The sequence below is a fragment of the Crinia signifera genome, chromosome 3 (assembly GCF_055691185.1).
Source record: "Crinia signifera chromosome 3, ASM5569118v1, whole genome shotgun sequence".
Lineage (NCBI taxonomy): Eukaryota > Metazoa > Chordata > Amphibia > Anura > Myobatrachidae > Crinia > Crinia signifera.
In genome coordinates this window covers 6,761,888-7,050,245 of record NC_139219.1, presented here as the reverse complement: position 1 = coordinate 7,050,245, position 288,358 = coordinate 6,761,888, and the positions used below count along the sequence as shown (strand labels likewise).

Here is a 288,358-nt window from a genome sequence, read left to right as displayed (position 1 = left end):
CTGTATGATAATCCGGCTACACAATGTGTGACTGTATGATAATCCCGCTACGCACTGTGTGACTGTATAATAATCCCGCTACACACTGTGTGACTGTATGCTAATCCCGCTACGCACTGTGTGACTGTATGCTAATCCCGCTATGCACTGTGTTATTGTATGATAATCCCGTTACACACTGTGTGACTGTATGATAATCCCGCTACACACTGTGTGACTGTATGATAATCCCGCTACGCACTGTGTGACTGTATAATAATCCCGCTACACAATGTGTGACTGTATGATAATCCCGCTACACAATGTGTGACTGTATGATAATCCTGCTACGCACTGTGTGACTGTATAATAATCCCGCTACACACTGTGTTACTGTATGATAATCCCGTTACACACTGTGTGACTGTATGATAATCCCGCTACACACTGTGTGACTGTATGATAATCCCGCTATGCACTGTGTGACTGTATGATAATCCCGCTACACACTGTGTGACTGTATGATAATCCCGCTATGCACTGTGTGACTGTATGACAATCCCGCTACACACTGTGTGACTGTATGATAATCCCGCTACACACTGTGTGACTGTATGATAATCCCGCTACACACTGTGTGACTGTATGATAATCCCGCTATGCACTGTGTGACTGTATGACAATCCCGCTACACACTGTGTGACTGTATGATAATCCCGCTATGCACTGTGTGACTGTATGATAATCCAGCTACGCACTGTGTGACTGTATGATAATCCCGCTATGCACTGTGTGACTGTATGATAATCCTGCTACGCACTGTGTGACTGTATGATAATCCCGCTACACAATGTGTGACTGTATGATAATCCCGCTACACACTGTGTGACTGTATGATAATCCTGCTACGCACTGTGTGACTGTATGATAATCCCGCTACACTCCGTGTACATGGGCGTTGCATGCGGATTTGTAATGCTCTGATCCAGCTCCAGAGGGACCAATGGTAAATTGGACACATTTTGCTTTATATGAAAGATACGTTTTTTATTCATATGCTATAAAACATAGTTTTGGATAAGTATTTCAGGTAGATTGAGAAGGTGGCACCTGGAGGCGCAGAAGTGCAATGCTTCAAAGAAGTGTGTCATATAATGCCTTACATCCATAGTGAGCCCGCCAGCGCGCCATATATATATATACATGGTGAGTGCTGGCGGACAGGGACGTGTGTGCGTCTGCATAACGAGGAGAAGCGGGCACCCGTACCGGCCAAATGTATTAAACACCCCCTTTGCCAATAAGGAGAGCTGTTATGCCCACGGCTCTCCTTATCGGCACCCTCTCAGCCCTGCACATGCCCATTTAATAGAAAACTCTCCCTCTCTCCCCCGGCCGGCTCTCTGGGCATGCGCGAGATTTCGTGCGAAGCCCGGAGCCAGTAGTAGGGCTATTGTTGTCCCTGCAGTGGGGATAGGACAATGCTTGCCCTGAGCTTGCAAAGTGTCTGGGGCGGATTAACGCCTTGTAGGCTGTTAGGCAATACCTGTAAATAGGTATTTCTGTCAGCCAACTCTCCTGCTATGTACTGTATTCATATACTTACTCTGGATACCCCTCTGACTATATCATCCACCCACGTGACTGGACCACTTTGTCCCCTTTTACTTTTATATTGAATTCACCACTGTTTTAATACTGCCATTTATGTCATTGTATTTTACTCTCTTATATTTTCTTCCTGTTACCCCACTGTATGTTATACCTCTACTATATTTGTCCATTCTCTTTACCTGCTGCCTCATCTCCGGACCATCCCTGCTGACTTCTTGCCTTCAGGTCTCCTTACCTTATGTCACCTGTCTGTCTCCTCTTCCTTCTAGATTGTAAGCTCCTTAGAGCAGGGCCCTCCTCCCTCCTGTTCTCACAGCCCTCTTCTTGCATTTCAATTACAGCTCTCTTACTCACCTACCATCTATACCTGCATCTCTTCTCACTCACCTCCCTATATCTCCGCTCTCTTACTCACCTACCATCTATACCTGCTTCTCTTCTCACTCACTTTCCTACATCTCAGCTGTATTGTGTACTAAGAATTGTGCTTTAATTGTGCTATGTCTAGTTCTGTGTTCCCTGTACTGTTCTAATGTGTTCTATGTGTGCGGCTCTGCTTACCACTTGTGGCGCCTTATACATAAAAATATAATAATAATAATAAAGGTAGGGTGCGTGTTAGGAAGGTTATGGTTAGGCACTAACAGGGAAGGGTTATGGTTAGGGGAGAGTGGTGGAGTGGTGCTCCTGGATAGTGATCCAGCTGCGGTTAAAAGCGCTGTTTTACCGAGAATCTATCTTGTTTGAATAGGGGAGAGATATAGTTAGTGTGCGGGGTAGGAAGGATATGGTTAGGCACTAACAGGGAAGGGTTATGGTTAGAGGAGAGATATGGTTAGGGTGCGGGGTAGGAAGGTTATGGTTAGGCACTAACAGGGAAGGGTTATGGTTAGAGGAGAGATATGGTTAGGGTGCGGGGTAGGAAGGTTATGGTTAGGCACTAACAGGGAAGGGTTATGGTTAGAGGAGAGATATGGTTAGTGTGTGGGTAGGAAGGTTATGGTTAGGCACTAACAGGGAAGGGTTATGGTTAGGGTGAGGGGAGAGATAGGGTTAGGGTGCGAGGTAGGAAGGCTATGGTTAAGCACTAACAGGGAAGGGTTATGGTTAGAGGAGAGATATGGTTAGTGTGCGGGGTAGGAAGGATATGGTAAGGCACTAACAGGGAAGGGTTATGGTTAGAGGAGAGATATGGTTAGGCTGCGGGGTAGGAAGGTTATGGTTAGGCATTAACAGGGAAGGGTTATGGTTAGAGGAGAGATATGGTTAGTGTGTGGGTAGGAAGGTTATGGTTAGGCACTAACAGGGAAGGGTTATGGTTAGGGTGAGGGGAGAGATATGGTTAGGGTGCGAGGTAGGAAGGCTATGGTTAAGCACTAACAGGGAAGGGTTATGGTTAGAGGAGAGATATGGTTAGTGTGCGGGGTAGGAAGGATATGGTTAGGCACTAACAGGGAAGAATTATTATGGTTAGAGGAGAGATATGGTTAGTGTGCGGGGTAGGAAGGTTATGGTTAGGCACTAACAGGGAAGGGTTATGGTTAGGGTGAGGGGAGAGATATGGTTAGGGTGCGAGGTAGGACGGTTATGGTTAAGCACTAACAGGGAAGGGTTATGGTTAGCGTGAGGGGAGAGATATGGTTAGGGTGCGAGGTAGGACAGTTATGGTTAAGCACTAACAGGGAAGGGTTATGGTTAGGGTGCGGGTAGAGATATGGTTAGTGTTAGGCAATAACAGGTCAATGCTATGGTTAGGGTGCGGAGAGATATGGTTAGTGTTAGGCAATAACAGGTCAATGCTATGGTTAGTGTGCGGAGAGATATGTTTAGGGCGTGGGGTAGGAAATTAGTATTAGACACTGATAAAGAAGGTTAGGCTGCAGGAAGAGTAAGTTGGGAGGGAGGAGAAGGTAAGTATACTTGCTGGACCCCTGTTGGGAATCTTTCCATTAGAGCGCCGGCATCTTGCCCGCCGGTCATTCATATGTATTCCCAATTTTCTAGGTTCCATTTTAAAAATCAGGATTACTGCACGCTCCATGCTATGCGCAATGCTGACAATTGATTTTGCATTCCCAGATATTATGCAATTTGTAAAAGACATTTAATGAATCCCAGGGCTGCAGACATCAAGCAAGAAACACCATTGACACATCGCTAGTAGCACATTAATTATAGAGTGCGCGGCATCATTCTTCTATCTCATCCTATTTCCCAATAATAACCATAATAATACAAATAATAATAATGTCTTTTTTCCTGCCAATGTTCTACCTCATTCATGTGTCAAAAATATTACAATTATTATGACTACACATTTAAATTGTTACTTTAAAGAACATCAGGATAATTAACTGAAGGAAAAACAGCTACATGCTGACATATTAACATATAAAATAAAAAAAAACAAGTCTGTAGAGATCATTGTGGTCATGTCCGAAAGTGATATGTAATAGTCCCACTGCCCCGGTGCCATGGCATACAAGAACTAGTCCGATTAAGAGTGCTGCCGACTTAACCTAATAGAATGCTTGAAAACAACCTAAACCAAGCGCTTGTTGGTCAGTAAGTAAAACGGGGACATACGAATAGACACTGGAGAGTAAAGAGTAAAGAATAAAATAAAGAAACAATACAAACAAAATCAAATAAATTTAAATTAAAATGCAAAAATGTTAACACTCCTTTGTGGGAACTTAGTTTTGTTATGGTGTGGAACGCACCAGTTTGTGGATGGAAGTCCGGGGATATGCAGTATAATGAGCTCGCCATACATGGGGGCTGAAAAATCTGCTGCAACCAAATTGTGGGAATCCGCAGCAGTTTCCTATGACGTCACCCGCCGGTGCCTCATGGTTGCCGTAATGGCCATGTTCTGATATCCTCTTTTGGGACTCTCTTTACACATCCAATGCGTTCCTCATCAAAACGATGCTTTGTCAAGGATGTTTGAGTGTTTAGAAAAAAAATGTTTAAATAGGGTAATCTATTGTTAAAACGGAAGTGGAAAAGGCGGAAGTTTTCCTAAATTGGCGGTAACCTCACGGTTCATTTTGGTCCATTGATCTTTGTGCATTTTAAAAATTGTTATACTATAATTATATATCTCCTGGAATGCCCCTGCGGCCATCAATATGTGGGGCAAACAAAAATAAAGTTAAGAATTGTCGAACACGTATACAATATTAAAAGTGGCTTAAAAACCCATAGTGTTCTTCTCACTTTCTGGAATGACATAATAAAGACCCTAAAGGACTTACATTTAGGGCAATCCAACATGTGGAACCCCATTGGAGAGGAGGAGATACAGTATCCAACTTAAAAAAAAATTGATAAAGTGAATCTTACCTGCTAGACACTTTAAAACAGGGCTGGGCAATAGCGGCCCTCCAGATGTTTATGAACTACACATCCCAGCATGCCTTACATCAGTTTCAGCATGGCCACATAGCAAAACTAATGCAAAGCATCCTGGGATGTGTAGTTCATCAACAGCTGGAGGGCCACTGTTGCCCAGCCCTGCTTTAGAACCAAAGGATCTAAATAATGACATTGACATCACATTTTTTATTTTATTTTTGATTATATTTATTTATTTATTTGTATTAATATTTTTTGTTTTTGTTTTGTTTTAATCCATTTTTAAGCGTCCCCTGTTTTAAAAGAACAATTTTGAAATGCACAAAGAACAATGGACCAAAAGGAACCATGAGGTTACTGCCAATTTAGGCAAACTTCCACCTTGTCTACTTCCGTTTTAACAATAGATTACCCTATTTAAACAGTTTTTTCTAACTCCTTGACAAAGCATCGTTTTGAAGTGAAACGCGTTGGTTGAGTTAAGAGAGGCCCAGAAGAGGATATTTGAGGGCCGTGCATGAGCCTTCATAACAAAAAGTCAAGGCTGTGTCTGAGAGAGGCATTCTTGTTGAACTTAATGCAGAAGCTACTGTACAACTTCTAAGATGTCAGCTTCAACCTTTCATTTAAGAAGGCTGCAAGATGGCAAGATGGGTATTGGTGGATATAGGTGTGCAGTAAAATAATTTTGCAGAATATCTTCTGAAATAATCACTGCAAACTATTTTGCTCTGGGATCTCGTCAGACAATACAAATTATTACAGGGCCCCGCCAAGTGGCTTCCATACGTGCGGTCAGCAGATGGCTGAGTCCTGTTGGAGAAAGTGCGCTATATAAATAAAACTTACTTACTTACATATATGGCGGCACAAAATGATGTGAGGAGTCTGAAGTAACAGACAATTGAAAAGATTTTTAAGACTCCTTGGAGAGATAAGAGGTCATCAGACTGATGGTCAGCAACATCGAGTCACAACCCCATGCTGAGCAGTTCGGGACCTATTTTGGGGTCAGGACCCACAGTTTGAGAACCATTGTTCTAGAAGCATTGAGAAGAGATTGAAGATAAGAAATACAGTTGATAGGAAGACCAGCAAGAAGAAGGTTGCAGCAGCCATCACAGGAGATGATGAGGGAATGGACAAGACGCTTTGGTAACATTATGGGAGAGGAAGGGCAGGATTCCTTCAACAATCCTAGCATGGAATATAAGTGACTGAATATAGGGCATGAATGAGAGCATGGAACCAAGAGTTATGCAAAGCAGTGGACTTGGAGATCTGAGGAGAAGGAGATGGGGGAGTTGTCACAAGTGATAGAGATGGGAAGTGGTGGTAACACCAGAATGATGGAAGATTGAGCCCAATCATGGTCATATTATGCTTGGGAGGGCACTGAGACTGAAGGAGGAGATAGCGGATAATAAGAAATATGTGAGTAGAGCAAAAGGGACAGGTTAGGGGAGAACATGTATATTTGAGTCTCACAGACAAGTAAAAATGATCCTTATGACAGAAGAAGCTGATACGTTTAGCAAGTGAGGACATGTAGAGTGAAAAAAAGAGGACAAGGCCTAGGACTGAAACTTGGGAGACAGAAAGCATGAGAAGGGGAGGAGGGGATGGAAGTAAAGACGTATGACTGGGTAGTGAAGAGTGATTAAAGACAGAGAAAACGTGGATGGTCTACTGTGTAAAAATTAAGAGAGGGCCAAGAAAGATGACACATAGAAGCGAGCCTTGGATTTAGCATACAGTAGGTCATTGGTGTCCAGCTTTTCTGTAGAGTCAAGGAGGGAAAGCTAAGTAATGGACAAATGTTTGCCAGAGAATTGGGAACAAGAGTAGACTTTTCGAGTATGGGGGACATGAGGTCATGTTTGAAGGCAGATGAGAAAATACCAGAAGAGAGTGAAAGGTTCAAAAGTTGGATGAGCTCTAGTGGACATTGGGGAGCAAATGTGGCTGAGGTGGGAGCTGAACTGATATAGGGAGCAGATATAGGATACCAGGGCAGTCCCCAGGGATGGGAAGGGAGGGACACAAGGTGGGAAAAGTTTAGGGGGAAGAACAGTTGGAGGTGGGGCCTGCAAGAGATTTGCTGCATGAAAGATGTTATTTTTGAAATTGAGACAGGTAAAGTCAGAGGTGGAGAGGAAGTAACAGGGGATTATTCATGGAAAAATGCCACGGTTTGCAGCCCCCCCCCCTCCCCCCTGTGCGCTACTGAGTTAGATAGAGGAGGAAGCTAAAGGTGGATAGATAGATAAATAGATAGATAAATAGATAGATAAATAAATAGATAGATAAATAGATAGATCCTAACCCTATTTCACTAAATTCTAGGATTATACAGCAAGACCTCTGCACCTCTCCCGGAAAACATTTTAACAAAGAGAAAAGGTAACACAGCACTAGGTTAGGGTTAAGTTTACAGCCTTGTACAGTATATAATATATTGTATCTGTTCACTGGCACAGAATTACCTCCTTCTGTCACTGTTGTAGGAAGTCATTTGTATGTTTGTGCACATTACACAAAAATGATAATGTTTGGACAGTATTTATTGTACGCAGTATTCGCACATGTGACAAAAACTATAATGTAATAAATCCTCTTTGCATTTACTTGGATGTCAGGACCCTGTGGTTGTGGGCAGGTAGATACGTGAGCTGTGCACTACTCTGTGATTGGCAGTGGGTGTGTGATTGGCCGTGGGTGTGTGATTGGCAGTGGGTGTCTGATTGGCTCTGGGGGTGTGATTGGCAGTGGGTGTGTGATTGGCCCTGGGTGTGTGATTGGCAGTGGGTGTGTGATTGGCCCTGGTTGTGTGATTGGCCCTTGGTGTGTGATTGGCCCTGGGTGTGTGATTGGCTCTGGGTGTGTGATTGGCTCTGGGTGTGTGATTGGCCTGGGTGTGTGATTGGCCCTGGGTGTGTGATTGGCCCTGGGTGTGTGATTGGCAGTGGGTGTATGATTGGCTTTGGCTGTGTGATTGGCCCTGGGTGTGTGATTGGCCCTGTGTGTGTGACTGGCCCTGGGCGTGTGATTGGCTCTGGGCGTGTGATTGGCCCTGGGCGTGTGATTGGCCCTGGGCGTGTGATTGGCACTGGGCGTGTGATTGGCCCTGGGTGTTTGATTGGCCGTGAGTGTGTGATTGGTCCTGGGTGTGTGATTGGCACTGGGTGTGTGATTGGCACTGGGTGTGTGATTGGCCCTGGGTGTGTGATTGGCCGTGGGTGTGTTATTGGCCGTGGGTGTGTTATTGGCCCTGTGTGTGTGATTGGCTCTGGGTGTGTGATTGGCAGTGGGTGTGTGATTGGCCGTGGGTGTGTGATTGGCTCTGGGTGTGTGATTGGTCCTGGGTGTGTGATTGGCCCTGGGTGTGTGATTGGCTCTGGGTGTGTGATTGGCACTGGGTGTGTGATTGGCCCTGGGTGTGTGATTGGCCGTGGGTGTGTGATTGGCCCTGTGTGTGTGATTGGCCCTGGGTGTGTGATTGGCTCTGGGTGTGTGATTGGCACTGGGTGTGTGATTGGCACTGGGTGTGTGATTGGCATTGGGTGTGTGATTGGCCCTGGGTGTGTGATTGGCTCTGGGTGTATGATTGGCAGTGGGTGTGTGATTGGCCCTGGGTGTGTGATTGGCCCTGGGTGTGTGATTGGCCCTGGGTGTGTGATTGGCAGTGGGTGTGTGATTGGTCCTGGGTGTGTGATTGGCCCTGGGCGTGTGATTGGCCCTGGGCGTGTGATTGGCTCTGGGCGTGTGATTGGCTCTGGGTGTGTGATTGGCCCTTGGTGTGTGATTGGCACTGGGTATGTGTTTGGCACTGGGTGTGTGTTTGGCACTGGGTGTGTGATTGGCACTGGGTGTGTGTTTGGCACTGGGTGTGTGATTGGCCGTGGGTGTGTGAATGGCCCTGGGTGTGTGATTGGCACTGGGTGTGTGATTGGCCCTGGGTGCGTGATTGGCCCTGGGTGCGTGATTGGCCGTGAGTGTGTGATTGGCCCTGGGCGTGTGATTGGCTCTGGGCGTGTGATTGGCTCTGGGTGTGTGATTGGCCCTTGGTGTGTGATTGGCTCTAGGTGTGTGATTGGCTCTGGATGTGTGATTGGCCCTGGGTGTGTGATTGGCTCTCGGTGTGTGATTGGCAGTGGGTGTGTGATTGGTCCTGGGTGTGTGATTGGCCCTGGGTGTGTTACTGGCACTGGGTGTGTGATTGTCAGTGGGCCTGTGATTGGCTCTGGGTGTGTGATTGGCAGTGGGTGTGTGATTGGCTCTGGGTGTGTGATTAGCAGTGGGTGTGTGATTGGTCCTGGGTGTGTGATTGGCCCTGGGTGTGTGATTGGCTCTGGGTGTGTGATTGGCAGTGGGTGTGTGATTGGTCCTGGGTGTGTGATTGGCTCTGGGTGTGTGATTGGCAGTGGGTGTGTGATTGGCTCTGGGTGTGTGATTGGAAGTGGGTGTGTGATTGGCCCTGGGTGTGTGATTGGCCGTGAGTGTGTGATTGGCCCTGGGCGTGTGATTGGCTCTGGCTGTGTGATTGGTCCTGGGTGTGTGATTGGCAGTGGGTGTGTGATTGGCAGTGGGTGTGTGATTGGCCCTGGGTGTGTGATTGGTCCTGGGTGTGTGATTGGCCCTGGGTGTGTGATTGGCCCTGGGTGTATGATTGGCCCTTGGTGTGTGATTGGCTCTGGGTGTGTGATTGGCTCTGGATGTGTGATTGGCCGTGGGTGTGTGAGTGGCTCTGGGTGTGTGACTGGCTCTGGGTGTGTGATTGGCTCTGGGTGTGTGAGTGGCTCTGGGTGTGTGATTGGCAGTGGGTGTGTGATTGGCAGTGGGTGTGTGATTGGCAGTGGGTGTGTGATTGGCTCTGGGTGTGTGATTGGCAGTGGGTGTGTGATTGGCAGTGGGTGTGTGATTGGTCCTGGGTGTGTTATTGGCCCTGGGTGTGTGATTGGCAGTGGGTGTGTGATTGGCCCTGGGTGTGTGATTGGCCCTGGGTGTGTGATTGGCCCTGGGTGTGTGATTGGCCCTGGGTGTGTGATTGGCTCTGGGTGTGTGATTGGCTCTGGGCGTGTGATTGGCCCTTGGTGTGTGATTGGCTCTGGATGTGTGATTGTCCGTGGGTGTGTGATTGGCTCTGGGTGTGTGAGTGGCTCTGGGTGTGTGATTGGCAGTGGGTGTGTGAGTGGCTCTGGTGTGTGATTGGCAGTGGGTGTGTGATTGGCCGTGGGTGTGTGATTGGCAGTGGGTATGTGATTGGCTCTGGGTGTGTGATTGGCAGTGGGGGTGTGATTGGCCCTGGGTGTGTGATTGGCCATGAGTGTGTGATTGGCTCTGGGTGTGTGATTGGTCCTGGGTGTGTGATTGGCCCTGGATGTGTGATTGGCCCTGGGTGTGTGAGTGGCCCTGGGTGTGTGATTGGCCCTGGGTGTGTGATTGGCTCTGGGTGTGTGATTGGCCCTGGGTGTGTGATTGGCCCTGGGTGTGTGAGTGGCCCTGGGTGTGTGAGTGGCCCTGGGTGTGTGATTGGCCCTGGGTGTGTGATTGGCTCTGGGTGTGTGAGTGGCACTGGGTGTGTGATTGGCACTGGGTGTGTGATTGGCCGTGAGTGTGTGATTAACTCTAGGTGTGTGATTGGTCCTGGGTGTGTGATTGGCACTGGGTGTGTGATTGGCCGTGAGTGTGTGATTAACTCTAGGTGTGTGATTGGTCCTGGGTGTGTGATTGGCTCTGGGTGTGTGATTGGTCCTGGGTGTGTGATTGGCCATGAGTGTGTGATTGGCTCTGGGTGTATGATTGGCAGTGGGTGTGTGATTGGCTCTGGGTGTGTGATTGGCCATGAGTGTGTGATTGGCTCTGGGTGTGTTACTGGCTCTGGGTGTATGATTGGCAGTGGGTGTGTGATTGGTCCTGGGTGTGTGATTGGCCATGAGTGTGTGATTGGCTCTGGGTGTGTTACTGGCTCTGGGTGTGTGATTGTAGCCATCAACAAAACGTATAATTGTCTTGTGTTTGTTAATGCTCAATATCCCCATAACTTATATACCGTATATACAGTATATTGCTATATATTATGTTGTAAACCCATTTCCATGTCTGGGAGAAACTTTCTCCAATAAGAACAGGTTAATAGAAAGTTGTTGCCGATAGCGATAACAACGCTTGTTGTCGGGTTTGTGGACTGCACAAGAAAGAAGGATTCCGAGCTGCACATTACACCTAACCTTTCAGAATAGTTTGCGATGTGCTATCAAGGCCATGGAGGCTGCCTGTAGCTCTCTCAGAACGAGGAATGCTGAGTGTAGCATGCAGCTGTGCTTGGCTTTCTCTAAGCACCGTGCACCGTGACATTTTAATAAAAGGCTTGATTGTGAAGTTACCTACATCGTGGACACAAAACACATACATGCCGACTTTATCACATCCATTCAGGGATCTGAATAAAAAGCAACATTCTATTAGTCACAACATCTTGAATTTAAATTCTTTCCTCTCTGCCTGAAGGGTATGCCGGTACAATGGTGGAATGAGTTTAATATTGCACGTTTATCGGTTGTTCACTTCCACCCCACACTTGTGCTTCTTCCACCCCCCCCGAGTCATGAGCGGCTCAGTCGAGGTAACTACTGTGAGGGGGTTACTCTCTGTCATATAATATCCTAGGGATTCCTGGGGATGGGGGGGTGTATAAAACAGCATTAGGGTTATATACAGCTTCCAGACTCACATACAGTATTCCTTTATATGCCATCTGCTCCACTTGCACCTTATTTGCCATCAGAGCCTCTATATACCCCTTTATATGCCCCTCAGCATATAAAATACAGAACTACAACTGCTTTCTGTAGCATGCCGGATCCCTCACCGGGATGTGATTGCAATTGCATTACTGAAAAGCGAGTGCTTTGCTGAATAGGTAAGTGCTCACATACAAGGGTAGCACCTACCTGGCCTCCATGTTTTGGGTTGCAGCCTGCGGTGCCTCTGCCCTCCCAACGATGTGAAGCCAACCTGAGTCAGTTGGACAGAATGCCTGCATTAAATAGAGGGGGTTATTCAGACCTGATCTCAAAGCACATTTTTATAGCAAATGGAACCTGCAGGTAGGGTAGATGTAACAGGTGCAGAGAGAGTTAGATTTGGGTTTGGTGTGCTCCAACTGAAATTACAGTGTAAGAGTAGCCAGTATTTACCCTGCACAGAAACACTAAGGGCCTTATTCTGGTTCACTCTCAGAGGCAAATTCCTTCTCAAATGGACAGAACACACTACAGGGGGGCAGATTTGAAATGTGCATAGAGAGTTAGATTTGGGTGAGTTATTTTGTTTCTGTGCAGGGAAAATACGGCACTTGTTTCCTAGCACGGCGCCCATCGCATACCGTATTTAGTGGTGTGCAATGCGTGCGATGTGATGCAATATTCACGTTAAATTAACAGGAGTGCTTGTACAATGAAATATCGCATAGCATCGCATGCCAGCAAATGGCATGCGATGCAATGCTATTTTTCATTGTACAAGCACCCTGATGGGTGCTTACAATGTTAGATGCACCCCCATTGTCAACGACACCCCCACTATCAACGTCAACCCGAAGCGTGCGCTCGCCACGCTATCTAAAATCATCTCCACGCTGACGTGGATAGTGGGGTTATGAAAAGGTTGGAGGATGCGTACCACCGCCCCTCGCGCGCTCGCCACGCTTCAGGTTGGCGTTGATAGTGGGGGTGGCGTTGACAATGGGGGTGCATTTAACACTGTAAGCACCCATTAGGGTGCTTGTACAATTAAAAATTGCATCAAATAGCATCGCATGCCGCTTTATTGCATGCGATGCATAAGATGTACTGCGATCAAAAACGGGGGCGCCGTGCTAGGAAACAAGTACCGAAAATACTGACTGCTTTATTTCTACACTGCAATATACTGTAGATCTCACATTGAAGAAAAACCCACCCAAATCTAACTCTCTTTGCACAAGTTACATCTGCCCCACCTGCAGTGCACATGGTTTTGTCCATTTGAGAAGGAATTTTCCTCTGAGAGTGAACCAGAAAAAGTCCCTATAACTCCCCCAATTCTAACTCTCTCTCTACGTTACGTCTGCCCCACCTGCAGTTCAACATGTGCGTTACACAGAGTGCATTTCACTGAGGGCCCCTGGTTGGAGGGCTGGTAATTCGCAGCCCACCCGGCCACCTATTGTTCTCCCACTGATCGTCTTGTGTACGGGACTTGGAGAACCATCTAGCAGATCTGGGCTGGTGGATTGGAACCACGACCACCGTAACTACAGGAGAACATCCATTTATCTGATTGCCCAGTCAGGATGTCTCCACATCTACCTGGCTGCTAGTTCTCTGCCCTTCCTGCCAAGTGCACCAGATAAAGGAACCAGAGGCAATGGGTCAGTGGTCCGTGTCAGGAAGACCCCGGCCACTGAGTGACAGCAAACATCCTGCAGGGGATTCACATTCCTGGTGGGACTGAAGATTAAGCTCTGACACGAATAGCGCATCAGCTGCAGACACGACAGTGTGAGTGTACCCTGGTGGTGAGTGTACCCTGGTGGTGAGTGTACCCTGGTGGTGAGTGTATCCTGGTGGTGAGTGTACCCTGGTGGTGAGTGTACCCTGGGGGTGAGTGTATCCTGGTGGTGTATTCTGGTGGTGAGTGTATCCTGGTGGTGAGTGTATCCTGGTGGTGAGTGTACCCTGGTGGTGAGTATACCCTGGTGGTGAGTGTACCCTGGTGGTGAGTGTATCCTGCTGGTGAGTATACCCTGGTGGTGAGTATACCCTGGTGGTGAGTGTACCCTGGTGGTGAGTGTACCCTGGTGGTGAGTGTATCCTGGTGGTGAGTGTATCCTGGTGGTGAGTGTATCCTGGTGGTGAGTGTACCCTGGTGGTGAGTGTATCCTGGTGGTGAGTGTACCCTGGTGGTGAGTGTATCCTGGTGGTGAGTGTACCCTGGTGGTAAGTGTACCCTGGTGGTGAGTGTATCCTGGTGGTGAGTGTATCCAGGAGATGAGTGTACCCTGGGGGTGAGTGTATTCTGGTGGTAAGTGTTCGCTACAGGTGAGTGTACCCAGGAGGTGAGTGTACCCTGGTGGTGAGTGTATCCTGGTGGTAAGTGTTCGCTACAGGTGAGTATACCAAGGAGGTAAGTGTACCCTGGTGGTGAGTGTATCCTGGTGGTAAGTGTTCGCTACAGGTGAGTATACCCAGGAGGTGAGTGTACCCTGGGGGTGAGTGTATTCTGGTGGTAAGTGTTCGCTACAGGTGAGTATACCCAGGAGGTGAGTGGACCCTGGTGGTGAGTGTATCCTGGTGGTAAGTGTTCGCTACAGGTGAGTATACCCAGGAGGTGAGTGTACCCTGGGGGTGAATGTATTCTGGTGGTAAGTGTTCGCTACAGGTGAGTATACCCAGGAGGTGAGTGTACCCTGGTGGTAAGTGTATCCTGGTGGTAAGTGTTTGCTACAGGTGAGTATACCCAGGAGGTGAGTGTACCCTGGGGGTGAGTGTATTCTGGTGGTAAGTGTTCGCTACAGGTGAGTGCACCCTGGTGGTGAGTGTATCCATGAAGTGAGTGTACCCTGGGGGTGAGTGTACCTTTCAGGTAAGTATACCCAGGAGGTGAGTGTACCCTGGAGGTGAGTGGTGTACCCTGGTGGTGAGTGTACCTTGGTGGTGAGTGTATCCTGGTGGAGAGTATACCCTGGTGGTGAGTGTACCCTGGTGGTGAGTATATCCTGGTGGTGAGTGTACCCTGGTGGTGAGTATATCCTGGTGGTGAGTGTACCCTGGTGGTGAGTGTACCCTGGTGGTGAGTATACCCTGGTGGTGAGTGTACCCTGGTGGTTAGTGTATCCTGGTGGTAAGTGAACCCTGGTGGTGAGTGTACCCTGGTGGTGAGTGTATCCTGGTGGTGAGTGTACCCTGGTGGTGAGTGTACCCTGGTGGTGAGTGTATCCTGGTGGTGAGTGTACCCTGGTGGTGAGTGTATCCTGGTGGTGAGTGTATCCTGGTGGTAAGTGTTTGCTACAGGTGAGTGTACCCTGGTGGTGAGTGTATCCTGGTGGTGAGTGTATCCAGGAGATGAGTGTACCCTGGGGGTGAGTGTATTCTGGTGGTAAGTGTTCGCTACAGGTGAGTGTACCCAGAAGGTGAGTGTACCCTGGTGGTGAGTGTATCCTGGTGGTAAGTGTTCGCTACAGGTGAGTATACCCAGGAGGTGAGTGTACCCTGGTGGTGAGTGTATCCTGGTGGTAAGTGTTCGCTACAGGTGAGTATACCCAGGAGGTGAGTGTACCCTGGGGGTGAGTGTATTCTGGTGGTAAGTGTTCGCTACAGGTGAGTATACCCAGGAGGTGAGTGTACCCTGGGGGTGAGTGTATTCTGGTGGTAAGTGTTCGCTACAGGTGAGTATACCCAGGAGGTGAGTGGACCCTGGTGGTGAGTGTATCCTGGTGGTAAGTGTTCGCTACAGGTGAGTATACCCAGGAGGTGAGTGTACCCTGGGGGTGAGTGTATTCTGGTGGTAAGTGTTCGCTACAGGTGAGTATAACCAGGAGGTGAGTGTACCCTGGTGGTGAGTGTATCCTGGTGCTAAGTGTTCGCTACAGGTGAGTATACCCAGGAGGTGAGTGTACCCTGGTGGTGAGTGTATCCTGGTGGTAAGTGTTCGCTACAGGTGAGTGCACCCTGGTGGTAAGTGTATCCATGAAGTGAGTGTACCCTGGGGGTGAGTGTACCCTTCAGGTAAGTATACCCAGGAGGTGAGTATACCCAGGCGGTGAGTGTACCCTGGAGGTGAATGTACCCTGGAGGTGAGTGTACCCTGCAGATGATTGTTCCCTAGAGGTGAGTGTACCCTGCAGATGAGTGTACCCAGGAGTTGAGTGTACCCAGGAGTTAAGTGTGCCCAGGAAGTGAGTGTACCCTCGAGGTGAGTATACCCAGGAGGTGAGTGTACCCTTCGAGGTGAATGTACCCTGCGAGTGAGTGTTCCCTAAAGGTGAGTTTACCCTAGAGGTGAGTGTACACTGCCGATGAGTGTACCCAGGAAGTGAGTGTACCCTGGAGATGAGTATCCCCTAGAGGTGAATGTACCCTGCATGTGAGCGTTCCCTAAAGGTGAGTGTACCCTGCATGTGTATGTACCCTGCATGTGAGCGTTCCCTACAGGTGAGTGTACCCTACAGGTAAGTATACCCTGGAGGTGAGTGTACCCTGCAGGTGAATGTACCCTGGAGGTGAGTGTATCCTACAGATGAGTGTTCCTACCTGTGTGTGCAAAAAACAAAGAACAATTTCACCTATGGCGCTGTAACCTTAAACCTGCAAAATACAGAAATATGATGGTCACCGGACCATCCGAATGGACAAAATACATAGGCAAAAAGTCTGTCTTCTTGCGCTATAAGTGTTCCAATATGGTCTCCAAACTGTTTTTCTCTCTCCAAGTGAGTGTACCCTCGAGGTGAGTATACCCAGGAGGTGAGTGTACCCTCGAGGTGAATGTACCCTGCGAGTGAGTGTTCCCTAAAGGTGAATTTACACTAGAGGTGAGTGTACACTGCCGATGAGTGTACCCAGGAAGTGAGTGTACCCTGGAGATGAGTATCCCCTAGAGGTGAATGTACCCTGCATGTGTATGTACCCTGCATGTGAGCGTTCCCTACAGGTGAGTGTACCCTACAGGTAAGTATACCCTGGAGGTGAGTGTACCCTACAGGTAAGTATACCCTGGAGGTGAGTGTACCCTGCAGGTGAGTGTAGCCTGCAGGTGAATGTACCCTGGAGGTGAGTGTATCCTACAGATGAATGTTCCTACCGGTGAGTGTACCCTAGAGGTGAGTGTTCCCTGGAAGTGAGTGTAGCCTAGAGATGAGTGTCCCCTGGAGGTGAATGTACCCTGCAGGTGAGTGTTCCCTACATGTGTATGTACCCTGGTGGTGAGAATTACCTACAGGTGAGTGATCCCTACATGTGAGTTTACCCTGGAGGTGAGTGTTCCCTACAGGTAAGTGTTCCCTACAGGGGAGTATACCCTGGAGGTGAGTGTTCCCTACATGTGTATGTATCCTGGTGGTGAGAATTCCCTACAGGTGAGTGTTCCCTACATGTGAGTTTACCCTGGAGGTGAGTGTTCCCTACAGGTAAGTGTTCCCTACAGGGGAGTGTACCCTGGAGGTGAGTGTTCCCTACAGGTAAGTGTTCCCTACAGGGGAGTGTACCCTGGAGGTGAGTGTTTCCTACATGTGAGTGTACCCTGGAGGTGAGTGTTCCCTACAGGGGAGTGTAACCCTGGAGGTGAGTGTACCCTACAGGTGAGTGTCCCCTACAGGTGAGTGTCCCCTACAGGTGAGTGAACCCTGGAGGTGAGTGTACCATACAGGTGAATGTGATGTCTCCGACAGGTGTCCTTTGTGTCCTTGGCAGCAGCTTCACCGGCTAACACTCCACAAAATGCCATAAATATACTGTGTGTGCGTGTACATGTGGTAGAGAATAGAGATTGTAAGCTCTACTGGGCAGGGACTGATGGGAATGTTTAAATACTGTATTTTCTGTAGAGCGCTGCGGAATATGAGTGTGCTATATAATAACCGGTGATAATATTCTCTGTACATCGCTGCGGAAAATGTGTGCGCTATATAAATACTGATAATAATATTCTCTGTACAGTGCTGTGGAATATGTGTGCGCTATATAATAACTGGTAATAATAGTCTCTGTACAGCGCTGTGGAATATGTGTGTGCTATATAATAACTGGTAATAATAGTCTCTGTACAGCGCTGCAGAATATGTGTGCGCTATATAAATAACTGGTAATAATAGTCTCTGTACAGCACTATGGAATATGTGTGCGCTATATAATAACTGGTAATAATAGTCTCTGTACAGCGCTGTGGAATATGTGTGCGCTATATAATATCTGGTAATAATAGTCTCTGTACACCGCTGCAGAATATGTGTGCGCTATATAAATAACTGGTAATAATAGTCTCTGTACAGCACTATGGAATATGTGTGCGCTATATAATAACTGGTAATAATAGTCTCTGTACAGCGCTGTGGAATATGTGTGCGCTATATTATAACTGCTAATAATATTCTCTGTACAGCGCTGCAGAATATGTATGGGCTATATAATAACTGGTAATAATAGTCTCTGTACAGCGCTGCGGAATATGTGTGCGGTATATAAATAGCTGGTAATAATAGTCTCTGTACACCACTGCAGAATATGTGTGCGCTATATAATAACTGGTAATAATAGTCTCTGTACACCGCTGCAGAATATGTGTGCGCTATATAAATAACTGGTAATAATATTTTCTGTAGAGCGCTGCGGAATATGTGTGCGCTATATAATAACCGGTGATAATATTCTCTGTACAGCGCTGTGGAATATGTGTGCGCTATATAATAACCGTTGATAATATTCTCTGTACATCGCTGTGGAAAATGTGTGCGCTATATAAATACTGATAATAATATTCTCTGTACAGTGCTGTGGAATATGTGTGCGCTATATAATAACTGGTAATAATAGTCTCTGTACAGCGCTGTGGAATATGTGTGCGCTATATAATAACTGGTAATAATAGTCTCTGTACATCGCTGCGGAATATGTGTGCGCTATATAATAACTGGTAATAATAATCTCTGTACAGCGCTGCAGAATATGTGTGCGCTATATAATAACTGGTGATAATAGTCTCTGTACAGCGCTGCGGAATATGTGTGCGCTATATAATAACCGGTAATAATAGTCTCTGTACAGCGCTACGGAATATGTGTGCGCTATATAATAACCGGTGATAATATTCTCTGTACATCGCTGCGGAAAATGTGTGCGCTATATAAATACTGATAATAATATTCTCTGTACATCGCTGCGGTATATGTGTGCGCTATATAAATACTGATAATAATATTCTCTGTACATCGCTGCGGAATATGTGTGCGCTATATAATAACTGGTAATAATATTCTCTGTACATCGCTGCGGAAAATGTGTGCGCTCTATAAATACTGATAATAATAGTCTCTGTACAGCGCTGCGGAATATGTGTGCGCTATATAAATACTAATATTCTCTGTACAGTGCTAGGGAATATGTGTGCGCTATATAATAACTGGTAATAATATTCTCTGTACAGCGCTGCAGAATATGTATGCGCTATATAATAACTGGTAATAATAGTCTCTGTACAGCGCTGCGGAATATGTGTGCGTTATATAATAACTGGTAATAATAGTCTCTGTACAGCGCTGCGGAATATGTGTGCGCTATATAATAACTGGTAATAATATTCTCTGTACATCGCTGCGGAATAAGTGTGCGCTATATAATAACTGGTAATAATATACTCTGTACAGTGCTGCGGAATACGTGTGCGCTATATAATAACTGGTAATAATAGTCTCTGTACAGCGCTGCGGAATATGTGTGCGGTATATAAATAACTGGTAATAATAGTCTCTGTACACCACTGCAGAATATGTGTGCGCTATATTATATCTGGTAATAATAGTCTCTGTACACCGCTGCAGAATATGTGTGCGCTATATAAATAACTGGTAATAATAGTCTCTGTACAGCACTATGGAATATGTGTGTGCTATATAATAACTGGTAATAATAGTCTTTGTACATCGCTGTGGAATATGTGTGCGCTATATAATAACTGGTAATAATAGTCTCTGTACAGCGCTGTGGAATATGTGTGCGCTATATAATAACTGCTAATAATATTCTCTGTACAGCGCTGCAGAATATGTATGGGCTATATAATAACTGGTAATAATAGTCTCTGTACAGCGCTGCGGAATATGTGTGCGGTATATAAATAACTGGTAATAATAGTCTCTGTACACCACTGCAGAATATGTGTGCGCTATATAATAACTGGTAATAATAGTCTCTGTACACCGCTGCAGAATATGTGTGCGCTATATAAATAACTGGTAATAATAGTCTCTGTACAGCACTATGGAATATGTGTGCGCTATATAATAACTGGTAATAATAGTCTTTGTACAGCGCTGTGGAATATGTGTGCGCTATATAATAACTGCTAATAATATTCTCTGTACAGCGCTGCAGAATATGTATGCGCTATATAATAACTGGTAATAATAGTCTCTGTACAGCGCTGCGGAATATGTGTGCGCTATATAATATCTGGTAATAATAGTCTCTGTACACCGCTGCAGAATATGTGTGCGCTATATAAATAACTGGTAATAATAGTCTCTGTACAGCACTATGGAATATGTGTGCGCTATATAATAACTGGTAATAATAGTCTCTGTACAGCGCTGTGGAATATGTGTGCGCTATATTATAACTGCTAATAATATTCTCTGTACAGCGCTGCAGAATATGTATGGGCTATATAATAACTGGTAATAATAGTCTCTGTACAGCGCTGCGGAATATGTGTGCGGTATATAAATAACTGGTAATAATAGTCTCTGTACACCACTGCAGAATATGTGTGCGCTATATAATAACTGGTAATAATAGTCTCTGTACACCGCTGCAGAATATGTGTGCGCTATATAAATAACTGGTAATAATATTTTCTGTAGAGCGCTGCGGAATATGTGTGCGCTATATAATAACCGGTGATAATATTCTCTGTACAGCGCTGTGGAATATGTGTGCGCTATATAATAACCGTTGATAATATTCTCTGTACATCGCTGTGGAAAATGTGTGCGCTATATAAATACTGATAATAATATTCTCTGTACAGTGCTGTGGAATATGTGTGCGCTATATAATAACTGGTAATAATAGTCTCTGTACAGCGCTGTGGAATATGTGTGCGCTATATAATAACTGGTAATAATAGTCTCTGTACATCGCTGCGGAATATGTGTGCGCTATATAATAACTGGTAATAATAATCTCTGTACAGCGCTGCAGAATATGTGTGCGCTATATAATAACTGGTGATAATAGTCTCTGTACATCGCTGCGGAATATGTGTGCGCTATATAATAACCGGTAATAATAGTCTCTGTACAGCGCTACGGAATATGTGTGCGCTATATAATAACCGGTGATAATATTCTCTGTACATCGCTGCGGAAAATGTGTGCGCTATATAAATACTGATAATAATATTCTCTGTACATCGCTGCGGTATATGTGTGCGCTATATAAATACTGATATTAATATTCTCTGTACATCGCTGCCGAATATGTGTACGCTATATAATAACTGGTAATAATATTCTCTGTACATCGCTGCGGAAAATGTGTGCGCTCTATAAATACTGATAATAATAGTCTCTGTACAGCGCTGCGGAATATGTGTGCGCTATATAAATACTAATATTCTCTGTACAGTGCTAGGGAATATGTGTGCGCTATATAATAACTGGTAATAATATTCTCTGTACAGCGCTGCAGAATATGTATGCGCTATATAATAACTGGTAATAATAGTCTCTGTACAGCGCTGCGGAATATGTGTGCGTTATATAATAACTGGTAATAATAGTCTCTGTACAGCGCTGCGGAATATGTGTGCGCTATATAATAACTGGTAATAATATTCTCTGTACATCGCTGCAGAATAAGTGTGCGCTATATAATAACTGGTAATAATATACTCTGTACAGTGCTGCGGAATACGTGTGCGCTATATAATAACTGGTAATAATAGTCTCTGTACAGCGCTGCGGAATATGTGTGCGGTATATAAATAACTGGTAATAATAGTCTCTGTACACCACTGCAGAATATGTGTGCGCTATATTATATCTGGTAATAATAGTCTCTGTACACCGCTGCAGAATATGTGTGCGCTATATAAATAACTGGTAATAATAGTCTCTGTACAGCACTATGGAATATGTGTGTGCTATATAATAACTGGTAATAATAGTCTTTGTACATCGCTGTGGAATATGTGTGCGCTATATAATAACTGGTAATAATAGTCTCTGTACAGCGCTGTGGAATATGTGTGCGCTATATAATAACTGCTAATAATATTCTCTGTACAGCGCTGCAGAATATGTATGGGCTATATAATAACTGGTAATAATAGTCTCTGTACAGCGCTGCGGAATATGTGTGCGGTATATAAATAACTGGTAATAATAGTCTCTGTACACCACTGCAGAATATGTGTGCGCTATATAATAACTGGTAATAATAGTCTCTGTACACCGCTGCAGAATATGTGTGCGCTATATAAATAACTGGTAATAATAGTCTCTGTACAGCACTATGGAATATGTGTGCGCTATATAATAACTGGTAATAATAGTCTTTGTACAGCGCTGTGGAATATGTGTGCGCTATATAATAACTGCTAATAATATTCTCTGTACAGCGCTGCAGAATATGTATGCGCTATATAATAACTGGTAATAATAGTCTCTGTACAGCGCTGCGGAATATGTGTGCGCTATATAATAACTGGTAATAATATTCTCTGTACATCGCTGCGGAAAATGTGTGCGCTATATAATAACTGATAATAATATTCTCTGTACAGCGCTGCAGAATATGTATGCCCTTTATAATAACTGGTAATAATATTCTCTGTACAGCACTGCGGAATATGTGTGCGTTATATAATAACTGGTAATAATAGTCTCTGTACAGCGCTGTGGAATATGTGTGCGGTATATAAATAACTGGTAATAATAGTCTCTGTACAGTGCTGTGGAATATGTGTGCGCTATATAATAACTGGTAATAATATTCTCTATACAGCGCTGTGGAATATGTGTGCGCTATATAATAACTGGTAATAATATTCTCTATACAGCGCTGTGGAATATGTGTGCGCTATATAATAACTGGTAATAATAGTCTCTGTACAGCGCTGCGGAATATGTGTGCGCTATATAATAACTGGTAATAATAGTCTCTGTACAGTGCTGCGGAATATGTGTGCGCTATATAATAACTGGTAATAATAGTCTCTGTACAGAGCTGTGGAATATGTGTGCGCTATATAATAACTGGTAATAATAGTCTCTGTACAGCGCTGTGGAATATGTGTGCGCTATATAATAACTGGTAATGGTATTCTCTGTACAGCGCTGCGGAATAAGTGCGCGCTATATAATAACTGGTAATAATATTCTCTGTACAGCGCTGTGGAATATGTGTGCGCTATATAATAACTGGTAATAATATTCTCTGTACAGCGCTGCGGAATATGTGTGCGCTATATAATAACTGGTAATAATAATCTCTGTACAGCGCTGCGGAATATGTGTGCACTATATAATAACTGGTAATAATAGTCTCTGTACAGCGCTGTGGAATATGTGTGCGCTATATAATAACTAGTAATATTCTCTGTACAGCGCTGCGGAATATGTGTGCACTATATAATAACTGGTAATAATAGTCTCTGTACAGCGCTGCGGAATATGTGTGCGCTATATAATAACTAGTAATAAATAAAATCCGGGTGCTCTGATGCATAAACATCGCCCTCTGCGTGATAATGGAACATCGCCGACCATTAGTATCAGCGTAATATACCACATTTAGTATCTGCAGAGCACCAAACGTATCCCTGTAGAATATTATATTAATATTTGGAGGAATTCCCCAGTATCCCAATACTCCGCTTGCCCCTATTATCTCCTATGTCATTTGTGAAGTGGCTGGGTCTCAGGGGGAGAATATCGGGGGATGAGCCCCCCCCCCCCCCCCCCCCCCCCCCCCCCGCCTCAGGGGCCTCATCTCCTGATATTCTTCATTACCTCATCCCCTTTCTACTTGCGGACGGTAAATGCTCAGCTAACAGCACTGCATCCTGATGCTCTTCTGCGCCTTTGTGACTAACATATTTTCTAATTCTTCTGCCCTATTCAGCATTTGACCCCAGCGATGGGGGATTATGGTATTAACTCCCCGCACAGTGCACATTCTTCACAGACTTTCACTAAATACTGGCAGCCAGCTGCGGAGCAATAGAAAAAGTGAAAGCATACCGTCTGCTCCTAAGCTTCGCACACACGAGGGCCGCCGTCCAATCAGAAGGGAAGCTGGCAATTTTAAAAAAAGAGGTTTGACAAAATTTTAATCCTTTGTCATTTTCATTTCTGCTCCCCGATGGATTTGAGTGATTTTATTTACACTGTCAGCTTGAGCCGAGGGATTGACAATGAAGCTTTTATGGAGATTATTAAAAGTACATACAGTATAACGGAGGTAGGACGGGGCGGCTGGGAGCACGCATGCCACCCAGGGAGGTGCGGCGCCCACGCAGCCCGCCGCCTGTGCATGGTACTCCTGGCACATTGTCTCAGCACGCAGAGCATTAAAGGGTGCAGAGCAGGAGACAGGGAGCAGCCTCTGACAGATACAATGCTCGCACTGAGCCCAGATGTCTGATCTGTGGCACACACTGAATCACAGGCACACACACATATAAAATGCCATCATGACCTTGTCGATGAACGTAGTTTAATTTGATTAATTCACGGCGCTGGTAGAAAATAAGCAGTGAGTCTCTGAATGCGTCTCACATTACATGAAATGTTTTTAAGGACTAGCGAGGCGGGCACAGCCCCCCTCCCCCCCCCCCCCCCCCCACATAAAGGACCCCTGATTTTATTTATTAGGAAGTACAGTACATGCCTGCTATCGGCTGAATGAAAGGAGGGACTAAGTATCGCTGCGATGATGACGCAGGGAGCAATAGTGTTCCGGGATATAATTACTCAAGGTCTATAGAGGGTCGGAATAAACAAAGTTTAGGAACTTTCTAGAAACAAAGCTGTGTGTATAAGTGCATACTGTATCTATCTAGATATTTATTTAGCAAAGTGCGTATATAACGCTTTCAGAGCCCGATTCAGCGCAAATTGGTTATCTGCAAAAATAATATAGACTGAGGTCTAAGGGGGATGGGCCTGATGAGGGACCGTTGTGGGGGCAGTGAGGCGGTATTGCGGGGAGTTTTTACCGAATAACACATTTGGGAGGTCCACGGTGGCTGTGTGACGTCGCATGCAGCTGCTGAAACTGAGAAACAGGAAAATGGACAAACCACTGGACGGCAGCAGCATAACCTGCAATCATCTGCTGGCAGTGAGTGAAACTACATCTCCTTCTCTCTCACACATGCACAAACACAGAGGCAATCACAAGGTAGCAGACTAGCTTTGGAAGCATTTACTTCGAGCGGGGTTACTAGTAGAGATGTGCAGACTCGGATTCCAGAGATCCGAGCCCCCACGAACATCATCATTCCGAGCCCGGTTCCGAGCAGCGCTCAGAAATTCCCGCCTGACTCGGGTCCGTCCGCGTGGTCAGAACGTCATCTCCCGGCGCCGGATTTCGCGAGGCTTTAAAAGCAGCTGCTGTGCCCGCCATCTTCACTCCAGTCTAGTAGTGGGTTGGGAGAGGGTGTGTTGGTGCTGCTGCTGGGGCTTAAACTTGAGCTTGACCTTGAACGCAATATTTTTTATTTGCTGGGGCTGTCTCTCAGTGCTGCTGTGTAGTCTAACTGTATACTTGTAGTACTACTGTCTCCTCTGTGCGGTCTACCTCTGGTGTGCTGTGCTGTAATTATTTTATTCGCTGGGGCTGTCTCTCTCAGCGCCATACCTCCCAACTTCTGTGTTGGGGAAACAGAGCGCCCAAAAAGGGGGCAGGCGTATGCAAATGAGGGTGTGGCTTATGCTAATTAGCCGCAACCTCATTTTCATACGAGAATAGACACTGCGCATGCGCACAGCGTCTATTCTATTAGATTGGGGGGTCTCCCAACTGCCAATCCCCGCAGCGGGACAATGCCTGCCGCGGGTGGGACAGCGGGACAATACCCGAAAATCGGGACTGTCCCGCTGTAATCGTGACAGTTGGGAGGTATGCAGCGCTGCTTTGTACTCTGTTCTCCTCTCTGCTTAGGGTGGGCTCTCCCTAGCAAGGAGGACAGTCTAACTGTGTACCTGTAGTACTACTGTCTCCTCTGTGCTGGGGCCTACCTTTGGTGCTGTGCTGTGCTGTAATGTATATTATATGAATAATTAATTAGATTATATATAGTCCACTGGTGCTGCCTGCACTGAATCTGCCGGTATTATTTAGTTACTCAGTCCACTGTTGCCACTGGCAGTGCTACTGCCTACCTAGTGTACCTACCTAGTACATACTAGGCTGCTATATCTAATTTAATTAAAAAATAATACTTGTGCTGTGTGGGACTGTAAAAAATAATTTCATGCTGCTGGTGCACTAATGGTGCACTGCATAAAGCTACTGGTGGTGTGTAATATAACTACCTTTTGTGGTGACCACTGGCAGTGCTACTGCCTGCCTACCTACAGATGGGTCTGTTCCCATCCTTGCAGGGGATGGCGCTGGCGTCGCCAGCCGCCATCCCCCGCCAGCGCCATGGCGATCGTGAGAAGGGGACGCGCGCGCACGAGAGGCGCGCGCGCCCCCTTCCGACGGCGCTTCCAAACGTTTCCCCGGGTCCCCGCCGGCTTGCCGGCGGTAACCCGGGGTCCCCCCTGCCTGCCCGCATCCCCCCTAACCCCCCCCCTAACCCCGTCCGTCTCCCTGAGGCGGAGACGGACAGGGTTTCCGCCACGCTAGCGACGGAGACTGAGACGCGCGTGCGCGTGAGACGCACGCGCGTCTCAGTCTCCTCGCTGGCGAGGCTGCTGGCGGGTCGCCAGCGAATACGTTCTGGCGACCCGCCAGCAAGGATGGGACCTGCCCCATCTGTACCTAGTAGTTTATTTTCTCTACCTACTAGGCTGCTATATTATTAATACTTAATTCATTGAATTATATATAGTCCACTGGTGCTGCCTGCACTGAATACTGTGAATAGAGGTTGCCAGTATTATTTACTCAGTCCACTGTTGCCACTGGCAGTGTTACTGCCTAAGTGTACCTACCTAGTAGTACAACTACATACTAGGCTGCTATATCTAATTTAATTTAAAAAAAAAAAATACTTGTGCTGTGTGGGACTGTAAAAAATAATTCCATGCTGCTGGTGCACTGATGTGTGCCACTGAGTACCACTGCCAAGCAGTACCTAATAATACAATTAATTATTATAAATTCTGCTGGTGCACATACTAGTATTGCTGACTTATCTACCTGTCTGGTGCCTAGTACTGCCGTATCTACCTGTCTGGTGCCTAGTACTGCCGTACCTACCTGTCTGGTGCTAGTACTGCCGTACCTACCTGTCTGGTGCTAGAACTGCCGTATCTACCACTGCAGTGCCACTCTTACATGAGCCACGTGTTTGTGCCGCACACTTGTGTGGCTTAGCATAGTTATCCAGCTACCTCGGTGCAACCTTTTGCCCAAAAACCAATATTGTGAGGTGTGAGGTGTTCAGATGTTAGATTGCAGCGCTCAGCGCCTGTCTCCGCATACACTGCTTAGTGTAAGACTTACAGTCTTCCTTTTCCCCCTTGCAGCCAACGTAGTTAAGCGTCACCCTGAGTGACAGGTCGCTTAAGCGAATAGCAGGGCAGAGACCCCTGACCCTGCTGGCAGCGTTACTCTTTCCTGTGAGGAAGTCCCCGCGTTAGAGTGTGCCTCAGATCGTGTGTGACTCCGTCCATGCTGTTTGTAGCTCCACGTGCACCGGAGCGCATAGGAGCAAGTCCCCGCTGTAAACCCGTTACCAGCGTGACCTTTTGCACAGGGAGATCAGTCATCATTGGCAGCAGCGAGACTGGGAGAGATACCGCAGCGTAAACCAGCAGACTGTCATTTACCCTGCACGCGCCAAAACGCTACAGCTAAGTAACAACCAGAGACTGTCGTTACCAAATGTACAAGTTGTATTACTGCTTGAAGTTAACACATGAAGTACTGTTGTAACCTACAAGCCTGCCACTTGAATAAACCCTTAAAACTGGTTATATCTTCTAAGTGTGAGGTCTAACAACCACACTGCACGTACTTATATACACTCTGCCAATAGGTTATGGGCCCAGCACGTCACGTGCGCGAAGATTAACCCCCTGAAGACAAAGTGCTAGCGCAGTACATAAAAGAACACAAAGGAATTATTTCTAAATTGCCATTTGTGGAAGAGTTAACGAGAATGCACAGTACAGGGCATAGCATGAACTTTCCAAAGCTCAAAGGCTCAGAGAATTACACTACATGGAAGTTCGCTATGGAAATGCAGCTTAAGAGGGAGAAGCTATGGAAAGTCACAATAGCCCCAGGAGAAAGTCCAAACCCAGAAGAGGTAGACAAGGCCATTGGCACAATAGGCCTGGCTGTGGAGCAGCATGTTTATTCTACTATCTGTGGGAAGGAGTCCGCTAAGGACATGTGGACAACTCTGCAAGGTGCTTATGAAAATAAAGGCTTAATGAGAAGGATAAGTCTGAGACGCACACTGTATGGAACAAAATTGAATGCATGCAAGGACATGAACGATTATATTGATAAAATACTATCGATAGCTCAGCAATTGGCGTGTGTAGGAGCAAAAGTGGATGAGGAAGAAGTAGCAATGGTAATGCTGCAGAATTTGACAGAGGAATTTGACTTTCTGGTTGTCGCACTAGAGTCAAATGAGACCAAGCTTACAACTGAAGTTGTGAGAGCCAAACTACTACAGTTCCAAGAGAGAATCCACAAGGATGCCATAGCTGAAGGTTCTGCCTTAGTAGCAAAGGGTGCGAAACCCAAGAAATGCACATTCAAATGTTATGTGTGCCACAAAGTAGGGCACAAGGCTTCAGAATGCAGGCTGAAGAACACTAGTGGCATGCACAAGCGGCATGATAAAAAGAACGAGTCAGCACTGAATGTAACAGACAAGCCAAGGAGGGATCTCTGGTACATGGACTCGGGAGCCTCTAGACACTTCAGCTGCAACAAGGAGTGGTTCAATTCTTTAACACAGTGTAACCCCACAACAGTTACCGGGATTGGTGAAAAGATCCTTACTGCTTCAAGTGTTGGGACAATCACAGTGAGACTAAGAATTGAGGGACAGACAGTAGTCACAGATATCCAAGACGTCCTGTATGTACCAGAATTGGGAAGTAACCTCATCGCTATCAGCGTACTCGAGGCAAAAGGCTACAGAGTCCAGTTTGCAAAGGGCAAGTGCATGGTGCATAATGAAAGAGGGACTGTAATTGCTTCAGCAACCCGATGCAACCAACTATACGTCCTAGACACAGATGAATGTGTAGCTTTGGCAGCCTCTGCTGAAAATGAGTCCATGGAGCTCTGGCACAGACGTTTGGGACACTTAGGATATGATAATGTCCAGAAATTAGCTGATGGGATGGCAACAGGAATCACAGTGAAAGACACCGGAAGACCTGTGTGCGAGAGTTGCATAAAAGGCAAGCAGACCCGCAACCCATTTCCCAAGTCAGCAGGCAGAGCAGAAACACAACTAGCTCTGGTACACACAGATGTGTGCGGACCAATGGAAGAGGAGTCAACCAGTGGTTACAAATACTTCATGACTCTCATCGATGACGCCACAAGAATGACACACGTATACTTCATAAAGAAGAAAAGTGAGGTGGTCAAGAAAATTGTGGAGTACAAGAACCTAGTGGAAACTCAGACGGGCCTAAAACTAAAGGTCCTGAGATCCGACAATGGGGGAGAGTACGAAAATGAAGTACTAACCGACTTCCTAAAAAGGCATGGCATAAAGCATCAGCTGACGATGGCCTACACGCCTGAACAGAATGGCGTAAGTGAAAGGGCGAACAGAACAATCGTTGAAAGAGCACGAGCGATGGTGAACGATGCTGGCCTGGAGAAGAGTTTTTGGGCAGAAGCTGTATCTACTGCAGTATACCTGAAAAACAGAACACCTACAGTGGCCGTGAAGGGAAAAACCCCCTTAGAGGCCTGGTCTGGGAAGAAGCCAGACATCAGTCACCTCCGTGTCTTTGGGAGCAGAGCTTATGCACATATACCAAAAGAGAGAAGGAAGAAACTTGACCCAAAATCAAGACAGTGCATATTGCTAGGCTATTGTGAGGAGAGCAAAGGGTACAGGCTCTGGGATGCAGAGAACAGACGTCTCCTGAAATCAAGAGATGTGATATTTCAAGAAACAGCATCACCCACAAAAGCAAAAGAGCAAGAAAAGCAAGCACTAGTAGAGGTATGTGAAATAGAAAGCATACCTGCAACAGAAAATACTGAAGAAGGAAGCGAACCAACTAAAAGAGCTTCTGTGAGAAGAAACAAGGGCATACCAGCCAGAAGATATGAGGAAGAATATGCGAATATTGCTTTCAGTGAACCTCAGAGTATTCAAGAAGCGAAAGCGTGCAGTGATTGGGCGAAATGGAAATCTGCAATAGACACAGAGTTATCAGCACTGAGAGAGAACGATACTTGGACCATAGTAAATAGGCCAAGCAACCGCAAGACAGTCAAGAACAAGTGGGTCTTCTGCAAGAAGTTAAATTCAGACGGAGAAGTTGCCCGTTACAAAGCCCGTCTTGTTGCTAAGGGATACACACAGAGATCCGGAATTGACTATGGGGAGATATACTCACCTGTTGCGAGGTATAACACTCTCAGATTAGTAATTGCAGTCGCCACTTTACAAGACTTACTGCTATACCAATTAGACTTCGATTCAGCGTTTCTAAATGGAGAACTACTTGAAGAGATCTATATGGAATCACCAGATCATTATGATGAGAATGAACTTCAGACAGAGAAAGTGTGTCTTCTGAAGAAATCCATATATGGCCTGAAGCAGAGTGGTCGTTGCTGGTACATAAAATTGGACACAGTACTGCTTGAAATGAATTTTATTAGATCAGAGACTGACCACTGCCTTTATCACAAAACTCTGGGAGAAAAGTTGTTCATCATAGCAGTCTATGTGGATGATATACTTATAGCAGGTCACGAAGATCACATCACAAGTGTAAGAGATCAACTGAAACAGAGATTCAAGTTGAAAGACTTAGGTCCAGCCAATCATCTGTTGGGCATGAGGATTGTTCAAAACTTGCAAAAGGGAACAGTCACAGTCGACCAACAAACGTACATCGAGGCAACAATCTTGAAGTATGGGATGGCAGACTCCAAGTCAGTGAATACACCAATTGACAAAAGCATCAAGATTACAAAAGGTATGTCACCAACCACACAAGAAGAAATAGAGGAAATGCAAGATCTTCCTTACAAGAACGTGGTTGGAAGTCTTATGTATGCAAGTATTGGAACTCGTCCAGACATCACTCATGCAGTCAGTCGGGTGAGCCAATTTGCAATAAATCCTGGAAGACAACACTGGATCGCAGTGAAGAGGATCCTGAGATACCTAAAAGGTACAAGTTCCTTGAAATTAAAATTCGCCAAGACAAGCAATTCAAATTTGAAAGTCTTCTGCGATGCCGACTGGGGAGCAGATGAAGATGATCGTCGTTCCCACACCGGTTACCTGTTCACACTGGCCGGAGCAGCAGTTAGTTGGGCGAGTAGAAAACAACCGACCGTTGCTCTCTCAACAACCGAGGCCGAATACATGGCTCTTACAGAGACATCAAAAGAAGCACTCTGGATCAAAGAGACTTTGTGTGAGTTAGGTCTACTTTATGAAGAAGAGACTATCAGTATCGCATGTGATAACAGGGGAGCAATAGATCTTTTCCTGTACTACCAAGCACCATGGAAGGTCAAAGCACATCGCGATAAGACATCACTTCATCAGAGAACTAGTGGAGAACAAGTCCATCGATGTTGAATACATTGCAAGTGAACAGAATGTCGCTGACATGCTTACTAAAGGACTGTCGGGAAACTTGCTTACTAAGTTCGTGAAGGACTGTGGACTTGTCTAAGTTCAAAAATGTTGATTTGAAGTTTTTGATGTTCTGAATGTCTTTTCTCTCTAACCATATTTTCGGTTACAGGTATTACAAAAGGACAAAGCATTGTATTGAGTTCTTTTATGTAGCCGAAGACAGCCTTAAGCGAGGGGGAGTGTTAGATTGCAGCGCTCAGCGCCTGTCTCCGCATACACTGCTTAGTGTAAGACTTACAGTCTTCCTTTTCCCCCTTGCAGCCAACGTAGTTAAGCGTCACCCTGAGTGACAGGTCGCTTAAGCGAATAGCAGGGCAGAGACCCCTGACCCTGCTGGCAGCGTTACTCTTTCCTGTGAGGAAGTCCCCGCGTTAGAGTGTGCCTCAGATCGTGTGTGACTCCGTCCATGCTGTTTGTAGCTCCACGTGCACCGGAGCGCATAGGAGCAAGTCCCCGCTGTAAACCCGTTACCAGCGTGACCTTTTGCACAGGGAGATCAGTCATCATTGGCAGCAGCGAGACTGGGAGAGATACCGCAGCGTAAACCAGCAGACTGTCATTTACCCTGCACGCGCCAAAACGCTACAGCTAAGTAACAACCAGAGACTGTCGTTACCAAATGTACAAGTTGTATTACTGCTTGAAGTTAACACATGAAGTACTGTTGTAACCTACAAGCCTGCCACTTGAATAAACCCTTAAAACTGGTTATATCTTCTAAGTGTGAGGTCTAACAACCACACTGCACGTACTTATATACACTCTGCCAATACAGAATAGACTGGAAATGAGTGGAAATGAGTGTTATTGAGGTTAATATAGCGTAGGAACAAAAAAATCAGAACCCAAAACCCCAAAAATCCAAACACAAAACACTTAGCAGGTGTTTTCGCAAAACCCATTAGAACCCAAAACCTCAAGGTAATCAGAACCCAAAACCCGAAAAGTGGCCGGTGCACATCCCTAGTTACTAGTAAGTATATAAATGCACCACAGTGCAGTACAATAGCACAATATATATTAATATGCAAAAGAAGAGGCAAACACAAATAAACATTGGTCACAAGAGAAAATAGCAATTTAGGGTAAAATACAATAGGACGTAATAGATTACCGCAGGCATCCACCAGGGCTATCCGATTAGTCGTCGTCCCCCCCCCCCCCCTCCCAAAAAAAAACAAAAAACTTGGGGGTGAACAGGTGCATTAAAGCCTAGGCTATCTAACCGGGGTTAACAAGGCGATTGGAGGGGAATACTGGTGGGCATTAAACCTGGAGGCTATCTCCTATTTTCACCCACGAGAAATAACCCCGGGCAATTGATTTTGCAAATAGGTAGGCCTGCCATACTGTCCCTTTAAACCAGGGGTGGGGAACCTTTTTTGTGCCAAGGGCCATTTTTATGGGGAAAAAGTCCTTCGGGGGCCATATGTAAAAATTGTCCTGCTGCAGCCGTCCCACACTCCGGCGGCTGCCGCTGACTAGGACTGACAGTCTCCAGCTGCTGTTGATTAAGAGAAATCTCGTGAGAACTACCGACCTCTCATTAAAATACCCCTGTACTTGACTCCTTGGCAAAGCCACCGGGCGGGTGGGTGAGCCACTCAGATCGGCTACGGGGGCCGCATACGGCCCCCGGGCCTGAGGTTCCCCACCACTGCTTTAAACCGTGACACAGGTTCTGTGGCTGGCTTCAAGCCTGCAGTCAGTGGTGTAGCTAGGTGCCATGGTGTTCAAAGCAAGGGCATGTTTTACACCCCCCCCCTCCTCCCAATTTGTAATAGGCGGGGCTCTAGCACGGCAAAAAGGGGGAAAGGCCTAACATTATACCACACACCGTAATGCCCATTGCACATTTTAGTGAACTTCGTAATACCCATTACACATAAAGCCACATGCCGTAATGCCAAATACACAATGTGCCACACATCATGATGCCCATTACATACTATATAACAAACCGTAATGCCACTTACCTACATGCTCGATGTCAAGCGGCTTCATGCTCGATGCCAAGGGGGAGTGAAATTGCTCGTTACCAAGGATGACTGAAATTGCTCATTGCCAAGGGGAGAGTGAAATCCTCCTGCAGCCCACTCCGACAGCCAGGCAGAGAGATCGGTGCGCTGCCCGGCTGTCCGCCGCTATTTTCAAGTCTCCAGCTGGACCGCTAGCCAATAGGCGCTCGCAGTTCAGCAGCTATCAAGGCGGCACCAGAATTGACTGCTGGACCGCAAGCGCCTATTGGGTCACAGTCTAGCGGGAGACTTGAATTTGTGTCCTGACTTCTGCGCCACCTGGCCTTGGCTCACACAGCTGATATTGTGAGCCACGACCGGGTGGCGCATGAGTCAGGACACCAGAGGTGGGGGAGCTGGGCGTGCGGGAGAGCAGGTGGTGCCCTGTGGTCTTTCGGTACCTGGAGCTCATGCTCCACCGACTCTGCCCTCACTATGCCCCTGCCAGCAGTCATAGTTACCTCCCCTCCTGCAATCTGCAGGAGACTCCGTGATATATCAGCAATCTCCCTCTCTCCCTCATTAGTCTAACAATCTCCCTCATGTCACCTAGCCCACATTACACTGTTACATCATACAGATGGAGCGGGACTTATCTATCCAGGGGATGGCGATGGCGACGCCAGCCGCCATCCCCTGCCCCGCGCCATCTGTATGGCGGAAGGGGACATGCGCGCACGAGGTGCGCGCTCGTCCCCTTCCGACAGTGCTGCCGGCGGTCGCCCGGTGTCTACACCAGGTCCCCGCACCCCCCCCCCTGCAGCCCCCTGAAGCCCCCCGCAGCCCCCTGAAGCGGGAGGCGGACAGAATTGCGTCCGCCTCGCCGCCCGGATACTGAGACGCGCGTGCGTGGGGGACGCACGCGCGTCTCAGTCAGATAGAGCGCCGTGTTGCTAGCGGATCGCCAGCAACATGCTGCTGGCGATTCGCCAGCAACAATAAGACCCGCTCCATCTGTAGTTACCTCCCCTCCTGCATTCTGCAGGAGACTCCCTGACATAGCAGCAATCTCACTCTCTCCCTCATTAGTCTAGCAATCTCCCTCATGTCACCTAGCCCACATTACACTGTTACATCATAGTTACCTCCCCTCCTGCATTCTGCAGGAGACTCCCTGACATAGCAGCAATCTCCCTCTGTCCCTCATTACTCTAGCAATCTCCCTCATGTCACCTAGCCCACATTACACTGTTACATCATAGTTACCTCCCCTCCTGCATTCTGCAGGAGAATCCCTGATATAGCAGCAATCTCCCTCTGTCCCTCATTAGTCTAGCAATCTCCCTCATGTCACCTAGCCCACATTACACTGTTAGATTATAGTTACCTCCCCTCCTGCATTCTGCAGGAGACTCCCTGACATAGCAGCAATCTCCCGCTGTCCCTCATTAGTCTAGCAATCTCCCTCATGTCACCTAGCCCACATTACACTGTTACATCATAGTTACCTCCCCTCCTGCATTCTGCAGGAGAATCCCTGATATAGCAGCAATCTCCCTCTGCCCCTCATTAGTCTAGCAATCTCCCTCATGTCACCTAGCCCACAGTACATTGATACATCATAGTTACCTCCCCTCCTGCATTCTGCAGGAGACTCCTTGACTCAGCAGCAATCTCTCTCTCTCCCTCATTAGTCTAGCAATCTCCCTCATGTCACCTAGCCCACATTACACTGTTACATCATAGTAACCTCCCCTCCTGCATTCTGCCGGAGACTCCCTGACATAGCAGCAATCTCCCTCTCTCCCTCATTAGTCTAGCATTCTCCCTCATGTCACCTAGCCCACATTACACTATTACATCATAGTTACCTCCCCTCCTGCATTCTGCAGGAGACTCCCTGACATAGCAGCAATCTCCCTCTCTCCCTCATTAGACTAGCAATCTCCCCCATGTCACCTAGCCCACATTACACTGTTACATCATAGTTACCTCCCCCTCCTGCATTCTGCAGGAGACTTCCTGATATAGCAGCAATCTCCCTCTCTCCCTCATTAGTCTAGCAATCTCCCTCATGTCACCTAGCCCACATTACACTGTTACATCATAGTTACCTCTCCTACTGCATTCTGCAGGAGACTTCGACATAGCAGCAATCTCCCTCTCTCCCTCATTAGTCTAGCAATCTCCCTCATGTCACCTAGCCCACATTATACTGTTACATCATAGGTACCAACCCTCCTGCATTCTGCAGGAGACTCCCTGACATAACAGCAATCTCCCTCTCTCCCTCATTAGACTAGCAATCTCCCCCATGTCACCTAGCCCACATTACACTGTTACATCATAGTTACCTCCCCTCCTGCATTCTGCAGGAGACTTCCTGATATAGCAGCAATCTCCCTCTCTCCCTCATTAGTCTAGCAATCTACCTCATGTCACCTAGCCCACATTACACTGTTACATCATAGGTACCTCCCCTCCTGCATTCTACAGGAGACTCCCTGACATAGCAGCAATCTCCCTCTCTCCCTCATTAGTCTAGCAATCTACCTCATGTCACCTAGCCCACATTACACTGTTACATCATAGTTACCTCCCCTCCAGCATTCTGCAGGAGACTCCCTGACATAGCAGTAATCTCTCTCTCTCCCTTATTAGTCTAGCAATCTCCCACATGTCACCTAGCCCACATTACACTGTTACATCATAGTTACCTCCCCTCCTGCATTCTACAGGAGACTCCCTGACATAGCAGCAATCTCCCTCTCTCCCTCATTAGTCTAGCAATCTCCCTCATGTCACCTAGCCCACATTACACTGTTACATCATAGTTACCTCCCCTCCTGCATTCTGCAGGAGACTTCCTGATATAGCAGCAATCTCCCTCTGTCCCTCATTAGTCTAGCAATCTCCCTCATGTCACCTAGCCCACATTACACTGTTACATCATAGTTACCTCCCCTCCTGCATTCTGCAGGAGACTCCCTGACATAGCAACAATCTCCCTCTGTCCCTCATTAGTCTAGCAATCTCCCTCATGTCACCTAGCCCACATTACACTGTTACATTTTGGAGAAACAAGGAATGAGCGACAGATACATTTACATTGAATCATCAGCACCATTTCCCAACACTTTACCAAGTACAGTAGCTCTTACTAACTGCTTTGGGCTCATCTACATTTGGATAGAAGTCATTTTAAAATATTCCTCTCAGATGTAGCAGTACACACCCATGCCTCTAGGTGCCACGTTCACAATCTCTCCATATATTATTATTATTATGATCCTTTATTTATATGGCACCACAAGGGTTCCGCAGCGCCCAGTTACACAGTACACATAATCAAAACAGGAAAACAGTGACTTCCAGTTGAAGACAATACAGGACAAGTACAGGGTAAATGATTATAGGAACATCAGCCCATTACTGCAACATAAGTATCCAGGTGGCAGCAAACTGCGAGCTATGGTGCAGTCGAAGACTACTGAATTAAGAAAGGATGGTACTTGTGTAGTTTCACGGCGCCAGCATGGCTACTTCCGGGTTCTACGCTCGCCACGAAATATGTCCAAAAAAGTAACTTAACTCCATGCAACCATGGATAGTTCATACCTCCACTATCCATGTTGGCATGGAGTTGATTTTAAATAGTGTGGCGAGCGTAGCGAGCCACCGAGCCCGCAGCGTGGGCGAGCGTAGCGAGCCCCGTAAGGGGACTCAGACGCACGGCGCCATGCTGGCGCCGTGAAACTACACAAGTGCCGAAAGGATAAGCACATGAGGTAAGAGGTCCCCGCTCGTGAGAGCTTACATTCTAAAGAGGAGGGGCAGACAGACAGGGGTGACATCGGAGGGGTAGACAGGGCGAGGAACAGAAGGTTAGGAGGACAGTTTGGTGGGTTTGGTGAAGAAGTGGGTCTTAAGAGCCCGTTTGAAGTTCTGTATAAAAGTGGAGAGTCTGAGGGGGAGAGGTAGAGAATTCCAGAGTAAGGGAGCAGCACGTGAAACATATTGGAGGTAGGAGTGGGAGGAGGTAATAAGTCGACAGAAGAGCCGACGGGTGTTAGCAGAGCGAAGGGGATGAGTGAGTGTGTAAAGACCCCTGAACACCATATCCCCCCTCAGTCATCTGGTCTCCTACTCTGTCCCCACCGAGGCAGGATGACATCGGACACGTAAAATGCTGCGATAGTCTAGATAAAGCTGAAGCTGGCCATAAAGGGGGAATGGGGGATTGGCGCGGTGTCCCAGGAGCCGGCGCGGTTATTGGACGAACACCACAAAGCAGCTGCCAAGAGACAGATACAGGAACATAAAGAGGAATAGCTGCACTGCACATAACTACATTATGGGAAAATAAATCATTTATAGTATTCCTCTCATCCACTTGTCTACAAACGGTATATACAGTCGTCATAAACACTGTACATGGAATTCAGACATATCCAGCCTGTTCCTGATATATGCGTGTCCGTCGTATATACAGTCGTCATTAACACTGTACATGGGATACAGACATATCCAGCCTATTCCTGATATATGCGTGTCCGTCTTATATACAGTCGTCATAAACACTGTACATGGGAATACAGACATATCCAGCCTGTTCCTGATATATGCGTGTCCGTCGTATATATACAGTCGTCATAAACACTGTACATGGGGATACAGACATATCCAGCCTATTCCTGATATATGCGTGTCCGTCCTATATACAGTCGTCATAAACACTGTACATGGGATACAGACATATCCAGCCTATTCCTGATATATGCGTGTCCGTCCTATATACAGTCGTCATAAACATTGTACATGGGGATACAGACATATCCAGCCTGTTCCTGATATATGCGTGTCCGTCGTATATACAGTCGTCATAAACACTGCAAATAGGAATACAGACGTATCCAGCCTATTCCTGATATATGCGTGTCCGTCGTACATACAGTCGTCATAAACACTGTACATGGGAATACAGACATATCCAGCCTGTTCCTGATATATGCGTGTCCGTCGTATATACAGTCGTCATAAACACTTTACATGGGAATACAGACATATCCAGCCTGTTCCTGATATATGCGTGTCCGTCGTTTATACAGTCGTCATAAACACTGTACACGGGAATACAGACATATCCAGCCTATTCCTGATATATGCGTGTCCGTCGTATATACAGTCGTCATAAACACTGTACACGGGAATACAGACATATCCAGCCTATTCCTGATATATGCGTGTCCGTCGTATATACAGTCGTCATAAACACTGTACATGGGAATACAGACATATCCAGCCTGTTCCTGATATATGCGTGTCCGTCGTATATACAGTCGTCATAAACACTGTACATGGGAATACAGACATATCCAGCCTGTTCCTGATATATGCGTGTCCGTCGTATATACAGTCGTCATAAACACTGTACATGGGAATACAGACATATCCAGCCTGTTCCTGATATATGCGTGTCCGTCGTATATACAGTCGTCATAAACACTGTACATGGGAATACAGACATATCCAGCCTGTTCCTGATATATGCGTGTCCGTCGTATATACAGTCGTCATAAACACTGTACATGGGAATACAGACATATCCAGCCTCTTCCTGATATATGCGTGTCCGTCGTATATACAGTCGTCATAAACACTGTACACGGGAATACAGACATATCCAGCCTGTTCCTGATATATGCGTGTCCGTCGTATATACAGTCGTCATAAACACTGTACATGGGAATACAGACATATCCAGCCTGTTCCTGATATATGCGTGTCCGTCGTATATACAGTCGTCATAAACACTGTACATGGGGATACAGACATATCCAGCCTATTCCTGATATATGCGTGTCCGTCGTATATACAGTCATCATAAACACTGTACATGGTAATACAGACATATCCAGCCTATTCCTGATATATGCGTGTCCGTCGTATATACAGTCGTCATAAACACTGTACATGGGAATACAGACATATCCAGCCTATTCCTGATATATGCGTGTCCGTCGTATATACAGTCGTCATTAACACTGTACATGGGATACAGACATATCCAGCCTATTCCTGATATATGCGTGTCCGTCTTATATACAGTCGTCATAAACACTGTACATGGGAATACAGACATATCCAGCCTGTTCCTGATATATGCGTGTCCGTCGTATATATACAGTCGTCATAAACACTGTACATGGGGATACAGACATATCCAGCCTATTCCTGATATATGCGTGTCCGTCCTATATACAGTCGTCATAAACACTGTACATGGGATACAGACATATCCAGCCTATTCCTGATATATGCGTGTCCGTCCTATATACAGTCGTCATAAACATTGTACATGGGGATACAGACATATGCAGCCTGTTCCTGATATATGCGTGTCCGTCGTATATACAGTCGTCATAAACACTGCAAATAGGAATACAGACGTATCCAGCCTATTCCTGATATATGCGTGTCCGTCGTACATACAGTCGTCATAAACACTGTACATGGGAATACAGACATATCCAGCCTGTTCCTGATATATGCGTGTCCGTCGTATATACAGTCGTCATAAACACTTTACATGGGAATACAGACATATCCAGCCTGTTCCTGATATATGCGTGTCCGTCGTTTATACAGTCGTCATAAACACTGTACACGGGAATACAGACATATCCAGCCTATTCCTGATATATGCGTGTCCGTCGTATATACAGTCGTCATAAACACTGTACACGGGAATACAGACATATCCAGCCTATTCCTGATATATGCGTGTCCGTCGTATATACAGTCGTCATAAACACTGTACATGGGAATACAGACATATCCAGCCTGTTCCTGATATATGCGTGTCCGTCGTATATACAGTCGTCATAAACACTGTACATGGGAATACAGACATATCCAGCCTGTTCCTGATATATGCGTGTCCGTCGTATATACAGTCGTCATAAACACTGTACATGGGAATACAGACATATCCAGCCTGTTCCTGATATATGCGTGTCCGTCGTATATACAGTCGTCATAAACACTGTACATGGGAATACAGACATATCCAGCCTGTTCCTGATATATGCGTGTCCGTCGTATATACAGTCGTCATAAACACTGTACATGGGAATACAGACATATCCAGCCTCTTCCTGATATATGCGTGTCCGTCGTATATACAGTCGTCATAAACACTGTACACGGGAATACAGACATATCCAGCCTGTTCCTGATATATGCGTGTCCGTCGTATATACAGTCGTCATAAACACTGTACATGGGAATACAGACATATCCAGCCTGTTCCTGATATATGCGTGTCCGTCGTATATACAGTCGTCATAAACACTGTACATGGGGATACAGACATATCCAGCCTATTCCTGATATATGCGTGTCCGTCGTATATACAGTCATCATAAACACTGTACATGGTAATACAGACATATCCAGCCTGTTCCTGATATATGCGTGTCCGTCGTATATACAGTCGTCATAAACACTGTACATGGGAATACAGACATATCCAGCCTATTCCTGATATATGCGTGTCAGTCGTATATACAATCGTCATAAACACTGTACATGGGAATACAGACATATCCAGCCTATTCCTGATATATGCGTGTCCGTCGTATATACAGTCGTCATAAACACTGTACATGGGATACAGACATATCCAGCCTATTCCTGATATATGCGTGTCCGTCGTATATACAGTCGTCATAAACACTGTACATGGGATACAGACATATCCAGCCTATTCCTGATATATGCGTGTCCGTCGTATATACAGTCGTCATAAACACTGTACATGGGAATTCAGACATATACAGCCTATTCCTGATATATGCGTGTCAGTCGTATATACAGTCGTCATAAACACTGTACATGGGAATACAGACATATCCAGCCTATTCCTGATATATGCGTGTCCGTCGTATATACAGTCGTCATAAACACTGTACATGGGAATACAGACATATCCAGCCTATTCCTGATATATGCGTGTCCGTCGTATATACAGTCGTCATAAACACTGTACATGGGAATACAGACATATCCAGCCTATTCCTGATATATGCGTGTCCGTCGTATATACAGTCGTCATAAACACTGTACATGGGATACAGACATATCCAGCCTATTCCTGATATATGCGTGTCCGTCGTATATACAGTCGTCATAAACACTGTACATGGGAATACAGACATATCCAGCCTATTCCTGATATATGCGTGTCCGTCGTATATACAGTCGTCATAAACACTGTACATGGGAATACAGACATATCCAGCCTGTTCCTGATATATGCGTGTCCGTCGTATATACAGTCGTCATAAACACTGTACATGGGAATACAGACATATCCAGCCTGTTCCTGATATATGCGTGTCCGTCGTATATACAGTCGTCATAAACACTGTACATGGGAATACAGACATATCCAGCCTGTTCCTGATATATGCGTGTCCGTCGTATATACAGTCGTCATAAACACTGTACATGGGAATACAGACATATCCAGCCTGTTCCTGATATATGCGTGTCCGTCGTATATACAGTCGTCATAAACACTGTACATGGGATACAGACATATCCAGCCTGTTCCTGATATATGCGTGACCGTCGTATATACAGTCGTCATAAACACTGTACATGGGAATGCAGACATATCCAGCCTGTTCCTGATATATGCGTGTCCGTCGTATATACAGTCGTCATAAACACTGTACATGGGAATACAGACATATCCAGCCTATTCCTGATATATGCGTGTCCGTCGTATATACAGTCGTCATAAACACTGTACATGGGAATACAGACATATCCAGCCTATTCCTGATATATGCGTGTCCGTCGTATATACAGTCGTCATAAACACTGTACATGGGAATACAGACATATCCAGCCTATTCCTGATATATGCGTGACCGTCGTATATACAGTCGTCATAAACACTGTACATGGGAATACAGACATATCCAGCCTATTCCTGATATATGCGTGTCCGTCGTATATACAGTCGTCATAAACACTGTACATGGGAATACAGACATATCCAGCCTATTCCTGATATATGCGTGTCCGTCGTATATACAGTCGTCATAAACACTGTACATGGGAATACAGACATATCCAGCCTATTCCTGATATATGCGTGTCCGTCGTATATACAGTCGTCATAAACACTGTACATGGGAATACAGACATATCCAGCCTATTCCTGATATATGCGTGTCCGTCGTATATACAGTCGTCATAAACACTGTACATGGGAATACAGACATATCCAGCCTGTTCCTGATATATGCGTGTCCGTCGTATATACAGTCTTCATAAACACTGTACACGGGAATACAGACATATCCAGCCTGTTCCTGATATATGCGTGTCCGTCGTATATACAGTCGTCATAAACACTGTACATGGGATACAGACATATCCAGCCTGTTCCTGATATATGCGTGTCCGTCATATATACAGTCGTCATAAACACTGTACATGGGGATACAGACATATCCAGCCTGTTCCTGATATATGCGTGTCCGTCGTATATACAGTCGTCATAAACACTGTACATGGGATACAGACATATCCAGCCTATTCCATGATATATCCGTCGCTTCAACGTAGAACTTCGCGCTTTTCTCCAGCAGAATGCGGCTTCATTTTCATTCTCCCACAGTCTGTCAGCACGTCAGCTAAAAAAAGTTCCATGTCGATAATTTGACTGTCGACCTTCCCACTGTCAACCTAATGCTTATGCTAATGAGGTTACAGCGAGGTTACAGCGAGGTTACAGCGTGGTTACAGTGAGATTACAGCAAGGTTACAGTGAGGTTACAGTGAGGTTATAGTGAGATTACAGCGAGGTTACAGCGAGGTTACAGTGAGGTTACAGCGAGGTTACAGTGAGGTCACAGCGAGGTTACAGTGAGGTTACAGCGAGGTTACAGTGAGTGAGGTTACAGCGAGGTTACAGCGAGATTATAGCGAGGTTACAGTGATGCTACAGTAAGGTTACAGCGAGATTATAGCGAGGTTACAGTGAGGTTATAGTGAGATTACAGAGAGGTTACAGCGAGGTTACAGTGAGGTTACAGCAAGGTTACAGCGAGGTAACAGTGAGGTTACAGCGTGGTTACAGTGAGAATACAGTGAGGTTACAGTGAGGTTACAGCAAGGTTACAGTGAGGTTATAGTGAGATTACAGCATGGTTACAGTGAGATTACAGCGAGGTTACAGTGAGGTTACAGTCAGTGATGCTACAGTGATGCTACAGTGAGGTTACAGTGAGGTTAATAAATGTAATCAGCTTGTTCTGTGTCTGTAGCGGATACGTTCTTACAGCCAGGCCGCTGCTACCACTAGGCAGTTTTAGGCAGTTGGCACACCAGCAATACCCAGCACACCAGCAATGCCCAGCTCGCCAGCTAATGCCCAGCACACCAGCCAATTCCCAGCACATCAGCAATGGCCAGCACACCAACAATACCCAGTTCACCAATCAATGCTCAGCACACCAGCAATACCCAGCACACCAGCCAATGCCCAGCTCGCCAGCCAATGCCCAGCATGCCAGCAATGCCCACCACACCAGCCAATGCCGAGCACATCAGCAATGCCCAGCACATCAGCCAATTCCCAGCTCACCAGCCAATGCCCAGCACACCAACAATGCCCAGCACGCCAGCCAATGCCCAGAACACCGGCAATGCCCAGCTCGCCAATCAATGCTCAGCACACCAGCAATGCCCAGCACACCAACCAATGCCGAGCACATCAGCAATGCCCAGCACACAAGCCAATTCCCAGCTCACCAGCCAATGCCCAGCACACAAGCAATGCCCAGCACGCCAGCCAATGCTAAGCACCCAGCAATGCACAGCACGCCAGCCAATGCCCAGCACACCAGTCAATGCCCAGTTCGCCAGCCAATGCCCAGCACACCAGTCAATTCCCAGCTTACCAGCCAATGCCCAGCACACCAGCAATGCCCAGCATGCCAGCCAATGCCCAGCATACCAGCAATGCCCAGCTCGCCAATCAATGCTCAGCACACCAGCAATTGCCCAGCTTGCCAGTCAATGCCCAGCACACCAGCAATGCCCAGCTCACCAGCTAATGCCCAGCACACCAGCCAATGCCCAGCACATCAGCAATGACCAGCAATGCCCAGTTCGCCAATCAATGCTCAGCACACCAGCAATGCCCTGCACACCAGCCAATGCCCAGCTCGCCAGCCAATGCCCAGCATGCCAGCAATGCCCAGCACACCAGCCAATGCTGAGCACATCAGCAATGCCCAGCACACCAGCCAATTCCCAGCTCACCAGCCAATGCCCAGCACACCAACAATGCCCAGCACCCCAGCCAATGCCCAGAACACCAGCAATGCCCAGCTCGCCAATCAATGCTCAGCACACCAGCAATGCCCAGCACACCAACCAATGCCGAGCACATCAGCAATGCCCAGCATGCCAGCCAATGCCCAGCATACCAGAAATGCCTAGCTCGCCAATCAATGCCCAGCACACAAGCCAATTCCCATCTCACCAGCCGATGCCCAGCACACAAGCCAATTCCCAGCTCACCAGCCAATGCCCAGCACACCAGCAATGCCCAGCACACCAGCCAATGCCCAGTTCACCAGCCAATGCCCAGCACACCAACCAATGCCGAGCACATCAGCAATGCCCAGCATGCCAGCCAATGCCCAGTTCACCAGCCAATGCCCAGCACACCAACCAATGCCGAGCACATCAGCAATGCCCAGCATGCCAGCCAATGCCCAGCTCACCAGCCAATGCCCAGCACACCAGCAATGCCCAGCATGCCAGCCAATGCCCAGCATACCAGAAATGCCCAGCTCGCCAATCAATGCTCAGCACACCAGCAATTTCCCAGCTTGCCAGTCAATGCCCAGCACACCAGCAATGCCCAGCTTGCCAGTCAATGCCCAGCTCACCAGTCAATGCCCAGCACACCAGCAGTTGCCCAACACATCAGCCAATGCTCAGCTCACCAGACAATGCCCAGCACACCAGCCAATGCCCAGCTCGCCAGTCAATGCCCAGCACAACAGCCAATACCCAGCACACCAGCCAATGCTCAGCTTGCCAGTCAATGCCCAGCACACCAGCCAATGCCCAGCTCACTAGTAATGCCCAGCTTGCCAGTCAATACCCAGCACACCAGCCAATGCCCAGCACACCAGCCAATGCCCAGCTCGCCAGTCAATGCCCAGCACATCAGCCAATACCCAGCACACCAGCCAATGCCCAGCTTGCCAGTCAGCCAATGCCCAGCACACCAGCAATGCCCAGCACACCAGCAACGCCCAGCTCACCAGCCAATGCCCAGCACACCAGCAATGCCCAGCTCACCAGCCAATGCCCAGCACATCAGCAATGCCCAGAACATCAGCAATGCCCAACTCGCCAGCCAATGCTCAGCACATCAGCAACGCCTACAATGGTCAGTACTTACCTACATATAATTGCTCCCCTAGACAAGTGAAGTGCTGGTGCATCATGACCCGGGGTGTGGATCATAAGGTAGACATTATTTAGGACAACCGAAAAAGGTAGACATACACAATGTCGACACTGGAAAGGGGTTGACACAAAGAGTTGACGCATATGGACCCCTAATTAGTGTTTCACATCTCCTCGCTCCACTACCGCTGTGCTCAGCACTTTGCCGTTGCTTATCCTCCATGTGGATGTTACAGTATGTGTTGACCTTTTGCCGACATTCCATATTAACCATATGGTGATAAAATACTATCGACCTAGACACTGATAACCGATCATCTGGGTTCCCATGGCCCCGCTCCCATATACAGTGCCGCAATATTCTCATTGGGTAGCCAGGTTAATGACGCTAATGATGTGAATCGCATCATCAAGCATCGGAGCTGTGCGTTTCAGGTTTTATAAATAGCGGTGATAACTAAAGATGCCACGATCCTAGCGCAGTGTCTTATTGTTCATTCAAAACATTATGAAGTGATAAATTGTCACCTAAATGTTCATTCAGATATAATAAAAAGCACTTTTTTATTTAAAAGCAAACTTCTTCAATTAACAAAACCATGCTGCACTGCAGGTGGGGCAGATGTAACACGTGCACAGAGAGTTACATTTGGGTGAGATTTTTGGTTTCTGTGCAAAGTAAATATTGTCTGTTCTATTCTTACACTGCAATTCAGATTTTAGTTTGAACACCCCACACTCAAATCTAACTCTCTCTGCTCCTGTTACATCGGGATGCAGTAATTTTCCCGGCGGTCAAAATCCTGACGCCGGAATCCCGACTGCCGAAATCCCGAAACTTTCTCACTCCGTAGCGTGCTGAACGTAGCGAGGCACCGGGCACGCTGCGTGGCAAGCACAGCGAGCCCGCAAGGGGGGGGGGGGCAATCCACATCCCCCCCTTGTCGGGATTTCGGCAGTCGGGATTCTGACCGCCAGGATTCCATACCGAATCCGTTACATCTGCCCCACCTGCAGTCCATATGGTTTTGCCCATTAGAGAGAGATTTTGCTTTGGGGGATAACCTGTATTTGGCCCCTTGTGTATTTAATTTTGGGGGTCTTCGTGATGCTAATTTTTGTCGCTATGCTGTGAATGTTTTCATTACACTCGGCCTCAATAACCGATGTTTCCCAGTCTCCACATTTGCATTGACATACTACTGAATTATTGCCATACTGTTCATTGGCTGGAAATTTCCACTGATTTTCCTCCTGTGACATCAGTCAAGTGTTTGCTATCCTCCAATTCTTACTATTCACGTGCACCCCAAGGCTTCCCGCTGCCGCCATTGTCGCTGGAATAATCTTGAACTCAGTCACACGTTATTGGTTCATTCTGTGACGAGTTCTAGGAGTAGGTAAGTGTCCTTATCCCCCTGTCCGTGACATCAGACGTCTCCGCCACGAGGCAAGCATCCTTGAAGTGATATAAAACAAGTGTCTTTATTCTCCGAAACTTGGTTGCACACAATGGTGATCTACATGGGTGCGACGTGTCCTTCCTGTCAGGGCTCAGCTGTTTTCTACAACAGACGTTTCTGCACAATGCTTCAGAAATCTGCAAATGATGTTAATCGCTCTGCAGCCGTCTGAAACCCACCCAACATCTACTGCGTGGTTTTCCCATCCGCGATCATTATACTTTTATTTAGAGCAGTGTTTTGTTTTGTCATCATGGTCAAAATTTGGTAGACCAGTTGTGGGTCCAACAAGGTTCTGCATGTTGGAATTAACACTCTAAACAATCGCCACCAAAACAAACATTAGGAATGTACTGTACTAAATTATCAACTCTTCAAAAGGGAAGGAAATGGTAAATGTGGTGAATGAAAATGATTGGGTGCCCGTCAGGCCCAGGAGTATAGAATGACACAGGGAATGAGGCTGAAGTAACAGGGGGAGGGAGGATGGAGAGTCAGGGCTGGAGCGACACAAGGAGGGAGGCTGGAGAGTCAGGGGGTGGAGTGACACAAGGAGGGCTGTGTGAAGGGGCCAGGAGGCTGGCGTGATGGGGCCATGAATGACATAGCAGGCTGGAGTGACACTACGAAGGAGGCTCAAGTAACACAGGGGCAAAGAGTCTGGGCAGGGGTAACAAGGAGCTGGAGTGATATGCTGGGAAAGAGGCTGGAGTGACCCTGAGGGACAGCAGGCTTGAGTGACACAGAGCAGTAGTCTGGAGTGACAGGGGGCAGGAGTGATAGAGGGGAAGAGGCTGTGATGAAAGGAGTCTGGGGTGACATGGGGCCAGAGGCTGGAGAGACACGAGATAAGAGGCTGGAATTACAGGAGGCTGGAGTGACACAGTGGGCAGGAGGTTGGAGTGACAGTAGGGGGAGGAAGGTAAAGGTGGGAGACATTCTTCACAGGAAGAGGAGCAGCAGAACACGAGGACACGCACTGACACTAGGGGGAGGAAGGTACAGGTGGGAGACATTCTTCACAGGAAGAGGAGCAGCAGAACACGAGGACATGCACTGACACTAGAGGGAGGAAGGTACAGGTGGGAGACATTCTTCACAGGAAGAGGAGCAGCAGAACACGAGGACATGCACTGACACTAGAGGGAGGAAGGTACAGGTGGGAGACATTCTTCACAGGAAGAGGAGCAACAGAACACGAGGACACGCACTGACACTAGAGGGAGGAAGGTACAGGTGGGAGACATTCTTCACAGGAAGAGGAGCAACAGAACACGGGGACATGCACTGACACTAGAGGGAGGAAGGTACAGGTGGGAGACATTCTTCAAGGGAAGAGGAGCAGCAGAACACGAGGACATGCACTGACACTAGAGGGAGGAAGGTACAGGTAGGAGACATTAGTCACAGAAAGAGGAGCAGCAGAACACGAGGACACGCACTGACACTAGGGGGAGGAAGGTACAGGTGGGAGACATTCTTCACAGGAAGAGGAGCAGAAGAACACAAGGACACGCACTGACACTAGGGGGAGGAAGATACAGGTGGGAGACATTCTTCACAGGAAGAGGAGCAGCAGAACACGAGGAAACGCACTGACACTAGAGGGAGGAAGGTACAGGTGGGAGACATTAGTCACAGGAAGAGGAGCAGCAGAACACCAGGACACGCACTGACACTGGGGGGAGGAAGGTACAGGTGGGAGACATTCTTCACAGGAAGAGGAGCAGCAGAACACGAGGACACGGACTGACACTAGGGGGAGGAAGGTACAGGTGGGAGACATTCCTCACAGGAAGAGGAGCAGCAGAAGACGAGGACACGCACTGACACTAGAGGGAGGAAGGTACAGGTGGGAGACATTCCTCACAGGAAGAGGAGCAGCAGAACACGAGGACACACACTGACACTAGAGGGGGGAAGGTACAGGTGGGAGACATTCTTCACAGGAAGAGGAGCAGCAGAACATGAGGACACGCACTGACACTAGAGGGAGGAAGGTACAGGTGGGAGACATTCGTCACAGGAAGAGGAGCAACAGAACACGAGGACAGGCACTGACACTAGGGGGAGGAAGGTACAGGTGGGAGACATTCGTCACAGGAAGAGGAGCAGCAGAACACGAGGACACGCACTGACACTAGAGGGAGGAAGGTACAGGTGGGAGACATTAGTCACAGGAAGAGGAGCAACAGAACACGAGGACATGCACTGACACTAGAGGGAGGAAGGTACAGGTGGGAGACATTCCTCACAGGAAGAGGAGCAGCAGAACACGAGGACACACACTGACACTAGAGGGGGGAAGTTACAGGTGGGAGACATTCTTCACAGGAAGAGGAGCAGCAGAACAGGAGGACACGCACTGACACTAGAGGGAGGAAGGTACAGGTGGGAGACATTCGTCACAGGAAGAGGAGCAACAGAACACGAGGACAGGCACTGACACTAGGGGGAGGAAGGTACAGGTGGGAGACATTCGTCACAGGAAGAGGAGCAGCAGAACACGAGGACACGCACTGACACTGGGGGGGAGGAAGGTACAGGTGGGAGACATTAGTCACAGGAAGAGGAGCAACAGAACACAAGGACAGGCACTGACACTAGGGGGAGGAAGGTACAGGTGGGAGACATTCGTCACAGGAAGAGGAGCAGCAGAACACGAGGACAGGCACTGACACTAGGGGGAGGAAGGTACAGGTGGGAGACATTTGTCACAGGAAGAGGAGCAGCAGAACACGAGGACACGCACTGACACTGGGGGGGAGGAAGGTACAGGTGGGAGACATTAGTCACAGGAAGAGGAGCAACAGAACACGAGGACAGGCACTGACACTAGGGGGAGGAAGGTACAGGTGGGAGACATTCGTCACAGGAAGAGGAGCAGCAGAACACGAGGACACGCACTGACACTGGGGGGGGGAGGAAGGTACAGGTGGGAGACATTAGTCACAGGAAGAGGAGCAACAGAACACGAGGACAGGCACTGACACTAGGGGGAGGAAGGTACAGGTGGGAGACATTCGTCACAGGAAGAGGAGCAACAGAACACGAGGACAGGCACTGACACTAGGGGGAGGAAGGTACAGGTGGGAGACATTTGTCACAGGAAGAGGAGCAGCAGAACACGAGGACACGCACTGACACTGGGGGGGAGGAAGGTACGGGTGGGAGACATTAGTCACAGGAAGAGGAGCAACAGAACACAAGGACAGGCACTGACACTAGGGGGAGGAAGGTACAGGTGGGAGACATTCATCACAGGAAGAGGAGCAGCAGAACACAAGGACACGCACTGACACTAGAGGGTGGATATTAATAAATAGATGTAATCAGCTTGTCCTGTGTCTGTAGCAGATACGTTCTTACAGCCAGGCCGGCGCTACCACTAGGCTGTTTTAGGCAGTTGCCTAGGGTGTTGGCCACTGGAGGGTGCCCCTTTACTCTGATTAACATGTATATAAGTTCTATGAGAGCCTGACACTTTCCCCCAGCACGTTTTGCAGTTTCCTTCAGGGTGGGTGAGGGAGAGCAGCCTCCTGCCCCTCAGTTACCTGCATCAGGGTAAACCCCGCCAGCGGCGTTATTGAGCTGGCAGCAGTAACGGAGACTAGTGCCTTCCAGCAGCAGGAACCTGCCTGGCAACTCCCTTCTGCAGCACCAGGGACCCCCCTACACGCCCTCAGGAAGGTACAGCAAACTTACACACCCAAACATAGGGGTTTATTCTGGTTCAGGCGGCTGGGCCGTAAGCGTGCGTACCGGTTTTTTTTTTTTTGATCTGCGCATGCGTACTTTCCGCAATGTGCAGGCGCGATGACTCCACAACGCTGACTGACGGGTCTTTCCGTGCGAAAAAACCTGTCCGCAAGAGTACAGTCATTGTGGGCGGCATAGGGGCGTCTTGAGGGGAGCGGCCGAAATAATGAGGGAAACTGGGCGTAAACATGGGCGTACACGGGGGTGTGCACAAAAAATGTACGGTGCTACTACCGCTCGATCGGCGAAAGCACCGTTCATTTCGGACACAAAACAGGCGGCCGCCAACCGCCACCTCAGACCACCCCTACAGATACCGCATGAGAGCGGACGCCTGGGTCTGCTAATTAACACTGATTACTAGTCACACACATACACCTGAATGTAATAAGCGATGCTGCAGCCTATTAAGTCCAAACCATTATTTCACTACCTGCAAGCCACACACAGCACTCAAACACATTGGAAGCTTATCTTTCTACACTTCTCTACATGTAAAGGTTGGTTTAATTTAAGGTAAGAATCATTTTAAGACCAGCTTATATATGCTAAGGTAGGTATTTGTAAAACATTTTTACACAATCACTACGTGTTTTCATATACTTTACACAGCAGCACACTCAATCTACACAAGTCGACATGTGTCAACGTTTTCACTCTAAAACAAACATATGTTTTGTATTTATGATACAAATACATAAACCACATCTAACAGCTACAAAGGATGTTTCAGCAATGTTTTAAGCCCATGGCCACTATTTTGCACACAATCTTTGTATAGTACCCAAAATACATAAGTACCACTTTCTGATCTGCTATGAATTGGATTTTACTACACTCTGGATGTAAAATGTGAAGGGTATGCCAGCGTGCACGGACGTACGCTCACTCTCACGAGCGGTGACATACGCTGAGTTTTCCATTGAAAACAATAGAGACCCGTCCGTGCACGGTGGCGTACGCTCAGATAGCCGCAAGAAGTCGGTGGGAAGACGAACGAGAGACGTCCGTAAACGGTGGCGTACGCTCTGTACGCCAGTTGTCGGAGTCTAAGCGGTGATCCGTCCGTGTACGTTTGCGTACGCTCAAGTGTACGCCACTCCCCTTTGTCGGTGTTTGTGTCCGTCCGTATGCGGCTGTTTTGTGGGTGGACTTTCGCTCACCGGCCGCGTACAGGGAACGTACGCTGATATGGAACGTACGTACGTTTGGCCGCCGCAACCAGAATAAGGTCCATAGTAACGAGCAGCACTCAGGGTGGATCAAGTATGTGTATTATTTACTGCATCAAAGTTTTGGGGATCAAGTCCTGATGAAGAGAAGATGATGCAGTAAATACCTGTTTTTCATTCACCTACTTTCAAGACTCCAAGATCCGCTTGTTTCTTTGTGTGTGTGTGTGTGTGTGTATGTATGTATGTATGTGTGTGTGTATGTATGTGTGTGTCTATGTATGTGTGTACGACAATACTGTGTCAATTCAATCAATGATAGTGTGGTAACTGGGGGCGGGGGGTACTAGAAGTTTTGCCTAGGGTGATAAGAAACCTTGCACCAGCCTGCTTACAGCAGAATGGTAAATCAGCAGATAAAGCAGGCAAGTGACTGAACGGTTCCACCAGCGGGCTGAGATGTCTTGTGCCATCCACCTGCTGTCAGAGATGGCCCAGAGACATATAAGATGCTGATTCTGCAGGGACGCCACAGAGAAAAGGCCGACATCTGTGTCTTGCAGCTGCCGACGTGCCTCCATGTGTCGCTCCAGATGTTTCCTCAACTGCTCAAGGAAAAAAAAAAAGAAAATGAAGGAAGAATATTCTAAGCCGGCAGATCACGAGACGCCGGTTCTGGCTGACGGTCCGTGCGCAGCCTTGTCTCCCATGTCCCCCGTCACAGGACCAGTAATATAAAGGAAAACCTTCACTCCGTGGATACAGAATAAACAGCATTAAGTCGGCTTAGTCCTAAAAATGTCTGTTTCAAAGCAAAATTTGTTTTGCAATGTCTGAGACCGATTCTGGTTCACTCGCAGTGACCCGAAATGAGAGAACGCACCCCAGTCATAGGGCACGGTGTTCACCTCAGGGGTCCAATTACCGTCCCAAGGGCTACACATTACCCATAATCTCGGTAAAACAGTACACGTGTCAGTTTCTCAGTTGTAAATTTACTAAAATGGGATGTTGCTATGGGCAACCAATCAGATTCTACTTTGCATTTATTTAGCACCTTCTAGAAGATAATAGATAGAATCTGATTGGTTGGCCATACCTTCACTAGAATTCCCATCTCTGAGTGCTGCTTTGTATACTGCTCTGTCCATGGTGCTGACAGCACTGACGCAGGTCCTTCCAATAACCCCATGCATGATACCAGGGATAGAAGACACATTTCCCAGTGTCAGCGTGATCAGTTCATGCAGCTGTGGTGGGCCCTACAGAGAGTGAGGCCCTGCACTGCTGGCCCATGCTTTGGGGGTGCCCCTGATATACTGACAGCTACATCACTGACTTATTACCGCTATGTATATCATATTGTATGACCCCTGGCAGGGCCGCCTTCAGAAAGAGAACGAGAGAGAGAGCCTCTGACTAGTACAGAAGACAAGCACGCCCCTTGGTGGGGCTGACAATGTGCTCTCTGCAGGGCTTTCTTGCTGACTCCTCCCCCTCGGCGCAGGTAACGCACCACGTCCGTGCAGCACTCCTCGCGTTCTGACTCCTGAGCAGCGCTCTCACTGACAACTGCTGCAGGCATCATTTAGTCTAGTCTGGTCCTGGACAGCAGGGGCTGCTGGGACACGTGCTGGACGCATACACCACAGGGACAGATAGCAGGGAGATACTGCCACAACAGCGATACTGCCACACCGGTGATACTGTCACACCGGTGATACTGCCACACCGGCGACACTGCCACACCGGTGATACTGCTACACCGGTGACACTGTCACAACAGCAATACTGCCATACCGACGATTCTGCCACACCGGTGATACTGCCACACCGGTGACACTGCCACACCGGTGATACTGCCACACCGGTGATACTGTCACAACAGCAATACTGCCACACTGGCGATTCTGCCACACCGATGATACTGCCACACCGGCGATATTGCCACACCGGTGATAATGCCACAACAGCGATACTGCCACACCGGCAATACAGCCACACCAGTGATACTGCCACACCAGTGATACTGCCACACTGGTGATACTGCCACACATGCGATACTGCCACACCAGTGATACTGCCACACCAGTAATACTGCCACACCAGCAATACTGCCACACCGGTGATAATGCCACACCAGCAATACTGCCACGTCGGTGCTACTGCAACAACAGCGATACTGCCTCTGCCCGACCTGCGATACTGCCACTGCCACACCAGTATTACTGCAACACCAGCGATACTGCTACTGCCACACCGGTGATACTGCCACAACAGGGATACTGCCAAACCGGTGATACTGTCACAACAGCAATACTGCCACACCGGCGATACTGCCACACCAGTGATACTGCCACACCGGTAATACTACCACACCGGCGATACTGCCACACCGATGATACTGCCACAACAGCGATACTGCCACACCGGTGATACTGTCACAACAGCAATACTGCCACACCGGCGACACTGCCACACCAGTGATACTGCCACACTGGTGATACTGCCACACCGGCAATACTGCCACACCAGCGATACTGCCTCTGCCTGACCTGTGATACTGCCACACCTGCGATACTGCCACTGCCAAACCAGCGATACTGCTATTGCCACACCAGCAATACTGCCACTGCCACACCAGCGATACTGCTACTGCTACAACTGCGATACTGCCACTGCCACACCTGCGATACTGCTAATCCTGGGATACTGCCACTGCCACACCAGCATTACTGCTACACCAGCAATACAGGCTACTGCCACACCAGCAATACTGCTACTGCCACTCCTGGGATACTGCCACTGCCACACCAGCATTACTGCCACACCAGCAATACTGCTACTGCCACACCTGCGATACTGCCACTCCTGGGATACTGCCACTGTCACACCTGTGACACTGCCACTGCCAAACCTGCAATACGGCCACACCGACGATACTGCCAATGCCACACAGGTGATACATCCACATAGGCAATACTGTCACACCTGTGATACTGCCACTGCCACACCAGCAATATTTCCACTGCCACAGCGGCGATACTATCACACCTGTGATACTGCCACTGCCACACTGGTGATACTGCCACACCGGCGATACTGCCACTGCCACACCTGAGATACTGCCACTCCTGGGATACTGCCACACCAGCATTACTGCCACACCAGCGATACTGCTACTGCCACACCTGCGATACTGCCACTGCCACACCTGTGATACTGCCACTCCTGGGATACTGCCACTGCCACACCATCGATACTGCTACTGCCACACCTGCGGTACTGCCACTCCTGGGATACTGCCACTGTCACACCTGCGATACTGCCACTGCCAAACCTGCAATACGGCCACACCGACGATACTGCCAATGCCACCCAGGTGATACATCCACATAGGCAATACTGTCACACCTGTGATACTGCCACACCTGCGATACTGCCACTGCCACACCGGCAATATTTCCACTGCCACTGCGGCGATACTGTCACACCTGTGATACTGCCACTGCCACACTGGTGATACTGCCACACCGGCGATACTGCCACTGCCAAACCAGAGATACTGCCACTCCTGGGATACTGCCACTGCCACACCAGCATTACTGCCACACCAGCGATACTGCTACTGCCACAACTGCAATACTGCCACTGCCACACCTGTGGTACTGCCACTCCAGGGATACTGCCACTGCCACACCAGCGATACTGCTACTGCCACACCTGCGATACTGCCACTCCTGGGATACTGCTACTGTCACACCTGCAATACTGCCACTGCCAAACCTGCAATACGGCCATACCGACAATACTGCCAATGCCACCCAGGTGATACATTCACATAGGCAATACTGTCACACCTGTGATACTGCGATTGCCACAACGGCAATACTTCCACTGCCACAATTGCGATACTTTCACACCGGCGATACTGCCACTGCCACACCTGCGATACTGCCACTGCCACACCTGCGATACTGCCACACCTGCGATAGTGCCACTGCCACACCTCCGATAATGCCACCGCTACTCCCGTGATACCGCTGCACCTGTGATAATGCCATCGCCACTCCTGTGATACTGCTGCACCGGCGATACTGAACTGCCACACCGGTGATATTGAAACTGCCACATCTTCGATACTGCCACACTGGTGATACTGCCACTGCCAAACCTGCGATATCTCTTTCCAAGATTTAGTACATCTCACCCAAATATTTGTCAGTAGTGAGCACTGCAGTTAATGTTTGACCTCATAGACCTGATTGTGAATTACAAATTACAAAAGTGCAGGCAGCAATGTCTCTGGGCCATCGCCCATCTCTGAGTCTCTGCAAATGCAGCTACAATGCCCTTCCGTTGTTCCACTATTAGTGCCTCGCACACGCAGTAATGCCACCAATTGTGTCTGTAGAGACAGCCTGACACATGTAGCAGGGTCACACTCTGTTTAAAGAGGAGTGTCTATACCATTATAAAATTAGCCACAGTATTATGGACATCAGATACTCTAATTAAATCAATGTGTTTAACTAAAGAAAGATTACTAGCAAAAATTCTTACCCTAAATCAGTGGTTCTCAGCTTCGACCCCCAGCAGTTCACGTTTTCCAGGTCCCCACACAGAATCGCAAGTGAAATAATTAGCTCCACCTGTGGATTTTTTAAAATGTGTCAGTGGATAATGAGTGCACCTGTGCACCTGCAGGGTGTCCTGGAAAACGTGAACTGTTGATGCTCTCTGAGGACCGAGGTTGAGAACCGCTGCCCTAAATCACTCACTAGCAGCAGCAGCAGCACGCTATGAGTGAGTGCACACCAGAACAGATTAGAAGACCCTCTGTGATCATTGTTCTGCTGTATCTCTCTCTCTCTCCCTCTTCTGTCAATAATTCCCAAAAATGGGGGGTAATGAGAGTGCTCAGCAGAGACTTCTGTGCAGCTACAGCAAACCACAGTCAATATGGCAAATCTCCTTGCAAAGAAACTCCTTAGTGGCACCCCTGGCAGAATCTGAAAAATCTGGGACTTTAGCCGTCAATGCCAGGCAGCAGGAGATTTATGATGGAAACAGGAGCCTCCTGCAGTGTTTGGGAGGGTAGGCAACTATGCAATGAGAATGAATCTGCCCAGCATGTGTGGACTACATGCAGAATCAGCCATAATAACTATAATTGCCCCCTTGTATTATAACATGGTGTGTCCAGGTGCAAAGTTACTGCTTTTTTTTTTTATTTATTGTTTTGCTCCCAGCTCTGTATCAGTCCCTTTAATCTGGAGTAGAGAACATGTGACAATGACACGCACGGTATAATATAATCACCCATAGTGCAATAACTTGAGTGACCCTTTATCTGGCAGTGAAAGAGTGAAAACATTCTGACAAGTTCTCAGGCAATTACTCCCACGGTCGATGAAGTTCAAGCTGTGAGCCGAGTGACTGAAGCAGAAAGCGAGGCTTCTTCCAATGCACGTCTTGCCTCAGGTAGTTTATTTTGTACATCTGTGTTTTCACAAAACATTTTCTACGTTCCTTTTATTTTAACACATTTACCTCGGAGCACCCAAGGGTCAGGAATGTTGGCGGCTGGGACTCACTGCCCCTAATCTCCTCATTTCCCGGCCTGCAGGGATAGATCATCACAGGACACAGGGCTGCAATTGCTGCAAATTATAGGTGTGATAATGGCAGCAGGAGACTGACACAGAGCCGTGGTGTGTCGTACTGTAATCAGGAGCGGAACGCTGCGTGTACTATTATACGGCGGTGCCGAGGCGCCACACTGTAATCAGGAGCGGAACGCTGCGTGTACTATTATACGGCGGTGCAGGAGCACCGTACTGTAATCAGGAGCGGAATGCTGCGCATACTATTATATGGCAGTGCAGGATCACCGTACTGTAATCAGGGGAGGAACGCTGATATTATACAGTAGTGCAGGAGCACCGTACTGTAATCAGGGGCAGGATGCTGCGTGTACTGTTATATGGCAGTGCAGGAGCATCGTACTGTAATCAGGGGTGGAACGCTGCGTGTACTGTTATATGGTAGTGCAGGAGCGCCGTACTGTAATCAGGGGCAGGACGCTGCATGTACTGTTATATAGCAGTGCAGGAGCACCGTACTGTAATCAGGGGCGGAACGCTGCGTGTACTGTTATATGGCAGTGCAGGAGCGCCGTACTATAACCATAGGTGCATGTACTATTTTATATTTATATATATATATATATATATATATATTAGAGATGAGCGGCGGGCACTTTTTCGGGTTTTGGTTTTGGATCTCCCTTCGAGTTTTGGATCTGGATTGGTTTTGGCAAAACCACCCTTGCGGGTTTTGGATCTGGATTTTTTTGGAAAAATGCTAAAAATTGCTAAAATAACATAATTTGGGCCTGTTTTTGCCCGTAAAGTATTATTAAGCTCAACAACATTAATTTACACTCATTTCTACTCAATTTTGATCACTTGATATAGGCCCTTATTCTGGTTGGTGCGGTCAGAGCCGCACACGGGGCTCCGACCGCACAAACCAAGGGCCGCCCACCCGACGGATCGCCACGGCCGTCCGTACACGGACGGCTGGCGATCCGCACAAAAATGGTGGAGGCTACGCCTCCACCATGGTGGGAGCTGCCCCCTGCCTTCGATGGTCGACGACCATCGAAGGCAGGCCCGCACGCCGCGGCAGCTCCCGCAAGCTCAGACCACACGGACAATCGTCCGTGTGGGAGCTTGAAAGGGGGCTGAAAGCTGACATCCGGCGACGTCAGCTTTCCGCCCCCATGTCATGGTAATGAGGGCGTCATGCCCTCATTACCATGCATACGCCCCGCGTTTGCATGGGAACGCCCATGAAACGCGGGGCGTACACATAGGGTAATGAGGGGCTGAAGCCCCTCACGCCCCTATACGCCCCCTTTGCGGCGGACGAAATCCGTCTGCGGCGAAGGGGGCTGCACATGCGCAGAATGACCTCTGCGCATGTGCAGAACAAAAACATCGGCGGTACGGCCGCACGCGGGCCGTACCGAGCCGAGTAGAATAAGGGCCATAGTCCGTCACACTGGACACTGGATATAGTCCGTCACACTGGACACTAGATATATGCCGACACACTGGACACAGCCCGTTACACTGGATACAGCCCGTCACCCTGGACACAGTCTCTGGACAATGGACACAGCCCCTGGACAATGGACACAGCCCCTGGACAATGAACACAGCCCCTGGACAATGGACACAGCCCCTGTACACAGCCCCTGTAAACTGGACACAGCCCCTGACACACTGGACACAGCCCCTTGTATTATGGACACTGCAGCCCCTTTACACTGAGTGTACAGTCAGCAGCACTGCAGCCCCTGCGTGTGAGCACTGCAGCACCTAGTTTACAACAAAATAAAAAATCAGTCACTAAATAATAAATCACGGAACAGGGCACGGAGCAAGGAGCACAGAGCACAGATCCCAACCACCCTCTTCCCTCTCCTATAATGGAGTGAAGATAGCGGGGCGCGCGTGCGTCTTATATAGAATCCAGATCCCGTGAGAATCCGACAGCGCGATGATGACGTTTTGCCTCGTTTTCGGTCCGGAATTCAGGCGGGAACTCCCGTGCCGGCTCGGATCCTGACTCGGATCACCATATTCGGATCATCTCTAAATATATATAACTCAGCATCTCATGCCGTCATCCAGAAGCGTAAAATCCCGACAGGAACCTAAACGTCTCCCGTCTAACCTTAACCCTCCCCCCCCACATCCTTACCATAACCCTGCCCGCCCTGAAGCCTAACCCATTGATAGTTTTAGCTATCGATGGTCATCCATTTTCATTGACTGACTGGCCCGTGGGCCAATCAGAATGTGGGGTGGGGCTTCATTGTTGTTGATGGGCGGAGCTATGCTGTGTCCTGGCACCTTGTGGAAAAAAGAAAACATTAAAATATTGCTTCTGCTGTGCCATCGGTGGAGGGAAACCACCTGGTTCTCCCCCATTGATGGCAAAAGTATTTCACATCGGCCATAAACCACTGATGATTTTGAATCATCGATGTCAAGTAATATATTGCTCAGTGTCCCACTTTCATCAGTGACCAGAGATGGTCGCTGATGAAAGGAGACACTGCCGGGGGAAGCCGCACGGGGATGCATGCTTCTGCGACCAGAGACCACCCCAGAGCTGGACGAGGGATCGCGCTCCTGGCGACAGTTGCCCATACACTCAGCGACCAAATCCCCTGCGATAATGGCTGAAATTGCACAGTGTGTACGGGGCTTTAGACTCACCTAAGATGGCTGCCCCAAGATGGCCGCCACTCAGACCATAAAGGGTAAAGTGCTCCATCTAGGAGTATCTCATTGGTTAGTGAGGTCAGAGAAGGCGGAGTGTATGAAACGGCACATCAGTAAACATAAAAGGGGCATTATTTCCGCTATACAGGGTTCCCAGACTGTAGATCAGAAGTAGGGATGGGCATCGTAAATCAAGCATTAAATGGTGGCCAGGCTTCCGAGATCAAATAAATTGATGTTATGTCTACTAGCCACCTCATAAAACTGTGCAATGTACTGGGCACAGGCAGAAGCAGACGGAGCGTTGCGCATACACACTATTTCCGGGGGGTAACGCAGCTGCACAAAACAGCCATCAGCCAGACGCATATATATATATATATATATATATATATATATATACAAGAAAAATAATTTAATCGAGAGCACTAGACTTAGTACCACCTAGTCAATCATACAATGGTTACTGAATGAAACACCAATCACATTTCATATGACAATTCATTGTCCCCTTCCAGAATTATACGTGAGATTCGTTCAAGATCAAAGTTCTTTATTTAAAACCCAACGCGTTTCGTCAGAACGATTTCATCAAGGGTGTGACAAAATAATTTTATTATTAGGCCTGCACGGCAATTAATATTTCATTCAGGACAAGGTAAAATCAGTAATGTGGTAGATTTGAGAGAAGGCAATCCGGCTTAGTGTAATAGATAATTCCTGTAAAGATGAGGTCCTTGAATTTTGGGCTCACAGGGCCAATACGGTGATAGATCCGGGGGAACCCAGTCTGGCTCAATGTGTCAGACAATTACTGTAGGAATGAGGCCTTAAATATCGAGTTCACAGGGCCAATAAATATATGGATTTAGGGGAAGCCAATCTGGCTTATTGTGCTGGATATTTTCTGTAATGGTGAAATCCTTGAATATTGGGCTCGCCGGGCCGTATTCATATGGATGTACCTTTTAGATCCAATAGAATTTTTTTTTTCTATTAGATCTAAAAGGTCCATCCGTATGAATACGGCCCAGCGAGCCCAATATTCAAGGCCTTTACGAAGGCCTGATTGTATTATTGTATTTTTTATATATATATATATATATATATATATATATATATATATATATGGAAAAATAGGGGGGTATCAGAGTGCGCTAAGATACAACAGAAGTTGATTCAAACATTCAGTATTTAATATAAAATATAAAATGCACAAGTACAAGAATAAAAATTAAAATGAGCCCTTTTGTTTAGGGTATCTCAAGTATACAATTGATGAACAGGAATGATTGTTGTTTAATTCAGGAGATCTTGATCACAGTTAGCCCAACGCGTTTCGTCAAAACATGACTTCATCAGGGGCGCGGATATTGTAATCAGCAATAACCATATGTGTCTTAAAAACAATAATTTGCCGCTCAGTAATCCCGAGTCTATCCGATGTGATTTCAGCAATCATAAAGGAACAAGTAGAATCTATGCAAGTCCTATATACAATTTTCAGCGTGATGTCTCAGAAACATTCCAATGTGATTTCAGCAATCATAAAGGTAAGATGATTCCAATAGAAATGCCAAAAAAATTGCCAGATATGCAAAAATTATTAGAGAGCTCAGGATACAATAACCAGTCAGCAAGGGTTCAACAATGCACTTGCCCCCCCTCCCCAACCCTGCCCATCTCCCTGCGCGTCCCAGTCTAATGGAGTCCCTCTCAGCCAACGCTCGCCAGCCGGGACATTCTGGCAGGCACTGGCATTAAATGAGAGGGGCTCCGTCTGTATATACACACAATATCTCTGCCACCCTAATAATTATTTCAGTGTCCTGTCCCCTGATGGAACTATGTTTATTTATCATGTGTCCTAAATAGCCTTGTACTGTAATTTGTTATCTTATTGGATTTTTTTGCTCATTTATGTATTGTTAGGGAATGTGGAACCGTTGTGGCGCCATATAAATAATAATAATAACAACAGAGAAAGTCCTTCCATCAGATCGGTAACATCGATGGTTGATAACCATCGGCTTCCGATGTACACCCCTGAGCAGAAGCAGTGCCCGGAGGCTGAATGTGCTGTCAGTCCTGCCTGGGGCATTGGGACGCGGCTTCTCATACCGCATCTTGGTAAATCTGACAGCTTTGTGGCCTCCATGGGGGGATGCAGCAGCTGTCGGAAAAGGCAACAGATAAATAAAGAGATCAGTGAGTGCTGTGCCAAGTATGGTAACACTACTGGCCGAGGATTCAGAGCCTTCCTACAGAGCGGGTAACTATCAGTCCAAGTGCATCTAAGGGGATCACCTGCAATCCACCCACATACCACCTCCTGCCTCTATACTACTTACCTGCCTGCATACCACCCACCTACCTGCATACCACCTCCTGCCTCTATACCACCACCCCTATACCAATGCCTGCCTCTATACCACCCACCTGCCTGCATACCACCTCCTGCCTCTATACCACCCACCTGCCTGCACACCAACTCCTGCCTGCATACCACCTCCTGCCTCTATACCACCACCCCTATACCAACACCTGCCTCTATACCACCCACCTGCCTGCATACCACCTCCTGCCTCTATACCACCCACCTGCCTGCATAGCACCCACCTGCCTGCACACCAACTCCTGCCTGCATACCACATCCTGCCTCTATACCACCACCCCTATACCAACGCCTGCCTCTATACCACCCACCTGCCTGCATACCACATCCTGCCTCTATACCACCCGCCTGCCTGCATAGCACCCACATGCCTGCATACCCCACCTTCATATATACAACCCCCTGCCTGCATACCAACTCCTGCCTCTATACCACCCACCTGCCTGCACACCACCTTTTGCCTATATACCACCCACCTACCTGCACCCCACCTCCTGCCTCTATACTACTTACCTGCCTGCATACCACCCACCTGCCTGCATACCACCTCCTGCCTCTATACCACCACCCCTATACCAACGCCTGCCTCTATACCACCCACCTGCCTGCATACCACCTCCTGCCTCTATACCACCCACCTGCCTGTATAGCACCCACCTGCCTGCACACCAACTCCTGCCTGCATACCACATCCTGCCTCTATACCACCACCCCTATACCAACGCCTGCCTCTATACCACCCACCTGCCTGCATACCACCTCCTGCCTCTATACCACCCACCTGCCTGCATAGCACCCACATGCCTGCATACCCCACCTTCATATATACAACCCCCTGCCTGCATACCAACTCCTGCCTCTATACCACCCACCTGCCTGCACACCACCTCCTGCCTATATACCACCCACCTACCTGCACCCCACCTCCTGCCTCTATACTACTTACCTGCCTGCATACCACCCACCTGCCTGCATACCACCTCCTGCCTCTATACCACCACCCCTATACCAACGCCTGCCTCTATACCACCCACCTGCCTGCATAGCACCCACCTGCCTGCACACCAACTCCTGCCTGCATACCACCTCCTGCCTCTATACCACCACCCCTATACCAACGCCTGCCTCTATACCACCCACCTGCCTGCATACCACCTCCTGCCTCTATACCACCCACCTGCCTGCATAGCACCCACCTGCCTGCATACCCCCCCTTCATATATACAACCCCCTGCCTGCATACCAACTCCTGCCTATATACCACCCACCTACCTGCACACCACCTCCTGCCTATATACCACCCACCTACCTGCACACCACCTCCTGCCTCTATACCACTTATCTGCCTGCATACCACCCACCTGCCTGCATACCACCTCCTGACTCTATACCACCTCCTGTCTCTATACCATCCACCTGCCTGCATACCAACTCCTGCCTCTATACCACCTCCCCTATACCACCTCCTGCCTCTATACCACCTCCTGCCTCTATACCATCCACCTGCCTCTATACCACCCACCTGCCTCTATACCCTCGCCTATACCAACCCCTGCCTCTATACCACCCACCTGCCAGCATACCACCCACCTGCCTCTATACCACCCACCTGCCTGCATGCCACCTCCTGCCTGCATAACACTATATGTCTGCATACCACCTCCTGCCTCTATACCACCTCCTGCCTCTATACCATCCACCTGCCTCTATACCACCCACCTGCCTCTATACCCTCGCCTATACCAACCCCTGCCTCTATACCACCCACCTGCCAGCATACCACCCACCTGCCTCTATACCACCCACCTGCCTGCATGCCACCTCCTGCCTGCATAACACTATATGTCTGCACACCACCTCCTGCCTCTATACCACCTCCTGCCTGCACACCACCCCCTGTCTGCACACCACCACCTGCCTGCACACCACCCCCTGTCTGCACACCACCCCCTGCTTGCCTACCACCCCCTGTCTGCCTACCACCCCCTGCCTGCACACCACCCCCTGCGTGCATACTACCCCCTGCCTGCACAACACATCCTGCCTGCACACCAGCTCCTGCTTGCACACCACACCCTGCCTACACACCACCCCCTGCCTGCATACCGCCCCCTGCCTGCATGCTACCTCCTTCCTGCATATCACCTCTGCCTGCATACCACCTCCTGCCTGCATACTACCCCTGCCTGCATACCACTCATGTGCCTGCATATCACCCCCTGCCTGCATACCACCTCCTGCCTGCATACAACCCCCTGCCTGCATACAACCCCCTGCCTGCATACCATCTCCTGCCTGCATACAACCCCCTGCCTGCAAACCACCTCCTGCCTGCACACCACCTTCTGCCTGCATACCACCTCCTTCCTGCAAACCACCTCCTGCCTGCACACCACCCCTGCCTGCACACCACCCCCTGCCTGCACACCACCTCCTGCCTGCACACCACCTCCTGCCTGCATACCACCTCCTGCCTTCATACCACCCCCTGCCTGCATACCACCTCCTGCCTTCCTACCACTATCTTCCTGCATACCACCTCCTACCTGTATACCAGCCCCTGCCAGCACACCACCCCCTGCCTGCATACCACCCCCTGCCTGCACACCACCTCCTGCCTTCCTACCACTATCTGCCTGCATATCACCCCCTGCCTGCATACCACCTCCTGCCTGCATACCACCTCCTGCCTGCATATCACCTCCTGCCTGCACACCACCCCCTGCCTGCATACCACCCCCTGCCTGCATACCACCTCCTGCCTGCATACCACCTCCTGCCTGCACATCACCTCCTGCCTGCACACCACCCCCTGCCTGCATACCACCCCCTGCCTGCATTCCACCCCCTGCCTGCATACCACCTCCTGCCTGCATATCACCTCCTGCCTGCACACCACCCCCTGCCTGCACACCACCTCCTGCCTGCATATCACCTCCTGCCTGCACACCACCCCCTGCCTGCACACCACCCCCTGCCTGCATACCACCCCCTGCCTGCACACCACCTCCTGCCTGTACACCACCTCCTGCCTGCATACCACCTCCTGCCTGCTCACCACCTCCTGCCTGCATATCACCTCCTGCCTGCACACCACCCCCTGCCTGCACACCACCTCCTGCCTGCATATCACCTCCTGCCTGCACACCACCCCCTGCCTGCACACCACCCCCTGCCTGCATACCACCCCCTGCCTGCACACCACCTCCTGCCTGCACACCACCTCCTGCCTGCATACCACCTCCTGCCTGCTCACCACCTCCTGCCTGCACACCACCCCCTGCCTGCACACCACCCCCTGCCTGCACACCACCTCCTGCCTGTACACCACCTCCTGCCTGCATACCACCTCCTGCCTGCTCACCACCTCCTGCCTGCACACCACCCCCTGCCTGCACACCACCCCCTGCCTGCATACCACCCCCTGCCTGCACACCACCTCCTGCCTGTACACCACCTCCTGCCTGCATACCACCTCCTGCCTGTACACCACCTCCTGCCTGCATACCACCTCCTGCCTGCTCACCACCTCCTGACTGCACACCACCTCCTGCCTGCACACCACCCCCTGCCTGCACACCACCCCCTGCCTGCATACCACCCCCTGCCTGCACACCACCTCCTGCCTGCATACCACCTCCTGCCTGCATTTGCAATTTGCTAAAAGCTACAATGTGATGGAAGTTTAGTATTGAACATAGGCGACAGTGTTCATTTGCGACTGCAGCTTGAGTAACACTGACCTCACTCAGAATTGCAGTCGCAGGTATAGGTGCAAGGCCAAGGATTCTGCATTTGCGACACAGGGCCTTATTCTAGTTCACTCTTAGAGGCAAATTCCTTCTTAGCTGGACAAAACCATGTGCACTGCAGGGGGGGGGGAGGGGGGGGGCAGATGTAACATGTGCAGAGAGAGTTAGATTTGGGTGGGGTTTTTCTTCAAAGTGAGATCTATATTAACATAGAAACATAGAATTTGACGGCAGATAAGAACCACTTGGCCCATCTAGTCTGCCCCTTTTTATCTATATTGCAGTGTAAAAATAAAGCAGCCAGTATTTACCCTGCACAGAAACCAAATAACTCACCCACAGCTAAATCTCTCTGCACATGTTACATCTGCCCCCCTGCAGTGCACATGGTTTTGTACAGCTAAGAAGGAATGTGCCTCAAAGAGTGAACTAGAATAAGGCCCACAGTCCTTGACCTCTCCATGGCCTTTATTCTGATCTGTGCGGAAATTCCCGCATTCTTACGGAGCGGTCCGCACGCCACGGTGTTTTGCCGCATGCGGCCATCGTCCGTAGAAACGCCCACGTGTCCTCCGCATTCGGACGGACTCACTCTTTAAGAACAGGGCGTGTTTACGGACGACATACAAATCATGCGTGTGCGGGAGAAACACTCCGATTCGGCACGGTATTACAGAGTATTACAGAGTATGCTCGGGAATACCGCATCCGACCGGGAGCCAAGCGGTGCTACCGCACGTAAGCGGAGGATTTACGCCAAACAACCCACTATGAAGTATCTTCTGCAAGACATCACATGACCCACTTATTCAATTACCTATCCTCATAAAAAACTGCTTATTTGGAATTGGAATCAATTAGATTCCAATATATCCTTACAAGCATGCCTAACACATGCATTGCACACATTAACCCTTACAGCAATGTAAGTGCAATGCTTTGTATTACACCCTGTGTAAAAGATTATAAACAATCTACACATATACTATTTAAAGTGCAAATAAAACCAACAACTGTGAACTTGCATAAAGATTTTTATTAACGAGACAAATAACATAATGAAAAAAATATAAAATTAGAAATTAAAGAAGCAGGTCCTTCAGGTCCTGCAGGTCTGCTTGCGCCAGCCGCAGATGGTGCTCCAGTCGCCGGAGGGCCCCATGCACACCCTCATCTGCCGGTGTGGTGTCATCTGTGGGCATGTCAAAGGGGCAACAATTAGTCATGTTATTCTTGCATACATTTCACATACTGCGACAGAAATTGCACAAATGCTAGGTGACATGTGTGTATATATATATATATATATATCTATGTAGAGCATGGGTCCTCAAACTGCGGCCCTCCAGATGTTGGGAAACTACAAATCCCAGCATGCCTTGCCACAGTTTTGCTATAAGGAAGTGTTAAAACTGTGGCAAGGCATGGCGGGATTTGTAGTTTCACAACATCTGGAGGGCCGCACTTTGAGGACCCATGATGTAGAGAGATAGAGACACACATAGATAAATAGATATGACACATATATACATACATGCTAAGTTATTTACTACATACTGTATTTTTTGGCCTATACACTTTACTCTGCAGAAGACATAACAGTCATATTGTTTCTTCTCAGTCACAACCCACCCATGACTAACCAATGACAAGCAGGTCATGGGCTCCGTCAATAAGAACTTGTCACAATCTGCTCAGTCTATAAGTTCAGTGATGGTTCGTGGCATGGGAGTTATGCAAATGTAAGGAATGCACAGTACACATCCTCAAAATCATAATTCTGTCTAAACCAACCTACAATTCTGTGACGGCCAAAAAAAAAACTGAAGTACAGGGGGTGTTTAGGTAGAGGAGGCTCCTGGGACACTGGCAACTTCTGACTCCATTCCAAGGTAGGCCGGGCCATACTCCATTTATAGCATACATCCTAGAGTTTATAAATAACATTCACCAACAATATAGATTCCACTATTTGATGGGTCATAATCCACGCTTGCAGCAGGTGAATTTAAGCCACAAATGATCCACTCATCCCTTTACTCCAGGATCCAGTTTAACTACAACGGTTATGTGGCAGTCAAAATGGACCTCCAACCCATCCCACAAACCTGTGTAATTCAGAGGTGTCCTGGATGAAAGGGATGCCTTGGACACCCCATCTAACCCGTACCTGTATCTGTAGCTACCCACTTTGGGGTCTATATGATTAGTATGGGCCCAAAATTTGTAATCACCAGTGCTAAAAAACAAATACCAGTACAACTACTTCATGAATTATGCATTATGTCAACATACCGATCTGCGCCGACTCCGGTGCCTGGCACGCCTCCTCCCCCTCTGAATTGGAGGTGTCCGGTGCAACTGTGGCCTCCTCAGCCCCCTCCTCCGCCATCTCCTCGGGCACAACATCCTCCTCCTGCAACTCCTCCTCCACCTCCTCCTCCAACTCCTCCTCCACCTCCTCCTCCAACTCCTCCTCCACCTCCTCCTCCACCACCACCACCACCTCCTCCTCCTCCTCCTCCTCCTCCTCCTCCGCCACCAACACCTCCTCCTCCGCCACAAACTCCTCTTCCACCTCCTCACGCAACTCCTCCTCCTCCACCTCCTCCTCCACCATTTGCTCCTGGCCAACTTCCTCCTCCTCCACCCTTGCCGGCACGTCCTCCTCGGGGTGTTGGCCCTCGTCCTGGGCCAGGCCTGCCTCCGCCTCTTGACGGGCCTGTCGGGCTCGGGCTCGTGCTGTGTGGTAGAAAAAAACATCATGGTCAATGTTGGCTCATTGGGGCACATTTATTAATCCAAAACAAGACATACATGGAAGGGTGATAATGATGGCAAACGATGCAGGAAAGTAGCTCCTTACTGTTAATGGATTCCAAATAGTGACATTTAAATTAGTATGTGATTGGTAGTAATTTGTTCACACATTACAACCCAGGCATTTATCAATGTGTAACACATATTAGATCTGGCACATTGTATGCATCAGAATCCTCAATGCTATGCCATTACATATAAAAGCCACATGACTGCATGTTAACCAGGAAGAAGCACACATAACAGTCTATGGACTTTTAAACCCATGGACACCCACTTATCATGAGACACATTTTATTGTTTATATATGCTATGTTGTAAGTGCGAAATTTCATAGCTAAAATACTCACACTCAGCTATTTCGCCCCTGAGTTGGTGAAGCAGCTGGGGCTGGCGCCTGCGGAGGTCCGACCACCGCCTCTCCAGCTGCCCGAGGGACCTCCGCACCCGAGTGCGGGCGTAAATTCGGCGCCCTGCCGCAGCATAGGCCCTCCGCTTGTGCCTGTTTGTTATAAAGGGCCCTGCACGGCCCAGCCTTGTCTCCATGACGGAGACAAGAACTCGCAGCTCCTCATGCGTGAAGGGTTCTGCCCTTCGTGTCTCCGCCATGTTGACAATGGCATCTATCAACCAATCAGGTGGTGGCATTGGTTGATCACAGTTATTTGTGATAATAACTTTATTGTTCATTTTGACATTAACAGCGTCTCTGCGCCAACACAAATGGTGACAAATTCGCATGCCTTCAAAACCGTAGTGTTGATGTATGGCAATGAACAAATCTGATATATATAAAACACAGTGTGTATGCCCTTAGCAAATCCAATAAGGCCGCGCTCCGCCAAGCAACGCGTGCTATAGCTTAGCAACGCATAGCTGTAGTTAGCATTAATTACTCTATGCATCTATGTGTATGCGTACATTTATGTGTAAAAGACACATACACACACTTGCAGGTATCCTGAAACCAGCATTATACACCAGCCCTGCCTGCCTGCCTGCCTGCCTGCCTGCCTGCATGCTCCTTGAAATGTTGAAACATGTGAATAAATTCCAACATCATATATAGATATATATCTATATATGCAAACAAATCATACATCAACACAGGAAATAATCCCCAACACATGATAGAATAAATCAATGTACTCACCAGTCATCAGGGATAGTATCAACTACAATAATGAAGATATAACAAACACATAAGATCCCTTGTCCAAGGTATAATAATTAGCACCTATATTGAACTTCCCCCCAAACTAAGCACATATGATAAATATCTCCTATTTCTTTGCCATTAGGAGGGCAGGCTGGCTAATTTTCGTGTTGTAACACTGACAACTAACACACTGTACTTATTTGAAGGGGTGATTTGTACATTAATTGGTGTGTTCTGTCAACTCAATAACATGTACCTGAAGTATCTTTGCGCCACAGAGTCCCGCAGCTGGTATCCCCTCCGGCATTCAGGGGCGCGGGATGGGCGCATGGGCGGATCTTGCGGCTCAGATGGTACCTCCCACTCATCAAAGGGTATCTCACGCCGCACAGCAATGTTGTGGAAAAATATACACAGGCCCACGATCCTCGACACCATTTCAGGCGCATATTGTAAGTCACCACCAGTGCGGTGGAGCACTCTAAATCGACCTTTTAAAAGCCCAATTGAGCGCTCCACCACTTGCCTGGTGGCAACATGCGCCCGATTGAATGCCTCCTGTGGGCCCGGTGCTGGGTAGCTGTACGGCGTAAGTAGCCAGGGCGTACATGGGTAACCGGAGTCACCCAGAACCCACGCATCACGGCCTTCCAGCTCTTGGAGTCTATGCCATATCCCGGTTTGTCGGATGACATGAGAGTCATGGGCACTTCCGGGAAACTTCGAGTTGAAGGCGAGAATCTCCATGGATGGGCCACATACCACCATCACGTTCAGTGAGTGGAACAATTTGCGGTTCCTATATATCTTCTCACTTCGAGATGGAGGCACAAATGGTACATGGGTGCCATCCACAGCCCCTATCACATTAGGGAAGCCAGCAATTTGATGGAAGGCCTGCTGGCTTCTGCGCAGGGTCTCGGTGGCAAATGTCATGGCCATGAAGTGCCCCTTGCGCCTGAACATGGCCGACGTCACACGCCTCAGGATTCGGCAGAAGGCCGGCTGAGATATTCCAGCAAGTACTGCCACTACTTGTTGGAATGATCCTGAGGCGCAGAAATGCAACACCGCCAGCAGCTGTGTGTGAGGCGGAATTGCTGTCGTGATCCCGTGTAGAGGTTCCAGATCGCTCTGAATTAAGGTGAGCAGATCCAGAATGACATGTGGCGGTAACCGGTACCTAGTAAGTACCTCATCATCGGGCATAGCAAACAGAGTCACCCGTGTGCGATAGATTCTAGCACGTCCTGGCCTCCTTGGCCGACGAGTGGGGAGAGCCGCAAGTGCCCTTAGCCTCCTCTCCATGTAGCGCATAATAGCTTCTGCAACCTATAAAGAAATGAACATAAATACTGATGCACCTATGCACATAATGGCCATATCCCACTACAAATAGATTTGTAGCCTTCAATACGTACAATAGATGGCCGCCCCATGAAATCCCGCAGATCCATTTGACTCTCTAATGATGACACAATAATATGAACTCAATACACACCGTCCAAAACACACAGATAAAGGTGTCAGCATTTTTTGCAGACATCATGTACTATGACACATTTCATCTATTGCTGGGACATGTTGTCCTGCAATAGATGAACCCACACAGGTTTAAGCCCTGTGAGTGAAATAGTGAACATGTGACATGTTGCAATAATAATACACCACTTTGCTGGCCCAACAATCTGTAGTCAGTGAGGCAATAGTGCATACATTCATACACTTACATTGTTAATGGATATCATATCTACAAGGAGCATGGAAGAGCTTACCTTAGACCCTGACAAGTCCAGATCTGAAGACAAATGATTCTAGCAGGAAGACATTATTTATAGGGCTCTCACATGTGTGGTCTATAACAGTAGAGATGAGTATTGCATGACTTGTGGCCTGGATTCTCTAAGGGAATGGGCTACTTTTAGCTTGCACTAAAACGCCACAATACCACAGTAGTCATGAATGAAATGTCATGTCATGCTAGCAAATAGCATGTGTATTGAGCAATAGTCACAGGTGTATCAGAAGATTCGATGCAATGTTAGCATTGGTGACCAGTATTTCATGTCGAACTTTCGCCAGGTTTTACACAATGGAATTTCCGCCACCGTATGCGGCGCGAAAAACCAGCGACGTACGCTCACGCACGGAACGCAGCTGCCGCTGATGTCCGCCAAACAGATTACACAAACAGTATATAAAGGTGTATTAGAAGGTGACAATGTTGTTGCTAACATGTCTGGAACCCAACCAGAGGTGGACCCAGTGCTGCAGCAACTATTTGACCAGATGGACTCCAGCACCACCTATGTGCCACTGCACATGCGGACAGTGGGTAATGAGGAGGCTGCTGGCCCTTCTCCAGCAGGGGAACCTGCACCTGACCATTCTACAGCAGGGCAACCTACACCTGGCCCTTCTGCAGCAGGCCAACCTGCAGCGGGCTCATATCCACCATCAGCAGAATTGTTTGGAACACAACAGGGGACTTCACAAGGTAGTACCATGGCCAGCACTTCAAGTGCAGCGACTGGTGCCAGGGGGCGTGGCCAGGGACGTGGCAAGGGGCGAGCCAGTGCAACAGCGGAACCACCCAAAAAAAATAAGGCATATGAAGCACAGGAGCTGGCCATCCTGGTTCCCCGAGCACGTGATTGGATAGAGTGTCCATCCGAGAGGCTGACACACACACGCAGATGGAAGATTTGGGAACAGATAACGGCAGAGATTAATGAAGTAGCGCCACAAGTTCGTGAGACGGACCATGTGAAGAAGAGGCAAGTTGTTTTGTGATACATGTGGCCAGTAATAGCCAAGTAATGATTGAATTGATGCTTAGATGCATTTAGCAAATGGCCCGTGAGGTTGTTACAATACACATACATTATTGCCATGTAATTTCATTGTGAGTTAGAGTACGGTGATTGTGAATGTGTATTGTAACGGTTGATATCATAGTTGCATGTAAAATTATATATGGGACAATAATCACATGTTGTAATATGTAGCACAGAGCAATGGCTGCAACAGCTAACATTGGGAGTGACATGTATTAATATGTCAACTTACATTGCAGGTGGCAGGACTTCAAAACCAACCTGAAGAGGAAGCTGACCAAGCGGTGGGACCACAGCCAGACATCTGGGGCCGGCCCCATGCCATCAGGGCTAGAGCTCACCCCCCTGGAGGTGATGGCCGAGAGCTGCATATCAGTTGAGGAGATCCGGGGGGTGAGCACTATGGATAGCGAGGCCCCAGCTGAAGTGTTTGCGTCTTTTCTGGAAGGTAAATATTGGTCATGCCATAAACTTGTGCAAGTAATTATCGTAGAATGTCTCCTAATTGTGTTTATCTTTGCCCACAGACACCCCACCGCTTGGTGACGACTCTGTTCAGGAGGTGGAGGAGTCCGTGCCACCTGGCCCCAGAGGTAGGCCTGTGCAGCAGCAGGCATCGGGCCAAGCCGATTTGGCCGCCTTGGCCGAGGTGCTTGGGGACATCAACCAGCAGGGAGACTTGGCATCAGAACGGGTGCGTAGGACCGAGGAGATCCTGGCGAGCTTGGTCAGCACCCAGCAGTCCATGGCTGCGAGCATGCAGGCCATGGCTGCAAGTGCTCAGGTGCTGGCCGAGCAAGCCACCCGCCAAAATGATCTCCTCCTCCACCATAATGAGCTTATGGTGGAGCTGGTTACCAGCAACAGGGTCCTAATGGCATCCGTTTCTGGTGCATTACCAGCGGCAACACTCCCTGCTGGCAGGAGGGGTAGACCAGCCAACCCCTCCACATCATCTGCTCCACCTGCCCCAGCATCTGGCCGTCCCCGAAGAGCTGCTGCACAGGCCAAGGAGCCTACCAAGGCCAAACGTGGTCGGAAATGAACTTGTGGCTGCATTAATCTCTGCCGTTATGTGTTCCCAAATCTTCCATTGTGCTGTGTGTGTCAGCTTCTTGTGTCCAATCACGTGCTGAGGGGAACCAGCTGAGGCCTTGCTTCATATGTCCTTTGTGGTTCCCCTGTTGCCCTCTTTTGCCTGGCATTACTGTCAGCTGTACTTGAAGTGATGGCCATGGTACTATCTTGTGAAGTCCCCGGTTGTGTTCCAAATGATTCTGCTGATGGTGCATATGAGCCAGCTGCAGGTTGGCCTGCTGCAGAAGGGCCAGGTGTAGGGTGCCCTGCTGTTGAATGGTCAGGTGCAGCTTGCCCTGCTGTAGAAGGGCCAGCAGCCTCCTCATTTCCCACTGGCTGCATGTGCAGTGGCACATAGGAGGTGCTGGAGTCCATCTGTGTGCAATTATATTTGTTTTGTATTATTATTTATTTTGCGGCATTCCTGCCATGTTGTTTATTGTTTGTATGTATTATTTTATGGTCATTGCATCACACTGCCATTGACTGTGACATGAATATAAATAAATGTGTTTACTTTACCCAAAATGTGTGGTTTCATGAGTACATGTCAAATACACATGTGTATTGCTAGTATTAATATTCTGTCATGTCCATTGTTAGCAGTTTGAAAGTGTCTGACAAGTACAGCATATGTGGGTGTTTAGTACGGGTTCCTTGAAGCAGCAATGGTTTCAATTAAAGCACTGACAAGCGTCCTATTAGTGAGTAATGAGTAAAGGAGTAGATTCTATTGGGTTCAGGTGTTAATGGTTGTAGTCATTAGGCGTACGTTCGCCAACCGCATGAACGAGTGGTGTCCGCAAAGCAATAGTACACTTGTGGACACCGCACATTTCTGCCCTTTTTTCATCGCGTGCATTCGTAGTGGTTTCCGAATGTACGCCCCCCAACATAAGTGTACTCCCCCGTGTCCGCCCATGTTTCCGCCCCGTTTTGCCCACTTTGAAACTACGCCCATGTGTCATTCCGCATGACGCCCATAATACGCCCCTATTTCCCGACTGATAGCGGTGAACAGTTTTGGACGGGATTTGGCCGAACTGGTACCGAGTCAAGGCGTGGCACATGCGCGTAGCGTTCTCCACGCATGCGCAGACGTCAGAAAGACGCGATCCGTAAGTACGCGGTAAAGTCCGCATCAATCAGAATAAGGGCCCATGCCTGGGAAATGAGACCTGTATGCCGGGCACCCCCAAAGAGCACACAAGGTGACCACTGTGTAATAAAAAAAACCTAACACTTATACACACCTCCCCAGTGTCTGCCAATCGCATCCCTGGTGAACACAGCAGCTCACTATACCGCACCGGGGGTCACAGCAGCAGGAATGCGCAGCAGAGCATAAGGGTATTTCTCTCAAGCTCCGTCCCTTCATGCAATAACTGATACATCTGTGCAATGTAATCGATTATCGTATTGTGATTTGGTTCGATATTATCATATCACATCCGCATCTGAGTAGGCAGATGATGATAAATCGGCCCCGTCTCATCTGACGCTGCTATAGAAGTTTCTGTGAGAAGCTCGGCTATGTCTGTGGCGGTGTTTGGGGCTGGGGAATTGCAGATATCACATTGTGCGCAGCCTGGTTGGGGCTGTGAATCTGTCTCGTCTATGTTACAGTTTATACAGCCGGGGTAACGGGACGATCCGTTGGCAGAGCATCTGCATAAAGGGCCTGTTGATGGCTTTGTGTAGCAGCTGCAAAACACTTCTAATATTGCTAATAAAGCACACAGGAGTATACTTCTAAAGCACAAGAGCTGCACAGCACAGAACGCCCTGTTTTGTACCGCGGCTCCCAAATGGTCCCCTCAGCGCACTTCATGTAATACGTCTCCTCTTACAGTTGCTCTCGGCGGGCACTTCTGCAAACTAGAGGTGCACTGAGCGGAGAGACAGATACAGCAACTCTTCACACAGCGCTGCACGGAAAATCCAACCAGGTACCACGTCGGATCCTTGAAAAAGGAACTTAGTGCCGAAACGCGTAGGACCCCAGGACGCCAGTCCCGCACCCCACAAGTACTCACAAGTCTCCTCCTGAAGGAGTCGAGCGCACGCCGCTCCGGCCGCCCTCACACCCCGGGTGACGCAAGCCAGCCGAACCCGGAAGTGGAAGGAACGACTGTAGTAGCGGTGTGGACCTGCAGCCGGCAGCACCGCGGGAACAGTGGACGCCGGTGAAGACTGAAGAGGACGTCGGGTTGAGATCCATTTCGCCGCAGCAACCACCAGGTATCGGGTAAGTGTCCAGGTGCACCACCGGAGGGTTAGGGACGCCAGCCCCCGGTACCACCCAGCACTTACTCTGACCACCAGGACAGTGTTCACCGCACGGACTGAGACTCCAGCCAGCGAACCAGCAGTCCAAGGGTTACACCCCACACCCCGATTGCTCACCACAGACTTCCACACCACCCCCCACCAGCGGGACCCCAGTGCTCCCCATCCACACGGAGATCCCACTGGCCCACCACCCCACCCAGGTCGACACAGGGAGGTTGACACGCGCTCCAGAGCCTGTGGAAGACACAGTAGTGAGATCCACAGAAGACCTCTGGCCCCAGTGGCACCTACCCCCAGGCCGACCGTCCTCAATTAAGAGACTTTTTATCTTAATTGTACTTTTTACAAATAAAGACCATTTGTTTTCACTACATCAGCCTTATAGTCCATATATACTCTGCATACACCTTGTCACTAACAAGTAACCACACAAACCAGATCTCACAGAGTGCGCAAATCTACCCCCCCCCATACTACGTAAGGTACCACGACGGAACCACCTCGTCCAATCAAAATGCTTTCTGCGCCCTGGGAGCTGTCTAGGACTAGGTGGGCAGTCAACAGATCACTATTGGTCAAAACACAGTGACAAAAGTTCGACACAAGCGATATGTCAACATGACAATGGTGGACACATGCAAAGGTCGATGTGAGTTTTTTACGATTTTATTCTTTCTTAGAAGCCTTTCATACTATACGATCCATGTGGATCATAATTAGTAATGGAATAGTGTGCTGAGCGAAGTACGTCTAAGCATGGTGAGCGAAGCAAGACACTCAAGGGTACATGTTACGCTCATTAGGGGTTCACAGTGACACCAAAAATGTTCATGTCGACTGTATTGCTTGTGTTGAACTTCTTGCCATGTTGACTAATGACGACCTAGTCATCAACACCCACCGTGTACTTAAAAAATTGCTTCTAGACCAAAATACAACGGGGCGTAACCAAATGAGTCCCTCTGAGCCGGGAACTTCACTGACCCCTCCCCCTCTTCATTGCTAATCAGCATTTCATTCCGGAATGTTACATTTCATTTTTCAGGTGCGCCGCTGTGCCAGCCCGGTTCTGCGTATGGTCTACGTGGCGTGGGTTGTATTCAGATATAAATCTGTATCCCCCTCCATAAGTCACGTGATCCCAATGGCTGGGTTGGGAGAAGTCACATGCGGTAAAACACACAATCACAACAACGCTTCATTGGAGCAAAAAGAAGACACAAATAGCAGTTGTCACATTCGCAGATGCATCGTATCAGGATTTCTGCGCCAATCGTGTGTCAGTTTCGGAGATTGTCTATGTGCCATACACATGAATGGGTTCAATCATGGGAACCGCACTCCAATTATCTGCATTTGTCAGGTCTGCCACCTGCAGTAAGAAATACAGAGAAATAACTGGAGATGTCTGAGAGATTCCAGATTTGTTTGGTTTTCCCCAGTTTGCACAGACCCAACATCGGTGCAGGGATTATCGTGTTTCCCCCAAATATAATTGTGGTTGTCACCTCCAGATTGCTACGTATATTCCATCCTCCAGGGATAGGCCGCCGAGATCTATGGCTGTCTGTCTGTATCTATCTATACTATCACTTATTCGTGTATACCAGTAAAATGAGCACTGGACCCACTGTAATAGATAGTAGCTGGTGTCAGACTAATCCGCCGCCCTTATCGTCTTTGTAAAGAATAAAAGTCAGAGCCCCTAGAGGTGTGGGGTAATGATACATATAGAGGACAATGGGGCCGCTCAGTCCTGTTCGCACAGGTCAAATTTGGCCCCGGTCCCTATGGTTGGGGGTCAGTGCATGCGCATAGTCACTCATGCACATGCACAAACCCCAATAGCAAATGCAAACGCAGGCTTGCCCCTGCATGCTCGGAGCTGGCAGCTGACGTCACGTGACGTCAATTCGGCAATAGGAACGGTAAGTATAGACTTTTCATACCGAAGGATGGAAAAATCATTGGTTGGTGAGCGATCGTCCAATGATTTCTCCTCTGTGTGGGTGCACGTGAGCGGATGTGTAAGTATACAAATCTGCTCGCAGCCTACCGAGGGGATCCGGCTGTGGTGGGGCAGCATTTACTGTACCTGCTCGCTAGCCAGCGAATATACGCAGCCTAGCGTGCAGGTCTGAATCAGGCCGAGATGTCAATATCGGCTTCGTGTCAGCAGATAATAGAAGGAATATTGAATGTTTATACAACAAAGACCAGTTTCCAATGTGTTTGATTCATATTCAAATCACCCTTCAGAACAAAGACCTGTTGAAAAAAAAAATGTATAAGTTGGTAGCGTATAACCACGTCTGTCACCAACCGAGGATAAATGGGCAAGACAGGAGTCTACCATACATGGTATGGACAGCAGCATGCCACCCATGAAGACACAGCTGAAGAGCGGACATCAGACAGGGAACAGGGAGTGTGTGCAGTACTTACCACAGGGAATCTGTTCCCGGCCCTACCTACTGATAGAGTGGGGGAAATTTACTAATATGAAAAACCTAGGTTAGGAATACGAATTGTTGTATTTTTGGGATTGTAAATCCCGAAAATACAAATTCGTAAAAAAAAGGTGTATTTCTGCCTACGAATACACCTTTTTTCTACAAATCCATTTTGGTAAATGTCCCCCACAGTGTCTACATAGACAGTCAATAGGTCAACATAAGTGGACAGGGTCAAAAGGTTAACATGCAAATTGGTTGACCGGGCCAAACGGTCGACAGGATCTTTTAAGGGTATGAGTGTAGCATATATGAGGATGTGTGCGACACTAATTGGGGGTCCATGTCGACACTAAAAAAATAAGAACACTCATGTCTACCTTTTCATGTGTCTAAGTTTTGCATGTCGACCTTTTGGTGTCCACCTTTCCATCCACACCCCTACAAAAGGGGTGAGAAAAACAAGATTGCATTGACTGGTAGTATGAGCCGCCCGCTCAGGGGGGTAGAGTGCTGATGTGACTCAGGTACCAGCCAAATGCTGGCACCAAGCCCCGAGGGGCCTCTGATTGGAAGATGTGAATGGCGCTGATTGTATGTTATTGACCCATGTAGTCTGCCCCTTACAATCATTTTGGACCTTTGGTGGAGACATGCGCCGTGAAGCACAAGGGCTTACTTATTATGGGTGAAGGTGCCCAGTGCACACGGGCCCCAGAGTCCCAGAGAGGCCCACAGCGCACATGCTGCACCCAAGTCTTCTCTGTGATGGCTGTGGGAAGTTTGGGACCGCTGATGACATCATCCTCCCTCTCAATCCCAGAAAACGCCAGCATTAGGCCCCCAAACGCCCAGCGCCTGTCAATCAACTTGCTATGGCTAACCATCGCTGGCTGTGATTGCAAGGATAGCTCACACATGCTCACTGTGGTCGTTTGATAATCGGTCGGGCTGTGAATTCACAGCGGATGGGTCTGAATCAGGCTCTGTGTCAGCAGAAAGTTCAAGTAAAATAGTATTGGAATGGAAACGTTACATTATTGCTTTGATATGACTCGGGGTAACCAGTGCATATGTGATGTAAAGGGCCCCGGTCAGGTGCGCATGGTTTTGTGATTTTATTTTGTCTTAATCTCATCCAAAAAAAAACTAGAAACTAGAAAAAATGACACAGAGACAGTAAATTGGATTAAAGGGGGTTACAGCCAAGAATTTATTGGTCATTTATTGGAATTTATTGGTCAAAACAAACTTAAATACTTATGTAAAAAAAACAATAATAACTTTAAATAATGGGGGCGGATACCCGCCTCAGGGCAAATTGGGTTGGACAGTTCAACCTTCCTCAAATTGGCCTAGCAATGGCCCCTCCATAAAATGGAGACCAGGTCCTCCGCTGAGGCAGCGACCAACTAGCCGCTCTCTAAATAGGAAATGCCACCAAACCACTATTGCGCCCAGAAAGACCGCTGAGGAGTGGATCCTTTTAAGAACCTTTTTTTGGAAGAACGCAGCAAATGAATACACATTCCTACAAAGGGTGCCGGACGGGGTCCCGACAGTCAGGATCCCTACTGTCAAAACACAGACAGCCAGGTTCCCGACGGCCACCTGCTATATTCCCTTGTGCATTTGGGATCCCGACGTCGGGCTAATGACTGTCGGGATCCCGACTGTCGGACCCCTGTACCACACCCCCTACAAAAACAAAATTATACAAACCATAGAATAGTCAGGTGGGTGGGGATCCGAAAACTGGAAAAAGGAAACATGTCTTCCCAGCCAGAATTTTATATGACTGAAGAGCCCATCCCCTAATTAAAACTCTCACATAAAACAGGTGCTTATCTATCCACAAACTTTATCAGTATTTGGATACTTTTATGCATTTTGCTGAGGACATGTGTGCGTAGTGCAAGACTTGAGTTAAGTCAACAAAAGGATAAATCAAACAACTGATAGAACCATCTTAGCGGTTGAAGACAGTCCGTTTCCATAGAGAAACAGACATAACCAAACAGAGATGACAGATGAGATGACCAGCAGGAGAAAGCTCGGGTGAAGCCCCTTTGCATCTGTCAAGCAGCGTAAACACCATTAGACCATGTGAAACTACAACTTGAGAGAACGTATCTCACCTTTTAAAAAAGCAAATCAGCAGATGGACCAAGATAGTAGGTGAAGGATAAAAGACACGCATGATAACCCATCACCTCGACTACCAAGAAATGCTCATCTTATTGATTGCTCACAAAGAACGAGTTGTGTTCCAGACTCAAGACAAAAATCATAACTCATTAAAGTACTGAGCTACCTTCCGTATAACAGTATGTGGAACTTGGTACAGTATGTGACACAGTTACGTTACATACAGTAAGCCGTACCCATAAAATATGCACAAACAAAATGATCTAGCTTCCAATTTGGTCTATTGATGCCAAATTGGCCTGAAGTCACCACTTGGTCTGCGATCATTAAATGCTTTGTAGGTACAGAACCAGGCAACCCTGTTCATATTCTTCATTGGCGTGTGCAGCTGACCAGCAAAGAGGTCGATATCAAGACATTAATACTGTATGTCAGGGAAGCTACAAGTAGTCAGGAATCACATTACTTACTCATATAATGGTAGGGCAGCTATGTATTGTGTAAGGTTCCATGTAGTAACAACATTAACATTTCACCCAACCAAAGGTCTGTTAAATAGATAAGTGATGTCCCAATTGGCTGTTATGTAACAATGTGATGTCCCAATGGGCTGTTATGTAGCAATGTGATGTCCCAATGGGCTGTTATGTAGAGGAGTGATGTTCCAATGGGCTTTTACGTAGAGGAGTGATGTCCCAATGGGCTGTTATGTAGAGGAGTGATGTCCCAATGGGCTGTTATGTAGAGGAGTGATGTCCCAATGGGCTGTTATGTAGAGGAGTAATGTCCCAATGGGCTGTTATGTAGAAGAGTAATGTCCCAATGGGCTGTTATGTAGAGGAGTGATGTCCCAATGGGCTGTTATGTAGATGAGTGATGTACTAATGGGCTGTTATGTAGAGGAGTGATGTCCCAATGGGCTGTTATGTAGATGAGTGATGTACTAATGGGCTGTTATGTAGAGGAGCGATGTCCCAATGGGCTGTTATGTAGAAGAGTAATGTCCCAATGGGCTGTTATGTAGAGGAGTGATGTCCCAATGGGCTGTTATGTAGAGGAGTGATGTCCCAATGGGCTGTTATGCAGAGGAGTGATGTCCCAATGGGCTGTTATGTAGAGTTGTGATGTCCAATGGGCTGTTATGCAGAGGAGTGATGTCCCAATGGGCTGTTATGTAGAGGAGTGATGTTCCAATGGGCTGTTATGTAGAGGAGTGATGTCCCAATGGGCTGTTACGTAGAGGAGTGATGTCCCAATGGGCTGTTATGTAGAGGAGTGATGTCCCAATGGGCTGTTACGTAGAGGAGTGATGTCCCAATGGGCTGTTATGTAGAGGAGTGATGTCCCAATGGGCTGTTATGCAGAGGAGTGATGTCCCAATGGGCTGTTATGTAGAGGAGTGATGTCCCAATGGGCTGTTACGTAGAGGAGTGATGTCCTAATGGGCTGTTATGTAGAGGAGTGATGTCCCAATGGGCTGTTATGCAGAGGAGTGATGTCCCAATGGGATGTTATGCAGAGGAGTGATGTCCCAATGGGCTGTTATGTAGAGGAGTGATGTCCCGATGGGCTGTTATGTAGAGGAGTGATGTCCCTATGGGATGTTATGCAGAGGAGTGATGGCCCAATGGGCTGTTATGTAGAGGAGTTATGTCCCAATGGGCTGTTATGTAGAGGAGTGATGTCCCAATGGGCTGTTATGTAGAGGAGTGATGTCCCAATGGGCAGTTATGTAGAGGAGTGATGTCCCAATGGGCTGTTATGTAGAGGAGTGATGTCTCGATGGGCTGTTATGTAGAGGAGTGATGTCCCGATGGGCTGTTATGTAGGTGAGTGATGTCCCAATGGGTTGTTATGTAGCAATGTGATGTCACAATGGGCTGTTTCGTAGATACGTGATGTCCCAATGGGCTGTTATGCAGAGGAGTGATGTGCCGATGGGCTGTTATGTAGAGGAGTGATGTCCCAATAGGCCGTTATGCAGAGGAGTGATGTCCCAATGGGCTGTTATGCAGAGGAGTGATGTCCCAATGGGCTGTTATGTAGAGGAGTGATGTCCCAATGGGCTGTTATGTAGAGGAGTGATGTCCCAATGGGCTGTTATGCAGAGGAGTGATCTCCCAATGGGCTGTTATGTAGGGGAGTGATGTCCCAATGGGCTGTTATGCAGAGGAGTGATGTCCCAGTGGGCTGTTATGCAGAGGAGCGATGTCCCAGTGGGCTGTTATGTAGAGGAGCGATGTCCCGATGGGCTGTTATGTAGAGGAGCGATGTCCCAATGGGCTGTTATGTAGAGGAGCGATGTCCCAATGGGCTGTTATGTAGAGGAGTGATGTCCCAATGGGCTGTTATGTAGAGGAGTGATGTCCCAATGGGCTGTTATGTAGAGGAGTGATGTCCCAATGGGCTGTTATGTAGAGGAGTGATGTCCCAATGGGCTGTTATGTAGAGGAGTGATGTCCCAATGGGCTGTTATGCAGAGGAGTGATCTCCCAATGGGCTGTTATGCAGAGGAGTGATGTCCCAATGGGCTGTTATGCAGAGGAGTGATGTCCCAGTGGGCTGTTATGCAGAGGAGCGATGTCCCAGTGGGCTGTTATGTAGAGGAGCGATGTCCCGATGGGCTGTTATGTAGAGGAGCGATGTCCCAATGGGCTGTTATGTAGAGGAGTGATGTCCCAATGGGCTGTTATGTAGAGGAGTGATGTCCCAATGGGCTGTTATGTAGAGGAGTGATGTCCCAATGGGCTGTTATGTAGAGGAGTGATGTCCCAATGGGCTGTTATGTAGATGAGTGATGTCCCAAAGGGCTGTTATGTAGATGAGTGATGTCCCAATGGGCTGTTATGTAGGGGAGTGATGTCCCAATGGGCTGTTATGTAGAGGAGTGATGTCCCAGTGGGCTGTTATGTAGAGGAGTGATGTCCCAATGGGCTGTTATGTAGAGGAGTGATGTCTCGATGGGCTGTTATGTAGAGGAGTGATGTCCCGATGGGCTGTTATGTAGGTGAGTGATGTCCCAATGGGTTGTTATGTAGCAATGTGATGTCACAATGGGCTGTTATGTAGATACGTGATGTCCCAATGGGCTGTTATGTAGATAAGTGATGTCACAATGGGCTATTATGTAGAGGAGTGATGTCCCAATGAGCTGTTATGTAGAGGAGTGATGTCCCAATGGGCTGTTATGTAGAGGAGTGATGTCTCAATGGGCAGTTATGTAGAGGAGTGATTTCCCAATGGGCTGTTATGTAGAGGAGTGATGTCCCAATGGGCTGTTATGTAGAGGAGTGATGTCCCAATGGGCAGTTATGTAGAGGAGTGATGTCCCAATGGGCTGTTATGTAGAGGAGTGATGTCCCAGTGGGCTGTTATGTAGAGGAGTGATGTCCCGATGGGCTTTTATGTAGAGGAGTGATGTCCCGATGGGCTGTTATGTAGAGGAGTGATGTCTCGATGGGCTCTTATGTAGGGGAGTGATGTCCCGATGGGCTGTTATGTGGAGGAGTGATGTCCCAATGGCTGTTATGTAGATGAGTGATGTCCCAATGGGCTGTTATGTAGGGGAGTGATGTCCCAATGGGCTGTTATGTAGAGGAGTGATGTCCCAATGGGCTGTTATGTAGAGGAGTGATGTCCCAGTGGGCTGTTATGTAGAGGAGTGATGTCCCGATGGGCTTTTATGTAGAGGAGTGATGTCCCGATGGGCTGTTATGTAGAGGAGTGATGTCCCAATGGGCTGTTATGTAGAGGAGCGATGTCCCAATGGGCTGTTATGTAGAGGAGTAATGTCCCGATGGGCTGTTATGTAGAATAGTGATGTCACAATGGGCTGTTATGTAGACGAGTGTTGTCCCAATTGTAATGCAGACTGGGAGTGTGTTCGGTTTTTGGTGTGAACCCATAGCCGGGAGCACTGTTTAGAATGGCCACGGCGCACCCTGCACTACCTCTCTTGACCTCCTCTGGCTTATGGCTGATACTTGCGGGAACTAGGCTTCACCTATAATCACCACATTTGGAGGGACGAATTAGGTCCACCCCAACTTCGGTGTAACCAGGTCTTAGGAGGTGACAAAGCATCAGCGATCGCCAGAGGACAGGGATCAAAAGGAGATCTAACTACAAGGCCTACCTGGGAACAACAACCTAACTAACGGCACCTGGCCAAGGACGGGGAATGTGACCTCGTCACATACCCAACCGACACATGAACTGGGGCACCTCCAATAATACAAGGCAGGAGGTATAACTAAATAATAAACTTTACAGGAGTACAAACAACCGGTACCCCAAAACGATAACAGCAATAAATACCTCACCACACTGGGGAGGAACAGAACAGAGAAAATCCAAACAAATGAGAACAATGAAGATAATGGACTACTTGCCAGAGAAAGAGAATAAAGGTAAATAAAACCAGGCTCTGATGGAGCACTTACATGACCAGTAACAGGAACTGGAGGACAGCAGACTTCTAGCAGCCGTGGATGTGAAAAGCAAGCTGGGGCAGACTGGAATAGACTGGCAGTACACTGGAAACAGTGTGCAGTCTAGCATAGAACTGCAGAGGGCCAAGCAATAGCTTGTACAAGACAATATTACCGGTGTGGCAGAACTGGGCTGGATCCCTTAAGAGGGATAGCCTGACCACTCAGCTGCCACCGTCCGGACCAGCCCCCAAGGCTAACTACAATCAGGTGGCAGAGCGCAGGCTTACTCTGCATCCCCTGTAGTCCTGACAACCGCTGCAGGGCAATGCTGTGGAACCTGACTGATGTCACCCGGCCAGACAGAAGTGATGCGGCACTGCCAGGTGGAATTGCTGTGTGCACTCGGGTAATCCAGGCCCGGCACTCCGCTGCGACAGAGATGCGATGATGTCAGCGTGGCTGACACCAATGGGCTGTTATTTAGAGGAGTGATGTCCCAGTGGTCAGTTATGTAGAAGAGCAATGTCCCAATGGGCTGTATGCAGGGGGTGGTATTCAGGAAGGAGGATGTACGCAGGCAGGGGTGGCATGCTGGAGGAGGTGGTATGCAGGCAAGAAGTGCTATGTAGGCAGGGGGTGGTATGCAGGCAGGGGGTGGTATGCAGGCAGGGGTTGGTGTGTAGGCAGGAGGTGGAAAGCAGGCAGAGGGTGGTGTGCAGGAAGGGGGTGGTAGGCAGGCATGGGTTGGTGTGTAGGCAGGAGGTGGAATGCAGGCAGGGGGTGGTAAGCAGGCAGGGGGTGGTGTGCAGCAGGGGGTGGTGTGCAGGCAGGGGGCGGTATGCAGTGGTATACAGGCAGGAGATGATATGCAGGCATGGGATGGTATGCAAGCTGGAGGTGATATTCAGGTAGGAGGTCGTATAGAGGTTTTGGGTGGTATGCAGGCAGGAGTCTGTGTGCCGGCAGGGGATGTTATGCTGGCAGGCATAGGAGGACTCTGGGGGGGCACCCGGGCACGTGCCCCCTGTCATTTCGGACTTAGATGAGGACCGGGGCTTTCCAACGAGCCTGGCCTCGCATTCCTAGCTTCCCGGGAACCAGAGATACCGCCTGGCAAATCTGGAACGTTTTCCCAATAGGATAACATTGGGACCCGCTAATTCCGACCCCCATCCGGCTCCAACAGCCGCCAGTCGTCGCCCCCCCCCCCCCCCCGCCGGCATCACAGAAGCTTGTGGTTGATCTCACTTTAACCCAAATCGCCGGGCCTTCAATCTGATACCAGGCTGGTCCATATGGGTCAATTGGTTCCGGCGATATTGAGGGTAATTGCCAATTTTTTTTTTCTGAAATGTCATTTCATGGCTGTTCATGTTCTTTGAGGGCAGTTTCACGGGATCGAAATCATTTGAAGCCCACTCAAAAGTTATTCAATATGATACTATAAATGGGTCAGTTGGTTCCGAAGATATAGCCGGATAAACGAGATAGCTGGTTAAAGGGGGGTGGGGGGCTGGTTTTCTCTTCCCCTCACACCAGAAAATGCATTGACTAGGCTGATGTAAAAGCCCGGGAAGGTCCCTGCATGATCCTGGGTCCATATTCCCAAGTAAGTCCCTGCATTTTCCGGTGTGAAAGGGGTATTTTTTCAAAAAGCCGGGACCTGCAGTGCCAGACATGGACAGCCGGGCAGAGAGCGGGAGGCTGCCCGGGCTATCCATGGCTGTCACTTCTGCCTGGTGTCAGCTGTCCCCCAGTTACCACAAGCATGTATTCCCCTCTGCAATGAGCATGTACTCCCACATGGCAATGAGCATGGAACCCTTAGCAATGAGCATGTAGGTAAACAGCACTTACAGATGGAGCAGGTCCCATCCTGGCAGGGGATGGCGCTGGCGACGCCAGCTGCCATATCGATGGCGAGAAGGGGATGCCCGCGCACGTTCCCTTCCGACGGCGCTTCCATCCGCTCCCCCGGGTCCACGCCGGCTTGTCGGCGGTAACCCGGGGTCCCCACCGCTTGCCCACACCCCCCCCCCCCCCCCCTAACCCTGTCCGTCTCCCTGAGGCGGAGACGGACAGGGTTTCCATCGCCCCGCCGACGGAGACTGTGACGCGCGTGAGATGCACGCGCGTCTCAGTCTGATGGATGGCGAGGCTGCTGGCGGATCACCAGCGGAGACGTTCTGGCGATCCGCCAGCCAGGATGTAGCCTGCCCCATCTGTATGTAGCATAATTTTTAATAGGCATTATGGTGTTTGGCTTAACATGTAATGGGCATTATGGTGTAAATTTTTAATGCACGCCTTTGGCACGCAATGTCCCTGTTTATGAAGCATATTGTGAATTTTGGCTTAATCCATGTGGCATTATGTGAATTTTGTCTCAATCCATGTGGCATTATGTGAATTTTGTCTCAATCCGTGTGGCATTATGTGAAATTTGTCTCAATCCATGTGGCATTATGTGAATGTTGTCTCAATCCGTGTGGCATTATGTGAATTTTGGCACAATCCGTGTGGCATTATGTGACTTTTGGCTCAATCCGTGTGGCATTGTGAATTTTTTTTCTCAATCCGTGTGGCATTATGTGACTTTTGGCTCAATCTGTGTGGCATTATGTTAATTTTGGCTTAATCAGTGTAGCATTATGTGAATTATGACACAATCCGTGTGGCATTATGTGAATTTTGGCTCAATCTGTATGGCATTATGCCTTAATCCGTGTAGCATTATGTGAACTATGACACAATCCATTTGGCATCATGTGTAAGGGGCAAGTATAATGGGGTCTAGTATTTTGTTGCATAATGGGTAGACGTTGTATAAGGGGTGGTACACTACACTCAAGGACATGCCCCCTTTTTAGTGGCCACACCCCCTTTTCTAGAGCGCCTTAGGTGTGCGCACAACTACATCCTTCACTTTTGTCGCCATGGTTGGCCTGCGTACTCTAAATGCCAGGGGCTATTTTTAATCCCATTCCCACCCTCTCTCTGATCTCCTCTCTCTTAGCATGTACACTGGCACCACTAACACCCTCTCCCGTCCCAAACCCTCTCCTATCATGGTGCACCCCCTGTCATTTTCTCCTGGATCCGCTACTGCAGGCAGATGGTAGTGTGCAGGCAGGGGGTGGTACGCCCCTCCTTCATTTGCATTCTTACAGATCACATACGCTAAGATGCTGCGAGCAGTTGTCACATGCAATCCTTACTGAGTATAGCAGGGTAAGACATATCACATAGTAGAATACTATACATAAAGTTTGATGCCACTTTTTGGAGAATGAAGAGTTCTGGAGATTGTTCCTTTATGCTCAGTAGACCCCTCAGTCATATTTTAGATCTATTTACCCTCTATGTGCCAGAGCTGTATAATCTACGGTAGCAGCTGTCACGCTCTCAGGAGGCCGGTGCCGTAGATTCAACAGATGGAGTCTCATGTAGTGAAGTAGGGTTTTGCTCTATTTGTTCAAGCCTGAATGCCTAAATTGTTCAATGCGTGGTAAAAATGAACACTGCAATATATAAAAGTGCTGCCCAACAGACCAGGTCTGCACCTCGATGTCCCCCCCGCCAGGCCTGGGTTCATATTAATAACAGGAAAGCAGAGTGGCATAGAGATGAGATATGTCTGTGCTATATAAATGGGCGAAGGCGATTGGTTGCTTTGGGCCATAATGTAGTCGTGAGGGCTGTTTAGTATGATGTGAATTAGGAGCACTACATTTGTGGTTCTGCGATATTTACACATCACACTTTTTATTAACTTTCCCATTAATTACGAATTTAATGTCTCTTAATCTGGCTCAAGTTCCACCCCCACCTCTGATGGTCCTGGGAGTCTGAGTGGCTTCTTCATTGCAAGAAGCGGATGCAAATACCATGAAACCTACAGTTTTTATTTCTGAAAGTGGCCATTGCATACCCTGTAAAATGTTTTTTTTCTGGTGGAGAAGGGCTCAGTTCTATCCAATGCCAGCGCCTCCCCAAGTGACATCATGTGAGGGGGCGGGGCTGGCAGCATTACAAAGGGAAGAGCTGCATGGATGCTCCTCGGGGGCGGCTGTACACTGCAAAGTGCATGCCTAGCACTAAGGCAGCGTTACTGACTGCAGTAGACCATTCCAGGCACCCTGCTAACTAGATTCCATTGCCCTGGTTGACAGCACTGCTTGCACCACCATCCCTAAGGCTCCGATGGCCTATCATATACAGAGAGAAATGAAAAGTGCTCCCCAAAAACACACTTTTTAATTTATTTTTCAAAAAATTGCACTAGCTGCATTAGCCTGCAATCCTTAATGGCCAGCTCCTTTCAAGAAACGCCTGAGCTCCAGAATGACCGGTGCCAGTGGGTCTAAAGAAACAGTGAAGCCGCACCAATTTCCTTCTGCAGAAAACATAATTTGATAATTATTTCTGTATTTAGACGTTCGCTTTGTGGCATTCGCCGAGAAATGCGATTAGACAAAAAGTGATCATTAGTCTCCCTTGTTCCACCACAAAGACGGAGGCTGCACTCATATTTTCACCAGTTGACAAGGGCAGAGCCGGCAGTAATCTTGCTGAACACTTCACTTTAGATGGTGTATCAATGAGGCATTCAAAGCGAGCAGTTTATACACAAAAATTTCTGTCTGCTTTGTAAAAGATTATCCCTTTATAAACACTCTGCGCAAAACATAAAAGCAAACAGAGGAACGCGCACAGAACAGGAAAGATGTTGTTAGCGGGGAGATTAATACTGAATGGGCTGAAATGAATGGTGCTTACTAAAACTAGGTCCAGATACTTTGGCTGCAGTGAAACATAAATAATGGGAATGACACATTGTTTGTTCGGGATAATGAGTAGATCCAAAGTAGGGGCCTAGGACAAGAGATTAAAGATTAAATATCCATCTCATGATGAGTATCTGTAGCAAACTTTAACCTTTTCCTCCCAAAATGCACCATTTCCTCTTCTAGCAGCTAAAACTATGCAGAATAAGTTCAAACTTTATCCTTCATTCTTTCTGTTAATATCCAAATTATATATATAATATCTTTTGTATATTATTGTTAAATAAACCAAAAAATAGTAAAATAAAGTGTATAGATATAATAATAATAATAATAAAATATTATTAATATTAAAAACATTTAAAATGTATATCTTATATATTACTACTATTATTATTAATAATAATAATAATATTTACAAGTATTATTTCAACATTTCACATTTATATTTTATAGATTATTAATATTATTATTATTATTAATAATAAAAGTATTATTTAAAAAATAAAAAGTATTTAAAAATATACATAAAATGTCAGAAAAAAATTATTGAAGAGAAAAAGAACAAAAAAAAGAACAAATTAAATTTTACAGATAATATTTCATTTTCTGTTTATTTTTTTAGTGGCACAATCTGAAATTGTAACCTCATAAAGCAATCCGTTACCCATTTATCAAATATTATTAGGTCATTTTCTGTCTTTTTTTATTATTATTATTGTTTTTACTGTGTTCCATTTGCATTGTGATAAATAGAGGTACAAATTAGTGTTCATTCGGTAAATGTGTATTACAGCATAATTTGTATAACGAGTAACAACATAAAGATTAAAAAGAGTCATAAATATCACAATAACAGCCCGTACAATGTTAAATATTGGGTATAACCTGTGTCAGAGCTGCGGATATTAATGTGGGTCTCATATTGCCGCTCTCTGTCCCACAATCTAAATGTAAGTTTACCCCACAAAAATTATTTCAAGGCTTGTATAAAACAGGCTGACGAGGCGCGCGGAGGGCCACAGAGGGACTCATCAAAGTGATTATACTGCAGGTCTGGAAACAGCAGATGATGGTTCTACTATAGTGACTGGTCTATGGAGAATTAACATTACAGGCCCACAATAAATTGGCTGCAATTCTGAATGGCGAGCATAAAAAGAGTAATTATACCTGTTTATGGCCACAGGTAAATTTGCTGATTAGTGCGGAATTTGAATAAAATGTTTAAAGGAATTAGGGATTAGAATAAATTCTGTTTGCACCATACGTGATCCACCCGGCCATTTCTTCAGATTGATTTTACAGGCCGGTGTAAGGGTTCTCGGCACCTTAGGCAAAGCTTCAACCTACTGCCCCCCCCAACCCCTTACTGCCACCAATACCCAGGGCCAGTGTGAGGGTTATTAGCATCCTAGGTAAAGCTTCAACCTACTGCCCCCCCCAACCCCACACTGCCACCAATACCCAGGGCCAGTGTACTTTTCTCCACATCCTAGGCAAAGCTTCAACCTACTGCCCCCCCCAACCCCACACTGCCACCAATACCCAGGGCCAGTGTGATGGTTATTAGCATCCTAGATAAAGCTTCAACCTACTGCCCCCCCCCCACCCCACACTGCCACCAATACCCAGGGCCAGTGTGATGGTTATTAGCATCCTAGATAAAGCTTCAACCTACTGCCCCCCCAACCCCACACTGCCACCAATACCCAGGGCCAGTGTGAGGGTTATTAGCATCCTAGGCAAAGCTTCAACCTACTGCCCCCCCCCCCCCCCCAACAGCACACTGCCACCAATACCCAGGGCCGGTGTAAGGGTTCTCGGCACCTTAGGCAAAGCTTCAACCTACTGCCCCCCCAACCCCACACTGCCACCAATACCCAGGGCCAGTGTGAGGGTTATTAGCATCCTAGGCAAAGCTTCAACCTACTGCCCCCCCAACCCCACACTGCCACCAATACCCAGGGCCAGTGTGATGGTTATTAGCATCCTAGATAAAGCTTCAACCTACTGCCCCCCCAACCCCACACTGCCACCAATACCCAGTGTGAGGGTTATTAGCATCCTAGGCAAAGCTTCAACCTACTGCCCCCCCCCCCCCCAACAGCACACTGCCACCAATACCTAGGGCCAGTGTGAGGGTTATTAGCATCCTAGGGAAAAGCTTCAACATACTGCCCCCCCAACCTCACTCTGCCACCAATACCGAAAGCCAGTGTGAGGGTTATTAGCATCCTAGGCAAAGCTTCAACCTACTGCCCCCCCCCCCAACCCCACACTGCCACCAATACCCAGGGCCAGTGTAGGGTTCTCCACATCCTAGACAAAGCATCATTCTACTCCCCCCCCCCCCACCTAACACCGCAGCCAATACCCAGTGCCGGTGTAAGGGTTCTCAGCATCCTTGGCAAAGCTTCCACCTACTGCCCCCCTCCCCCCCCTCCAACCCCACACCACCACCAATACCCAGGGCCGGCGTAAGGGTTCTCAGCACCCTTGGCAAAGCTTCCACCTACTGCCCCCCAACCCCAAACTGCTATCAATACCCCCATTCCAGCCCCTCCAGTGAAAGTTTGGAAGTGACACCTTAAAAGTTCCACAGCCGTGGTGGCATTAAGTACACCAAGTACTGTATGTCTTCCTCATATATGTCCTTAGGTGGTACCCTGGGCAGCAGTCTAATGATAGAACCAGCCCTGCCTCCGGGTCAGACCCCTGCTGCTGCTGCAGAGGTTCAGTGAGAATTTCTCCCATAATCCTTATCTCTAACCCCTGACCCTGCATCCTAATCTTAACACACACCCCCCAGCCTTATCCCTAACCCTCCAGCCTGCAGACCAACCCTAATGTCAACATTCGGACAGTTTTGATAATGACATTGCTCCTGTCGTCAATCCGAGATTGGCCTGTTGACATTTCCAGTGCAACATCGTAACTGACAACATTGGCGGGTTGACATTGTTGACCACAGTACAGGACACAGAAATGCAAGGAGACTTCCAACATCCTTAATAACTTGCATTCATTTTCACAATAAACTTGTTTTCCTAAAGGACAATTGGGCTAATTGAGCTTTGAGCACTGACTAGCACAAATCGCTATTACGCTTTCTGCACATGCGTGCATGCCGATGCGGCCATGCGTGCAAGTACGTGGATTCAAACTGTGGCCACAATCTGGAAAATCGAAATGCCAGCTGGTGGCGGTGATGCAGCGTTGGAAGGGCGCCGTATGGTCATCAGAAGCATGTCCGTACCGTTTGCGGGGTGGTTCGAGGTGGCTGCATGATGTCACATGCAGCCGCTGTGAGCCAAATCATGGCAGGGGCGTACACTAGTTATGCAAATGCTTGCATGTCTGCGGAGCACTTGCATTTATGCATCGCATTATGGGGTAGAACCAGCAGTTATAATTGATGCTGAATCAGGCCCATTTTAGTGATAAGAGAACTCCCCTGCGTGCCTGACAATGCTTACAATGTACAGTGCATGCAGTAGCATCATTGCGTATTATACAGCAGCCCAGTCCACAGCTATTGGGTTATGACGCAAGTCACATAGTTGCGCAGTTATTTCCCATTATAATGGCGTCTGTATAACAAAATGCCCCTCTCAGTACAAGGTTCTGCAAAATGTGCAAACAACAGACAACGTGTAAATCAAGATGCTGTATTTGAATTCAAGCATAAATCCCAGTACACAGGGGAATCCTAATACAGTATTTGTGGTGAGCCCGAAACTTGGAAGAGAACAGCTGTGCAGATTTATTCAGGCGGTCTGCACAAGGACGCATCCCCTGACGGAGCGTACAGGACACACTTGGATGGGAAATTGCATTAGAATGGCTGAGAGCGTATCCCAGTAGGCCGAGCATTTGTCTTTGAGGTGAGAGATTCTCAGCTGAGATTCACTTTAAGGTAAATGGTTAGCGGACAAATGCAACAAACAAAATAATAGAAACTGAGAAACAAAAGGAAAAACAAATCGCAAATCGAAATCGTAAGGAATAGAAGATAAAATAGATTTGATCCAAATTTGGATTCAGCTGTATTGAGCCAATCAGGTTGTGCGTTTTATAAGTCTCCGGAATCAGGGTGCGGCATTGAGACATGAGCGGTAACATTTGACCCTGCTCCTGGCCCTAACCCCATGTGACAATGAGCTGACAAAAGGGGGAGGGTACACTTTTTGTTGCACCTGACACCAGTGATGGAGTGAGGTTTCCTTCTTGACCCCTTGCCACAAATTCTTGCCTGAGATTAGGAAAGTTCCATTAAGAAACAACTTTATCCAAAAAGATGAATGCAGTGTAATAATGTCTCATTTTTGTAAATTATAATATTTTGGTTCCCAACAAAAATGAAGGATTTTGAGAGTCATCTCAAGGGGTCTGGCCCAGATTCTCGATGTAGTGCAAGTATGTGGAGTGGGTTGCAATTAGTGAATGAGACCACCTATCAGTTAATGCTGAGCTAATAGATGCTGGGGCAGCACGGTTGGTGTAGTAGCTAACATTACCACAGTCATGAGTAGAGACAGGATTATATGCATTTGCATATTTGCATATGCATTTGCATATTTTGCCCATTCTTACTGGTTATTGCATATTTTACCTAAAATCTAGTGATGGTGCATATTTTAGGCCCCGCCCTCTTCCCACACGCGAGTCACAGCACTGATTTGCCCTGCTGCTGCTGGCCAGGTAGTGGTAGAGTGTGCAGTCTGGGGCAATATGTATGCAGTGTGGGGAACCTTGGATGTACGCTATGTCTGACACTGCTCTAGGCTGCCAATTCATGTTGATAAAAGTCAGTCGGGGTGGATGCCATTATGAAGCTCCTGAACCTTTGCCTGCCCCTGGCCTGGGACTTTACACCAAGAGACAGACTTCTGCAGCAGAGGAGGTGGGCAGAAGGGCTGTGACATCACGCAGCGCAGAGGAAATGCCGCGTCACAGTGAGTATGTGGCGCAAGAAGGAAGCCTTCCACTGCGCCGCACTCACATGCTATGCTGACATTTGATCCATCAGCGTTGGAGATGAGGGTCCGTGTAGTTTATGCAAGAAGAGCTTTAGACGCTGCAGTCTACTGTAGCAGCCAGGAAGAAAAAAAAGTATGTGTACAGCACTAGACATCTGCAGATGCTGTGGGACTATTTTTGAGGTTTATTTGCAACAAATTGTATGCTGATTTTAAATAAATAAGTTAAAAAATACTTTTTTTAAATTATTTAATGTAGCATATTTTAACGCTTTTCATGCATATTTTAGCTATTTTTCATGCATATTTGCATGCATATTTCAAGCTTTTTATGTTGCATATAATCCTGTCTCTAGTCATGAGTTTACAATTTACTATCAGTGGGGCAGATGTATTAAGCTTTAACAAGAGATAAATGCAAGGGTGATAAAGAGAGATAGCGTCCAGCCAATCAGCTCCTACCTGTCATGTTACAGGCTGTGTTTGAAAAAAGTCAGTAAGGAGCTGATTGGCTGGACGTTTATCTCTCCTTATCACCCTCGCATTTATCTCTTGTTAAGGCTTAATACATCTGCCCCATGTGAGAAGTTTGTATATACTACAAATGTTTGTGTGGGTGTGTTCGATGTTCTTTAATTCTTCCCACAACTCAAAAACATCCTGGTAAGATTATAGATTACTGTCATCTGATACACAAAAGTGCCCATGTGATATGGAATTAGAGTGTTAGCTCCACTGGCGCAGGGACCTATGCAAATGGCTGTTCTCAGAAAGGCGCTGCAGAATGTGTGTGCACTATATAAATAATGGTAACCCATAAAGGCTGAAGGTTCTGGTAGCTGACAGGACATAGGCTCCCGGGACCTGAGTATCTGCCTTCTGCGATGTTCCAGTCACCTGTTGCCATGATCTGATGGCGCATGATGGTAACATGGATGTCTGAGGAAGGACATGATATAATTCAGTATGGGGGAGAAGGGGGGTGCACTTTTCACTTGGCTGAAGCCAATCAATGCCCATGGGCGGGGCTTCGCAGGAGTGTCAGGGGAGGAGCCGAGCTCCGTGCACTGAAATTTTAGAGAGAGAAAAAACATTTGTGGTAAAAGTTTTCAACATCGGTCATAGACCATCGATGATATTGAATCATCAATGTTCAGTAACCGTCCCTAAGTATAACCAGTAACGTAATGGAGTGATCCAAATGCGGCTTTGTCTAATACACTATGCGATTTGGGCCTGGTTTCACCCGATTCGGATGGATCGGGCAGTGAAATCGGGTCAAACTGCATGTCTGGAAACCCCGTCCGACCCGATGCGCAGTGCCGTGCACATCGGATTGGAGTTGGGAGGTTGGACCGGCTGCACAGAAGATTTGCTAAATGTGGACACATTCATTATTGTCGACACCTCACCTTTACTCTAACCATAACTCTAGCGCTAACCCTAACTCTAATCCTAAATCTATCCCTAAATAAAATTCTAATCCTAACTCTAACCCTAAACTTAACTAGCTCTACTACTAAGCCCAGGGCTGGGCAACACCGGCCCTCCAGATGTTAATGAACTACACATCCCAGCATGCCTTGCATCAGTTTCAGCATGGCCAGATAGCAAAACTAATGCAAAGCATCCTGGGATGTGTAGTTCATTAACATCTGGAGGGCCGGTGTTGCCCAGCCCTGCCTAAGCCTCAAGTTCCATATACACTGGGTAATTTTGAGCTGAAAGCCGCTCAGTTTTGTCTTTTGAGCCGCCCGTGTGTATGGGGCAGCGCTGAGCACTGATGTGGGCTCCCGCATCGTCGTCGGCAGCCGACGCCCATCTGCTGGTGTTACCGGCAGGTGAGCGGTGGGTGGATGGCTTTCCATAGCGTCCTGCTATGGAAAGTTGTCAACTCTCCACGCTTTGGGTTGGTGTTGATAGTGGGGGTGGAGTGGGGGTGCTTTTAACATTGTAAGCACCCATTACGGTGCTTATACAATTAATAATCTTATAGGGGGCCCATTTAACACTGAAAACACCCATTAGGGTGCTTATACAATTTTAAATCGTATACCATTGTATATGGCATACAATGGCATACTGTACAATGCGATGGTATACAATTTAAAATTGTATAACATCGGCTGCCATCACGTAACATTGCATCGCATTGTATGGCTTATGGTATGCGATGCGTGCCGTGCTGGGAAACAAGTACCAATTAATCTTACTCTAACCCTAACTCTATCCCTAAATCTACCTAACCCTAACTCTAACTAACCCTTACTCTATCCTTAACCCTAACACTAAATCTAACTAACCCTAACTCTAACCCGAAATCGAATTAACCCTAACACAAAAATCTATCATTTTAACAATGTCGATATTTGTGAATGTCGGCATTTTACACAACCTTATGTCATACCGTACTTGCCTAAATTTTATACCAGTCTCCATGAGAAACCCAGACAGGAGATGCACCCGGGGACCTCGGCGGTGGAGCCGCGCATTTGCGTCATTAGGCCCCACACCCATGAGGATAAATTCTCGAAACCACGGGTCCTCGAGGATGGGGTGGGGCTAAAGTGATGGTGATCTGTGTCCTTTTAGCCCCGCCATCTCCATTCTGATCCATGACTCCTGGCATTGTCCTTCTATCCTGCCAGCTTCCTTTGGAAGGGGCTGGATGTGGGGAAGTACCCCCAGAATATGTAGTCTCATGGTGGCCCTTCCAGGGGAGTAGGTAAGTATACCTTCTGTGCATGCCGGTATTCTGACTGCTGACATTCTGACCAACTCCTGGGAATCAGGAGGCTTTTGCGTATCCTGTTATCCCCGGTGATTCTCGGCGCACATTTACAGCGATATACTGACCAGTGGTGTTTGGCACCAGGAAACGTTTTACTGCTGCCCCCGACCCAGAGCCCCTAGGCACAAACCTTTATTGCCCTCCCACTCACTCTAGCACTCACCCAGCACCATTATAACGGTCATTTGTATCTGCTGAATAGTTTAATGACTGCAAAACTGTGATCTGTATCCACTTGAATAAAAAGCCGAACACCCAGGAAATGACAGAACGCGCGTTCCGTGTCACCAGGATTATTTGGCTCCCGCTGGAATTGTGATTAAAGTGTAATTATACCACAATTTGTTCTTCTGTGAATGATTTGTACTTGGTTGTGACAGTAACTGCTGCTATTGCTATGTAACAGATGACACATTTCGTTCAACCTCTTGAAGTCTGCTGCGGAGAGCAGATCTAAGTCTCCCGTATTTAGCACAGTAGTCATACAGTACAATGCGGATTTTGTTACAATTTGGCAACAGTGTTATTGAGGAAAATACTCCTCTCTCTCTCCTTGTTTAACTTCCATGTGGGTATATTCTGCCTTCTCTTCCAATGCCAGCACATAGTAAGCCAGAACCATCGCTGGGTGCCCGAATACAACAGAAGGATGATATCAGCTTAACAGTAACAACATTTTTTACGGATAAAAGCTTTAAATAAAATATTTTATTGCAAAGTTCTCGCAGGTGAAAGCGCGCGTTCCGCCATCTGTCAGCCCTGCCTACTGTGACGCTCGGACCAGCGCATTAATTAATGACGTCTTTTTCCAAATTTCTCCTACAGAACGTCTCCCGGGAGCTTCGTTTATGCCTTAAATAAATCTTTGCAGATTGGAAATGTTGGGTTTGTCTTCAAAATTTGAACATTTCAAACTTTTTATTACTGTACATTTCCGTTTGCATGCACAGAAACGTGCTCTACAGATGTGACCCAGGGAAAATGTAGGCAACTGTCCTATATGTGTTGTGTGGGTTTATTTGGTCTTTCCACTAGTGTGGGCAATCCCTCATGCTCTCGCACCCTCAGACTCCCGCACCCTCAGACTCCCGCACCCTCAGACTCTCGCACCCTCAGACTCCCGCACCCTCAGACTCTCGCACCCTCAGACTACCGCACCCTCAGACTACCGCACCCTCAGACTCCCGCACCCTCAGACTCCCGCACCCTCAGACTACCGCACCCTCAGACTACCGCACCCTCAGACTCCCGCACCCTCAGACTCCCGCACCCTCAGACTCCCGCACCCTCAGACTCCAGCCCCCTCAGACTCCCGCACCCTCAGCCTCCCGCACCCTAAGACTCCCGCACCCTCAGACTCTCGCACCCTCAGACTCCAGCATCAAGTAGAAAGCTGGCTTTTTAGTAAGTAGAGAACGACACATTGTATGGGCCTGATTTAGACCTTAACACTGTTGCGCGAATTAGCAGATCGAACGTTTATAGAATGACTGCGCATGTGAACCATATGAATTACGCATGCATGAGGGGAAATGGCGGCAAAAAAGCATACTGATCTAATTGCAATCCCCTCGCAACTTGACTGATAGGAAGCCGTCGTTTGGGGGTGGGAAAATGCAGGTGTTCCCAGGCATTTTAAGGGAGGTTTAAATGATCAGTCTGTGTCCGTCACAGAGTTGTGGTACGGTCAGACTTACTCACATGTGCACAGGCTGGGGTAATTGCGTGTGGATTTGCGGAGGGGGATAGCGAATACCCATTCACTCACAATTCACTGCCAGACTTGCACAGGACAGGTTTAGCGGATAGCTACTTGCAATCGTATGCCACTTTGCACATCAGCAATCCGGATTGAATCAGGCCCGCTGTTCCAGTTCTAATGACTGGCTCTACGGGAGACGTCAGGGTACCACATGCGGAGTGTAATCTCACCAATCATATTTTGCCCAGCCTCCGTATCAGGGATGTTCTTTGAAGTCTTGAGAGTGAGCGACAAGCACTTTGATAATTCTCCAATGATTACGGAGCAGCGGCCAAAACAAGCCATAAGTGCCTCACCTGCCACATTAACCCCAATGGCTGGAAACGGCTTCCCGGGCATTTCCGAATGTTTCCACATCCAGGAGCAGCGAGACTGGGAACAGAGCTTGTGACGCGTCCCCTGACTTCCTTGGGCCATGAGAGAGCACGTAGAACAGGATGTTATGATTTATGGAACACATACAAGGCCTTAAGTACAAAGAGCAGGGTGTGATTATTATGTCAAGTGCTTAATAATTCATTATACTAAGTGCTTCATTATTCCTTGGGGAAATGCTCGAGAGAAAATCCCTAGAAGTCACATGAGCCGGGCGTTTGGCGTCTGCGTCCATCCAGCAGACACTGTGATGCTGTGGGGGACTGCCTCATATCAGGCTGGTTTTGCATTTTAAGGCTTCATTTAATTTTTTATTTCTTTTTAAATAAAACTTAAAGTCGGCAGCTCCGAGAATAATTCTGTCACCTCCGCCCAGCGCTCACGTCAATCAAGAAGTGCAATAGGAAGGAAACGCAATTTATGTGGAGCAATCGGGGGTGAGCACTATTTTCTTGCGCAAATAAAGCGTGATTGTATTGTGAATGGAATTCCTATGTATCTATAGCTTCCAGGGTATTTCGGGGGCATTCAGCTTTATTCTTCCTTAGGGTTAAAAAGATGAAATGGATGATGAAGGTGGAATGCGCGCATGGGCAAGTATAGTGGTGTATTCATGCGAATGAGGCCCATCTTGATACCAGTAAAGATGTATTCAATGTACAGCGATATTGGGTCCTGATTCTGGTTCACTTGCAAAAGCAAATTCTCTCTAATGGAAAAGACCATGCTGCACTGTGGGGGGGCAGATATAACATGTGCAGCGAGAGTTGACATCTATATTGCAGTGTAAGAATAAAGCAGGCATGGTTTACCCTGCACAGAAACATAATAACTCAATCTAATCTAACTTTCTCTGCTCATGTTACGTCTGCCCCACCTGCAGTGCAGGTGTGGTATAGGGTTCCGACAGTCATTAACCTGACGTCGGGATCCCGACTGGCTGGACTCAGACAGCATGGTGAGCGCAACAAAGCCCCTTGCGGTCTCGCTACGCTCACCACCTATTCTATTCTCCCTCTATGGGGGTCGTGGACCTTCACGAGGGAGAATAGCCGGTGGCCGCCGGGAACCTGGCTGTCGGTGTTTTAACAGTTGGGATCCCGAAGTCGGGTAAATGACTGTCGGTATCCCAACTGTCGGGACCCTGTCCAGCACCCTGCAGTGCAGCATGCTTTTGTCCATTAGAGAGCATTGCATTGGCAAGTGAACCAGAATCAGGCCCTTTACACTTACACTGTCACAGACTGTAGTATATATATATATATATATATATATATATATATATATATATAAAAGGAAAATGACAATGCTCAAAGGTAATATGAATGATAATTTGGTGGCAAACGATACCAGTCTCGTGGGGATAATTCCCAAAGTTCCACAAGGGTCTGGTCTGGTGTTTTCGATCCTAACACCTGTGGATTTTTAATTCCTTTATAGTCAACACTATGCTTGTGTCTTAAGCCGGCTGCTCCACTTAAATATCCCGAATCCACACGAGTTGGTTTATCTGAAAACAAAAGAAGAGTGGGCGCTCCGATAGTGTATTACCACTTTTTATTTGAACAGGAAAGATTAAGAACAATCAGGTAGGGTCACGTACCGCAAACTGCGGCTGTTACCTGCCGCTGGTATATAAAATATAAGACAAACAGTTGGAGAGGTTGCACTCCTCCTTGCAGCCTTTGAGTACACGATCAACAGAGACGCTAGGCCACACCCCTAAGCGTTTGTCACACCGGACTTTGTCAGAGGGCTATATATATATATATATATATATATATATATATATATATATAATTTTCCATATATGCCGGCACTCCAATAATAGGGAACAACTTGGTCGGTGCACTCCTAAACAATCTGTAGAATTCCAAGAATGAAGGCACACGACACAGGATCAACTTTTCACCGCAAGTGTATTTTCAGGCTAGTAACATCTAGCGCTTTCAGGGGATACAACCCCCGTCATCAGGATGGTAGCCACACAGGTACAATGGTGCAGTCAGGTAACCCCAGCTCCTCCCCAAACAACATTTAAATAGCAAACATGTCTGATTACTCACCTGTCCTGTCGCCCGGCTCCCGCGGCCGCACATCGCCAAACCGGAAGTGCGTCATCGCATGCTGTCCAGGACACAGGAAGTTCACTGCTGGAGCGCACAGCGTGCGCTCCAGGACCCACTTCCGCGTTCCACTGGATGAAGCGTCCATCCTCCTCATTGGGCGGTGCTACCCTCCGTGGATGCCGGCGCTGTAGAACAGGGAATGCCTAAAACAAAATAATAATAACAACACAGTGAGACAGAGAACATTAAAACATCGACAATAAGTATCCTAGTTTAAGGGATACAAAATAATAGCCAATACACTACAACTGGACGTACAGACAAATAAATAATACTCTATTCTGCATAAATTAAGGATTAGATCAAACACAAGTGGGCTATATCAGGACTCCTCCTGAAAGCTGAAAGTCCTAGGGTATCAAACATAGACCTAGGCATACAGTATATTACACAGAAAAAATAGTTTTACATATAAAATGGACTGTTAGGTGAGACTATTCCAGTTGATCTTGTCATTGAGACCACCCGGTTTGGTGGTCCCAAGTCTCAAGATCCACTGGGTCTCCCTAATAAGCAATCTTTTGGCTCGATCACCTCCCCTGGCGCTCAGTGGGACCTGATCCAACATAAAGTATTTTAAAGATGATAGAGGGTGACCCATGCTTTTAAAATGACGTGGAACCGGCTGGTCCACATCTTTTCCCTTAAGACTCAAGTCAATAGATGACCGATGGGCCGCCATCCTCTCTTTGAACTTGCGGGTGGTTTGGCCCACATACCATAATCCACACGGGCAGATGATCGCATATACTACGTGTGTGGAGGAACACGTCAGCACCGATCTAATCTCATACCTCTTATTGCAGTGGGGATGTTGAAAGTCCTTACATTTAATTAAGTATTTACATGTAATACAATTACCACAACCATAACATCCGGGGGGTTTTCGATAAACATTAGGCGGAGTCACCAGAGAATATTCTGAGGTACTCTTTACCTAGAACGGCGCCCGTCGCGGGCATCGCGGGTACATTTATGGCTACCCGCGACGCGACCGACGCGATGCCCGCGATTTTCCCATTGAAAACCATGTTAAACCTGAAAAATCGCGTCGGTCGCGTCGCGGCCGGCCATAAATGTACCCGCGATGCCCGCGACGCGATGCCCGCGATTTCCCATAGGGAACAATGTTAAAAGGCAGATTGACCGCGATTTTACCGTTAAATGCCTCAATGACCGCGATTTTGACATAGGAAACAATGTTAAATGGGCCACAGAGCCCAAATAGTCCCCCTGAAGTCTTAAATGGCCCCCAAAATTTTTAACGCCACCCCACGATCAACGTGAACCCGAAGCGTGGCGAGCGCAGCGAGCCCCGCGAGGGGCGGCGGTACGCGTCCTACGACCTTTTCATGCCCTACTATCCACGTCGGCGTGGAGTTGAGAATAGAATAGTGTGGCGAGCGCAGCGAGCCACCGAGCCCGAAGCGTGGCGAGCGCAGCGAGCCCCGCGAGGGGACGCGGATACCTTCACAGGTAAACGCGTCCCCTCGCGGGCTTCACAGGTGTCCGTGGCGACGCGGACACCTGTGAAGCCCGCGAAGGGACGCGTTTACCTGTGAAGGTATCCGCGTCCCCTCGCGGGGCTCGCTGCGCTCGCCACGCTTCGGGCTCGGTGGCTCGCTGCGCTCGCCACACTATTCTATTCTCAACTCCACGCCGACGTGGATAGTAGGGCATGAAAAGGTCGTAGGACGCGTACCGCCGCCCCTCGCGGGCTCGCTGCGCTCGCCACGCTTCGGGTTCACGTTGATCGTGGGGTGGCGTTAAAAATTGTGGGGGCCATTTAACAATTCAGGGGGACTATTAGGGCTCTGTGGCCCATTTAACATTGTTTCCTATGTAAAAATCGCGGGCATTGAGGCATTTAACGCTAAAATCGCGGTCAATCTGCCTTTTTAACATTGTTCCCTATGGGAAAATCGCGGTAATCGCGGGTACCCGATTTTGATGTACCCGCGATTTACCCGCGATTACCGCGATTGCCGCGATTTTACCCGCGATCCCGCGATTTCAATCGTGGGCGCCGTTCTAGGTAAAGAGTACCTATTCTGATATATCCGCATGGACCAACCGGTCCCTAAGGTTTCTCCCCCGTGTATATGCAAGAAGTGGTCTGTGGTCTTTGAGGCCAGGTAGCTCGTTATCCATCCGAATGATGGGCCAAAGAGCCCTAGAAGCTCTCCTGACAATGGGGCTTGACGATGAGAATTCATGAACCCAGGGGATCATCTTCTCTTTTTTCTTTTGCTTAGGGCACCACAGGGCTTCAGGGTCCATATCCAGAACCTGTTGTTTTTGTACTGTCAACAGGTCCCTGTCATAACCTCTGACCAGGAACCTTTCGATCATAAGATCTAATTCATTAGGTAACCTCTCCCTGTCACTGGTCAGCCGTGCCACCCTCAACATCTGTGAGAGGGGCAGACCCTTTTTAAGGGATGGGGGGTGGTGGCTAGAGGCCCTCAACAAAGTATTCCTGTCGGTGCTTTTGGAAAATCGACTAGTTGTTATAGCTCCATCTTTGATTTTAACGGCTACATCTAGAAAGTTGGCTTTACATGTACTACAATCGTAGGTAAATTTAATAAACGGACTTTTGGCATTAATATCACTCATCAGGCTACGGAACCTCTCCTCCCCCCCAGTCCAAATGAGGAACACGTCATCTATAAACCGTAGGTACAGCATGACGTGTCCCCAAATGTCCTGGTCACTGAAGAAGAGGTCCCGCTCCTGAGCGAACATATACACATTCGCGTAAGAGGGGGCAACGGAAGACCCCATTGCACAACCTCTACGCTGAATGTAGTATGCTCCATCAAACAGAAAGAAATTGCGGCATAAGGTCAACTCAAGGAGGGAGAGAAATAAATCATGGTTAAAAATAGCAGGGTCTAAATACTTTAGAAGGAACTCCTTCATGGATCGAAGTCCACCCTCATGGGGTATCGATGTATATAAGCTGCATACATCGAGACAGCATAAAAGAGCACCAGGAGGAATGACATCAATCTCCTTCAATTTGCAGAGAAAGGTGTTAGTGTCCTTGAGGAAGGTTTTTTCACGAGGAAGTAGTGGTTGCAAGATGCTATCAAGCATTTGGGAAACCGGTTGTAGAAGCGATCCCCGGGCCGAGATGATAGGACGGCCGGGGGGCTTAACCGGATTCTTGTGGAGCTTCGGCAGTGTATACAGTACTGGAATCACGGGGTGTTGAACCTTCAAGATCTGGACCACTTTCTCAGGGAGAAACTTTGCAGCTTTAGCTGCATCTAACACCGAAAAGAGTTCCTTCTGGAAACCTACTGTCGGATCCCTGGCGAGACGGTCATATACCTCGACGTCAGACAATTGCCCCATGATTTCCTGTCTGTAGTCATCCACATTCATCACCACAGTTGCTCCGCCCTTATCGGCAGGGCGGATAATTATGGATTTATCCTTCTCCAAAGCTTGTAGAGCAACAATCTCTTCCTTAGACATGTTGGGTTTAATTTTGTAAGGAGTTGCTAGGAATCTATTCATCGAATCATCCATCAGCTTATTCTCTGGTGACTCCGCCTAATGTTTATCGAAAACCCCCCGGATGTTATGGTTGTGGTAATTGTATTACATGTAAATACTTAATTAAATGTAAGGACTTTCAACATCCCCACTGCAATAAGAGGTATGAGATTAGATCGGTGCTGACGTGTTCCTCCACACACGTAGTATATGCGATCATCTGCCCGTGTGGATTATGGTATGTGGGCCAAACCACCCGCAAGTTCAAAGAGAGGATGGCGGCCCATCGGTCATCTATTGACTTAAGTCTTAAGGGAAAAGATGTGGACCAGCCGGTTCCACGTCATTTTAAAAGCATGGGTCACCCTCTATCATCTTTAAAATACTTTATGTTGGATCAGGTCCCACTGAGCGCCAGGGGAGGTGATCGAGCCAAAAGATTGCTTATTAGGGAGACCCAGTGGATCTTGAGACTTGGGACCACCAAACCGGGTGGTCTCAATGACAAGATCAACTGGAATAGTCTCACCTAACAGTCCATTTTATATGTAAAACTATTTTTTCTGTGTAATATACTGTATGCCTAGGTCTATGTTTGATACCCTAGGACTTTCAGCTTTCAGGAGGAGTCCTGATATAGCCCACTTGTGTTTGATCTAATCCTTAATTTATGCAGAATAGAGTATTATTTATTTGTCTGTACGTCCAGTTGTAGTGTATTGGCTATTATTTTGTATCCCTTAAACTAGGATACTTATTGTCGATGTTTTAATGTTCTCTGTCTCACTGTGTTGTTATTATTATTTTGTTTTAGGCATTCCCTGTTCTACAGCGCCGGCATCCACGGAGGGTAGCACCGCCCAATGAGGAGGATGGACGCTTCATCCAGTGGAACGCGGAAGTGGGTCCTGGAGCGCACGCTGTGCGCTCCAGCAGTGAACTTCCTGTGTCCTGGACAGCATGCGATGACGCACTTCCGGTTTGGCGATGTGCGGCCGCGGGAGCCGGGCGACAGGACAGGTGAGTAATCAGACATGTTTGCTATTTAAATGTTGTTTGGGGAGGAGCTGGGGTTACCTGACTGCACCATTGTACCTGTGTGGCTACCATCCTGATGACGGGGGTTGTATCCCCTGAAAGCGCTAGATGTTACTAGCCTGAAAATACACTTGCGGTGAAAAGTTGATCCTGTGTCGTGTGCCTTCATTCTTGGAATTCTATATATATATATATATATATGAAGGGGGGGGGGGGGGTTATCGGAGAGCGCTAAAAGGTGTACCACCTAGTTACTTCAATGCAATATATAACACTGATACAGTTTGTGTAGTGACAGTTGATATTTGTCCCTTTCCCGAATGAGACGTGCCAATCTGTTCAAGGTATAAAAGTTCTTTATTGAAACCCACTAACAGGGGAGTCTTATCGGAGTAGCAGCCGATTATTGTCAGCGCAATACGAGGTCCATACTGTATTTCTATATATATATATATATATATATATATATATATATATATATATAAAGAACAAAAGGTACCCAAAATCCGCCCCTCAGTGATAGACAGCAGCAACTCTGAGAGTCCCCTGTTAGCCAGGACCCAGAACAGATAGAGATACAAAAAAGAAACCTGGGGCGAAATGTAATAGGGTGTGATTTTTTAGACATGTGCGATTTTTGGTCAAAAACGGCCGAAATCGCACATTTTCCGAAAATCGCACATTTAATAGGTTGAAAATCGCGGTAAAAAATCGCACTTTTTACCGCGAAATCGCACTTTTCTAAGTGCGATTTTTAGTCACATTTCAATTCGCATCCAGATGTTTTCCCATTATAAAGTATACAACTCGCAAATGTAATAGGGTGCGATTTTTGGTCAATGTTACCAAAAATCGCAAAAAAAATAGACCAGGTTCTGACAGGCGAATTTGACAGAACCATGCACAGATCATTGAGATCTGTGCATGGTTCTGTTAATAAAAATGTGTAAAAGTGTTTTTATAAAAAAAAAACGGCGTGGGGTCCCCCCTCCTAAGCATAACCAGCCCCGGGCTCATTGAGCCGGACCTGGTTCCAAAAATACGGGGGGACAAAAAGCATAGGGGTCCCCCGTATTTCTGAAACCAGCCCCGGACTCTTGGACCGGTCCTGGTTCCAAAAATACGGGGGACAAAAAATCTGGGGGTCCCCCGTATTTTGAAACCAGCACCGGGCTCCAACAGCCCGCGGTGTCATGCCACAGCCGGGGGACACTTTTTATACAAGGTCCCCCGGCCAAAACATGAGCACCGTGGCTGGTCAGCCTTGGACGGGGTACCTGGAGGAGTGGGGACCCCCCCAATAAAGGGGTCCCCCCCCCCCAGGCTTCACCCGTCCAGGGCTGAAGCCCGGGGCTGTCACCAGCGTCCGTGGCCATTGGACGCCGGCCTGATAGGGTTAAATCCGTCATACATATCATAACATTGCTTTTTACTAGCGAACTACAAGTGCCAGCAGACCTCCCCCGCATGCTGGGACTTGGAGAACCACAAGTCCCAGCATGCGGGGCATTAATGGGCCCGCTGGGACTTGTAGTCCACCTGTAAAAAGAATGTTTATAAAAAACACACACACAGAGAAGTACAAGTTTATTACACACACACACCTCACTTTTACACCAGCGTTACTTACCATTCCTGGATCCAGCGCTGGTCTGGCTGCTTCTCAGCCGGCTCCCCCCGCACTGACAGGCAGCGGGGAGAAGCGGCTGTCTCCGTCGCTTCTAACAGCCTCTGTAGCGCTGTCCGAGTGCTACAGAGGCTGAGAGCGTGATTGGCTGAGCTACAGTATGCGTCTCCATGGAGACGCATAGCTCAGCCAATCAGGACTGAGCTATGCGTCTCCATGGAGACGCATACTGTAGCTCAGCCAATCACGCTCTCAGCCTCTGTAGCACTCGGACAGCGCTACAGAGGCTGTTAGAAGCGACGGAGACAGCCGCTTCTCCCCGCTGCCTGTCAGTGCGGGGGGAGCCGGCTGTGAAGCAGCCAGACCAGCGCTGGATCCAGGAATGGTAAGTATGCTGGTGTAAAATTGAGGTGTGTGTGTGTAATAAACTTGTACTTCTCTGTGTGTGTGTTTTTTATAAACATTCTTTTTACAGGTGGACTACAAGTCCCAGCGGGCCCATTAATGCCCCGCATGCTGGGACTTGTGGTTCTCCAAGTCCCAGCATGCGGGGGAGGTCTGCTGGCACTTGTAGTTCGCCAGTAAAAAGCAATGTAATGATATGTATGATGGATTTAACCCTATCAGGCCGGCGTCCACTGGCCACGGACGCCGGTGACAGCCCCGGGCTTCAGCCCTGGACGGGTGAAGCCTGGGGGGGGGGGACCCCTTTATTGGGGGGGTCCCCACTCCTCCAGGTACCCCGTCCAAGGCTGACCAGCCACGGTGCTCATGTTTTGGCCGGGGGACCTTGTATAAAAAGTGTCCCCCGGCTGTGGCATGACACCGCGGGCTGTTGGAGCCCGGTGCTGGTTTCAAAATACGGGGGACCCCCAGATTTTTTGTCCCCCGTATTTTTGGAACCAGGACCGGTCCAAGAGTCCGGGGCTGGTTTCAGAAATACGGGGGACCCCTATGCTTTTTGTCCCCCCGTATTTTTGGAACCAGGTCCGGCTCAATGAGCCCGGGGCTGGTTATGCTTAGGAGGGGGGACCCCACGCCGTTTTTTTTTTTCCTTTTTTTTTTTGAACAAAATCGCATTTATGAAAATGCGCACATTTTCATGACTGAAAATGCGCACATTTTCATGACTAAAAATCGCGGCAAATCGCGGCAAATCGCATTTTTTGCCGCTAATTCGCATCTCATTACATATGCGAATTCGCGGCAAAAAATGCGATTTTTAAAGGTGCGATTTGGTGCGATTTTTTTTTAGTCTAAAAATCGCACCCTATTACATTTCGCCCAGAGTGCGCTAAGGGTGAAAGTACACAACTTTTCCTCAGTTTATAAAATATTTAATAAAAACCTACAACATGGCTTAAAAGAGATACACAATTTACACGGTCATTTGACATAGTGTATAATGATCCAATACAACAACAGGCCCAACGCGTTTCGTCAACTACGTGACTTCATCAGGGGCATTCGATGATTTGATTGACACAGATGCAGTTGCACTTCTTGCAGTGTCTCAAATCAATTGTATACAAGAATTTTTGTAGGTATATATATTTTACCAGATAACAGAGCTCTTGTTAGAACTAGCCCAAGGTATAACCCTTAAATACCCCGGTTCTCCCACTCAGTAACAGATGTCCACATCAAAGTTCAATCACGAATAAGACAAGGCTGGGTGACCGGATGTTGACTCTAGTGTATCCAAATAGCTGAATGTATTGCCAGCACATTGATTAAAAGTAATCAAACTATCTTCACTCCTATAGAGTATGAGTGCCGCCTTATTTCCTCAAGGTGTACATTGGAGGCATCATACCCCAAGCATTGAGGGCAGCAGAGGAATCAGGCAATCAAAGTAAGTCCTGAGTGTCGGGTCCAGCCTATATATATATATATATATATATATATATATATATATATCTATATATATATACTGTAGATATATATATATATATATAGATATATATAAAAGAAAAAATAAATGCGCAAATAGAACCTGGGAGGTTAAGTCCAATGAAAGTGGAAGTCCACAAATAGCAAGGGGTTAGTGTCCCACTTCAAAATTCCATATGCACTTTAGGTATAATTTTCACCCGGCTGCTCCAAAGGAAAAACCTTGATTGCACCGGCTGTAGCGATCTAGGGAAATAAATCAGAGCGCTTCATAGTGCAGTAAAAAACGACAAGTATTTATTTTTACGCGTAGGGGAGTGGCATGGCGTCGGTCGTCTTGTTCGTTGTTGGATGTCAAGAGTGTAACCACTCCAACTCCTGTGTGCTACACAGAGACTTATGCCTATACGCAATGGTTGTGTGTAACCGCCAACTTTGGTACATTACCTTATACTTATCCATGCTTGAAAATCTTTTTTAAAATTAAAAACTTGTTGTTTTTTACTGCACTATGGAGCGCTCTGATTTATTTCTCTAGATATATATATACATATATACATCCCTGATGAAAAATCTAGTAAAGATTTGAAACGTTGGTTACAGCAGAAGTCTGTGTCTGACTTATTTCTAAAATCCTTGGAGTGCCACCCTAACATCTGATATGCTACAGCGATTCAACACTGAACACTGAGGGAAGGCAACCAGGTCTACTTTATATTGTTTATGGAGTGCCGGTCCACTGGACAATACTATATATATATATGTATATATAAATATATATATACATATATCCTACTTCATTGTATTGATATCTAATCACTCTTTCAGTGTTCGCTTCTCTGATTCTACCTCCTCCTCACTACCTCTGTCAGTTGGCGTACCACAAGGCGTACCACAATTCTTAGGTCCTCTGCTTTTCTCAATCTATACCTATTCACTTGGGGAAACTAATCAACTCTTTTGGATTTCAGTATCACCTGTCCGCTGATGATAATCAAATCTATCTATCCTCCCCGGAATTGTCACCATCAGTATTGCTCCGTGTCTCTGAATGTCTTTCTGCCATTTCATCTTGGATGTCTTCTCGCCACCTCAAACTCAACATTTCCCAAACAGAATTAATTATATTCCCACCAGCCAAGAGTAGTCACCACCCTGATATCTCTATCACTGTTGAGAACACCACAATTAATCCTACCACACAAGATCGCTGCCTAGGAGTCATCCTGGACTCTGAACTGTCCTTCATTCCTCACATTCAATCCGTCTCTAAATCGTTACATGCATCTAAAAAACATATCCAAAATTTGTCATTTCCTTACACAAGACACTGCAAAAACTCTAATCCATGCACTCATTATATCATACATTGATTATTGCAATGGCCTCCTTACCGGTCTTCCCAAGAAAAGACTATCACCGCTACAATCCATTTTGAATGCAGCTGCGAGGCTGATCTTCCTGGCTAGACGGTTATCGTCTGCTGATCCGCTCTGTCAGTCCCTCCATTGGTTACCTGTATCTTACCGTATTCAATATAAAACACTTCTACTTACATACAAAGCCATCACTCTGACTGCACGACTTATATCTCTTTGCTTATCTCAAAGTATATCCCCACCCGATCTCTCCGCTCTGTGCAAGATCTGCGTCGCTCATCCACACTCATTACTTGCTCCCACTTACACTTGCAGGATTTTTGTCGGACAGCACCCACCCTATGGAATGCCCTTCAACGCACCCTAAGACTCTCCTCTAGCTTCCAAACTTTCAAGCGTTCCCTGAAAACTCACCTCTTCAGGCAGCTTATCATATTCGGGACCCCCACACAACCTCCAGTAGCATTCATATCTAATTGCATCCCATCAGGATCGTCTAGTAATCTGATGGGACTGCCATGCCATGGAATTCTATCCTTATGTATCCCTCCTATTATCCCTATAGAATGTAAGCTTGCGAGGAGGGCCCTCCTACCTCCATGTCGGTTTGTATATACCCAGTTTGTTTACTCACTGTTGTTTCCAATTGTAAAGTGCAACGGAATCTGCTGCCCTATATAAGACACTGTAACAGAATCTGCTGCACTATATAAGATGCTGTAACGGAATCTGCTGCACTATATAAGACACTATAACGGAATATACTGCGCTATATAAGACACTGTAACTGAATCTGCTGCTATATAAGACACTGTAAAGGAATCTGCTGCTATATAAGACACTGTAACGGAATCTGCTGCTATATAAGACACTGTAACGGAATTTGCTGCTCTATATAAGACGCTGTAACGGAATCTGCTGCGCTGTATAAGACACTGTAACGGAACCCCCCGCGCTATATAAGACACTGTAACGGAATCTGCTGCGCTATATAAGATGCTGTAACGGAATCTGCTGCACTGTATAAGACACTGTAACAGAATCTGCTGCGCTATATAAGACACTGTAACGGAATCTGCTGCGCTATATAATATGCTGTAACGGAATCTGCTGCACTATATAAGACACTGTAACGGAATCTGCTGCGCTATATAAGACACTGTAACGGAATCCCCTGCGCTATATAAGACGCTGTAACGGAATCCCCTGCGCTATATAAGACACTGTAACTGATTCTGCTGCGATATATAAGACACTGTAACGGAATCCCCTGCGCTATATAAGACACTGTAACTGATTCTGCTGCGCTATATAAGACACTGTAACGGAATCTGCTGCGCTATATAATACACTGTAACGGAATCTGCCGCGTTATATAAGACACTGTAACGGAATCTGCTGCGCTATATAAGACACTGTAACGGAATCTGCTGCGCTATATAAGACACTGTAACGGAATCTGTCGCGCTATATAAGACACTGTAACGGAATCTGCAGCGCTATATAAGACGCTGTAACGGAATCTGCTGCCCTATATAAGACGCTGTAACGGAATCTGCTGTGCTATATAAGACGCTGTAACGGAATCTGCTGTGCTATATAAGACACTGTAACGGAATCTGCTGTGCTACATAAGACACTGTAACGGAATCTGCTGCGCTATATAAGACACTGTAACGGAATCTGCTGCGCTATATAAGACGCTGTAACAGAATCTGCTGCGCTATATAAGACGCTGTAACGGAATCTGCTGCGCTATATAAGACGCTGTAACAGAATCTGCTGCGCTATATAAGACGCTGTAACGGAATCTGCTGCGCTATATAAGACGCTGTAACAGAATCTGCTGCGCTATATAAGATGCTGTAACGGAATCTGCTGTGCTATATAACACACTGTAACGTAATCTGCTGCGCTATATAAGAAGCAGTAACGGAATCTGCTGCGTAATATAAGACACTGTAACGGAATCTGCTGCGCTATGTAAGACGCTGTAACGGAATCTGATGCGCTATATAAGATGCTGTAACGGAATCTGCTGCACTGTATAAGACACTGTAACAGAATCTGCTGGGCTATATAAGACACTGTAACGGAATCTGCTGCGCTATATAAGATGCTGTAACGGAATCTGCTGCACTATATAAGACACTGTAACGGAATCTGCTGCGCTATATAAGACACTGTAACGGAATCCCCTGCGCTATATAAGACGCTGTAACGGAATCCCCTGCGCTATATAAGACACTGTAACTGATTCTGCTGCGCTATATAAGACACTGTAACGGAATCTGCTGCGCTATATAAGACACTGTAACGGAATCTGCCGCGTTATATAAGACACTGTAACGGAATCTGCTGCGCTATATAAGACACTGTAACGGAATCTGCTGCGCTATATAAGACACTGTAACGGAATCTGCCGCGCTATATAAGAAACTGTAACGGAATCTGCTGCGCTATATAAGACGCTGTAACGGAATCTGCTGCACTATATAAGACGCTGTAACGGAATCTGCTGTGCTATATAAGACACTGTAACGGAATCTGCTGTGCTACATAAGACACTGTAACGGAATCTGCTGCGCTATATAAGACACTGTAACGGAATCTGCTGCGCTATATAAGACGCTGTAACAGAATCTGCTGCGCTATATAAGACGCTGTAACGGAATCTGCTGCGCTATATAAGACGCTGTAACAGAATCTGCTGCGCTATATAAGACGCTGTAACGGAATCTGCTGCGCTATATAAGACGCTGTAACAGAATCTGCTGCGCTATATAAGATGCTGTAACGGAATCTGCTGTGCTATATAACACACTGTAACGGAATCTGCTGCGCTATATAAAAAGCTGTAACGGAATCTGCTGCGTAATATAAGACACTGTAACGGAATCTTCTGCGCTATGTAAGACGCTGTAACGGAATCTGCTGCGCTATGTAAGACGCTGTAACGGAATCTGCTGCGCCATATAAGACGCTGTAACGGAATCTGCTGCGCTATATAAGACGCTGTAACGGAATTTGCAGCGCTATATAAGACGCTGTAACGGAATCTGCTGCGCTATATAAGACGCTGTAACGGAATCTGCTGCGCTATATAAGAAACTGTAACGGAATCTGCTGCGCTATATAAGACACTGTAGTGGAATCTGCTGCGCTATATAAGACACTGTAACGGAATCTGCTGCGCTATATAAGAGGCTGTAACGGAATCTGCTGCGCTATATAAGACACTGTAACGGAATCTGCTGCGCTATATAAGACGCTGTAACGGAATCTGCTGCGCTATATAAGAGGCTGTAACGGAATCTGCTGCGCTATATAGGTTCCAAATTCCTCTGTGCACAACTATACATATACACTATGCTGTTCATTTACTATAGACATACACACCATATACTGTAAAGCGCATTATTCTTTAAAGTATATTAAACATACTGTATACATATAAAATAAATACATTTCCTTTTTGTATTTGGCACAGACCCCGATACTAGTAGGGTCACAGATTGGGCTCGGCGCCTCTGCTTAGGGACGGTACAAGCAATGGCAAGTCTGTAAACACAAACAAGCAGCGTTTCCGCCATGGGCCGTGTAATAACCGAGAGCAAACACATCCAAACGCCGCCGCACTGGCCTGACTGGTACATCGGGGTCAGTGTTCCATTCTAGCGCCCAACAGGATTTGTCTGGAAGCACCTTTTCTAAATGGTGTGTAATTTTCCTCTGCGATATAGGACAGTCCTTCAGAAAACTTCATGTCACAGTTACTCAGTAACATCATGCGGAGATTGCTTCCCCTCTGGAAATCAATGTTCACTTCTAATTCCCATCAGAAACAAATAGCCGCCAGTGGCTTCAGCCTTGTAAGGATTCCCTGCACCTGGGAATCTGGCGGCTGCTGGGAAACAGATTCTATTCCCAGAGTATTACATGTGTGCGTCGGGCGCTGGGATGCATCCAGGTGCCGGCAGAATCATCGGCAGATTCACAGGGATAGCGGAAAGGAAAGCATCTTTAAGGAAAACAACATTATCCTCTGTTCCAGCGCTTCCATGTGCGGTTTGTACAATGAATTAGTGTGGGAACCGTGCTGAGTGGCGCTGGGCTCGGTGTAAAGGCCCCATACACAGGTCCGAGGGACAAGTTGGACACGATTTCCATTCAACTTCCCCAGCAGCTTCCCGGGAGGGCAACTTGCAATTTGGCACATGATGTGCAATTTCGGACATGCAAAAAATGTACTGTAACTGGGGAGCGATCTGCAGTGCTAATTTCCCAGGTCACCTTGCAGGTGCACAAGTGTATACATTACTCACTGACACATTTCCCAGGTCACCCTACAGGTGCACAAGTGTATGCATTACGCACTGACACATTTCCCAGGTCAACCTACAGGTGCACAAGTGTACTCATTACTCACTGACATTTCCCAGGTCACCCAGCAGGTGCACAAGTGTACTCATTACTCCCTGACATTTTCCTAGTCACCAAGCAGGTGCACTCATTACTCACTGACACATTTCCAAGGTCACACAGCAGGTGTACAGATGTATTCATTACTTACTGACATTTCCCAGGTCACCCAGCAGGTGTACTCATTACTCACTGACACATTTCCCAGGTCACCCAGCATGAGCACAAGTGTACTCATTACTCCCTGACATTTTCCTAGTCACCAAGCAGGTGCACTCATTACTCACTGACACATTTCCCAGGTCACACAGCAGGTGTACAGGTGTATTCATTACTCACTGACACATTTCCAGGTCACCTTGCAGGTGCACAAGTGTACTCATTGTTTACTGACACATTTCCCAGGTCACCCAGCAGGTGCACAGGTGCACTCATTACTCACTGACATTTCTCAGGTCACCTTGCAGGTGCACAGGTGTACTCATTACTCACTGACACATTTCCCCGGTCACCCAGCACGTGTACTCATTACTCACTGACACATTTCCCAGGTCACACAGCAGGTGCACAAGGATAGTCATTACTCACTGACACATTTCCCAGGTCAAACAGCAGGTGCACCACAGGTGTACTCATTACTCACTGACACATTTCCCAGGTCACCCAGCAGGTGCACAGGTGCACTCATTACTCACCGACACATTTTCCAGGTCACCCAGCAGGTGCACTGGTGCACTCATTACTCACTGACACATTTTCAGGTCACCTTGCAGGAGCACAGGTGCACTAATTATTCACTGACACATTTCCCAGGTCACCCAGCAGGTGCACAGGTGTACTCATTATTCACTAACACATTCCCCAGGTCACCCGACAGGTGCACAGGTGTACTCATTATTCACTAACACATTTCCCAGGTCACCCAGCAGGTGCACAAGTATACTCATTACTCACTGACATTTCCCAGGTCACCCAGCAGGTGCACAAGTGTACTCATTACTCACTGACACATTTCCAAGGTCACCCAGCAGGTGTACATGTGCACTCATTACTCACTGACACATTTTCCAGGTCACCTTGCAGGTGCACAAGTGTATGCATTACTCACTGACACATTTCCCAGGTCACCCTACAGGTGCACAAGTGTATGCATTACTCACTGACACATTTCCCAGGTCAGCCAGCAGGTGCACAAGTGTATGCATTACTCGCTGACACATTTCCCAGGTCAACCTACAGGTGCACAAGTGTACTCATTACTCACTGACATTTCCCAGGTCACCCAGCAGGTGCACAAGTGTACTCATTACTCCCTGACATTTTCCTAGTCACCAAGCAGGTGCACTCATTACTCACTGACACATTTCCCAGGTCACACAGCAGGTGTACAGGTGTATTCATTACTCACTGACACATTTCCAGGTCACCTTGCAGGTGCACAAGTGTACTCATTGTTTACTGACACATTTCCCAGGTCACCCAGCAGGTGCACAGGTGCACTCATTACTCACTGACATTTCTCAGGTCACCTTGCAGGTGCACAGGTGTACTCATTACTCACTTACACATTTACCTGGTCACCTTGCAGGTGCACAGGTGTACTCATTACTCACTGACACATTTCCCCGGTCACCCAGCACGTGTACTCATTACTCACTGACACATTTCCCAGGTCACACAGCAGGTGCACAAGGATAGTCATTACTCACTGACACATTTCCCAGGTCACCAGGCAGGTGCACAGGTGTACTCATTATTCACTGACACATTTCCCAGGTCACCCAGCAGGTGCACAGGTGCACTCATTACTCACCGACACATTTTCCAGGTCACCCAGCAGGTGCACAGGTGCACTCTTTACTCACTGACACATTTTCAGGTCACCTTGCAGGTGCACACGTTTATGCATTACTCACTGACACATTTCCCAGGTACCCTAGCAGGTGCACAGGTGCACTCATTACTCACTGACTCATTTCTCAGTTCACCTTGCGGGTGCACAGGTGTACTCATTACTCACTGACACATTTCCAGATCACCTTGCAGGTGCACAGGTGTACTCATTACTCACTGACACATTTCCCAGGTCACCCTACAGGTGCACAAGTGTACTCATTACTCACTGACATTTCCCAGGTCACCCAGCAGGTGCACAAGTGTACTCATTACTCACTGACATTTCCAAGGTCGTGCAAAAGTGTACTCATTATTCACTAACACATTTCCCAGGTCACCCAGCAGGTGCACAGGTGTACTCATTATTCACTAACACATTCCCCAGGTCACCCGACAGGTGCACAGGTGTACTCATTATTCACTAACACATTTCCCAGGTCACCCAGCAGGTGCACAAGTGTACTCATTACTCACTGACACATTTCCAAGGTCACCCAGCAGGTGTACATGTGCACTCATTACTCACTGACACATTTTCCAGGTCACCTTGCAGGTGCACAAGTGTATGCATTACTCACTGACACATTTCCTAGGTCACCCAGCAAGTGCACTCATTACTCACTGACACATTTCCCAGGTCATCCAGCGGGTGTACAGGTGCACTCATTACTCACTGATACTTTTCCCAGGTCACCTTGCAGGTGCACAAGTGTATGCATTGCTCACTGACACATTTCCCAGGTCACCTTACAGGTGCACAAGTAAATGCATTACTCACTGACACATCTCCCAGGTCACACAGCAGGTCAACAGGTGTACTTATTACTCACTGACACATTTCCAGGTCATCTTGCAGGTGCACAAGTGTACTCATTACTCACTAACATTTCCCAGGTCACCCAGCAGGTGCAGAGGTGCACTCATTACTCACTGACACATTTCCTAGGTCACTTTGCAGGTGCACAGGTGTAGTCCTTACTCACTGACACATTTCCCAGGTCACCTTGCAGGTGCAAATGTGTATGCATTACTTACTGACACATTTTCCAGGTCACCCAGCAGGTGCACAGGTGCACTCATTACTCATTGACACATTTCCCAGGTCACCTTGCAGGTACACAAGTGTATGCACTAGTCACTGACATTTCCCAGATCGCCCAGCAGGTGCACAGGTGTACTCATTACTCACTGACACATTTCCTAAGTCACTTTGCAGGTGTACTGGTGTACTCATTACTCACTTACACATTTCCCAGGTCACTCAGCAGGTGTACAGGTGTACTTATTACTCACTGACACATTTCCCAGGTCACCTTACATGTGCACTCATTACTCACTGACACATTTCCCAGGTCACCCAGCAGGTGCACATGTGTACTCATTACTCACTGACACGTTCCCCAGGTCACCCAGCAGGTGTACAGGTGTAAGCATTACTCACTGACACATTTCCCAGGTCACCCAGCAGGTGCATAGGTGTACTCATTACTCACTGACACATTTCCCAGGAAGCCCAGCAGGTGCACATGTGTACTCATTACTCACTGACACGTTCCCCAGGTCACCCAGCAGGTGTACAGGTGTAAGCATTACTCACTGACACATTTCCCAGGTCACCCAGCAGGTGCATAGGTGTACTCATTACTCACTGACACATTTCCCAGGTCACCCAGCAGGTGCATAGGTGTACTCATTACTCACTGACACATTTCCCAGGAAGCCCTGCAGGTGCACAGGTGCACTCATTACTCACTGACACATTTCCCAGGAAGCCCGCCAGGTGCACTCATTACTCACTGACACAATTCCCAGGAAGCCCGGCAGGTGCACAGGTGTACTCATTACTCACTGACACATTTTATAAGATCCACAGTTGGAGATAACGATGTTGCTTGTGATTTTGTTAAGAGATCTGGAAAACATGAACTGTTTGAGGTGATGAAGACCAAGGGGCTGATTCAGACCTGTTTGCCGGCTTGCGAGTGAATGCATTTACAGCCGAGCACACAAGGGATAAATCCCTCACCATGAAATGATTCTCCCCTGCTCTCACCGCTGAGTATGTCTACAGTTATGCCGCCCATACACGTCCCGATGCGGGTGTGCGTTCTGTGCTTAACTAGCACGCATTGCATGCGTTGTGCATGCAATGCGATGCGATGAAAACTAAGTACAAAAAGTATGTGCAGCACATACTTTTTGTACTGTGCGATGAGGTGCCGCGGGAGCGCGCACCTCAAAGCACAGATCGCACAGCCCGCATCGGGACGTGTATGGGCACCATTACCCAGTACTGCGAAGGCTGCGGCACCTGTCAATCATCTTAGGTACATGCACGGCCTTTGCTTTTCGGACAAGCTGCAAATTTGCAACCGTCCTAATGGATCTGAATCGGGCCCCGCGTTTGAGAACATGTGACACAATGATAACAGCAGATGAGCACAGACATAATTGTAGACAGATAATGTTACCGCCATCTGCACAAACCCTGCTCTTTGTCTCGGTAACATACTACACAAGGTTACAGCGGCATAATGGGGCATTTACTAATACAAATTAGGAAAACATACTGTATTTTAGAGAACAAGTGGCTGCTCTATGCGGGAACACAAGGTCCTCTGGATGAATGGCAGAGTGTCCTGTTGTTATGATGATAAAATGGGAACGTTACATTGTAGAGCTAGTCACTCTTACCGCTGGGCGACCGGACCAGGTGACTGCCAATACCCTAGCAGCATAGTTACCTCCCCACCTGCATTCTGCAGGAGACTCCCTGACATAGCAGCAATCTCCCTCTCTATCTCATTAGTCTAGCAATCTCCCTCATGTCACCTAGCCCACACTACACTGTTACATCATAGCTACCTCCCCTCCTGCATTCTGCAGGAGACTCCCTGACATAGCAGCAATCTCCCTCTCTCCCTCATTAGTCTAGCAATCTCCCTCATGTCACCTAGCCCACATTACACTGTTACAGCATAGTTACCTCCCCACCTGCATTCTGCAGGAGACTCCCTGACATAGCAGCAATCTCCCTCTCTGTCTCATTAGTCTAGCAATCTCCCTCATGTCACCTAGCCCACACTACACTGTTACATCATAGCTACCTCCCCTCCTGCATTCTGCAGGAGACTCCCTGACATAGCAGCAATCTCCCTCTCTCCCTCATTAGTCTAGCAATCTCCCTCATGTCACCTAGCCCACATTACACTGTTACATCATAGTTACCTCCCAGCCTGCATTCTGCAGGAGACTCCCTGACATAGCAGCAATCTCCCTCTCTCCCTCATTAGTCTAGCAATCTCCCTCATGTCACCTAGCCCACATTACACTGTTACATCATATTTACCTCCCCTCCTGCATTCTGCAGGAGACTCCCTGACATAGCAGCAATCTCCCTCTCTCCCTCATTAGTCTAGCAATCTCCCTCATGTCACCTAGCCCACATTACACTGTTACATCATAGTTACCTCCCCACCTGCATTCTGCAGGAGACTCCCTGACATAGCAGCAATCTCCCTTTCTGTCTCATTAGTCTAGCAATCTCCCTCATGTCACCTAGCCCACACTACACTGTTACATCATAGCTACCTCCCCTCCTGCATTCTGCAGGAGACTCCCTGACATAGCAGCAATCTCACTCTCTCCCTCATTAGTCTAGCAATCTCCCTCATGTCACCTAGCCCACATTACACTGTTACATCATAGTTACCTCCCAGCCTGCATTCTGCAGGAGACTCCCTGACATAGCAGCAATCTCCCTCTCTCCCTCATTAGTCTAGCAATCTCCCTCATGTCACCTAGCCCACATTACACTGTTACATCATATTTACCTCCCCTCCTGCATTCTGCAGGAGACTCCCTGACATAGCAGCAATCTCCCTCTCTCCCTCATTAGTCTAGCAATCTCCCTCATGTCACCTAGCCCACATTACACTGTTACATCATAGTTACCTCCCCACCTGCATTCTGCAGGAGACTCCCTGACATAGCAGCAATCTCCCTCTCTCCCTCATTAGTCTAGCAATCTCCCTCATGTCACCTAGCCCACATTACACTGTTACATCATAGTTACCTCCCCTCCTGCATTCTGCAGGAGACTCCCTGACATAGCAGCAATCTCCCTCTCTCCCTCATTAGTCTAACAATCTCACTCATGTCACCTAGCCCACATTACACTGTTACATCATAGTTACCTCCCAGCCTGCATTCTGCAGGAGACTCCCTGACATAGCAGCAATCTCCCTCTCTCCCTCATTAGTCTAGCAATCTCCCTCATGTCACCTAGCCCACATTACACTGTTACATCATATTTACCTCCCCTCCTGCATTCTGCAGGAGACTCCCTGACATAGCAGCAATCTCCCCTCTCCCTCATTAGTCTAGCAATCTCCCTCATGTCACCTAGCCCACATTATACTGTTACATCATAGTTACCTCCCCTCCTGCATTCTGCAGGAGACTCCCTGACACAGCAGCAATCTCAATCTCTCCCTCATTAGTCTAGCAATCTCCCTCATGTCACCTAGTCCACATTACACTGTTACATCATAGTTACCTCTCATCCTGCATTCTGCAGGAGACTCCCTGAAATACCAGCAATCTCCCTCTCTCCCTCATTAGTCTAGCAATCTCCTTCAATTCACTGAGCCCACATTACACTGTTACATTTTTGGGAAAAATATTACATGAATCATCAGCACCATTTCCCAGCACTGTGCCAGGTACAGTAGCTCTTACTGAAGTGATGAATCTTTTTAAGTAGCAGTACACACGCTTCTAGGTGCCACGTTCACAATCTCTTTTCACAATCTCTCCATATATGGAAATAGACACGCCCCCTCAATGGGATGCTGTGCAAAATTCTACCAACTAAAATCTCCCTGAAACTAGTTTTGAAAAGTAGGCAAGTATGCCCAGCAGCGGAAGAGGCTAGAACCTGGCATCGGGGGTGTAAGTGACTAAAGCTGGAGAGTGGGAAGGGTAACTTGGGCAATTAAAAAATACTTATAGGTAACTGTGCAACGATTAGATGTAAACACAGGTCTGATTTGGCCACTTTTCACCCAATCCGTCAGCCCGATCAGTCGTAATCAGGTGAAAATGGGCTGAATTGGACCTGTGTATGGGCACCTAAAGTCGCTGAACCACCAGAGGTTGGGGTTAAGGCCCTATACACAGTTTGAATTGTCCTAAGTACAAGTCGGACCAAATTACCCCTGCAGCAGCGGCGGGGAGCAGGAGTGCCGGGCAGCGGTGATTTGCAGGGCAGGCAGCGGCCGCAGAATTTAAAAAAATAGTTTCAAAAGATTGGTTGGCCGCTGATTAGCTGATAATATTAAAGTTCTACTGCTGCTGTCGCCTCGCCAATGCACATACTGTATGCGTTTGCCAGCGGTGCTTCCCCACAATGTGCCGCTGAGGGGGTCCGATAAATTTTATGTGCAGCGCGTTCAATCTGTAGGGTCCGACCCGATGCACGGTCCTCTCACACACATCCGATTTGGGACGATTTCTTGCCCCGATCCATCAGGATAGGGTGAAATCGTCCCATATCGTACTAGTGTATGGGCACTGGGAAAACTCCTCCAGATTTGAACAACAGCTAGCAATCTAACGCACCGCAAGTATTCCTCCCTACAATAATAGCCTGGAACTCTTAATAGCATAAAAAGATGTTAATAATAAAATGAAGCCGGTCTGGCAATAATAACTGTCCTGGGCTTTGTTTCCTGCATTAATACACCGAGTAGTACTATATTTGGGATTCTGTAGCAGGATCAATACTCAAGGCTGTAGGTTCCTTATAACTGGATAGCAATTAACAGAAACTGAATGTTAGGGAATTTTTCTCGTCTGGATGACTTTCTGCTTTTTGAATAATTATATACATGTTTCCACGGTACTTAGGACTCAATTATATTGCAATTAATGTAATTAACTTCAGTAATCCATTAAAAGTCAGTAGGAGGTCTATTCTAGTTAGAGGAGAAGAAGAGGATTCCGCTGCGGGAGGTATTATTAACCTAGCCCAGATATCACAAGATACTGTCTCTTCTTGCGTTAGATCGTGGCTCCACACTGTCATTATCATTTTATGTAAACAATAGGCTGTTGCTTTCTGTTATCTACAGCCATAACCAAGTAACCTATATGCCAGACAAATAACATAAGTTAATTCTCTGACTCAACAATCAATCAGCTTTGGGGAAATAGAGGTGATACAATATAATGGGGAGCCGAAGCCCTCAGCAGCAACAGCGTTGGGGTGTTTCATGTATATATTTACATTCCACGAATATGACATTTGGCGCATTTCTTTTTATTAGGTTCAACCAAAAGTCTAGAGCAAGGACAGATGGATATTGTCGTTCCAGCTTTCTAAGCCTATGGCCAGAGCTTTAATGCGCCAATTTGTACAACACAAAACCAAGGGAAGTATGATTACCTTTTGCAAAGGTGCATGCAGTTTCCTGATTATCGGGAATATGCGCAGGGGTGGGACCCATTCAGTGCATGTGCAGAACCCACCCGGATTGAATGCACACAGATCTCCTTCTGTTTCTGCCTGATTGATGGGTAGAGGGATTCGAGAGGCGGTGCGGGGACAGGGGCAGCTGGCATTTCTGGACATTGAGTCACGTAACCCCCATTTTCTGGGAGTGGTAAGGTCAGGCTGTAACACTCACTGGCCTCATAAGGCCCCAGCAACTGCCTTACTACATAATGCTTACTCAGCTGGCCACCTGGCTCTATCTGTATACTGCGCATCTGTGCCCACCCGCACAGGCTGTGTCTGTACACTGCGCATCTGTGCCCACCCACACAGGCTCTGTCTGTACACTGCACATCTGTGCCCACCCGCACAGGCTCTATCTGTACACTGCGCATCTGTGCCCACCCACACCGGCTGTCTGTACACTGCGCATCTGTGCCCACCCATACAGGCTCTGTCTGTACACTGCGCATCTGTGCCCACCCGCGCAGACTCTATCTGTACACTGCGCATCTGTGCCCACCCGCACAGGCTCTATCTGTACACTGCGCATATGTGCCCACCCGCACAGGCTCTATCTGTACACTGCGCATCTGTGCCCACCCGCGCAGGCTCTATCTGTACACTGCGCATCTGTGCCCACCCGCACAGGCTCTATCTGTACACTGCGCATATGTGCCCACCCGCACAGGCTCTATCTGTACACTGTGCATTTGTGCCCACCCGCACAGGCTCTATCTGTACTCTGCGCATCTGTGCCCACCCGCACAGGCTCTATCTGTACACTGCACATCTGTGCCCACCCGCGCAGGCTCTATCTGTACACTGCGCATCTGTGCCCACCCGCACATGCTGTGTCTGTACACTGCGCATCTGTGCCCACCCACATAGGCTGTCTGTACACTGCGCATCTGTGCCCACCCGCACAGGCTCTGTCTGTACACTGTGCATCTGTGCCCACCCTCACAGGCTCTATCCGTACACTGCGCATCTGTGCCCACCCGCAAAGGCTCCATCTGTACACTGCGCATCTGTGCCCAGCTGCACAGTCTCTATCTGTACACTGCGCATCTGTGCCCACCCGCACAGGCTCTATCTGTACACTGCGCATCTGTGAACACCCACACAGGCTGTCTGTACACTGCGCATCTGTGCCCACCCGCACAGGCTCTGTCTGTACACTGCGCATCTGTGCCCACCCGCACAGGCTCTATCCGTACACTGTGCATCTGTGCCCACCCGCACAGGCTCTATCCGTACACTGCGCATCTGTGCCCACCCGCACAGGCTCCATTTCCACACTGCGCATCTGTTCCCACCCGCACAGTCTCTATCTGTACACTGTGCATTTGTGCCCACCCACACAGTCTCTATCTGTACACTGCGCATCTGTGCCCACCTGCACAGGCTCTATCTGTACACTGCGCATCTGTGCCCACCCACACAGGCTCTATCTGTACACTGCGCATCTGTGCCCACCCGCACAGGCTGTGTCTGTACACTGCGCATCTGTGCCCACCCGCACAGGCTCTATCCGTACACTGTGCATCTGTGCCCACCCTCACAGGCTCTATCCGTACACTGCGCATCTGTGCACACCCGCACAGGCTCCATTTGTACACTGCGCATCTGTGCCCACCCGCACAGGCTCCATCTGTACACTGCGCATCTGTGCCCAGCCGCACAGTCTCTATCTGTAAACTGCGCATCTGCGCCCACCCGCACAGGCTCTATCTGTACACTGCGCATCTGTGCCCACCCACACAGGCTGTCTGTACACTGCGCATCTGTGCCCACCCGCACAGGCTCTGTCTGTACACTGCGCATCTGTTCCCACCCGCACAGGGTCTATCCGTACACTGTGAATCTGTGCCCACCCGCACAGGCTCTATCCGTACACTGCGCATCTGTGCCTACCCGCACAGGCTCCATTTGTACACTGCGCATCTGTGCCCACCCGCACAGGCTCCATTTGTACACTGCGCATCTGTTCCCACCCGCACAGTCTCTATCTGTACACTGTGCATTTGTACCCACCCGCACAGTCTCTATCTGTACACTGCGCATCTGTTCCCACCTGCACAGGCTCTATCTGTACACTGCGCATCTGTGCCCACCCGCACAGGCTCTATCTGTACACTGCGCATCTGTGCCCACCCGCACAGGCTGTGTCTGTACACTGCGCACCTGTGCCCACCCGCACAGGCTCTATCTGTACACTGCGCATCTGTGCCCACTCGCACAGGCTCTATCTGTACACTGTGCATTTGTGCCCACCCGCACAGGCTCTGTCTGTACACTGCGCATCTGTGCCCACCCGCACAGGCTCTATCTGTACACTGCGCATCTGTGCCCTACCGCACAGGCTCTATCTGTACACTGTGCATTTGTGCCCACCCGCACAGGCTCTATCTGTACTCTGCGCATCTGTGCCCACCCGCACAGGCTCTATCTGTACACTGCGCATCTGTGCCCACCCGCATAGGCTCTATCTGTACACTGCGCATCTGTGCCCACCCGCACAGGCTCTATCTGTACACTGCGCATCTGTGCCCACCCGCACAGGGTGTCTGTACACTGCACATCTGTGGCCAGCCGCACAGGCTCTATCTGTACACTGCGGATCTGTGCCCACCCGCACAGGCTGTCTGTACACTGCGCATCTGTGCCCACCCGCACAGGCTCTATCTGTACACTGCGGATCTGTGCCCACCCGCACAGGCTCTGTCTGTACACTGTGTATTTGTGCCCACCCGCACAGGCTCTATCTGTACTCTGCGCATCTGTACCCACCCGCCCAGGCTCTATCTGTACACTGCGCGCGCATCTGTGCCCACCCGCACAGGCTCTATCTGTACACTGCGCATCTGTGCCCACCCGCACAGGCTCTATCTGTACACTGCGCACCTGTGCCCACCCGCACAGGCTGTCTGTACACTGCGCATCTGTGCCCACCCGGACACGCTCTATCTGTACACAACGGATCTGTTCCCACCCGCACAGGCTGTCTGTACACTGCGCATCTGTGCCCACCCGCACAGGCTCTATCTGTACACTGCGGATCTGTGCCCACCTGCACAGGCTCTGTCGGTACACTGCGCATCTGTGCCCACCCGCACAGGCTCTATCTGTACACTGCGCATCTGTACCCACCCGCACAGGCTCTATCTGTATACTGCGAATCTGTGCCCACCTGCACAGGCTCTGTCTGTGCACTGCGCATCTGTGCCCACCCGCACAGGCTCTATCTGTACACTGCGCATCTGTGCCCACCCGCACAGGCTCTATCTGTACACTGCGCATCTGTGCCCACCCGCACAGGCTCTATCTGTACACTGCGCATCCTGTACACTGCGTATCTGTGCCCACCCGCACAGGTTCTATATATACACTGCGCATCTGTGCCCACCCGCACAGGCTGTCTGTACACTGTGCATCTGTGCCCACCCGCACAGGCTCTATATATACACTGCGCATCTGTGCCCACCCGCACAGGCTGTCTGTACACTGTGCATCTGTGCCCACCCGCACAGGCTGTGTCTGTACACTGTGCATCTGTGCCCACCCGCACAGACTCTATCTGTACACTGAGCATCTGTGCCCACCCGCACAGGCTCTATCTGTACACTGCGCATCTGTGCCCACCCACAGAGGCTGTCTGTACACTGCGCATCTGTGCCCACCCGCACAGTCTATATCTGTACACTGCGCATCTGTGCCCACCCGCACATGCTCTATCTGTACACTGTGCATTTGTGCCCACCCGCACAGTCTCTATCTGTACACTGCGCATCTGTGCCCACCTACACAGGCTCTATCTGTACACTGCGCATCTGTGCCCATCAGCACAGGCTCTATCTGTACACTGCGCATCTGTGCCCACCCGCACAGGCTGTGTCTGTACACTGCGCACCTGTGCCCACCCGCACAGGCTCTATCTGTACACTGCCCATCTGTGCCCACCCACACAGGCTGTCTGTACACTGCGCATCTGTGCCCACCCGCTCAGGCTCTATCTGTACACTGCGCATCTGTGCCCACCCGCACAGGCTGTGTCTGTACACTGCGCACCTGTGCCCACCCGCACAGGCTCTATCTGTACACTGCGCATCTGTGCCCACCCACACAGGCTGTCTGTACACTGCGCATCTGTGCCCACCCGCACAGTCTATATCTGTACACTGCGCATCTGTGCCCACCCGCACATGCTCTATCTGTACACTGTGCATTTGTGCCCACCCGCACAGTCTCTATCTGTACACTGCGCATCTGTGCCCACCTGCACAGGCTCTATCTGTACACTGCGCATCTGTGCCCACCCGCACAGGCTCTATCTGTACACTGCGCATCTGTGCCCACCCGCACAGGCTGTGTCTATACACTGCGCACCTGTGCCCACCCGCACAGGCTTTATCTGTACACTGCGCATCTGTGCCCACTCGCACAGGCTTTATCTGTACACTGTGCATTTGTGCCCACAGCACAGGCTCTATCTGTACACTGCGCATCTGTGCCCACCCGCACAGGCTCTATCTGTACACTGCGCATCTGTGCCCACCCGCACAGGCTCTATCTGTACACTGTGCATTTGTGCCCACCCGCACAGGCTCTATCTGTACACTGCGCATCTGTGCCCACCCACACAGGCTGTATGTACACTGCGCATCTGTGCCCACCCGCACAGTCTATATCTGTACACTGCGCATCTGTGCCCACCCGCACATGCTCTATCTGTACACTGTGCATTTGTGCCCACCCGCACAGTCTCTATCTGTACACTGCGCATCTGTGCCCACCCGCACAGGCTCTATCTGTACACTGCGCATCTGTGCCCACCCGCACAGGCTCTATCTGTACACTGCGCATCTGTGCCCACCCGCACAGGCTGTGTCTGTACACTGCGCACCTGTGCCCACCCGCACAGGCTCTATCTGTACACTGCGCATCTGTGCCCACTCGCACAGGCTCTATCTTACACTGTGCATTTGTGCCCACAGCACAGGCTCTATCTGTACACTGCGCATCTGTGCCCACCCGCACAGGCTCTATCTGTACACTGCGCATCTGTGCCCACCCGCACAGGCTCTATCTGTACACTGTGCGTTTGTGCCCACCCGCACAGGCTCTATCTGTACTCTGCGCATCTGTGCCCACCCGCACAGGCTCTATCTGTACACTGCGCATCTGTGCCCACCCGCACAGGCTCTATCTGTACACTGCGCATCTGTGACCAGCTGCACAGGCTCTATCTGTACACTGCGCACCTGTGCCCACCCGCACAGGCTGTCTGTACACTGCGCATCTGTGCCCACCCGCACAGGCTCTATCTGTACACTGCGCATCTGTGCCCACCCGCACAGGCTCTATCTGTACACTGTGCGTTTGTGCCCACCCGCACAGGCTCTATCTGTACTCTGCGCATCTGTGCCCACCCGCACAGGCTCTATCTGTACACTGCGCATCTGTGCCCACCCGCTCAGGCTCTATCTGTACACTGCGCATCTGTGCCCACCCGCACAGGCTGTGTCTGTACACTGCGCACCTGTGCCCACCCGCACAGGCTCTATCTGTACACTGCGCATCTGTGCCCACCCACACAGGCTGTCTGTACACTGCGCATCTGTGCCCACCCGCACAGTCTATATCTGTACACTGCGCATCTGTGCCCACCCGCACATGCTCTATCTGTACACTGTGCATTTGTGCCCACCCGCACAGTCTCTATCTGTACACTGCGCATCTGTGCCCACCTGCACAGGCTCTATCTGTACACTGCGCATCTGTGCCCACCCGCACAGGCTCTATCTGTACACTGCGCATCTGTGCCCACCCGCACAGGCTGTGTCTATACACTGCGCACCTGTGCCCACCCGCACAGGCTTTATCTGTACACTGCGCATCTGTGCCCACTCGCACAGGCTTTATCTGTACACTGTGCATTTGTGCCCACAGCACAGGCTCTATCTGTACACTGCGCATCTGTGCCCACCCGCACAGGCTCTATCTGTACACTGCGCATCTGTGCCCACCCGCACAGGCTCTATCTGTACACTGTGCATTTGTGCCCACCCGCACAGGCTCTATCTGTACACTGCGCATCTGTGCCCACCCACACAGGCTGTATGTACACTGCGCATCTGTGCCCACCCGCACAGTCTATATCTGTACACTGCGCATCTGTGCCCACCCGCACATGCTCTATCTGTACACTGTGCATTTGTGCCCACCCGCACAGTCTCTATCTGTACACTGCGCATCTGTGCCCACCCGCACAGGCTCTATCTGTACACTGCGCATCTGTGCCCACCCGCACAGGCTCTATCTGTACACTGCGCATCTGTGCCCACCCGCACAGGCTGTGTCTGTACACTGCGCACCTGTGCCCACCCGCACAGGCTCTATCTGTACACTGCGCATCTGTGCCCACTCGCACAGGCTCTATCTTACACTGTGCATTTGTGCCCACAGCACAGGCTCTATCTGTACACTGCGCATCTGTGCCCACCCGCACAGGCTCTATCTGTACACTGCGCATCTGTGCCCACCCGCACAGGCTCTATCTGTACACTGTGCGTTTGTGCCCACCCGCACAGGCTCTATCTGTACTCTGCGCATCTGTGCCCACCCGCACAGGCTCTATCTGTACACTGCGCATCTGTGCCCACCCGCACAGGCTCTATCTGTACACTGCGCATCTGTGACCAGCTGCACAGGCTCTATCTGTACACTGCGCACCTGTGCCCACCCGCACAGGCTGTCTGTACACTGCGCATCTGTGCCCACCCGCACAGGCTCTATCTGTACACTGCGGATCTGTGCCCACCCGCACAGGCTCTATCTGTACACTGTGTATTTGTGCCCACCCGCACAGGCTCTATCTGTACACTGCGCATCTGTGCCCACCCACACAGGCTGTATGTACACTGCGCATCTGTGCCCACCCGCACAGGCTCTATCTGTACACTGCGCATCCTGTACACTGCGTATCTGTGCCCACCCGCACAGGTTCTATATATACACTGCGCATCTGTGCCCACCCGCACAGGCTGTCTGTACACTGTGCATCTGTGCCCACCCGCACAGGCTCTATATATACACTGCGCATCTGTGCCCACCCGCACAGGCTGTCTGTACACTGTGCATCTGTGCCCACCCGCACAGGCTGTGTCTGTACACTGTGCATCTGTGCCCACCCGCACAGACTCTATCTGTACACTGAGCATCTGTGCCCACCCGCACAGGCTCTATCTGTACACTGCGCATCTGTGCCCACCCACAGAGGCTGTCTGTACACTGCGCATCTGTGCCCACCCGCACAGTCTATATCTGTACACTGCGCATCTGTGCCCACCCGCACATGCTCTATCTGTACACTGTGCATTTGTGCCCACCCGCACAGTCTCTATCTGTACACTGCGCATCTGTGCCCACCTACACAGGCTCTATCTGTACACTGCGCATCTGTGCCCATCAGCACAGGCTCTATCTGTACACTGCGCATCTGTGCCCACCCGCACAGGCTGTGTCTGTACACTGCGCACCTGTGCCCACCCGCACAGGCTCTATCTGTACACTGCCCATCTGTGCCCACCCACACAGGCTGTCTGTACACTGCGCATCTGTGCCCACCCGCTCAGGCTCTATCTGTACACTGCGCATCTGTGCCCACCCGCACAGGCTGTGTCTGTACACTGCGCACCTGTGCCCACCCGCACAGGCTCTATCTGTACACTGCGCATCTGTGCCCACCCACACAGGCTGTCTGTACACTGCGCATCTGTGCCCACCCGCACAGTCTATATCTGTACACTGCGCATCTGTGCCCACCCGCACATGCTCTATCTGTACACTGTGCATTTGTGCCCACCCGCACAGTCTCTATCTGTACACTGCGCATCTGTGCCCACCTGCACAGGCTCTATCTGTACACTGCGCATCTGTGCCCACCCGCACAGGCTCTATCTGTACACTGCGCATCTGTGCCCACCCGCACAGGCTGTGTCTATACACTGCGCACCTGTGCCCACCCGCACAGGCTTTATCTGTACACTGCGCATCTGTGCCCACTCGCACAGGCTTTATCTGTACACTGTGCATTTGTGCCCACAGCACAGGCTCTATCTGTACACTGCGCATCTGTGCCCACCCGCACAGGCTCTATCTGTACACTGCGCATCTGTGCCCACCCGCACAGGCTCTATCTGTACACTGTGCATTTGTGCCCACCCGCACAGGCTCTATCTGTACACTGCGCATCTGTGCCCACCCACACAGGCTGTATGTACACTGCGCATCTGTGCCCACCCGCACAGTCTATATCTGTACACTGCGCATCTGTGCCCACCCGCACATGCTCTATCTGTACACTGTGCATTTGTGCCCACCCGCACAGTCTCTATCTGTACACTGCGCATCTGTGCCCACCCGCACAGGCTCTATCTGTACACTGCGCATCTGTGCCCACCCGCACAGGCTCTATCTGTACACTGCGCATCTGTGCCCACCCGCACAGGCTGTGTCTGTACACTGCGCACCTGTGCCCACCCGCACAGGCTCTATCTGTACACTGCGCATCTGTGCCCACTCGCACAGGCTCTATCTTACACTGTGCATTTGTGCCCACAGCACAGGCTCTATCTGTACACTGCGCATCTGTGCCCACCCGCACAGGCTCTATCTGTACACTGCGCATCTGTGCCCACCCGCACAGGCTCTATCTGTACACTGTGCGTTTGTGCCCACCCGCACAGGCTCTATCTGTACTCTGCGCATCTGTGCCCACACGCACAGGCTCTATCTGTACACTGCGCATCTGTGCCCACCCGCACAGGCTCTATCTGTACACTGCGCATCTGTGACCAGCTGCACAGGCTCTATCTGTACACTGCGCACCTGTGCCCACCCGCACAGGCTGTCTGTACACTGCGCATCTGTGCCCACCCGCACAGGCTCTATCTGTACACTGTGCGTTTGTGCCCACCCGCACAGGCTCTATCTGTACTCTGCGTATCTGTGCCCACCCGCACAGGCTCTATCTGTACACTGTGCGTTTGTGCCCACCCGCACAGGCTCTATCTGTACTCTGCGTATCTGTGCCCACCCGCACAGGCTCTATCTGTACACTGCGCATCTGTGTCCACCCGCTCAGGCTCTATCTGTACACTGCGCATCTGTGCCCACCCGCACAGGCTGTGTCTGTACACTGCGCACCTGTGCCCACCCGCACAGGCTCTATCTGTACACTGCGCATCTGTGCCCACCCACACAGGCTGTCTGTACACTGCGCATCTGTGCCCACCCGCACAGTCTATATCTGTACACTGCGCATCTGTGCCCACCCGCACATGCTCTATCTGTACACTGTGCATTTGTGCCCACCCGCACAGTCTCTATCTGTACACTGCGCATCTGTGCCCACCTGCACAGGCTCTATCTGTACACTGCGCATCTGTGCCCACCTGCACAGGCTCTATCTGTACACTGCGCATCTGTGCCCACCCGCACAGGCTGTGTCTATACACTGCGCACCTGTGCCCACCCGCACAGGCTTTATCTGTACACTGCGCATCTGTGCCCACTCGCACAGGCTTTATCTGTACACTGTGCATTTGTGCCCACAGCACAGGCTCTATCTGTACACTGCGCATCTGTGCCCACCCGCACAGGCTCTATCTGTACACTGCGCATCTGTGCCCACCCGCACAGGCTCTATCTGTACACTGTGCATTTGTGCCCACCCGCACAGGCTCTATCTGTACACTGCGCATCTGTGCCCACCCACACAGGCTGTATGTACACTGCGCATCTGTGCCCACCCGCACAGTCTATATCTGTACACTGCGCATCTGTGCCCACCCGCACATGCTCTATCTGTACACTGTGCATTTGTGCCCACCCGCACAGTCTCTATCTGTACACTGCGCATCTGTGCCCACCCGCACAGGCTCTATCTGTACACTGCGCATCTGTGCCCACCCGCACAGGCTCTATCTGTACACTGCGCATCTGTGCCCACCCGCACAGGCTGTGTCTGTACACTGCGCACCTGTGCCCACCCGCACAGGCTCTATCTGTACACTGCGCATCTGTGCCCACTCGCACAGGCTCTATCTTACACTGTGCATTTGTGCCCACAGCACAGGCTCTATCTGTACACTGCGCATCTGTGCCCACCCGCACAGGCTCTATCTGTACACTGCGCATCTGTGCCCACCCGCACAGGCTCTATCTGTACACTGTGCGTTTGTGCCCACCCGCACAGGCTCTATCTGTACTCTGCGCATCTGTGCCCACCCGCACAGGCTCTATCTGTACACTGCGCATCTGTGCCCACCCGCACAGGCTCTATCTGTACACTGCGCATCTGTGACCAGCTGCACAGGCTCTATCTGTACACTGCGCACCTGTGCCCACCCGCACAGGCTGTCTGTACACTGCGCATCTGTGCCCACCCGCACAGGCTCTATCTGTACACTGCGGATCTGTGCCCACCCGCACAGGCTCTATCTGTACACTGTGTATTTGTGCCCACCCGCACAGGCTCTATCTGTAATCTGCGCATCTGTACCCACCCGCACAGGCTCTATCTGTACACTGCGCATCTGTGCCCACCCGCACAGGCTCTATCTGTACACTGTGCACCTGTGCCCACCCGCACAGGCTGTCTGTACACTGCGCATCTGTGCCCACCCGGACACGCTCTATCTGTACACTGCGGATCTGTTCCCACCCGCACAGGCTGTCTGTACACTGCGCTTCTGTGCCCACCCGCACAGGCTCTATCTGTACACTGCGGATCTGTGCCCACCCGCACAGGCTCTGTCTGTACACTGCGGATCTGTGCCCACCCGCACAGGCTCTATCTGTACACTGCGCATCTGTGCCCACCCGCACAGGCTCTATCTGTACACTGCGCACCTGTGCCCACCCGCACAGGGTGTACACTGCGCATCTGTGGCCACCCGCACAGGCTCTATCTGTACACTGCAGATCTGTGCCCACCCGCACAGGCTGTCTGTACACTGCGCATCTGTGCCCACCCGCACAGGCTCTATCTGTACACTGCGGATCTGTGCCCACCCGCACAGGCTCTGTCTGTACACTGTGTATTTGTGCCCACCCGCACAGGCTATATCTGTACTCTGCGCATCTGTACCCACCCGCACAGGCTCTATCTGTACACTGCGCACCTGTGCCCACCCGCACTGGCTGTCTGTACACTGCGCATCTGTGCCCACCCGGACAGGCTCTATCTGTACACTGCGCATCTGTGCCCACCCGCACAGGCTCTATCTGTACACTGCGCACCTGTGCCCACCCGCACAGGCTGTCTGTACACTGCGCATCTGTGCCCACCCGGACAGGCTCTATCTGTACACTGCGCATCTGTGCCCACCCGCACAGGCTCTATCTGTACACTGCGCATCTGTGCCCACCTGCACAGGCTCTATCTGTACACTGCGGATCTGTGCCCACCCGCACAGGCTCTGTCTGTACACTGCACATCTGTGCCCACCCGCACAGGCTCTATCTGTACACTGCGCATCCTGTACACTGCGTATCTGTGCCCACCCGCACAGGTTCTATATATACACTGCGCATCTGTGCCCACCCGCACAGGCTCTATCTGTACACTGCGCATCCTGTACACTGCGCATCTGTGCCCACCCGCACAGGCTCTATCTGTACACTGCGCATCCTGTACACTGCGCATCTGTGCCCACCCGCACAGGCTCTATATATACACTGCACATCTGTGCCCACCCGCACAGGCTGTCTGTACACTGTGCATCTGTGCCCACCCGCACAGGCTGTGTCTGTACACTGTGCATCTGTGCCCACGCGTACAGGCTCTATCTGTACACTGCGCATCTGTGTCCACCCGCACAGGCTCTATCTGTACACTGCGCATCTGTGTCCACCCGCACAGGCTCTATCTGTACACTGCGCATCTGTGTCCACCCGCACAGGCTCTGTCTGTACACTGCGCATCTGTGCCCACCCGCACAGGCTCTGTCTGTACACTGCGCATCTGTGCCCACCCGCACAGGCTCACCATGCTTCGGGCACACTATTTTATTCTCCCACCACCCCCTTGTGGATGGTAGGGCATGAAATACCACCTGTCAGCTAAAAAAAAATGAAAAACCCCACCTCAACCTTTTGACTGTCGACCTTCCCCATGTCAATCTAATGCTTGTGTCTATCTAATGACCCTGTTGTCATAACCCCATGTCGACCTTCAGCCATGTCCACCTTCATGCATGTCTACCTAGTGGTGTCTACCTTATGCTTGTCGACGTAATGGCCCCTAAATGGCAACATGTGTGTAGGCCCCCTTAGCCGGTAAGCTTAGCATTATTATCTGGAGATAATGATCACTGTTCTGTACCAATGCCACACTTGCTGCATCGTCCCATAATACCTTGGCCATGCAATGACTGATGCCAGCTCCACTTCTTGGTTGATCATGTTCCTCCTGTGTTTCCAAGTGATTAGCAGCTTCTGGAATATCACGTTGTCTGGTCCCAGCAGGGAGACATCATGAGCTGAACACTTTCTGAGTAGCTCACAAACTTCATAATTACCTCTCCAAGGAAAAGGGAACGCACCTACAAACGATTTGCATTTTCTATATATGTTTTATGTCCTGTCTATACTATTATATCATTTTAGACTTAACAAGATTATTTTTGTTGTTCATATATGCATTCTCTTTCTTTTGATAGGAATATTGGGCCTTATTACTATTATTATATATGGCGCCACAAGTGTTCCACAGCGCCTACCAAATAAATAGATGATCGCATAGATCCTCTGTTCTGCCAAGTAACGGAAGAGCTGCGATGTAGGGGAACGCTGTACAGGAGCAGAGATAAATCGGCCATCTCAGCCAACGTGCCGCAAACGCATATATAGCGCCTAGACATATGTGCAGGAAACATAATAGGACTCAGATACTGTCACAATGCTGACTCAGCTGCGATCCTGTTCAGTGACGGAACGGCAAGGCACCGCAAATACAGGGACGCCGACCAAAGCCATTGCAACATGCTCGGCGGCTGAGTAGACCGTCACGACCGCGATGCACATGTGAGGAGCATCAACTCCTTGAGTGCCTCTATGGCAGTGCAGAATAGGTGGCCGCCGGAGCTGCAACACTGCCCCCCTGTCAATCAGTCTGTGGGTGATTCTTCACTGTGAGTGATATCGCAAAGGTACCTTGGCGTCTGCACAATGTGGCTGCGACGCATGTGCAGTCTGCTGCTAGTCGCTCAGTATGCGACACCATCAAAGCGAATCAGGCTCGATGCGTATAACGCACTTCCTCGGAAATGCGACAGGCCCGTTGTAGGACATGTATGTGCTGGTTGAGCTTCCAACGCACAAACCTCCATGTTTTGTAAGGATGTCAAACTTCTGGGATCCAACAAGCCTTGACCGGGCCCAGCCCTAGACAGAGGTCACACTGGCTGAGCAAGCGCTCTTGGTCCTTGTGAAGCGGCCGGTGGCACCCGAAGCCGTCATGAAAGAACCGTTCGCCTAAGATTTGTCAGTAGGCATTACTTCTGATTAAGCGGCAAGAAAACTCAAGGTTAACTTTGACCGTGTGACACAGAATCAGAAGCTGTCACACAGTCTCATAAGAGTTCAGTTGTTTCGCCCTGTAATCACACGCAGCATTCCAAAAGCTTAGCCAGAAACAACACGGACTTCCAGGATGGGAATTTCTCAATCGACCCAATCTTGAGTCACACCAATAAACTAACAAAGTCATCTTTTCATGTTCACATTATACTGTAAGCTAAGGTTAGGCTTTCCTCCTCGCTGCAAGCATCGGGGACGCGCTACCATGTTTTTTAGCAGTTGTGTACGGGATGTCTTACATCAGAAGAACTCGCGGCCGCTATCTTGTTTGTTTAGGGAATTATTCAGGCCTTCAGAGACCGTAAGTTGTTAGAAATCATTTGTTATTTCTCAGACATGGGATCTGCCAAGAGTCATTCTTCCCAGTAATCAGAAGAGAACGTTTGAAGGGACCGTGCAATTTATCAAGGTACTCTGGAGCTACAACAAAGACAAAGTGCTCAGTCGCGTGATAAGTGGGTTAAACATCTCCAAACAATGGTATCAACAACTGGGCCTCCAAGCCGCGGCCTCAACCTCGGGAAGAAAAAAATCGTTAGGGGTATTGTACAGGGACGGCTCGCAGATCTGGTTTCGCTCAACCACTCATAGATGTTTAAGCAGTTAGGTTTTGGAGAAAAAAAAATAGATTTTCGCACAGTCAGATTTGTAGATATGTCGCTTGCGTTCGCACTGATCAGCCCCCACCGGCAGTGCCATTATTTGCAGGATGGTCTTTGTTTCTGTTGGCATGCATTACAAATGTGTAGGCGGCTTCATTGGTAGGTGCGGCATGTGGATCCTGGGCCGCCGACAGAGTGGTGGACACCGGTGATAGGTGTGGTCATAGGGGGCGTGGCCACACTGCAATAGATGCAGGCCATTTCTGACACCATCTTGGACACGTAAATATGCCTCTCCTGCACTCCGGGTCCAATAATGGGTACACAGTGTACAGGCACCATGTGTCTAGAGACTTTCACATGTCCTGTAGCCGGAGAGGAGGGGTCCTGCATGGTATTTGCATACGGACCCCTTCCTTTTCACTTATCACCCATGCCCTTCACTTATGGGCACCCCTGGTCATAGGACTGGCCTGGCAAGTGGAAAGTTTTGTCCACTTCATCTGCCATTATTTAAAAAAGAAAATGATGGGCATCTGCAACCAGAGGTCAGAGGGGGTGTTTCTACGAGCAGCCTGGGATATGCCATGTACAAATAAAAGCAGACAACCTTAGCTTCAGTACTGTATATGTAGCACTTTATCTGATCACGTGGGCAGGAAAGCAATCACTACTAATAGGGATGTGCACTGGCCACTTTTAGTGATTCGTGAAATGTGTTTTGGATCTGTATCTCCGGCAGTGTTTTGGATCTGCATCTCCGGCAGTGTTTTGGATCTGTATCTCCGGAAGTGTTTTGGATCTGTATCTCCGGAAGTGTTTTGGATCTGTATCTCCGGCAGTGTTTTGGATCTGTATCTCCGGCAGTGTTTTGGATCTGTATCTCCGGCAGTGTTTTGGATCTGTATCTCCGGCAGTGTTTTGGATCTGTATCTCCGGCAGTGTTTTGGATCTGTATCTCCGGCAGTGTTTTGGATCTGTATCTCCGGCAGTGTTTTGGATCTGTATCTCCGGCAGTGTTTTGGATCTGTATCTCCGGCAGTGTTTTCGATCTGTATCTCCGGCAGTGTTTTGGATCTGTAGCCCTCCTACATTTTGACTGTCTGTAAATACCCTGTTTTGTTTCACTGTCTGCTATTGTAAAGCGCAACGGAATATGCTGCGCTATATAAGAAACTGTTAATAAATAAATAAATAAATCTGTATCTCCGGAAGTGTTTTGGATCTGTATCTCCGGCAGTGTTTTGGATCTGTCTCTCCGACAGTGTTTTGGATCTGTATCTCCGGCAGTGTTTTGGATCTGTATCCCCGGCAGTGTTTTGGATCTGTATCTGTTAGAAAATAACTCCCTTAAGTGTTTCATGTTTCTGATCTGTATTTAAAAAAAAAAAAATGTTTTGTTCTTGCTCCTACGCTATTATTAACCTCAATAACATTAATTTCCACTCATTTCCACTCTGTCCTGAATATCTCACACCTCACAATGTTGTTTTTAGGCCAAAAGGTAGTTGGCAGGTGACCTCTAAACGAGAAAAAACACATGTTCAGCTATGATGTGTCAGCATTTGCCAGGTTCTTAAGAGACCAATTTTTACTGTAGGACTTGCCGTGAAATGGGGTCCCTTGATTGATCCATTATTTATTTACTTGATTATTTGTATATTAAGATGAGTTAGTTTATTATGGGTGCTGAGCCCCCTGTTATTGTTATATATCTGAACATCAGCATAGATTGCATAGGATTGCTTGCAGCAGCTCATCATATGTGATCCATAGCCAAGCAAATGCAGGAGGAGGCGCATACCACCCCCTGCCAGCATATGCGGCCTGCACACTATCAGGAAACTGCATGACTGATCGCCAGTGCAATCCGTCCTGAATTAGCCCCTGAGGTAGATGTCTGGGGAATCCTTGCCTCTCTGCTGGGGTGTGATATTGTGAATAGCTGTTGCTGAAAGAACAATTCCTCACCAACAGAAATCTGATCAGCATGCGCCCCACACCGTTATCACCCTTACCACAAGAAGAGGAGAATTCCAATAGGAGAGAGGGTCATAGAGGCTGCTGGGGACAGATCCAAAGGTCATGCCCCTTTCTCATGCCATTGGCTATTGCGGCATCTCCCAAAAAAAACCTTGGTAAATTGTCCCATATAAAGGATCAACAGTGTCAAGGTTCGACAGACAATAGACACCAATAGATTGGATGGAAATGGTCAACACATAAGGGGAAATGTAATAGGATGAGAGATTCAGAAAGTGAGAGATTTGGTAAGAAATCTCCAGGTCTGTTTTTTTAAAGCGCCAATCATTTACACTGCAAATCCAGTGTGATTTTGCAGTGTAAATGATTGCCGCTTTAAAAAAAACCTGGAGATTTCTTACCAAATCTCTCACATTCTGAATCTCTCATCCTATTACATTTCACCCATGATGTCTTGAATGATTATGGGGGATTTTTCATTTTTCACATTTATTTTCTTTTAATTTTCAACTTCAAATTCAGATTTTGGTACTCTTTACCTAGAACGGCGCCCACGATTAGAATCGCGGGCGTCGGGGGTAAAATCGCGGTCATCGCGGGCATCGCGGGTAAATCGCGGGTACATCAAAATCGGGTGCCCGCGATGACCGCGATTTTCCCATAGGGAACAATGTTAAAAAGGCAGATTGACCGCGATTTTTATGTCAAATGCCTCAATGCCCGCGATTTCCACATAGGAGTCAATGTTAAATGGGCTACAGAGCCCAAATAGGCAGAATTAACCCTTAAATGTCCCCCCAAATTTTTTAACGCCACCCCACGATCCACGCCAACCCGAAGCGTGGCGAGCGCAGCGAGCCCGCGAGGGGCGGCGGTACGCGTCCTCCGACCTTTTCATGCCCTACTATCCACGTCGGCGTGGAGTTGAGAATAGAATAGTGTGGCGAGCGCAGCGAGCCACCGCGCCCGAAGCGTGGCGAGCGCAGCGAGCCCCGCGAGGGGACGCGGATACCTTCACAGGTAAACGCGTCCCCTCGCGGGCTTCACAGGTGTCCGCGTCGCCAAGGACACCTGTGAAGCCCGCGAGGGGACGCGTATAACTGTGAAGGTATCCGCGTCCCCTCGCGGGGCTCGCTGCGCTCGCCACGCTTCGGGCTCGGTGGCTCGCTGCGCTCGCCACACTATTCTATTCTCAACTCCACGCCGACGTGGATAGTAGGGCATGAAAAGGTCGGAGGACGCGTACCGCCGCCCCTCGCGGGCTCGCTGCGCTCGCCACGCTTCGGGTTGGCGTGGATCGTGGGGTGGCGTTAAAAAATTTGGGGGGACATTTAAGGGTTAATTCTGCCTATTTGGGCTCTGTAGCCCATTTAACATTGACTCCTATGTGGAAATCGCGGGCATTGAGGCATTTAACAGTAAAATCGTGTCCATCGGGCCTTTTAACATTGATTTCTATGGCAAATCGGGAGCATCGCGTCGCGGGCATCGCGGGTAAATTTATGGCGGCCGCGACGCGACCGACCCGATTTCCATGTTTAACATGGTTTTCAATGGGAAATCGCGGGCATCGCGTCGGTCGCGTCGCGGCCAGACATAAATGTACCCGCGATGCCCGCGATGGGCGCCGTGCTAGGTAAAGAGTACCCAGATTTTTTTTATGTACAGTAGCAAATGCTTTTCACAGATTATTTTGTCATTACAAATTTCAGAGGTGAGTGAAAGCAGCAGTAAATCAGGGCTGAAGCCGTGGATTCAATTCCAACCACAACTTTATCTGTGTGGAGTTTGTATGTTATATCTGTGTTTGTGTGGTTCACACACACAGGCACACACACACAGGAACACACACACCCCAAATTCAAACTGGTAGGTTGATTGACTTGCACATTTATACAGTATAACTGGCAAATGTGTACAAGTTTATTTTACGGTGAAGGAAGGTTTGCGGAAGGTTGCGCTAGATATTGGGGGAGATTTATCAAAATTTGGAGAGATATAAAGTACCGACCAATCAGCTTCTAACTTTCATTTTTCAAACTCAGTCTGTGCCGTGACAGAAGCTGACTGGTTGGTATTTTATCTCTCCCCTTTTTATCATTTTCCAACCTTTGATAAATCTTCATATTAATGAATATTATAATACATAGCAAATATTCATCATACAAAATGATATTTCGCCGCAGGTTATAAATACAATCAGGGCAGCAATGATGCGTGTTTTTAAGACAATATCAGGGATGTTCCGCTATCACGGAAACTCAGCTGCCCTTATCGGCATTCCCTGTTACAGCCTCTTCTATTACAATAATAAAAATCAACACTTCTGATCCCGGAATCAGGTAGCGGCATGAAAAACAACTAAATATAGCCGTGTTTTATGGTGGGTGTGTGTGATAACAAAGAAGTCCGGAGCCGGCTCCTGCTGGCGTAACACCATGAGACCCATCATTATTAGGTTATCATGCAGAGATGCCCAATTGCCTATATCAGGAGGACACTACTGTATATGATCTGCTCTAGACATTTATATCAGAGGCTATGTAATATGGTGCGGAGAAGTATAAATAAATGTTGCAAAATAAATACAATATATATAGAACATAATTATAAAATACAGTATATAAAATATATAGAATAACTATAAATACAATAAAATTTTTTATAAAACCACGGTGGAGGTGTATGGTCCGGGCATGTAGCAAACACTGGAATGGTCCGGACCACCCGAGGAGGCTGTAATGTGACCCAGGGACGTGCAGTCAGGGGACGCAGTGCCTCCTCTGTCATAATGATGAAAATAATAAAAAGAAGATATTTATATATCTTCTTTTATTATTTTCATCATTTCTACCTCTCCCGCTGCCTCCCACCCTCTTACTCTACTGCATGTGAGGGTGGGAGGCAGCGGGAGAGGTGCCTCCCGCTGTTAACATTAAAACTCCGGGCAGCGGGGGGTGGGTAGGGGTGGGCAGGGTGCAGCAATGGGCTAGAAAAGCCCATTGAAAATGAATGGGGAAGCGGCACTTATACTGGTGCCGCAATGACAGGGGCACCAGTATGAACGCACGCCCCCAGATGTGATTGGGCCAGCAGATCCAGTGCTGGATCCGCTGTCCAATCACACACATGCAGGGCCCACCTGGAGAGGATGCAGCAGTGTGGCCAGTGGGGAGTCCGGCGCCGCTGGGAGAAAGCCGCTGTCACCACCGTGGAGAGGACAGGTGAGTCCGCCGGGGGTGGGAGGGGGGAGGAGGGGGCGCATGTACCGGCGGCCGCTGCATACCATGTAGCACGGTGTCCGGTCAGTGCCTTCTTAGGCAATGACCTCACCGCGCGTCACTGGTAATGTCCCCTTCCCCATGTCCCTGGTGAAAGCTATCACAGGCAGCCCCCCGGACAGGAAACATTCCGGAATGCAGAGTTTAATGTCCGGTCCGGCATTCCGGAGTCTTGTCCGGGTCCGGTTTTTACTTAGTCCCAACTGTACTGTACTGTATGTCACTTACAGCGTTGTTCACCTGTCTTGCAGTTTTAGTCCGCTACAATATGCAAAGGCCAGGATCATAGGAGTTCCCTGAGAGCAAGGAGGAGTCAGCTGGAGCCAGGAGATGTACTCCATAAGCCAGCCAGTATTCAGTACGCGGGAGCTTGGCAAGCAGATAAGGAGATGGGCAGTAGGAGGCCAGTTCAGTACATGGAACTCTAACAATGAGGAGTAACCATGAACATAGTCAGAGATTACAGAGGTCGGGGTTGCGTGATCACTTCAGAGACGCCACACATGTCAATCACCTAGCACTGACTGCTAGGGGAAGTCTCACAGTAAGCACCAAAGTGCTGTGGGATACAGTATATAGTTGGTAACACGTGTGGATATTCACAAGCTGGGGGACAGGAATATACTTTAGTCTACACACAAAGCTCTGGAACCTTTGAGAGTAGAACCATTAGGAATTAGGTTCCAAAATTATCGCCGGAATGGATAGAAAAACATTACAGATAATCAGGAATCTTCCCTTACCGAAAGTATGGACGTAAATTTGACGCTGCTTGTATGCGGCATCGAACGTCCGTCCAACTCTGAATGGGGCCCTGGTCTCATCTAAATAAATGATTACACCACGCAGGTCCCAGGGAAAGACCCTCTGTAGAATTCTTTCTGATGACAATGCTAAAACAAACACGTTATTTTCCAAAGGTTTCAAATGAGTTAAAACCGGCAGTAATTGCAAAGTTTTATCTAAAATAAAAAAATATAAAAAAGAAAAACCCTCTTCCCAGTAAACATTTTTTTTCCAGGCCGCGGCGCTTTGAGCCAACCAATTTTTTGTCATTGAACGCGGAGAATAGTTTGCTCTGTGATAAGCAGAAAGAGCAGGCAAATTTAGACAGATCGTCCAAAACACAAAATGGCATTTGCCATCTGGTGCTGCGTATAAAAACAATGGGTGGGCCAACTCCATTCAGGACTTTGGCATCTAAAATTTACTTTTTTTTTAGTATCTTAAAAGAAACCTGTCGTTGCTCTGCCCGGGGCCACATTTACAAGTTCACATGACAAAAAGAGGCACTTACAGCAAACATACATGGCTGGAGCAGAGTGTATTCCGCCGTGGTGTCAGTGATTTGCTAAGAATGGCGCAGCTCTCCGGAGAGGTCTGCAGATTTGGCAAGTGAACGGAGACATGTGTGATTTTCTTTGCATCTGTGTTTAATTGCAAAGTGATTCCTCATTTAATTGCAAGATTTTCAGTTGTAATTAAAAACTTTTGTTTAATAATTATCATTAACAATGTAATTAACTTTAATTAACATTACAATGACAATCTCACCATAAAACAAAATAAACAATTTTGTGTAAAGCAGTTTACTTCTGTGTTTCCCATAGTTTTGTGAGAGCCTGGCACTGGCATTCTGTCTATGTATATAGTATATACTGTATACCGATAATGTAGTTACGGGATCCTGCATATAGGCATATACATATGGTGGATTTGGGTGCATTAAGGTGGATTTGCTACAATCTGCTGTTTGTTATTGTGGTTCAGCGGATTTGCATTAATAATAGTATATATTATAAAATAAATGCAGTTTTTATCTATTCAATAAATGCTATCGCGCCCCTGCGGCAGATTGCAGTCAGGGATATTGACAGTTCTGTTGGGCCCCAGTGAGATGAAAGGGAGTGGTCAACGGAGAGGGCATGGCCAGACCTCATCCTTTAAAAGGTGGGTACTGTTGTGTATTATCGTGGCTGGGGGGGTGATCGCATGGACTGTAGGAAGATGTGCTGATCGAGGGGGGTGGTCACAAAGTTGCTTCGTTGTGGCCCCAGCCCCGTATAATGAGGCCTTCCATAGAGGGGGGATAGGGCTATGATGATGTAATTTTGAGCAAATCGCGTCATTGGGTCGCCTCGGCCCGCCCACTTGTACTCTGTAAATGGACGGCCACTGGGCCATTGACTGTGCCGCACCCTCTCGGCCTGCAGGTACTTCTCTCTTGGGATGCCATTGTTGCTATTACCATCAATGGTTACCATAAATGGCAGTAGTGCAACTGGCCACTGATAGCGGCATACTATGCAATGGATGACCTTTAATGTTTTTACCTATCGATGGTCATCCATTTTCTTTGATTGATGGTACTGTGTAGGCCAATCAAAACATGGGAGCTGTCTGGGGTGGAGCTATGCTCCACGTCCCACCCCATAGGGAAAAAATAAATAAATATATTTGTTTATGCTTCACATTGATGGAGGGAAACCGCGTGGTTCTCCCCATCTACAGCAAAACTATTCTACATCGGCCATAAACCATCAGGGCACCCACCGGGACCCTCTAACAGCCTCAGGCCCAGGTAAAGAGCACCCCCCCCCTATTGGCTCCACTGTACGTGACACCAACAGCACATCAGCTAAGTGTTTCTTATCTCAAATTGGGTCAAAATTTACCCCCAAAAAACAACTTTACTTGAAAAGAAAATTCGCTTGACAAATTAAAAAAAAAAAAATTCTTCTGAACCAGAAATATGTGATCAACAAAACTGAAATTTCCAGTGTTTAGACATGTTCTTAGTAAGAAGATTATTTAAATAAAAAACACAATAATTAGCAGCAATATAACATGACTAACCATTTGGTACTTAATATGTACAATTAAATGCCACGGCGAGCATGATTTAAAAAATAATTTGCAAGGCTGCTTGGACTGAGGCTGAAGTAATTACAAAAGAACTTAATTATCAATGTACAAACTTGTAAAGAATAATAGAGGGTGGTTATGTTTTGCTGCACTCATATTTGCGAGCGTCTGAGTTGCATATTTATGCCTTAAGGGAAGCCCCCAAAATTAGGACTGGCGAGATTGTTTTTAATTTGTATATTAATGGATATTATCATATGTATAAGGAGCATCTCAGCATTTGATGAGGAATAATTACTAGAAACATTTCTGAATTTACATGTATCGGCGATGAAGAGATAGGTGGAAAGGTTCAGTTACGGAGACGCTGATTGATTTGAAATGAACGGTAGGATCTCCTGTCTTATAGTTCACTGCAGGACACTGCAGCGAGTCTCTCAAAGTCTGAACGTTCTGCTCAGTGCTGCATAGCGCTGTAAGGGAAATTGCTGCTCATACCCCTGTGCAGGGCCAAACTAGGTGCATGTAAGTAGTGCCACCACCCAGAGAGCAGGACTAAACTAGGTGTGCGCGAACAGTGCCACCACCCAGGGTGTAGGGCCATGCTAGGTGCGTGTGAGCAGTACCACCACAGAGAGCAGGGCCAAACTAGGTGTGTGCGAACAGTGCCACCACCCAGGATGCAGGGCCATGCTAGGTGGGTTCGAGCAGTGCCACTGCTGAGAGAGCAGGGCCAAACTAGGTGTGTGCGAGAAGTACCACCACCCAGGAAGCAGGGTGAAACTAGGTGTGTGCACGCAGTGCCACCACCCAGGGTGCAAGGCCATGCTAGGTGTGTGTGAGCAGTGCCACTGCCGATAGAGCAGGGCCAAACTAGGTGTGTGCGACTAGTGCCACCACCCACACAGCAGGAGCCAATGTTTAGGGGTGTGGACAGTTTACAGAGTGGGTGTGGACAGCCACCACATTGGTTTGCCTGGCCATCAAAAAGTGCCTGGGCTATCTATCTATCTATCTATCTATATATACACAGTATATATAGGTGTTGGGGACTACTGGTGGTTGGCTGTAGTGTGTTGATGCATAATAAATTAAATATTTTTTTGTCCTAAACAACATGGGGGCTCTTGTCTTGGTGACCCCATCCCCTGAATCCACCACTACATTGTTATTATTATATATTTTATATGGTGCCACAAGGGTTCCGCAGCACCTAAACATATTGTATAATTCAATTGCTCAGTTGGGACCTGATCCCTAGAGAAGGCAGTGGGGCCCACCAAGGGTTCCCGTATCCCTGTGGACTAGTTCAACACTAGTGCTGGCTTCTGCACTGTGACAGGAGCCAAGAGCTGCACATAATGTTACAGTGCAGCAATCGGCTCCTATTACTGAGGATGTCACCTGTCTGTGGCTGACATCCTCCCAAGTGGGTTTCTTTATACCAAAAAAATCTTCTGCCATCCTTCCCGGTAACTAGTAATTCTCCTGCCTGGAATCCCCAGACTTCTCTATTCCAGCCAATTTGTAGACCAGGTGGCCGCAGGATTTGCAAATTTGCTGATTAGCAACCCATGCTGAATTAGGCCTTATTCTGCTACGATGGCCGGAACTCGCCGTGTCTCACTTGTCAGGGCTATAAGGGGGCTGCGATTGCTCACACGCCTGAATAGAATGACCAGCTTTCGAATAGGAAAACCACTTTATAGTCAGCAACAAAAGGCAAAATAGATGTGACTTTCTAAACTACATAAGTGCTACATTTAGTTTCCAGCAAGGTCCTTTACAGTCCCAACATCTTCTCCTCTCAGTGGCAGGGCAGAGCGAAAGGACAATGGAAGACTGCCCATCGGATATCATGCGCTGAATCGGAATGACAGGATAAGACTTCAGGGGTTTGGGAAGTTGATGCTCTTACAGACGTTGCCCTGGGCCCATCCTTGGAGTGTCACTTACATTAGCTGTAAGGTAGTACGCTCCCCGCATATCTAGCGCAGGACAAGATGGCATGATCAGCTAATCCGCAGTGACAGGAGAGGGTGGCCGCAATGGGTTTATTTTGGAGGGAAGTTCAAGATTAAACCGCCGTTATTCTCCCCTGTAACACAGTTCACGGGTGTCGCAAGTATAAAGATTGTCAGAAAATGAATGTTCTAAGCTCTTGTCTCCCGGGGCCGCTGGCATGTGATGCCCAGCAGCCCTCAAAGTTATCTCTGTGCCCGTCTGTTCTAATACATATAACAACAGGAACGCCAAGAACTGCAGTCATTTTAAATACATATATATATCTTATAGATAGATAGATAGATAGAGAGAGAGATAGATAAATAGATAGATAGATAGTCATTAATCTCCAATGTGCAGACTGACAGGAAATACATCACATTTTTCAATATAGCATTCTTAAAATTAAACAATTTATTAAAATCAAATTAAATGTAGGGGTGTTGGGGTGGTAAGCGAGGGTGCGGCAGGAAGCGGAAGACATGCCTGCCTTTCCAGGGGGGCTGGGAGGGCCACATAAAGGGCCTGATTTAAGACTGTATATTTGCTGTCTAGCGAGCAGGTAACACCGTCCCGCCAAACACCCCCCCCCCCTGGTGCGGATCATGTGACCTCAGCCCTCTTGAAGCACGCCCATGAAATGCTGGCCTGTCCCTTGGGTCCGCCCCCTGCCCTCCTATCCTGGAGCGAACCCTCCCGACAAGTGTGAAACTCGCCAAAGGCGTTCGCTCCGGTGGATTTGCACATGCGCAAACTCCTAAAATCAGACAGGGGAGCGAATTTGGCCCGCACCAAGTGTGCCTAAATCGCCCACAAATTTCGTGAGCTTCCGAGTAGGAAAGTATGAATGTGAGTCTGGCCGGATCATTTCATGTTATGCTGGTAGTGGGGACATCAGGGAACAAAGAGCAGCAGTCTAGACAGTACAGCTGGGAGATAGACAGGTCTGGACTGGCCGTCTGGTGCTTCAGGCAAATAGCAGAAGGGCAGGGTGGCTCATGGGCCGGCATACAGAGAGCCGGGTCAGGGGCCAGGGCCCTAATCAGTCGCAGTCTGTCCCAGGAGTCACACATTGTGCAGGCCCCCCTGCCAACAGCGAAGAAAGGCGGCACTCAAGGTCTAAGGACCTTATTCTGGTTTATTCCCCAAACACCGTCTGCCGCCCCCACACGGCTGCTCCCCCTCGGCATGCAAATGCAGACAAAATCAATCGATGGTCGCCACCACTGAATGATTTTGCAAGATCTAAGACCCCTCTCTGGTGTCTTACATCTACAGGCGCCCTGTATGGGAAGCGGGCAGGCAACTGACGTCAGCTGCCTGCCCCCCATACTGTATGTGCATCACGGGTGCATTAGCATGCGAATGCCCAGCGGTTTCATGGAAATGGCCATGAAATTCTGGGCGTTCCCATGGGCGCCGCCCCACACCCCCTTCCCGCACTGCTAGGTGCGAACATGACGCCGAACAAGCAGTTTGCGTTGCCTGCTTGCACCGAGCACCTGCACATGTGCATAAAGTGCTCTCTGTCTAATACATATATATAGAACTAAACCTCCTACAGACTAGAATACAGTCACAGAAGTTTACAAACACAATGACAAATGGTTACAGTTGCCATAGCAAATATTGTCCCTCAATAATATGTTAATGGTAATCACTATATCTAAGTAACAATAAAATATGCTACTTTATCCTAGAGAATTCTTCATAAATTGCTCATTTCTAATGTATGTAAAAGTATTTGCATATCAATGCTGACGGCCTGCCAGTTTGAACGTATTAGTGACAGTTTTACACCTATCCTTAAATAGTAATAATACATAATTACATACCAACAAATAAAATGGCACAAGTCCTTCTACATTAAGGCAGCATTAATGGACTCAAGCTGGTGCTAGGGTGTTCAGTGCCCCCTGCAAACTATAAATGTGCACTCTCCCATACAGTGTGTGTCAATGGAAAGTAGTGTGGCCTTACAATGAGGGGGGCATGGCCAGAGCCAGATTAAGGTCTAAATGGGCCTGGAGCTGAAAATGATCAAGGGCCTATTATGCGCAATAATAGGGGTTGCGGCCAGCACCTAATAATGTGGGTGGCGTGACCAGTGTTCTGGTTGGTTGGTCTGCTCATGGGTGTGTCTGTATTTGTGTAAATACTTTCAACTAATTATATATGCCTGGAAAAGGCAGGGGGCTGGCATAGGAAAAATGCAGGGAGATATATTGGTGGGTGCCCTCCAAAGGTGCACCCGCAGGATGCCGATGTCCTAAGATACTTGTGGGGTGAGGCGGCACTCCAGTCATAAAAAAAAATACAGAAAGCCGAAACTTGGTTGACAACATTTGAGCACCTTTTATGTGTTCACCTAAGTTTACCACACCATATACCCCTTATACAAATCATGCAACACAATAGTAACCCCCTTATACTGTACTTGCCTCTTACACATTATGCCACATGGAATGAGCCAAAATTCACACCAACTGAGTCAAAATTCACATGCACACAGATTAAGGCAAAATTCACATTTTGCCACATGGATTGAGACAAAATACACACTATACCAGGCATGTCCAAACAGTGGCCCTCCAGCTGTTGTGAAACTACATTTCCCATCATGCCTTGACATAGTTTTAGCATTCCCTAATAGCAAAACTGTGGCAATTCATGATGAGACTTGTAGTTTCACAACAGCTGGAGGGCCATAGTTTGGACATGCCTGCAGTATACCAAACAGATTGAGCAATAATGCACAATATGCTTCATAAATAGGGGCATTGCGCGCCGAAGGCGCGCATTAAAAATGTACACCGAAATGCCCATTACATGACAAGCCTCACACCATAATCTCCATTACGTATTATGCCAAACACCATAATGCCTATTCAAAATTATGCTAAATAAGTGCTGCTTACCTACATGTTCATTGCTAGGGGTTCCATGCACATTGCCAGGGGTTCCATGCTCGTTGCTATGTGGGATTACATGCTCATTGCCAAGGGGAATAGATGCTCGCGGTAACTGGGGGACAGCTGCTGCCGGGCAGAAATGACAGCCATTGACAGCCGGGCAGATAGCAGGGGGCTACCCAACTGCATTCAGGGCACTGCATGCCCCGGCTATTTGAAATAATACCCCTTTCACACCAGAAAATGCAGGGACTTACCTTGCCCTGGAATATGGTCCCAGGATCATGCAGGGACTTTCCCGGACTGGCCCCTTTTACACCAGCCTAGTCCCTGCATTTTATGTTGTGAGGGGGAGAGAAAACCACCCCGCCCCCTTTTAAACAACCAGCTATATCTTCGGAACCAACTGACTATTTACATGTAGGCTTCGAATAATTTTGGTTCCGTGAAACTGGGCCATTTGGTTCCAGAGAAATCTGTCCTCAAACAACATGAACAGCCATGAAACTACATTTCAGAAATTAAGAAAATTGGTTTACCTGCAATATTTCTAGAATCAATGAACCCATATGGACCAGGTATCAGATTGAAGGCCCAGCGATTTGGGTTCGACTGAGATCAACCTCGAGCTTCTGTGATGGCGGAGGGGGAACTGGCAGCTGTTGGAACCGGGTGGAGGTCGGAGTTAGCGGCTCCCATGTTATCCTATGGGGAAAACGTTCCAGGTTTGCCTGGCAGTATCTCAGGTTCCCGGGGGGGGGGGGGGGGGGGGCTAGCGACTCGTGGCTGGGCCCTCAGCTACAAAATGGGCCTATTTGGAGAGTGGGCCTGGAGCTATAGCTCCATCAGGTCCATTGTTAATCCGGCCCTGGGCATGGCCACACAATTGTGAGACTAACCTCCGTTGGTAACATTTTCTCACACAATAGTACCCCTATTTCAAATCCAAATCATTGGTGGATCCAGGGTGAGGGCAATTGGTATTGATTCCGCCCCCCCCCCCCTCAGTACTGTGCAGATGTGACCACTATGCCCTGCTGTCTGTATTGTCATTTTAACAGGATCAAAGATGTTATATTGATTATGCTGTGTTTAAGTCCCAAGCTGCTGATAAACCTGGGTGCTCTTAGACCTCTGTGAGTTTCAGGATTAATTGTTAAACCACCCTCACACCCCCCCCCCCCCCCCCCAAAAAAAAAATCTACATCTTCCCGTTTTAAATTATGCCACACAGTAGCACAACCTTATTCACATTACACCGCTTGTAGTGAGGACCCAGTTCAAGGAGAAAAAAACCTGTATATTTCAAGTGGACAGTCTAGAACCTGATGCCTAGACTAGGGAGTGGGTCCACTGGGGTTTTCCTCTGTACCCCTATGGGCCTGTTTGGCTACGCCCCCTTCTATACCATTCACCTCCCTACAATGTTCTGCTGCCCCTGCTTTTCCTTTATGCTGCTGCATAGTATGACTTCTCCAGTCCTGAGAGGTCCTCCTCCTCTCCGGCTAGGGTTTGCCCGATTGCTGTAGCCGTGGGAGCCATTGGTGACGCACCCCATCTTCCCCTGCGCACACATGTACAGTACAAGGAGAGACAAACCTTAGAGGAACAATACATAGATTTGCGGTACATGATGAGGGGATTAGAACGTTTGTCTTTGTCTCTGAACTACAAACTACGCTATTTTACATACAATAGAAACAGCAACAGCGACGCCTGCGGGTTTACATCTTACACGTGCTCCAAGGTCTTATATCAAAATCACTTCGCATTCAATGTGGTCCAGCTTTAGAGCCTTGGAATATCGTATGTTTGCAGATGAATCCTTGCAACTTTTGGAAGAATTTCTGGAAGACTTTGTTAGGCGCAACCTTGGTTTCTACAAGAAACTGTTCCGCTCAGACCTTGTCATGTCAGTGCTCGAATGAATAACAGAAAGATTATGTGCCTGGTGCTACAAGCAGTGACCCTGGCGCATGAGGACCTGTTTTGAATACGTCTGTCATTTCCCTCAGACCTCTGGCCTGTCATTGTTTAACACCAGCTTTAAGGATCATAAATTATCTACTTTGTAGATCTACATCTGCTGTAGAGGCTGGATCCATTCTGCTGCAATATGTTAGCGGTGGGTAAAAGGTATAATGTTACCTCTGCTGTAATAGCAGATTATTTTTATATCTGATTATAGGGCTTGGTACAGTTTTGCTAGACAAAACCATGCTGCGCTGCAGGTGAGGCAGATGTAACATGTGCAGAGAGAGTTAGATTTGGGTGAGTTATATTGAGTAATTACTGGCTGCTTTATTCTTACACTGCAATTTGTACATTTCAGTTTGAACACACCCGACCCAAATCTAACTCTTTCTGCACGTATTACATCTGCCTCACCTGCAGTGCAGCACGGTTTTGCCCATTTGCCAATAAAGCTGAATCATAATACACTATTTGTACACTCTGCCCTGTATTAGTGCCGATTCCTCTCCCGGCTGTAGCTGTCCGTCACGTCAGAGCCCTACGAGGAGCAGAGCAGCTTTGTCCATGTCTTTTTAATAATCAGGTGATTAATAACTTAGTGATAGAGGGATAATGAGGTCTCTATGTAAATAAAGGATTCTCTCCAGGTGTCTGTTTGTGTCAGGTATTTTTATGTAGGACAACAGATCCCAGCTGGCCTTGGATGCCGTGGCGTCAATATGCTCTGGGCTAAACTGATTGTTGGCTAAGGGGATTTACACGTGTGCGGTCATGTCTGAATCAGGCGCTTAGTTCCGTTTGTGCAGTGGGAGTTGTGACAGCATTATTCCCTTTGTGCCAATATCGTATTATTCACACAAAACGTGTTCAACCCAACTCATGACGTTATTATACCTTACAGCCTCCAGGAAGGGGATGGAGATGACTTAGATTATTCAATGCCTTGTACAGGGAACCCTACCAGCAGCGCTGCATCATTGACTATTGAGGACATCACTATTACACAATGACACAACATTTACATCCACCTAGATCCCGCATCAGCCAGCTGCACCCAGACGATGGCTGTGAATAAACGTACCGCTAGGGGTACCCGTCCCATGAAATACGCCCGTGAGTTAGGCTAACAAAAATAAATTGTCATTCCGGGAAAAAGCGGAGCATGGCGGTAACATCCGCCCAGGAAATAGTTAAGAATCAGACAATAAGAGCGGAGTGTTTCCATTAATATAGAAAATTCTTTGTTCGCACAATACCCACTCGGAGACACATCATCATGTCAGCGGACTGGGAACCCAATAATGTGCATCCACGTATCCCTTTTTCTGCTGTGAATAGATGAGTCTTACTTCAACGACAAATGTATTTATGTTCCACATTAAACAATATATTTAATGCTATTGACTTTAAAGTGTACCTGCTTTTCAGTCTTCCCAGCTGAAGCACTGGAGCAATTAAATAAGGATAATTGGTTGTTATGTGGACTGTAAGGGTGGGGTCACGTGGTAGCGGTGGCGGGCGGGCAGACAGAGGCAGCATAAGGAAGATCAGTGACTAATTACTAGGGGAAACTGTGTATTTGTCTGAAGATATAATATAGAGCTTGGCCACCAACTCATAAGCAGAACTGGCCCTGACCAATATGGTGCCCTAGGCAAGGTTTTGTCTGGTGAGCCCTGCCTCCTCCTACACCCTAGCTCCAGTCCACATAAGTGTCTCTCCAGCTCCAGCCCAAACAAATATCTCTACAGCTCCAGCCCACACAAGTTTCTGTCCATCTCCAGCCGACACAAGTGTCTCTCCAGCTCCAGCCCACACAAGTGTCTCTCCAGCTCCAGTCCACACATATGTCTCTCCAGCTCCAGTCCACACATATGTCTCTCCAGCTCCAGTCCACACAAGTGTCTCTCCAGCCACAGCCCACACAAGCGTTTCTCCAGCTTCAGTCTGCACAGGTGTCTCTCTAGCTCCAGCCCACACTAGCGTCTTTAGCTCCAGTCCACATAAGTGTCTCTCCAGCTCCAGCCCAAACAAATATCTCTACAGTTCCAGCCCACACAAGTGTCTGTCCATCTCCAGCCGACACAAGTGTCTCTCCAGCTCCCGCCCACACATATGTCTCTCCAGCTCCAGTCCACACAAGTGTCTCTCCAGCTCCAGCCCACACAAGAGTCTCTCCAGCTCCAGCCCACACAAGTGTCTCTCCAGCCTCAGCTCCAGTTAAAATAGTGCACACTAACATACATAATTTCAACCAACATCAATGACTCCCTGTAGACTTTCTCCCTAGTCCACACAAGTGACTCTCCAGCCAACACACTTACCTTCTTTGATGTCTTCTGGCTGTTAGCCCTGTCTTCTGGCGGTCAACTGCTGCGGATCTTCTGCTCTGCCAGTCTCAGTGATGCTGCATGACATCACGCACACTCTGCCGCAATGACAAAAAAAACCCTTACTTACTGGCCACCCTCAATGCAAGAAAGTCGCAGCACATCTGCTACAGTTGATACATCTGGCCTTATGTATTGCCATTCAGTGGACCCAGGTCAGGCCCTGTGCGCTCCTGATGTATATTTCTAATAGTTCATCAAAATGATGGAATAACCCAACAATAATATCAGCGCACAGCTGGCAGCTGTGCTTGCCCAAACGGTGCTGGGGTGGTAAGTGTTTATGGGCGGATGTTTCTTTGAACTGTCCCAAATATGTGTAAGGTAAATCAGGACGCCAGGAAGACCCATTAAGGATGAAGCTTATTTTGGTGAGTGTCCCCCTTTTATAATGATTAATTCTTACGCATTCTATGCCATTAAAATCACCAACACCACTTCCGTTTCTTCACATTTCTTCCACGGCAAATGAAGCTTGGTCCCATTTGGTATACATGTTATTCTTTATGTGATTTGTTTTTCTACTCTCTGTTTAGACACAAATATTGAGAAGCCACAAAGAGTGAAGGGCCCTTAACTTTACTGAACACGTCTAAACCTTGTGGAAAAAAAAAATCTCAATAATGCGGCGGCGGGGGGAGCGCAAAATATATTATTTACCCCAAGGTTGCTGCTCTAAGACTTCTGACGAATAATTCCTCATCGAGTTAGACATCCAAGGACACTTAAATCTAGACAGTCAACATAATTAATCAACATGACTCAACCCTGGGTTCTGCATATGCCAAAGACTGTATTTGCTGTTCTCACGTCTTAATGTGCTACTAACTTAGTAACAGACGTGTAACACAGCCACCAATATGGCTGCTCGGAAAAGCTTTGCCTCCAAAAACCAACATGACAGATGTGTGTGTGGTCACAGGTAGCCCTTTGTATATTGGGAATTCATTAATCACAAAAAATGTTCTCATATCGTGTTCATGGAGTACTAGTATAATTTCCCCCCAGGCCGGCTGAGTGTACCATTGTGTGTGAAGGCTCTATTATAATTTATTTATTAACAGTTTCTGGTACTCTTTACCTAGAACGGCGCCCAAGATTTTGATCTTGGGCATCGCAAGGTAAAAAATCGCGTCGGTCGCGAGGGGCGGCGGTACGTGTCCTCCGACTTTTTCATACCCCCACTATCCACGTCGGCGTGGAGTTGAGAATAGAAAGTGTGGCGAGCGCAGCGAGCCACCGAGCCCGAAGCGTGGCGAGCGCAGCGTGCCCCGCGAGATGACGCGGATACCTTCACAGGTATCCGCATCCCCTCGCGGGCTCCACAGGTGTCCGCGTCCCCTCGCGGGGCTCACTATGCTTCGGGCTCAGTGGCTCGGTTTTCTTCCAAATCCAGGACCCTACCTGCCCTAAAACCTGGTCAGGATCCAACTGAGCTATCACATTTGGATTACATTCCATTTTGAGCAAGGGTGTCCGACAGACAAACAAACAGATTGAATGTATATATACGTTTATGTATAAGATATATGGTGGTGGCCCCGAAAGTGGTGGAATTATTTAGTGTTATCCATGCTAGTATTTTAGGTAGGATAATAAAGGCAATGCGTACAAAGTGTGCTCTAGATCCATCAACGCCATGTAGGAACCTATGAACAACAGGTCCTGACAAAAGGGCAGATGGCCCTCCCTGGTCCCATCTCACTCTGTATGGGTGGCCTAACGCTCTGTGCGCCCATTCGCTCACCTATGTCCACAGTTCCGCTCTAGTGATCCCATTTATTTACAAACTCGTAAATGTAACACATGAAATAAAGTTTGCAAACCAAACTTTCCTGAGCAAACACAAAATTCTAGAACGACAGTCCAGTGAGTTGTAGCTTTAACAAAAACGGAGAGTGATAAAGTAGGGAGATAAAGTAGCGGGCAATCAGCTCTTAACTGGCATGTGACAGGCTGGGGTGTATTTACTAAGATGGGAATTCTGTTGAGGATAGGAAGATAGGATAGCAACGTCCAATCTTCAAGAGAACTCCCATCCTAGTAAATAAATCCGTGTTTAGAAAAATGACCATTAGGAGCTGGTCAATTTTGACTTTATCTCCATCCACTGTATCTCTCTCGAAGGCTTAGTACATAGGGGTCATTCGGAAAGTGCTATGGGCATGACCCAATTATCACGTGAGTAGATGGAGAAATGCACGTGGCGTGGTCCTGATTAGTCTTCTGTGCGTAGAGGGAGGTCCCGGCATTCATCAACACATATATTTGGGACTAGGTAAAAACCGGACAATACCCCGGACTGCCGGACCGGACATCAAATCTGCAGTCCGGAGCTTGTAGTGTCCGGTCCGGGGGGTGTCCCATCCTGGGGGGTGTCTTGTCCGGGGGATGCCTGTGATAGCTTTCCACCGGGGAAGGGGAGATTACAGCCTCCCCGTGTGGTCCAGCCCGTTCCATTTTTTGTTACATGCCCGGACCATACAGGGAGGCTTTATTCTACCCCTCCTCCTCTCCCTGGTGACAGCTGTCACGTGATGTCCCCCTGGACAGGACACCGCAGGACCGGACGCTACAAGCTCCGGAATGCAGAGTTCGATGTCCGGTCTGGCAGTCCAGGGTCTTGTCCTGGTCCAGTTTTTACCCATACCCCATTTATGTATTACCTATTATTGCATGCAGGGGGATGCAGTACACATCCCACGGCGTGTTAGAGAGGGGATTTGCACGGCGATCACATGTAGCCTAGCGAGCAGGACTGAATCGGTCCCAATGTGAGATTATACTAATTATATATTAATCATGCTACGTTGTCTGGGCTGGCTGGAAGCCCCTAGGAATCCAATGATACTGGACCTGGAGCGGTGCAGGCAGTTACTATCCTCTCTGTTCTTGGAATAAACACTATTAAACACTATCACCAAACATCTTCACCTGAAAAGTTTAGAGAAAGCTCAGCGGCGAGAGGGGTGAACCACTGACACATATTACTGTATCTATTAAAATATAATCAAGTTAGAAATGCAGCAATAATGTAATTCTACGCTACAGTACATTGTCCCCAATTAGTTATGATATGTCCGTTCTTCGCTCCCATTATCATTTCTCTGAAGCCGAGCTGTTGAGTGAGGATCGCACTTTCCCATCCGCCGCCTTCCTCCTGATGACGTAGCAGAACTTACATTCTGGTAGTAAAACAAAAAAGTTCTATGCAACAAAAACAAGACATAAGTGACCGGTAAGTTGCAGGTTCCCTTTGTAACTGCAGATCCGCACCAAGGTGCTGACACAGATTAACCCCTATTGGCATAAAACGCAAATAACTATAAGCTGATCCATCTGGAAGAGACGGAGATAAGAGGTGTCCTGTGTTAATAAACAGGCTTCCTCTACACCTCAGCAGCGCTTTCCTATTCTAAACAAGCTTCCTTTAATGTCTCTGAACTGTTTTTCCATTAACTCAACCATCATGCCTTATGAGGGGGGGGGGGGGGGGGGGGGGTAGGGGGGGTGTCTAGCTGGATGCAGTATTTCAAAATAAAGCAGGACACCTGCCCTGGAAAAAGACAGCAGAGCACAGCGCAATTACCACTTCCTTCAGCGGCCGTTGTTTAACTTATAGATTTACTTTTATTTATTTACTAAGTTTCCTATATAGTGCAGCAGATTCCGGTGCACTTTACAACCGGAAACAGTGATAAAACTAACTGAGGAGTTACAGCTGGTGAAAGCGGTAGGAGGGCCCTGCTCGCAAGCTTACAGTATGTTGTTGATTTATTGACGTGAAAATGCTGGAGATTAAACTAAATTAAAGAAATATAAAATGAAAAGCATTGTTAAAGAAGGAGGCATTCATTTGGCTCCGCTCCATTGACCCCCCCCCCCCCCCCCCCTCACCCTACATGCATATATGGGTATCACATCCCCTAATTGCGGTCCTGATTAACAAGCATTTATACAGTGCCGGCATACTCAGGAGCCATATTTGAAAAATGACTGTTCGGAGCTGGTTGGTTGGCACTTTGGGCCCATAAGCCAGCTTCCTATCAATCAACCTATCAATGGCCAACGATAAAAAAAGTAGCAGGAATTTATAGCAGGATGGTCTCATACATGCGTACTATGTTCCGTACACATGGTCGCCCACCCACCTCAGGTCTCAATTATCTCCCCTTTATCTCCATCCATTTTATCTCCCTCAAGGGCTTTGTACTTATGGGAATTGGTGTATTTATAATGAATGTAGTGTACACATGAACCCCCAGGACCAGGGCTGCCGACAGGGGGGTGCTGTGGGTACAGCTGTCCTGGGCTCCGGCCTCTGGAGGAGCCCGGGCAGCTGCCCACAGTGACACCCCCACCCCCACACACCGCCTCCCCCACCCGGCGCCCCCCAGCCATACATGCACTATACACAGTACAGCCTGCAGAGCGCCGAGCCTAGGAAACAGAGGGGCTCGGCGCTCTGCAGGCTGCACTGTGCACTGAAGTGTGTGCTCCTAAGGAGACGTGGGATGTCGCAGCTAGGTAAGTAAGTGTGAATGAGGGTCAGTTCCGGGGAGGGGGGTGCGGCTGGCCCCAAAATTACTAGTGGTGGCCCTGCCCAGGGCCCACACTAGTTTTAGTGATTAAACAGGTTATTAACACCCTGACAAAGCACTAAGAGGGCCCTGGACGCAGGCTTGCCATCTGATTTCAGTAAAGAATAGGTTGTTTGTTTATGATTTTAATTAAAACATCTTTCAGCTTCATTTACTGACATGAATGTGCGCGCCCCCCTGCAACTTTTTCTTTGTCATTTTTTTTTTATCTCATCACCTTCCAAGATTTCCAGTCAAGTCTTTATATCATCAGTCATAAGCTCCTTTCACACGCAGCTGGTCAGTGATAAAAAAGAGACTCTCTGCCGGGGGAAGCCGCTGGAGCACCGACCACACGGGGATATGGTCGCTTAGTGACCATTTCCCCAGCGATTATGTCTGAAATCGCCCCGTGTGTATGGGGTTAAAGCTTTTTATTTTGTAAAACCCCTCGGTGTGAAAAAAAATTTCTACTGCACCAAAGCTGACACAAATAAAGCGTCAGTAAAATAAGCTTACAAATACGAATACATTGCTGAAAGGCCCAAGGAAATTAAAAGGCAGAGTCGGGCCAATGAAGACGGGATCATAGATCAAGCGACAATCTAAATTCACACAAAGTGAGCAACACCTAATTTAGGGCCCTATTCAGACACGTTTCCTCTGTGCGGGTGCACGCGAGGGATGTGTAAGAGTACTCACAGCGTACCGCGTGGATCCGGGTGGCGTGCGTTTGGTGTTAACCTGCTCCTTAGGCAGTGAATATAAGCAGCTTAGCGAGCAGGTCTGAATCGAGTCCTCAGCCCTGAACAGAAATATATTTCTTAGAACCATTAAAAAAAAAGGCAGAAGTTTGTGTATTGTTAAACGATTTGTATTAATATATCATTGACGCAGCTTTGTCGTTGCGATATAATCTCTGAAAACATTTGTAACACGATTTTGCAACCGGAGCGCTGAGCGTTCGTTTATTTCGTATCCGGCTGTTGGGTGGCGCCGATGTCACGTCATGCTACACCGGCTGGAAGGGCTTGTTGGTTTTTGCTGAATGAAGCCCCCTCGGATGCCAGGGCTTTGAGATTCAGCAGAAATGTAGATAGTTTTGTTAACACTTGAAGGAGACGTAAAGGATTAGAGGTGGAAGACGGTGCTGGGAAGTAACGCAGAGAGGAAATCGTAGTAAACACATCTCCGAGCCGGCCAGTCATCTGCTAACAAGCTGTAAAGATTTCCAGTGACAAGTTGTCACATTAGTTTAGTGAGACCGAAGCAGCACTTATCCCCTTTCCTGTGTTTAATCTCTCCCAGCGCCTCACAGGAACATGCTACTGTGCTTAATAGGATTAGGTTAGTTCACTTTCTCTCTCTCCTTTTTGCTGTTTATACAAATCTATTTCCATCAATTGAAGCTCCTTAGACACCCCCTATCCCCGTCTCTTGCTGTCTCACCAACCACCTCATTGAGATCAAGCTCCGCAGCCTGCACTTTACTTTACTTAATTAGTTTCCAGACAATCCCTGTCCTGCATCTATTCCACGTGTTTGTGTTTTGTAGAGGAGAATCATAGGTTGCGGGCTGGGTGATAATAAGGCTGCCGGAGGGGGGTAATAGTATTGTGCATTGCTGCTTTGTGACCGGGAAAGGATATGATTTGCAATGAAGAACGACCACTACAGAATGCGCATTTTCATATACAGGATATACACGCTATCAGCTGCGGCATAGCGTATGTGTGAGATAATGGGCCTAATTCACGTTTGTACGCAAATGCGATCGCATCGTGATTTCAATCATCCCTGATGGGGTTCCTGGGGGGGTGGAGACCCCCTCCAGGGAACCCAAGCCTAGGTTGATCCCCGGCACCCCTGGGTGGTGAGTGCCGGGCTGATTTGAAAGTGTAGAATAAAATAAACAATTCACAACAAGTCTTACCCACATGCAGGGACTTAGAGAACCACAAGTCCCAGGGGCATTAATGGGCTACTACAGGACCAATACACAAATAACACACACACACACAAATAAAATATAACTTATAAACAACACCCATATATACTCACCTATCTTGACACATAGGTTCGGTCCACTTGTCCTGTAGAAATCCGAATAATTACCTGTGTAAAAAATTATACTTACCACCTCTGGTGTAGATCAGTCCTCTTCAGTCCAAAGTAGACAATCCAGGGGTTTAAAAACAACAAACAGCAAAACCCTGAACCAAACGGACCGAGGAGCGGCTTGTTTACACAAGCCGCTCCTCCCCGAAAATGAGGGAAATCATCACTGGCTCTTCCCTCAGCCTATGAGAAGCAAGCTCCAGGGGAGCACTGCACCTCCTGGGATGTGTGCTCCTCCATAGACACGCATGTTATGTATTTAACATGGGCGTCTATGGCCAGTTCCCACCATAGACGCCAATGTTAAAGTCTAATGGTGTGTATGCAAGGTTCAATTGAGTGACATTTTCGATTCGATTTAGTCTATATAGTCTAAATCGAATTGAAAATGACAGAATCGAACAGTGTTAGCTGCATAAGATGCAGATTCAACCCCGATGCATGGCCCTGTGGCAGGCAAGTACATTTCTGCTTCGATCTGCTAGATCGAACGCAATTTCATGCTGCTCAATGCAGCACCACCCCTCCCTCCCCCGGCACTCCATCCTCCCTCCTTCCCTCCTGGCCGATGCTGGGTCTCAGCTGCCGTCGATATCGAATCCATATCGACGGCCACCAGGTTGGACCATGTGTACACAGCATATGGTGATAACTGGCAATGCAGGCTGACTGCAAATTCAATTGACTTTGAGGAAGGGGGGGGGGGGTAGGCACTCCCCCAGGGACCCGGCCAGGGCTGACATAGAAGCACAGAAACATAGAATTTTAAAGCAGATAAGAACCACTTGGCCCATCTACTCTGCCCCTTTTTAACATGACAACCAGAGTTGTCATGCTTTGGCCGGCGGAACTTGTATAAAAAGTTTCCTCTGGCCGTGGCATTACACTGCTGTCTGGTGCTGGTTATAAAAACACTTTTTGTCCCCCGTGTTTTTGTAACCTGGACCGGCCCAAGACCCACCATTTTTTTTTAGTCTTTGGAAAAACATTTATACTTATGCAATTTTTTTAAATTATTTATTACATTTTTTCTAAAAAAATTTTGCACAGGGAGGCATCGTACGGATCTGACTGATCCGTGCAATGCTTCAGGCTTGTCCGAATTTGGCTGCCGGGATACTCATCAGCCAAATACCAATGACTTCACCATTGGATGATACGAATCCTGAGAATTTGGCATCTTAGTAATTTGCAGAATTTGTCGTATTTTTAGGCCAATCACGGCCAATCCCAATCGTACCCATTCGTACCACGAATCAGTCGTGATCGGCAAACTCAGTCTCTTTCAGCCATATACCTGGCTGTTCCAATATGCGTATTTATGATGGGTGCACTGGGGTCCACCGGGACCAACACAACACATACCACGAACCCATTTTCTTCAATACTTACCCTCCGGAGTCCCATGTCAGCAGAAGCAATGATGAAAACATCACCAGATAAAGGGTGTGATGGACATTTTCCCGGCGTTTCATGCACACTCAGTAAGAAAATCACTGGGTAAATGGCCACGTATCATTTTCCTGGAGACCACCGCATGCGCTGTAGACTCTGGAAATGCGATAGGGTCCCCTAGTGCCCAGGTTAGAAGAGGTGGCACAGGTGGAGTCTGCACACGGGCCTGCCTGTGGTACTACCGTGTTTTCCAGGTTGATTTGCGCAAACTCTGCCGGCTTTTGTGTTTCGTAAATGACCGAGATGCATTTTACGGCCAAGACAGCTAACTTGAATGATAGTAAATTGACTTATATATGTGTCCCTGTACCCCAAAACCATTCCACCTCTTGTATGTCCCCTCACCCTGACACCCCTCAGCTGTACATTGTGGAGGCCATTCTGATTGATTCGCAAATCTGCAAAAGTCACAGCTTTGCGAGTCAATTAATAAGGTATTTTAAACCCAGGAGTTGTTCTTCCCCTTTAAGTTAAAATGTTATATTGGGGTGCAAACATGTGCAGGGCACATGGTCAAATCTATAAAATTACAGATAAAAAAAAAAAATATATATATATATATATATATATAATTACGACAATTCTTAGTACCTTGGCGCACATAATAATGGGATGTAGTTGTATCATTGTCTTCCAAAACACTGTCCCTCCAGGCTCCCCCCCCCCCTTAATTTGCGCACCAGTGGGCCTAATTCAGACCTGACTGCTAATCTGAGAAGGTGCAGATGACTGTGAGTAGAAAGCTGCCGCCCAGACAGAAAGAGAAAATGCTCAACGCAGGTCTGCGAGTGAATTGCGAAACAATTGCAGACCTCTATCCACCCGCAGATCCATCCGCAATTCCAGAACCTTTGAAAGATTTTTGCCGTCTGTGCAAATGTGAGTAAGTCTGAACCTTGCACAACTCTGCGACAGAGACCGACTGATCGAGGCCGACGCTGACGTTCTTTAAAACGCTTTGGTGCGCAGGCATTTTTCAAGAAAATGGTCGGTTGCCACCAGTATGTTTATTCTTAGCATATGGTTACATACTGGAAAGAGTTACTTCCCGTTGTATAGGCCACTATATCGCTTATTATCCCGCAAGGCTCATGTCATGAGAAAAGAGAGGAGAGCAGGGGCCCAGCAAACCCAAGTTTAAAGGTGCGTTCTCACTGGCGTTTTTGCCCATTAGCGATGTTATGAAAATCGCTGACCAATACATACTGAGCGATTTTCACCCAGCCAAACGATTTCACGGAGAGCAAACCACTTTTCATTGGATGAGACTATGGAAAGTGGTTCACTCGGCCAGTTATACCAGCCGACAAATGGCGGTGGCCGGCGATGACGCGGGAGCGTGCACAAGTGCTCACCGATCATCGCCCGCCCATACACACTAGGTGATTTTGAGCTCAAAGTAGCTCTAAATGGGAAAATTGACCTACTGTACATTGAGCTCAGTCACGTTCAGTAACAGCAGTAAATAAAATACATTTACCACAATAATTAGTGGTTGCGGGTTTTACAAGTAAAAACAAATGCATCCTAAATAAATATCCATGAGTGGAAGGAGGAGGGTTATTCATGGGTCGTTAGCTCTGAGGCCAAGCAGGTAGTGACCCCGTGTTATTTGTAATCCGTGTTTGTCTCACATGGAATCCTTCTAGAAATATTTGAATGGTAAGCACAGCAAAGGAACTGGGCTGACCCTCTGCCCCCCCTGCATTATCTCATCATGCATACGCACACTACCTGATGCAGCCTGTCAGCAGATCAGATGCTGGAGAAGAAAAGGAGAGATTTATCCAGGATGTGGATTGTCAACTCTCCTAAAATCAGCTGCGTTCTGTGTAAAGAGAGAAAATGAGAGAAGCCGACATAGCTAAAAGCTCTTTGTAGCCAAAGTCTTTTCTGTAACCCTGATGCACAGAGACCCGCCACCCTGTGTATGGTATATGTGACCATTGCAGATTCTGCACCCTTGCATGAGCCCCCAGCATTCGCTGCTATATTAGAAAGAAATAAAACAGGTATATGTTGCGTACTGTGTATTTCCTACCTTCCTCTGCAGCTCAGCACAGCTTTAGCTAATCAGAAATAGAAGTAGGGTCTCATCTCGCGGCTATCTCCAGCCTTGGGCGCTACTGAGTCGGGTGTATGATGTGCGGAGGCCTATTGCAGTCATATCGCTTGCACTTAGTATGGCACAGGTCAGGGCTTCCCAAACTGGGTGCCATGGCACAGTAGGTACCACGGGGCAGTTGTAGCGGTGGTGCTGGCTTTTGGTCTACGATAAAATTTAATTTATGGTCCACGTGAGAGCTGGCGGCTGCCAATCATAAAATATGTGGACTAACATAAGCCCAACTCTGGGCCTAATTCAGACCTGATCTCAGGACAAATTTGTTCTCAAAATGGGCAAAGCAATGTGCACTGCAGGTGGGGCGGATGTAGCAGGTGCAGAGCGTTAGATTTCAGTGGTGTGTTGAAACTGATATCTATATTGCAGCCAGTATTAAACTACACAGAAATAAAATAACTCACCCAACTCTAACTCTCTCTGCACGTGTGTTACATCTGCCCCACCTGCAGTGCAGCAGGGTTTTGCCCATTTTGAGAACACACTTGTCCAGGAGCAGAGTATTTTGTACCTAATTGAATGGGTCATGTTGGAGGGTGTGTAGTACAAAGCTGGAGAATGGCTGCCACTTATAATAGGGCTAACACTGGAGAAATCAGAGCCTTGATCTTCTTACCTGCGCTCTCCACTGTCCCTATACACTTCTACAGAACTAGTCCATTCATTGCGCTCACTGCGGTGTAACTTACCTCCAACATAGGACCCACGGCCACCAGTGAGTACTGTCCGGGTACGGGCACCAGCGAGTACTGTCCGGGTACGGGCACCAGCGAGTACTGTCCGGGCACGGCCACCAGCGAGTACTGTCCGGGCACGGCCACTAGCGAGCACTGTCCGGGTACGGGCACCAGCGAGTACTGTCCGGGCACGGCCACCAGTGAGAACTGTCCGGGCACGGCCACCAGCGAGAACTGTCCGGGCACGGCCACCAGCGAGCACTGTCCGGGCACGGCCACCAGCGAGTACTGTCTGGGTACGGCCACCAGCGAGAACTGTCCGGGTACGGCCACCAGTGAGTACTGTCCGGGCACGGCCACCAGTGAGTACTGTCCGGGCACGGCCACCAGCGAGAACTGTCCGGGCACGGCCACCAGTGAGTACTGTCCGGGCACGGCCACCAGCGAGTACTGTCCGGGTACGACCACCAGTGAGTACTGTCCGGGCACGGCCACCAGCGAGCACTGTCCGGGCAAGGCCACCAGCGAGAACTGTCCGGGCACGGCCACCAGTGAGTACTGTCCGGGCACGGCCACCAGCGAGAACTGTCCGGGCACGGCCACCAGTGAGTACTGTCCGGGTACGGCCACCAGCGAGTACTGTCCGGGCACGGCCACCAGCGAGAACTGTCCGGGCACGGCCACCAGCGAGAACTGTCCGGGCACGGCCACCAGCGAGTACTGTCCGGGCACGGCCACCAGCGAGTACTGTCCGGGCACGGCCACCAGCGAGAACTGTCCGGGCACGGCCACCAGCGAGTACTGTCCGGGCACGGCCACCAGCGAGTACTGTCCGGGCACGGCCACCAGCGAGAACTGTCCGGGCACGGCCACCAGCGAGTACTGTCCGGGTACGGCCACCAGCGAGTACTGTCCGGGCACGGCCACCAGCGAGAACTGTCCGGGCACGGCCACCAGCGAGTACTGTCCGGGCACGGCCACCAGCGAGTACTGTCCGGGCACGGCCACCAGCGAGAACTGTCCGGGCACGGCCACCAGCGAGAACTGTCCGGGCACGGCCACCAGCGAGAACTGTCCGGGCACGGCCACCAGCGAGAACTGTCCGGGCACGGCCACCAGCGAGTACTGTCCGGGCACGGCCACCAGCGAGTACTGTCCGGGCACGGCCACCAGCGAGAACTGTCCGGGCACGGCCACCAGCGAGTACTGTCCGGGCACGGCCACCAGCGAGTACTGTCCGGGCACGGCCACCAGCGAGAACTGTCCGGGCACGGCCACCAGCGAGTACTGTCCGGGTACGGCCACCAGCGAGTACTGTCCGGGCACGGCCACCAGCGAGAACTGTCCGGGCACGGCCACCAGCGAGTACTGTCCGGGCACGGCCACCAGCGAGTACTGTCCGGGCACGGCCACCAGCGAGAACTGTCCGGGCACGGCCACCAGCGAGAACTGTCCGGGCACGGCCACCAGCGAGTACTGTCCGGGCACGGCCACCAGCGAGTACTGTCCGGGCACGGCCACCAGCGAGTACTGTCCGGGCACGGCCACCAGCGAGAACTGTCCGGGCACGGCCACCAGCGAGTACTGTCCGGGCACGGCCACCAGCGAGTACTGTCCGGGCACGGCCACCAGCGAGAACTGTCCGGGCACGGCCACCAGCGAGTACTGTCCGGGCACGGCCACCAGCGAGTACTGTCCGGGCACGGCCACCAGCGAGAACTGTCCGGGCACGGCCACCAGCGAGAACTGTCCGGGCACGGCCACCAGCGAGTACTGTCCGGGCACGGCCACCAGCGAGTACTGTCCGGGCACGGCCACCAGCGAGAACTGTCCGGGCACGGCCACCAGCGAGTACTGTCCGGGTACGGCCACCAGCGAGTACTGTCCGGGCACGGCCACCAGCGAGAACTGTCCGGGCACGGCCACCAGCGAGTACTGTCCGGGCACGGCCACCAGCGAGTACTGTCCGGGCACGGCCACCAGCGAGAACTGTCCGGGCACGGCCACCAGCGAGAACTGTCCGGGCACGGCCACCAGCGAGAACTGTCCGGGCACGGCCACCAGCGAGAACTGTCCGGGCACGGCCACCAGCGAGAACTGTCCGGGCACGGCCACCAGCGAGTACTGTCCGGGCACGGCCACCAGCGAGAACTGTCCGGGCACGGCCACCAGCGAGAACTGTCCGGGCACGGCCACCAGCGAGAACTGTCCGGGCACGGCCACCAGCGAGAACTGTCCGGGCACGGCCACCAGCGAGTACTGTCCGGGCACGGCCACCAGCGAGTACTGTCCGGGCACGGCCACCAGCGAGAACTGTCCGGGCACGGCCACCAGCGAGTACTGTCCGGGCACGGCCACCAGCGAGTACTGTCCGGGCACGGCCACCAGCGAGAACTGTCCGGGCACGGCCACCAGCGAGTACTGTCCGGGTACGGCCACCAGCGAGTACTGTCCGGGCACGGCCACCAGCGAGAACTGTCCGGGCACGGCCACCAGCGAGTACTGTCCGGGCACGGCCACCAGCGAGTACTGTCCGGGCACGGCCACCAGCGAGAACTGTCCGGGCACGGCCACCAGCGAGAACTGTCCGGGCACGGCCACCAGCGAGTACTGTCCGGGCACGGCCACCAGCGAGTACTGTCCGGGCACGGCCACCAGCGAGAACTGTCCGGGCACGGCCACCAGCGAGTACTGTCCGGGCACGGCCACCAGCGAGTACTGTCATGAGCAGGTCGTACGTTCCTGTGTGTACCCAGCATAAATCTCTTACCCATATGTACTACTTAGGGGAAATATGATATATATAAATAGACAAAGCTCCTGACAAGGCTCAGATTGGGACGGGTACAGCATGCCAGTTCCCCTGAGGGGAGGGTGCCTGTGGCATCACCAGGCAGGGGAGGGTAGAGATGCCCACCCAGCATCCTACTCAGATATGAGAGACTGAGAGACGTGAGCTATACTTACCCAGCATCCCCCGCGCCCGCCCTCTCTATGCTAGATCCCCAGAGAGTGACCGGTGACGCATCTCAGGGAAGAATGTGATTGGCTGCGAGGGGTCCCGCAGACGGCGCGCGGAGCGGCTCTTCCCGCCTTACGTTGTATCACGTGGTGCGGTGCGTCAGTTCTATCTCCTCCTCCTAGTCTCCCGGTCCACACGTGACGTCGGGTCCCGCTGGAGCTGCTGGCCGGCCTCTGATGTCCGGTCACCCGGTGTCCTCCGTACAGTCGCCAGCACTGGCTGTCACCAGCGGCCCCTGCAGGTACAATAATAGCGCATTCAGCCGCTGGGGCTAGGTGCGGGCCCAGGCAAGTAACTTGTGGGGCCCCACTAATAGGATTGGGAAAGGGATTATTTTGTGCTCTGACGACACCCCTCTATATTGTGTAGAGTATGTGTCACAAGCACCCCCTGTCTATACTGCCCCCCCCCCCCCCCATGCCATATGACTATATTGGACCAGTAATTGCAGAAACTTAACGGTAGAAATATTCTGCTGCAGGTGTGGGCTTGCTGGTGCTTGTAGTTACACATGACATGACCAAACAGACAACGGTGCTTGTTGGGGGACTGGGAGGTCACACATTTTAATAAAAATATGTTAATAAATCCTCTGTACAAGGTGAGTGTGGTGTAGCAGATGGACAGTGTCTCTAGGTCAACAGTGTCTAAGCCAATACCAAGAGGTTGACATGCACAAGATCGACACTGGAAAAAGGTTGACACATGAAAAGGTCAACATCGTTTCTCAGGTTTTTTTGAGCAAGGGGACCCCTAATTTGAGTATCACATCCCCTCGGAGTCCATGTTGAGGATAATGTATGGAAAAGTCCCAAAAAGTAAGAAAAAAATAAGCAAAACTCAGGTTGACCGTTGCCATGCCAACCTTTTGCTCATGTTAAACTTTTGACCATGTCGGCTATACAATATGTATGTTGACCATTTTCTATCGACCTATTGACTGTCGACCTAGACGTCTGTCAGCCACCCGGGTACTGTACAAGGCCAATAGTCTCATATTAAGCAAAACCGGTATGCTATGCTTTACCATTTTAGCTTTTTGCCCCATATCAGCTCTTTATCTGCTGGCTGTATAAAGCTTGTGATGGAGGTGAGAACATTCTCCGCCCTGATTCACTTTTTAACAGAGCTAGATTGGAAAGGGCACGCGGTTGTTAGGTCGACATGTCCGTTGTCGACACAGGAAATGGTTGAGATGAGTTTCTCATGATTTTGTCCATGCAGCGGATAACAATGTATGTACATGCGTGCGGATATACATATAAATACCTGTCTATCCTCTGCTCATAGCATCAGTGTTAGGGGCAAGATGTCTGCTTATTAATCCGTCAACTCGTATGTAAGGTGTCACTGGAATAAAATGTAAATTCCATCAGTACGGGAGAGCGGCAGACGACAAATCGAAGCCATGGAGGGGAGAATTCCTGAGGCACGTGGTGACAATGACGTTCACATAGTTTTCATATAACATTGACCTGTATCTTGTCATTTGTGTCATTTTGTTGCATTTTCAGGTAAATGCTGCAAAGAGATTCATTGAAATAATTGAAACCAGACTTTTGTGGTTATGCTGAGGATTATCTCGCAGGAAGACAGCAATGGATGGAGGTAATAGCAATAAGTACACAGGAGAAAGCAGCGTCTGCGTAGGGTTACCCAGTGCTACAACCTAGGAACACTCCTGCACATAGGGCCTGCAAGTAGGTTAATGCCACCGCGGCAAACGCACGCCCCCCGCCAGCCATCCGTGGTTTTTTGTTTTTTGACCGCGCTCTGAGTATGATAAGCTGCTCCAATAAAAGTATTATTATTCAGCTAGGAGCGCTAGGATTGGTATACGGGGTAGTGTAGTATGACTGGTCCAGGCAGGAGAGGGTACAATAAAAAAAAAAAAAAGAAAGATAAATAAATAAATAGTAAAAAGTAGGTTCAAGGAATTAACCAAACTATGTGATTATAGTTAGAGTATGTTAATTACGAGTGTAGTGTGCAGAGTTCAGTGTGACCTGAAAAGTAAAAGATTAGAATAAAAATGTTTACACTCCCTTGGAGTGGTGGAGAGTCCTTGCCTGACTCTCCCTACTAAGCGGCTGATGTTACCTTTGCCGCGTGCTCCGATCCCGGAGGTTGGTGGCGGGGGCTGCTGCACTTCTGAGCGGGATGCTGTCCCTCCTGGAGAGGGTCATGTTGGGAGTAACCAAGTAGTTGATGAAATGGTGACTGAAAAGAGTGACAAAGTCTAAGAACTAGAGCATGGGTCTTCAAACTGTGGCCTAAATCAACACTGCATCCTTGAAAAAGTGCCTGATAGGCACGAAACGCGTTGGAGCAGCCTGGAGAAATACTGTCACCTAACTGAACCCTCAAAGCAGCACATCAGGACGCCGGTCCATCCTCCCCCCTCACCGAATTTACCCGGCAATCGGAGCCGCGGCATCACAGCCGCGAATACAAGCATCCTGCTCAGAAGTGCAGCAGCCCCCGCCGCCAACCTCCGGGATCGGAGCACGCGGCAAAGGTAACATCAGCCGCTTAGTAGGGACAGTCAGGCAAGGACTCTCCACCACTCCAAGGGAGTGTAAACATTTTTATTCTAATCTTTTACTTTTCAGGTCACACTGAACTCTGCACACTACACTCGTAATTACCATACTCTAATGCTTTGTACACACGGTCCGATTTCCTTTCCGATGTTGACGATATAGTCAACATCGGATCGGCATCGGATCAACATCGGATGTTCACGTATCGGAAGCCAGAAAGTCTTGGCTGCCTTGTCTATATAGTGCAGATCTGCACTATATAGTCAAGATAGGATGCAAATCGGATGGGAGGCTATTCCACTTATCTACTACTCTTTCTGTAAAGTAATTCTTCCTCAAATTTCCCCTGAGTCTTCCTCCCTCAAGTGTCAGTGCATGTCCTTGTGTTCTGCTGCTCCTCTTCCTCTTCCATTACAGTGTCTTATATAGCGCAGCAGATTATGTGACAGCGTCTTATATAGCGCAGCAGATTCCGTTACAGTGTCTTATATAGCGCAGCAGATTCCGTTACAGTGTCTTATATAGCGCAGCAGATTCCGTTACAGTGTCTTATATAGCGCAGCAGATTCCGTCACAGTGTCTTATATAGTGCAACAGATTCCGTTACAGTGTCTATAGCACAGCAGATTCCATTACAGTGTCTTATATAGCGCAGCAGATTCTGTTACAGTGTCTTATATAGTGCAGCAGATTCCGTTAGTGTCTTATATAGCGCAGCAGATTCTGTTACAGTGTCTTATATAGTGCAGCAGATTCCGTTACAGTGTCTTATATAGCGCAGCAGATTCCATTACAGTGTCTTATATAGCGCAGCAGATTCCGTTACAGCGTCTTATATAGCGCAGCAGATTCCGTTACAGCGTCTTATATAGCGCAGCAGATTCCGTTACAGTGTATTATATAGTGCAGCAGATTCCCATTACAGTGTCTTATAAAGTGCAGCAGATTCCGTTACAGTGTCTTATATAGTGCAGCAGATTCCTCTCTCAAGTGTCAGAGCTTGTCCTTGTGTTCTGCTGCTCCTCTTCCATTACAGTGTCTTATATAGCGCAGCAGATTATGTGACAGCGTCTTATATAGCGCAGCAGATTCCGTTACAGTGTCTTATATAGTGCAGCAGATTCCGTTACAGTGTCTTATATAGCGCAGCAGATTCCGTTACAGTGTCTTATATAGCGCAGCAGATTCCCATTACAGTGTCTTATATAGCGTAGCAGATTCCGTTACAGCGTCTTATATAGCGCTGCATATTCCGTTACAGCGTCTTATATAGCGCAGCAGATTCCGTTACAGTGTCTTATATAGCGCAGCAGATTATGTGACAGCGTCTTATATAGCGCAGCAGATTCCGTTACAGTGTCTTATATAGCGCAGCAGATTCCGTTACAGTGTCTTATATAGCGCAGCAGATTCCGTTACAGTGTCTTATATAGCGCAGCAGATTCCGTCACAGTGTCTTATATAGTGCAACAGATTCCGTTACAGTGTCTATAGCACAGCAGATTCCATTACAGTGTCTTATATAGCGCAGCAGATTCTGTTACAGTGTCTTATATAGTGCAGCAGATTCCGTTAGTGTCTTATATAGCGCAGCAGATTCTGTTACAGTGTCTTATATAGTGCAGCAGATTCCGTTACAGTGTCTTATATAGCGCAGCAGATTCCATTACAGTGTCTTATATAGCGCAGCAGATTCCGTTACAGCGTCTTATATAGCGCAGCAGATTCCGTTACAGCGTCTTATATAGCGCAGCAGATTCCGTTACAGTGTATTATATAGTGCAGCAGATTCCCATTACAGTGTCTTATAAAGTGCAGCAGATTCCGTTACAGTGTCTTATATAGCGCAGCAGATTCCGTTACAGCGTCTTATATAGCGCAGCAGATTCCGTTACAGTGTCTTATATAGCGCAGCAGATTCCGTTACAGCGTCTTATATAGTGCAGCAGATTCCCATTACAGTGTCTTATAAAGTGCAGCAGATTCTGTTACAGTGTCTTATATAGTGCAGCAGATTCCTCTCTCAAGTGTCAGAGCTTGTCCTTGTGTTCTGCTGCTCCTCTTCCATTACAGTGTCTTATATAGCGCAGCAGATTATGTGACAGCGTCTTATATAGCGCAGCAGATTCCGTTACAGTGTCTTATATAGTGCAGCAGATTCCGTTACAGTGTCTTATATAGCGCAGCAGATTCCGTTACAGTGTCTTATATAGCGCAGCAGATTCCCATTACAGTGTCTTATAAAGTGCAGCAGATTCCGTTACAGTGTCTTATATAGTGCAGCAGATTCCTCTCTCAAGTGTCAGAGCTTGTCCTTGTGTTCTGCTGCTCCTCTTCCATTACAGTGTCTTATATAGCGCAGCAGATTCCGTTACAGTTTCTTATATAGCACAGCAGATTCCGTTACAGTTTTTTATATATCGCAGCAGATTCCGTTACAGCGTCTTATATAGCGTATCATATTCCGTTACAGCGTCTTATATAGCGCAGCAGATTCCGTTACAGTGTCTTATATAGAGCAGCAGATTCCGTTACAGCGTCTTATATAGCGCAGCAGATTCCGTTACAGTGTCTTATATAGCGCAGCAGATTCCGTTACAGTGTCTTATATAGCGCAGCAGATTCCGTTACAGCGTCTTATATTGCGCAGCTGATTCCGTTACAGCGCCTTATATAGCGCAGCAGATTCCGTTACAGTGTCTTATATAGCGCAGCAGATTCCGTTACAGTTTCTTATATAGCACAGCAGATTCCGTTACAGTTTTTTATATATCGCAGCAGATTCCGTTACAGTGTCTTATATAGCGCAGCAGATTCCCTTGCGTTTACAATGGTAGACAGAGATAAAACAAACTTGGTAACAACAGACAGACTTGGAGGTAGGAGGGCCCTGTTGCAAGCTTAAAATCTATAGGGATATAGGAGGGAAACACAAGGACAGGCACCAGTAATAGTACTGTATAGCAGTCCCACCAAGTTACAAGTCCAGAAGGGAAGCTATATAATACATAAGTGCCTGAGAGGGTTATGCCTGTGGAACTTAAATATGATAGTCGTAGCTAGAAATTAAATGCTTGTAATGTCTTTATGTAATATATGTAATGTCTCCCTCCCGCCCTTTTCATCCCTGCTTGATGCTGCACTGTAATCCACAAAAAATTCCTAGTGTGCGCAAGCACACATGGCCAATAAAGTTGATTCTATTCTATTCTATAGGCTTGCCTGAAGAGGTGAGTTTTTAGGGAACACTTGAAAGTTTGGAGGCTAGTGGAGGGTCTTATTGTATGTATATATAAAAAATTGCACACTGCACTAGGATTATGCCCATTACATATTCTGTTGTAATGACAATTACACATTATTGCATACACTGTAATGCCTCTTACACATTACACCACACACCATAATGCCCATTACACATGATAGCACACACTGAAAGTTCTCTGCGGCATTTCAGTGCGTTGGGGGTAGCGTAAGGCTCACAGTGCCACACACAAAAAGGGCATGGTGCATTTTGAGGTTTTAAAAATGGGCAGGGTGCGGCACCATGCAAAAGAAGCTTAGAAGGAACACTAGTAAACCAGTACAGGTCAGTTAGTCCCTGCAGCAGGCACCTAGTGTGTATACTAGTACATGTCAGTTAGTCCCTACAGCAGGCACCTAGTGTGTAACCCAGTACAGGTCAGTTAGTCCCTGCAGCAGGCACCTAGTGTGTATACTAGTACAGGTCAGTTAGTCCCTGCAGCAGGCACCTAGTGTGTAACCCAGTACAGGTCAGTTAGTCCCTGCAGCAGGCACCTAGTGTGTATACTAGTACAGGTCAGTTAATCCCTGCAGCAGGCACCTAGTGTGTAACCCAGTACAGATCAGTTAGTCCCTGCTGCAGGCACCTAGTGTGTATACTAGTACAGGTCAGTTAGTCTCTGCAGCAGGCACCTAGTGTGTATACTAGAACAGGTCAGTTAGTCCCTGCAGCAGGCACCTAGTGTGTAACCCAGTACAGATCAGTTAGTCCCTGCTGCAGGCACCTAGTGTGTATACTAGTACAGGTCAGTTAGTCTCTGCAGCAGGCACCTAGTGTGTAACCAAGTACAGGTCAGTTAGTCCCTGCAGCAGGCACCTAGTGTGTATACTAGTACAGGTCAGTTAGTCTCTGCAGCAGGCACCTAGTGTGTAACCCAGTACAGGTCAGTCAGCCCCTGCAGCAGGCACCTAGTGTGTAACCCAGTATAGGCCAGTTAGTCCCTGCAGCAGGCACCTAGTGTGTAACCCAGTACAGGTCATTTAGCCCCTGCAGCAGGCACCTAGTGTGTAACCCAGTACAGGTCAGTTAGTCCCTGCAGCAGGCACCTAGTGTGTAACCCAGTACAGGTCAGTTAGTCCTGGCAGCAGGCACCTAGTGTGTAACCCAGTACAGGTAATTTAGCCCCTGCAGCAGGCACCTAGTGTGTAACCCAGTACAGGTCAGTTAGTCCTGGCAGCAGGTACCAAGTGTGTACCCGTGTGTAACCCAGTACAGGTCAGTTAGTCCCTGCAGCAGGCACCTAGTGTGTAACCCAGTACAGGTCAGTTAGTGCCTGCAGCAGGTACCTAGTGTGTAACCCAGTACAGGTCAGTTAGTCTCTGCAGCAGGCACCTAGTGTGTAACCCAGTACAGGTCAGTTAGTCCCTGCAGCAGGCACCTAGTGTGTAACCCAGTACAGGTCAGTTAGTCCCTGCAGCAGGCACCTAGTGTGTATACTAGAACAGGTCAGTTAGTCCCTGCAGCAGGTACCTAGTGTGTAACCCAGTACAGGTCAGTTAGTCCCTGCAGCAGGCACCTAGTATGTATACTAGTACAGGTCAGTTAGTCCATGCAGCAGGCACCTAGTGTGTAACCCAGTACAGGTCAGTTAGTCCCTGCAGCAGGCACCTAGTGTGTATACTAGAACAGGTCAGTTAGTCCCTGCAGCAGGCACCTAGTGCGTAACCCAGTACAGATCAGTTAGTCCCTGCTGCAGGCACCTAGTGTGTATACTAGTACAGGTCAGTTAGTCTCTGCAGCAGGCACCTAGTGTGTAACCCAGTACAGGTCAGTTAGTCCCTGCAGCAGGCACCTAGTGTGTATACTAGTACAGGTCAGTTAGTCTCTGCAGCAGGCACCTAGTGTGTAACCCAGTACAGGTCAGTCAGCCCCTGCAGCAGGCACCTAGTGTGTAACCCAGTATAGGCCAGTTAGTCCCTGCAGCAGGCACCTAGTGTGTAACCCAGTACAGGTCATTTAGCCCCTGCAGCAGGCACCTAGTGTGTAACCCAGTACAGGTCAGTTAGTCCCTGCAGCAGGCACCTAGTGTGTAACCCAGTACAGGTCAGTTAGTCCTGGCAGCAGGCACCTAGTGTGTAACCCAGTACAGGTCATTTAGCCCCTGCAGCAGGCACCTAGTGTGTAACCCAGTACAGGTCAGTTAGTCCTGGCAGCAGGTACCAAGTGTGTACCCGTGTGTAACCCAGTACAGGTCAGTTAGTCTCTGCAGCAGGCACCTAGTGTGTAACCCAGTACAGGTCAGTTAGTCCCTGCAGCAGGTACCTAGTGTGTAACCCAGTACAGGTCAGTTAGTCTCTGCAGCAGGTACCTAGTGTGTAACCCAGTACAGGTCAGTTAGTCCTGGCAGCAGGCACCTAGTGTGTAACCCAGTACAGGTCAGTTAGTCCCTGCAGCAGGCACCTAGTGTGTAACCCAGTACAGGTCAGTTAGTCCCTGCAGCAGGTACCTAGTGTGTAACCCAGTACAGGTCAGTTAGTCCCTGCAGCAGGCACCTAGTGTGTATACTAGTACAGGTCAGTTAGTCCCTGCAGCAGGCACCTAGTGTGTAACCCAGTACAGGTCAGTTAGTCAATGCAGCAGGCACCTAGTGTGTATACTAGAACAGGTCAGGGTACTTGTGTAGTTTCACGGTGCCACTAGATAGGATACGATTTAGTATGTGATTTGACATAAGATATCGCATAAGATATAGGATAAGATTTTCTATCCATTTCATTACCCCACTATCCACTAGGGCGTGGAGTTGATTTTATATAGCGTGGCGAGCCACCGAGCCCGAAGCGTGGCGAGCCCCGCGAGGGGACACGGATGTTGTTTCAAAGCAAGTCACCAATATCGCATGCAATTCCATAAAATACATTCCGTGTACCCTCGCGGGGCTCGCCACGCTTCGGGCTCGGTGGCTCGCTGTGCTCGCCACGCTATATAAAATCAACTCCACGCCCTAGTGGATAGTGGGGTAATGAAATGGATATTAAATCTTATCCTATATCTTATGCGATATCTTATGTCAAATCACATACTAAATCGTATCCTATCGATCCTACCCAGGTCAGTTAGTCCCTGCAGCAGGCACCTAGTGTGTAAACAGATATTTATTTCAGTGTCAAATCGTTATCCTAATAATAATGCAGCGCCACCTATGTCCAAAAAGACGTTGGAGGACTGCCCGTACACACAAACAGATGCGATGATATATCTACGGGTATGTCGGCATCGGCTGTGCTGCAGAGCCGGCATGATATGTCTGTGAATGACGCCGTTATCAGACATACTAGTGGTACACCCCCCCCGGACCCGCTCACGATATATTGGCTATTTAATCGAATGGCCGATATATTGGCTAGTGTGCACCCTTCTTTAGTGTCTGCGGTAAGCCCTGAGTGTGTACATAATGCAGATTTCTGCTCATTGGGAACGAATATATCAAACAATTACGCTATCCTAAGGATTGCAGGTTTCCTGTACACCTCAACGGGTCACAAGGCAAAACCGGCGCTGTCTGTAATGCAAACTGTATCCATCGCATTGCACTGTATGCTCAGCCATATGTACCCCCTTGTCTCCCCTGTCTCGTACACTGCACAGCAATCTATAAATGTACTGTCTTCATATGCTGCAATGACCAGTGGTGCCGCTGATGGCTGCCTAGGCGCTGTGCAGCTTGGCAGGTATGTGTTCCCTGTGTAATAACTGTACTGTCCCTGCTTATATTGTTACCTGCAAGCAGGAGGAGGAGTTTGCAGGTGCACACTAAATATATATGCTAGACCTTTTAATATCTTGCTATATTGCATTTGAGGTTATTAGCATAGTAATGGCCATTAGTATGGGCTTGTCCACCGCATCCAGGTTACCTCAATAGGACAAGTCCCTAACACTACTCTGGGACTGGTCCAGGGCACAGGGCCCCCCAGGCCAGCCCAGCAGAACCACCCCATGGCATCACATTAGTGTGAAATTAAAGTGATAGTAAAAGGGATAGGGGAAATTATATGTGATAGGACTTACCTAGGTAAGAAGTAATAATAAATGTGAAGGGTGCTACATATATATTAAACAAACTAAAGGGGTGATTGAAAGTGTACGATATGATGCCATGGAGCAGCCCAGCAACAGCAGCCCAAAGAGCCCAGCGCCCCAAACACAGTCCCACAGACTAACACTCAGCATATATGTACAGTAGGACTTACCCTCATAGTGCCAAGCTGAGGTGTGCAGTCTTGAATGTTGGGACTCCAACCTAATTAAAAGCAATCTGGGACAGGTGGGTGGGGTGCTAGTTAAGGAGGAAGGCGTCTCTAGTTCCTATAGGGGAAATGGGGAGTGTGTATGACTGATCACACACACCCAGAGAGCGCCAGACAATTGGATAATTATAAATGTAATACATTTATTTGAATAAACAACAATAAAATATATCGCATCAAATGCAACATGTAATAAAATGAATAGTATTTAAAAAGGTACATTACACTCCCATGGGATATATAGCAACAGGTGGTAGTCCCAATATTTGGATATCTCCTTTTTGGGGTAAAGTGTACGTCAGATCCAGCTCAATTATCATAGATGTTGAATTTTTTGTGTGAACAACACATCACATGAAAGGTGTAGTAGCTGATAGTTGTGGATATGCTCAGTCTATTAAGCAGACTGCTCTAGCTTATCCGCCGGCTGTCGCTGCCTGTTGACGACCAGCCAGTTTGTGTGTCGGCGGAGAGCGAGCTGTCTGCCTCCGGCAATCAGCTAAGTTGTTGCACGCTGAATTGCCGGGAGGTTGGAGTGGTCCAATGAATGCTGCAGGTAACTCACCCAGGACTTGTGCCGATGTCCGGCTAGCGTGTTCAGTGCTGGCGGCGCTGGGGAGACCTTGGTTTTGCAGGTAATCAGCTGGAAAAGCAAAGACGTTTTCAGGAGCTTGAATCGATAATGCTGGAGCTGCAATCACCGTGGGAGTGCACCTTATCTCTGTAGCTTGGCTTGACGCGTTTCTCCGCTGTCACAGTATATAGCGGTTTCTTCAGAAGGGTAGTGCAGCAAGCACTATATTTAGTGTGCACCTGCAAACTCCTCCTCCTGCTTGCTGCACTACAAGTCTCAGCAGGTAGCACCTCATATGTCCAGGGTGTGCAGTTTAGGGCCCCTCCCCCTATGTACTATATATTGTGTATTCATACACACTGGAAGGAACTAGAGACGCCTTCCTCCTTAACTAGCACCCCACCCACCTGTCCCAGATTGCTTTTAATTAGGTTGGAGTCCCAACATTCAAGACTGCACACCTCAGCTTGGCACTATGAGGGTAAGTCCTACTGTACATATATGCTGAGTTTTGGTCTGTGGGACTGTGTTTGGGGCGCTGGGCTCTTTGGGCTGCTGTTGCTGGGCTGCTCCATGGCATCATATCGTACACTTTCAAACACCCCTTTAGTTTGTTCAATATATATGTAGCACCCCACCCACCTGTCCCAGATTGCTTTTAATTAGGTTGGAGTCCCAACATTCAAGACTGCACACCTCAGCTTGGCACTATGAGGGTAAGTCCTACTATACATATATGCTGAGTGTTAGTCTGTGGGACTGTGTTTGGGGCGCAGGGCTCTTTGGGCTGCTGTTGCTGGGCTGCTCCATGGCATCATATCGTACACTTTCCTTCACCCCTTTAGTTTGTTTAATATATATGTAGCACCCTCACATTTATTATTACTTCTTACCTAGGTAAGTCCTATCACATATAATTTCCCCTATCCCTTTTACTATCACTTTAATTTCACACTAATGTGATGCCATGGGGTGGTTCTGCTGGGCTGGCCTGGGGGGCCCTGTGCCCTGGACCTGTCCCAGAGTAGTGTTAGGGACTTGTCCTATTGAGGTAACCTGGATGCGGTGGACAAGCCCATACTAATGGCCATTACTATGCTAATAACCTCAAATGCAATATAGCAAGATATTAAAAGGTCTAGCATATATATTTAGTGCGCACCTGCAAACTCCTCCTCCTGCTTGCTGCACTACAAGTCTCAGCAGGTAGCACCTCATATGTCCAGGGTGTGCAGTTTATATTGTTACCTACCTGGCTGCTGCAATGACCAGTGGTGCCGACGGTGGCTGCCTACACTCTGTGCAGCTCGGCAGGTATGTGTTCCCTGTGTAATAACTGTACTGTCCCTGCTTATATTTTTACCTACCTGGCTGCTGCAATGACCAGTGGTGCCGCTGGTGGCTGCCTAGGCGCTGTGCAGCTTAGTGAATATAAGTTCCCTGCGTCTATAATCCCCAGGGTACATCGAGTGTATAACTGTATGTGCTATGTATATCTGTACTGTCACTGTATAACTGTACCTACCTGGCTGTTGCACAGCAATCCAAATCTAACTCCTACTATACACAAGTATACCTGGCCAATAAAGCTGATTCTGATTTGGCCAGCATCACCTTTAATACTGCAAGCTGCAGTGCTACATTTGCATCATTATCCCCTGAATATGCAGCAATGGGTTATTTGTCAGTGTTTTATAAATAAAAGATGATTTTAATATATTTTTTTTTTCATTGAGAGAACATTATCAAAGCAAACGTGTCACTGTTGTCATTCTCCTAAATACTGTGTTACACGCCAATGACCAAGTCCTGCGCCTCCTGTACTAGAGGAGGCTATAGATTACTACTATGGGAGAGAGCTCTCTACTGTTAAAAAACACCAACTGCAATTGAATCAGGTTACAGTGCTGGTGGTATTATTTACTTCCACAGAGCAGGAAGCACATCACAGTCACAATGACATTACCCACTTGCCCTCTGTGGATGGGAGGTTAGAGATTAAAGGGCCAGTTTCCTGTGTGAAAAATGAAATAGTATTTTCTCCGACAGCTCGAGATCTGTCTGCCTGTTCTCCATTGTCCGTCCTGTGTTGTTTTTGTCCTAATGTGTCTCTACCTTCATAACAAGTCACCTACTGTATTCTGTACAAACAATCTCATTGTGAGGTGCAGATGGGCAAAGAACGATTTTGTTTTGGAGGAAGCACACACTATTTACGATGTGTTGTGTGTCTTCACCTTGATGCTTCCCTGTGCGATGTACATGAAGGGTATGATTTGATGGGAAGTCTTACATGGATGTTATGATTATATATACAGTAGTTGGACTAAGTTATCTTGCTGAAAACCTTTGTTTAGTGACCCTAGGTTGTAATTCCAGGCACCTGGGGGTTACCGTATGTCGAAACCTACAGATTCTGCCAATTAAGGCCGAATCTATGGATTAACACTCATTATTTGGGTTTTACTTGGCTGGAAAAATGCAGAATAATAGTTCCAGGCTTTAAACGCAGAGGTTTAGCTATGCTATAAGTTCTATAGGTAATAGAATCTGCCCTATAACAGATAGGGGTAAATTTACTAAAATGCGAGTTCTATTGACGGCTGGATGTTTCCCATAGCAACCATTTACCATATCTTAGTAAATTGACCCAAAATGAAGTAACACTTATTTACAACTCTGACCAGGTCTGATACAGGGATTATCCCGATAAATATTTCGCTTTAATAATGTGTCAGATTTCAGGGGAATTGGAGCAGTCGATTTAATATGTAGATCACAGATAATTGGGTAGCAGGATAATACCTGCATCTCCAGGTATGGCATATAAATGTTGCAAGCCGAAGCTGTAAAACATTCCTTTTTCCCATGTGTCAGGTTTGTGATACAAAAGCGCTCGATAACATGACAACAGTTGTAGTGGCTGAAGCTGCCAGTCGTTGTCAGTGCAGGGAGTAGGCTGAGGTATACAGTGAGGGTGTTTTTGTGCGTTTCCATCCATGTGGCAGCTAACGAACGTGTATGACTTTTTGCAGAGTGGGATACAATACTTATTAGGACACAGTAACCCTTTCACTGCCACAGGTCTGCGATGGGGGGGCATGGGTGAAAAAGCCCAAAATTTAGCAAAAATATTCCAGATAAATTTGGGCATTAAACAAAGTGCATAAAAACAATAGATAAATAGAGATCTGCAAGATTGGTCCTTATTCACAAGCCCAGTAATAAATAATACATGACATTACTATTATTTGGTCCGTTCCCACTTGCTGTGGCCGCACCATATTCAATAACACGGAAGACGTTTCCAATTCAAATATACATTTGTTTTGACATTTTGTATGCAGGAACGTGAGGGCCACGGAATTCGCTGCACTATATAAGAAACTGAATTAAATAATACAGTTAAAACGCCCAAAGTAATCGGGACGATATTCTCCAACCCTGCAGGAAATGAGAGCAGACGTTTACATAGAGGGGGCATGTTGTCAGCCCCCAGACTCACCAAGTGCTTCGTTTTTTATTTATTTTTTATTTTAACAAATTGTCTTTCAAAAGCATCTGTAAAATTGGCAGCAGGTGTGAATGAAGGCACCGAAGATGAAACAAAAATATATTTTTTTTTTACCTGATTCAAAGGATAATCTGTTCCTTTTCTGAAAAGAAATGAATTGCAGATATAACATTTACAGCATGTGCGCTCCGGATAACTTTGCAGTGCCCCCTCCCAAACTGTCTTATTGGGGATACAGTATGTGTCTAAAAAACTAAATTAAGAGCAGCAATATTTTTTTTTGTCGTTTAAGATACTTTAGGTTGGGTATCGTCTGAAATTTGTTCGGGCCCATCTGCGGCATTTCTCTAGAATCGTTTTGTGTCGCCTCAATCTCTACCGATAACACCGTTGAGAGACTTACTACACATGAGCCAAAACAGAAAAGAAAAATTTTACAATTTACAAAAATAAATATATATATTATTTGCTTATTTTTGCAAAATGTAACAGTTGTATTTTCCTTTATGGCACATGCGTAGTAAGTCTTTCTGGTGTCCTCATTGATGTTAAAAGAACTTTTTTCATTTTAAATGACTCTCTTTAAAAAAAAAAAAATTAAATATAATATACAATATTGTAATCACACAACGGTTTGATGACTTCTCTGTGAAATTGCCGGTATTTACATAGATTTCCCCGGATAGTGCTGCAAGTGGCTCTGGCTGCGGAATATTTACTGGTGGTGTTGACACGTCTGACGTGAAGCACAGAGCAGTGATTACCGCGTAACCTTTTCACTGACGACCCAGACAGCAAGCTCCAGTGATACAGGAGAGAACACTTGTCGTATTGCACACATCAGTTCCATTCTATACCATTTCCCACAGATTCCTCCAGTAACCCAATATATCAGATATTACATGATAATTGCAGGGTCAGGAGCAGTCGCTGTCTGCTGGGTTCCATGAAGCAGAATGAGCCCTGTCACTTGTGGTTAGGCAGCGAGAGGCTGGGGAGATCCCGTCCGCTGCACAGTGCTACTTCTTTCTTACCGAGAGCCCTTGTGACTTCCTATCACAGACAGCAACGCTCACTATCAATGCGACTTACTTACTGTACATGCGGTCTAACGCTCCGCACCTGTCAGTTATAAGTGCTCTGCAGCTATTATACAGTATTATCCCAGTGCCACAATGGCTATAAAGTACACTTGTTCATGCTGCTGGATATGAAGGTTTTGGGATATACAGCGATATTACAGTATACAAGGCGTCCATAAATCCGTGCAGCCGATTATTTAAATTAGGAATACAGATTTCTGAAGGTAAATTGTTCTCCGAGGAGTTGTAAATGGCCAAACTTTCTATGAGTATAAAACAGTGCTCAGCTGTAGACCTGGCATGCTGTTTACCGATTATAAAATCTACACCAGTCATTCAAGGTCCCATCTATATGGAAAAACTCTGCCCCCCACCGCTTCCCCCATGATACTTGTAATTTAACTCATTCTGTACAGAACGGTGAATTTTGTTTTAGATTAAAATTGGCTGCAAATATGCCGGGAGCTGGTCTGTCATTCTTAATATGCGGATAACGTGAATTCTTATTTTTCCTGAAAGCACAAATGAATTAAAAAAAACTTTTTTTTGGCTTAATTGCGCACAAATTCAGCTACATATCAGGATGACGGAAAGTTTTATGTCTTTTCCAGCTACTTGAAGTGGCAAAATCCTACATGCTTGATATACACATATACATACACATATATATATATATATATGTGTAGTGTGTGAGTGTATCCATCCCTGTCTCGCTGACAGGGCTCCGGTTATCCTCCTCCTCTGTCCCCATATGAATCCATATCTTTTTTTTTTCCCTTTCTCCAAGTTGACTCTTCCCTGTCCCACCTTGCTTCTGAAGTTGTCTCCTGATTGGTGTGCTCCCCCTCCCTTACGTCACTCGAAATGTGACGTCCATTCTTCCTGTTTCCTCCAGCTGTGTCTTAAAGTAAATCTTGTGGTAGCGCGGAGCCTCAGCTGAGCTGTGCTGGCAGAACTAATACAATTACAGGCAGGAGAGTAAGAGCATCAGAGCTCCGTCTCTCTCCCTCTATCGCTGTCTCCCTGCTTCTCCACACTCTGCCTCCTGTTTGTTCTCTGTCAGATTCACACACACGCATGCACACACACATACACTCGGTCCCTTAGTCATTCAGTCACACACACTCACACATTCTCCCTCCCTTGTCAAATTGTCCTATTCACCAGCAGGCAGCCCCAGACCAGGGGCTTGTGTCTATTCTCCGGGATCCAGGATCAGTTGCTCCGCTCGCACTGAGTAAGTATACCCTTCAGCGCCGGCTTATCGCAGATAACTTCCCAACCGATGTGTTTTTTAAGGATTTTCCTAATCTGAACAATTCCAGCGAATGGGAACTTTACAGAGAGGTGCACTCACTCATCAGGGAGAGTACTGGAGTAAGTTGGATTAAGGTTTTATTGTTTCTTTTATGCTGATTTATTCCGTGTGTTCCCTTCTGAGCGGCGTGGACTGAAACACATGCTTAAGAGTTTATTGTATGTTTATGTGTTTCTCCCCTGTTATATACTGTATACGTTTATCTTGTAGCATTATAAACTAGTGATGAGAATGCTTTGTTGTACATTTCGGTGACTTCTCTCTTTGCCATTTGCTTGTTATTTGCATGTGTCCTATACTTCCCCTTTTTATACTGTGTTCCTTCCAAGCCGGTGTCAGATCTACCAGGGATTACTTTTTGTGGGTTTTCTGTGTAATTGTTGTCACAGGTCCAGTTTAGATGGGGAGGGTGGATTACGTGTGAAAGTTGCTCTGAGAGATACGTTGTGAAGCTGGTCTAAAGTTTTGCCCCAGAGGCTCGCTCTCCATCACCGCCGCCGGTCGGAGAGCGAGGACCTGTTTACTTTATATGAGGGATCGCCGCACGCAGTCTCTGTGCGTGAGGAAAAAAACGCCGGCCTGCGGAGCACCTAGTACAGGCTCGGTCGTTAGTCCAGAGCGTCGGGAAAGGGGTTAACGACGACCAAGCTTTGAAGACACCCGTAAAGAGACCATGACCTTTTCCCTGTCTAGGTGCTGTCCCGTTGCAGAGCAGCGTGTATTCACAGCCGCACCAGAGATCAACTCAGATCAAGTGCGCTCGGCGGTGAAATAGCTGCAGCTAGTGGGAACCCTTTCTCAGCGAGCACATGCTGCTACACTCACAGAGAGCTGTTCAGTCCTGAATTACAAGACGTACACTCCTGCTCTGCGTTCAGAAGTTTAGCAACAGGAGGGGGCTGCACCCCCCTGTACACAGACCGCATGGTGGCGGCAGTTTTCTGTATGTGGGTGTATGCATGCACCCCTCATTTTGTGTCTTTTTTTTTATTTATTCCTGTGAATATAGATGACTATTATATTGAATTCGGTTTTTTTAAAGTTGTTTGCCCTGTGAGACTAAAGTCACTTCAAGGCAGGCGATGATTAATTTGCTGGGAGAGATTTTTTTTATTCCTATTTAACCCCACGCGCCCACCACTCCCCACCCCTCCTCTCCCCTGTCCTCGGTCTGAAAAGCTTTTGTCGAACCATCACAAAACGCGCATGGGCAACACAAGACAGGTGCGCTGTGTCAAGAAAGACAGGTGCAACTTTCCGTTCAGCAGAATCTTACCAGACGACTGTTGTCAAGAGCTTTATGAATTTATGGTCAGCTCCAAGATAAGGAGAGCCAGGACTGAAGGGACCAGCAAATTAGACCTGGTGAGATATTTTGTATCCAGCTTATTTGCATGCTAAGTGCCGGCTGCATTATTAATTAGCATATTACACAGAGTCAAGGTGGTGCCGGCGGTGAATATTATTTTCACTTAATTGCGGACTTTTAAGTGAAACCATATGTTCTGTGTTAGGAGCTGTCACTTACCTGCCCATCGCTGAAAAGTGCAGCTGTCAATGAATATACAGGGAGCGAGATTGCTGTTGTTACATTATCATCTCTCCTGTACCTTTATGATTGTATTTGTTACCCTGACCCCCTCCCTGGTTTATTGCATGGTGCTAGGATTCATGTACTTCAGATTTACCATTCATTACATTTTCGCTTGGTGTTTGGTGTGGGCTGTACGTGGCTGAATTACAATGTGTCCACTTGTAATATTATTGATACAATGTGTCTCAGTGGTTGGAGTGGTAGCACCTGATCTTGTGTCCTATGTGTTTCGGGCACCCGCTACAGGCTCTCACTCAGCTTACCTTGAACCTGTTTGGAATGAAAACTGTATTTGACCTTCTCAAAAATAAAAAAACAGCTTATCTGAGACAGTTCCACCTTTTCTTTCTTTGACTTCTATGTCCCTTTGTACCTTTAATACTTCTGCTTTTTATTAATCATACAAGGAGGAACTTTAGATAGAAAGGTGTAAAATATCACAAAGAGAATATATGTGCTTGGGTTTATTGTAGTCCTGTCTCCCATCTGACTGCAGCCGTTTATTTTATAAGACCGGGAGGTGTAACCCTTGCTATACCTGGGGAAGTAGCAAACTGTCCAGCCCTTGAATTCCCCCAGCTCTCCTGTCCCCTCCTAGAATAAGGGGCATCCGGTGCCTCAGAGGCTTAGCTGGGAACCCCCGTGCCCCGCTCACGTTATCTAGCTGGGAAGTTGCAGATGTTCTATTTTACTGTTTAGGTAACTGCACGGATAAGGGATAATATTTAATTTATTAGTGTGCTGCCGCAGTTCTGAAGGAAGTTATCAATTCGGAAGTGACTAGTTCCCTTGCTGCCATGGCCCCCGTTTAGTCACCTGTGAGAAGGCCATGGATACAGGTTTGTACCCTGTGTTGCCAGCCATTAAATAAATTCGGTAGAACTATCTCCACCATAATATTTTTGTTTTTTTTTGGGGGGGGGGGGGGGGATTTTAGTCATTTCAGGAAAGTGAATAAGGAAAACGAAAGTTCTTGGTCACTTACGGCTTTGTATAATTCTATAAGATCTTGCAAATTAAATGTAAGTACCGGGCACCGCGTTATACTTTACATGGTTGTGATAAGGTTTTCATTGCAAAATGTTTGAAAAGTGACATTGACACAAGTGGCCACATCGTGTCACATTGTACAGTAACCAGCCACACTAGATTCCGTATTCATTTATATATGTGTAGGATATTGCTATCACAAATGGCAGCAAAAAATCTAATCCATTATTATACAGTATATTATTATATATGTTTGTGTGTGTGTGTGTGTATATATATATATATATATATATATATATATATATATATACACACACACTGTATATTAGTTATTACTATCTAGCAGTAACAGAAATTGTCTCAGAAAGCACCTGTTGAATGTGATGTACAACAAAAACACTGATTATAAAATATGACTGTGTGTGTGTGTACATATATATATATATATATATATATATATATATATATATATATACACACACACACACATATACATCATATATATTTATAAATGTGTATATATAGATGTATATGTATATCTAGTTAGTTGCTATCACTAAAAGCTCTCTAATGAATCATGAAATGTGTACATCACATTACAATCTGCCATTTCCGTATTTCTTGTTAGATTTATTTTCTATATTAAAGGTATGAAACTGCTTTCAACAACAACTTTTCACAGTTTATATAAAATACTAGGATGCTATCGGACTCTATACCACCGTCAAGACGACGAAACAAAATTAGTTCACATGTAATTTTTTCAGGATTTTTTTTGGTAAATTAAATAATCTGAAGCATTTCTTAAACTATTTCTTATAATCAGAGCTACTGAAGTGTTTTTTAAACTGCGTACTTATTTTATCGCTTCACTAACCTGGGCCAACTGGTGAGAAAAGTGTTACCATTAAATAGGAAAGAATTCAGAATTTTTTTTTTTTTTTTTTTTTATTGACTTGCACCGTAAATTTGAAATCACTTGATAACGCAGTAGAAAATAATTTGCATATCACTGCCATTGCTTCCTTTATTGGAAAAGCTGTGACTCAAATAACATAAATGATAAGATGAAAAATAATAATAGACTTCATTTATATTGTTTTACGTAGCATAACTGTTTATGTCGCATTGAGTTTGGCTGTTCGGGAAGCAATTATGTAACATTTCTGACTTTATATTTTATATTTACTTATATACTGTAAGTGTATGCTGCGGACACTGGCAAGTGATAAGTAGTTAAAATGGGTCAATTTATCAACAGCCAGAAGCTGCAACACCGGATCAAAACAAGCCGCTAAAACATCTCATCAGTTTAAACACATTTCTGTTATTAATTACTGTCCTATCTCTGTGTTTTTTTGTATCCTTTTTTTTTTAAATTTACATTTTTTTTAACGCTGTTATGTAATTCTTCCTGAATGCGGGATATACACAACCCAGATAAGAAAATGTATCCTCGATCACACATCTGATCTGGATTTACTTTGATTCTTATAGTTTTAAAACATTGGATGTAAAAATGTGCTTTATATCAACATATACAGTACTGTTACACTACTGCCATTTCTGGAATACACGGGTAGAAGCATTCAAGGTTTAATATGGAGATGTATTTCACTTGTTATAGTTTTCATGTAATTCACTAGATGGGCAGATAGTTACTTCTGTTTGGTACGTTTGACGTCACTTATCTGTAGAAGGCTGAACGAACAGCAGGGTTATATTTCAAACATATATTTCAAACATGGACTGAAAGTTAGGAACATTTCAAAGTTTATATAGTTGAATAAATTGTGAAGGGGCTAAGATGTAAAGACAATAATAATGTGAGGTACATGTTCTCAGTGCGGAACACAAAATGTATATATATGTACCCCCTCATATATATATATATATATATATATATATATATATATATATATATATATGTCATATATGTAAATATATAGATGAATGAATAATAAATAGAATTTTTTGGCAAAACAACCCACAAGTGTTTTGTCCGGATTCGATTTTTGATTTCTTGAAAATTGATGATAAAAACCCCAGCTAAAATCAAGTCATTTAGACATATTTATTCCTACAGTGTTAGTAACATCAATAACATACATTTCTAGTCCTTTCCACTGAATGTTGTGCACACTCTCCTGTGTGAAATGACCTCTAAAATCACAAGGGAGGGACTTTCAAGTAACCCAAATCCGAAGATTCAGATTTATAAATCCAAGTTCCGAACCAGGGGAAGCTCAGAATTGGGGCTCCGTTCAAGTCAGATCCCCTATTTTCTGATGAGTTGTACATATCATATGTACATAAAACTGAATTGTACATATCATATGTATTAAATATTATATATATATATATATATATATATATATATACTGTGTATATATATATATATATATGTGTATCAGTATATATCAGAACAGTAAGTCTTGAGTCTAGGCCGTGCCACATAATAATTCAAAGCTTCTTAATTAGGAAATTAACTTTTCACCCCTTTTTTTTACCTAATTTTTGGCCTTTTCAGGAAAAGACCTTCTGACCTTGGTAATTTTCTATATGGCTCCTAATTGACTTTTAATTACAGGGTTCACACTCTCCCTTGGATCCTGATGAAACTATGCACAAAATGTATCTCCCCAACTATATCGCTGCCTAGTGCCTCAGCCGACTTTAAATCCTCATCTTCCTGCACATTGAGACATTCCCTACGCCCCATCCATGGCTCCTGCCTTGGTAATGACAGTGCTGTCAGGCGGAAGTGATGCCTATCTGCATGAATAGTCATCCCTTAAAACTAGCCACAGATGTAGTCCTAGGGAGCACGAAGATGTTTTTACAGGTGAACCGAAAGAGATGGGACCGATTCCAAAAACTCTGCATGCCGCCTTTGGCAAAACACCCTATAATTGTTAACATGTGCTATGTTAAGCAAATGCATCGTTTAATGTTAGGTAAACACGGCATGAAAAAGAAAATCTCTCATTTTAATTTCTTTCTTTTTTTTTATTATTATTTTTGTTTTTGTTTATCGCGGTTTTATCTCCAAGGAAAGAAAGAGAGCGAGAGTGCACCCCACAAGTTACATTTAAGGGCTTGCAGTTCTCTATGTTATTCCTTATTTCTGGGGAAATTGTGACAGTCGGGGAGAAGTCAGATCATCACACATTGCACCACGGTTCTGCCGCAGTTTCCAGGCAGGCCACAGGAAACACAATGCGGTCTTCAACAAAATGATGGAGGCAGATGATGTCACTTGGCATCTGTAACACATTTTAGGGAGAGATCCATGCCCGCTGGTAGCCTTTCCCATAAACCTATGCACAAGGTCTGCGAGGCTATAAAAGGTTTTATATTAACAAGAGGAAAGAAACATAGTTAACGCAGCGCTAATACGTAACTGTTAATTAGTGATGGTATCTTCGTAGTAAATCCTTCACGCCACCCACCTGTACACGGATCGTGTCAATTGGTAATTAAGCGGAAAAAATAAATGACATGTATTTTACACTGTTTGTCGTACATATCACTTTCACACAAACTTAACAACAACATTCATTATTAAAACAAAGCCATTGGGAGATCGCAATCAGGAGTAGAGGATTTGAAATTAACAAATTTCTTCTCCCAAAAGGAGGTCTTTTGGGGGCTGTCACTAATTCCAGCCCACCTCCTCGTAATTTTTTGCACTTTAGCTTGCCAAAAAAACCAACAACTTGGGCACCAGAATCATGTAAACTATCCAGTATAGTAATATAGTAAAGCACGCGTTCTGTGGCTGGATGGTGTGTATATGTGTATATATATATATATATATATACATCACTATATACACAGCATCTATAGTATATGTGATATTTAAATGTTTGTTACATGCTTACTGTCATCTTCCCTTGTAATATCACAATGCAATCAATTGGTTGCCCACTGCGTGCCAGCCTCTTATAATCTAGTATTTCTTTTGGAGATAAACCGTATCCTTATAAAGCGTTTGAGCAAATGCATCATCATTACCGGTGCTTAAGCAATTTTTATTTTGTGTTTGTGTTTTGTTGTTTTTTTTTTTCTTTTTACTTCTTAAATCTTAATCCATCTTAAACCAGTGAAGCAGAAATATTTAAAAATGTTTCATTTCAAGCAGAGTGCATAATAAATTGCAGTAATTGTAATGTGCCATAAATCCCAAAGCCTATGCATTTTGTATTTTGTTCAGGATTGAGGTCAGGAAATTTGGAGAAATTTAAAGAAAATGATTCATCAGTCCTTTTGTTCTGTTGGCCAGGGTCCCAGGATTCTCGAGCTGTGCCCAGCTGACAAGCTTTTGAAGATGGCACAATAACAGTCCAGTGATGCCTGACCATGACAGCACAGCCCTCTTAAGCAGGCAGACCAAGAGAAGAAGAGTTGACATTGGAGTGAAAAGGACTGTAGGGACCGCATCTGCATTTTTCGCTAAAGCCAGAGCATCGTTTTTCAGTGCCATGAATTCCCAAGGCTCGGAGCAGGATGTTGAGTATTCAGTGGTGCAGCATGCAGATGGGGAGAAGTCAAACGTTCTCCGCAAGCTGCTGAAGAGGGCGAACTCCTATGAAGATGCCATGATGTCTTTTCCAGGGGCAACCATCATTTCACAGCTGTTGAAAAATAACATGAACAAAAATGGTGGCAACGAGCCCAGTTTCCAAGCCAGTGGGCTCTCCAGCACGGGCTCGGAGATACATCAGGAGGACGTGTGTAGCAACTCTTCAAGAGACAGCCCCCAAGAGTGTCTTTCCCCTTTTGGCAGGCCTTCGATGAGCCAGTTTGATATGGATCGGTTGTGTGATGAACACCTGAGAGCAAAGCGTGCCCGGGTTGAAAATATAATTAGAGGTATGAGCCACTCTCCAAATGTGGCCATGAGGGGCAATGAAAATGAAAGAGAGGGAGCCCCCCGGTCTATAAGCCCCCGAGAAAGCTATAGAGAGAACAAGCGCAAGCAGAAGCTGCCTCAGCAGCAACAGCAGAGTTTCCAGCAGCTGGTTTCAGCTCGGAAAGAGCAGAAGCGGGAAGAGCGTAGGCAGCTGAAGCAGCAGCTGGAGGACATGCAGAAACAGCTGCGCCAGCTGCAGGAGAAGTTCTACCAGATCTACGACAGCACCGACTCTGAGAACAACGAGGATGGCAACCTCTCCGAGGACAGCATGCACTCTGAGATGATAGATGCCAGGGCCCATGACTCTCTGGGCAGGTCAGATAATGACTTGTTTGACTTAGACCCCGGGCAGTTCATTGACCGTGCGCGAGCCCTGATCCGGGAGCATGACTTAGCACCAAATAACCAGCCTAAAAGAGATGGACCTAAAGACAAAGATCATTTCCATAGCACTTTCCATCCCGAAGGTAAACATCTGGCAGAAACGTTAAAGCAAGAACTGAACACTGCCATGTCCCAGGTGGTGGACACCGTGGTGAAAGTGTTTGCTGCTAAGCCCATACGCCAACTTCCTCAGGTCTTCCCACCCATCCAAATTCCTCAGGCACGATTTGCAATCAGTGGAGAGAACCATAATTTCCACACCGCCAACCAACGTCTGCAATGCTTTGGCGATGTCATCATTCCAAATCCCCTGGACACATTTGGCGGTGTCCAGATGCCCAGTTCTACAGACCAAACCGAAGCATTGCCCTTAGTTGTACGGAAAAATTCAAACGACCAGTCTGCCTCGGGCCCTCCGCCTGGGAGCCATCATCCCTCGCTACATCAGTCCCCGCTCTCAGCAGCCGCCAGCTTCTCATCCTCTTCTTTCCGTCATCCATTCCCACTTCCTCTTATGGCTTACCCATTTCAGAACCCATTGGGAGCCCCATCAGCATTTCAAGGAAAAGACAGGTCATCCCCTGAATCCCTAGACCTGACTAGGGAAAGCACCAGTCTGAGGACCAAGATGTCATCCCACCACATGAACCATCACCCGTGCTCTCCAGCTCACCCGCCCAGCTCAACAGAAGGGCTTTCCCTGTCCTTCATCAAGTCGGAGTGTGGAGACATGCAAGACATGTCCGACATCTCACCTTACTCTGGAAGTGCAATATCCTTTTTGAAGCATTTGGTAAAAAAGTGAACTTGAAATGTAAATGTCTTTATACAGTATATAATGTCATGATATCTCAGTAATGCTGGTAAGAGCATCTTAAGTAGCATTGTTTGAAGTTTCCTGGCTAGAAGTAAAGTATACAGGATAGCTTTAGTCTCCAATATACTGTATGTTTAAAAAAAAAAAAAAAACACACCAATCACTAATTAGCACCTTCCTCTCCCCAAGCAGAACCAATTGCAGAGTGGAGAATTTGAAAGTTACAGGATAAGAAAGAGGCGGGCAGCTGATTGGTTGAGCAGTGTCAGTCGACCAATCAGCTGCCTTCAACACCCTCACATTCAGTAATTTTATCTTATGTACAGTATGAGACCGCAGTGCAAAGAGTGACAATATTAATCCATGACATTATGATTCATAGCTAACATTTCTAGGTATCATTTATATAGTAGTTGTGATGTCATAGCTGTGACATCATTACTCATGCATTGTACAATATAACACCCCAATTACAGTATAAACCAGCTAACATTACCAGACGTCCGTTTGTTCAATTATTAAAATAGTTAACCTACTGCCTTGTGCGCTGGAGTCAGAGGGTGAAATGTAATAGGACGAGAGATTGAGGAAGTGAGAGATTTGGTAAGAAATCTCCAGTTTTTTTAAAGCGGCAATCATTTACACTGCAAAACCAGTTTGATTTTGAGGTGTAAATGATTGCCGCTTTAAAAAAAAACTGGCGATTTTTTACCAAATCTCTCACTTACTGAATTTCTCATCCTATAAAATTTCACCTCAAGGGTCTTCTCTGTACTTGTAATGTCCTTATACCATGTAGTGAATGTTCAGCATTATGGCTTCTTGAATATTAACAGGAGAAGCTTGACATAAAGAGCCATTAAGACTGGATTACATTTTACATATACAATACAAAAAGTATTACTTGATTTTAAGTTGTAGGTGAATATTAAAAGCGTATTATTTTTACCAGTAGATTTGTGTCAGGTGGAAAATGTATAAGGAATCATTGTGTGTGTGACTGGGTCACCTGCCATTGAAGAGAATGATTGGGATTGGGTAATATTCGGGATGTTGCCCAACTATCAGTGAATGTTTTTGTTGCAAACATAATTGTGGCAAGGTTCAGATTGCATGACCCTGTCCTGCACTTATATTCCCTATGTTTTCTGTACTATCACTGTATATATAGTCTCCAACAGAGGGTATATAGCACCTGCTGATGCTGTAGGCTTCTGTCACTTGCAGGGTGGAGGGGGGCTCCGTCAGTCACTCACCCAATGGCCTTGAATTGAGCGCAAATAGGTTTCCATATTACTCAAAACCAGCCATGTCGACAGGGTGATAAGGGGGGGAGGAGCTTTTCGTAGACGTAGGCCTTGCTGTGATTGGCCCACCAGGCATGACAGGTCAGTGTTGTATACACTCGATTAGATAATATATCAAAAACATGTTGTCTGTAAAAAGTACAAAGCTTCAACAGCTGCGATTACCACAAGTTGCACTTGGCAGCGCTGAGGCGTACTGTAAATTTATTTTGCTACTGTATGTTGCCATTTATATATGCGAGCGTTAGCCTTCTTCAGTTTTGCTAGTGTTTGCTACAATACCGGTGCTTTACGGCACAATACCGGTGCTTTACGGCATAGTGAAAAAGTAACTACTAAAGGGAGATGCTGAGCATCATGAGAAATGGAATTCAGTGGCTTGCCGGATTGTTCCCACCCACATGATAACAGCTACAGTAAGATGTACTAATCGGGTTTTACACGTAAATGTTACTAAAGAGGTGCTTTCCCCTTTGTCCTGTTAATGGTCTACAGTATATTTTATTGGATATACTGTAAAATTAGTATTGTATTGCACAAAGTCTTGGTGTGTAAGATTTCCAGCTTACTTACTGTGAATGAGCCCCAAAGAGACTTGCTTCAAAGCAGCATTAACAGCGGCTTGATTCTACGGCGCTGTATATAGACAGCGCCCTCCTGTCTTACATCCTTAATATTTTCTAAACAACAATATGACACCGGCAGGTGAGAAGTGTTTGCCCTCAGTCTTGTGTTTGTCGTGTGCACAAAGCAGCGAGAAACATCTAAACCCTACAAAGAGGAAGTCTAACAACAGCTGACGCTCATCCCTCGCACATCTTAGGGAAAGTTAATTATTATAGAAGAAAATAATGCTTGTGTGTGTGCGTGTGTGTGTGTGCGTGTGTGTGTCTCCGTGAGTGTGTCAACAGCAAGATGCAGGTACTGATTTAGCCCAACTGCAGAAAGTTCCCTGGTACAGGCAGAAGTCTGTTCCGCAGCCTCGCTGCAGCTGCTTGCTATGCGTGATTAACCTCTGTTGAGCCTTACATAGAAATCTTTTGTCCTTACGTACACAAAGCAAATTATTTTGGAAAGCCACTGAGCACAATTAAACACAAAATTCAGCTGTATACGGCGACGGAATTGTTGCTTACACAATCGCCTTTTATGTGTTTCCTGATATGATATTCTGCGTACTTGGGCGCTGATAGAGTTTCTAGATCGCGCATCTCCTCCGTTCCTTTGTACGTACCGATGATTCTGTTTGATATTCTTGTTTCAGTCCCCCGGGTGCTCCTGTGAATTGATATCTTTTTTTAAGGTTTAGCTGCCCGTTGTCAGGCGTTCCGGTACCTCATTGTAAGAGTGCGTCGGTCACATGCGCACAACAGAAGTCATTTTATCGTCGGTGCACTTTTAAGTACTTGATGTGATAAAGTTGATACAGTATATAGAAGGGCCCACGTTACACAGTGACACTGGTCCAGGGGAGAAAGGTTCCCATCAGTTATCACAGCTGTAACTGTCTTCATACACTACATTACTATTATTCATTAATATAATGTAGCTCCACAAGGTTGCATAGCGCAGTACAGGGAATATGTCATCGTTCGCCTCAGCGTGTGTACACTTGGAGTTTGCAGTCTATATTCCCTGACGCACAGGATCAGTAGTACCAGGGATCCGCTAACGTTACACTGGTATCAGTCCCCCCCCTCTGGTCATACTAAGAGCTGCCAGGTCACACAGTCATTCAGAAGTCATTTTGTTCCATCAAGATACCTCTGGTATGTAATGAGCATGCGAGACCGCTCCCCCCTGACTTATATCACCCCCAAACCAGTGCGACAGTGTCTGTATACTGTACGGCAGCGCAGGGAAGCACCCGCTCCTGTCCCGTGGTCATTCCATTGAGAGGAATGAGGAGTGTGTGTTTGTGTGCGTGTGTTTGTGTGAGTGTGTTTGAGTAGGGAACACAGTGACACTCAATATTAAAGAAATACTTAATTTTGAAGGCAACATAGATAATTATTAGATGGGAGGATATTTATTAGATAGATACAGTAGATAGATATGAGATAGAAAGATAGATAGATACAGTAGATAGATAGATAGATATATTAGAGTGATGATAGACAGATAGATATATGGGTAGATAGATAGATAAATGGATAGACAGATAGATGGATAGATAGATAAATATATAGATAGGTAGGTAGGTAGATGGATGGATAGATAGATAGATATATAGATAGATAGATATATCAGAGTGATGATAGATAGACAGATAGATATATAGATAGATAGGTAGGTAGGTAGATGGATAGATAGATATGAGATAGATATATCAGAGTGATAATAGATAGATAGATAGATACAGTAGATAGATAGATAGATAGATAGATATATGGGTAGATAGATAGGTAGATGGATAGGTAGGTAGATGGATAGATAGATAAATATATAGATAGATAGGTAGGTAGATAGATATATCAGAGTGATGATAGATAGATAGATAGATAGGTAGATGGATATGAGCTTGGTAGACGTGTCAGTGAGATGACAGCTACACATGAATAATAAATCGGTTCTCCTGTCCCGCTGAGTGTCATCCTGTGTAAAGTACATTATACTCTGTCCCACATATACATCTAATAGACAGATTTTCAGGGGTTGGCGAGTTCCTCTTACACCGCGTCCGGCCGCGGGGATGAAGGACACGATCCCTCACACCACTGATCGGTAAGGTTTCTTGTTATTTCTTCTGTAACAGTTGTGTATTTGTAAAATGAAGCCATGTGTATAATATACTGTGGGTGTAGCGAGATGACCACCAACTGTTGAGACCCCGCAATATTTACTGTCCCCCAGTTCATCTTAGAATAACCATTTAGAAATAGCACTGCCAATTAATCTGTTCAAGGTACTGTTTAATCCGCAGGGTCATTATTACCCCGTTATAATCAACAACGTATAATTCTGTGGTTAAAGTTGTACAAATCCAGTCAGTAAAATATATTTATCACAGCTGATTATACACAGCGCAGAGTTATTATCAGTGATAAAGGGCCTTATTCTAGTTCACTCTTTCTGACAAAATCCTTCTTAGATGGACAAAACCATGTGCACTGCAGGTGGGGCAGATGTAACATGTGCAGAGAGAATTAGATTTGGGTGGGGTTTTACTTCAAAGTGAGATCTATATTGCAGTGTTAAAATAAAGCAGCCAGTATTTACCCTGCACAGAAACAAAATAACTCACCCAAATCTAATTCTCTCTGCACATTTTACATCTGCCCCCCTGCAGTGCACATGGTTTTGTCCATCTAAGAAGGATTTTGTCAGAAAGAGTGAACTAGAATAAGGCCCTTTATCACTGATAATAACTCTGCGCTGTGTATAATCAGCTGTGATAAATATATTTTACTGACTGGATTTGTACAACTTTAACCACAGAATTATACGTTGTTGATTATAACGGGGTAATAATGACCCTGCGGATTAAACATTACCTTGAACAGATTAATTGGCAGTGCTATTTCTAAATGGTTATTCTAAGATGAAAGAGTGAACTAGAATAAGGCCCATAGTGCCAGCCTACTCTGTGGCTGTGTACAACATATACCAGTGATATACAGTATTCTGTTACAGTTCTGCATGTGCTCTATAAACATTGTACTAATTAAAGGCAGATGAGTGTAATCCGGCATAGTAATATCAGAAGAAGGGCACATCACGTCATTGAGTTGTGGGGGATAAGCTTGGCAGTTGCGATAGATAATACAATGCAAGCACTTCGCTCTGGAAAATCAGTTTGCAAATGACAATCGAAAAACAAGGGAATCTGCAAAAAAATATAATCATGTGTGTGTCTTTAAAAGTATTTAGCATTTAATATGTCTTGATTTTAAAACTCAGGGACTGATTCATTAAGCCTGGTGAAAGGATAAAACGGCCAGTGATAACGCACAAGCCAATCCACTGCTAACTGTCAAGTTACAGGCTGAGATTTAAAAATTACAGTTAGGAGCGTATTGGCTGCTGTGTTATCACCGGCTATTGTGTGAAAACTTAGAACGGATATTTGTGTGTTGGCGATTGGGGCACGTATTGTGATTCCGGGCAGGTGAAACAAAATCCCCAATAGTGCCGGCTGTCGGGTATAATTGAATTACCCACGGGATCTATTAGCCATGGTAATTAACAGTGGCTAATTGAATTCCTAAATAAGCTCTAGGTTTTATTTGGGGCTTATTCATTAGGGTGGTCCCCGACATTGACGTAGGATCAAACTATTTTAATACCATCATTTTTTTTAAGGTGCTGGGGAATTAAATATTTTATACAGCTTCACCAGAGATTATTGCTATTTCCCATAACTTATATGAAAGAAAAGAAAAGTGTGTGTGTGTGTGTGTGTGTGTGTGTGTGTGTGAAGGCGTTGCTCATATCAACCTATTACTTTCTAAAATAACAGCCCCATTCTGATTGGTTAATATTAGCAACACCTCCAGTATTTATATCTAGACATTTTAGTAAATCTGCTCCAAATGGTTTCACTGTGTATAAGTCAGTGTTTAATGTGTTTTTTTAGTTTTTTTTTTTTACATTTCCATGTTTTAAGTTTAATTACTAAAAATTTTTTGAACAGGTCCAAATGCATTATGATCTGAATGTATGGACTAGTGGCGTGGGAACAAACTGAGGAGAGGCGTGGCTTGTTACTTCCTGCCCCCCTGTCTGTCGTGCTCACGTTCGTGTGTGTGTTTGCGTGACCAGTGCACTTATGTCGGCTCCACTTGGGTGAAAGTTGATGATGATGGAAGCTGGTTACCTAGGGTTAAAGTGATGTGGACGGTTGTTAAGACGCTTACCTACAACAAGCCTAATATGGTACACAATACACAAGTGCTGTAATGTTCTGATTGGTCGCTGTCAGGCACATGTGCCAAATGCTGTTGGTGGTGGGATCCCCCCCTGTGAAGCCACACCCACAATCTCTCGGTAACGGATCATACAGTATACCAATTAGAGAACATAAAGGCAGTCCCAGTCTAGTTGGTCTCCAGTTCTGTACTGTATGTAGATCACAGCGCTTGCTGGTCTCCAGGAAAAGGGATGCCTCTTGTCAGTATTAGAGACACATTGTAAGCTGGAAATTAATTCACCTGAAACTTTTTTTCCCCAACATCGGCAGAATGAACAAATTCTACCAGTATTGCCACAGGCAGGGACTTTGACAAAGCGCGATTCCTGCACAAACGTGACCCCATGGACATCATGTCCCCAGCACACCCCTGTTATATATAGTACTGTCAGGGCAGTAGAGAGCATGGCTGGGCCCAGGTACATTTCAAGGGGCATGGCCTAAGTGCAGGAGGCGTGTCCATGCACCCTTAGACTAAAAAACAGAAAAATAGCACTTAAAGCACCTCCCTGGCCTCACTGCAGCCCAGCACCCAGTAGCATGTGCTGGTTTGAGAAGAGCTGCTGCTGCAAGGCATCAGGGGCCCCAGTCGGGCCTCTCTATCAGACCTGGATCTGGGTAATTAGTCATTGTCGTCCCCCCAGTTGTTGAACAGAGATACACAAGTAGTCATGGCTGGTGGGCACCCAAACGTAGCATGCCAAGTACTTTCCAACATTTTAGCCAGTGAATATGTGCACCACCGGCATCACTTGCACCCATCACCAACAGGCGATAAGTAAGTAATGGGGGCCAGAAGCAATTCAATTCCCTCCTTTACATTATATGACAAGAATGAGCTGCAATGAGCATAGATATCGATTCCTTATATTCTATTAACCCTTCCATTATTTTATTCAGAACCCCATAATACCCGACATATCTCTCACTTGCCCTCAGCCACCACCAGGTATCCGGAGCGTAACGCGCAGAGACGGAACTAAGAATCCAAAGCAGGAATGAGCTGGGGCCGATACACCCTGCTGCCCATTATTGCAATCTCCATTCATTTGATGACTGGTTGCTACGGGATACTGCATGTGCTCACCCTTATCTGTATTACAGTATAGGGTCTGCAGCATTTCAGCGACTACCCTAAGGATCCAGGTGTGGTGATATAGGCCATAAAATGAGACGGAGGCACCGATCGCTATTTAAATCAAACCCCCTCCCCAGCAGGAGAATCTGTGTAACATCTGACACCAATAGGTGTTTTCATGCAGATGAGAAGCAGAATTCTGTGCGACAGGAGCCTTGCCAATCCTGCGACAGCTTTGTCATATGAATAGAAGATGAGTTTCCACCTGTGCAGATGTCTCCTCAGCGCGGACGACTTCTGTTGTGCTCCAGTTTGGTAAATGCAAATGCCTGGGCTTGAACGGTGCTGTTTTTCTTAAGATGCAAAAAAGGTGCGCAGCAAGGAAATCAGTGGGAGCAGGACAACAACTGGCTGCTCTCTCACTTTCTGCATTTGAATAAAAAACTTAATATTTGATTAAACATTCATTTGCAAAGATATCTAGCACTCCCTAGTAACACGGGGCGGACGTACAGGTGCAGTTTGACAATCCCTAATGGGGAAGCACAAAAGACTAGACACACAATGACAGTAGTAGGAAGAACTTGTAGACATGGGTCCGTGTGACATCCCAAAGCTCATTTTAACCCCATCAACTTGTTGCTCTGTACAAGGCACTTTAATAAGGTCTTCAGTAGTAGACGTTGTGTGATCCATGTGCTGACCAGTTAGAGAGACCGCTATGTGTAGAGAAGAGATAAGAAGTTCTAGCGACTGTAAGTATCACGGCAGCATCAAGATCTGGAGGAACCAAGTTTCTCCTTTTGGGCCTCAGCTCGCTGATTTTCCTGCCTGGGATCAGACATTGCAACAAAGTATTCCTCTAAATAAACCGCGCATGGTGAATATTTACTGTATAGGGTTGGTTCTTATTGGCCCGTGTAACAAATCTTTTTATAGTACAGTATTAGATTTTTTTAAGATTGTGTGTCAGATATGTCTGTAAATCTCTGCACATGAAACAATTCTCTAAGAATCGCACACAGCTTAGATACATGTCCACATATCAGGGTGATTGCCCTGTTCACTCCTGTTTCATAAAAAGACCCAACCAAGCCGATTCAGAATAGGGCAGACTTTTTTGAATGCTTACATTTGGGTCTGTGAGTGCAAATACTCGCTGTTTGTATCTTTGCCACACGGCCGCAGTGTGAGCTGTACAGCAAATCAAGGGCCAGATGGATCAAGCTTCAAAAAGTGATGAAGTGAAGAGTGATAAACAACCAGCCAATCAGCTCCTACCTGTCATTTTTCAAACCCAGCCTGTAACATGACATGTAGGAGCTGATTGGCTGGCTGTTTATCACTCTCCATTTTATCACTTTTTGAAGCCTAGTACATCTGGCCCTAAGTGACCATGGGGCCACACGCTATGTACTGAAGACTTTGTATATCTAATGTAGTATAAATAACAGCTATACTGTATGTACCTATCCGACAGCAAGCCCTGCTGTGCGTACGGAGCAGTAGCAAGCATCTGTCCGTCGTTCCCCCGCCTGCCTTACCCTCCCCGGCCGCGCACACGCCCAGAGTCTTACACCCACCTTTTTGTTGCTGTTGTTTAGTTAAGGCTATATTGTACTTTGTAAACACACAACACAAGTCTCAGGTTGTTTGAACACAGCGTTAGGTTCAGCTGCAGTACACCGTACCTCTGATCTTTTATGTTCCTGAGCAGATGTCTTTCATTAATTTATGGATTTATCATCTTTGCGTTTTTTTTTCTTTTCTTTTTTTTTTTTTTTTACACCTGGCAGCTGGCTCAAGTTTCAGCAGTTATTGTCTGTTTTGCATTGCACATAGAATTGAATATCATCTGTCTTCACAAAGCTGGGGCTATGAGAACCGAGGCAGGCTGCATGAACTCCGGGGCTAGAGACTGTTTAAACATCTCGCACACTTGTCCCCCCCACCACCCCCCCTTAACTCCTTAATATTTATTTGTGCTCATTTTCTTCCCTGGCCTTGAATAGGGCTTAGCTCGTGTTCGGTACAGCTGTATGTTTACCGAATCTCTTCCATCGTGACTCATTGTGCGTGTGTAAGTATCCTGGAAACAGCCGTTGCCTTCTTGGAAGAGCTGTTGGTTTTTTTTTTTAGTGCCTTTGCTTAAAAGGGAAAAAAGTCACCGCTTGGTCACTTGCGCCACGAGGTTCGTAAGGGGGGAGCAGAGCGCTCATGGTGGAAGCCCCAATACGCTTATACGCCACTGGTGTTGTAAATATTTATGAAGACCAGATGATATTCATTATATATTATAAAAAAGACCTATTCAAATTTCTACAAAAAAATAACGTTTTATGTACAGTATACTAAAGTGACATAAAACATATGGGTTGGGATGTAATGACATCTTAGTTCTGTGGCCAACATCCCCTCGCATGCGGCTGAAGGGGAGGGAAATCCTTCGGTGGTTGCTGACATCAAATGATTTCTTTCCACATCGGAAATAAAAGTCTGAACTGACTTTAATTTCCAATCACGCCTGAATCGGCCTTCACGTTCCCTATCACATGTCCACACACATTCACCAGAGCCAAATAACTACGTTCCAGCACATGTTTGGATTGTGACATTGTGTAGTATGCACGTGTGTGTGTGTGTGTGTGTATGCCGTTTTTATTCTAATAACAAATCTCAGGCGTGACACAGTGGCACAGTGACTTTTGCCTATAATCCTAGCCCACATTAAAACATGCAAACACAAAGATGCGTTTGATCCAGAAGTTGTGTTATCTGGGTGACAGCTCGCTGCGGTTATTTCATTTATGCATTTTGACAGATGGCACAGAGAGTATAATGCACTTTTAGGCTTCTCTATCAGTCTAATGGAGGTAACTGAAGGTTCTCGCAATTCTTCTCTTGGCACAAGAAGTATGTCGGGGAAATTACCTTCCCTTGTAATGAGTAACCTCTGAGGCTAAGCTGTAATCTCAGAACCATGTACAATGTGTAGCTGGTATCTTTCTATATCACATCAGTATTACCCGCTTGTGTGCATGTATGGGCGCGAGCTAATATATTATATACGTGCTAGATAGATTTAGGTACAAACACATAGGGGTCAGGTTACTGAGATGAGAGTTCTGGGGATGTTTCCCATAGCAACCAATCAGATCCTACTTTACTTCTACAGGATAATAGAATCTGATTGCTTGCTACAGTATGTGCAACCTCCCATCTTAGTACATTTACCCCATATAGGCCCTTATTCAGATCTGATCGCAGTACAAATTTGTTTGGAAAAGTGGCAAAACCATGTGCACTGCAGGTGGGGCAGATGTAACATGTACAGAGAGAGTTAAATTTGGGTGGGGTGTGTTGAAACAAAGATACATGCAGTAACTGAGTTATGTGAGCTGTATCTACCAATGTACTTGTAGGGTACAATGCTGCCTAGGGTGCAGAGTCTTTGCTGTCCCCAAGGTCAGCCGCTGGGTTCAGATCCATTTCATCTTCTTCTAAGTCTGTAGAAGAAAGCAGGGAACCCAGTGGGGGGGGGGGGGGGGGGGAGGCCTGATTGACCTGGGGGGGGGGGGGGGGCAACATTGATTTCCTGCACATGCATCTTCATTTCTGATAAATTATAAAGCCATTAATTTGCTGAGGAAACGGCAGGGCCCAGCCTGCGGCACAGATGTGCCCTAAGCAGTCGGCTTACAGAGCTCACATTATGCCAAGTAGTGCTGATGGAAAAATGAGGAGACCTAAAGTGTCACCGTTAGTCCTCCCCTTTCCACCACGGACTCTTCTGTGTGCTTTTACCAAACAGCATTATTGTGATTCTCTTATTTCTTTTTTGTATTAAATCGTTATTTATATTAATTTGTTATGTTTATCTGGTTGATTGTACTAAACTTAGTACATCTCCCTGCTGTTATTCCATGTGGCAAAGTAAAAGTTCTGCTGGTATTCTGTGTAGGAGGGGAAGATTTAAGTCCTGACGGTATTCTGAGGGGAAGAGTTAAGGGGTGTACACACGGAGCAATCCTACATAGTCAAAATTGCTTAGAAGGTTAGTAAAGATGGCTGTGAAGGTTAGACAAATCGCCCTATAATATCGCCTAGTAAAAAAGAGTTGCCAGGCACGAATATTTTGACTAGATCGCTGGCTGTACAATCAAAATTGCTGGTATTCACTGCTGAGGGAGATATTCACTAGGCGATCTGCAATGAATACCAACCATTCTAGTATAGTCAAAATCGCCTAGTCAAAATCACTGTTGTATCTAGTCAGAATTGCTTAAAGTCGCTCACTAGCAAAAATCACTCCGTGTGTACGCCCCTTAAAAGTCCTGTCGGTATTCTATGTGGCAGAGTTACAGTCCTGCCGGTACTCCATGTGGCAGAGTTACAGTCCTGCCGGTACTCCATGTGGCAGTTACAGTCCTGCCGGTATTCCATGTGGCAGAGTTACAGTCCTGCCGGTACTCCATGTGGCAGTTACAGTCCTGCCGGTATTCCATGTGGCAGAGTTACAGTCCTGCCGGTACTCCATGTGGCAGAGTTACAGTCCTGCTGGTATTCCATGTGGCAGAGTTACAGTCCTGCCGGTACTCCATGTGGCAGAGTTACAGTCCTGCTGGTATTCCATGTGGCAGAGTTACAGTACTGCCGGTATTCCATGTGGCAGAGTTACAGTCCTGCCGGTACTCCATGTGGCAGAGTTACAGTACTGCCGGTGCTCCATGTGGCAGAGTTACAGTCCTTCCTGTACTCCATATGGCAGAGTTACAGTCCTGCCGGTATTCCATGTGGCAGAGTTACAGTCCTGCCGGTACTCCATGTGGCAGAGTTACAGTCCTGCTGGTATTCCATGTGGCAGTTACAGTACTGCCGGTGCTCCATGTGGCAGAGTTACAGTCCTGCCGGTACTCCATGTGGCAGAGTTACAGTCCTGCTGGTACTCCATGTGGCAGTTACAGTACTGCCGGTACTCCATGTGGCAGAGTTACAGTCCTGCCGGTATTCCATGTGGCAGTTACAGTACTGCCGGTGCTCCATGTGACAGAGTAACAGTCCTGCCGGTACTCCATGTGGCAGAGTTACAGTCCTGCCGGTATTCCATGTGGCAGTTACAGTACTGCCGGTATTCCATGTGGCAGTTACAGTCCTGCCGGTACTCCATGTGGCAGAGTTACAGTCCTGGCTGTGCTTCGTCTTTGCAGTTAATCAGGAAATTAGACATAGCACCCTACTGTATATTTCAGATTTTACCACATGTATGTTAGTTTAGGTTTCCTGGTTGTAGATTATTTTAGCTATAGGTTTTATTTCTATTAAATAGACCATACAGTGGATAAAGCAATGATTTGTCACTTTGATGTAATATAATGTTATACCAGGCTAACAGAGGGGGAGTCAGTTGGTATGTATCTGACGCACATAAGATATTTATGTACACTTTTATGCCCATTCCATGGAACAGCGCCACTGAGTGGCTAAGTAGGTTCTTTTGGACACACAACCAATGCATTACTGTTTTGTATCTGTTGTAAATCACTTGTAGGAAATGACTGCTGACATGCTTGTCTGTCCTTACAAGACATTTTCCTTGACTAGCGCAATTCTACATGCAGGAAGGTCTGTCTCCAAATCACTTGAAAAAGGCCAAACTGATGTTTTTCTACACACGGTATCCCAGCTCCAACATGCTGAAGACATACTTCTCCGACGTCAAGGTAAGACCCCAGGTACTAATACTTATACAACTTCAATTTATTACAAAAATGTGGGAGAAGTTCAGTTGTTCAACGTAGAAACCGGTCAGATTCTTAATTAGTAAATGATTATTATTACAGGTTGGGTTTCCCTTATCCAAAATGCCCAGGACCAGGAGAATTTTGGATAACGGATTATTCCGTATTTCGGAATATTTTTATATTTGAATGAGGTATCCTGCATTTATGTTATATACGCACATCAAACACATGAAATGCACACACATATATTTTATTTGTGCATGAAACTGGTCGCAGTACAAATTTGTTCTCAAAATGGGCAAAACCATGCAGCACTGCCGGGGGGCAGATGTACCATGTGCAGAGAGAGTTACATTTGGGTGAGTTATTTTGTTTCTGTGCAGGGTAAATACTGGCTGCATTATTTTTACACTGCAATTTAAATTTCAGTTTCAACACACGCCACCCAAATTTAGCTCTCCGTGGATACTATGGTTTTCTGAATAATGTCAATAACAGATATTTGTATAAGGGATATTCAACCTGTATGATTATTCATATTATTTATCCAAAAAGTTCTAAAAATAGCTAGAATCTGATTGGAGCAAGCTACAGCATGTATGTGTGTGTATATATATATATATATATATATATATATATATATACACACACCTTAGCCTTGATGATTTGGGTGGGTTCAAAGATTTATTTAAACAAAAAGCTATGATGTAATAAGATATTGTATAATTTATTATATTTCTCTGTTGCTTGACAATTGTTTTTAATACTGTTTTAACAAATTCTGGTTTGTGCCAATATGATTTTAATATTAAACCAATATCACTGAAGGCTTTTCAAAGCTTACGTCCCAAATCCACAGTCGTTTTACATTTTGACCTAGATTTATAAAACACTGCGATATTGCGCCATTAATCCTGTGTTATTTTGAGGGGCTCATGTATTATATTATATTATGCAGAAGCAGATATGGCTGCTATGTACAAATGTCTGTAAGCACATTAAAGTCGCTCCATTTTGAGCAGCGCGTTGTTTCCGTGATAACAGGTGTTTTGTATTTCAGAAAAAGAAATATTGGTACTTATGTAATATCTGGGCTCCCGTTTTTCTTATGAGACCGCATCCCCTCGCGGGGCTCGCTGCGCTCGCCACGCTTCGGGCACGGTGGCTCGCTGCGCTCGCCACACTATATAAAATCAACTCCATGCGTATTTGGATAGTAGGGGTATGAAAAAATGGGATGCATTTAACATGGGAGCCCAGATAATACATAAGTACCGAAATATTTAAATTTATATGGCAGTGATATAACCTACTAGTTTTACCCCATAATTAATCTAAATGCTAATAATTCGACTCATGTTTAATCATTTTGGGAAACAGGTTAGCATAAAGTCTGGGTTTTTTTTTTTTTTCAAGATGACCCTTTACTGTATGTGAGGTGAAGGCGGCCATTTTGTGGACTGAGCCAGTGTAATCTTATTGATATCAGTGCTGATGTCTCCACTATGTGCTATCTGACTAGATTGCTTAGAAAATTACCCTACATTGCTCCATGTGTAGGGGCCGCTATCGCACAGCACAGTCGCCCCGTGTGTAGGCCCCATTACTCTGGTAGTCCAGGAACATCTGAATGCATATATACCTTTAATGCTGTCAATAGATTATAGAAGTGTATGGAAGGTTATAGAAGGGATGTTCAGTATTCCCACTTGCTAGTGTCAAATGGGCTTTTCAAGGGACAGAAGCCTTTAAAAGCACATTAACCCCTTCAGTGGTTTTTATTTTTTAAGGTAGAGTTTTTTCGGGGGAGCACCACTGGACACTCCATCAGCCGCTACCCGGCCCTGCCCTCGGTCACGCTGCACACAGCCGGGGGAAGGCAGCAGGAGCCAGGCAGCTGCTGAAGCTGAGCGCAGCGCTGATCTCAGGGCTCAGCTCAGTGGCGCTGCCCGGCAGGAGGAAGCGCAGGCAGTGGCACTCCCGAGAATTTCCCGGATTTGCCAGTCTGCGCACTGGAGCATAACCCGGAAAATTCTCGGGAGCACAACTGAAGGGATTAATGCACTATGGCACCCGAAGGCTTGCCATCCAAAAGCGTCACACCCAAACTCTTGTTACCCAAAGGCTTGCCATCCAAAAGCGTCACACCCAAAGGCTTGCCGTCCAAAAGTGTCACACCCAAACTCTTGTTACCAAAAGGCTTGCCATGCAAAAGCATCACACCCAAACTCTTGTTACCCAAAGGCTTGCCATCCAAAAGCGTCACACCCAAAGGCTTGCCGTCCAAAAGTGTCACACCCAAACTCTTGTTACCAAAAGGCTTGTCATCCAAAAGCATCACACCCAAACTCTTGTTACCCAAAGGCTTGTCATCCAAAAGCATCCATGTTGTACAGTGTTACTGCCTATGCTGGTGTCCTCTCCCATCCCCGCTGTATGGTGTTACTGTCTATGCTGGTGTCCTCTCCCATCCCCGCTGTATGGTGTTACTGTCTATGCTGGTGTCCTCTCCCATCCCTGCTGTATGGTGTTACTGTCTATGCTGTGTCCTCTCCCATCCCTGCTGTGCGGTGTTACTGTCTATGCTGGTGACCTCTCCCATCCCCGCTGTATGGTGTTACTGTCTATGCTGGTGTCCTCTCCCATCCCCGCTGTACAGTGTTACTGTCTATGCTGGTGTCCTCTCCCATCCCTGTTGTACAGTGTTACTGTCTATGCTGGTGTCCTCTCCCATCCCCGCTGTACGGTGTTGCTGTCTATGCTGGTGTCCTCTCCCATCCCTGCTGTACGGTGTTACTGTCTATGCTGGTGTCCTCTCCCATCCCCACTGTACGGTGTTACTGTCTATGCTGGTGTCCTCTCCCATCCCTGCTGTACGGTGTTGCTGTCTATGCTGGTGTCCTCTCCCATCCCTGCTGTACAGTGTTACTGTCTATGCTGGTGTCCTCTCCCATCCCTGCTGTACGGTGTTGCTGTCTATGCTGGTGTCCTCTCCCATCCCTGTTGTACAGTGTTACTGTCTATGCTGGTGTCCTCTCCCATCCCTGTTGTACAGTGTTACTGTCTATGCTGGTGTCCTCTCCTATCCCCGCTGTACGGTGTTGCTGTCTATGCTGGTGTCCTCTCCCATCCCTGCTGTACGGTGTTACTGTCTATGCTGGTGTCCTCTCCCATCCCTGCTGTTCAGTGTTACTGCCTATGCTGGTGTCCTCTCCCATCCCCGCTGTATGGTGTTACTGTCTATGCTGGTGTCCTCTCCCATCCCTGCTGTACAGTGTTACTGTCTATGCTGGTGTCCTCTCCCATCCCTGCTGTACGGTGTTACTGTCTATGCTGTATCCTCTCCCATCCCTGCTGTACGGTGTTACTGTCTATGCTGGTGACCTCTCCCACCCCTGCTGTACGGTGTTACTGTCTATGCTGTATCCTCTCCCATCCCTGCTGTACGGTGTTACTGTCTATGCTGGTGACCTCTCCCATCCCTGCTGTACGGTGTTACTGTCTATGCTGGTGTCCTCTCCCATCCCTGCTGTACGGTGTTACTGTCTATGCTGGTGACCTCTCCCACCCCTGCTGTACGGTGTTACTGTCTATGCTGGTGTCCTCTCCCATCCCTGCTGTACGGTGTTACTGCCAATGCTGGTATCCTCTCCCATCCCTGCTGTACGGTGTTACTGTCTATGCTGGTGACCTCTCCCACCCCTGCTGTACGGTGTTACTGTCTATGCTGGTGTCCTCTCCCACCCCTGCTGTACGGTGTTACTGTCTATGCTGGTATCCTCTCCCATCCCTGCTGTACGGTGTTACTGTCTATGCTGGTGACCACTCCCACCCCTGCTGTACGGTGTTACTGTCTATGCTGGTGTCCTCTCCCACCCCTACTGTACGGTGTTACTGTCTATGCTGTATCCTCTCCCATCCCTGCTGTACGGTGTTACTGTCTATGCTGGTGACCTCTCCCATCCCTGCTGTACGGTGTTACTGTCTATGCTGGTGTCCTCTCCCATCCCTGCTGTACGGTGTTACTGTCTATGCTTGTGACCTCTCCCACCCCTGCTGTACGGTGTTACTGTCTATGCTGGTGTCCTCTCCCATCCCTGCTGTACGGTGTTACTGCCAATGCTGGTATCCTCTCCCATCCCTGCTGTACGGTGTTACTGTCTATGCTGGTGACCTCTCCCACCCCTGCTGTACGGTGTTACTGTCTATGCTGGTGTCCTCTCCCACCCCTGCTGTACGGTGTTACTGTCTATGCTGGTGTCCTCTCCCATCCCTGCTGTACGGTGTTACTGTCTATGCTGGTGTCCTGTCCCATCCCTGCTGTACGGTGTTACTGTCTATGCTGGTGTCCTCTCCCATCCCTGCTGTACAGTGTTACTGTCTATGCTGTATCCTCTCCCATCCCTGCTGTACGGTGTTACTGTTTATGCTGGTGTCCTGTCCCATCCCTGCTGTACGGTGTTACTGTCTATGCTGGTGTCCTCTCCCATCCCCGCTGTACAGTGTTACTGTCTATGCTGTATCCTCTCCCATCCCTGCTGTACGGTGTTACTGTCTATGCTGGTGTCCTGTCCCACCCCTGCTGTACGGTGTTACTGTCTATGCTGGTGTCCTCTCCCACCCCTGCTGTACGGTGTTACTGTCTATGCTGGTGTCCTCTCCCATCCCTGCTGTACGGTGTTACTGTCTATGCTGGTGTCCTGTCCCATCCCTGCTGTACGGTGTTACTGTCTATGCTGGTGTCCTCTCCCATCCCTGCTGTACAGTGTTACTGTCTATGCTGTATCCTCTCCCATCCCTGCTGTACGGTGTTACTGTCTATGCTGGTGTCCTGTCCCATCCCTGCTGTACGGTGTTACTGTCTATGCTGGTGTCCTCTCCCATCCCTACTGTACAGTGTTACTGTCTATGCTGTATCCTCTCCCATCCCTGCTGTACGGTGTTACTGTCTATGCTGGTGTCCTGTCCCATCCCTGCTGTACGGTGTTACTGTCTATGCTGGTGTCCTCTCCCATCCCCGCTGTACAGTGTTACTGTCTATGCTGGTGTCCTCTCCCATCCCTGCTGTACGGTGTTACTGCCTATGCTGTTGTCCTCTCCCATCCCTGCTGTACAGTGTTACTGTCTATGCTGGTGTCCTCTCCCATCCCCGCTGTACGGTGTTACTGCCTATGCTGTTGTCCTCTCCCATCCCTGCTGTACGGTGTTACTGTCTATGCTGGTGTCCTCTCCCATCCCCGCTGTACGGTGTTACTGTCTATGCTGGTGTCCTCTCCCATCCCTGCTGTACGATGTTACTGCCTATGCTGGTGACCTCTCCCATCCCTGCTGTATGGTGTTACTGTCTATGCTGGTGTCCTCTCCCATCCCTGCTGTATGGTGTTACTGTCTATGCTGGTGTCCTCTCCCATCCCTGCTGTACGGTGTTACTGTCTATGCTGGTGTCCTCTCCCATCCCTGCTGTACGGTGTTACTGTCTATGCTGGTGTCCTCTCCCATCCCTGCTGTTCGGTGTTACTGTCTATGCTGGTGTCCTCTCCCATCCCTGCTGTACGGTGTTACTGTCTATGCTGGTCTCCTCTCCCATCCCCGCTGTACAGTGTTGCTGTCTATGCTGGTGTCCTCTCCCATCCCTGCTGTACGGTGTTACTGTCTATGCTGGTGTCCTCTCCCATCCCTGCTGTACGGTGTTACTGTCTATGCTGGTGTCCTGTCCCATCCCTGCTGTACAGTGTTACTGTCTATGCTGGTGTCCTCTCCCATCCCTGCTGTACGGTGTTACTGTCTATGCTGGTGACCTCTCCCATCCCTGCTGTACGGTGTTACTGTCTATGCTGGTGTCCTCTCCCATCCCTGCTGTACGGTGTTACTGTCTATGCTGGTGACCTCTCCCATCCCCGATGTACGGTGTTACTGTCTATGCTGGTGACCTCTCCCATCCCTGCTGTACAGTGTTACTGCCTATGCTGGTGTCCTCTCCCATCCCCGCTGTACGGTGTTACTGTCGATGCTGGTGACCTCTCCCATCCCTGCTGTATGGTGTTACTGTCTATGCTGGTGACCTCTCCCATCCCTGCTGTACGGTGTTACTGTCTATGCTGGTGTCCTCTCCCATCCCTGCTGTACGGTGTTACTGTCTATGCTGGTGTCCTCTCCCATCCCTGCTGTACGGTGTTACTGTCTATGCTGGTGTCCTCTCCCACCCCTGCTGTACGGTGTTACTGTCTATGCTGGTGTCCTCTCCCATCCCTGCTGTACGATGTTACTGTCTATGCTGGTGTCCTCTCCCATCCCTGCTGTACGGTGTTACTGTCTATGCTGGTGTCCTCTCCCATCCCCGCTGTATGGTGTTACTGCCTATGCTGGTGTCCTCTCCCATCCCTGCTGTACGATGTTACTGTCTATGCTGGTGTCCTCTCCCATCCCTGCAGTACGGTGTTACTGTCTATGCTGTTTTCCTCTCCCACCCCTGCTGTACGGTGTTACTGTCTATGCTGGTGTCCTCTCCCATCCCCGCTGTACAGTGTTGCTGTCTATGCTGGTATCCTCTCCCATCCCTGCTGTACAGTGTTACTGTCTATGCTGGTGTCCTCTCCCATCCCTGAAGTACGGTGTTACTGTCTATGCTGGTGTCCTCTCCCATCCCCGCTGTAAGGTGTTACTGCCTATGCTGGTGTCCTGTCCCATCCCTGCTGTACGGTGTTACTGTATATGCTGGTGTCCTCTCCCACCCCTGCTGTACGGTGTTACTGTCTATGCTGGTGTCCTCTCCCATCCCTGCTGTACGGTGTTGCTGTCTATGCTGGTGTCCTCTCCCATCCCCGCTGTAAGGTGTTACTGCCTATGCTGGTGTCCTGTCCCATCCCTGCTGTACGGTGTTACTGTCTATGCTGGTGTCCTCTCCCATCCCTGCTGTACAGTGTTACTGTCTATGCTGGTGTCCTCTCCCATCCCTGCTGTACGGTGTTACTGTCTATGCTGGTGTCCTCTCCCATCCCCGCTGTACGGTGTTGCTGTCTATGCTGGTGTCCTCTCCCATCCCTGCTGTACAGTGTTACTGTCTATGCTGGTGTCCTCTCCCATCCCTGCTGTACGGTGTTACTGTCTATGCTGTATCCTCTCCCATCCCTGCTGTACGGTGTTACTGTCTATGCTGGTGACCTCTCCCACCCCTGCTGTACGGTGTTACTGTCTATGCTGGTGTCCTCTCCCACCCCTACTGTACGGTGTTACTGTCTATGCTGGTGTCCTCTCCCATCCCTGCTGTACGGTGTTACTGTCTATGCTGGTGTCCTCTCCCATCCCCACTGTACGGTGTTACTGTCTATGCTGGTGTCCTCTCCCATCCCCACTGTACGGTGTTACTGTCTATGCTGGTGACCTCTCCCATCCCTGCTGTACGGTGTTACTGTCTATGCTGGTGTCCTCTCCCATCCCTGCTGTACGGTGTTACTGTCTATGCTGGTGTCCTCTCCCACCCCTGCTGTACAGTGTTACTGTCTATGCTGGTGACCTCTCCCATCCCTGCTGTACAGTGTTACTGTCTATGCTGGTGTCCTCTCCCATCCCTGGTGTACGGTGTTACTGTCTATGCTGGTGTCCTCTCCCATCCCCGCTGTACGGTGTTACTGTCTATGCTGGTGTCCTCTCCCACCCCTGCTGTACGGTGTTACTGTCTATGCTGGTGTCCTCTCCCACCCCTGCTGTACAGTGTTACTGTCTATGCTGCTAAAAGCATAGAGCACCATTGTATCTTCCGTATGTCCAAGTAAAGACAAGTGCAGCATTCCAAGTCATACTGCTGATAGAGCCTAAGGAAGCCCTAATAAATGTCTAGAGCCTCAGAGTGCGGTGTGAAGGTCCCCTAATTGTCCCGTCGGCAGCATTTTCCCATACTTGTGCTGACATAAGCAGTCTGCAGCGTGGAGAGAACACCACACTGACGTTCACCGGGCACTTGCTGCCGGAAAACAAAAGTGTTGATTGTCTCTTATTTACAACTTAATTTGTTGTTGATGTCGTCTACACGGAGCATAAGGAGGATGAGCAGAGTGACAGATTCAGGGCACATTATTCAAATGAGGCGATGACTCCCAGCTGCATCAGGCATTAGGCCTTTCTGGTTTTGGGGGATTTTAATTTTTTTTTCCTCGGAAGCAAGTAATTATTTTCTTCACATCGACTTGAATGTGTGTTAACAACTCTTAAGTTACGTCGGGTCTTTAATTATGTTGTCATTATCTATATTGCACCATAAACATTCATTCAGCCAAAAGCAAACAAAATAATTCAGTTTGATCGCACAAAATTCCGGACACTTGCGACAACTCTCGTAGTGCGGACTGAGACCTGCAGAGTCTCACACAACATAACTTGCGGTGGGCGGATAATGGCACTGCCCTGTATAAAGGCCCCCAATAGTCTGTGGGATGCCACCTGTCTCCATTTGATTTCTTAATAGAACAGTAGACGGTTTACATAGTTGGAGGTGTCGGTTTCATGTCAGCCATTGAACGCTTCTAGAAACCCCAGACAAATTGTGCAGTTTATTATGATTGGCTGCGGAGGGTGGTTGCAGCAGGACATACCTGGTTATAATTGGCTGCGGAGGGGGTTGCAGCAGGGCATACCTGGTTGTAATTGGCTGCGGAGGGGGTTGCAGCAGGGCATACCTGGGTATGATTGGCTGTGGAGGGGATTGCAGCGGGGCACACCTGGCTATGATTGGCTGCGGAGGGGGTTGCAGCAGGGCACACCTGGTTACGATTGGCTGTGGAGGGGATTGCAGCGGGGCACACCTGGTTACGATTGGCTGTGGAGGGGATTGCAGTAGGGCATTCCTGGGTATCATTGGCTACGGAGGGGATTGCAGCGGGGCACACCTGGGTATTATTGGCTGCGGAGGGGATTGCAGCACACCTGGTTACGATTGGCTGTGGAGGGGATTGCAGCGGGGCACACCTGGTTACGATTAGCTGTGGAGGGGATTGCAGTAGGGCATTCCTGGGTATCATTGGCTGCGGAGGGGATTGCAGCGGGGCACACCTGGGTATTATTGGCTGCGGAGGGGATTGCAGCACACCTGGTTATGATTGGCTGTGGAGGGGATTGCAGTGGGGCATTCCTGGGTATCATTGGCTGCGGAGGGGATTGCAGCAGGGCACATCTGGTTACGATTGGCTGTGGAGGGGAGGGCACACATGGGTAGAGCTTTTGGTGTGTCCTCTCTTTCAAGGTGTCAATAGAATAGAATATTACACATCTTTTCATACTACCATATGCCTAGAGAGCAGCTAGTCTCTGTTGCTCATCCTCATAGGCGCTGCCCCCAGACCCCCTATATTCTCTCAGTTTCCACAGAACAGCATCCGAACTCCCACCCGCTGCAGAAACCCACCCACATGGCCACATGTCCCCCTACATTCTCTCAGGGCCCCAGTTGCCGCAGAAGGCCTCCCATACCCCACGCAACATCCATTCCCCCACTTACCACATAATGCACCCACTAAACTCACCTATGTGGACACAAATCCCACAAGTACTTCAGAACTCCCTTCACACCTCCCCAGATTTGGCTGAGACCCCCATTTACCCCATATCCCACAGAAGTCAGCTGCTCTGGTCACTCGCTCTCCTATTCCCCGAGAGCTGGGACCCCTGGCAATGGTCATTGCGGCATTAAGCAGGGAAAGGGACAAGGCTCGCTTGGACCACTGGCCGGCCCGGGGTCACCTTTTGCCCATCACTGATTTATATGTAGCCGATATTGTTCTATTGTGAAGCAACACTGTCTCCTCTGTGACTGGGATTCTCGCTGTAATCACTGCTGCAGCAGACCCTCAGTAACCACAAGTAATGTGCGGTTCCGTATTTGCAGACCTGGTTGTGGTGATCTGTGTAACCGCGGGTTACCACCAGTTTGCACTCACATCCTAAGAGAATTATCATTCATCGTCGCACCCAATCCCTCGCCACGGGCCTCATCAATTTATTTAAACGAGGCCGGGCCGCAGACGCCTGACAAGGATGCTGCGATAAAATATAAAGGCACATTTAACTTAAAGCAGATGTCAGCTTTAAAAGCTTTATTAAGTTTGCATTCAGCTCAGCAGATATGATAGGCACCGGGCCACCTGTCTTTTTTTTTTCCAGTGGTAATTACTAATTTTATGTTCCAGTAGAGCTTTAACAAGAAGCAAACACTTCTTCACCCGTGCTCCGCGCAGAGGCTTAATCATCAGGGGAAACGCAAAAGCAACGCGGCGACTTCATGTCTGCCCGTGTCTGTCCCATGTATGTAATAAGCATCAGCCATGTCACTGAGTAGTCACACTGTTATGCCGACAGATTGCACGGCCCATTCTATTGCAGAGACCAATGGTCCTTCCTGCGGCAGGAGGAGGCCTCTATAGAAGAAGGATCCTTATGTAGTGGTCAGTTGACAGTGACAACTGTGGCTTTCCGCGACCTGTACACACCAGGGGCGGATTAAGCCTTCGGGGGGCCCGGGTCACTTTAGTCAAGGGGGCCCCCTCCCACTTGTCAATACTGGCCGCAAACTGCACGGGAGAATATTACACTGTCAAAACACAGAGTAAAGGCAGTATAAACGTGGTCAATGGGTAACTGCAGGGTGGAGGATTAATATATATATATATATATATATATATATATATAAATAGCACATGAATGCCTGTGTTTGACCTTCTGTACATTACTCTGTAGGAAACCTCACAGGCTGCCTGCCTCTGATTGAAAACCCTCCCATGACGAGGCCGCTGCTGTCTTCCATGGCCTGAGAAGCATGTAATGAGCTCCATCAATCAGAGCTCAGCACAAACCTCTCAGCCTCTGACCTCTTGTGCAAAGTCTCATGGGTTTACTCCCAGTAATGCATTGCACACTTGTGCAGTCAGTGTGCCTTGGCTCCCGATGCTTAGCCCCATTAATCATTGTCACATTGGCAGATAGGTGAAGCTGCAGCACTACCCCACTGCCATGCACAAAACCTTTAGCTAAAGGATAGCACACAGATAGCACAAATGCACATTCCTCTGCCTCTATAGATTTTAAAGTTTGTATCAACCTGTGATGGATGCAAAATATATTTACTAACTCCGGGGTCTTTAAATCATTGCAAAAGAAACGATCAATAAATCCGCTTATTGCTTATAACAGGGGTATATACAGCCTGTGATGAGGATTCCCAGCTTATAATGCACTAAGTGGGTGTTTGTACACAGTGTGACAAGTCTCCTTTCCCCCCCGCGACTCCCTCTGTAGCGCCCCAGTGACAATAGCCAACTTCAACCTCATTAAATCTTGATAGAAAGGCACCAAGGGGTCAGGCATAAAGAGCCCCTTTATCCTGTATCTCTCAGCATCTTGCCGGGTCTCCTGCCTGTTCTCTGCACTCAGCAGCCGGAGAAGCACTTTATATAGCAACGCATAGAACAAGTGAAACAAAATGACGTTCTTCCCTATGAGATTGTGGGTTCGCTCTATGGAAGAATTGTTTCCCGACCCCTAAATGGTTCATTATAATGACTCAATTTAAGACCTCGGGGTAAATAGTGAAGATATGTAACAGCTCCCATAATGTATAGCTCACACCTCAGTTACCCCCAGAGAACATCCCTCTGTGATTGGTTTCCACCCATAAGTCTGATTGTTTGCTATAAATCTGGGGAAGTCTCAGCGACGCCCGATGGAGACGTATTCATAATTCATGTAATAACTCTGTAACATGAGTTCCCTGGTGTTTATTCGTCATTTGAAATAGGCCATAGTACCAAACATGATATAAAATTATTCTTATAGTGGTTACAAATATTATTTATAGTCTATAACATAAAAGCATTTCACTCGGCACTGGCGAGAGACACCGCACGAATGAGATTGCTGATCAAAAGAGCTTGCACTCTAATGAACACAGATCAGTGAGACCGTAAGGCGAGAGTTGGTAATTCAGGTTATTGGGTAAATTTACCATACCGCTAGCCATATGCGCGAGTGTGGCGTAGACCGTTTATACAGCACATGCTCAGGAACCCTGGACTTGGGGTCCTAGTTCCAAACCCCCCTCCCTCCCAAAAAAAACATTAAAAAAGTTTCAATAAACATTGATGTAACATTCTAAACTAATACATTAACAACTTTAAAAAATATATCCGTGGGGGCCTCTGCTTCCCTGGGTAAAGTGCGACAAAGATGGCGAATTAACCATCTGGTGTCTTGCAAAATCCTGATTTCAGTGAAAAAACAGATACCTAGGTATCTGTAGGGGCGCCTGTATGAGTAGTTAGGCCAGCAGCAATCTGAAAAAGGGATTGTCAGTCCCTATGGGTATAGAAAGAAAAATGGAATGTGGATTGTGCTAGATTGATGGCAGAACAAGGTAGATAGTAAAAATAAAAGTATTTAATTAATACATAAAACACACTAAAATAGCAAGAATTTGAATTGATAAAATATTGAGAATATTAGGTGGGTTGAAAAAAGGCTGCTTCCAGTTGTAGCAACGTCACCTTAATGAGAGTCCACAGTTGATAATGGAAAAGGGGAGAGATTCCTCCAGACTGTTATTGTGGTGTCCCTTACAGAACTTCCTCCAAACAATTGGTGGGGGTAGCGTACCTCCCAGTTGGAATAGCTGAAGCTGTAGGCGATCCACTGGGTGACCAGGGTTGGTACTTTAGAGAGGTGGCTTGCCTTTAAATAGGTGGTACCCTACACCGATGTCACAGGAAGGATAGGTTATGGTCTGGTTCTCCGTTTTGGCTCTCAGGTGGAATCTCTCAGGAGTGGGGGGTGACGTCTGGAACAGCAGTGTGTGGGAAAATGTGGCTTGGTTGCCTACCAACGCGTTTCGCTGCTTTTTTGCACCCAGCAGCGAAACGCGTTGGCCTAGGCAACCAAGCCACTTTTTCACACACACTGCTGTTCCAGACGTCACCCCCCACTCCTGAGAAATTCCACCTGAGAGCCTTTAAGTCCGGCGGCCAAAACCACCAAAGAAGTGGATTAGCCCTCTGTAAGTAAAGTCCCCGTCATAGCCTGGTGGTATGAGGAAGAGAGGACCGGGGAATGGAGAAATGCAAGAGAGTCACAAGGGGCCGGGTGCATGGAGGGCATGTAAAAAGGTGCAACATTGCTGGCGGATTTGTAGGTTAAGACTACAGTTACGGCTTGTATCCTGTATATGACAGGCATCTAGTGTGTGACAGATACATTATATTCCCACTGGAATGTAATATATACTGCAGCTCTGACCCCATTAAAGGGCAGCTCACAGCTTCATATTTTGCAGTAATTAAAATTCATTCTGAATGCCGCACTTTTACTTAATATAGATCCAGCCCCAAACGTCCTTTCACCCTGAGCAATGGAGTTGGGCTGCTGCATCCTATAAGTTATGTCCTTTACAATCCTGTATACAAGAAAAATCCATCGCAAATCCTGTTGTGTTAATACATCGTTTGCGTATCCTACGTGGCTACAGTACTTAAATTGTGTGCATTATTTTGCTCCAGTCGATGACTTGCACCAAGGCCTTTATATCATCTGGCCAGATTTGTTCTTTGCACCGCCTTTGGGAGTGACCCTGTTCTGTGGGAGCATTTGTAACCAGTGCCTACAACAACACCCAACTGTATCCTATCATATAACGGTTTTGCTGAGAAGCACAGACGGGAGACAGGAAGTAGGAATTCGAGAAGAAGAAAACATATAGGAAAGGGATTAGAACTGTTTGCAACATTTTAATCCATCTCCTTTATAATACAGAATTCGATGCCCTACATGCTAATTTGTTTGGAATAATTAGGAAGTTTTCCTTACATTGAGGGTGCCTTGTGCCGTGGGAAAGGCCCGCTCACAGTGACTCTTCGGGGTGGAAACACAGGCTCTTTTTAATTGTGATTCACTTTAACACTAGCGCATTAGCGCACTACAGATGTCTTCGCCTGTCTCTTTAGAACAATTGATCGTTCTTTCCCTCCCTCTCTCTCTGGAAGACAAAAGAGAATAACACACAATTAGGAAAATGAAAGAAAAATGATCCATTATTTACACTTGTGCAGAGACGCAGCCACTGGCAGAATGCGGCATTGTTTTCTTATTTACGTATAAAATATTGATCATGTCATAATTTACTTTTGGTTATAAAACAGGCCCGTAACTCATTAAAAGGAACGTAAAAACCATGACGGTGGCGATAACTATTGTTTAAAGTGAATGTGTCCAAAAATATAGGGTCTCGTTCAGGTTTGTAAGCAAAGCAAAAAAAACACACACCCGTTGGTAAAGCCATGCTGCACTGCAGGGGGCAGATGTAATCTGCGCAGAGAGAATCAGAGGTGGGTGGGGGGTGTTCAAATTGAAATCTAAATTGCAGTGTAAAAATAAAGCAGCCAATATTTACCCTGCACAGAAAAAATATAACCCAAACACGCAGATATCGCTTCACGCGGGGAAACCTCGGCGTCGTGGTTCATTTTCCACCTAGTTTCTCTTATGAATGCTTAGGATACAACATTGTATTCATTCCATTCTGCTGCCCGAATGTGTAGGGGCAGACTGCAGGTTCTGCGCATTTCGCTTGGTATTTCCACGCAGAAGGCTCCCTATTATCTTATTATTGGAAACAGAAAGTCGCTGAAGTCGCCGGGGATTATGGAGCATGCGATCTGTATGATGAAGTCACGTTAAAGAGATCCCCGCAAAAAGTGGGATAACGTGATAACTTAGAATAAAATGAGATAACAGGACAGTGGTGGAGAAAAGTATTGGGGCTTGTACTGTACATACTGTAGTTGGTTTTTGCAACTTTAAAAAAAAAAAACTTGAAGTTTCCAAATATGAAAAGAGGTGATATTGCCCTTAGCAACCAATCAGATATAGGCAATATCACATTTTTTCATTTTTTAAAAAGCTTTAGTAAATTGAACCCCTAGAGCAGGGGTCTTCAACATGCGGACCTTGATCCAGCTGCTGCGGAACTAGACGCCCCACACACCCTGACAGTTTTGCTGTGAGGGTTTGCTGGGATGTAGAGTTCCACAGCATATGGAGGGCAGTATCTTATATACCCCTGTCGGGAGTGTTTTGGGATACATTAGAAAGTGCATTTATAATGATTTTTAATTGTGTATATATAGTTTGGAAAAAAATAAAAAAATAAACCCTTGCAAATCCCATGAACACAGCGCTCAACAGCCATGTCCCAAATAATTACACCCATTGTTCTAATTTGTAGGGCAGATTAGTTGGAAAATGGCCTTTTTTCACCCAGCCTAGAACTAATATACTGTACTGAAATTCTCAGTGAGATCCATGTTAACTTGACTTATACCTTTCACACCAGAAGCAAATTATCGGGTTAAAGCTTTTCAACCCGTTTCAACACAGTTTTATTCTTTGGTGTGAAAGGGTCAACACGGGTCTTAAATCCCAGCACTCTGACCCTGGTCTTGACCAGGGTCAGAGTGCCGGGACTGAAGACCTGTGTTGACCCTTTCACACCAAAACAACCTGGGTTTTTCAGCAAATTCCAGGGTTGACAACTTTAACCCAGTAATACCCCTTTCACACCAGAAAATGCAGGGACCCACCTGGGAATTCAGCACCAGGGATCATGACAGGGCATTCCCAGGATAGCCCCTTTCTTTTTCTTTTACCAGAAGGAGGCAGGGAGGAGGCGGACAGGAGGCCAGGAGGTGAGATGGCGGTGGACAATACTCACCCTGGGTTGCTGGTCCTCGGTGCAGGCCGTTGATCCAGGTCAGACGGCGGGTGCAGAAAGGGGTATAATTTGCTTCTGGTGTGAATTGGGGTCAGGCTGCACCTGGCAAAATGACCCGGCAGACCAAAATGCCGGGTAATTGCCAGGTGGCCGGTGTGAAAGGGGTATAAGTGGATGCGGATGGGGGTTTAACCCGTGTTAAGCAATTTACAGACTACTCGTGTCTAATTCAACCATCTCCATAAAAGCACTGATTAATAATGATGTTATTCCCTGTAGCAGGCAATATAACCTTCTTTACATTGGAATAGATTCTATCAGCCATTTGGAATATTTTGTCCCTTTCCCTGTGCTGCAGAACCTTAGGTAGCCGTGTTATCACTAATAAGCTGATTGTGCTGCGTGCAGTGTAGGGGAAAGCGAGGTCTTGTGTTTGCTTTTCATTTACTTGGTCACTTATTATTGTGTGTGTGTGTGTGTGTGTGTGTTTAGTCAAGAAAAGACCAACTCGGGACCAAAAGTGATCATTGAAAATAGTTTTGCCCCTCTTATATCCTTTGATGACCTTACCTGTCTCCCAAAACTGGGAGATTCACCATGGGATACCTGTAAGCCCTTACCTTTGTGAGTGCGCACTGGCTGTCATATGTAGTCGTGGTTCTGTGTATCCACAGACTTAGAGCTACTGAATTTCCCAGGTGAGACCTGACTTCTGTGCAAGGCTTATTTAGAGACCCAGTGAGCCGGAATACACAAGGATCAGCAACATAGCATCACCATGTCTTCCTTATTAATTGAAGATTGCAAATAATAATTTTAATACAATAGCTTATACAACCCTGCAAAGTCTGATGCCCAGACTGGACAAACTCTTTCCCATAACCACTAAGTTTTACTAATCCTCTTCTGTCATTGGTCGTTCTCACAATATTGATCTCCTCTTCACCACAGCTAGCCCGCTCCCTTCATCCTCGTTCCGCCTTCTTACTGGCTGCTATCCATCTCACACCTGTCTTATCCCTGCGGCCAGAAAGTTTCTGCATTCTCCTTAGAAATCAGGAAATCGCATCTTATCCCAGCAGCTTTCTGAAGGAAAAGGGTCTTCTCAGGTCATCAGGACTTGCCATCTCACCCTTTATATTACCCTCAAGATAGTCAGATAAAGAACCATTTTACACACACCAGAGACTGGCGTTATAAATCTGTTCAGCTGTTCCAAATTGTAGCACTTGCCTCCCACTTCTGCCCCTGCTGTAGCTGTTCCTCGCCCCTTGTCATTCCCCGGTTTAACAGCTAAATAAGAAATAGTTCTCCTCACGGCCCGCTGCTAAATGCTGGCGTGCCGGCTCGCTTTTAATCGCCCTCGTTAGGTCATTCACGGCCTTTCTAGTAAAGAACAAAAAAGCAACTTTTTTTTTGTTATTATTCTCTACAGTGCCGCAGCCCGTGTGAGACAATGTCTCGTAACAATACCGGAGTCTAATCTCCATGTCAAAGCAATTTTCATTCCCCAGTGCACAGGCCGCTATCATTTTGTAATGTTTTGTTTCTTTTTTTTTTTTTTTAAAGAAAAAAAAAAAGAAGGGGCGCAGTACGCCGTCACGGGGGCCCTGTCCTTCTTATCTCGCTGTCTGGAAATTTGGACAGTGTGTGTTTTTCTTTTACACCGCTCGGATAAAACGAAAAAAAAAAGGAGTCCCAAGTTCAGCAAATCGTAATGGGTTTAAGTTCCGCCGCGATTGGCGACCAGAAGATCAGATAACTGTGGTCCTTCAGTTGTCTTTTTAATCAGGTTCCCCGCAAGGCTGAGTGGAGACAGAACAGACACACACAGCGAAAATATAATTCTCGGATAGGTTAAGTACATGTTTGAACTCTCGGCAAGCAGAAGCGATTTGATGATGACTTAATCATTTTCTGGTCAATTATCGGTAAGGACCCTTGCAACTGCACGGCAATTATGTCGCAAGATGGCCTTCTGGGACAAACACCAGTCTCCCTGCTCCTGTTTTCTCTAGATTCCCTGCCACCGATTCTCATTCACTTCATTATCTCTGTTAACATAGAAACAAGTTTCTGTGCAGTAATTACAGCCCCAATGCACACTTTAGCTGTCATCTTGATGGAGGCCTGGATGTGCTCACGGCAGTGTCGGATAAGTGTTCTTTGTTGATTTTTGATTAATGTACACGTCTTCCTGGAGATTAGGCGAAGGGAATGCTTGTGATGACAAAGGGCAGGGGGGTTTACGTATCAGATTGCACCATTTAAAGCTACGGCTTTATTAGCTTTGGCTTGGCAAGCCGGGGTCTCATCTGTTCTTTAAAGGCAAATTCAAACTAAACTACATGTCACTCCTTTTGCTGAAGGAGACTTCAATGCGTGTGTATGTAGACGCACGAGCCGCGATCCCTGATCACAAGCTGCGGACACATGCAAAGAATAGGGAATCTTCTTGAGCGAAGGGGCGACGTGCAGTTTGGGGATCGCAGACAAAAGTTTGCAAATGCAACATAAAGTTTGGAGATCCAAATGTTTGTGCTTATTAACAGTGTAGACATTTTTTGGGCACAGCCAATGTTTTTGAGGATGCCACTTAATATTTTGTTACAAACTCACAGGGAGTTGTATGAAAGCTTAGAGAGAGATAAAGTACTAACCAATCAGATCCTGCCATTTTTAGAACACCACCAATAACATGGCAGTTAGGGGCTGATTGGCTTATATAAACTCGTTAGAGTCAGGCCACTAATCGGTACTTGTGAGTTATCCGGGCTGCCGATTTTTTCATCGCGCCCGAAATCGGGGGCATCGCGTCGGTCGTGGCCGTTATAAGGAGGCGCGACGCGATGCCCACGATTTCCCATAGACAGTAATGTTAAAAGACGCGATGGACCCGATTTCCGACACGATTTCCCATAGACAGTAATGTTAAAAGACGCGATGGACCCGATTTCCCATAGACAGCAATGTTAAAATAAAATTACAATGTGAAATTGGGCAATATGTTTTTAAAAAAAATGTTTCATGGCCCCCCACCACCGTTAACGCCACCCCGCTATTGACGCCAACCCGAAGCGTGGCGAGCGCAGCGAGCCCGCGAGGGGCGGCGATACGCGTCCTCCGACCTTTTCATGCCCTACTATCCACTAGGGCGTGGAGTGAGAATAGAATAGTGTGGCGAGCGCAGCGAGCCACCGAGCCCGAAGCGTGGCGAGCGCAGCGAGCCCCGCGAGGGGACGCGGACACCTTCACAGGTATCCGCGTGCCCTTGCGGGCTTCACAGGTGTCCGCGTCCCCTCGCGGGGCTCGCTGCGCTCGCCACGCTTCGGGTTGGCGTCAATAGCGGGGTGGCGTTAACGGTGGTGGGGGGCCATGAAACATTTTTTTAAAAAACATATTGCCCAATTTCACATTGTAATTTTATTTTAACATTGCTGTCTATGGGAAATCGGGTCCATCGCGTCTTTTAACAGTAATGTCTATGGGAAATCGTGGGCATCGCATTGCGGCCCCTTATAACGGCCACGACCGACGCGATGCCCCCGATATCGTGTCTTTTAACATTACTGTCTATGGGAAATCGGGGGCATCGCGTCGCAGCCCCTTATAACGGCCACGACCGACGCGATGCCCCCGATTTGGAGCTAAATCGTGGGCATCGCGTCGGTCGGGTGTCCTTAAGTTAACCAAACTTAAGGACAAAATCGGCAGCCCGGATAACTCACAAGTACCCACTAATCTTTATTAAATACTCAATTGTCTGACATAGATTCCTGGCCCTCAGCAATAACGGTTCCTCTTCTCCAAATGTACTACTAAACTCCTAGGAGTATATTTAGGGGTTTACAGAAGTGGGGATGTTGCCCGCAGCAACCAGATTCTACTTATTTGTCTAGTACCATCTAGAAACTATTAGTTATAATCTTATTGGTTGCTATGGGCAGGGCCGGAGTGACCACATGGCAAATGCCCGATGGCTGGATAGGTCAGTCTGTGGCTCTCTGTTTGTATAGCCATTTTGCCTGGCCGATGGAAAGGGCGACCTGAGTTTAGGCATTGACCTCCCAAAAAATGTAAAAAAACTTTTGACTGCTTTGAAAAAGATGCATCCAGCAGTGAAATTCGTCAGAACCAAAACAGGCACCACGATAGGGGAATACCACCCATCTACTTGCTTGTACCAGTACCTGGACTCATTGCACTCTTTTATTGGCCAATCCATCAAAGACCCACCTATTCCATAGTGAGGACTGCAACGTCCCCCACCTTCTCTGCAACAAGTGCTTGGGACTGTCCTTCAAGGTGGTCTGCTGGTAATTATCCTTGTAGTCAGAACTTCAGGAGTTCACCAGACTGTAATATGCTAGTCCAGTCCAGATACAACATAGGAAGAAGCTACTGCAGTCTGGTATTACTGGTGGCTGCCTATTCATTGTGGTCTTATGGTTTTTAATTAGTGAAATAAATTGTCTTCTTATTCAACAATCCAACTGTTCGCTTTGTTCATTTATTAGAGTTCTGCTTTTTTTTCGCTTTATTTTTACCTTGTACCTTGAAGGACTGACTATCCTTTTCCCCAAGCAGCTGCTTATTAGACGTCTGGTTCTCACCAGCGCCCTAGGTGTCCTCCCTCCTGGGAGAGCACCACCATCACCTTATCACTTAGGCTTATTTATAGCTCCAGCCACTTGGTCTGCGAGCCCACCGATCCCAGAATCTTCTCCCAATACAGCTTCTACATCCTCCACATGCCGACGCATAGCGACTGTGAGCATTGGACCAGTATCTCAGGCAGCTTTGCATCCTCCTTGTAGAAACATTATTCTGTCTTGTGTCAAGAACCATAAACATTGTTTCTTCAGGCTTTCCAGGACCACAGTATTGAGTGTTTTCACTGTACAGTAACTCCCCCTTTGATACATTAGTAATCATATTCTATCTGACATCTAGAAATAGCATGTAACTCCTGCAGGGCAGTCTCACAGTGTGGATGGAGAACTAACTCTGCTTTGATCTTGAGTACATGTGTATTTAAATGTTAAAAAAAGGAAACAGCAGCTTAAAGGGACCTGTTGGGTTAGCTGATGCGGGTTTGCAGTCCAAGACTTCCTTTGTTTTTATTTATTTGTATGTGTAATTCTGTGATCAAAGCATGTAGGGAAATGTGGCAGGTTTCAGTGGGGCTCACAGCCAGGATGTAGGGCAAATATTTTTGGGCCCGGGTGCTGTTTGTTGAGAAGAGCACATTTTAGTTTTAAAGATCAAAATTTTAGATGTGATGCGACAAGTTATTACTAATATCATAGTTTTACAATGTAGCTTGGAATGGTGGAACTACAGTAGATCCAGGGGTGGTCTTCTGGTAGCATGGAGTGGTATATCTAGATCCAGAGTCAGCCTTCTGGTAGCATGGAGTGGTATATCTAGATCCAGTGATGGCCTTCTTGTAGCATGGAGTGGTATATCTAGATCCAGGGGCGGCTTTCTGGTTGCATGGAGTGGTATATCTAGATCCAGGGGCGGCCTTCTGGTAGCATGGAGTGGTATATCTAGATCCAGGGATGGCCTTCTGGTAGCATGGAGTGGTATATCTAGATCCAGGGTCCACCTTCTGGTAGCATGGAGTGGTATATCTAGATCCAGGGGTGGTCTTCTGGTAGCATGGAGTGGTATATCTAGATCCAGGGTCAGCCTTCTGGTAGCATGGAGTGGTATATCTAGATCCAGGGGTGGTCTTCTGGTAGCATGGAGTGGTATATCTAGATCCAGGGTCCACCTTCTGGTAGCATATCTGGTCTTCTGGTAGCATGGAGTGGTATATCTAGATCCAGGGTCCACCTTCTGGATCTAGATCCAGGGGTGGTCTTCTGGTAGCATGGAGTGGTATATCTTGATCCAAGGTCCACCTTCTGGTAGCATGGAGTGGTATATCTAGATCCAGGGTCAGCCTTCTGGTACCATGCAGGGGTATATCTAGATCCAGGGATGATCTTCTGGTAGCATGGAGTGGTATATCTAGATCCAGGGGCGGCCTTCTGGTAGCATGGAGTGGTATATCTAGATCCAGGGATGGTCTTCTGGTAGCATGGAGTGGTATATCTAGATCCAGGGGCGGCCTACTGGTAGCATGGAGTGGTATATCTAGATGCAGGGGCGGCCTTCTGGTAGCATAGAGTGGTAGATCTAGATGCAGGGGCGGCCTTCTGGTAGCATGGAGGGGTAGACCTAAATCGGGGGGCAGCCTTGTAGTGGCGGGGTCTGGCCATGCTATGATGGGTGCAGGGCAGGGAGGGTGTCCTGTCTTTGTACAGGAAGATCATCTAAGGCCCAATAGGATAAGTCTACCAAACCCATTTCTTCTTGTTTTATATAGTAATATATTCAGAATTTCTAAGGACTTTGAAGTTAAAAGATGAAACCTTCTATATATTGGAAATTAGGCCAAGAAACAACATATTAGCGCAGATTCCTCTAGAGTTCAGTTGAGATCATTGCCTGTGCCAGCAGTGCCGACGCACAGATGCAGCAGCGGCTCATGTTACCAAATGTGTTCACTGCACGTTAGAGACGACCATCTATATAAAGTGCATCTCGGGAGAGCCGGCGAGGAGGATGACTGCACCGCCAACCTTGCTTCTCCTTCGTCCTAGCGCAGCTGTACCTTTGTATTATCTCCGGGAACAGAAGGTCTGGGTGACACTCTTATTATAGTTTACTTGACTTTAGAGGGATCTAAGCTGTAATAATAGCTCGGACAATGCCACATGTGCTTGTCGTTCTCACGGTTACTCACGTATAAACGGGCATTATTTTCCATCCGTCTTATGCCTAAGCTCAAGCTGATCACCGCCAAATGTGATGTCACCTTTGTCCTTAGCACTTTTTTAGCTTTTTCATTTTTTTTATTGTTTTTTCTTTTCGTTTTATTTCATGAAGGGAACCGATCCTTTTTCTTGTGAATAATTAACAAGAATACAAATCGCCCACATGGGGTCACGTGTGTTGGAACACCCAAATTCTAAATTAGACACCCCAAAATATATGAAAAATCATGTCAACCTTTTTCATGTCGACCTAATGCTTTAGTCGACTTAATGCATGTCGACCTTTCATGTGTCGACCTAGTGACTGAGGACTGAAGTCCTGTGGACCCTATGATCCGTACTCCCTTGCTGTCAAACTCCTGCCTAGCTCATCCCAAACCATCTAGATGGGGTGTAGTCATTACTAACTGTCACATTTCCAAGACCCCCTAGCTGGTGCACAGGTGCAGTCATTACTAACTGTCACATTTCCCAGACCACCTAGCTGGTGCACAGGTGCAGTCATTACTAACTGTCACATTCCCCAGACCACCTAGCTGGTGCACAGGATGTTGAGGACAGGTTCAGCCACCCCTGGTATACAAGATACAAATATGTCTTGGAACTCATCAGTTTCTATAACAGACAGTGACAATTGAGTTAATGAATTTTATCTAACTGGGCACTAAAAAGTCAAATAATATATACAGAATAAACACTTAAACTGTGATATTCACTCATTTCATGATTTATATTTTCATTTAATTGGTTTGTGTTATTAAGTGTTTGTATTTATAATCTGACATTTTAGTGCCAAGAGCCAGTTACAGTAAATGCGTTATATAATGTGTAGGGAAATGAGTCGCTATTATACTGATTATAGCGAAACCCTTTATTAGCCCCTTCCATCGTAGTACTGTACCTCTTGCTGGTCATAGGTCGTCTTCAGCCTTTCCCACATTGGGGTGTATGTGCATGTATTAGATACAATGCCCCTATACTGTACTTCTGGCACACACCACTATACGTCTATGGCAGGGATGGTATAATGTTCAATCCATTTGTACCTTATCAGGGTCTTCTTTTGCAAAACAAGGGGTTGCTTCATGTACTGTTGGCAGCATGGTAGCACATTGGTTAGCACTGCTGCTTCAGAGCATTGAGGTCATAAGTTCAATTCCTCATGGGTGTTTAGTTTGTATGTTCTCACCGTGTTTGCAAGGGCATTGCATGGCAGCTTAAGGGCCAGATGTACCAAGCTTTAAAAAGTGATAAAATGAAAAGTGATAAATGACCAGCCAATTGGCACCTAACTGTCATTTTTCAAGCTCCCCCTGTATCTTGCAGTTATAAGCTGATGGTCTGGTGCATTATCACCTCCCACTTTATCACTTCACCAGGATTAATACTGTACCTCTGCCCCTGCGTGTTATATAAGGAACAGTCTCCTCCTGCGTATTACAAGTCACCATTATACCCTATATGATAGTACAGAAACCGTCTCTTGTTTGTTTATTTGATAGGAAACCTTTTGATGATCCATAATTAACATTTCTGTTCAAATACGGCAAATCTAAAGATCTTGTTCTTCTTACAGTTCAACAGATGTATCACCTCTCAGCTCATCAAGTGGTTCAGCAACTTCCGAGAGTTCTACTACATCCAGATGGAGAAGTACGCCCGGCAGGCCATTAACGATGGGGTAACCAGCACCGAGGAGCTGTCCATCACCCGGGACTGTGAGCTATATCGGGCCCTCAACATGCACTACAACAAGGCCAATGACTTTGAGGTACGTACAGTATTTGTATATTGACTAAACCTGTGTACAGTATGCAGCGCTGACTTGCAAATGTGATCGGAAACGGGGGGAGGGGGGTGGTACTGTACAACTTCACATCTATTGTTACAACAATGCTTTTCTATGTGAAGGAAGCTTATATTTAAATGGCCAATAACAAAATAATATTTTGGCTGATCTACAAGGGGTGTCCAATTAGGTGCAGAGAAACATCGGGACGGAAGAACGGACGGTTTACGTGATTTTTACAGATGATCTCCAATATATATACTTTTCCGATTTTTCTCCTGAAAACACAAAGGTTTAGTGAAACCAGTATTGTATGCTTTTTGGGAATTGGTTTCATTAGCCTGAGGCAGGTGACATAAAATCCCGATAAGTGGTGACTTGTGCCAGCAATGGCCGTGGGTGTACTGCTCATGCAATCTAATACCCCTTTCACATTACAAATGACCAGGTACGAGCCGGTTTCTTGTCAGTTTGACCCAGTAATTAGTGCGATGTGAAAGGGGTTACTGGTTACAGCTAACCAGTAGCAACACAGCAATCCGAACCGGGTAAAAAGCAGGGTTCTTACCGCTTCGTTGCTGTGCAGTGTGAACGGGTTAAACGGGTCGAGTGACCCGTTTCCCGTTCACACTATGGAGAAGGCAGCACCAGCTGGAAGTGCTGCCTCCTCCCCCGCCCCTGATGACGCTCCACCACGCCCCTACATGACGTCAGCGAACTGTCAATGTTGCCTGTTGGCAGAGGCGATCTCAACAGACCGCAAATGCAGAGTCGCACCGGGACTGAACCGTTTGAAAGTCTTGCTGCGACCCTGCATTCGCGATCTGAAAGCCGTATTAGTTGACAAACGTATGAAAGCTGCAGATGCACGCGATTAAGCTGGCAGTGTGGCCAAATGTTTTTTTCTATTCCTCCCTGATTTCATGTCTAATGGGTGACAGCGGTACAGTACAGAGGCAGCGGCACATACATACAGCATTACACATTATTACATAGGAACTATTATGCAAATCTGTTCAATTTGGGGATGTCTGAGTCAAAGGTCATTTTCATACATATATTAAATTTGAACTGGGTGAGATTTAATAAGATGAGAAATTCAGGAAGTGAGAGATTTGGGAAGAAATCTCCAGTTTTTTTTAAAGCAGCAATCATTTACACTGCAAAATCAAACTGGTTTTGCAGTGTAAATGATTGCCGCTTTAAAAAAACTGGAGATTTCTTACCAAATCTCTCACTTCCTGAACTTCTCATCTTATTAAATCTCACCCAGTGTTCCTTACATCTCAGCCACCCCATAATAACATATAGGAGGCGATTTAATATAATACGATGTTGGGGCGGTGCGGGCAAAATGCCATTGTGTTTAATGGGGGTTATTCTGTTTGGTACGGTGGGACCGTATACGGGCGGATCGGGGTTTTTTTTTCATCTGCGCATGCGTATCTTTCGCAATGCGCATGTGCGGCGACCGCACACCGCTCACGGACGGGTCTCTCCGTGCGATAAAAACCTGTCCGCAAGAACACGGTCATTGTGGGCGGCATGTGGGCGTTTTTATGGGAGCGTCCGGAATAATGAGGAAAACTGGGCGTAAACATGGGCGTACACGGGGTGTGCACACAAAATGCACGGTGCCACAACCGCCTCGATCGGCGAACGCACCGTGCATTTTGGACCAAAAACAGGCGGACGCCAAAGATACGGACGCCTGGGTCTGCTAATTACTCAAACACATACACCTGAATGTAAGAAGCAATGCTGCAGGCTATTAAGTGAAAACCATGATTTCACTACCTGCAAGCCACACACAGCCCTCAAACACATTGGAAGCTTATCTTTCTACACTTCTCTACATGTAAAGGTTGGTTTCATTATAGGTAAGATTCATTCTAAGACCTGCTTATATATGTCGAGGTAGTTATTTTATAACCATCTACACCCATTCAGAAAGTGTTTTTGTATACTTTAAAAAGTAGGACACTCAATTCACAGAAGTCGACATGTGTCAACTTTTTCACTGTAACACAAAAATACCATTTTTTTCTTAGGAAAAATACACATAAACCACTTCTAAGAGCAACAATGATGTTTTTGGACTCAATTTCTACTTGCACTGTGATGTACGCTCAGATATACGGAAGGTGTCGGTGTGAAAACGGACGAGATCCATCCGTGCACAGTGGCATACGCTCTGATGTACGCCAGGTATTGGTGGCTAAGAGGGAGATCCGTCCGTACACGGCGGCGTATGCTCAAGTGTACGCCACTCCCCATTGTCGGTGTCTGTGACCGTCCGTGTGCGGCTGTTCTGTGGGACGGGAAACGTACGGTGAGACGGACCGTACGTACGTTTCACCGACCTAACCAGAATAAGGCCCATTGTCACAACAGTGATGGTTGCAGCACCAAGCACACATTACATGAGGTTAACACATATAAACATACGTGTCATCTTGTATGTAATATATGTGCTGGCTACTGGTTTGGACTCATTTCTGAATTAGCATTTCTTTGTCCCGGTTTGTAGCAGAGTTTATGCAGGAGGGATACAATGTTTTGGATGGTGTTTATACTGGTACAACAATGCTGTCAGGCAATCGTACATGTGGATGGAGATAACACAGGCCTTGTTTGGGACAATAACGATCTATTTTCTCTGTAGTGAGTTCTGTATAAAGTGCTCGTTACTGGTTACACATATATAGGGCCTCCCAGGGAACCCTGTAATCACAGGAGGGGTAATATGGAGTGTTAGTCCCGGGTCCTGTCCCTGACATCATGCTGCTACGTTCACAGACAATGAGAGTCCCAATGCATGCTGGGACGCCGTCACTGGGACTTCCAAGCATCACAATGTCATGGGCTGAAAGTCGGGCCAACAAAAGGCTCTGCTTCCAGCCTACTCAATATTGAACCCCTTTTATTCAGACACCCATAAATCACCGACACTTTATGGCGACCAGTTCACGGCTTCGGTTGTAGGTCTGTGTCACTTAGCAACCAGCCCAGCACATATTCTTTTGACCAAAGAGACGTCAGGCTGATACGTGCGCAGCGTTATTCAGGTACCTCGCGCGGCTTCTCCATGGGGCAGCACCAGGGCGGGAAGTAGTAACATTGACCTAATGTCGGGTACATAAGTAACTAAGATGCATCCTCTTCAGTAGCATTTATGGGGAGCGATACCTACAGAACGTGCGGCTCACCCCACTGTGTCCTCTAGGCATGATGCTGATGACTTGGGACAGGGTGACTGTGTGTAAAAGTAAAATAGTGTCTTATAGAGTAACATGAAATCGCTGAAAGCAATAAATCTATAAATGATCACAATTATCCTAATGATCTTCCTTACAACAATCCTGTTCTGTAACATTACGGCCGCCGTGTATGCAGCCCGCTCCCTGCGCCGATCAGCTTTCACATGTGACAGCCTGTCACTCCGATAACGGACCCGTTCAGCTGACGCAGGCCCATCTCGGTGACCGTAACCTTCCTCCTTATTCCTATGTTAAAGAATAAAAATCGGCAGCTGATGATGAAATTGGATACGGCGAGGGTTTTTTTTTTAGCAAACGGAGCACTTGCCATATTTAGCTTCGTCCGTTCCTTCCAGACACAGTTTGCTGATCTTTCAATGTGATTAAAGTCTGAGACGAGGCTCTCTCTCTGTGAAATCACCAGCGTGCCCTTTATGTGGCTTTTTTACCCCAGCGTGCTTTTCAATTCGACTTGACTTTCACTTACACTTGTGATATAGGTTAAGTACTGGAGATGATTAAGCAGTGAACTCGCCCCGTCATAAACTGTGTCGCTGGCGTGCAGCTCCCTGTAGTGTGCCCTGCATCAGACACTTAAAAGCAAAGTCACATTACATGCAGGAGAAGACTCTGGCCTTGTCATTTTAGCTGTAGCCTTATGGCCAATGCCCAACGGTGCTTACAACACAAGAATACAATGGCAAGCATTATTCTTCCCCGATGACCCAAAATCTTAGACAACCGCTCCTTGCTCACAATTTTTTTTGACAATTGTGGGGGGATAATTAATCGCTGACGTTATCTAAGATAATATAAACGTTTCTCTGTCATGGTTTTCTGATGCAACGTAATTGCCTTCACCCAGCCGCAGCACTAGACAGTCTGAACCGGTACTTCTGTCTGTATGGCGAGGGAGATTTCAGGGTAAAAAAGCATCCCCCACATACACTACCAACAATGAGGCCTTCACTGACCTTCACCCCTGAATTAGATGACTGGGTCAATGTTATAGGTGTGTATCCCCCATGTGATAAAAGTTGCAATTTTTTTCCTTTAAATAGCATTTTATTTACAAAATGGGATGTACAGGTGACACCAGCAGCTTCTGCTGATTAAAATGATATGGGGCATTCCTATATCCAGTCTGTGACTGCTGCTGTGTCTGCATACGGAATGCCATGTGACACTGTTGTTCAGGGAAACATCAACGTTCCAATTCTTATGCAGAAGCAATCACATGCTAAATATAGACACACCACATATTTTAGTAAGCAGAAGCTGATTGTGCATCCGATTCACTCTGTTTTGCAAATAAGATTTTATTCAACTAAAAAAAAGTTGCTGCGAGGCTTCAAATGAAAATATTTCTGTGTAATTTTTTTTATTATACACAACTTGGCACAGCTAAAAACACAATTGCAAGCGCTTCTATCAACCATTTAAAGGAAAGGACTCTGGATTTAAACAGCCGTGGGGCGGATTATGGCCCTTATTCTGGTTCACTCGCAAAGGCCAATTCCTTCTCAAATGGAGAAAACCATGTGCACTGCAGGTGGGGCAGATGTAACATGTGTAGAGAGAGTTAGATTTGGGTGGGGTTTTACTTAAAAGTGAGATCTACATTGCAGTGTAAAAATAAAACAGTCAGTATTTACCCTGCACAGAAACAAAATAACTCACCCAAATGTAACTCTCTCTGCACATGTTACATCTGCCCCACCTGCAGTGCACATGGTTTTGTCCATCTAAGAAGGATTTTGTCAGAAAGAATGAACTAGAATAAACCCCATAGTTTTGTCCAATTGAGAAGGAATTTGCCTTTGCGAGTGGACCAGAATAAGGGCCAATATCTAGAAGCTAGGAATATAAGGTGAACGAGTCCCAGCATGGGGTTAGCAGACATCCTGGTTCTTTCAGTCCAACCTCACAGCCAGCCAATGCCTGGCAGCACATACTCATCAATCTGCAATGACTTCGGCGTCGTGTCACCTGTAGCACTGACGGGAGACCCAACGTAACACAAAGAGGCGGCAGCCCAGTCCCCTCTCCTGCCCGGTAACTGCGTTGTTTTACGCCATTTCATGATCAGTCTAATGAAGCGTCCGCCTTTGTTTTAGCCTCACTCATCGCTTCCTCTTGTCTTTTGTGTGTGTGTGTCATCGTCTCCAATCGAAACCCGTTGAGATGCGTTTTAAACTCCGCGTCTCTATTAGTCCTACCAAAGCGCGTCCCTTTTCTCAACATCCTTAAAGAAAAAACGTACAGTGTAATGTTGCTTTACTCTCCTTATTGTTCTTTGTTGAGGTGAACAAAGCATTTTCTACAGTGGCTATAGCACATAATTATACAGCTTTCAATAGCGGTGTCTTGGCACATATCAGAGTTCAGAAGAGGCTTTGCTAAAAAAAAAAAAGATGTTTTGTGGCAGCCTAGGGAGGGTCTCATCTTTCCTTCAGAAAATAGTTCAAGGCTCTTCTGTCAGGATCCTCTACTTAGAGCTCCCTCTCCTCCTGCTTCATAAAGTTTAAAGGGGATTCAGTGGAGTTCTGTGATCTCTTTCCTTTGAAAGATTGTGCACAGAGCAGTCCTTTGACTTCAAGAGTTCACAGATTCATGTCTTTAGGTATCATGTGTCTGACCTTATCAGGGACTCTATTTAATGTAGGAGAAAAGTCTAAACTCTTTGTGTGTTGGTCTGTTTTGCATCTGTGAAATAATTTGGTGAAAAGAGCGTCCCTTTTAATGCACCGCGGAGAAGCCATTTCTGGCTGTAACCTACCCTGTGGATCATTTTGGAAGAGAGGGGAGGGGGAAGTTGGCTGAACCCCTCCACCCTTGTGGCTTGTATACGGACGATTTCACCTTCAGAGAACAATTATGTGATAACCAAACCCCCCCCCCCTCCATACAAAACAAGCATTTTCCGCGTTCCGCCTTCCCACCTCTGTTTAATGACTTGGCCAATGTGGTGACTGCTTTCTAGCTACCTAACAAGCATTGAGCGGATCGGCCGGCGGTTGGCTTTCCCTTGCTGTGACCTACCCTTAAGGCCTTTGTAATTATTGTCCTTTAGAGATGAGGAAAGTTGAAAGACGGCCTGTGCCCTGGTGATGTCTGTTGTCTGACATTCCCGTCTCCTTCATTCCACAAAACAAGGGTTATCAATCGGCTCATTTCTAAAGCTGCTAGTGATTAATACAGCGTTCAGTGCACAAATCAATGGCAAAAGGGCCCAGTGCAGGCATAGGGCAAGCTGCAGAGACGGTGCATTGTCAGCTATCGCGATACAAAATCATCACTTATCTCCCCGGCTTCTAGAGGGTAAGAATTCTGTTTTGCAGAGAGCCCTAAACAATATTTATTTCCAAAGCATATCTGGTGCGTGCTGGGTTTGTGCAGTGAAATTAAACTGTCATCAAAGATACACGTACGTCTTTGGGCCTAATTCAGATCTGATCACATGACTGTAAATTTTCAGAGCCCAGCAATTGGATATACGCCACCCAGCCAGAGTGTAATCATGCTTTTGTGTAAGCCTGCTATTTCCTTAGCATGTATTGTGAAAATTTGCTGGATCAGCGATTTCATGCACACCCAAGCACGCCGATCCCCATGTAATGATTCCCCAGTGTGTGCATAGCCAAGGACTTACTCAGCGGCTGCGATAGAATCAGGCTGATTGGGGGCGGAGCTGACATCACATGACTTCCCCTCATACACCTGGCCACGCCTGCATATTACCTGACACTCCCAGATAACAGCCGCTCACCATGTAATGATTCCCCAGTGTGTGCAGTCTGTGCGTAGCCCAGGACTTACTCAGCGGCTGTGATAGAATCAGTCTGATCAGGGGTGGAGCTGACATCACATGACTTCCCCTCACACACCTGGCCACACCTGCGTATTACCTGACACTCCCAGATAACAGCCGCTCACCATGTAATGATTCCCCAGTGTGTGCAGTGTGTGCGTAGGCCAGGACTTACTCAGCGGCTGTGATAGAATCAGGCTGATCGTGGGCGGAGCTGATGTCACATGACTTCCCCTCACACACCTAGCCACGCCTGCGTATTACCTGACACTCCCAGATAACAGACGCTCACCATGTAATGATTCCCCAGTGTGTGCAGTGTGTGCGTAGCCCAGGACTTACTCAGCGGCTGTGATAGAATCAGGCTGATCGTGGGCGGAGCTGATGTCACATGACTTCCCCTCACACACCTAGCCACACCTGCATATTACCTGACACTCCCAGATAACAGCCGCTCACCATGTAATGATTCCCCAGTGTGTGCAGTGTGCAGTGTGTGCGTAGCCCAGGACTTACTCAGCGGCTGTGATAGAATCAGGCTGATCGGGGGCGGAGCTGATGTCACATGACTTCCCCTCACACACCTGGCCACGCCTGCGTATTACCTGACACTCCCAGATAACAGCCGCTCACCATGTAATGATTCCCCAGTGTGTGCAGTCTGTGCATAGCCCAGGACTTACTCAGCAGCTGTGATAGAATCAGTCTGATCAGGGGTGGAGCTGACATCACATGACTTCCCCTCATACACCTGGCCATGCCTGCGTATTACCTGACACTCCCAGATATCAGCCGCTCATCATGTAATGATTCCCCAGTGTGTGCAGTGTGTGTAGCCCAGGACTAAAGCTGGCCATACATCAGAAAGATCGATCTTAAGATCAATTGCGCTCACGATTGTGTACAATTTCCCTTGAAATCCCCGGCAGTCCTTGGTGGTTTTTGGACACACAATCTACACACAATCGATCATATGATCAGTCATACAATCCATCTGCTGCATGATTGTGTACATAAGATGTGCACACAATCTGCATACAATCCATCATACAATCAGTCATACAATCCATCTTATGATTGATTGTATGATTGTGTACACAAGATGTGCACACAATCTGCATACAATCCATCTTACAATCGATTGAGATTGTATGATTGGGTACAATATCTTTCTGATGTATGGCCACCTTTACTCAGCGGCTGTGATAGAATCAGGCTGATCGTGGGCGGAGCTGATGTCACATGACTTCCCCTCACACACCTGGCCACGCCTGCGTATTACCTGACACTCCCTGATAACAGACGCTCCCCATGTAATAGCAGTGATTTGCAGCACAGCCTTCGCACGTACACTTGCATCTGTGGAGATAATTCGCGGAAGTGTTCAAGATGCAAAGGGGATTATTCTAGTTCACTCACAAAGCTGCAAATCCTCTAAACGCCGCCCGCACAGCCACCCACTCCTGCTTGCACGCCGAATAGCCCACACACATGGGAATCGATGATTAGCATAAACATCCATTCACAGCCTTGCGTGTGGGGAGGAAATCCTTCGATGGTGGCTGACCATTAATTTCTACAGCACTCGCAGATCTAAGACACCTCTCTTAGATCTATGAGCCCCCTGTACGGGAAGAGGGCGGGCAGATGGCATCCGCCAATGACCAGAGGAGATTGGCTAAGCCGCGATTTATCAAAGCCTCCGATGATCGGCGGCTGTAACCAATAAGTGGCAACTGTAAGTAAATGGTAGCTGCCGTTATAAAACCATCGGTCAAAGCTGGTGATCATTAGTGACTTTGATAAGACACAGCTTAGTAAATCTACCTCCAGTAGGGGAGTGACAGATCACACGGGGCAGCTGTGCAAACACGCAAACAGCCTATTGTCACATATGTGCGCTGCACGATCTGGATGTAGGTATCTTTGCCGTCGTATCTCCAGTTACAATGATCTGATATTAGCACCTTACACCATACACGTGTAGTCAGCGCCAATCCCCTGGGTAGCGCCCGGTACAAGGGATTGATACTGTAGCTTGTTGGTTGGGTCTCTGTTGTATTTGATTCAATGTTTCACCAACATATCATCACTGTTTGCAGAAACGCAATTAAACAATATCCTAAGTGTCGGGACGGAATTGTTCCTTTAATCTAGATCGCATTTGTAAATGGACATATTGTTTCTGTTTGTTTTGACAAATACTAATTACAATTGCTGGAACAAAGTCATGTTTAGCGAAGCAGTCTGAATGGAACTGTAATTGGAGACTAGCTGTGAAGTTACAGTACTCAGAGAAAATACAATGGATTTATTTTTTATCTTGGAATTCTCTGGGGTGGTATTCAATGCTGCCGGCGAGGGGGTTTATTCAGCGAGGATGGCTTGTTTTCGGGGAGGATCGACGAAACCATGCCACCCTCTCTGTTTTACCCGCACGCCGTATTCTATGTTTCCGGGGAAATCCTTGATTTCCCGGAATGGTGAGGTTCGCCGCATATGCAGCAACCCTCGCTGTTTTGACGTCCGCACTCGCCGTTTCCGACTCGCTTTTTAGAACCAGGGAGGTGGAAACGGCGAGTGAAGGGGGTCAGTTGAATAGCTGACCCGCGAGCTACAGTATGATGGAGAGTAATCGGCACTGCTCGTCGATTCAATATATCCCTATATGTTGTTTTATTTCAGGGGCAGATGTAACATGTGCAGGGAGTTAGGTGTGGGAGTGTCCTATCTCAGAGCTACATTGCAGTGTGAGAATAAAGCTGCCCAGTATGTGTGGGCTACATGCAGAAGCAGCCAGTAACTGAGCACCTGGGTAACACCATACTGCACTGCAGGGGGCAGATGTAACATGTGCAGGGAGTTAGGTGTGGGAGTGTCCTATCTCAGAGCTACATTGCAGTGTGAGAATAAAGCTGCCCAGTATGTGTGGGCTACATGCAGAAGCAGCCAGTAACTGAGCACCTGGTAACACCATACTGCACTGCAGGGGGCAGATGTAACATGTGCAGGGAGTTAGGTGTGGGAGTGTCCTAGCTCAGAGCTACATTGCAGTGTGAGAATAAAGCTGTCCAGCATGTGTGGGCTACATGCAGAAGCAGCCAGTAACTGAGCACCGGGTAACACTATGCTGCACTGCAGGGGGCAGATGTAACATGTGCAGGGAGTTAGGTGTGGGAGTGTCCTATCTCAGAGCTACATTGCAGTGTGAGAATAAAGCTGGCCAACATGTGTGGGCTACATGCAGAAGCAGCCAGTAACTGAGCACCTGGTAACACCATACTGCACTGCAGGGGGCAGATGTAACATGTGCAGGGAGTTAGGTGTGGGAGTGTCCTAGCTCAGAGCTACATTGCAGTGTGAGAATAAAGCTGTCCAGCATGTGTGGGCTACATGCAGAAGCAGCCAGTAACTGAGCACCGGGTAACACTATGCTGCACTGCAGGGGGCAGATGTAACATGTGCAGGGAGTTAGGTGTGGGAGTGTCCTAGCTCAGAGCTACATTGCAGTGTGAGAACAAAGCTGGCCAACATGTGTGGGCTACATGCAGAAGCAGCCAGTAACTGAGCACCTGGTAACACCATACTGCACTGCAGGGGGCAGATGTAACATGTGCAGGGAGTTAGGTGTGGGAGTGTCCTAGCTCAGAGCTACATTGCAGTGTGAGAACAAAGCTGGCCAACATGTGTGGGCTACATGCAGAAGCAGCCAGTACAGTAACTGAGCTCTTGAATTACACCATGCTGTACTGCAGGAGGGCAGATGTTACATGCGGAGAGTTTGTTATGGGTGTGGCGTGCCCTAGCTCAGAGCTAAATTGCAGTGTGGGAATACATTTGCCCAGCATGTGTTTACTACATGCAGATGCAGCCTGTAACTGGGCACCTGGGTAACACCATGCTGCACTGCAGGAGGGCAGATGTAACATGCAGAGAGTTGTCGGAGGGGCATGTCCAGACTCAAATACATACTTCATTATTAAAATGAAAATACATTTATGGGCTGCATACAAAAGCAGCCAGTATTTACCCTGTATTTAAACATACATCTATACATACATGTATTTGGCTGTCTGGCATTGCAACATTGTTTGTCCGGGTGCAAAGTTTCTAGTTTTTTTTTTTTTTTCTTTATTCACTGAAATGTAAATGTAGATCCGAGTTTGGACCTGACCTTCCCAAATCTATATCTTTCTTCACATTCTACATCCGCAGTGCACCCCTGCACCCCTTGGTCCCACTAGTGGTTACCCTTTGCAGCTGGCACAGCAATTATTACAGTATGTGGCAATGCAAAGGTGGACGCAATGTTTCCCAAACACTGGAGAGACATTGGTCTCCTCCTTATCGTAGTCACAGGACCCCCCCCCCCCCCCCCTGAAAAGTGCACCTCAGACCTATTCCACCTCTTCCTCCGCTCTGTATTTTGATTCCGTCAGCCCAATGAGTTTAATGTGACTTGTGTCTCCACCAGCACAACTGAGGTTACTGTCACTTAGCCGTGTGACCCCCTCACCCCGGTGTCGACTGAAACCTGAAGGTGTCAGACAACTTACAAGAGGCATCAGTCATGAAAATCGGGTTTGGGGATGAGACTACAGCCTGACAACAGCACCTCTTTGTGCGCTCAGCGGCAGCCATGTGCACCCTGCAAATCCCTCTGCCCTGCTAAACAGCAAACACTTCAGCCAGCGCAACAGGTTTTCTGTACTTAAGGAGAAAGCGTAGATGCTATCGTACATAGACACAGCTAATACAGTAATGCAAAAAGCTCTCATCAAAAATTAAAGCGCTGCTTATGAATCTTTAATCGAAAGCAATGAAAAGGGACACTGGCGAAGCCAAGTGTTTTGTTTCCACATGCTCCTCAGGGTGGCCGGCCATTGTCTTTCCCACTTTCTCAAGCAGACGTTCACTTTGAAACTGACATAAGTCATTTCTTAGACAGGCAGCTGCCCCAGTGTAAACACCTAACGTATTCAGCGAGAGGCGCTGTCAGGTGACGAGGCCTCTTAGCCCCCGCGCTTATTTCCATCACAATAACATAATGCTTCCTGCAGGCAATATCTACATCTTCCGACAGGACATGGACAGTCCCCACAGGGAGAAATGCAGCGATTGGCCACTTTGGTTACATATATATACTGTGTGTGTATATATATATATATATATATATAGTTGCAGTCAGTCCGGCACTCGACCTCAAAAGAGTCCAACCACCTGGGTGCCCTCCGGAAGGTGGGTATAGGTAACAGTAGCTAGCAAGCAGCGGCACTCAGCAGGATTTGTGATGGTGATAAAAGGTTTTAATTCCAACGTTTCGAGGCTCTAAAGTGGCCCCTTTGTCAAGGTGTACAAAAACCACCACCTTGACAAAGGGGCCACTTTAGAGCCTCGAAACGTTGGAATTAAAACCTTTTATCACCATCACAAATCCTGCTGAGTGCCGCTGCTTGCTAGCTACTGTTACCTATATATATATATATATATATATATATATATATATATATATATATTGTTGTGGTTTTTTTATGGAGGCACACAGATTCTGAGAAGCGCTTACGTTGCTTTGCGTGAATTTCTTCGCCACCTGCAGCTTTGAACTCGCAGTAAAAAGCATAGACTAAAAAAAAATGTGTGCGCCACTTACACGTGCGCAAGCCCTAACAGTGTTGAGATAGTTTTGTAATATTTTGGGGTTTATTTTATAAGATTTGTTTTATTTATTTATTAACAGTTTCTTATATAGCGCAGCATATTCCATTGCGCTTTACAATAGGAGACAGTGATACAACAAACAGGGTATTTACAGACAGTCAAAATGTAGGAGGGCCCTGCTCGTAAGCTTACAATCTATAGGGAAATAGGCATTGATACATAAGTATAGATACTGTATTCCTTATTGCATCGATCCCACCAGAATGAAGGTTCTATGACTGGTTCTGGAATTTGATAAGCTGCCTGAATAGATGAGTTTTCAGGGAACGCTTATAGGTTTGGAGACTGGAGGAGAGTCTTATTGTGCTTGGGAGGGCATTCCACAGAGTGGGTGCAACTCGAAGAGATGAGTTTTCAGGGAACGCTTATAGGTTTGGAGACTGGAGGAGTCTTATTGTGCTTGGGAGGGCATTCCACAGAGTGGGTGCAGCCCGAAGAGATGAGTTTTCAGGGAACGCTTATAGGTTTGGAGACTGGGGAGAGTCTTATTGTGCGTGGGAGGGTATTCCACAGAGTGGGTGCAGCCTGAAGAGATGAGTTTTCAGGGAACGCTTATAGGTTTGGAGACTGGAGGAGTCTTATTGTGCTTGGGAGGGTATTCCACATAGTGGGTGCAGCCCGAAGAAAGTCCTGCAAAAAGATGGGAGTTCTATTGAAGATGGGATGTTGCCCATAGCAACTAATCACTACTTTTTATTTATTTAGCACCTTCAAGAAGATAATAGATAAAATCATATTGGTTGCTCATAGCAACAGCCCATCTTAGTAATTAAACTTCTTTGTGTCCCGCAATTCTTAAAAACATAAAATATTATTACAAAAAAAAATAAAAAAACAGGATACGCTCATCCAATTAAAAAAAATAATTGATGTTAATACAAACGAGAAACTTTTCTACTTCTGATCCAATATTTATGAAAGACGTGCGCAGTTCAGAGGAGAGTCCCACCTCCGGCGCTGCGCTGTGCGTACAAGTGTCCGTATGTTCCAGAACTCGGCCCGATTCTCTGCTGCCGCTAAACAGCAACTGGGCAGCAGCGATGTGACGCAGCCAAGAGCCGTCTGCAATCTCAGGCGCATCTCCTGCAGCAGTGGCGCAGTGCAATCTCATGCATGCGGACAGTTCTGAACGTTCCCTTCACAACCTACGTGTGTTCCGTGCGCAGCTGGTGGCTGCGGTTGCGTTCGCATTACATACGACTTAGAATCAGGCCCTTAGATGTAATTTTGCTGGTATAACGTAACATGGCAAGCACTGTTCTGCCTTATGGGCCTGATTTGCAGCCCTGCTGATTATTTAACGACAGCGCACGTTACACAGTTCGCAAGCAAGTGATGGCTAGTCATCTCTGGCCATTTGCACAATAATTGACAGCTGGCGGCCGTTTGTGGGCAGCAACCTTGCATTTTCTGAGTGCCCCTAAAAACGCAGACTATATAGTCCCAATCGATCAGAAAGTGACCCTGATTCACACATGTACAACCGCATTTCATCCAGATTCGCAGCATCGTGATCGAAAGCAGAAATATTCTGTGCAGGCATGTCTATTTTTGCTTCGATCTGCTAGATGGAAAGGAGGCCCGTGGTGCGCCCCTCCCCCTGCCGAGTCCCGGCGGTTGCCGATATCGAATCGATAACTGAGGCCGCCACATCGCACCCTGTGTACACACCTAATGGAACCCATTATAAGTATATATAACAGATATACCGGTATCCGTAGTAAGTGAGCTGCCCGCCTGGTTGGTCTGCTCTCCGCCTTGCGGCCCCCACACTGCGGCCATCTCTGTAGGTATAACTTCTCCTCTCAGTGTATATACAGCGTTAAGCGCTTGGATTTATTCCCCCCATTTCACCTTGTGTACAGTCTGGTCTGTGACACTGATGGTGATTATGTCATTATTTCTCTCTGGGGTCGTTGGCACATCTGCAGAACTGATGTACATCTCCTTTGTTACGCTGGCATACGTCCCATATCACCAATGCTTCATTAGCCTTAGTGACTGCCTTCTTGCCAGACAAGAATGCCCAAATCTGAGCTTCTTTTGTGTCTGCTTGTTCCTTTATTCATCCTTGAATTTCTTGTGCTCTTTTTTTTTTTTTTATCTCCTTGTATTTCTAAAGAGCAGATGTCTCAGCCCCCCTCTCCCGTATCTCCTGAGTCTCATAGGCAGAAGAAAAAGTGACTCTTTAACCCCTGTGGGACCGTGCTGACCGAAATTGACCTTTAGCCTGGGTTTTACCCCGCCGGTAAAATAAATACATTTAATAAAACAAATTTGCATGTTTGGTCCGTTATTTTGTAAGAACCCTATTGCCAGGCTGACACGCTTGTTTCCCTGGTTTTTTAGCTCATTACACGAAGAACTTGGGTCCATCTACTTCCCCAAGCTTCTCCTGGTTGGGGGGTGGATTATTGTTTGTCGCAAAGTGAAATGAGCAAAGCTCGCTGCAGCCTGACTCTTATCGTGTTAAGGTTGTTTGCCCAGCTTTGTAGTGTATGTAAGCAGAACGGTTGAAGGCCACAGAGCTGTTCAACTTTGGTTGCAACACAGTGACCCCTTCAGAAACCAACTTTATCTGGATGAGAAAAGTCAGCTCTGTTTAACAAGTCAGTGTTTATCTAGAAACCGACATCCAAGTCATCGGCTATTGATTGTACCCATTCCCAAAGACTGTTACTGGATTTACCGGACAGTCCTGATCTTTGGGGGTTAGTTACATTAATTGGCAGGAACCAATAAAACACCTTATGGAAATGTTGGCTGCTAGGTAACGATGTCTGCTATACTATGGGCTATTTATTGAAGTTCTAGATCTCCCATTGGCCCATTGCTGCTGCCCCGCTAATGACGGCAGACTGTACCATAACCATCCCTGCCCTCCCCAGTACCCCACCGCCTAATCCTCGCCTTACCATCTCTGCAGCCTAATCCTCACCTTCCATTGTAACCTGGAATCTCCCCATCTAAGTAGCTAACCCTCCCTCCCTCCCTGCAGACTAACTCCCCTCACAGACTAACCCTAAGTGCCCAACTAATTCCTAAACCTTTCCCTGACCACATGCAAGCCCACCTCGCATACTTACCAAGGATTCTGGTGCCAGAATTAATGTCAGCATGCCGGCGGCGACATCCTTAATAACGTTTCTTCCGGTGACCAGTTAATAACGGTGCAATGTGTTTTATGTTGCTAAATGGGAACTGTGAATGGGTGGCTGTTACATCCCTAGGGTTGGATAATATTGGAGGTCCGTTTTGCCTACAAGCCGTGCTGGAGTGTCAGCAATTCGGTGTCCGTGAGCTGTACGATCATCAGTTCACTTTCAGATTTAATGAAATCTGGTGTGCGGTATAGAGGTCATGTTTACTGTGGAGGGGATGGAGAAGTCTGTGTGATGGTACATGTATTTTATGTTACCGTAGTGTAGCCAGGTCACACAGAACTCGGTCGTGGTAGGTGCCAGCGGTGATGTGTATACTGTATGTGGTCATTTGGAAAATGTTTAGCCGTTTATCCAAACTTAATATATTTTCAATGAGGTTGTCACCAGGGTGGAGACGTATCTTCTGTGTGCACCAGACACAATGAGGTTGTCACCAGGGCGGAGGCGTATCTTCTGTGTGCACCGGACACAATGAGGCTGTCACCAGGGTGGAGACGTACCTTCTGTGTGCACCAGACACAATGAGGTTGTCACCAGGGCGGAGGCGTATCTTCTGTGTGCACCGGACACAATGAGGTTGTCAACAGGGTGGAGGCGTATCTTCTGTGTGCCCTGGACACAATGAGGTTGTCACCAGGGCGGAGGCGTATCTTCTGTGTGCACTGGACACAATGAGGTTGTCACCAGGGTGGAGGCGTATCTTCTGTGTGCACCGAACACAATGAGGTTGTCACCAGGGTGGAGGCGTATCTTCTGTGTGCCCTGGACACAATGAGGTTGTCACCAGGGCGGAGGCGTATCTTCTGTGTGCACTGGACACAATGAGGTTGTCACCAGGGTGGAGGCGTATCTTCTATGTGCACCGGACACAATGAGGCTGTCACCAGGGTGGAGGCGTATATTCTGTGTGCACCGGTCACAATGAGGTTGTCACCAGGGTGGAGGCGTATCTTCTGTGTGCACCGGACACAATGAGGTTGTCACCAGGGTGGAGGCGTATCTTCTGTGTGCACCGAACACAATGAGGTTGTCACCAGGGTGGAGGCGTATCTTCTGTGTGCACCGAACACAATGAGGTTGTCGGACACAATGAGGTTGTCACCAGGGTGGAGGCGTATCTTCTGTGAGCACCGGACACAATGAGGCTGTCACCAGGGTGGAGGCGTATCTTCTGTGTGCGCCGGACACAATGAGGCTGTCACCAGGGTGGAGGCGTATCTTCTGTGTGCACCGGACACAATAAGGTTGTCACCAGGGTGGAGGCGTATCTTCTGTGTGCACCGGACACAATGAGGTTGTCACCAGGGTGGAGGCGTATCTTCTGTGTGCACCGGACACAATGAGGTTGTCACCAGGGTGGAGGCGTATCTTCTGTGTGCACCGGGCACAATGAGGTTTTCACCAGGGTGGAGGCGTATCTTCTGTGTGCACCGAACACAATGAGGTTGTCACCAGGGTGGAGGCGTATCTTCTGTGTGCACCGAACACAATGAGGTTGTCACCAGGGTGCAGGCTTATGTTCTGTACTAGTCTCTGGCTGATAGCAGCTCGCAGGGAAGTAAATAACAAGGTTACCTAAAAGATCTTATCTGCTGGCATGTCATGGGCACACTACATATACGGGAGCGATTGTGGCCCATGAAATAACAGTTATAGAAAGACATAGAGATAGAAAGTATAGACTAACTCTAAGAATATATATATATATACTATTAGTGATTAGAGAAGGAACGCTGGCATAGGGATCAGTGGTGTCGGTACTATGAGTTTTTAGAGAAGGAACGCTGGCATAGGGATCAGTGATGTCAGTACTATGAGATTAGAGAGGGAACGCTGGCATAGGGATCAGTGGTGTCGGTACTATGAGTTATTAGAGAGGGAACGCTGGCATAGGGATCAGTGGTGTCGGTACTATGAGTTATTAGAGAGGGAACGCTGGCATAGGGATCAGTGGTGTCGGTACTATGAGTTATTAGAGAGGGAACGCTGGCATAGGGATCAGTGGTGTCGGTACTATGAGTTATTAGAGAGGTAACGCTGGCATAGGGATCAGTGGTGTCGGTACTATGAGTTATTAGAGAGGGAACGCTGGCGTAGGGATCAGTGGTGTCAGTACTATGAGTTATTAGAGAGGGAACGCTGGCATAGGGATCACTGGTGTCGGTACTATGAGTTATTAGAGAAGGAATGCTGGCATAGGGATCACTGGTGTCGGTACTATGAGTTATTAGAGAAGGAATGCTGGCATAGGGATCAGTGGTGTCGGTACTATGAGTTATTAGAGAGGGAACGCTGGCATAGGGATCACTGGTGTCGGTACTATGAGTTATTAGAGAGGGAACGCTGGCATAGGGATCACTGGTGTCGGTACTATGAGTTATTAGAGAGGGAACGCTGGCATAGGGATCAGTGGTGTCAGTACTATGAGTTATTAGAGAGGGAACGCTGGCATAGGGATCAGTGGTGTCGGTACTATGAGTTATTAGAGAGGGAACGCTGGCATAGGGATCAGTGGTGTCGGTACTATGAGTTATTAGAGAGGGAATGCTGGCATAGGGATCAGTGGTGTCGGTACTATGAGTTATTAGAGAAGGAATGCTGGCATAGGGATCAGTGGTGTCGGTACTATGAGTTATTAGAGAAGGAATGCTGGCATAGGGATCAGTGGTGTCGGTACTATGAGTTATTAGAGAGGTAACGCTGGCATAGGGATCAGTGGTGTCGGTACTATGAGTTATTAGAGAGGGAACGCTGGCATAGGGATCAGTGGTGTCAGTACTATGAGTTATTAGAGAGGGAACGCTGGCATAGGGATCAGTGGTGTCGGTACTATGAGTTATTAGAGAGGGAACGCTGGCATAGGGATCAGTGGTGTCGGTACTATGAGTTATTAGAGAAGGAATGCTGGCATAGGGATCAGTGGTGTCGGTACTATGAGTTATTAGAGAGGGAACGCTGGCATAGGGATCAGTGGTGTCGGTACTATGAGTTATTAGAGAAGGAATGCTGGCATAGGGATCAGTGGTGTCGGTACTATGAGTTATTAGAGAGGTAACGCTGGCATAGGGATCAGTGGTGTCGGTACTATGAGTTATTAGAGAGGGAACGCTGGCATAGGGATCAGTGGTGTCAGTACTATGAGTTATTAGAGAGGGAACGCTGGCATAGGGATCAGTGGTGTCGGTACTATGAGTTATTAGAGAGGGAACGCTGGCATAGGGATCAGTGGTGTCGGTACTATGAGTTATTAGAGAAGGAATGCTGGCATAGGGATCAGTGGTGTCGGTACTATGAGTTATTAGAGAGGGAACGCTGGCATAGGGATCAGTGGTGTCAGTACTATGAGTTATTAGAGAGGGAACGCTGGCATAGGGATCAGTGGTGTCGGTACTATGAGTTATTAGAGAGGGAACGCTGGCATAGGGATCAGTGGTGTCGGTACTATGAGTTATTAGAGAGGGAACGCTGGCATAGGGTCAGTGGTGTATGTACTATGAGTTATTAGACAAGGAATGCTGGCATAGGGATCAGTGGTGTCGGTACTATGAGTTATTAGAGAGGTAACGCTGGCATAGGGATCAGTGGTGTCGGTACTATGAGTTATTAGAGAGGTAACGCTGGCATAGGGATCACTGGTGTCGGTACTATGAGTTATTAGAGAGGGAACGCTGGCTTAGGGATCAATGGTGTCGGTACTATGAGTTATTAGAGAGGGAACGCTGGCATAGGGATCAGTGGTGTCGGTACTATGAGTTATTAGAGAGGTAACGCTGGCATAGGGATCAGTGGTGTCAGTACTATGAGTTATTAGAGAGGGAATGCTGGCATAGGGATCAGTGGTGTCGGTACTATGAGTTATTAGAGAGGGAACGCTGGCATAGGGATCAGTGGTGTCGGTACTATGAGTTATTAGAGAGGGAACGCTGGCATAGGGATCAGTGAGAAACCACTGAATCCATTCACAACCAATTAGACGTTACACGCTCACTGCACAATATTTCCCCTCCATCTCACGTTAGTATTTGTCTCAGTTGACCTTTCACCTCCTCGGTACAGGAGCCAGGTCCTGTCCAAGTCATGTCCTACAGAAGACAACGTGTGCTGGTCTATCGGGAGAAAGGTTTCTCCTCAGTCAATATTTACCGGACAAACAGCCGGGGCAGCAGAGTTTGCCTAAGGTAGTCATGTGCACACGAGGGTGAATGAATCCTCGGTAACCTGCTTGCACTGTTTGTCCCTTTCCCCCAGGTATCATTTCATCTTACTCAGGTCAAATCTCCTTCACACGTCACCGGCTGGAAAATCTTCTTCAGGAACGGATGAGCGCTCTCAAAACTATTACAGTTGCCACCACTCGTTCTTGTTGCCTCCACCCGTGTGCAGTAGACAGGCACGATTTCAAAGAGCAGCCCCTAGTGGCTAAATTATTGTGAAAAAGGGATCTACTTTCTTGTCTTCCCTAAAGTTCTTCTTAGAGCCGGGAATTTCAGTTTTCTTGGCAACAAAGTATCAATACAGAATTACATATTTTTATAATATTTTTATTTTATTATAATTGTAATGTTATTTGAATAGAGCACTGTTTCTTGAATGAATGGGGCAGACTATGCGCATAATTCAGTCCTGATCGCTGCCATTGGGCGAGTGAAGGGCCGCGGTTTAATGCACATGGATTTGTATGCTTGGACATCCGTGTGCATGCAGTCGTACGGGCAAATATTTTTTACCCATTTGCAAATAAAAGTCAGTCAGCACTGGATCGTATGTGCCACGGATATGGACACCCAGCTTTTTTTTGTGGGTGCTCCCACCGTTTTTATGGGCACGTCCAGGAAACAATGCGCGTTCCCATGCGACCAGCCCACTATGGGCCCTCTGCCCACCCCTCTCCGTGTTGGCAGGAAGTGATTATTCTGCTGTACACCTCGAATGATAAAGATACAACACAGGTGAAAGCTAGTTTTCAATTTGCTTAATTGGCAAAGTGGCTTCCGTGGCAACCCGAAGTCGGCATACACCCTTTGCCTCCGGCCGCGCAGGACCGGGGTTCGAGGGGAGTTTGTTTGGTTTTGTTTGTTTTTTGCGAATCAGGGGTTGTAAAAAGCCATGTGAAATATTCATGGGGAATGGTCTGAGAAGCAGTTTGTGTTTTATTTACTGCTCAGGAGAACAGCCTCGTGGATTAGTGCGACAATACCCATAACAAAGGCACGACAGCTGATGCATGTGTGATGTTAGAGGTGACAAAACAGTTAAAGTATGCTGCTGGCTACAGGCAAGCCAGTCAGCAGATGCAGACAAAAGGATTTGTGACAAGAATAACTCCAAGCCGTGCAGTCAAGAGTATCCAAAATACCAATACCCTTTTCTCCTTGACATTGTCTTCTCCTTACTGTCAGCATTGTATTGCCCTTTTATAGTAAAGAAACCAATAAGTCAGGATTTGCCGGGATCCCACCGCCGGCCGCTCTTACTGGATGCGGGCGTATGTCCTATAATGTCATGTATTTCATCAGCTGAGACAAATGCCGTACGGGTGTCGCCGCTCTCTCAGGGGTGTAGGACCCCCTGGGAGAGAAGTGTTACCTGTCTTTTCTATAATGAATAAATCAGCATTTATCAACCAGTGATATTCTTGTTATCTCTTGTTGTGAATGAAACATGGTGCTCCAGCCAATTAGCTTCTAACTTTCTTTAAACACAGGAGATGATTAGCTGGACCACCATTCATCAATTGTAATGCAGTGACAACAAGATTTTCACTCCTTGTTAAATCTGCCCCATTGTCTCCGCTGTAAGGACAGTAACCTGGGCACAGACGGGCAGGTGCCATTACCTACGGATGTACTGCATCCTCTGTAGGTGAGGGTACAACAGAAGTCATCGTGTATACAGTAGTTGAGGGCTTCAGTTATACAAGGGGTGGGGCCACATATGTTAAGGTGTGGCTGCACTGGGTATGTGCACCACTTAAGGGGGCGTGTCCTTCTTGGGGGCGTGGCTGTGACTCTCCCAGACCCTCCTGCCCCCAGATGGCTTCACTGTCAATGTTACCAGTAACAGAAATGAAGCCATTATTTATGGAATGGAAAACAGTGTAGAGGAAGGAAAGGTTCCGAAAGTGGCAATCACTTTTTGAAGACATTTATGAAACTTGATTGCTCTGTTGTTTTGTAATAAGTATTGTTCTAAAGCCAAGAACACACTGAGCCGATATTGACCCGATATGTAGTTTTGGGGTAATTCAGAAAACCATATGGGACAGATCGCTAAGCATGTATGCAGGAAATGTGGGTGCCCACAGTCGCTATGGATGTGGCCCAGTTGGCCCTGCTAGCAGCTGCAGGATGTGTAATGACGGAAGGAGCGATATGTTCCTGGGACCTTCGTCATCCAGCGAGTTCCCAGCAGCATTCATATGAGTTGGTGAAATCTATTTGAGTTCTTGGTTTGTCCATCTTCTAGAACTGTCTTTTGCTCCCATACATGACCAGGTTTTCATTCTAACCATCCAACTAGTTGGATGAAACTTGGTCTAGAGCAGAGGTTCCAAAACCCGGTCTTAAAGGTGAACCCAACACTCCAGGTTTTAAGTCTATCCATGCTTGACCTCAGTTTGATTTAGCCATCTGTGCTGAGCCAGGAATATGGAGCGTGAAGGCACCTTGAGGATAACAGTTGGGAACCTTTGGACTAGTGTATGGCCAGCTAGCATTGATCCTAATGTAATAGCAGTACAATCCCTTGTCTACATTGGCAGCAAGCCCCTGAGGGGTTAATTCTCCCACACGGTGGGAATTGGTCAGAAGATAACACCCTGCCACCTTCTTGCACTGGGCTGGAGAACCAGAGAGCTCACCGAGTCCAGTGAATCAATGCCTGCGTTATTTGATAATACCAACGTGCCGGTCGGCGACTGCGAACAGGCCTGCGTTCATCCACAAAGTGTTCCCGACGAGCCGGTGCTCCTTCAGAATATAGGAGAGGCTGTCTTCCGCTTACCCTTTGTGATTCCCCGTCTATTCTCTGTGACATTCATTCAGCTGCCAAGAGCGCTTGGCAAGGCTGGGGCCGTACACGCGTTGCAGTGACCGCTAACCTTGGTATGTCCTGACACTTATGATGTGTATCTGCAGGACACAGAAGGCAGGCAGGCTGCTATGTCAGGCTTTTATTGTGAGCTGCAGATGCTGGGGGACAGTCCGTTTCATAAAATAAATCAGCCTTGAAGGTAAAGCAGCTGAGGAGGAGAGAGGGGAATCTTATGCCGCATGATTCAAACAATGCAAAGTCCAGGGTGGAACATAAACAGGCGCTAGGGAACGTCCTCCTCCGGTTTGGGGCAACTTTACACTTCTGCTGCAATGGGCCTAATTCAGTCCTCGGGCTGCTGATATTTGGAGCCCTGTGATCAGGTATACCCCATAGTGAATTCCTGCCCCCTTCAAGCCTGCAATTTACTTAACAGGGCTTGTGAAAATTAGCCGGATCGGTTATTAACTGCAAAATCATTCACTGGTGAGCAGTGTTCCCTGTGACGCTGTGTCAGTCCGTGTGTAGCCCAGGACCTACTCAGCGGCTGTGATAGAATCAGGCTGATCGGGGGCGGAGCTGAGGTCACATGATTTACCTGACACTCCCAGATAACAGCCACTCCCCATGTAATGATTCCCCAGTATGTGCAGTCTGTGCGCAGCCCAGGACTTACTCAGCGGCTGTGATAGAATCAGGCTGATCGGGGGCGGAGCTGAGGTCACATGACTTACCTGACACTCCCAGATAACAGCCACTCCCCATGTAATGATTCCCCAGTGTGTGCAGTCTGTGCGCAGCCCAGGACTTACTTGGCGGCTGCAATAGATACAGTTGGTTGGGGGCCGGAACTGAGGTCACATGACTTCCCCTAAAACACTTAACAGACCGCATTCTGACACTCCCAGAAAGGTCAGGTTACCACCCGTTCCCATGGGCGACCCCTGTCCTCACCACCGACCGCTCTGATACTTGCAAATGGCTCAGCGACTATGTAAGTCCACGAAACCATTCGCAAAGGGGAGCTGCACATGCATAATAAACTATGCGCGTATGCAGAGCCCCAGAGTAGAGCCGCAGCGGTTACTGCCGGGCACACTGACATTCGGGGAGTAATTCCTGTTAGCGTAGAGCCGCAGCGGTTACTGCCGGGCACACTGACATTCGGGGAGTAATTCCTGTTAGCGTAGAGCCGCAGCGGTTACTGCCGGGCACACTGACATTCGGGGAGTAATTCCTGTTAGCGTAAAGCCGCAGCGGTTACTGCCGGGCACACTGACATTCGGGGAGTAAATCCTGTTAGCATAGAGCCGTAGTGGTTTTTGCCGGGCACACTGACATTCAGGGAGTAATTCCTGTTAGCGTAGAGCCGCAGTGGTTACTGCCGGGCATACTGACATTCGGGGAGTAATTCCTGTTAGCATAGAGCCGTAGTGGTTTTTGCCGGGCACACTGACATTCGGGGAGTAATTCCTGTTAGCATAGAGCCGTAGTGGTTTTTGCCGGGCACACTGACATTCAGGGAGTAATTCCTGTTAGCATAGAACCGTATTGGTTACTGCCGGGCACACTGACATTCGGGGAGTAATTCCTGTTAGCATAGAGCCGTAGTGGTTTTTGCCGGGCACACTGACATTCAGGGAGTAATTCCTGTTAGCGTAGAGCCGCAGTGGTTACTGCCGGGCACACTGACATTCGGGGAGTAATTCCTGTTAGCATAGAGCCGTAGTGGTTATTGCCGGGCACACTGACATTCGGGGAGAAATTCCTGTTAGCATAGAGCCGTAGTGGTTTTTGCCAGGCACACTGACATTCAGGGAGTAATTCCTGTTAGCATAGAACCGTATTGGTTACTGCCGGGCACACTGACATTCAGGGAGTAATTCCTGTTAGCGTAGAGCCGCAGTGGTTACTGCCGGGCACACTGACATTCGGGGAGTAATTCCTGTTAGCATAGGGCCGCAGCGGTTAATGCCGGGCACACTGACATTCGGGGAGTAATTCCTGTTAGTGTAGGGCCGTAGTGGTTATTGCCGGGCACACTGACATTCGGGGAGTAATTCCTGTTAGCGTAGAGCCGCAGCGGTTACTGCCGGGCACACTGACATTCGGGGAGTAATTCCTGTTAGCGTAGAGCCGCAGCGGTTACTGCCGGGCACACTGACATTCGGGGAGTAATTCCTGTTAGCGTAGAGCCGCAGCGGTTACTGCCGGGCACACTGACATTCGGGGAGTAATTCCTGTTAGTGTAGGGCCGTAGTGGTTATTGCCGGGCACACTGACATTCGGGGAGTAATTCCTGTTAGCGTAGAGCCGCAGCGGTTACTGCCGGGCACACTGACATTCGGGGAGTAATTCCTGTTAGTGTAGGGCCGTAGTGGTTATTGCCGGGCACACTGACATTCGGGGAGTAATTCCTGTTAGCGTAGAGCCGCAGCGGTTACTGCCGGGCACACTGACATTCGGGGAGTAATTCCTGTTAGCGTAGAGCCGCAGCGGTTACTGCCAGGCACACTGACATTCGGGGAGTAATTCCTGTTAGCATAGAGCCGTAGTGGTTATTGCCGGGCACACTGACATTCGGGGAGTAATTCCGCTTTCTGCGGCAAGAGCGTTAGAAGATCGCAGCTATTGTATGGATGTATGATCGTTGTGTCACACCAGCTGCTGTGGAACTACAAGTATCAGCATGCACAGACAGCCTTGGACTTGTGGTACGGCAGCAGCAGTAGGTTCCGTGTTGCTATGCTCATGTAGATTAATTAAAGTCTGCAACATCTTTTTATAATGCTAAGTTGCAAAATATAGTCTGGGTAACAGCGCAGTGCCCGCGGCCGCCCTCTGGAGCCGTTTCCTGTATTGGCGTTTGTTTAAGGAACTCGTACCACACAGACCTGCAGTGCAGGTTATGCCTTCGTTTTAAATATTCATATTTAACAGGCATCTATAAAAAGTCCCCTGATAGTAAGTACGATTCCTCAGCACTTAGTACCAAGCATAAAAACCTGCTCCGAGCTTATTCACAAACACCGCGCGACAGAGGGACCATCAGCATTTTATCACTGCATTATAAACTTTGGAGATGAAAGGACACATATCAGTGCTACTAGGATGTGTGCACTTCGCCTGTGTGTGGATTTGGGGTGGGGGGTGCGTTGGTACAGGTGCTACGGATTAAAACCTATTCATTTTAGGGAGGGTTTCAGTTTGTGTCTTTCAGGTAGTAAATTTAATGCTGATGAATTTGATGCTCCCTAGGCCTATTTAATAACCTCGCGCTGATCATTTACTTGTCTGAAATGTGACATACACTATTGCACAATGTGTCCCCAAAACTGACGCCAGTGCCACAGAATGACCCGATGCTTGTTGGAAATGCCCACGGCCACAGAGGTCTGCTACTGGTCTGTGAGCACGCTCGTCTTCCATGGCCACCAATAAGCTGGAAGCAATCCAGTTGGATGCTGTGGCATTTTGCCGAATAGAACACAGATCTTACCGTCCCCCCTCTTACTTCATGCAGCACAATCCCCAATGTCCTGTTAGCCATAGCAATCAACTAGGGTCCAACGAAAGACTTTATGGTGCATTTAGCACAGCGCTATGTTATAGTACAGAAGCAGAGAATATTATGAGATAGCTCTAAGTACAGTAACTGACTCGATACACCACAGCAGTACAACTCCCATTCTGCAGACTGCAACCCTCATTCTTCTTATCTGCGCTCATTCCGCAGGGAAATTCTTACCGGGATCTCCGGCCTCCACAGGCTTATCCTCCTTCCCTATTCTTTTACAAAGATGAACATTGGGTATTAAAATCTCTCTATAAATAGCGCTCTTAAATGCAGATGACAATAGATGTCTGCCATAATTAGACAGTGCAGGTGTTTGGTAAGCCCTCTCATCGCTAGGAAGAACTGTCTCGCTTTCCTTTGAAGAATCAGGAACTGGAAACTGAAAACTTTCACTAATACCATTGTCTCCTTGTATCAGCAGGTTCCGGAGAGATTCCTGGAAGTGGCGCAGATCACGTTACGAGAGTTTTTCAATGCCATTATTGCAGGCAAAGACGTTGATCCTTCCTGGAAGAAGGCCATCTATAAGGTTATCTGCAAGTTGGACAGCGAAGTCCCTGAAATCTTTCGTTCCCCTAACTGCCTACAGGAACTGCTGCACGAGTGATAATCCCCCTGCTGGTTCTGAATGTACAAAACTGACTCTCCGCCGCCCCCGGTTCCGTGTGTGCGTGTGCGATTTAAATTGTGCACCCTTGTGTACTTGCAGTACACGTGCATATAGATTTTGTAATGTCATTTATTTATATTTTATTTTCTCGTTTTGATTACAAAAAAAATAAGTGGGTGGCTATTATGTACATCATCCTTCATGACGGGGTTTACAGAGCACACAGAATCCCCATTGTTATTAGCACAGCAAGGAACGCATCTGCAGAGAGAGGATACAGACCTGTATATAGTATTTTAGGACATTTTCAATGTGACAAACCCTATGTACGTACTGGCTTTTCTTTTTTTTTTTTCTTTATGTAACTCTGTGGATTGCTCATTGGCTTTTTTCTAGAAACCAGATGGTTCTGATAGACGTGTTTATCGTCGGGGGTCAGGTTCAGGTGCAGATGCCACCGGCAGCCATTTTGTGTAAAGAACCATTAAGTCTACAACATAGCGATTCACTCACTACTAGGGGCGTTGCCAAGGCACGAGTTGCAAAGTGCCTCCGCGGTGTCTCCAGTTTTAGGTAAATGGACACGCTGGATATTGGTTTACCCACAAAATGGCTGCTACCTGACCAAATGTGCTAGTAGAAAAGCAGCCATCTTGTGGCCTCTTTTGGGAAATGCACCACAAAGCACAGCCTCAGTTTTCATTTGGGCGTACGTCCTTTGTGTCTGCAGGTTTAAATGCTACAGATGTTTTTTTGGTTTAGTATGGCCTCTAGTTTGGGGTGATAACACCACATGCACTGATCCCTCAGATAGGAATATATAGTGCCGCCTGTGACTGACTGCACAAACCTGCCTCATAGAAGGGTGGTGCAAAGGCTACGGACTCCCTATCACTGTGACTACTAGTAATCCTGTCATCACTGGAAACTAAGGTCATGTTTTGCTGCTATCCCCCACTAGAAATTTGGGGGTTTCAATAAAAAAAATGACATGTGACATAATTGATGCGTAATTTAGTAAATGGCTCTTTCCACGTAGGGAGATAAGTGAAGTACTGGCATAATAGCGCGGCGGTCCTGTGCCCTGTTACGGGAACGCTTTCAATGTCTGCCCAGCTTTATCCGTAAAATGTGGTTTATTATTAACATTATTTATCTTTATATATAATATTTCCTATAATTTGCTTGCGGTTGGGGTAAGAACTATTCGGCCGTCCTGAGGACTACCTGATTAATTCTGTACCGTCTGTCCGACTTTACTATGGAAATACATGGACTGGTCTTGAGAAGAGAACATTATTTTACAATTGCAATCTTCCTGTGTCCCATAACGTAAACAGTATGTGACAAAATACTGTCCCCGACTTGTATTGTCATATGATGTTGGACCATGCCCTTGTTCCCCAGTGACCATGTCACTGGCACTTACTAAGTTCTGTTATAAAATACCTTGGACTCTTGTAATGATTAACCTCAGCGTAATCTATTTTGTAAGATCCGGATACGAGTGTCTCACAATCTGGGCAGATGTGAACATTATGGCTGTACCACTAGCCCATGTTGTTCACACTTAATTATAATTATCATCAAGTGAACATCTAATATATTTCATGGTCGTCATCATATAATTAATACAGTAGCTCTTTAATATCAGTCTGTAATACAAGAAGAAGACATCCGGGCATCAGCAAAGGGTGAGAAGCGAGCCAATCACATCTCATCCTGGGGCAACATGCTGAACCAGGGAAGTCCCACTCTTTGGTGACGTGGCTGTGTTTTGCCTACCACTTTAATGGATATAGTAAATATTTATTACTCAGTTTGTGCTCTTACAGTTGTTGCTATATATATATATATCCTGTATATATATATATCCTGTATATATATATATATATATATATATATATATATATATATATATATATATATATATATATATATTGGATTTATTGAATTACATTTGTATTGTTCCAAAACCACCAGAGCTTAATGGTTCACTCCTCTCTCTCATTATTGTTATTTCGGACAGGGATTTAGTGACCATTTTTGTAGCACTTTCTTCCTTTATATTTCCAGTCTCGACCTTACGACCAACAGTGGGCTTGCAAGTTATGTAATGGAATCCAAGTCATCTCGCATGATGGCATGCTGGCACATGTGGTGCATTACAACAAATGTGCCATTTTCCATCACGGGAGTTGGGCTGTCATGGCGTATGTCATTGGCAAGGGTTGCTACCATTTGTACAGAATATAGCGTTTCACACCACATAGGATGGGAAGCGATTTATAAACGATGGGGAGAGAGTCACTAAAATTCAAAAAGAAAAAGCGAGAGTTGGCTGCTTCAACTTTTTTTTTCTTGATTAGAAGTTTTATAAAACTTACCCCATTGGTCTGTTCTGCTTCCTGTGATGTATAAGTATGTTCCCTACTTGCGTTATTATGGGGGAAATAGTTTGTATAGAAAATTTCTAGGATATTACATGGCAGAATCCGGAGAGTAGACTCTGGGTTTCTTAATTATAGAGATAAATTGTTTCTTTTTGAACTAAAGCACTTTAAATTGTGCAGACGGATCGTGCACAGTCAGTGCCGGGTATACTGCTGTGGCTACAGGCAGCGCCAGCCGCAGAGGAAGGGTCCGAACCTTACAAGTAGCACACCTTGTACCTTCACTAGAGTAGAAGGAATACGCCATTTTACATTGTAGCCATCGCTTTGCAAGTAATAAGCCCACTTTAATTGTACCCGTTGGCCTGGCCATTTTAATGGGCAGTACCGACTTGTGAATCTAGCCTACACCCTGCGACATCCCTCGCAAATTGTTATACTGAGGTCACTAGCGGCCTCAGTGATGTCACCAGTCCTTGCTGAATTGCACTCTCACCGGTATTTTCCCACCTGCAAAAATGGCTGCTGGCAGATCGCTTTATCGGAATCATTTCAATTTCCTGGGATGACTTTGAAAAGTGAAAATGTATATCCGTCTGGCCGCCGTGCTAACCTGATCTCTGCAATTTCACTTAATTCCCAGTAAATTCTGCTGAGATCTTGAAACGTATGAAACTTCTTTATTGTCAGCACAATATTTTTTTTTTTTTTATAAATACCGCTGGTTTCAGATGAACCAGGACAATCGTGTGATGTCCTGTGATTGCTGGCGGTGACAATATAGCACACAATATTACCTACACTGGTGGCATTTCTACTGCTGATAGCTAATGATGTTATATTGCCAGTCTACGCAATGTTACTCTTAGAAGCATACGTAGTTGGTAAAGATATAGCCTAGGTATTTTCCAACACCCATTACCTTATATGTCCGCCACAGCAAGTGCAGCATTTATTTTCCCCTTCTGTCTTATATTTACGTGTTTCAGCAATGTCGTTATATCAACAGTTGTTTTTCCCCCCATTGCTCAGCTATAAAACTGCCCTGGCCTCTGCAATGGCTACAACAGTATCCACCATGCAGCTCTGCCTAGTATCCAATGGCAGCAGAGATAAACGGCATTACCTGATTATATTAAGACATGACCGAAGAAAACAGGCGGGAGGCAGAACGAGCAGGCTATGTATTAGATAACATTGTAGGAGGGCCTGTGCATGCCAATATAAGAAAGTATTATGATATCCGTGTCAATTAATGGCTATGAGGTATTAGGGCTATGGGCACAGGGTTTATATGGTGGATAAAGTCATTTCAAAGCCATCTGCACCCCAGAGAAGATTATTGCAAAAAATATATAAGGCCTTTTATTCTACAAAATAACATCTATATCTTCTCTTGCTCACAGTGTCATAGCGATGTGCCTATTAATCGTGACCACACCAGCAAATAAAGGTTCCGCAGTCCCCCCTCCCCCCCTCTCTTGTGCCTTGCACAGCTTACAGTTTCTCCTTGTAGATCTGAGGTTGGTAACCTCTGGCCTTACAGCTGTACTGGAGCCAGGTGCCCAGTTGAAATATTTTCTCGCAAGGCATTCTGGAACTTGTAGTCAAACAACAGCTGGCAAAGCAGAAGGCTGCACTGAGCCTGCTATCCGTGTTAAGTAGCCGCAATAAGCACTATACTTTTATTGGCTGTTTATTATCTATGCATATTTTATGTGATATGAAAGGGGTGGTGCATTAAAAAAAAAATTAGCTTAAAAAAGAGTGATCATTATTTACCCTTTTATTTTTATTTTCATTTGTGCATGAACTGTCCTGAAATTGCTTTTTTTTTTTTTTTTTTGTAAATATGGGGAAAACTTTCCGGAGTCTAAGAAACGAGTTAGAAAAAAAGAAAAAAAAGCAATATATGAAATAAAGAAGATGTGAAATTTTCTTTGTACGCACACAAGTATATTGAGAGCAAAACAGAGATGATGATTTCGCTCTGCCCCAGTGTGTAATATTGCAGTGGATTATGTAAATGGGCGGTCTACGTTGGAATCCCCTTCCTCCCCTCTGGTGGAAGGAAAAGGGGAAGTGTTTGGCCATAGCAACCAATGAGATTCCAGCTATCGTTCACCTAGTAAACGCTAAAAATGATCACTGGAATATGATTGGCTGATATGGGTAATGCATCTATGTCTTGTTATTTCCCGTCACGGTGAACTTGTGCAAATATCTTCTGACCTAGTTATCCTTTTCCCCAAGAGTTGTACCTCTGAGTGTTACGCCTGTGGGTATCTTGTTGTGTGGGTGATTACAATGTACAAAATGGAAAGGGGTGGGTTTTTTTTTTATAAAGTGTATATATATATATTTGATTATGTAATTTAACAAGGAATTGAAATTTACAATTTTAAAATTTGTTTGTATAAAAAATAAAAATAAGATCTGTAACATTCTATGTTAAACATTTAAACACTTAACATTTTAAAAGCAGCGCTATTTTACAGTATGCACAAATAATAAGGTGTACAAAAAGTAAATCAAAAGTGTTTTATATATGTTCTGTAATATATATATATATATATGGTACAGAATTTGTAGTCATCAAGGCCTGTGACGAAACGACTACTAGGGTAACTATTGTGACACTCAAGAAAATAAAAAGTAGTGATTTTCTTTGTTTAAGAGAGAAAAAAAAAAAAATTTCACCAGCAACAATGTAAGATACAATTGAAAAATGTTTTATAAAACTGATGCGTTATCCATAAAAACAAGTTGAAAAAAAAAATCTATTTGCTAAATGTATATGTTCGATACAGTATATTAAATTCATTGTGTATCTATTGCAACAGTATATTTTATTTCTGCTCCTGGCTGTATATTTAAAATCTCGGGTTGATGTAATTTTTTTTTTTTACCCTTATAAAAAAAAAACAAAAAAAAAAACTGCGTTTGTAAGAATAAAGCAGTTTAATTGCACTTACAGTAGCACAATCTAGGGACTGAATGAAATAATAGTTTTATAAACTAGAACGCGCCATACTTTCTACGGGGCGAATACTGCAAAGCATCGCAATTTAACCTCCTGGTTGCTCCCGTTTTCTGTACAAATTGTTCCAAATTATACTAACGTGGCATTTTATTACCAATAAAGTCCTTTCATCTCAGCCCCTTTTATCTTAGCCAAAACCACTACACTATAATAATTGTTTTTAAGTACTGTATATTTTAAACCAACTCTTGATATCAATCGCTTGCTCCCGCTGTTTTGATATGATAAAGGAAAAAAAACTCATTACTCAGATGAGTGAGAGGGTGAAACATAAATAAAATCTTTACATGTGTGTGCGCGTTTGTGTGTGTGTGTGTGCGCGTGTAAATAATTATAAATTGCGATGAAACACTGCCTTTATATTATTTAGCAATATGTTGTACATAGCACAATTATGCTCTTTTTGTAATGAAGATCATATAATTTTAAGATAGTTATAATGAATGAGGTTTCTTTTTTTTTTTTTTTTTTTTTTTTTTAGTTAGAGGCAATTTTTCGACTGTGGATTTTTTTTGTCAAATGTTCTGAAAACTTTGCATAATTTATTGGTTTTAATTTATCCTAATTTATTTGATGAAGGTGTACATTTTTTTTGTAATGCCAAGGATATATTGTAATGATATTTGATTATACAACTAAAATAAACTGCCGCTCACATACACGGAAGAAAAAAATGGTTGCAGAAGACAATTGATTTCCAAATTTGATGCTTGGCAGCTATTAAATTACTGAAAAGAAATGCAGATGGGGACAAGGGGTGGGGTGGGTACAGGGGGTGGGGTGGGGTGGGGGGGTTAACAGGGTATTTTATTTTAGTGTGTTTTAAGCTTTTGTATACTCTCCAGACTTTTACCTTTTTCGCTTTGTACCACTTAAAAAAATTCAGTAGTTGAATTGCCTTGTGTGCCTTCCATCTTCTCTGAACTGAATGTATGTGCAGTAATATATGCAAGCTTGTGCGAAATTAAATATAAATTACAAGCTCATTGTAGTTCATTGTAGTTACTTATACTTATTTTTGTCCACCCTGGACGGGGGGCGTGCCGGGGATATGGAAGCAGTCCGTTGATGTGACTGCTGAACAGCATGTATGAATTCTGGGGTACAACTTCAGGTCCGATGACCATCCCTTTATCCAGCAAATGAAAAGAGTACAACTTCCTGCCAGATTCGTTATCTTTACACGAGGTTCCTAGGACACATCCTGTACAAGGTTCAAAGTGAAAGCGTGATTACACGTCGATACAACAAAAGTTACGTTAGTAAAATCATTCTGCTTTTTGGGCCTCATTGATTAAACTGATCTGAGAACGTAAAATAAGTCTGTAGGAAACCTAAAAATAAGATTTGAATCAATGATACACTAATCTCATTTTGAAGAGACCATGGGGTATACAGTATGTAATAGGGTCCGAGGTTGACGGACGGGGGGGGGTACGTGATGCTGGCCTGATCTCAGACATGTTTTTAAAGCGGCCATCATTTACAAGGTATGGTTCTGCATTGTAAATGATTCAGTCTGGCATCACGCACCTCGGGCAACCTTGGACCCTTTGCCCACTTAACCCCATGACATATCTATTTGAGGAGACTTCATGGGGTTACTGTTTGCTTCTCTGTAAAAAATCCGTTCATTACATGACAATAATAGACAACTGCTTATGTTAACATGTTGCTTAGAGGCCGCGCCCTCTGTAAACACAAATACTTCACATATTCTGACATTTGTAGCACAATATTTCTATTTGTTTCTGTTTAACAATTAATAATCCAATCCCGTTGTAGTGTTCTGAAAAGTGAAAATGGAGTTTAACATAGAAATAAACCAATAATAGCATAAGTTTCAGTCCAATAGCTACACATAATACAATAGAGGGAGGGGCTAGAGCTACGGGCAGTAGTAAAAGCGACGCAATGCTTACTTGCAGATATTACCTGATGTAACATTACTAGGTTTGCCTATTTATTAAAGATTAAGGCCTTTTTTCAGATCTGAGCTCAGTACAAATTTGTTCTCAAAATGGGCAAAACCATGTGCACTGCAGGTGGGGCAGATGTAACATGTGCAGAGAGAGTTAGATTTCTGTGAGTTATTTTGTTTTTGTGCAGGGTAAATACTGGCTGCGTTATCTTTACACAGCAATTTAGATTTCAGTTTCAACATACCCCACCCAAATCTAACTCTCTCTGCACATGTTACATCTGCCCCACCTGCAGTGCACATGCCCATTTTGAAAACAAATTTGTACTGCGATCAGATCTGAATAAGGGCCTAAGTTACAACAGTTCTAATATATACAGTTCTAAACTAGTAAAAATACAGTTATAAACCTACAATTTGACTAATGCTTTGCTGATATTTTCTCATTTTAGCATTTAATGATATGATACATTGTGCAACTTTTTGCAGAATAGAACTCAACTTTCATGCAGTAACAAACTTCCACCACTAGGAGTGCCTGGAGCAGCTCTAGGCAGCAGGCAGATAACGATATCGCCATAATGTGCCCTTGTTATATTCCACCACTCACTCCAAGCCACGGTGGCTGATCTGTCATGTTGGAAAAAAGGACAGACATGACTTCTGATACACCGCAATGTATTCGGTAGTTATTGACTGCTGTACATAGGGGGTTATTCTGATTCACTCAGAAAGGCACAATCACTCTCTAATGGACAAAATCATGTGCACTGCAGGTGGGGCAGATGTAACATGTGCAGAGAGAGTTAGATTTGGGTGGGGTTTGTACTTCACACTGATATCTATATTGCAGTGTAAAAATAAACCAGCCAGTATTTACCCTGCACAGAAACATTAAAAAACCCAAATCTAACTCTCTCTGCACATGTTACATCAGCCCCACCTGCAGTGCACGTGGTTTTGTCCATAAGAGAGTGATTGTGCCTTTCCGAGTGAAGCAGAATAACCCCCATAATGTAGATACAGTATCCAAGGTGTCCATTATACAGTACTTGTTGGGTGAGAAATTTCATGTGTGCAAGAAACATTTACTGTACATAGACAATCACTAACATATAACATATGCAATATAGTAATAATTGTTCAGGGACAGAAAACCGAGGAATTAGATACTGTTGAAGGGAATATGGAGTAGAAGATAGTTTAAGTTGTAAAAGCACATGAGGGAAGAGGGCCCTGCTCGTGAGAGCTTGCATTCCAAAGTATGGTGGAATTGAAGGCCATCTTCAGCGCAATCCAACAATGCACAAATACAACCAGAAGCACAAACAGACATATGCACTCTACCGCCAAACACGATAACCCACCAGAAGGTCGCTACAGCCACCATGGTCCAGCCAGCTAAGCGGTCAGTGGTGGTGAGTGATCGGATGCTCATCCCCACTGAAAAATAGCCAACAACACACCTACAAACCAAGACCTAAAGAAAGGGGGACAGTTTTGAAGGCCTTAATAGACAAACACACAGACGTACCCCTAAAATCACCCTAGGACAACCAAGCTTTGCGATCAGCACACCAGCCGGCCCACACCCTAGAGGTTGAGCTACCACATTCATATATAAATCATTTAGTCTCTCTTCTGACCTGTCTGGTGTCATTCCCGGACATAGTCCTAGATCATTTCCAAGGCAAACATAATGGGAGGAAATGAAGGGTTGGAACAGTAAGTTTAAGCTCTGTAGGTTTGCAAAAGATTGGACAACGTGACCTGACCAACACACATGATCATTAGACCAGTCTTATAGTGTCTTCTCCTACAGAGACAGGACGTGTAGGGGTCAAATCAAGTCAATGTTCCGATGGGGCAACTGAAAACATCAATGACAAAGTACATTGCTAGTGAGAGTCATGCTGCGGAAAGTGTGCTCCCCGTCACTGCCGATCTCGCTGGGTACACATCGTGTAATGTGTATTCACCTTATGGGACCTGCACACAGAGGGATTACGGTAGTTTTCTAAGCGATATCACTAGATAACTTTGTGTTTAGGGGCACAGCAATGCTCCGCCCTACACGTCGTTATCGCGCCAGCACTTAGTATCCAGCATGCTGGATAAATCTAGCTAATCGCTGGGGTCAGGGCCCTGAAAGATCGTTGCAAACACTCATTGCTACGTGTGTGGGCCCCAATAGTGCTCTTATGTAGTCATTTTGCTCATCTCCTTGAAACACCCATAATAGAAATCAGTCTGATAATATAACTGTGACCCTTGTCTTCTGCTCCGATCGTGTTTCTATGTAAACACCCTCATCCGGACCTCCCCTTGTTCTGTGCATTTCTGTAACATGTTACTTCCACCACACAATAATCTAATAATACAGAGATGTTACAGGGTGTGTTATATAAATGAGAGCTGCAATCTGATTGGTTATTTCACAAGTTCCCCCCCCCCCCCCAGACACAGAGAGGGAAGGGTCACCATAACGCTGATCATTTTCTGTAAAATGTGACTGTGTGTTAATAACCGCACAATTAGGTGTTTGTGCAATCCCTGTGTCAATGCTGTGGGTTCTAGTGAGGCAACACACCGCTCCTATCGGGCCGTTCCTCTCCCAGAGTGCAACATTATTATTATTATCGTTTATTTATATGGCGCCACAAGGGTTCCGCAGTGCCTAAACTTATCTGCTCACTGGTCACCTCTCTCCAATTTGTTCTCCACACCTAGATGTATGTTCCACTCCCGCCACTCCACTTCTGCCAGTCCCCTTCACCAAACTGCACTGGCTCCTATTCCCCTACAGAGTCTTCTCACCCTCACATACAAGTGCTCTCTAACTCCACTGCTCCCTACATCTCCATCCTCATTTCCCTACATACGTACGCCCTCTCTGGTCGGCCTATGACCGTCGCCTCTACTCTGGTCACTGCATCCCATGTGCCTACCCAAAAGCTCACTCGCTCTATTAGACTCTCCCCGCCCCTTCAACCCACTTGTTCATCAAAGCGTACCCAACCGCATAATCAAATCTCCAGGCCGCTTTCCTTCCCTGCCTCGCTTAACCTCCTTGCATTCACCTAATGTCTCCTCTGTCTCGTGCTCCCTCTAGATTGTAAGCTCCTTGGAGCAGGACTAGATGGCTGGGCTGTGTGCAGTGCAGGCTCTTTCTGTGTGACAGGCGCTGTGTACTGCGGGAGCATATTACAGCGCAGCACTCGGCTCCTGTCACTGAGAAGAGCCAGAACTTTGCCGTCGCCCCCCTCTGGCCGTGGCACCTCAGTGCAAGCAGCAGCTGCCTTATGATTTTTGGCATATATGGGCAGACTATCTCATTAACAGAAGGAAGTGCGAAACATGCTGCATGGAAAAGCGTTTGCAGGCGGGCTCAGCTTAGAATTGGGCCCACAGCACCTGCAGCGCCAAACAGCGTCTGACCCACAACTGGCCGGGATTAGACGCTGTTTGTGGAGGCTGAATAACAGAGGGATGTACTGTATAATAAAGGCATTACTGCACCGTACAGCAAGGTGTCCTCTTGTCCTGACTGACCGCCAGTGGCCTCCACAAGCTCCCTGCAACGTCCTGTCAGCCAATTAAGGATGGTATGAGGTAAATTAGTCCCGGGTAATTATGTGTGCATTGATAATGACTGAGAAAACACACAATACTCATCGCAATGTAAGGATTGACCCTTTGCCACCCCAGGGCTTTGGGCTTGGGGATTCTTTGCTTCGCGAAGGCTGCATTACATCTGTGACCTCCGTGGCGGTGAACAGGTTAATGCGATATCTAATAGCCCTTTGATGAAATTTTCATAATTGGGAACAATTTACGTCCAATAATCGCGCGCATGAACTTTGGGAAGTTAAGTGAGTAGTTTAAATTGATGATAAAGATAAGTGTCACTGCGTCTACAGTTCAATAATCATAGACATTTTGATTAGGATGTGCTTAATTATGATAACTAACGGGCCTAGCGATGAGGGTGAAACTGCTGTTGCCTTCTGTAATGTGCTAGTTATTTCACAATTAGCCTCTTCACGGGAGAGCCTGGCGCAAGTCATCTCACCATCACATTGCTCCTGGGCACTTTGTCTGCGTATAATTGCCTGAAACTAGTTTTTTTATGGTTTTCTGGTTGGTACACAATTTCCCCGCCATCCGCCGTCAGCCGGCCTTAGCAAATACCTACGTATTGCACTAATCTGTCTGCGCGCTGGTCAGCGGCACTTACAATCCAATATTTACCACGCTAAGCCTGAATTATAGAGACGGAAATGCAAATGGCGCTTTACATCGCTCAGTCATGGCAACAGGCGACATAATTACTGATCGTTGTCCGTTATTATGTATCTGAAAATATTCTGCTACGCGAGGTTCCCTTCTATCGCCCTGGAGATTGGTTCTGGAAAACCAAACAACAGTATTATTTTTTTTTTTTTCTTAAGATATAAAATGTGCATAAAAACTGCATTACGGTATACGGATGGGTCACACTCAATGTCTACATAGACAAATAATAGGTCAACACCAAACTGTCGACATCTACTAGGTGGACATTGACACAACTTTGACATGCACTAGCGCGGACATTACCAAAAGGTCGGCACAAGCAAAATGACTACATGGCAATGGTGGAGTTTTTCACAATATTTTTAATTTCTTCTGACTTTTTTCATGTTTCACCATCCACGTGGACTCTGGTTGGGCAGTAGCGCACGCAGGGGGGGTTTCCGAGTACCCAGAAACCCCCCAGGAATCTAAGGGCCATTGTCTGAAAGCTGAGGGTCCCCTCTTTCCAAGAGTACAAGAATTTTTAAAATCGGACCTTGGGAACCGGAGATATCTGACTTCAAAGCAGTGGTCCCCATCCAAGCCTGTTAATTGCTGTTCCCAGTCAGATATTTCAGGTTATGTCCGACTTAGAGTTTTTCTGAGGATATATTCCAAAATCTGGGACTCTCCCCCTTTGAGGGACACTAGTAGCTTGTCTCTACTGTTCCTAGAACCAGAGATATCAGCCTTCAAGCAGCTGGTTACTGCTCCAGCTCCACACACCTGGTATGTAGTTTTATATACTCCTTGGCAGATTGCTCTGCCTCCTGAACTCTGATCCCCTTGTCCCCAACACCATTTGGTAGGTGGGATTCTCTAGTTTTTAATTCCATTAAAATATAAGAAATCTATTTCCGGGAACTGGAGATATCTGCAGTCAAGCAAGTTGTCCTCCCACCAGAAAATTATGAATAATAAGCCCACTCCACTATACACCCCTCCTCTGCATATTAAACATCCTCTACCACCCTGGAAGTTGTGTATCAGGGCCCCTTCATTCAGCCCAATGCCCCCTTCTCCCACCATCTGTGTAGTAAAGGGGTAATTAGTGGAAATTACTGATCCAGGCCTTACATGCTGAGCGGTTGATATAATACCCCCTACCATGCTATGTACGGCGCTGCGGACACTTTGTGGCGCCTTATAAATAAACGTACTACTACTACTACTACTACCACCCGCGGGACATCAAAACATATACTGGGTCACCTAAGTGTCCATCTCCGTGCTGACCATTTGTTACGTTGACCTTTTGATGTTGATTTAGACATTGTCTATGAGGGTTATGGTATAGATGACCACTAATGGTTGACTGCGACTAGGTTGACACCTAAGAGTGGTCGACATATTCTAGGTGAACATTGACAGAAGGCCGACACAAGCTTAATGTCAACATGGACATGGTCAATATGAATAAGGTCGATATGAGTTTTTCACATTTTTTTGTGTCTATGTTGACATATATAAGTGTACCGCTACGCTCGCCATGCGTCACCACTTTTATGTTCTCACTCTATGTCAACCATATTCATGTGGACCATGTCCACGTCGACCTTAAATTTCTGTCGACATGTCAATGTCGACCTAGGATATGTCGACCACTCTTACTGTATTTGTCGACCTAGTAACTGTTGACAACTAGTGGTCGACGTAGACATTGTCGACCTAGGGACCGCATACCATCTGTGAGCTAATACACACCGCAGCAATGTACAATGCAAGTTTCGGTTTTGTGACCCTGTCCAGCTGTTAGATACATTTCTACTGAGACCCTTTCAAATCTCCACTGGTTTTTTTTTGCCGTCCTATTAAATTGCGACATCTTCCCTGAAATGTACATAAAACGAAGCGTAACGGGGGAAAATTAAATATGCCGATGTGAGATGCCAGCATCGCGTATCCGCACGCCACCGTTTGATATGGATTTCAGCATATAAAATTTAAAAAAAACCCACAGAATAACACGATGATGTCACTTTGATCTGCCAACGAGTGATCAATACAAACAACTTTGGCCTTCTATTGGATGTTGACCCTATTTTATGTGAACATGAATGAGGCCTTCAAAGAATAAAACATCAATAGCTTTAATAACAAACACACATTTTTGTGCACATCAAAAAGCACCTGAATAAAGGGGATTTAAACTAGTGCTGAACTCAGTGCTGGAAGCAAGGGGTAAAAAAAAAATAAAGAAAATAAACAATAACCCTAAAAAATAAATAAAAAAAAGTGTTAAAAACTTAACAAAAAATTGCAAAAAAATAACGTGAAAAAAAAAAGGGAAAAAATTGTAATCTGCGCTCTGCTGGAAAATGGGAAAGTTATCACTGCACAAAGAACCTCTGGAGCGGCCTGCCTTCCAAAATTTCTATTGCACTCTCTGCTGCTGCTCGTGTATGGCAGAAGCCGCATCTCTGTATTATACGAACAGTCTGCTTCATAATCAAATACCATCTGTCGCTACATCTGAACTTGTTTTCAACATCTGTGCGTTCTGGTCTTAACAAAGCTTTAAAAACCAATTCAAAAACTTTCACAGATCACTGACTAAATATGTGCGTTTACCATTTTTCATGTCCGCCTCAAATATTCCTCCGGTGCACACGTCCCCCCCGTACACCCCCCATAGAGCGGAGCTTGCAAAAGACTTGTCCACTAGTTGCTCTAATAAGCTTATTTCCTAATAGCCTCGGGCAGTCGAGTGCAAAAACAAGGACACTTGTTCGGGCACCGAAAGGACCAATCGTGTAGTTTCTTCGGTGCCAGCAAAGGTCCCCGCTTGCCAATGAGGAACCTGAACGTTGATAAGCGACCATACCCCAATTACTCAAAATGACACTACGGATAAAACTACAACCAAGGGGAGAATCAACGGGATGGCTTAGAGGCTGCTTAAGTGAGTTGGAGCAAATGGCGGAGTGAAACGATGAGGGCCCCCCGGGGGGGATTTGCTGTGTAGTTACTTTGAACTGGTTTCAGGAAACAGAAGTACATCTTTGCAGAACTTGTAGCCAGCCTACTGGCAGATGCTGACCCGCGCTGCCTGTGTATACATCAGTTACACAACACTAAAACAGAGATTGAAATTTTTAATTTAGTCAAGGCAGTTGGGCTAAAATGATCGCTTTTGCAGAAACCATTAAACGGCGCTGCCTAATGAAGTAGGAGACTGGCACGCTGGATGCTGATGAGATGTCGCTGATTCCAAGTTACAGGGCTAGCAGGGTAGGCAAGCATATCGCCGAGTCCTCCCTCTGTACTTGTATAATGACACTGGGATGGCAGGGAGAGGAGAAAGTCGTATTCTACGTACACTTCCCCATCCAGGCGGCGGTTGCTCCGTCTCCAACCTTTATTTTGGAAAGCAACTTTTTTTTTTTGTAGGAGGCAAATGTGTCGGCGCTGGTTGAGAGAGCGCAGAAAACATTTGAAAGGAGCATTCGCAACGATTGCAACTTAGGAGGATTGCGGCGGCGTCGAGGCAGATGGGTAAACAGGAGGAAGAAGCGACACATTCGATAATTGAGTCCATTGATAGATTTCTGCATAAACATTGCTCTATTTATGTAGCTGCTCCCAGACATAGAGGCTCTTAAAGGTGCACAGCCTATCATTTGGCCTTCTTCAGGTCATGGGAGAGCAGAGGAGAGATCGCCTCTAGGTCATATTAATAACACCCTTGTGTTACCTAATGGATGACTGGGGAGAGGCGTGGAACCTCTCGGAGAATAATTATGTTTTTTTCCTTCTCCCTTGGTCCAGTCTTAGTAGAGACGATAATGCTAAATCGTTTTCCTAATAGCAGAGCACAGATTGTTTAAAACGTCAATATGGGCCGTTAATAAGTAAGTGGGCAAAGAAGTACTGGGGGGGGGGGGGAGAACTTAATAAATTCAGACTTATATATAGCCTTCATAAACACTCTGCATGTGTAGTATCTTACCGCTTGAACTGGCCTGGTGTCCATTCTAAACCAGTACAGTACAACAAATTGGTCAGAAATGCCAAAGTTTGTTGGAATTTAAAAAAAAATTCTAAATAAAACGACAGCGATGATTCTGAGCATGTCGAACAGGATGCACATGTTAAGTGTATTCTCGTATGAACCAGTGCACATTATTCAGTTTCATGGACTTTTCAACTAATTCTGATACAATTTGTTGGTTTTAAATGGTAACCCTTAAATGCAAATCGGGAACTATAAAGCTCCAATGGCGAACTTTACAGTTCAAAGTTGTACTTAAAAAAAAAAAGTTAAAATACCTTTTTAAATTGTTACATATATTTAAATGTATTAGAAAATTAAAACAAATTGGTAATCTTTAGATGCACAAAGAATGTTCTCTCTATTGCATAGTGATTACTAGAATGCTCTCGCTATTGCAAATGGATTTCTAGGATGTTCTCTGTATTATATAGCAATTATTAGAATGCACTCTGTGTTGTATAATGATCAAAGAATATGCTCTGTATTGCGGTGATCATTATAATGGCCCTTATTCTGATCTGTGCGGAAATTCCCGCATTCTTACGGAGCGGTCCGCACGCCACGGTGTTTTTCCGCATGCGGCCATCGTCCGTAGAAACGCCCACGTGTCCTCCGCATTCGGACGGACTCACTCTTTAAGAACAGGGCGTGTTTACGGACGACATACAAACCATGCGTGTGCGGGAGAAACACTCCGATTCGGCACGGTATTACAGAGTATTACAGAGTATGCTCGGGAATACCGCATCCGAACGGGAGCCAAGCGGTGCTACCGCACGTAAGCGGAGGATTTCCGCCAAACAACCCACTATGAAGTATCTTCTGCAATACATCACATGACCCACTTATTCAATTACCTACCCTCATAAAAAACAGCTTATTTGGAATTGGAATCAATTAGATTCCAATATATCCTTACAAGCATGCCTAACACATGCATTGCACACATTAACCCTTACAGCAATTTAAGTGCAATGGTTTCAATTAAAGCACTGACAAGCGTCCTATTAGTGAGTAATGGGTAAAGGAGTCGATTCTATTGGGTTCAGGTGTTAATGGTTGTAGTCATTAGGCGTACGTTCGCCTACCGCATGAACGAGTGGTGTCCGCAAAGCAATAGTACACTTGTGGACACCGCACATTTCTGCCCTTTTTGATCGCGTGCATTCGGAGTGGTTTCCGAATGTACGCCCCCCAACATAAGTGTACTCCCCCGTGTCCGCCCATGTTTCCGCCCCGTTTTGCCCACTTTGAAACTACGCCCATGTGTCATTCCGCATGACGCCCATAATACGCCCCTATTTCCCGAATGATAGCGGTGAACAGTTCTGGACGGTCTTTGTCCGAACTGGTACCGAGTCAAGGCGTGGCACATGCGCGTAGCGTTCTCCACGCATGCGCAGACGCCGTAAAGACGCAATCCGTAAGAACGCGGTAAAGTCCGCATCAATCAGAATAAGGGCCAATGTTCTCTGTATTGCACTAATCATCAGAATGCACTCTATATTGAATACATTAGAATGCTCTCTGTATTGCAGTGATCATTGGAATGAACTTTGTATTGTATAGCGAACATTAGAATGCTCTCTGTATTACAGTGATCATTGGAATGATCTCTGTTTTGTATAATATTGTGTGTACTGCAGTGATCATTAAAATGTTTTCTGTAGTGCAATCATCATTTTAATGCTCTCTGTATTGTATATCAATCATTATACTTCTACCTGTATTGTATAGTGATCATTGTACATGGTATACAGTAGTCTCCGTAATTTACATTTGTGACATTCGTATGTTTAGTAACCACATTGACCAGAGATACGACCTTCTCGCCATTGGCCTGTTGCCTTGACTGCTCAGAAGCGCTGCAATCAGGGTCATATAGATCTATCAGACGTCTTCTGCGCCCATCACTTGTGCTCATCACTTCCGCTGTCAGCAGATTTCAGTTATTTAGGAGAACATGTCAGTCAGTGAGTCCGACATTTGTCTGGAAATGTGTCCAGTTTGGTAAGTAGCCACTAGTGGGATTTGATTGGCCCAAAGTACCAGTCCACTTAGCCTTAACCCGGCCGTACTCACTGTTACAGGCAGAAGAGCATGAATTGGAGCTGGGTTCAGACAGATCACTAGACCTCTGATTGAGCAGCTTGCCAATAAGTGTTGTGCAGATCACTAGTGACGACTGTTCTCTGGACACAGTAGTGGTTCAGATACACGTTATAGCGTCATTAGCCTCAGGGGCTATGGGGGAAACATGCATCTCACAGAAGTGCTAAAGCGGTGATAAAGAAGTGATAAAGTGGAATGTGACAACACACTAGCCAATCAACTCCTTAATGTCATTTTTCAAACACAGCTGATTGGCTGGTGTGTTATCACTTTCCACATTAGCACCGCTTTATCACCTTACCAGGATTAATACATCTGCCCCAATATGTCAACAATACACAGTAACAAGATGGCGCCACTCGTGTGCAGTAATAGTGCTGGCGCCTATCTTGGTAAGATGAGTAATATTGGAGACTGCACCCTTCCTACAAGCTCCTCTGTGTTACACAAACTCACAATTGCAGCTTTCACTTATTGTAGCAACCTGTGAGACAGGGTAAGACACAGGAAAGGACATCAGCATATGAGACAACTCTGGTTCGGCCTTCTTGGCTGGAGCATCAGCAAGACGCCCCTCACTGGCAGCACAGGCCACAGCAACAGTCGTTGGCCTCAGAACTGCTGGATTGTGTTAAAAGACACAAACAAAGATCCTTTCTCTTGCAAAAATACACGTTTATGTTCGTGTCCCCGAAAAGCCGGCATTTATCAGGGATTTGTTGTACCTGCCCGACGCAGGTACAACAAAATCCCAGCTAACCTCGGCTCGCTTCGGCTTTTTATGGACAATAGCATAGCCCCCGATGATACAGTTACCCACTGTAAATTACCGCAGGTAATTAGATACCCCAAACTCCTTCTGCCCAGTCTACCTTCCAGGTAACGCCATCTCCCCACCCTTTCCTGTTCCTGCACCACCACCTCCATACTGCAAACATTCTATAACGCAGTTATTATAACGGCGGCTTTATTTATCAGGGTGACAGACAATTAGGAGACTCCCGCTCTCTCCTTATAAAGCTGGCTAGCCCAGGTGTTCTGTTTAACCGGCCTGAATGCAGCCACCAGGAGTGACACCCGAATGTCCCCAAATACAAATGGCATGCCCCTTACTTGCCCACTTTTTTGCAATAGGTGTAAATTAAAACTGGTGGCAAACAGTCAATTTTTGTCCCCTGTCATGCGCCTCCCGGGAACGCAGAGGCTCTTTCAGGAAATTTCTGACACATGGTTCTCCATTGCAGCAATGCGTTTGCATACATTCTGCGCCAGTACGTGCGTTTAGGTGCTTTTGCGCAAGCCTAGTAACAAATCAGGCCCAAAGTGTACAATATACTGTGTGCTGCGCAGATTTACACTGCACAGCACACAGTATATTGTGCGCTGTGCAATCCTGCACAGCGCGCAACCCCCACCCATAAGGGAGGGGGAGGACCCCGAAGGCAGAGGACCCCACAAGAGATTTCCCCTGTTTTCCTATAGGCCAGTCTGAACCTATTTGTAAGATATGTACATGTATGAGGTGAGGGGGGGGGGGGGGGTTTGTGTATTGCCGTAAATATTAAGAAAACACATATTCATTGCAACATGCTAGCAATAACCTTACATTCGCTTGGATAATGTTCAAAATGATAGTGACCCCACCTGCACATGAGAAGACCAATGAGGCCGGACCCCCTGCTCCCCCCATTACATAAAGCACGTGCAGCCTCTAAGGTGGCCAATAAGCATTCCAGCTTTTGATGAACTACACATCCCAGCATGCCTTGTCTTAGTTTTGCTATTTGGCCATGCTGAAACTGAAGCAAGCCATGATGGGATGTATAGTTCATCAACAGCTGGAGGGCCACTTGTTGCCCACCCCTGCTCTAAGGGGTGACTCATAATTAAGATGCTAGGGAGATGATACTCACATAATCTGGGGGGGGTCCACTGACCTACAGTATCTGTTTTTATAGCCACTCACATGTCAATGACAGATCCTAGAACAATAGGGAGTAGGACCTTTTGGCCCCTCGTCCCTTGCAAATGAATCCTTTGTTATCACAAAGAGACACTTCTGGCCGGCATACATACTTGTAATATCTTCTACTGTCCTTGTGTCTTAACAAGAAGCATATGCACCAGACAGGTCGTACTCCCCGGGGATCCAGCCATTCTTCCATCTGAGAGCCGGCCACTCTGGGAATGCCTGGTATGATGACAAATCTCTTAGCATACCATCTACCATTCACCGGCTCAGCCTTGGACAACAACTGTGTCTACAACGATCTTATTCCTAACGAAGCCTTTGCGCGACAATGGATTCCTGCTGCGTTGTACCTTAAATATATCTGTGTTGATGAGTTCACGAATAGAGGGCATTTGCTCAAAGGTCACATTTGTTTCAAGTTGTCTGGAACATATAAAGCACTTCAGACAGATTAGATCCAGTTTAATAACAAAACCGCTAAGGCATGGAATAAAAGGTTTATTTGGCCGGCGTGTTGGGCTCGTTAGCTGGCTGTCACTCAGTGTGAGGCTTCACGATGTTTCACGTCTTTGTTGCAGGTTCCGGACACATGATACCCCTTTATACCGCTGGGACATCGCAAGGCCGCACTAAGCTTTATTGAAAGTTAGTTTCAAGGATTTGTGATGTTTACAAACTCACTTCTGTGCCCAGCGACAGATCGGGATTAGAAGGTTCTAGGATGGTAACAAATGTGTATATTCAAAGGACCTCTGACCCCTGATTATTAGCCCCAATGATGACTCTTTCCCATTGCAATCTGGTGGCGCCAATACTTGTATAACATGTATCAAATTCCTGTTTCTCTATAGATTGTTAGCCTGTGGGCCCACTTACTACTTTATGTGGTGTTACCCAGTCTTGTTTAATCAGTTTGTTGCCAATTGTGAATTGTATATGGTCTGGTAATTGGTTCCTGACAAAAATGAACCCAAGAAGGGGTTAAAGTGGAGGGGGACAGAGTCACCACCTGTAATAGTAAGGGAACTATTTCCACCTATACCACAGACCTGCACAGTAATTCTAACATAAAAGCCTATCCCAGCGGCTTTCTTTTGGGGCACGGCGTATGTGACGTCATGCCGTCACCGCCGATAAAGTAAAGAAGAGAGGAGTGGAGGCTGCTGGAGGAACAGGGACAGATATGAGTATAAAGGGAACTTACTACAGAAATTTTGTACATGAGGTACTACTGCTGTAGGCATTATGTGTATAAGCAATACTACTGGTGGTATTATGTGTGACACTATTGTGGCATATATGTACTGTATAAGAAGTAGAGTAACTTGAATAAGGGGCACTACTTTGTGTCATAACATGTATAAGGGGCACTACTTTGTGCCATAACATGTATAAGGTGCACTACTTTAGGGTGTAATATGAATCAGGGGCACCGCATGCAGTGTAATGTGAATATGATTGTGCTGCCATATTTTTATGGTACTATTGTGAAACCATGGTTCCTTTATAAAGTATAGGAGGTAGGGTACAAATATTGTAGTTTGCAGGGGGGTGCTGAAAACCCTGGCACTTGCCCTGCACTATGTTGGAAGGGGGGAGGTCGATGGCAGGGGAAATGAGTTCCACCACCTCTCCAGGACCACTTTAAGCTCTGATCCCAAGTGTGTGTGTGTGTGTGTGTGTGTGTATATATCTTATATATTTAGCCAGATCTGTCACTCATCCCCTGTGTGTATAACGTTCCCGCCCAGCGTTCTACACAAACCCGCCCCCCTAGGGAAAGACCAGTGTGATACACATCCCACTCCCTTGACATCACCTCCCCCCGCCCAACCAGGGCTACAGTACACGCCCACCATCCACCATTACTTCACAGCCACCAGGTGACCCCCCCCCCCCCGCCACCCCTCCCATGATTCGCGGGCCTCCCCCCCCTTAACGCGATTCAGGCGCCCCCCCTCCCGCGCGATTTGCGCCCCCCGTGATTCGTGGCACCCCCCGCTCCCCCCTCCAGCGATTCACGGCCCCCTGCGACCCCCGTGATGCGATTTGCAGTCCTCCCCTTCCGCAATTCACGGACCCCCACAAACCCCCCCCCCTGCCCGCAATTCGCGGACACCCGCAACCACCCCTTCCCGCGATTCACACACCCCCTCCTTTGCTTCACGGCACCCCCCCCCCCCCCGGGCCCCCCCTCCCGCGATTCATGACGCCCCCTCCTGCGATTCACGGACCCCCCTCTCACGATTCACTGACCCCCACAACCCCCCTCCCGCAATTTGCAGACCCCCTTCCTGCGATTCACGCCCCCACCCCCCCATCCCACGATTTGCCACCCAGCCTCCTGCTCTCATGCACCCTAACTTCCACCCAGTAGGAGGAGACACTGACTCAGGGGCACCGTCCTGTACTCCTGCGCTGGCATGCTGGATGCTTACCCACTGGCTGGAGCTGCACAGTGTCCCCCACCCTCCTCTGCACCAGCGCAAAAGCTTTAGTCCCTCTCATACCCACACACACCTATCACTACCCAGCCTCCTGTTTTCCTGAACCGTAACTTCCACCACTGGGGAGTCACTGACGCTGTGTTGCCCACATACCCCTATCATGCCTCATATCCCAGCCTCCTGCTCTCATGCACCCTAACTCCAACCCAGTAGGAGGAGACACTGACTCAGGGCCACCGTCCGGTACTCCTGTGCTGCCACGCTGGACCCTCACCCACTGCCAGAAGCTGCAATACAGGGCATCTTTCATACAATTCTAACCATATTTCTCACAATACAAATGTTCACAAATTAAGGGGCGTAGCCTCTTACGCCGGTGTGAAGAGCGCCCGTAGGGCGCGATGAATCACCTAGTATCTCTTATATATTTAGCCAGATCTGTCACTCAACCCCTGTGGAGAACGTTCCTGTGTAGAACAGTTTCACTTTCATGTGTCTGACGTTCCACCCCCTTGACATCACCTCCCCCCGCCCAGCCAGGGCTACAGTACACGCCCACCATCCACCATTACTCCACAGCCACCATCCACCATTACTCCTGCACATCCCTACCCTCTGCCAGGACCCCCGCGACCCCCCTCCCGCGATTCGCGGGACCCCCCGCGACCCCCCCTCCCGCGATTTGCGGGACCCCCCCGCGACCCCCCTCCCGCGATTCGCGGGACCCCCCCTGACCCCCCCTCCCGCGAATCGCGGGACCCCCGCGACCACCCCCCTCCCGCGAATCGCGGGACCCCCGCGACCCCCCTCCCGCGATTCGCGGGACCCCCGCGACCCCCCCTCCCGCCATTCGCGGGACCCCGCACCCCCCCTCCCGCGATTCGCGGGACCCCCGCTTTCTACCCTCCCGCAAGTCGCGGGACACCCGCGACCCCCCCTCCCGTGATTCGCGGGACCCCCGCGAACCACCCCTCCCGCGATTCGCGGGACCCCCGCGACCCCCCTCCCGCGATTCGCGGGACCCCCGCGACCACCCCGGTATCCGGACTATTGTTAGACAGCACTTACATCGACAGCCATTACATCGACACCATTAGTTCGACACCTCAATAGGTCGACATGGTTTTAGGTCGACATACCATTAGGTCGACATGTCATTATGTCGACAGCTCATTAGGTCGACAGCTCATTAGGTCGACAGCTCATTAGGTCGACATGTTTTTAGGTCGACACTGCCATTAGGTCGACAGTGTCTATGTCGACAGTCAAAAGGTCGACATGGGTTTTTTCACTGTTTATTGAGCCGACATGTGCCGACAGGCGGTATTTCATGCCCTACTATCCACTAGGGCGTGGTGGGAGAATGAAATAGTGTGCCGAGCGCAGCGAGGCACCGTGCCCGAAGCATAGCGAGCGGCTGCGGTACACTTCAAACTGTGTCCATGTCGACTGTGTCGACATTTCGGCCAAAAAACAGTGGAAAAAACCCATGTCGACCTTTTGACTGTCGACATAGACGCTGTCGACCTAATGGCAGTGTCGACCTAAAAACATGTCGACCTAATGAGCTGTCGACCTAATGAGCTGTCGACATAATGACATGTCAACCTAATGGTATGTCAACCTAAAACCATGTCGACCTATTGAGCTGTCGAACTAATGGTGTCGATGTAATGGCTGTCGATGTAAGTGCTGTCTAATATCCGTCCCAGACCCGACCACCCCCTCCCGCGATTCGCTGGACCTCCGCGACCACCCCCTCCCGCGAAACGCGGGACCCCCGCGACCCTCCCGCAAATCACGGGACCCCCGCGACCCCTCCCTCCCGCGAGCCACCTCCCGCGATTCGCAGGACCCCTGCATCCTCCCCTCCCGCGATTCGCGGGACCCCTGCGACCCCCCCTCCCGGCATTAAAAGGGCCCCCCGCGACCCCCCCTCCCGCGATTCACGGCACCCCCCCCTACTGTGATTTGCAACCCCCCTCCCGCAATTCGCGCCACCCCCTCCCGCGATTCACGGAACCCCCCGTAGCGCCCCCCTCCCGCGATTTGCGGGCCCCCTCGGCACTTCTCGCGATTTGCGACCGCCCCCTAATTCACACATTCGGGGACCCCACCTCCCGCGATTCATGCCCCCCTCACGCAATTCATGGCACCCCCCACACCCCCCTTCCTGCGATTCGCAACCCCCCACGACCCCCCCTCCCGCGATTTAACGAAACCCCCCGTAGCGCCCCCCTCCCGCGATTTGCGGGCCCCCTCGGCACCTCTCGCAATTTGCGACCGCCCCGTAATTCACACATTCGGGGACCCCCCCTCCCGCGATTCATGCCCCCCTCACGCAATTCACGGCACCCCCCATACCCCCCTTCCTGCGATTCGGAACCCCCCACGACCCCCCCTCCCGCGATTCATGCCCCCTCCCGCGATTCACGGACCCCCGCACCACCCCCCTGCGCCCACCCCCCCTTGATTCACGCCCCCCTCATGCAATTCACGGCAACCCCCCACACCCCCCCTCCTGCGATTCGCAGCCCCCCCAAGACCCCCGCCTCCTGCGATTCATGACCCCTCCCGTGATTCACGGACCCCCGCACCACCCCCCCTTGACTCACGGCACCCCACGCGCCCCTCCCGCAATTCACGGACCTCCGCAACCCCCCCTCCCGCAATTCACTAACCCCGACAACCCCCCTCCCGCAATTTGGGGACCCCCCTTCCCACGATTCAAGCCCCCCCGCGCCCCCGCCCACGATTTGCGGACCCCCGCCCCCTCCCGCTAACCGCGGATCCCCACACACCACCCACCCTCCCGCAATTTGCAGACCCCCTTCCGGCAATTCCACCCCCCAGCGGACCACCGCGGCCCCCGCTCCCGCATTTCACGTACCCCCGTGACAATGGGGGATCCTGTACCACCACAAGCAGGTACCGCCCCTTGGTGGGAAATCCGGCCCTGGCTGCCGCACTGCAGGTTTCCCCACTGCCCTCTGCACTAGCGCCACAACTTTTATCAATGTCTTGCCCACATACCACTATTATACAGCCTCCTGCTCTCATGCACGCTCACTCCCTCCCAGTGGGAGGAGACGCTCACCCACTGCCGGGAGCTGCATACTGTCCCCCACCCTCCTCCAGTTCTAGGGATGCCCATCGACCATCAATGATTTTCAAATAATCGATGGTTTATGGCCGATGTTGAATACTTTTGCCATCAATGTGGGAGGACACTGCCCTGCCTCCTGTTCTCCTGCCCCGTAACTTCCGCCAGTGGAGACCCGCTCACCCTGTGTTGCCCACATTCCCCTATCATGCTTTACCGCCCAGCCTCCTGCTCTCATGCACCCTAACTCCCACCCAGTCGGAGGAGACACTGACTCCTGTATTTCTGTGCTGCCACGCTGGACCCTCACCCACTGGCAGAAGCTGCACAGTGTCCACCACCCTCTTTAGTCCCCCGTATGCCCACACACCCCTATCACTACCCAGCTTCCTGCTCTCCTGAACCGTAACTTCCACCACTGGGTAATCGCTGACGCTGTGTTGCCCACATACCCCTATCATGCCTCATATCCCAGCCTCCTGCTCTCATGCACCCTAACTCCCACCCAGTAGGAGGAGACACTGACTCAGGGCCACCGTCCGGTACTCCTGTGCTGCCACGCTGGACCCACTGCCAGAAGCTGCAATACAGGGCATCTTTCATACAATTCTAACCATATTTCTCACAATACAAATGTTCACAAATTAAGGGGCGTAGCCCCTTACGCCGGTGTGAAGAGCGCCCGTAGGGCGCGATGAATCACCTAGTATATATATATATATATACAGGTTGAGTATCCCCTATCCGAAATGCTCGGGACTACGAGCATTCCATATAGGGGAATTTTTCGGTTTTTAGAATATTTTTTTTTAGGCTTACTTACCTGTCCCCCGAGGGTGTCCACGCAGTCCCCAGGCGTCCACAGCAGGCCTCCGGCATCTTCTCTGGGTCTCCAGCCGTCCCAGGAATGCATTGCGCGGGTGTGCAGGCGCGCCGGTGACGCCACCGGCGCGCGCGCACACTCGCGCAATGCATTCCTGGGACCGCTGGAGGCCCTGGAGAAGATGCCGGAGGCCTGCTGTGGACGCCCTGGGACTTGGTAAGTATGAAAAGTGGGTTGGGGGGGGGGAATAAAAAAAAATTCGAATGAATCCAAAAACCACGGTTTTTGGAATAATTCGGATAATGGATACACAGATACACAACCTGTGTATATATATATATATATATATATATATATATATATATATATATATATATATATATATATATATATATATATAGGCAGATTAGATAGGCCAAGTGGTTCCATACCATTCTGTGGGCCAGATGTATCAAGCTTCAAAAAGTGATAAAGTGGAGAGTGATAAACAACCAGCCAATCCTCCCCCAACTGTCATTTGTAAATCACAGCCTGTAACATGACAGTTAGGAGCTGACCGGCTGGCTGTTTATCACTCCATTTTACCACTGTTTGAAGTGTGATACATCTATCCCTGTGTTTCTATGAATGAATAGGATGACCTTTGGCAGACTTGTGATATAAATGTACATTTCTGGTGTTTAGAGCCACTTTGAACACAATGAGGCTGAGAATCGCACTCTTCCGTAACGCTACACCCACAGCCACTCTTCTTTCTGCGGACACAGATAATGGAGAACAAACAGATTTCCCTTTCTAGATAGCATGAGGCAGGAATAGAATGGCAGAGGAGACAGCGGCGCAGGTCATGTTCACTGAGAGCCCCGAGATAAGAGAGCCGGGAGGTCGAGTTTGCTTTCCGCATAGAGCAATTAATCCGCACAGGAGATATCAACCCCGGCCTCTGCCAGCAATCGCATTCAATGCCAAATACATTGATCCCTACTCACCGGTAATGTAGATGGGAAGTATATGACAAATAGAGACCCGGTCTCGCTAATACTTTATCACAATTTGTGTTGAGCGTTGCAGATATATGAGCTTTATTGGATAGGAAATTGGAGGTATTAGGTTTTCATGGGTCGAACCCCCAAAAAATTAAGATCTGCAATGCGCTATTGTCAAGATGGGGCAAAACCACTGTTACACAGCAGCGCCCGCCAGGACGGACCCGATGGTCCGAAACATGTTGGATTGTTAATAAATCATGTTACTGAAGATTGAAATCCGTGAGTGCCGCCTGATTTCCATTGTTTGATTAAAAGGACCGTTTCGGCCCATACTGGAGGGCACCAGGTCAGGAAGCTGCTCTTTCCAACTAGGA

The 288,358-nt window shown here is 47.3% G+C and overlaps 1 protein-coding gene and 1 long non-coding RNA gene across 7 annotated transcripts; one reads left to right on the top strand and one right to left on the bottom strand.

Annotated features, from left to right (window-relative positions):
* Positions 1-102,210: 102,210 nt before the first annotated feature.
* Positions 102,211-167,008, bottom strand: LOC146062443 (uncharacterized). The gene is made up of 3 exons (XR_014471320.1): positions 166,913-167,008; positions 156,960-157,063; positions 102,211-102,490 (listed from the first exon to the last, which is right to left on the bottom strand). It is a non-coding gene; the product is annotated as an uncharacterized LOC146062443 (long non-coding RNA).
* Positions 167,009-171,102: 4,094 nt separating this feature from the next.
* Positions 171,103-262,722, top strand: PROX1 (prospero homeobox 1). Of its 6 annotated transcripts, none has more exons than XM_083175179.1 (6): positions 171,103-171,240; positions 172,514-172,607; positions 194,454-196,244; positions 209,196-209,313; positions 233,468-233,662; positions 260,664-262,722. In XM_083175179.1, the coding sequence occupies exons 3-6, from the start codon at positions 194,521-194,523 to the stop codon at positions 260,847-260,849; spliced, it is 2,223 nt and encodes a 740-aa protein (XP_083031305.1). In that variant the 5' UTR covers positions 171,103-171,240; positions 172,514-172,607; positions 194,454-194,520; the 3' UTR covers positions 260,850-262,722. The 6 variants fall into 6 exon arrangements, with proteins under 6 accessions (XP_083031305.1, XP_083031308.1, XP_083031307.1 ...); XM_083175181.1 differs by lacking the exons at positions 171,103-171,240; positions 172,514-172,607 and adding exons at positions 187,059-187,503; positions 187,592-187,643; XM_083175182.1 differs by lacking the exon at positions 172,514-172,607 and having other exon boundaries at positions 171,114-171,240.
* The last annotated feature ends 25,636 nt before the right edge of the window (positions 262,723-288,358 follow it).

What these genes read in the sequence shown, in the direction of transcription:
- PROX1 (XM_083175179.1), top strand. Translation starts at nt 194,521, where the DNA reads ATGCCTGACCATGACAGCACAGCCCTCTTAAGCAGGCAGACCAAGAGA. An exon ending in CCTTACTCTGGAAGTGCAAT is followed by an intron (nt 196,245 to 209,195) that starts ATCCTTTTTGAA and finishes GCAATTCTACAT; the next exon opens with GCAGGAAGGTCTGTCTCCAA. An exon ending in ACAAGGCCAATGACTTTGAG is followed by an intron (nt 233,663 to 260,663) that starts GTACGTACAGTA and finishes TTGTATCAGCAG; the next exon opens with GTTCCGGAGAGATTCCTGGA.